The 280,658-nt window shown below is 39.7% G+C and overlaps 6 protein-coding genes and 3 long non-coding RNA genes across 26 annotated transcripts; 3 read left to right on the forward strand and 6 right to left on the reverse strand.

Moving 5' to 3' along the window:
- Nucleotides 1–11,932: 11,932 nt before the first annotated feature.
- Catsper3 (cation channel sperm associated 3) lies at nucleotides 11,933–42,229 on the reverse strand. The gene is made up of 8 exons (XM_078022513.1): nucleotides 42,075–42,229; nucleotides 38,165–38,360; nucleotides 20,944–21,183; nucleotides 15,613–15,795; nucleotides 14,814–14,954; nucleotides 14,368–14,487; nucleotides 13,413–13,567; nucleotides 11,933–12,102 (listed from the first exon to the last, which is right to left on the reverse strand). Exons 1-8 carry the CDS (start codon nucleotides 42,227–42,229, stop codon nucleotides 12,000–12,002), a joined length of 1,293 nt encoding a protein of 430 aa, XP_077878639.1. The 3' UTR covers nucleotides 11,933–11,999.
- Nucleotides 42,230–45,247: 3,018 nt separating this feature from the next.
- Nucleotides 45,248–91,996, reverse strand: Pcbd2 (pterin-4 alpha-carbinolamine dehydratase 2). 9 transcript variants are annotated; one of them, XM_040272839.2, is made up of 4 exons: nucleotides 91,909–91,996; nucleotides 87,426–87,557; nucleotides 46,701–46,781; nucleotides 45,248–45,488 (listed from the first exon to the last, which is right to left on the reverse strand). In XM_040272839.2, exons 2-4 carry the CDS (start codon nucleotides 87,510–87,512, stop codon nucleotides 45,393–45,395), a joined length of 264 nt encoding a protein of 87 aa, XP_040128773.1. In that variant the 5' UTR covers nucleotides 87,513–87,557; nucleotides 91,909–91,996; the 3' UTR covers nucleotides 45,248–45,392. The 9 variants fall into 9 exon arrangements, with proteins under 9 accessions (XP_040128773.1, XP_021587279.1, XP_077905140.1 ...); XM_021731604.3 differs by having other exon boundaries at nucleotides 91,896–91,915; XM_078049014.1 differs by lacking the exon at nucleotides 91,909–91,996 and adding an exon at nucleotides 91,640–91,773.
- Nucleotides 90,877–101,914, forward strand: LOC120885330 (uncharacterized). Of its 2 annotated transcripts, none has more exons than XR_013438615.1 (4): nucleotides 90,877–91,143; nucleotides 91,225–91,311; nucleotides 99,645–100,272; nucleotides 100,556–101,914. It is a non-coding gene; the product is annotated as an uncharacterized LOC120885330 (long non-coding RNA). The 2 variants fall into 2 exon arrangements; XR_013438614.1 differs by having other exon boundaries at nucleotides 91,225–91,307.
- Nucleotides 94,614–109,106, reverse strand: Txndc15 (thioredoxin domain containing 15). Its single transcript, XM_005333186.5, has 5 exons — nucleotides 108,825–109,106; nucleotides 102,119–102,606; nucleotides 99,902–100,065; nucleotides 97,146–97,276; nucleotides 94,614–95,321 (listed from the first exon to the last, which is right to left on the reverse strand). The coding sequence occupies exons 1-5, from the start codon at nucleotides 108,889–108,891 to the stop codon at nucleotides 95,125–95,127; spliced, it is 1,047 nt and encodes a 348-aa protein (XP_005333243.2). The 5' UTR covers nucleotides 108,892–109,106; the 3' UTR covers nucleotides 94,614–95,124.
- Nucleotides 109,107–109,185: 79 nt separating this feature from the next.
- On the forward strand, nucleotides 109,186–117,088 carry LOC120885329 (uncharacterized). The gene is made up of 3 exons (XR_005727871.2): nucleotides 109,186–109,499; nucleotides 109,930–110,517; nucleotides 111,286–117,088. It is a non-coding gene; the product is annotated as an uncharacterized LOC120885329 (long non-coding RNA).
- A 9,513-nt stretch (nucleotides 117,089–126,601) lies between these two features.
- Nucleotides 126,602–136,827, reverse strand: C1H5orf24 (chromosome 1 C5orf24 homolog). 2 transcript variants are annotated; one of them, XM_005333185.5, is made up of 3 exons: nucleotides 136,580–136,827; nucleotides 130,563–130,992; nucleotides 126,602–128,860 (listed from the first exon to the last, which is right to left on the reverse strand). In XM_005333185.5, the coding sequence occupies exons 2-3, from the start codon at nucleotides 130,987–130,989 to the stop codon at nucleotides 128,820–128,822; spliced, it is 468 nt and encodes a 155-aa protein (XP_005333242.1). In that variant the 5' UTR covers nucleotides 130,990–130,992; nucleotides 136,580–136,827; the 3' UTR covers nucleotides 126,602–128,819. The 2 variants fall into 2 exon arrangements, with proteins under 2 accessions (XP_005333242.1, XP_005333241.1); XM_005333184.5 differs by having other exon boundaries at nucleotides 126,602–130,992.
- A 2,063-nt stretch (nucleotides 136,828–138,890) lies between these two features.
- On the reverse strand, nucleotides 138,891–212,288 carry Ddx46 (DEAD-box helicase 46). Of its 7 annotated transcripts, XR_013438578.1 has the most exons (28): nucleotides 212,099–212,288; nucleotides 208,971–208,994; nucleotides 208,175–208,363; nucleotides 205,504–205,647; nucleotides 201,009–201,105; nucleotides 199,886–200,051; nucleotides 197,759–197,910; nucleotides 196,641–196,754; nucleotides 195,822–195,987; nucleotides 194,962–195,082; nucleotides 194,379–194,554; nucleotides 193,332–193,453; nucleotides 189,937–190,015; nucleotides 188,122–188,204; nucleotides 181,856–182,020; nucleotides 181,187–181,349; nucleotides 173,536–173,729; nucleotides 172,306–172,443; nucleotides 171,890–172,039; nucleotides 167,212–167,388; nucleotides 165,494–165,712; nucleotides 164,393–164,537; nucleotides 153,927–154,000; nucleotides 151,926–152,127; nucleotides 147,438–147,588; nucleotides 143,586–143,733; nucleotides 139,604–142,097; nucleotides 138,891–139,045 (listed from the first exon to the last, which is right to left on the reverse strand). XR_013438578.1 is itself a non-coding variant. In XM_078049006.1 (24 exons), exons 1-24 carry the CDS (start codon nucleotides 212,113–212,115, stop codon nucleotides 152,080–152,082), a joined length of 3,120 nt encoding a protein of 1,039 aa, XP_077905132.1. In that variant the 5' UTR covers nucleotides 212,116–212,288; the 3' UTR covers nucleotides 150,698–152,079. The 7 variants fall into 7 exon arrangements, 3 of the variants coding, with proteins under 3 accessions (XP_077905132.1, XP_077905133.1, XP_077905134.1); XR_013438574.1 differs by having other exon boundaries at nucleotides 138,891–142,097; nucleotides 143,586–143,682; XR_013438570.1 differs by having other exon boundaries at nucleotides 138,891–142,097.
- A 5,434-nt stretch (nucleotides 212,289–217,722) lies between these two features.
- On the reverse strand, nucleotides 217,723–226,847 carry Camlg (calcium modulating ligand). The gene is made up of 4 exons (XM_005333183.4): nucleotides 226,676–226,847; nucleotides 224,457–224,917; nucleotides 222,899–222,964; nucleotides 217,723–218,342 (listed from the first exon to the last, which is right to left on the reverse strand). Exons 1-4 carry the CDS (start codon nucleotides 226,845–226,847, stop codon nucleotides 218,151–218,153), a joined length of 891 nt encoding a protein of 296 aa, XP_005333240.2. The 3' UTR covers nucleotides 217,723–218,150.
- Nucleotides 226,802–254,076, forward strand: LOC106145124 (uncharacterized). Of its 2 annotated transcripts, XR_013438617.1 has the most exons (6): nucleotides 226,804–226,941; nucleotides 236,697–236,813; nucleotides 243,665–246,607; nucleotides 248,049–248,482; nucleotides 251,331–251,393; nucleotides 253,811–254,076. It is a non-coding gene; the product is annotated as an uncharacterized LOC106145124 (long non-coding RNA). The 2 variants fall into 2 exon arrangements; XR_013438616.1 differs by lacking the exons at nucleotides 236,697–236,813; nucleotides 243,665–246,607 and having other exon boundaries at nucleotides 226,802–226,941.
- Nucleotides 254,077–280,658: the final 26,582 nt, after the last annotated feature.

The raw sequence follows: 280,658 nt of genomic DNA on the forward strand, positions 1-280,658 counted from the left end.
AACGGTCCAAAGGCACACATGTCATTTTTAAAGGACTCAAACTCTAGCTGCTCTGACCACAGAAGCTGTAGGATGAAGTACCCCCCAGCACTGCCTCCTGGAGGTTGGCACTGGCAGCTGGGCAGGGTCGCTGCCGTCATGGAGAGCCAGCAAGGAGAACTGAGTCAAACAGGTGAGGACTGCAGCACCGCAGCAATGTCGGCACACAGTAGGTGCTCGATAAATATTAGCTCAATAGGAGAATTGAGGGCTGCCTTCCCTCTCCTCTGTGCTCCACAAAACATCTCTCAGTCCTTTCTCCCTCACCTCACTCCATTTGCTCTTCCCCTCTGCTTCTCTCTCCTTCCATTCACTCTTCCCTCTCCTCCCTCAGCAGAGGCAGCCCTTGGCCTTGCTTTTCAAAGTGTATCTGAACAATGAAAAATCACCACCCAATTGAAAAATGGGTAAAGGACTTGTACAGACATTTCTCCAAAGAAGATAAACAAGTGGCTTATAAACACATGAAAAGATGCTCAGCATCACTCATTATCAGAGAAGTGCCAATCAAGACCACCATGAGATAGCACCTCACACTCAGCCGTCCTCCACAAGGATGGCTATTATCAAAAGGGGAAAACAGTGGAAAGTAATAAATATTGATGAAAATGTGGAGAAAGTGGAATCCTGGTGCATTGTGGATAGAAATGCAGCTGCCAGGGAAAACAGAATAATGATTCCTCAAAAATTGAACACAGGATTGTCATATGACCCAGCAATCTGACTTCTAGGTGTATAGTTACATGAAAGCAGGGATTTGAAGAGAGAATTGTGCAGCCATGCTCACAGCAGGACCTAAAACATGTTCTTCACAATAGGAAAAGTAGAAGCAACCCAAGTGTCCATTAATAGGTGAATGGATAAACAAAATGTGGTAGATGCACACAATGGAATATTATTCAGCCTGAAAAAGGAAGGAAATTCTGACCCATGGTAAGGTTATATTAGCCAGACATAAAAGAATAAAAATACTATGGTACCACTTATATGAGATATCTAGAATAAGCAAATTCATGCAGCAGATGATTAATGGCTGCCAAGGACTGAGGAAAGGGGAATAGGGGATGATAGTTTCATAGGTACAGAGTTTCAGCTGGGAAAAATGAAAAAGTTCTGGAGATAGATAGTGGCGAATGTGGCACAACAATGTGAATATACTTAATGCCACTAAACTGTGCACATTGAAAAGGTTCAAATGGTAAGTTTTATGTTTTGTATATAATACTACAATTTTTTTTTTCAAAAAGCATCTCTCTGTTTATACACCTTTCTCATTCAGAGAGGCATCTGAGACTGGTACCCAGGACTCCCAGGGTTGGGTCCACTGCCAGAGCTGGCCCCCTGCTTGTTGGCAAACCTTTCCCGAAAGCTGTCCTACTGACAGCCCCTTAAAAGCCTCAGCAAAGCTGACATCTGCAGGGCCCTCCCTCTACTTCTCCATCCCTCATCCTCACTCCAGTGCTGGGGATGGAATCCAGGGACACTCTACCACCAAGCCACATCTCCAACCCTTTTTATCTTTTGAGACAGGATCTCACTAAGTTTCTTAGGGCCTCACTGAGTTGCTGAGGGTGACCTTGAACTTTCAATCCTCTTGCCTCAGCCTCCAAGTTGCTGGAATCACAGACATGCGCCATCCGGAGGCTTCAGTCTCCATCTGTTTAAGGTAGAGTAGTAGCACTGGGAAGCCATTAAAAACACTTCTTATACTGAGTTTCGATTCAGAATGTATGACTTTTCTCTGAGTTTAGCATACAAGTAAGAGCTTTGCTATTGCATTTTTAAGTGAGCTGCTCTGTGAGCTACAAAATAGTCTATAAGCACAGAATCATTTAAATATACACATCATGTATATATACACAGAAATTTCTGAGTGTGTACAAAACGTTAATACCAGCTACCTTTGGGAGGAGAGAAATGAGGCTGTTTTTTTTTTCACTTTCCCAAGTTTATGCACTGAGCATGCATTACATTGCAATGAAAAATAATTTTCATTAAAACCATAATTTTATTCAAAATATAATAACCTGTGATCCATAGGACAGGAAGGGATCTTCTGCCCAGAGTGTCCCTGTCTTCATCCCAAGGTGTCAGTTATTACCCACTCTGGATGCATCTACTCCCCCAGGAAAGGCTGACTCAATATGACAGATGTCAAGTAAACCTACATAGATTTTTGCAGAAATGAAATTTTTGTTTGCAAATACATTCTTCTTTAAGTAGATGTCAAACTAGGAGGTGCCAAGAAGAACATTCAGAGAGAAGCATAATTTATAGTAATCTGATTACTAAGCAAAGGGAGCTCAGCCTTTGAAAAGGGTTCTCTCTTAAGAGGGAGTCCATCCCTCTCCTCTTTGTCCCTTAGTGCACACCCCAGTCCCCACCATCCCCCCTTCAAGTCAGCAACTCCTACCTGGCCTTCACATACACACACACACACACACATACACACACACACACACACACACACACACACACACACACAATGTGCCTGCCAGCCAGCATGATCATGGAATCTTTATTAAAGAGGTCCAAATTACCGAGGTTTTACTACACTACTAAAAATAGTCATGCTTACTTAGCCTGTTTAATAAGCACACCATTTCTAATTTTTCTGCCTGAGTAAACTGAAACATCATTCCAGAAATACATTTTTACTGAAACTAGAAGGCTTGTTTTTTTCCTCTTACCCCCCTCCCACCTCGCTTCCTCTATCCGTCTGTCCCCTGTGTCCCCCTCCACTCCCTACCCCTACCTTTTTTTCTGTTTCAAACATAAAGGGGAAAGTAATAGGAATTTCAACTTGGCTTTCACGCAAAATGGCCCAATTTTTTTTTAAGTGTTGGTAATTTGTCCTGAAAATGGATATAGGGGGTTGGACTGGAACAGCTTTGAAGAATGGGGTTTTATGAGTGGAAAATGGGGCCTGAGTGTGGGGCATGTGTGCGGCACCTCCCCTCCGTGCCTGGGACGGTGCGGCACGCGTGATAATCACAGCTAATGGCACCATTATTGCCATTATCACATTATATTATTATTAGTCATCAAAATCAGACAAAGCTTATTAACCCATTTAATTGAACCAAGAGTTTAATGTCCCAGTGACTTCACGGAAAGTGCCTGGCAAACTCTCCAAGACATCACGGCCACAGCGCGGCTGGCCACTTCACCGCCTAGGACCAGCAAGGCTTTCCCCAGACTGTTCCCGCCTGTGGCCTGTGGGGGAACATTCCAGGACACCCTGGGATGGAGACCCATCCCCACCTGAACTCCAGTGTGCTCATGCACACCCATGCTCGCATGGACGCTCACACACACACGGTTTAATACAGGCTATTTTACACAAAAGACCCCACCCTGTATGGCCAAGGATCCCTCCTCCCCCCCACCACCAGGGTGGCATTTCCATTGAGTCATCCGGGCTGCTGTGAATGCAGACAGACACAATTCATGGTGAACCCCCGACTGCTCTTGAGCTTGGTGTCACCTCCACCAAAGCTTCTCCACTCTCCCACATCTGGAGCCCAGAGTCTGCTGATAAAGCCCACCAGGCCCCCTCAGCTCCACCTCCAGACCCAGCAGCCCCTCGGGGCAGGAATGCCCACTGAGCCAAGGCTGGTGGAGGGGCCTGGAAGAGGGCCAGGCCTCTGGGGGGGTCATGAGACCCAGATTCCAGCCCCAGGGTGGGCTCTGCCCCACGGTGAGACTTTCCCTCACAGAGCCTGAGTCTCCCTTATTAAATGGGCACTGGACACCCCCCTCGCCTGTTTCTTGGGGTTTGCCTCAGGGTTTGAAGGTACCCTGGGTGTGACCAGTACATGTGGCTTTCAAGGAGCTGTTGATTCAGATGTACAACATTTTCTCCCTCATCTCCCTGACCTTCTGCTTCTGGAAAATTTCTGAGGATGCTCTTTCTTGGTCAACATGTCCAGCCTCCCTCCCCTCCAGATGTATCACGGTGCCGCTCACCCTAGGGAAGTATCTCATTCTATTTCCTTGGGGACAGTGGCCTCAGCAGGGACATTGCTTTATCCCAGGACCTTCCATAGAGTCAAGAGCTACCACTTGGGTGAGATGGAATCACCTCCCCTCCCTCAAGTCACCTGAGTCCTGCGCTTCCACTAGCCACTGCATTGCCACTTGGCCCTGGACAGCAAGGCACAGGAAGGTCCTGCCTTGGCCCCACCCAGCCATCCCCCGTGGGCAAGGGCCAGAGACAGCGAGATGGCAGGTGTTAAGAGCTTGAGCTTTGCAGGCAAGCGGAGCCTGGGTTCAACTCACAGCACCACCACTTATTCACTGCCATATAACCTCTCTGTAAAATAGGAATAAATGTGGAAAAGTATGCTGGTGTTTGGCACCCTGCCTGTGACATAGAAGCTCCAAATAAGCTCTGGAGCTCTTTGCTGCCCATGATCTCCCTCCCTACATTGGGATTCTAAAGCTGGCATGTCCCAGGCAGGCTGGTCACTGGCATCCAGCTGCTAGGGTATGACCTCTCAGTCCACAGCTTTCTCCAACTGATGCAGGAAGAAGGAATATCTACGGATAGAGGAATTAAAGTCTGCTTTAAGGTAAGGTGGGAAAGGTGAAATGAGAGAAGCAAATGGGAGCAATCTGGGACTAAAGACTTGACAGACAAGCAGGATTGGGATGGGTGCAAAAGCATAGAGGTGAGACTGAGCCAGACAAGGGGGAGCCCTGGGAGATATGGGGGCACAGAATAGGAGAGCCTTAAATGCCACATGAGACCCGGGTGCAGTGGCACGTGCCCATAATCCCAGCGGCTTGAGAGGCTGAGGCAGAAGGATCGTGAGTTCCAAGCCAGCCTCAGCAACTTAGTGAGACCCTGTCTCTAAATAAAAAGTAAAAAAGGGCTGGGGATGTGGTCCAGTGGTTAAGTGCCCCTGGGTTCAATTCTCAGTACAAAAAAAAAAAAATTAAAAACTAAGTGCTATGTGAGGGGGAATCAAACCTGGCCAGGTCACCACCCTGCTTACAGCCCTTCCCATTCCTTAAAATTCAAACCGCCCAGCTGAGCACTCAAGGTCCTGCTCCAATCTACCCCTCCCTGAAACCTCCCCGCATCCTGCCTCACTGCAAGCTGCGGCCTTACCAATCTCCCAGCACTCCCTAAACCCTCTGCAGGGCCCTGACGTCCTTCCATTGTGCAAGTGGTTTCTTCCACCTGGAATGCCCTTCCACCTGCCACAGGTCCATACGTACATACACGTGCATGCACACACGCATTGCTTCACATTTTTTAGATGCATTGTTTTTCCTGATCATAAGAGACATATTTATTGTTAAAATTCAAAAGTTTCAGTGAAATGTGAGGTCAAAAGTTAAGATCACTCAAATCACAATATTTCCATAATTAACCTTCTGGACGTCCCTCTGTACAGACACACGCGTGAGCACATCCTATATGCACGGTATCAGAGATGTCATGTCATAGGTTTCTCTAGAAGCCTTTTTTTTTTCAGTCAATAAAATATCAATACCATTTCTTCTTATCAACAAACCATTGCTTCTGATGGCCACGTGTGTGGATTTGTAATAATTCAACCTATTTTCTCACCAATGAGCATTTAGGTAATTTCCTGTTTTCTTTTGTCTTGTTTCTGGTATAACCAGCCACAGTAAACACCCTTCTCTGGGTACTTCTGTGCATTTATCATTTGGGCTCCTTAGGATAATTTCAAGAATCAGAATTGCTGAGCCCATGAAGTGCATATGTAAAATCTAACCCATGTGGCTTTATGACAAGGCCACACCTATCTGCATTGCCAAATGTGGACAAGCATGCCCATTCTCCAGGCCTGGGCAGCACTGGGATTTATCTATTATCTTTGTCATCTGAAAGGTGGAAAAAAAAAAAACTCACTGCTACTTTGTGTGTGTAGTTTATTTATTTTTCCTTTTTGTTTTCTTTTTAATACAGATGGTGTCATATATGTACAGCTCTGCAACTGGCTATCCCCACCTGACAATTCTTTCCGTTCTTTTCAACTTGCTCTTTCAAGGGTCAGGTTAAAAAAAACAAAACAAACAAACAAAAAAAAAAAAACAACTACCTGGCCAACAGCCTCAGATACTCCCTCCAAGTGCCCCATCATTCAACCTGCCAAGGACTTATCAGTGGGTGCTGAGCTGGCTCTCCAGGAGGCTGAGCTGCCCACGCCTGCTCAGCATGTCCCTCCATGTGGGCCTGCAGTGAGGCCCAGGGAAAGGCCAGTCTCAGCCAAACCCTCTCTCTGCCCAGGCTGTAATTTCCTGATTAGGTGCCGCAGTCACCACCCTCTCTGCACACACTGATTGCTTCCTGCCATCCTCTCAATCTCTAAGGCTCCCAGGACTTCCAGGCCCAGCAGACTTCAGAGCCTTGACCAGGCAGCAACAAGGTGCCAAGGAGCGGGCCAAACCAAGGCCTTCTGAGCAGCTGCCTCCCTCCTCCCACAGACAGACTCTGCTCAGAGAGAATCATGGCTTGATTCTTTAAAGTTCAAGAAATAGCTTTAGGAGCCAGGGCTGGGGCTCAGTGGTAGAGCACTCGCCCAGCATACACAAGGCACTGGGTTCGATCCTCAGCACCACATAAATCTAAAATAAAGATATTGTGTCCTCCTAAAGCTTAAGAATAAATATTTTAAAAAAAGAAAGAAATCGCTTTAAGAAGAAAAAGGTTGCTATGAGCCAGGAGAGCAGAAAGGTACGTGTGTGGCCTGCATTCAAATACCGTCTCTGCCCTTTCATGCTGATCTTGGCCTCGTGAGTTTCTCTGAGGGCCAGCTTGCCCACTATAAAACAGGAAGAAGGATTCCTCAGGAGATAGTCGCACAGCCTTATAGAAGAGTGATTAGAGTCAGATGCATTTCGTTGGGAATCCTGGTTCTTACCCCTTAGCTGTGCAGCCCTGGGTACATTACATCACCTCTTTGAACCTCCGTTTTGCCACCTCTTTACTGAGAATAAGGGCAATAAATACCTAAGTGTTGTTATGCGATTGAAATCCCATGTGTGAATTTATCTGATAAACAGAAATGCTGGCAAATCAAAAGGGAGTATTTCCACAGTCAATGCAGAGAACAGAACCAGGCATGGTGGTGCACACCTGTAATCCCAACTACTTGGAGGCTGAAGCAGGAGGATCGAAAGTTCAAGCCCAACTAGGCAACTTAGTGAGACCCTTTCTCAAAATAAAAATTTTAAAAGGGGTTGGGGGTATAGATCAGCTGAAGAGCCCATGCCTAGCATATGCAAGCCCCGAGTTTAATGCCTAACACTACACCAAAAAAAAAAAAAAATTAAGAGGCTATACCTTTAGAGTCCTAGCCTGACCTCCGTTTGAGTTCTTCCTTTTCTAGCCCAGTATCAAGTTTTGAGAGATCTTTTATCTTTTGCCCCAATCCCAGGCATCGAAGTTTCCCTGGGGAGGGAGGGAGCCAGGAGCAGTGGCCTTCTCAGGATGCTGGCCTGGGGTTTAGCAGCCACCTCTTCTGTGAGAACCTCACCGTCCTGTCAGAAGTCTACCCAGGCTGTAGTCAATCTCTCAGAGTTCTAGCACTTTTAGCTCTCTCGTCCCCCGCTGGCCTCTTCCACACTCTCCTTTTGAGACTTCAATTTCACTTTGCAAGAAGCCAGTTCCACTCTCTTCTAGATACTTCACTTTAGAGGACACTGGTGCAGGGGCTCAGTCCATGGTTTATAAAACCCTCTTTTTTTTAATATTTATTTTTTAGTTTTCGGCGGACACAACATCTTTGTTGGTATGTGGTGCCGAGGATCGAACCCGGGCCGCACGCATGCCAGGCGAGCGCGCTACCGCTTGAGCCACATCCCCAGCCCTGTAAAACCCTCTTAACATTTCCCGGTGTTAGCCTCAGAGAGCTCTGTTATAAAAGAGCTCCCCCCACCCAACCCCTCGACCCTAGAGCTGGGGATGAAACCCAGGGCCTCGCGCATGCTCAACAAGTGCTCTACCACTGAGCTCTTGCTCCAGCCCTCAGGGAGATCTTGTATATAAACCAAATATAATCCAGACGCCATATGATCTACTCTGTTATTCGTGGGATTCCATTTTTTAAATGTATGACAACTAAAAGTAATTTTTAATTCCAATCATTACTTGCCTCTCGCAGAGAATATCAACAGGGGCCCAATTCTTAGCCTAAAAGGACACGGAAGGACCCCCTTTCTCCTCTGGGTCTCTCATGCCAGTTGTGTCAAAGTTCCCAGACTCTGAGCCCTCAGCTATTGCCTCCTTTTCCCCTCCACTGTCCCAGCTTCTCACCGGGCACATTCATCAGGCCTGGTGGTCAATCAGATTCCTTTCTGCTGGGCTGGCTATCCTGATTCTCCACCATGGAGGAGAACCCAGGAGCTAGCTAAGGAAGCAAGAACAACCCATTTTCCTTCCACCCCAGTCTTGTGAGACAGAGTTTGCAGAAGGGTGGCCCAAGCCCGAGCAGGCAAAGAGAAAATTCTCTGCAGGAAAGAGAGATGACATTCATGTTTTGATAAATCCTGCTTCGTCATATTTATCACTCACCCTGGCCTGTTTTCTGACCTTGTGACTAAAATCAGCCACAACAACTCTCATTTTGGTAATCCTGATTAGGAATTCAAAATCATCTCTTTCAAAAGCCTGCAGGAGCCCTGCTCAGTGGGGCACACCTGTAATCCCAGCAGCTTGGGAGGCCAAGGCAGGAGGACCACAAGTTCAAAGCCAGCCCCAGCAACTTGGGAAGACCCTAAACAACTTAGTGAGATCCTGCCTCTAAACAAAAACAAACAAACAACAAAAAAAAAAAGGACTAGTGATGTGGCACAGTGGTTAAGCATCTCTGGGTTTAATCCCCAGTACAAAAGAAAGAAGGATAGAAAGAAGAGAGGGAGGGAAGGGGAAAGAGAAAGAAAGAATAAGGGAGCAAGCCCATTTGGGGCCAGGATAGAGCCTAAAACAGGTGGAGACCCCAATGAAAGCAAGACCTGACTTGTTGAAGGCCAGTTTGGCCTAGCAGGCATCCTGTCTCACCCACATTTGAAGACAACATCAAGGTGTGAAGTTTCTAGTGTCTCTTTAACAGATTTCTAGGGACTGTTGGAATAAACAGGAGAATTTATATTCTCAGTCACTCCCTGGATTGCCACACTATAGTGACTGTTCTCTGCTGATGGGATCAACAAGCAGCTTAAAAAAAAAAAAAAAAAAGCCACACACACACAACCTGCCCACTCTCCAAACACCTCCAGTCTTGGATTCCAGATCATTCCCTCAAGAGCTGAGAAAAGGCCTGGGCAAGATCAAGAGCTTAAACCCAGACTTTTGCACCTCTCCAAACCCCAACTGGCAGTCTGGAGATGAGCTGGGGACCGATTGCTGGATTCCAGGGCTGGGAGCTGAAGAGGAGGGTCCTACTTCCCATAGCCAGGCCAGAGCGAGTACAGCACTTCTGCCCAAAGCAAATCAATCAAAGGCCTTGGCCAAGCTTGTTTGAGTTGGTGAGAGCCCAAGTGGGAATTCCAATCTGCCAGTGTTTGCTCTGCAGGCCAATAGAGCCAAACAGAAATGCAGCTTTGGGACTTTGTGCCAAATATCCATCAGTTTGTTCTGCCAGCCCTGTGCACGTCACCCACTCCCGGCTCTCTGCTCTCTGAAAGTCTTCTTTTTGTGCCCTTACAGGTGGCTTGCCCTTTTCTGACCCACAACCCAGTGGCCCATTCCCAGGGCCACCTTTCTAGGCCAGGTCTCCCCATCTGACATGCAGCCTGCCCATTCTGAACCAGCTCCATCTGGAAATCCACTCACACCCCCTCTGCGGGTCTCTGACCTCCACTTTGCTTTCTGCTCCATCTTTTCCTCTCTGACACTTTTCTGTTGTTCCCTCAGCCAACAGCTGCTGTCCCCAGCAGAGTTGAAGGGAGCAGAAGCAGAGGGTTGATGCCAGGAAGCCCCAGTCATGAGTGGGCAACACCTTAGCTCACATTTTCACGTCTGTTTTATTATTTGATCCCTGTAGCTGGTCAGTTTTATTTTCCCATTTCTCAGAGGAAATATCTGAGGCTTCGAAAGACCAGACATCTTGCCCAAGTCAGCCGATTAAAGAAGCCAGGTCTCCTGACTCTAAAACCATGGTGCTTTCTACCTTACCCCTCTGAGGCAATTTTTTAAATCTCTTATTCCCTCCCAGATGCCTAGGGCAATTCCCAAAGATCCTGATGAGAGTGAGTGCTACCTATATTTTAATGTTCCCTGAGCAGTGCTGCCAAACCCAAGGTGAGCAAGTGACAATATCTGCCTGCCTACCTTCTGATGGTGCCCTTTCCAGAGCACCCTTGGAAGTTCTTAGCCTGGAGTCATCCCCAAATGGTGGACTCCCAAGCCTCTCCCCCACCTACCTCAGGCCCACCTCTCAGGTATTAGCACAAAGTCATCCCACCAAGGCACCATCCCCGTCCTGAGACGCAATGTGGCCACCTCCAGCAGCAATTCCTCTTGGTCATTTTCACTGTGACCCTGGGAGTGTGAACATTTGCAAATGGAAATGATCTGGGTATTTTAGAAGGCAGGTGCTCTCTGCATTGGAACAATTCTTGTCACCTCCTCAGGAAAATTAGCATGTAACCAAGAGCATCAAGAGGGCCAGGGATGGCTGGGGGTGGTGGTGCATGCCTCTAATTGAAGCAGCTTAGGAGAATCATAAGTTCAAGACCATCATTGGCACCTTAACAAGACCCTGTCTCAAAATTAAAAACATAAAAAGGGCTGAGGATGTGGCTTAATGGTAAAGAATCTTAGGTTCAGTACCAATACAAAAAAAAAAAAAAGGGCCAGGGTGGGACTACAGATTCCTTGTCACTGAATCTCAGTATCCAGCACAACTCAGCAAACAGAGTTTGATCAACCACAAGGACAAGATCCTTCTACCTGCCTTTGTCCTGTGGACTCAGGGTGCCATCCCCCAGGCCAGGAACCCACAGGCCCCACCATAGGACCCTGTTATCCAGCCACACTCTTTCCACCCCAGGCATTTTCTAGTGACCTGACTCCCCAGTGTGTGTCTGGGACCTTTTTGTACCCAACTGTAGGTGCCAATCTCTCACCCCCAACTCTACCCTAAGCCTGCCTCCCCACTCTGTCCCAGGTGACATGGCCAAGGTGACAGGCTTCAGGAAAACTCTCTCACAACGGAAGCAGAGCAGGCACCACCAGGGCTCTGTGATGGCCCATCTGGAGCAAGGGGTGCCAGCTTTTCTGTCCCTCTAGGGCCCACAGATGGTTCTGTCACGTCTAGGCCAGAGTGGTACAAAGACCTTGGCAGTTCTGGTATTCGTATGGCCAGGAATGATGCAGTAAAGAGTCCTAACTAACCACAGCAGGAAAGTAGTCCAAAGTACCTGCTACTGCCATTGCTCTGGGCCATGGTATGTGGTGCTGCCCTTGCCAGTGGGCTGCTCCCCATGCTGAGCTCCCTGGCTACCTCCCATGCCCACACAGCAGAACCGAGCCACTGACTGTGGTGCCCTTTGCAAGGAGCCAAAGGGCAAATCAGAGCAGACTTCCAAAGACAGGTCTCCACAATAGCGGGTCCACAGAGTGGCAGCCATGCCAGGCAAGGGGTCCCACATAGACCAGCCCTCAGAGGATCCAATATCAGCAGGGCCACATGCTTTATGGGTCTGCTGGGGACCCTCCTTCGTCTGCTCCCTCCAGGAGCCCAGGGGATCCTTGCTGCTGGGTCCAGGGAGACTAGAGCCACTGTGGGCCTAGATGTGGCCTCTAGCCAGGGTGAGTCTTCCTCTCCGTAGGTGCGCTGTGTCATGGAGGCCTGGGGAATCAGACTTCAGGAGCACCTCTCCAGCCCAACCCACAAAGGCAGGGAAACATCAGAGCAGTTGGAGTCCAGCTCCATGTTTAATGAGGTCCCTCCCGGTCGGCAAGACCCCCAGGGCTCCAGCTACTTCTTTTCCAGCCGTTGCAAGGACTGGGACTTCTCCTTGGGCAAGTCCTCGAGCATCAGGCACAGCACGTTGACGATCTCGTAGTACAGCTCCTGAAGTCTGAAAGATGCCACCGGAGGGGAGGGGACCTGAGGACAGGGTGGGCTCCCTGCCGCCCAGAACCCCTACCCACCAATGCTGGCTCGGGTGCATTCACCACTTCTGGCAGATCAGTGGGGTCAGTGAAGAGCAAGGACTTCAGAGAGCCACATCAGATGGTTGGCATCCTAGGTCCACTACTCTGCCTCTGGCCCCCTGGAGTGATTGATTTCACCTCACACGTCGAGCCGAGAGCGTGAAGAGCAGGAACTGTACAGTGGTGCCCAGTCAGTACCTGAACCACTTTTGAGCCCCAAGTGGACATTCCCTGGTCCTTCCTTTTAGTTTTGTCCAATCTCAGAAGCCCTCTAGAGGATTTTCAATGAGAAACCAAGCTAATTATGTCTATCCTTACTCAAGATCCCACTGAGGCTCCCCAGTGCCCACAGCCAGGAATTTATATCCTTCCTGCTCAGCTATGGCCAGTCATAACTCCAGCTAGGCTTACAAGCCCTGGCCAGGCCTAGCTCAGAGCTTCACATACATTTTTTTAAAATATAATTTTAGTGGTAGATGGACACAATACCTTTATTTATTTTTATGTGGTGCTGAGGATCGAACCCAGTGCCTCACGCATGCAAGGTACACACTCTACCTCTGAGCCTCAACCCCAGCCCCACACATACATTTTTACTATCTAATCAGACCAGTAGCTCCTTTGGGACAGGTGGGAAAGGGACAGAGACCTGCCCAAGGTCACACAGGAAGGTAGTGGCAGAACCAGGCCAAAAGCCTCCTCACTCCCTGACTTGCCACCCAGTATGCTTTCTCTGCCCCCTGAAAAGGGGTTCGAAAGGAGGCCCTGGAGAGATGAAGGAGCCAGAATCTCTATATAAGTCAAAAAGGATTAAGGGGGCTGGACGCGGTGGCGCATGCCTCTAATCCCAGTAGCTCAGAAGGCTGAGGCATGAGGATCACAAGTTCAAAGCCAGCCTCAGCAAAGTCGAGGTGCTGAGCAACTAACTCAGTGAGACCCTGACTCTAAATAAAATACAAAATAGGGCTGGGATGTGGGCCAGTGGTCAAGTGCCCCTGAGTTCAATCCCACAGTACCAAAAAAAAGAGAGAGAGAGAGAGGACTGGGGAGGGACAGCAGAGTTCCCCAGCAGCCCAGACTACATATTCATGGACTCTTGCACTCTCAGAAAGGCTCTAACCCACCAGCTTGCCCTACACATGGGTCGTGGATGCTCCACCCTCCCATGGTCCTCAACACAGCCCCCACTCTGAGGAAGCCCTGGGCACCAGGAAAGGCTGGGGCTGGGACTGACTTGTTGACAGTATTGTCCTGGTTGTCCAGAGTGGATAAGTAGACATCAATGAAGGGTAGGCTAGTGCCAAAATCATCCAAGACCATGGGGTCAGTGTGCCGCAGAGTCTTCTTGAAGTCCTCCACCAACTCACTGAAACTCTTGCCAACATTGCTCTAGAGAAGGAAGCAAAATGAGTAATGACAGAAAAGTGGCAGTCACGCTGCAAGGAGATCTGGGAACCTTCCATGATAGGCCCCTGGCAGAGGTCTGTTCCCAGCCCCAGGATGAGCCTGGACCTTCATGGGTGAGGTAACCTCATGAGCCACCATCATCAATGTGGGGCAGGTGGCACACAAAGGAACCCATGAGAGTCTCAGAGTGGCTAAGTGTGTCCTCCAGTCCTGGAAAAACCCCAGACACAGCCTAGACAGGCAGATGTCATCTCAGAGAAAAGGTTGAGGAGGGTCATACCAAAGATGAGGGGACCCAGCAGGGCGCCCAAAGCTTAGGCAGAAAAAAGAAGCAGCATCAGCCCTCACAGGTTTATCGTGCTTGACCCAAAACCTCCAGCCTGCTGTGTTAATTCCTCCTCTGTCTTCCGAAGTGTGGGGAAACCGAGATGGAGTGACACCCTGTCAGAGCCTCTTCATCCTCATCCATCCTGTGACCTGGGACTGGGCTGCCTAGCACCCAGTAAGCACAGGCTGAATGACCCAAAAGGCCCCACAGGGCAGTTCTGCCACAAAGGAGACGCCAACATTACAGCCCTGGACTCTCCAAGGGGGTCAGAGAAACAAAGAGACCGAGGAAGGAAAGCTCGGCGATGGGAGATACGGGAGAAGTACCTGCCTCACCTAAGGCCACAAAACCTGAGGCCACCTGCCCTCTCCACACCAGGGCCCTCTTCCCAGCCAGTACTTCAGCCCTGACTGTCCCTCTCTCTGTCTGCTGCCCCGCCTGGGGCGCTGCCTACCTGTGTCTTCATCAGCCTGTCCACTTCCTCCTGCTGCCGTTTCAGAATCACCTGCTTCTCCTCCATCAGGGTGACTTGCCTCTCCAGCTTCAGTTCCCGCTCAAACTTTTTGATGGAGTCCTAGTGAGTCAAAGGGTAGAGGTAAGGAGCACACTGCCCGTGACCTGGTCTCGCCCCTTGCCTCTTCTTGCCTGTTGTTCAGGCCTTCAGCACAAAGATCCACCCCAACAGAGCCAGCCCCCAACTCAAGCTGCCAACCCTCCTGTTGGCTAGGCAAACGCACAAGCTCATGGCCAAGAGGTGGCGAGGCCCAGGAAGGGCCCACCAGGCCACCATCACTCTGTTTCAGAGAGAGACACCGTTCTGCGTTCTCCCCAGAGGCCCGGCCCACACCTCTGCCTGTCGCACCTGGCATTCCCATACCCCACCCCCAAGCACAGCCTCACCTCCGTGTGCATGATCATCACCCCCACGAACATGTTGAGAAAGATGAAGGAGGCAAGCAAAATGAAGGCAATGGTGAACACCCGGCTCAGAGTAAAATTCCGCATGTCCAACTGTTCCTGGAGGTTTGTCCAGCCATCCACCTGTCCAGCAGGGCAGGGATTGCTGAGTACCAGGGCCCAGTGGAGCAGGCCCCTATCTCACCTGTGCCAGGGAAGTCCCCGATTCACTGAGGAGGAAACTGCCTCTGCCCCACATCAGCCTTTCAGCCCCTCTACATGGTGGCCTGGAAACGCAGGACACCTCTGGATGGAGACCAGCATGCCCTGGGGTCTGTCCCCTCAAAGTCTGTCATTTTCCTTGGGAGGACATTGCCTCTTGCTAGTCCCACCTTTGAAAAGACTCCACTCTTTCAAAGAGTTCAACAGTCTGGAATTCTGGACTTGGGCCTTGCATCCTGATTCTTGGGTGGGTTTGTAACAGCCTGTTTCCAAAAAGGCTATGTAACATGGGTTTCATTCATAACTTAAACTTAATCCAAATGAAGTATCATTTGAGGACTCTGACAAGTTTGACGGCCTTGTGGGACATATGGGAATGCTACACGGAGTCACAAGATCAGAGACCGAGATGAATCCCTGGCCTCTGACTCATGCTGGAAGGCCAGCCTCCACCTTCCCCAGGCTCAACTAAGTACCTGAATATGGGGAAAGCCCACGTTAGACCCTCACAGCCACCTGCTCACACCACCTGGCAGTCCCATAAGGTCCCCGCCCTCTCCACTGTTCCCAAACACAGTACCGTGGCCAAGCTGAAGAGGGTGAAGAAAGACAACGCCAGGCTCCCCCAGTTATTCAGGTCACCGTTCTCTACAATTCCAAACAAGCAGAAGCCCAAGATAGCAAAGATGTACATCAGGACAAAGAGGAGGGTGAGCACAGAGGCCACGGTGTAGACAGTCTGCCCCACGGCAATGATGAGCGTCTGCAAGGCAGGGACACGCAGCTAGGCCAGGGAGCCAGGCGGGACATCTCAGAGGACAGAGATCCAGTCTGCCCCAGGTCACAACTGTCCCAGCATCTGGTGCCATACCTGGCACACAGCATGATGAACAATTAGTGGTCGAATGAATGAAGTGAATCAGAAATGTGCTCAGATCGAGGGCTGCATCCATCTAACTGATTTGCCAGAATCGAACATCCCTTATCAGTCACCTAGGGGCAGAGGGTACACAGGATCCCAGGTCATGGATTTCAGGTCACCACAAACCACTCCCCATCTGGCTCTGAGGACATCTTAGGGTATCCTGCTCCTGATTCTCAGCTGAGGGCCAGCCCTGGTTAGAATAGAGAGGTCACCTGCAGGTTAGAATAGAGAGGGCCCAGAGGAATGTGGCTCCCATTCTTTCTGGACCCTGCCTTTGAAATCAGGTCCCCAGGCTTCCCTCTGTGAAGTGGGATCTGGCTTCCCCAGCACATCGTGTGACTCCCCATCATTCGTTCTCCATTCTCTGGAGTTTTGCATGCAATAAGTGCTCCATATGTGTTCACCTACCTCAAATGGTTTCACAGACATAATTTCAAGGTAGATAGATATTATCAGTTTTCCAGGATGAGGGGTCAGAGACTGAGAGGAGCAAACTGTCTTGGCCAGGGTCACACTCCAGTATAACAGCAGAGCTGGGACCAATTCCAAAACCCTTTGCCTCATGTCACGACCTCCACCCGCCAGCAGCCCTGAGCACAGAGGCCGATTAGCACTAGGAAAAGGGGTACTTGTAGCTGGACACAGGACAGTGAAGTCTGGACAGTTGAGGTACTCCAGGAGGCAGAGACACCCCCAGAGCCCCAGGCTGCCCCACATGCAGGATGGTTTGGCAGGAATGAACACATGCCCGTTCATTCTTCGTCCCCCTGGGGGAAGAAAATTGGTGTTTTCAGATTCATTCCAAAAGAGCTGACTATTAAAGGAAAAAAAAAAAAAAAACACTATCTCTCTCCCTGCTAGACAGAGGCATAACTTCTTCCCAAGGCCTGGAAAAGTAAACCAGTAAGTGCTAACAGGAAACAGGAAACCCAGCAATGGCCTGCAAATTCAGTCTGCACAGGTGGGCAGGGGGCGCCCGAGTGGCAGAACCTGAGGCATGTGTAGAGGGCTAGGGAGAGGTCTGGCTGGCTGTCCCACCTCCAGGCCAGCCCACCTGAGGACACAGCCAAGCAGCCTTGAGAAAAGTAGTTGTAATAAGGTCACACTCTCCAGTGGGACCCCCACTACCTGGTTGAGGCACAATCCAGGCAGCCTCTTTAATGAACAGATCCAGAAAGGGACAGAAATTGCCAAGTGCAGTAACACACCTCTGTAATCACAGCGATATGGTAGGCTGGGGCAGGAGGATTATGAGTTCAAAGCCAGCCTTAGTAACTTAGTGAAGCCATGAGCAACTTAGAGAGACCCTGTCTCTTAAAACATAAAAAAGGGCTGGGGATGTGGCTCAGTAGTTGAGCACCCCTGGGTTCAATCCTTGGTACCTTAAAAAAATAATAAGGAAGGAAGGGAGGAAGGGAGGGAGGATTGAAGAAAAGAAAGAGGCAGAATTCCAGTCCCAGGGGATGGCCACCCAGGTCCCCACAGGTCAGGAGATCCTTCGCTGAGGAAGTTCTGGGCTTTCGAGGTCTGTAGCCTGGCCTCGAGTAGATATCTCGTTTTAAATTTCCACATTCTTTGGAGAAGCGATACCCAGCATCCAGTTCCGTTCTCCTGGGTCCTGGGTCAGCCACAGCTATTCTCTTATGCCTGGGACTTTTGGGAGTGGTGGCCAGGGCAGGTGGCCAGGTCAGGGTTCTGAGAGAGTCTTCCTGGGCAGCCCCTGGGATAAGGGGGAAATGGTGGGACCCTAGAGAGGTGGGGAAGAGGAAGACGAAGCTGGGCTCACAGCCAGCAGGGAAAGTTGTCCAGATAAAATGCAGATGACCAAGAGCAAGGTGGCACCCAGCTAACAGAATTCTCTATGTACAAAACAACAAGGAATGATTTCCTCGAGGAGCAAGTTTTTTGCCATTAGGTGGAGGGCAGAGTGTCATTTTAATGAATCAGGGGTGGAGAGCCGAGGATGTACCAGAGTATCAGCTCTGTTCGGGGCTCCTTTAGACTTTCATTCACACACATTAGCATGGAGGTGCAAGTCCCCACCTCCAGCAGCTCCCAGCTCCCTTGGCCAGCAGGCCAGACCAGCACACAAAGCCATGCAATCCAGGGTCACCTTTGTTCCCCTGTGAACCCAGGTCCCGAGACATTTCAGAGGCTACAGTAGAGCCACAGCCAGGGCATCAGTCTCCAAGGCACCACTCTTGGAACGCATGCCTCTGGTGACTGACAGAAAACTCTAAGGCCAAACCTGGGATAAACATTGGTGTACACGTGGTGTGTGCGTGCCCACGGGTCTCTGAGGATGTCTACGAGGACCAAAGACTGAGCAGGGGCCTGGATTCATAAGAAAAGCCTGGCTTGCTCCAGGATATGGCCCTGGGCCACTAGGGAGTCTCCCTGGGCTGGAAGGAGGTGCTGCCCCTGGCAGGCTCTCAACCTTGGGCACCTTCAGGTCTTTGCCTGCTGACCAGCTGCCCCCACACAGCCAAGACCAGTGTAGCTAGAGCCCCTGGCCTTACAAGGTGCCCAGCTGGGTCACAACAACTTCCTTCCAAGATGAAGGCCCTTCTGCCATCAGTCCTTCTCCCTGCGTGGTCCCTCAGCCCGCCACCCACCTCTCCCTTCCTCACGTGACTCCCTCAGGGGTTTGGCACCCATGTCCTACGGTGCCTTCTCTCCCGGCTTCACCTAAGCATCCCCTCTTACCTGAGATTACCCTAGCAGCCCTCTCCAGGGAGCTGCCTATCCCTCACTGACCTGGGATTCAGGGGGCCATCCTCTGCCTCGTCCCTGGAGCCCCTGACTCCATGGGCAAAGTCCCTATTTCTGGGCATGGCCAAACTTCTGGCTTCCCACTCCTCCTCGTGACTTGAAATCTCTCTTCCAGGCTCACTACCTCCTTCCCCACCCCATCTTGAGGCCAACCCCCCGGGGATCTTTGCAGATGACACATGATCTAGACCACTTCCTCCCTGAACGTCCTCATCGTTAGTGATTCTTGAAGCTTTTCCAGGCCCCAGGAAAAGCTGAGCTACTCCTCCCTCTGATCTCTCTCACTCTGAGGCACCCCCACCGGTCTGACCCCTTGGACCTCCAGTCTCCTTTTCTATCCACCTGTCTTACCCTCAGCCCTACCTGCCTCCAACTCCAATACCCAGCACCTCAGACACTTCCCTCCCCCACTTCTAGGTCACATCCCAGGGGCTGTCCCTGACCCATGAAGATGGGATTTGAAGCAAAAGGTGTCGTGACTTGAAGTGCCTTTAGAAGATTCATGCCTGCTGCTGAGGCACTTCTGCCCAGGACACCCGGGAATCCAGATGGAGGCTGACGGTGGCAGGGATGAAAAGACGTGGACAAGTCAGCAACTATTTAGGGGGCCGCGTGACAAGACTTTAAGAGAGAAGAGCCAAGTTGACACTCAGATTTATGACTTGCCTACTGAATAGGAGTGGGGGACACTCTCCACCAAAAGATAAAATAGTGGAGGAGGAGCCAGGGTTTGGGGACCTGCGGGCAGAGGTGGGGGCAGGTGATGAACCTGCAGTTAGGCACGCGCTTGAGGAGCGCATGAGCTGTTCAGGAGGTGACTGGGTCTGAAGGTCACAGACAGAGGCACGGGCAGGTGGAGAGTCCTAGAAAGCAGAAAAGATCCTCCAGAGAGAATATGCAGAGGGCGGAGGGAAAGAGAAGGCAGGGCACGGTCCTGAGGAAAGAACGCCACCAGAGGTCAGGATGAGAAAGAGAAGCAGTGACCAGGCTGCCCAGGGAAATGGCCACCGCATCTGGCAACCTCGAGAGGCTCTGCGCTCTGGAGGGAGGGGAAGAAGTCAGAGCTTAGTGAGGAAGTAAGACTGGGGAGGAAAAGGGGCGGAGAGAGGGCTGGACACACAGGCATGTGACCACATGAGGGCAAGAGATGAGGGACTGGGGGGGGGGGGCTTGCTCCCAGGCCCTGTCCCTTCTCCCCCTAGGACCAGGGCTGGCTATCACAGCAGGATACGTGACACACCCTGACTGGACAAATAGGCCCAGGCCAGCCCCTTCCTGGAGAACAGCTGCCAGGACAAACACGGTGTATCCAGGACGCATGCCTGCCAGCCCAGGTGAGGACAAGGGGTCAGCTCCCAGGCTTGTTCTGAAAGCTTCGGAGCTCAGGCAAGGCCAAGCACCCCATGACTGGGGCAACCCAGGAAGACTTCTTGGGGGAAGCAGCGCTTGCTGGGCTGCTCAACAAAGTGAGGAGGCTTCCCACTGAGAGGAGCAGTAGTCCTTTGGCTGTCTTGGTAAAGCAGCCACTGGCCCAAGTCACCAGAAGAGCTGGAGATTCCTAGGTGTGTAGTTCAAAACATCTGTCCCATAAGAAAGTCAGTCAGTGGCTGGGAATGGAGCTCATTGGTAGAGTGCAAGACCCTGGGTTCCATCCCCAGACCACAAAACAGGAAAAAAAGAACAAAAGCTAGTCACTCTGCAGCATGGGACAGAAGTTCAGAGGGCATCTGCTTCAGACACTCCTTTCAATCCTCAGCCCTGACATTTAGCTGCTGAGTGACCCTAGGTCTCAATTTATTCATCTGTAAAATGGAGCTAATAAAATCTTTCCTGCCATTGTTTATCTTAAGATTTCGACCAAGTATTCCTCCTAACCCTCCCACTGGGATTGAACCCAGGAGCGATTATCATTGAGCCATATCCTCAGCCCTTTTTATTTTTTATTTTGAGACAGGGTCTTGATAAATTGTTGAGGTTGGCCTAGAACTTGCCATCCTCCTGCCTCGGGCTTCTGGGTCTCTGGGATTTTAGGCATGTGCCACCAAGTCCAGCGAATCTTAAGATCAAGATAACAATGCCAGTACAGGTCACCCCACCACACAGAAGGGCACATGAACTGGAAGACAGCAGTCAAATTACCTTTTCTTATGGGGCTGGTGGCAGTGTGGCCTGCAGCCTGACCTCCCAGCACCCTGGCACTCCCAGGGCACTCACCCTGATGCCTCGGCTATAGGGGATGAGCTTGAGGATGCGCAGGGACTGTATGCCCTCGGCGATGTTGTGGTAGGGGTAGTGTTTGCCCTTGATCTTTCGGAGCAGATAGGGAATGAAGATGATGATGAGGATGAACACATCCAACATGTTGTAACCATCCTTCCAGTAGTCGATGGGGTCTACGTAGACCTTCATGGCAAACTCGGAGGTGCAGATGGACACAAAGATGATCTCTGAGATCTGCAGGGGGTGGCAAGGGTTGAAGAGATCCAACCAAAAAGCAGAGCCCCACAGTCCCGGCCCACTCCCTGCCTGGGCGACCCAATCCGGGTCACCCGCATGCTGGAGAAACCCAAGCAGAGTCCCTGGCACACAGAGCGCTCCGAGTGTGCCCGACTCCCTCCCCTTTGGTGTCTTCTGTTTGAAATGAGGTGCTTGGGAATAATGACTGACTGTATGGGCCCCAGTCAGTGAGAGAGGAGAACGGGCCAGAGAAGCAGTTGGAGGCCAGACCACTGGGCCCTGGAGCCCAGGCAAGGACCAACCCCACTGTCATCTCAGCCTTGAAGGATTTTTAGCAAGGAAGCGATGAGAACTGATATACATTTCTTTCTTTCTTTTTTCTTGGTAGTGCTGGGGGTTGAACGCAGGGCCTTGCACCTGCTAGTCAGGCACTCTACCCCTGAGCTACATCCCGAGCCCCACTGATGCTCTTTTTTTTTAAGATTTATTTTTTTATATAGCTTGTGTGTGTGTGTGGTGCTGGGGATTAAACCCAGGGCCTCGTGCATGCAAGGCAAGCACTCTACCAACTGAGCTATATCCCCAGGCCCTAAGATTTATTTATTTATTTTTGCTCTTTTTAAATGTACATGACAGTAGAGTGTATTTTGACATTTTACATATACATGGAGTATAACTTATTCTGATTGGGATAACTTATTCCATTCTTGTGGTTGTATGCGATGTGGAGTTTCACTGGTGGTGTATTCATAGATGAACACAGGAAAGTTATGTTTGATTAATTCTACTATCTTTCCTATTCCATCTCCCCTCCCTTCCCTTCATTCCCTTTTGTCTAATCCAATGAATTTCTACTCTTCCCCTCTCCTGCTTGTTGTGTGTTAGCATCAGCATATCAGATAGAACATTCGGCCTTTGGTTTGGGGGGATTGGCTTCTTACACTTAGTATAATCATCTCCAGAACCATCCATTTGCCAGCAAAGTTCATAAAGCCATTATTTTTATGGCTAAGTAATATTCCATTGTGTACAAATACCACATTTTCTTTAACTGATGCTGATTTTTAAGAAATCTGGGCTGCTGCTCAGTATAAGAGAAACAGCAACTAGAGGTGGGGCAGGGAGGCAAAGGTGAGTAGCCTAGTTAGTCATTGCAACAGTCATCCAGGGTGAACCAGATATGTTGAGGGGACAGTGGTGGTATGGGAGAGAAGAGGACATGTTCCAGATAGCCTGTGTGGACAGTGAGGATAGGACTTGATACTGAACTCCAGGATGCACGTAAAAGACAGGTGGCCAGCAAGACTCCTAGGTTTCAGAGGGAGTGACTGGTAAGCAGCCAGGTGAAGGGGACAGAGAAGGCTTCTGGAGGGAAAGGTTTTTGAATGTGTGATCTTTTAAGTATAAGTCATAGGTGGTCACTGGAAATTGGACCTCAGTTCACACCTCTCATTTGAATTACATTAGAGCAGCTGGTGTTTCTATTTGTCCTCAAATGTCTCCACAAGACAACCATTTACATATACTTTTTAGTTGTTGAAACTACTTTGTAACATTTAAGATACACAAAAAGACACAGAGACTAATATAACAAACAACCATATACTTACCTCTCAGCTTAAAAAATAAACTATTACAGGAAGTCTCTTGTGGCTCTTTCATTAATCAAATTTCTTTCCACAAAAGTAACCCAATTGAAAATGTGAAGCCTGTCATGCTCATGTATTTATATCTTTGCCACATAGATATCCCTAAAAAGACCTGTTATTTTTTTTTTTTTGCATTTTTTAGGCATTACATAAATAGCCTATATACTAGCATATCTTTGACAATTTGCTCTTTTCATTTAAATTTCGTTTGTCTATTAGAAGGAAACAGGGAAAATACTTTATGACATTGGTGTAGGCAAGGATATTTTGAATAAAAATGTAAAAGCCTAGGCAACAAAAGACAAAGTAGGCAAGCGGGGTCACAACAAACTAAAAGCTTCTGCTTAGCAAAGGTGACAATCATTAGCGACAGAACAACCCCCAGAATGGGGGGAAATGCGTAAAAGTACTCATCTGACAAAGAATTAATATCCAGAGTATCTAATGAACTCAAAAACTCAACAGAAAAAAACAAATAATCCAATTTGAAAGTTGGCCAATGATCTGAATAGACATTTCCCAAAAGAAGATAAAAATGACCAACAAGTATATGAAAAAAAAATGTTCAAAATCACTAATTATCAAGAAAACACAAACCCAAACACTTTGAGCTGGTCCCAGTGATGTATGCCTGCATCCCAGTGACTAGGGACCTGAGGTAAGAGGATGAAAAGTTTGAGGCCAGTCTCAGCAACTTAATAAGGTCCTAAGCAACTTAGAGAGACCTTGTCTCTAAATAAAATATTTTTAAAAAGGGTTGGGGATGTGGCTCAGTGATTAAGCACCCCTGGGTTCAATTCCTAATACATACACAAAAAGGCTGGGGTGTAGATGAGTGGCAAAGCAATTCTGGGTATAGAAAAAAAAAGCACACTAACAAAAATGCCACACTGAAATATCATGTCACCTCAGTTACAATGACTAAAATCAAAAAGACAAAAAAAAAATGACAAATGCTGATGAGGATGTGGAGAAAATAGAACTCTTACATACTGTTGGGGGGTGTAAATCAGTACAGCCAATACAAAAAACAGTGTGGAGTTTCCTCAAAAACTTAAAAATGGAATCACCATTCAGGAGACTGAGGCAGGAAGATCGAAAGTTCAAGACCAGCCTCAGCAATTTAGTGAGACCCTGATTCAAAATAAAAAGAACCAGGAGTGTAGCTCAGTGGTAGAACACTCCTAGATTTAATCCTCATTTGAGAGAGAGCTGCCACTTTGGCTCAGTAGTAGAGCACTTGCCTAGTAGGTGTGAGGCACTGGGTTCAATTCTCAGCACCACATATAAATAAATTAATAAATAATGTAAAGGCCCACCAACAATTTTTTTAAATATTTAAAATTGAGAGAGAGAGAGAGAGAGAGAGAGAGAGAGAGAGAGAGAGAGAGAGAGAGAGAGAGAACACTACCATACAACCCAGCAATACTGCTCTTGGTCTATATACAAAGGACACAAAAACAATATATCAAGGAGTCACCTGCACTCCTACGTTTATCATAGTGCTATTCACAATAGACCAAAAATGAAATCAACCAAGGTTTCAGATGATAGGCAAGTGGATAAAGAAAATTTATCTATACAAAACATAATACTATTCAGCCATTTAAAAGGATTCAATCCCTGAGGCAGGAAGATCTCAAGTTGAGGCCAGCCTGGGCAACCTAGTGAGACACTGTCTCCAAATAAATTTTTCAAAAGGGCTGGGGATACAGTGGTAGAGCACTTGTCTAGCAGGAGCGAGGTCCTGAGTTCAATCTCCAATATCATACACACAAAGGATTAAATTCTGTGTCACATGTGGCAACATGGACAAACCTGGGGTTCCAAATGTTAACTGAAATAAGCCAGATACAGAAATACAAATACTGCATGATTTCTCACATGCATGGAATCCAAAAAGCGGAGCTCATGGAAGTTGAGAGCAGAACAGTGGATCTCAGAGGCCAGGGAGGGGAGGAGGAGGAGGAGCACGGGGAGCTTGGTTACCAGGTCACAGTCAGAGAGGAGGAATACCTTACGGTGTTCTATGACACTGAAGAGTGATCAGCGTTCACAAAACAGGTGGAGGAGAGGATCTGGAATATTCTCATCACAAAGAAATGATAAAATGCTTGAGATGATGAATAACCTCAGTGTCCTGAGTTGATCAATACACAATGTTTAAGTGTCCCAAAACATCACACTGTATCCCCTGAAAAGGTGCAATCATTATCTGTCAATAAATAATATGTAAAATCATGTTTGTGAGATTCATCCATGTTTATGTATGCAAACCGAGTTTATTGTTTCACCCTATTTAGTGATTCCACTTGTGAAAATACTACACTTAATTTATCCAGATACTTGCTGAGTGAAATTTAGCCTGTTCATAATTTTTTTTTTTTACTATTGCAAATAGTGCAATAGTACAAAAAATTTGAACAATTCTTTTTTGGGGGGCATGGGTACCAGGAATTGAACACAGGGCCATTCAACCACTAAGCCACATCCCCAGCCCTCTTTTGTATTTTATTTAGAGACAGGGTCTCACTCAGTTGCTTAGCACCTCGTCATTGCTGAGGTTGGCTTTGAACCCCAGAGATGCTGGGATTACAGGCATGTGACACTGTGCCCAGCTTGAACAATTCTTCATACATTTATTATACACATGTGTAAAGTCTCTCTGTAAGATAGCTAAGAGTAAAATTACTAAGTTGTAAGATGTGAGCATCTTCAACCACACTAGGTATTAACAAATTGATTTTCTGAAGTGACTGATCCAATTTGTTTTGACATCAGCCATGTGCCTATTGTTTTACGTTCTTGCCAATACTTCCCCACTATCACCCTTGATTTTTGTCAGTCTGATAAATATGAAATATTACCTCATTTTAAATTTTCTTTTTCACTTCTGTATTAATGAGGTTGGGCATTTTTGCATATGTTTAAATTGTGAACTGCCTATTTTTAATCTTTGGCCAAATTTTCTGCTGGATTGTTTTGTTACCTTCAGACTGATTTGGAGGACATCTTACAGATTTTAAATCCTTTGTTATCCGTGCAAGCATCTTCTCCCACACTGACTTAACACACTCTTTCACCTTTTTATTGATTATTCCTCACCCCTCCTGACTCTTTTTCCAGAGTCTTGCAAAATTGCCCAGGCTGCCTTTGAACTCACAATCCTCCCACCTCAGGCTCCAGAGTAGCTGGGATGACAAGCTTTTGTCACCACATCCAACTCTTAATGGTCTTTCAATAACTAGATGCATAAAGAGAGAGATCACATCTTTAAGAAACTGAAACTTTCTGCACATGATATAGTATAGTTTTTCTCTTTATGTCTTCTTTAATGACCTTACACATTTTTATATTTTTCTGGGGGGGGGGCAGTGGCCGGGATAGAACCCAGGATCCCTTAACCACTGAGCCACATCCCCAGCCTTTTTTTTTTTTTTTTTTTGTATTTTATTTAGAGACAGGGTCTCACTGAGTTGCTTAGCACCTCGCCTTTGTTGAGGCTGGCTTTGAACTCGAAATCCTCCTGTCTCAGCCTCTTGAGCCTCTGGGATTACAGGTGTGTGTCATCACACCCAGCTACGTGTTTATATTTTTATCTATTTAAAAGTCACATAAATTGGGCTGAGGATGTGGCTCAAGCAGTAGCGCACTCGCCTGGCATGCAAGCGGCCCGGGTTCGATCCTCAGCACCACATACAAAGATGTGTGTCTGCCGAAAACTAAAAAATAAATATTACAAAAATCTCTCTCTCTCTTAAAAAAAAAAAAAAAAAGTCACATAAATTTAGGTTTGCATCTAAGTACTTTTTATATTTTATAGTTACTATAAGTTTTATTTTTTTGTTGCTGAAACAGCAAATAAAATTAATTTGATTTATATTAGTAAAATGCTCAGAGAATGCTGAATTTATTATTCATTAACTTTATAGTAGTATTAATTCAATTAATAATGTTCCTAATTGTTTTGGAATTTCTATGAAGAAGTCATATATCATTTATTTATTTATTTTTTGGACAACATATCTTTATTTTATTTTTATGTGGTGCTGAGAATTGAACCCAGTGCCTCACACATGCTAGGCAAGCACACTTCCACTTAAGCTACATCCCCAGCCCAGTCATATATCATTTATGAATAGTGACAGTTTTAAAACTCTTTCTATTTCTTAATGCTTTTTTGTATGATATATTGCCTAGGACTTTAATAAATATATTATTATTAATAACAACTAGTATACTACTTCAAAGGGAACACAGCCAAAGTTCCACCCACTAAGTGTGAATTTTTATATAGGTTTTCATAGTACCCTTAATTGCATAAAAATAAATCCTTTCTATTCTTAGTTTGCTATTATTTTTCATGAAGTACATTTATGATAAACTTTTTTCACATTTCTTGAATTGATCTTATGGAAACATGTAAAATCATCTAGTACAGGTTAGTTTTTATTTTTTTTATTATTTTATTTTATTTTATTTTTGAAGGTGGGGTGGAAATTTTGAGCTACTAGATCAATGCTTTATAGTCAGTAAAGGAATATATGGACATATAAAGTTTACTTCAGGTTTTCACTTTCTTACTGAATGTCAGTTTCATATTTTTTTCTATAAAATTATCTATTTCATCTAATTTTTAAAAATTTATTGGCTTTAATACCATATCTGTCTTTTACTTTTTTTTCTTTTGGTACTGTGGATTGAACCCAGGGGTATTCTACCACAGAGTTACAACCCCAGTCCCTTTTATTTTTTTTATTTTAAGACAGGGTTTCACTAAGCTGGGGAGGCTAGCCTTGAACTTACAATCATCCTACCTCAGCCTTTTGAGTCCCTGGGATTACAATTTTTCTCTAAACAGAAAAACTGAAAGTGTTCCCTCTAAAAACTGGAACTAGGGCTGGGGATATAGCTCATTTGGTAGAGTACTTGCCTCATATGCATAACGCCCTGGGTTCAAACCCCAGCACCACCTCCCAAAAACTGAACTAGACAGGGATGCCCTCTTTCACCACTTCTACTCAACATAGTCCTTGAAACTCTAGCCAGAGCAATTAGGCAAAAGAAAGAAATTAAAGGGATACGAATAGGAAAGAAGAGTTCAAGCTACCTCTGTTTACCAGAGGTATTTAGAAGACCCCAAAAATCCCACCAGAAAACTTCTAGAACTCATCTAGATTAATTAATTTGCTACTGTTGTTTGTTATAGTCTCCTGTAACCTAATTCATTTCTATAAGGTCAGTATTAATGTGCCAATTTTCATTTCTGACAGTTAATTTGAATTTTCTTATTTTGCTTGGTTGATCTAGCTGAAATCTTGTCAATTTTGTTGATCTTTTCAAAGCACCAATATTTGATTTGGTTGATTCTCTCTATTGTTTCTATATTTTCTATTTTGTTTATCTCTAATCTTTTTTTTTCTTTTTCTTTTTCTCCTTCTGCTACTTTTGGGTTTAGTCTAATCTTTTTTTTCCCTAGTGCTTTAAAGTATAAATATTAGGTTATTGATTTAAGATCTTTTTTCTTTTCTAATGTGCACATTCATAGGTATGAATTTCCCTCTGAGCACTAAATTTTTACTTTATTATATAAGTTTTGTCATACTGTTTTAATTTTCATTCATCTTAAGGGTTTTTTTCCATTACTAGGGATTGAATGCAAGGATATTTTACCACTGAGCCACATTCCCAGCCCTTTCAAAAAATTTTTGAGACCAGATATGGTGGCACATGCCTGTAATCCAGTGTCTCGGGAGGCTGAGGCAGGAGGATTTTGAGTTGAAAGCCAGCCTCAGCAAAAACAAGGCACTAAGCCTCTCAGTGAGTCCCTGTTTCTAAATAAAATTTTAAAAAAATAGAGCTGGGGATGTGGTTCAGTGGTCAAGTGCCCCTGGATTCAATTCCTAGTACCCTCCTCCCAAAATTTTGAGACAGCGTTGCCCTAAGTTTTAGATGCTGGCCTTGAACTTAGATCCTCCTGCTTCAGCCTTTCATGTTGATAGGCATGTACTACCACCCCTGGATAATCTTAAAATAATTGCCCTGTGCTTTCTACTTTGACCGACTATTTTTTATGACTGTGTTAATTTATAAATATTTTCAAATGTTCCAATTATCCATTATTGATTTCTAGTTTTATTTCACTATTGTCAGAGAACAGACTTTCTATGATTTTAATATTGTAAAACAATTATTGGGATTTATTTTATAGCCTAACCTATAATCTATTCTGCAGACTCCATATGTTCTAGAGATAACTTGTTTTATCTTCTTGATGAATTAACCAGTATAAAATGCCCCTCTTCATGTCTTGGAACTATTTACCTTAACTTCTGTTTTGTCTGATATTAGTTTAGCCACCCAGGCTCTCTTGGTTTCTGGTTGCATGAATCTCTTTTTCCATTCTTTCACTTTGATCTATTTGTATCTTTGGATCTAAATGAGTCTCTTGTAGATATCATGTAGTTGGATTTTTAAAAATCCATTGTTATGCTTTGTCATGATATTCTGTCTCACCTTGGGCCCAGAACTATGAAGTCAGCCAACCATGCCCTAAATCCTGAAACCATGAGCCAAAATAAACTTTTCTTCCACTCTGTTGTTCTTATCAGGTATTTTGGTCACAGCAATGGAAAAGGTGGCTAAAAAAAAATTGGTACTAAATCGCTATGACTTCCAAGACCATGTGGTTCAGAAGGTTTCGGAGCTGGTTTGTGGAGGGAGGAATTTTGGAGTTTAGAGATACAAGAAGGTTGTAAGTGGAGCTTAATGGGGGATTCCAGTGGGAGCTCAGAAGACCAGAATGACAATAAGACTGTGAACAGTAAAGTCTGGGTTCATGAGGTCTCAGAGAAGGAAGACTCTTGGAAATTAGACTAGAGGCCATTCATGCTAAATTCTGGCAAAGTTGTCAACATGTTCCCATGTCCTGAGACTTTCTGTGAGGCTGAATTTGAAGGTGATGTACTAATTGATGTGGCTGAGGAAATTTCAAGGCAGCACCATATTCAGGCAGTGGCATGGACATTGTTGGCATCTTTTATCCAAGTTTACTCTGATAATCAGGAACAGAAAGGAAAACAGAAAGATTTTAATAACTTGCAGTTTTGCAAAAGAGTGTGAGTCAAACTGGGGCTAAAGAAGTCATGGTTGTTAAAGACATTGTAACCACTAATGAGATGCTAAGTACTTTGCACAGAGACAATAGGAAAGACAGCTTGAGGGCATCTCAGGAACTGACAAGTCCATACCCATCTCAGGCTGGAGATTTTAAAAGTAAAACTTCCTTTGGGAAGAAACCAAAAGGACATTTGGCTTGCACAAAAGGGCCTAGAAGTTGTTTCATTGTGCTCAGCTACCCAGACACTCAAAGGCTGCTGCTTTGCTACTGAAAGACCTTGGCATAAACCATGTGGAGCCAGTTATGCAAGAATGCAGGATGGTGGAGTTAGGAAGTCATTCCACCAACATTTCAAAGGATGGCCAGGGAGGAAAGGCAAAGTGTATTAGGATTGTAATCACTGCAGGCAGCCCCTGAGATGGCAATGCATGATGATGTGAGTAGGAAGCTGAAGCTGCAGTGGAGACACCAAAGATTAAGAGATGAGAGTGCCATGGAGCATCTGCTGAGGAAAGCTATAGGAATTGAACAGAAACAAGGCAAGAGGCCATGCAGGCTGCAACCAGCAAGGTCATAGGGTGAAGGTACAGAAATCTTTTGGAGAAAACATCACAATGTCATGTGCTCCACATGCTGGATGTTTGCACAGATGGATTTCAATCTTGCTTTCGTCCCATCCGTTCTTTCTATGCTCCTATTTCTCCCTTGTGGAATGAAAATATTTATGCTATTATATATTGGGTTATATATGACTTACTTTTGATCTTTTCAGTGGAAAACATTCATGAGTTTGCCTTCAGTCTTACATAAAATTTTGGACTTGGACTTTTGGGTAGTTCTGTCACTATTAGGGCTATTTGGAGGGTCTGGGGTTGTAGCTCAGTGGTTGAGCACTTGCCTCGAATTCATGAGACACTGGGTTCGATCCTCAGCACCAGATAGATAGATAAATAAATAAATAAATAAATAAATGGGAAATAAATAAATAAATGAGGAAATGAAAGAATTTTCAGAGATAAAATGATTGGAGGGCTGCTGTTATTGGCTCAGAGGTAGAGTGCTCTCCTAGCACGCAAGAGGCACTGGGTTTGATCCTCAGCACCACATAAAAATGAAATAAATGAAATAAGCAGGAAGGTTGTGGCTGGAGGCAGTAGGTCACTGGGGGAGGGTAGCTTTGTGGTTTATATTTTGTTCCTGGTAAGCAAAACCCTCTCTCGCTTCTGAGTGGCCATGTCCTGAGCTGCTTTGCTCTACCATGTCTTTCTTCCACCATGATGTTCTGCCTCGTCTTGGATTCAGAGCTGTGGAGTTGTCCAATCTTTAGTTGAACCTCTGAAACTGTGAGCCAAAATAAACTTTTCCTCCTAAAAAAATTAAAAATAAATTAAAAGTTCTTCCAATATCTGCATTTGAATTGGAGAGTTCAATCCATTTGTATTTAATCACTGACAAAGGACATAATTCTGTTATTTTGCTTTTTTTTCTGTCATATATTTTTGTTCCTCAAAATACTGCTTTTTGTGTTCAATTGATTTTTTTGTAGGGTACCATTTGGATTCCTTTTTCACTGTTTGCTGTTGTTTTTGTTGTTGTTGTTATATTTCTACATTTTTTTTCTTGGTTATTTCTTAGTGGCTACCATTGTGATGATAATCTCTTAAACTTTTACAATCTATTTTTACATTAATATAACCTTAGTTTTATTAATATATAACAATCCTGTTCCTATATAGCTCTCTCTCTCTTCCTTTAAGTTTTTGCTTTCACAAACTATATCTTTATACATCTTGTGTTTATTAACTAAAATTACTGCTTTTTGCATTGGTATTTTAAATCATATAAAAAGTAAAAGTATAATAATACTGGTCTTTAATTTACCTACGAGCTGCCTGTACCAGTATTCTTTATTTCTTATTATGGCTTCAAGTTACTGACTTATTTCACTTATTTCACCTAAGAGCATCATTAGCATTTCTTTTAGTTCAGATATACTAGTACCAAACTCTCATTTTATTTATCCAGAATGTCTTAATTTCACTTTCATTTTGAAAGGTGGTTTTTCCAGACATAGAATTCCTGGATGACAGTATTTTTGTCAGTATTTTTAACATGTCATTTTGCTGCCTCCTGATCTCTATAGTTGCTAATAAGAAATCAGCTGTTAATCTTATGGAGGCTCCCTTGTTGGAGACAATTTGCTTATCTCTTGCTCTCTTTGTTTGGCTTTGACAGTTTGACTATAATGTGTTGCAGTGTGGGTCTCTTTGTTTTCCTCCTTGGTGTTCACTGGGATTCTTGAATGTTTATATTCATGTCCTTCATAAAATTGGGGGAGTTTTGGCCACTCCATACCTCTGGAGCTCCCATTATGTGTATGTTGGTACACTTGACGGTGTTCACATCTCTTAGACTTTTGATTTTTTTATGCTCCTCAGAATGCAGGATCTCAACTGACTATCTTCCTGTTCATTGGTTCTTCTACCAGCTCAAATCTGAAAGCATATTTTTTTGTTTCAGTTATTGTACTTTCCAACTACATAATTTCTTTGTGGTTCTTTTTCTTCTTCTTTTTCCAGGGGCACTCTACAAATGAGCTTCCACTTTTTTTTTTTTTTTTTTTTTTTTTTTTTTTTAATTTGAGACAGGGTCTAAGTTGCCAAGGCTGGCCTTGGACTGTGATCCTCCTGACTCAGCCTTTTGAGTCACTGGCACTAAGGCTGTGCACCAGCTCATCCTGTTTGTATTTGGCTGTTTGTAACCATTTTCATTTCTCCATAATCTCTGGTGAGACATTGTTTGCATATTTTCCTTTAGTTCTATAGATATGTTTTTCTTTAGTTCTTTGAAAATATTTATAATAGCTGCTTTTTAAAAGTATTTGTTTAAATGTCTGGGGAAGTAGCTCTGTGTGGAGTGCTTGCCCAACATTAGCAAGACCCTGAGTTCAATTCCCCAACACCACAAAATAAACAAATAAATAATAAAGTATTTGCTTAGTATGTCCAACAAATGGACTTCCTCAAGGAGAGTTTCCACTGATTGCTTCTCTTCTTGTGTATGGGACATACATTCTTTTTATGCATTGTTTTTTTGTTTTATTTTTCTTTCATTTTCTTTATTATTTTTTCACAAGTAGCAAAAGAATCCAGGGCCTCAAGAATGCTAAGCAAGCACTCTACCACTGAGCTACATACCAAATCTGATTTTTTTTTTCTTTTTAATTGACACATAAAAATGGTACATACTGGTGGGCTTCAGAGTGACAATATTCAATGCATGTATACAATGAAATGTATAATAATCAAATTAGAATAATTAGCATTGCCATCTTCTTATCTTTGTATTTGGAGCCTTTAAATTCCTATCTTCTAGTTCTTCCTAAAATATATAATGAGTTGATATAAATTATTCGCCTACTATGCTGGGGAACAATTAAAAAAAAACGTATCCCTCCTATTTAACTGTATTTTAGCACCTGTTTTTCCGAACTTCTTTCATCTTCTCTGCCCCTATCCTTCCCAGCCTCTAGAAATCACGGTTCTACTCTCTTCCTTAAGATCAACATTTTTGGTTTGAACACTCTTGGTTTCTTTGCATGTCTCATAATTTTTTTGTTGTTAAAAAATTGACTTTTTAAATAATATGTCACAACTGGGAATCAGCTTCTCCTCTCTCTCCAGGGTTTGTTTCAGTATGGTTAATTGTTAGTTTCTTTCTTTTCCAAGTGCCTTTCCTGAATTCTGTCAAGTCTGTAGTCTGTTGTGTGTGATCATCAAAGCCTCTGTTCAGTCAGCTCGTTTGTCTGTTTACTGCAGTACTGAAGACTGTACCCAGGGCCTTGTGCATGCAAGACAGGCAGGCACTGTACCACTGAGCTACATCCCCAGCCCTTCAGTTAGCTCACTGGCCTCCTAATGTCTGGATGGAGATTCCCCTAAATGCCTGGAACCAATCAGCCTCCCAGTCTTTGCCAAGGCTCTTTGCTCTGTGTATTGGGGCCTGCATTCAGTGCTCCAGCAATTTGCCAATAGTAGCAATTTACCTTCATTTCCTGCTTACTCAGAGCCTCAAGATCATCCAGAGGTGAAAGATCAGCCCTTCTCAGGTCTTTCCTAGAACCTTCAGGGGGATCTCAAGAGTGTTAATGATTTCTCATTACAGTTCATAGTTAACCAGGGGCTTTCACACATTATGCTCAATGGCCTCACAGCCTCCTGGAAGGTGTATCATTTTACACATGCTGTACCTGAACCACAAAAAGATTACATAAGTTGCCTAAATTCTCCCAACTAGTAAAAAGGTAGGAGAGCTGGGACTTGAACCCACAACTGTACAGTCCCGAAGTCCACATCCTTCCCACAACACAGAACTAGGCTTGCAAACCAGGGTCCCCAAAGGACACATACTTGGTAACCTTATGGCCTCCGGAGGACAATCAGGATTTAGATTCCTCAACAGATCTCTTTCCCTGAACCTATCACTCTTGTACCAACATGACCTCCCACTGTCCGTGATCACACTCTGTGGTGGTGTGGGATTTGCTACCATACCAGCACATTCACAGGAGTGTCCCCAAGTGGATCCTGTGAATTTCAAGTAGGCCACCCACCTCCACCACCTCTGATAGCACATTATGTTGATGCTAACCATTTTTACCATTAAGAAGTAAATGTGAGTTTTACCCTGAATGAAGTATATTTTAACATTTTACTATAAAATAAAATACACATAGAACCACATGAATTAGCCTAACGAATTTATGACAAGGCCAACATTCCTATCACTACCACCAGGTCAAGAAGTAGAGCTTTGACTGCTATCCCAGGCCTCTCCATGTGCCCCTCTCAAATCACAACTCCTACCCTACCTACAAAATTAACTATTATTTGGATTTTTTAAATTATAATTATTTCCTTGCATTCCGTTATGGATAGAAACCCAGATATGCCTCCCAAGAACCTATAATTTAGTCTTGCCTTTTATAATTTTTTAAACTTTGGTTTATCTTTTTTAAATCTCCCATTCCTTTTTTCTTCTTACAGTTTAACTCAGAACCTTTCAGTCTGGAATTTGCTGACTGCACACTTACGGTGCCATTCTGCATGTTCCTCTATTTTCCAAATTTCCTAAAATTAGGAAGATGTTTTCCAAGTTGATCAGCTTAATCAGATTCAGGTTGGATCTCTGGCAAAGTTATAGGTGCTATTCCTTCATGGAAGGCATATAACATCTAGCTATCTCTTTTTTTATTATTATTATGGCAGCAACCATTAATGCTGAATGCCTAGATCCATTATTATATTGAAAAAATGGTGATTTTTTCTATCATTTCTTTTTCATTTATTAACTGGGACACTTTATAAAGATTTTAACTCTAAGAATGAGTAGGTGACCCCCTCAGGGTCACAGTTCATCTAAGAGAGGTTAGTAAATCTTGATACTTTCCCTTAATTTGGTAGGTTTCAAGATAAAGAATTGGCCAGATGTGGAGGTGCACACCTGTAATCCCAGTAACTCAGGAGGCTGACACAGGAGGATCACAATTTGAGGCCATCCTCAGCAATTTAGCAAGACCCTGTCTCAAAAATAAAAAGGTCTGGGGATGTAGCTCAGTGGTAAAGTGCCCCTGAGTTCAATCCCCAGTACTAAGGGGAAAGAAAAAGATCAAGGATTAGCTCTTTTTAAATATCCAAAATGGCCAGTTATGTTGTGTATCATTATAACCTCATAGATTGTTTGATGCATTTCTTCTTTCTCTAAGAAACTCTGGTTTCTTTTAGTGAGAAATGATATTTCAATATTACATTATGGGCACAAAACATGCATAATTGCTAAGTTGATCAATGTTTGAAGTCATTCAGAGGATAAAATAAAATACCTCAGTAGTTTAGGATGATACTTCCAATCCAAATGTACAACAATTTTATTTAAAGTTCATCTATACACCTTTATCTCCTTTCTTCCATTAACATCCTGGTTCTCAAGAACATAGACGATGAAAGATAGGATCCAAAAAAATATCACATAATTACCTCATGCTCATCCATCTCAGAATACTACTACTCATAGCATCACCAAGTTGATTACTGAAAATGGTTTAAAATTTTTTTGCACTTGCTCTTCCCAATGGCTCCCATTTTTATAGTCATACTATATATTTGTTATTAGGTAATATATTCATTATATGCGATACTCTTTCCCCGTTAAACCACAATTAATTGCTTTCACAAATAACTATATATTTAATGCTATCATCAGAAGTATAAAGTTGTTTTGGTTGGCTCAACTTATTCTGTAGTAGACGCCTAAGAAAGGGTTCCTGGAAAGAACATTCTCCAAGTTTTTGAATGTGACAGTTTGTGCCCTCGGTACTTGAAAGTCAGTTTTGCTGATCTAAAAAACTTGGTTCACATTTTCTTTGCTGAAGAATCTTAAATTATCTCCATTATCTTCTGGCCTGAAGCATTACCACAGTGAAGTCTGAAGATAATTAATTTTCTTCTACTTAGAAGCCACATTTCCTAGCTGGTTACAGTTTCCCCTACTCTTCTTGCTTGTATAGTCCCAAAATTCTACTAGATGTGTTTTGGTGCTTGTTCTAAATCCATATTCTCAGGTATGTGACGTGTATTCTTTAAACATATAAATTGAGGTCTTTTATTAAGGTAATTGGGGGGCATGATAGATTTTAGCATTTATTCTGAAATGCAGGGGCTCCCACTATCTTTTTTCTTTAGTTTCCAATGGACCTTTATTTTATTTATATGCAGTGCTGAGAATCAAACCCAGTGCCTCACACATGCTAGGAAAGCGCTCTGAGCTATGACCCCAGCCTTCCTATTATCTTTATATTGAATTTTTTCCCATTGTCATTGTTCATTGTTTTCTCCTGAATTTTTTCCATCTGTTCATTTCTTGTTTTTTTTTTTTAAAAAAAAACTTCCTCTACTTAATCATGTATTTCTCTTAAGCAATTGTCTATTGTATGTAATTGCCCTTAATTAGTCTTCATTTTCTATTTTTCTTGGCTTTCTAATTCTTTCTTGAGTTTGTCACTCCACTTCTGTTCTTTTCCTAACTTGATCAGTTTCTTAAACATTTACCCTGTTTTAAAATCATACGCTATAATTTTTATCCGTTTGTGGGCATACCTTTGCAGTAGACTTGCTTTAATCATAGAAATGTGATTCTCCACTTTTTTTTTCTTATAAAATTTTGTAGGCTGTTTTCCTTCAATCCTTTTATAGTGTGCTTTTTTTTTTTATGTCCAATTAGTTTTCCTGCACTTTTAGAAGAAAGTGTGGTTCTAACTTCACTGAGCTCTCTTCTGCTTTTAGGTTATGCTTTAAAATGTGGTAGTTGGATTTTTGAGGTTTCCTAATTCTGTTCACATCTCTTTCTTCAGCTGTCTCTAATTTGCTCATTTTTATTCCACTTCCAGTATTTCTCCTAATTGCGCAGCCCTACCTTTGAAGGGAGACTTGCAGGGTTGGTTCATTGGGTCTGGACTGCCCCAGCTCCTTCAGAAATTATCTGGATCCTTCTGCACTCCCCCAGTATTGGATTAGGCAATACTATTCCCAAAAGCTGTTCTCACATCAGCCCATCACACATTCCAGGGAATACCTACCAATTCCCCTCTGCCTCTTCCCCCACAGAAGCTAATGGCATGTTCTTAATGGCTCCAAGGTTTTTTGTTTGTTTGTTTGTTTTTGTTTTTTTTTTTTTTTTTGAGGAGGTGCACCAGGGATTAAACTCAGGGGCACTCGGCCACTGAGCCCACATCCCCAGCCCTATTTTGTATTTTATTTAGAGGCAGGGTCTCATTGAGTTGCTCAGCACCTCACTGTTGCTGAGGTTGGCTTTGAACTCATGATCCTCCTGCCTCAGCCTCCAGAACCACTGGGATTATAGGCTTCACCACCGCGCCTGGCTGCTCTCAGTAATTAGTTTTGCTGTAAATTTTTCCCATGGGTTTTTAGTTTTGCTCTCTAATGGCTATTTTAAAAAGAATTTAGGAAACTTTAAAATCCATGTCTCACTGCCACTCCTGTTACCATCTGCCTAGGTTTTAGAGTATATTCTAAAGATCCTTAGAATTTTTCTGTGGAAAATTTTTTGAAATAAAATAGCTTCAGGATTTTAGAACATTTCCAGAAATAAAACAGGTAAAATAGAAAAAAATGGACCCCTTTTTTCAGCTTACCTCAAAAACTCTGTACAAGCGGTATCTTATTTTATAACTGGTCCACAAGACTGTTAGAAAGGCATTCAAAGAGACGGTGCTAATCATAATTATCTGAAAGAGATGACTCCTTATGACTCTCCTCACAAATGCCTGACATTGATGGTCTTTCCTCCTATCAAAAAGGTGAATAAGAGGTATGGTTACACAGCAGAGTTACAATTACACCTTTTTGTAGGGATCAGGGTCTGCTTTTCCCCTTTTGTGAATATAAATCCACATACATTTCAAATAGCAATTAATGCTGAATGAATGACAACTGAAATATGTGTGATCATCATCAATGTCCGCCTCTTAGTGAACCTCTAAGCCTTCATTTACTCATTTACAAATTTTTATTGAGTGATTATTACATGCCAAGCAACACAGTAAGTACTAGAAATACAATGTGAAAAGGTTAAATACTATCGGTCTGATAGAAAAAAAACTGATAACAATCAAATCATCATCTATACAATTGCTTACAAATCAATGACAAAAAAAAATTGAACACCCTAAGACAAAAATGGGCACACAACTTATGAAAGAAAAACAAGTGGCCGAAATAAGCCCCAAATGTCAGGGAGTCTTTTAAAAAAAAATCACTTTTGCTTATAAAATTAGCAAAGACTTGAACATGATAGTGGGCTGGGGTTATAGCTCAGTGGCAGAGCCCTCGCCTAGCACATGTGAGGCACTGGGTTTGATCCTCAGCACCACATAAAAATAAAATAAATAAAAAATAAGCATGATAGTATTTAATGCTGTCAAAGTGGAGAATGATGGGGTAGTCTCATAAGCCTCCAGGAAAATCTAAGTTGACTGGCTTTTCTTTTCTTTTTTCCTTTTGAAACAGGGAGAGTCTTCCTAAATTGCCCAGACTGACCTTGAACTTGTGATCTTCCTGACTTAATCTCCCAGAGTTGCTAGGATTACAAGCATGCACCACCAGGCCCAGCTAAATTGACAGCTTTTCTAAAGAGCCCAGAACTGTTCCTATCCTCTCACCTGTGGAATCTATTCCAAAAGAACAATGTAAAACGCAGGAAGTGACTTTAGCCAAAGATATTTACTCCTGTATTATTTATAGTAATGAGAAACTGAAAACAATTTTAAAATCTAACAAAAAGGAGTGGTTAAGTAAACTCTGGCATCTCCATCTCATGAAACATAGACCTTAAAATATGGCTATGTATTTTTTAAAATACTTTTTTTAATTGTTAATGGACCTTTATTTTATTTATTGATATGCAGTGCTGAGAATCGAACTCAGTGCCTCACACACGCTAAGCAAGAGTTCTACCACTGAGCCACGACCCCAGCCCTTGCTATGCATTTTTTCATGATTTAGAAAAACTGTTTACTCTCTGGTAGACCTTGAAACAATAATAAAAAAAAAATTTAAAACATGATATAAAATGGGTAGAAAACACTCAGCAAGAAATATGTCAAAGTGTGAATAGTGGTGAAGTTATGTCATTCTTCTTATTATTCATTTACATTTATCTGTGCCTTGCAAATTTTCTCAAAGATTAGTTTTTTTTCTCATTTTCATTAAGGTGAAAAAAATACAGAATGTAACCAAGCAAAATGGCTGTTATCTATAGTTCCATCTACTTGGGAGGCTGAGGCAGGAGGATCACCTGAGTTCACAAGCTGAAGACCAACCCTGGGCAACATAGCAAGATCATGTCTTTAAAAAAAAAAAGTGTGCTGTGTGCATGAATATCATATATACCTCTGTGATTTATAAAAACAAGATGTGTAATTTTCATTTTCTGGCTTGAAATAGTCTATTACAAAATTTTAAAAGGCTTCAAATTATTTAACAGGAAAAGATAACACTGAGTCTGCAGTCTGCAGGTCAGTAACAGTGTGCCAGCCTCACCAACTAGGGAAACCAACGGTCAGAGGTGCCCTCCACCTGGGAAGCCCACAAGCGTGTGGAAGAGGCTAGAAAGCTGACACCCACCTGCACCCTGCCCTTTACACGCTTCTTAACAACGGAAATAGAAATATTTACTTAAATTTCCTGCATCTCCCACAGAACGCCTGTGATGCAGCACCAAACAGCGAACTGGAAGTAGAATTTGGTGGCACATCTTCGTAAATGGCCTGAGACATTTTAAAATTTTTCAATTTTTTATTCCTTGCTTTTATGGCTAATCAAAAAAATCTCTACTTAGAGATCCCCTTGGTGTCTGGATTCCAAGAGGCAGCAGAAAAGGGTCCATGAGGGAATCTTGGCTTTATGAGATCACTCTCGGGCATTCCAGTGCATCACTAGCCTACAGACCACTGAGTGGGGTGCACCCAGCAAGCCTGTCCCAGGATCCTTCTTCTCAAGGAAACATGCTTCAGTTGAGCAAGGGGCACGCACCCAGCAACGGTAAAGTTCAGGCGAATGCTGGGCAACACTAGAGATAGGGCAAAGGTTCCCACTTCAAGAATTGTTCCATCTGTTAGACCCTTTTTTTTTTTTTAATTTTTTAACATTTATTTTTCAGTTACGGGGGACACAACATCTTTGTTTGTATGTGGTGCTGAGGATTGAACCCGGGCCGCACGCATGCCAGGCGAGCGCGCTACCGCTTGAGCCACATCCCCAGTCCTCTGTTAGACCCTTAATGATGTGTTAGGAAAAGTTGAAGGTCATGTAATAAAGAAAAAAAGAAAAAAAAAAGCAAAGTTCTCTATGATTCTGTGAGAGAACACATCAGGGCCAGCAATGGAAACATCTGGAAGGAAGGATTATGATCCATTTAGGACTAGGACAAAAGAATTAGGAGGGGGCAGAGAAGGTAACATAGGCCCTATGTTGGCTCATTTGGGGCACGGGATATATGTGTGTATGAAACACCTAAACAAGGTGTAAGGGATGGTCTACTATATCAGGATTTTTGTTCTGTTCAACTCTCAGGATTAATATCTCCTCCCCCAGCCCCTTTAGCCTTCAAAGCAAATCAAAACAGATCTGCTTAGCTGTATGTTGTATTAAATGTTTAGTGGCTAAATTGGTCGATTTCCTCGAAACCTAAATTCTTGGACCATTAAAAAAATGAGGTAACCACCTCACCATCTCTGCTGTCCTTGGTATTTTAAAGTAAGTGCATATTTCCATTCCTGGTAGGAAAATATACTGAACTGGATGACAACATCTTATTTACTCCTAGCCAGACAGGAAAAAGTTCTGGTGAATTATTACACAGAGGGTGATTACAGTTAACAGTACTGTATCATAAAATTCAAAACAGAAGATTTTTAACATTCCCAAAATAAAATAATGATAGATTTTTGAGATGATGGGGAACCTAAGCATCCTGAGTTGATCAATATACAATGTATAAATATACCAAAACATCACACTGTACCCCACAGATATAGTTATTACCTGTTAATTAAAAACAAATCATCACAGCAAATTTTAATCAGCTTGATTACCAAGATTACCTAAGATTCAAACTTTAGCTGCACCCTGAGTCTACCCCTTCTCCCTCAGAGAGAAAGAGACCAGTTCTTCCTATGACTCCTATTGCTTTCTTTGGTCATGTGTCCCCCTAATGCCACAGTGGCCTTCTGCAGCAGTTGTTCAGAAGGGCTGAGTCAGCTCTGCATCCCCACCTGCCCCAAGATGTTAACCCGCCCTCATCCCCTTCAGCACACAAGCTAGATGAACAGGATACTGAACTGAGTAGCATCACTGTTAGTGTGGCACAGTGGAAGTGCATCTGCAAGGACCCCAGAGGGACACTTCTGGGACTTCCTCTGGGAAAAAAACAGAGAAGGGATTAAAAATGTAATGCTGGGTGCGGTGGTGAGGAGAGACAGCCAGCTGCAGGCAGGAGAAAGAGCCCAGTTGTTCCTAGTGAACCACATCAGCGAGGCCCATCACAGCTGAATGCGGTTTCGGAAGCCACTGATGAAGACAGTCTGGGAACGGAACTCCAGCTGGGAGAGGGGAGCGCAACAGGAACTCGGAGGTGGTGAGCTCATCCAGGGCCTCCTGAAATCCAGATCTTCCCACACGCAGGTGGGTAGGACAGGCATTCCCGGATGAGAAGCCCAAGTGCCACCTCTCCTGTCCTATCAGCAGCAGCTCACTCTGCGGGGCCTGGGCAGCCCTACCTCAGCTGCCTCAGCAGGCACAGCAGCCTTCAATCGTGGTCCCAAGAAATTGGCGCTGAAATACAAAGTTCACATATGATAACAGCCAAACCCTATTACTGGGATGGAAAGTTTACAAAACTGAAAGTTCAACTATTACATTTTTGAGTGTGAATTAGAGAGTATTCACACTGTTCCATACTAATACTGTAGACAATCATTCAATACATTGATAGAAGTCGGGCTTATTTCAAATATAATATACAGGCTGCTGCTTTCTGCCTATAGTGAAAATACAAAGAACCATGCTTCTTTTATTTATTTCCAGATTTCTTAAATCATATCAATGACAGAAAGTAGCCATTATTTCCCAAACTTTCTTTAACTTTATTTTAGAAAAGGACAAAGTCAAACATGCTGACCCTGGTTTGTTATATGGAAGTCACTCAAGGAGTAGACTGTGTCTGTTTAACTCCTCTCTCCTCTGGTGATCACTTAGAGAGAAAACAGAGGGAAACCAAAGCTTACCACATCAGAGAAACCACTGTCAGCACACAAGGATTTGGGGGCCTTCAACTTTGGCAAAGTCCCTTTCAAGCTGCTAAGTCAGTTACTTGAAGTAAGTCTGGGGATTCATCTGCTGGAATTTGGTACCCTGAGTATCTCTACTGACTTCTGATACAGGATCTTTGTTTCTAAACTATTTTTGAGTTCCAGCAGATGCAATCCCCTTAACATGGACCTTAGGTCAAACCCTCACGTGGATGCTGACCACCGGTAACTCTGCTCCAGGTCTTTGCTTTCCCCACTGTGCTCTGTGTGGCATATGTTAACGCAGCCATCCGTCTAGCCTCAGATACATTCAAAATAGGAGGCGAGGCTTACATTGGTGGTGAGTGGAACAAGTTAAATGACACCAAAGTCAGAGGCAAATATTCTACCAGACAACTGACCCAGTTTTGGGTCAGTTGTCTGGTAGAATCAAATACATGGAGAAAGGGTTGGGGAGAGAAGAGGGGTGGTTGCTCTAGGCTCAGAGAGAATAAAGACACAGCCACCAGATGTGATGGGTAGACTTCATGTGGATCCTAATTAAAACCAAATTACTGTCCAAAGACTTTATTGACCTCAGAGCAATTTGGTTTGGCCTGGGTATTTGGTGGTGCCAGGGAATCATGGCTTATATTGTTATATGTGACAATGGCATTGTTGTTTTATGTAAGATGATGACAATATTTTCCTAGAAATGCTTACTGAAGAACACAGAAGAGTAATGACATGCTATTTGGTATTTGTTTTTAAATAGTTTATCAACAGAAATGGAATTATATGAAGGAACTGGTCGTAATCTTGGTAACTGCTATATCTGGGTGATCAATACATAAGGGTTCAATGTACTATTCACTCTACTTTTGCATGTTTAAAATTTTTCATGTTTAAAAAGCCCTTGTGAAAGACAGTGGAATGAGACGGATGTCATCACCCTAAGTACATATATGAAAACATGAATGGTGTGACTCTACTTTGTGTTCAACCAGAGACATAAAAAATTGTGCTCTAGGGCTGAGGATGTGGCTCAAGCGGTAACGCACTCACCTGGCATGCACGGGGGGCTGGGTTCGATCCTTAGCACCATGTACAAATAAAATAAAGATGTTGTGTCCACCGAAAAACTAAAAATAAATATTAAAAAATTCTCTCTCTCTCTCTCTCTCTCTCTCTCTCTCTTTAAAAAAAGTTGTGCTCTATTTGTGTAATATGAATTGAACTGCATTCTGCTGTCATATATAACTAATAAGAGTAAACAAAATTTAAAAATTGTTTTTAAAAAGGCTCACGTAAAAATTGAAGCAATGAACTAAAAATCTTTGATAAAAAATGTATAAAAGTTCCAAATCTATAATGTAGGGAAGAGATTATAAAAAACACATAGCTTTGCCTTTTCCTTTGAAAAATTCTAGGAAACAGAAGTTGTAGTATGAAGGCTTTTGCTCCCCTGGGGACTATAGAGCCTGTGGCTCTCTGCTCCCTTCCCCTCCCTGCACATTCCATGCCCACGGGGCCAACTGACCAAAGCTGTCTTTCCTTGGCTAACAGAACCAGCCAAGCATGGACTTCAAGGAGAACGCAGCCTCCCTGTCCTGCTGGAGCAGGGGCTGGGCTGAGGAGGGGAAGGTTTGCCTGTTGTAACAGAATGCTGCTTCTGGCCTCTGAAGTGAGGTGTCTTACAAAGATGATCCTTGTTAAATCCCGAGATCCCAAGGCTGCAGACCCTCAGTTCAGGGGTCACAACATACAAATGATGCAAAGAAATGACCCTCAGTTCCTCCTTAACCCTGTAAGTCCAATAATGGCCTGGTAAGCCATCACCGTGACAGAGAGTCCTTGTGTTGCCACATCTTGCAGGAAGCCACGAATGAGACCCTCATCCTCTAACTCCCTGTCTGAAAGGTAAGACACACCAAGACAGCTCATTTTTGTGATTTTCATGATCTAATCTATTAAGTAGTAGCAGCACCAAAATCCAAATCGACTTTAGCTTCCTACAATTTGTTACGTAAGATTAAAACCCATTCCCTGCAAAGTGCCTAATTCCTGTACCTTACAACTAACTATTCTTCAACACAATGCTTTTATAAAGTCATGATTTTGAATTTCTGGGTTATGAAATACATGACTATTCCCTTTCCTAAGTTCTGGGTTTTTTTGTTTTTTTTTTTTTAATTTTTAATATTTATTTTTTAGTTCTCGGCGGACAGAACATCTTTGTTGGTATGTGGTGCTGAGGATCGAACCTGGGCCGCACGCATGCCAGGCGAGCGCGCTACCGCTTAAGCCACATCCCCAGCCCCTAAGTTCTGTTTTTTAAGAATCCATTTCTCTCTTTAAATATTATTAATGTAATTGCTAGGTTGAGTTATCTTATGCCTGTGAATAGATGTAATAAAAAACACCTTAGGCTCAGGTTTAGATCATCTTGTATTTACACACTGATTATACAAAATGTAGAAGGATGAACTCCTTTAAAACTTGATTTTTGTTTATGTAAATTGCCTTTAAGACATACTGCAGCAGTATATAAGATTTTGCATGCATTTTGAAGAAATCACACAGAAGCAGCCACTTTCTCAATAAACTTGGCCAGTCTCACATCTCTTTTGGTCAGTCCGCCAGAGTCATGAGAGGTGAGGGTTATCTGGACCTAAGAAAGAAGAAAGCAGCTTTTAAAACCCTGAGCTACAACTCCTGGAATTCTCCTTGGGTGGTTCAGAAATCAATCTATTATCCAACATTCATATTTGAGAATCAGAGGGATCAAATGATTTAGAAAATACATTATGAACAATAAACACAGCATTTCCAAAACCCAGCAAACTCCAGGACCACAGTCTTCATCAGAGGGGGCCCGGCAGCCACCCAGGATAAAAAGGTTGTCCTATACGAGGAGGAAATTTAGCTGCCAGGATCTCAAACCTCATTTCTTGAGAAAAAAAGAGAGACTGGGGTTCCATTTTAACTCCCATTACTTTAATTACACCAACTATTTTGGGGCCACTGAGAAAAGCCAAGCTATCAAATATAATATCTTAGCAGTGATGTTAAAAAAAGCACATTTCCAAATTAGGAAAGGGGTGTGTGTTGGGAACGCTACCTCTTGACAAATTGGTTAAAAAGCAAAATAAAATTATGGGCAAAGAAAAGCAACTAGGAAAGAAAAGTTGATGCTAGTATGGGGGTGCTTTGAATTATTAAAATATATATATATATATATATATATATATATATATATATAAATACATATAATTATATATATAATCAAGAATGGTGATGTTTCTTTTTTCAAAGAGGACTTCCAGAGAGAAAATAAACACAGAAAACTGGATGGTAAGATATTTCAAATGGTGTGACCATAAAGACAAGGACACTTTTTGGGGGGAACATGATTCTTCTCACTGTGGTCTCTAAAACTTTGTAAATTTTGAGGATCCAGAATTTAATAGTTATTTTATAAAGTATAATTCCTGAGAAAATATATTTCAATAAGATAATTAGGACATATCTATCTTATTTGCAACCCTTTCTTTCAATAAATTATTTTCAATTTAAAAGTTTACCTGCGTGGCTGATATTCAAGTTTAATTCAGGAACCTAATTAGGCCCAACTTTCTTTTTATTAAAAGTTTCAGTAGAAGACAAACATGAAAATAAAGAGCTTATTCACTGTTCTCATGAGCAGATCTGAAATTTGTCACTAATTTGCAATAATACACAGGGATTCTAAGAGAAAGAATCAGAAAATACTTTCTTAAGCACAAGCACATTTAGTTGCACAAGATGATAAGGAAGAAAAGAAGAAAGAAGTTTCTCGAACTCCGTAATTAAAATTGATCCCAAAATAAGGCGATCCATTTACCTTGTTGTACACATTGAGCCACTCGGGGTGATGATTCATCTTCTCTGCTTGTAGGGCGACTCGGGACATAAAGCCAAATGCCTGTATAAGATGAAGTCAAGAGCAATCACTGATATTGTCCTCCACCCTGTCTGTGCCTGAGAGACTCCAGAGCAACCCCACCAGATAAAGAATGCTAGAATCCGTAGGAAGCCTGGAGAAATCAAAAATGAAAGGATCGCTCTCTGCAGGCCTGGGGTAACAGTGTGGCAGACTGTGTCCGGCTGCTCAGTGGTGAAAACAATCAGGCTCAAATAAACAAACCAGGTAATTGGCCTCACCCAGTGACCCAGTCTGGACTGTTTAATTGTCCTCAGGACAAGACTCTCCAAAATAGCACAGGAATAATTTCCCCAACTCGGTGCGCTGGGTTTCACTACCTGGCCCCAACTCTTAGGAGTCACTTTGTTTGCAGCTCTGTGCCGTTTGTTTTAGTGACTGGGTTGCTAAGGCATCAACCATGAGATGATGGAAAAAGGTCTTCTGAGTGTGACTTGAACAAAAGCATTGGCAGACCTGAACTACTTCCTCACCCCATCTCTCAGGTAGGAGGAATGAAGGGCTATTTTTCACTGCATTCTAGAGCAAAAGAGAAAAGAACAGCTTGCCTGCTCTGGGTCTTCTTGCTACTGCCCAGCCCTGTTGCTCTGAGGTATTAGTGCGTCTGCCTCAGGACACAAGACAAGCTGGAAATGAGCAGAGGACTAAAAACCAGCCACAGGCCAAAGTCTGAACCTCTGGGGTTCTGTCGTCTTACCACAGAAACATAGAAACATGAAGCAGAAGACAAACTTCTCGCTTTCAAATTTTTATGAGAGTAACTGCAAACAATAGCAGAAGTCTGTCTCTTGTGTGCAGAAAGCAGAAATACTTGGTCAGGTTAAGGCAATGGCACATTAATTACAAAGTTAGAGTGGAATTCACAGGGCAGTGCCCATTACACCCACATAAATAAATATTTAACTTCATTACCCCATCCAGAAAAACCAATATGTTGGTGGTTGGGCAATGTTTTTTGGATCACCAAATGACATAAGAGCACATTTCCTAGTTAACAGTGGAAGAGTATGTTTGATACCATTTTAAACAATTCTTTTTTTTAATTGATTTTTTTAAAAAAATAAATGACAGTGGAATGTATTACAATTCTTATTACACATATACAGCACAATTTTTTATATCTCTGGTTATATATAAAGTATGTTGACACCAATTCATGTCTTCATACATGTACTTTGGATAGTGATGTCTGTCACATTCCACCATCCTTGCTAACCCCCTGCCTCCTCCCTTTCCCTCCCTCCTCTCTGCTCTATCTAGAGTTCGTCTATTCCTCCCATGCTCCCCCTCCCTACCCAACTATGAGTCAACCTCCTTATATCATCCTCCGAAAACATTCGGCATTTGTTTTTTGGGGGATTGGCTAACTTCACTTAGCATTATCTTCTCCAACTCCATCCATTTACCTGCAAATGCCCATGATTTTATTCTCTTTTATTGATGAGTAATATTCCATTGTGTATATATGACACATTTTTTTATCCATTCATCTACTGAAGAGCATCTAGGTTGGCTCCACAGTTTAGCTATTGTGAATTATGCTGCTATAAACATTGATGTGGCTGTGTCCCTGTAGTGTGCTGATTTTAAGTCCTTTGGGTTTAGAATGAGGAGAGGGATAGTTGGGTCAAATGGTGGTTCCATTCCCAGATTTCCAATGAATCTCTCTACTACTTTCCATATTGGCTGCACCAATGTGCAGTTCCACCAGCAATGTATGAGTGTGCCTTTTTTCCCACATCCTCGCCAGCACCAAGGACCTGAACAGACACTTCTCAGAAGATGATATACAATCAATCAACAGATATATGAAAAAATGTTCATCACCTCTAGCAATTAGAGAAATGCAAATCAAAACTACTCTAAGATATCATTTCACCCCAGTCAGAATAGCAGCTATTATGAAGACAAACTACCATTTTAAACAATTCTATACTGTTCGTTACAGTTCCCATCTCTTTATTCGGGATAAAGATTTCCATTTTGACATTTAAGAACTGAATGTTTTCCCCATTAGGAAAAGGAAGCTCAAGCAAAACCCACTTAACCATTTGTGGAATTATTCGTGGAAAAACAGCATTTACTCTCCCAGCCCTTCTCAATCCACTATCTGATTCTCCAGATTCTATGGAGGGTACAAGCAGGATGGGAAAGTCTGTTTTAATTATTCAAACAAAGCTAACCTGTATTAAATGGTGTTAATGAAAATTTCTCTTCTGCAGTGGAGGTGTCTTATTTAGTATTAGCAGAGATACAATGTGTACTTCTTTAGATGAGTTATTTTTTTTAATAAATTGTATTTACATGATAGAAGCTTTTTCTTTTATCAGTCTGCAGTATGCCCCTTAGGTATATAGAGACAATACAGCTGTTCAGAGCCTGTCCTTTCGGGCCTGGGAATCCTGGATGGAAACTGACTCTACCATTTAACTGTCATGTAACCTAACTTCAAGTCTGTTTTCTTATTATTAAAATGGAAATAATAATAACTCATGTAACCATTTTAATAAAAAATTATATGGGTACATACAGGCACTTAGCAAGCATTTGGCATAGAATAAGATATCAACAATGGCACACACTGATACCTCTACTGCTTCTATCAAGCTGAATAAGATAAACTTGACAAAACACAATGAGGGGTAAAAAGTTTTCCACAGGCCTGAGAATCTAAGATTCAGTTGTTTCTGAGAAGAATGGCCCTTCTTTTCCCATTTGTCACAGAGACCCCCATACATATACGGATCGCACAATGTCTGGGGAAATAACCTTAATGGCAAGAAATTATGTGGACACAGTCTGTCACTGCTCAACTTCTTAAGCCCTGTGGTCATAATTTCTTTGAGCCATTATGGTCCAAAGTGACGCCTTGTTACGATTTGGATGTGAGGTGTCCCTCAAAAGCTCCTGTGTCAATGAAGGAATGTTCAGAGGTGAAGTGACTGGATTAGAAGTGTGACCTTTACTTTAATCCATTCCTCATTTGAATGGACCGACAGGGTGGTAACTGTAGGCAGGAGGGGTGTGGCTGGAGGAGGTCAGTCACCAAGGGCACACCCCAGAGGGTGCATCTTCCCTGGGCCCCCTTCACTGGGTTCCCTCTCCCACCCCCATTCCTGGCCCAGCCATGAACTGAGCAGCTTTCCTCCACTGAGCACTCCTCCATGATGTGCTGCTTCAACTGGAGCCCCGAGGAATGGATTCAGCTGTCTATGGGCCGAGACCTCTGAATTAGTGAGCCCCAAATAAATGTATCCTCCTGTAAGTTGCTCTTGTCAGTATTTTGGTCACAGCAATAAAAACCTAACTAAAAACATGCCTAGAATCCCTAACCACTTCCTAAGAGCCAAATGGATACAGTGATGACCTGGACATGGTCAGAAGTGCTCTTCAAATCTTTGACTATCTTCAAATCTTTAACTCTATATAAATATTTTAAAAGCACACATCTAAAGACCATTCAAGAACCAAAGTTTTGTTAGGGCTGGTCCAAGTTCCAGAACATGGGTTCTTCATTGTCCCAGCTTCTGCAGCCTAGGAAGGTCACCTCCCCCAGCCAACTCCACACCCCCAGGTACATCCAGAAAGCCCAACTTCCCATCAGAAGCTCCCTTGTTTAATAACTGCTGGAGTTGCCTGGTTCTCTCGGGGCCACAGGCCTATCCGTGTACTTGGTGGCGTGGACACCCTGAAGCTGGGCTACACCCAGCACGTGGTCATCGGCATCAGCATTGCTTGTTGGGGTGCAGCTATCCTGACAGACCCTAAAGGAAAGGCCTACCAGGCTGTTGAATGTACCAACCATGAATCTGTCACCTCCTACCCCTGGACCCATGACACAGGAAGCATGGGATTTATGGTTGTTCTGCACAGACATGGGTTGTCTTCACTCCTGTGAAGACGAGGCTGCAAAGACAATAAAAACCCTGGGTGTCATACTTTGGCTGTGAGCATGGCTTTCTCTTCAGGTTATAGAGGGACCAATAAAACCCTCAGAAGAAAAAAAAATAAAGACTATTCAAACTTGTATTTTCCTCAGTTTTGCATATTTCTCTTCAACTTATCACAAGCCTGATAAGCCATTGTATAGGACATAGTCATAATTCTTCCTTCTGGGAAGAATACTCAATCTGCTTTGTGGGCAAAGAGACAATTCCATAATCTTCCTTCTACATAAAAGAACCAAAAATTTCCAAAATATTTATTTTTAAAACTACAAATCTAAAACATCCATAAGAATACATGTTCGGGCTGGGACTGTGGCTCAGCGGTAGAGTGCTCGCCTAGCAAATGCAGGGCCCTGGGTTTGATCCTCAGCATCACATAAAAATAAATAAATAAAGGTATTGTATCCAACTACAACTAAAAAAATAAATATTTTTTTTAAAAAAATACACATTCAAATTATAAGAATGACTACATAAGGAACTTAGATGAGTAGATAAGAGAGGAAAAAAGAAAAAATTCAAAGGGGAATTTTAATTATCTGAAATACAATGAAGAAACATGACCAAACACTCAACGAATGATGAAAGGCATCTGTCCCTTTAGAAGATTTCTTTTTACAGCATAGCTATTTACTGGCAAGGATTCCAGTTGGAAGCAAAAGGTCTTGAGCTAAAAGTGTAGGCCTCTAAAACCATTGCATCAAAGAAAGCTGTAAATAGCTCAAGGCAGAAGAGATACCACCAACAACTCAGTAAGAGACCTACACGACAGGACCAAGAAAGTGGGCAAAAATGAAATAGAAATCAACAAGAGTTTAGAAGATTACACAAAAAATAAATATACGAGGAAAATAAAGGAGAACTAACATAAGAGTTAATTATCACAATAAAACAAAAAAAGATGGAGCAGCCAGGTGCAGCACACTCGCCTGTAATCCCAGCAACTCAGGAGGCTGAGGCAGGATGATTGCGAGATCAAAGCCAGCCTCAGCAACTTAGTGAGGCTCTAGGCTACTTAGCAAGACCCTGTCTCAAAATAACTAAAAATAAAAAGGGCTGGGGATGTGGCTCTGTGATTAAGTGCACCTGGGGTCAGCCCCCAGTATAAAAAAAAAAAAAAGGAACAGAAAAAACATGGAGATAGAATTTTAAATTTTTCCAGAAATAAGAGATTTAAATCTATAAATTGTAAAAATTTAACCAGGTCTACCCATCCTAGGAAAGTTAGTGAACTTAAAAATTTTTAAACATCTTTTTGGCATCTAGTCAAAAAGATTAATTCATGTGTAAGGATGAAAAGGATCTGCTGACCTCAACTTCTGTATACCAACATTCAACATTAGAAGTCAGAGAAATAATAATCACAAAGACATTTTAGAAAATGAAAGTGCAAACAAAATTTTATACCCAGCTAAACTGTTCTTCAGAAACTAAATACAATAGACATTTTAGAAATGAACTTGAGGGAATTTCCCATTCACCCATCTTGAGAAAACTATTAAATGATGAACTGTAAGAGATGAATGGGGAAACTGTACCAAAGGCATTGGCAGTAAATAATATATTCATTCAGCTTCAGGAATCCATTTAACAGAATTGTAGGGATTAAAGTTACAGAATAAAACATAAATGTTATAAACAATTTAAGGGGTTCAAAGAAAAGGGGAAAGCAATGAGAAAGACAAATGAGAGTAAAACAAAATTTTTGAGTAACACAAGATTCAGTGTTAGAGAAATAAGTATATTGAAGGTTTTAAAACATAAGCACTAGAACTAAAAAATAATACAGACTAAAATTAAATAGTAAAGTAGGATAGAGCAGAAGCATAATTCTGAAATTGCGTAATGGGAATGCTATCTAAAGAAACAGAGGACTAAAAATTTTATGTAAAATTATAACAGTACCCATAATAATAAAAGAAAAATAAACATTCCCAACAAAGTAAAGGAAAACAAATAAGAAAATTTTAAAAGATAACAAAAATCATATATAGATGATATGATTTAAAATAAGGAAAAAAAAAGTATGTTGGTTCTGTTATGTTTTTTAGACCAAATGTCTGTCTAATAAACAATGTAAAGAGACTAAATCCAGAAAATTAAAATAAGACAAAACTTTCCTACTGGATCACAAAGCAAAGTTCAATCACTGAAAATAAAAGCACATGAACAAGTACAAAAACAAAATTTTAAAAAATATGGTATTTACACACAGTTAAAGGAGTTACACTTAGCCATAAAGAAAAAGGAAATAATGGCATTTGCTGGTAAATGAAGGGAGAAGGAGAAAATTATGCTAAGTGAAATATGCCAGACTCAGAAAATCAAGAGCTGTTTTCTCTCATATGTGGAAGCTAGAGCAAAATAAGGGAAAGAAGGTGGCAAGGGAGGAGACTGGATATCATGAAAATATAAGGTATATCAGTAGAGTAGAAGACAAAGACAGAAAGGAAGGGAAAAAAGGGAAAGGGGTAGAAATATGGAATGCATTTAACAATAGCATGTTACATAAATATATAAATGTACCAAAAGAACTTCTCCTTGTATGTATATATAGAAAATACCAATCAAAAATAAATAAAGAGGTCTGGGGTTGTGGCTCAGCAGTAGAGCACTTGCCTACCACCTGCGAGGCCCTGAGTTCGATCCGCAACATCACATTAAAATAAATAAATAAAATAAAGGTATTGTGCCCAACTACAACTAAAATAAATAAATAAATAAATATTTAGTGAATAAATAAATAAAGAGCTGTGGGCAGTGGCGCATGCCTATAATCCCAGCAACTCAGGAGGCTGAGACAGGAGAGATAGCAAGTTCAAGATCAGCCTCAGCAACTCACCAAGGCTATAAGCAACTTAGCAAAATCCTGTCTCAAAAAAATAAAAAGGGCTGGAAATGTATCCCAGTGGTAAAGTGCCATCTGGGTTTAATCCCCAGTACCAAAATAAATAAATAAAGGAGTGAATGGAAGATAAGAGAGAAGAGGAGAAAGAATGGGGGGAGGAAGGAGGGAAGGAAAAGTGAAGTAATAGGAAATTAAGTCAAATTCCTTGCATGTGTTACTTTGTTAAAATGAACCAAAGATTATAATTATAATGCTCTAATTTTAAAAAGTCATGGAAAAAATAATATTGGATAGGCTGATTTAGGATAAAACACTAAAAATTACAAAAGAAGGGCAATTAATGTTTATAATGTATATCCAAAATGAAGATTGAATAATCATGAATTTTTACACCTCAAATAACACAGGATCAAAATAATGAGACAGAAACTATACAAAATATAGGACAAATATAAACACTTACTGTTGGTGACTTTAATTTCTGTCTTTAACCTATTACAGATTAAGAAACAAAAAGGTGAAGATATGAACTACTTGAATAATAAATAATAAAAGATAGAACTATTGGTATATTTTAAACTCTAAAAACTGAGAACACAGCTTTTAAAGTACCCACTGAAAATTCACAGAAATCAAACATACTTAGCCCACAAAGAAAATATCTCAATCAATTGTAAAAGTAGAAAGAATACTGACAACAATCTGCAATAAATTAAAAAGAAAATTCAGATATAAAGCAATAAAAAAAAAAAACACTACCTGGAAATTTTTTCAAATCCTTCTTTTAAAACTCTTGGGTCAAGCCAGGCACAGTGGCTCAGGCCTGTAATCCTGGCAACTCTGGAAGTTGAAGCAAGAGGATCACAAGTTCAAAGCCAGCCTCACCAATTTATTAAGGCCCTAAAAAACTTAAAGAGACCCTGTCTCAAAAATTAAATAAATAAAAAGGGCTGGGGATGTGGCTCAGGGGTAAAGTGCATCCCTTGGTTCAATCTCTGGTACAAAAAAAAAAAAAATCCCAGATTAGAAAAAAAAAAAAATCTAAACAATAAAAAGAAATATATCTAAGAGTGACACCAAAAAAATAAATAAATAAAATAAGAACAGATCCAGATCATTTCAGAAATCCAGATTCTTTGAATCAAAAAGAATTCTAATCTTCAAGGAATATTTCATTCTAACATCAATTAAACTATCCAGAGCATAGTAAAAGAAATAATCCCAAATTATTTTTGTAGTCCAACCTAATACTGTCTCCATGATCCCATAAAGATAGCTTATATAATGAAACTGCAGAGTTTTAATATATTAGTAAAAATCCTAACAAATAAAATACTGTCTCCATGATCCCATAAAGATAGCTTATATAATGAAACTGCAGAGTTTTAATATATTAGTAAAAATCCTAACAAATAAAACCTAATAACATAATAAGAGAACAAAAGAACATGATCAAGTAAGATTTATTCTAAGAATGCAAGGATGGCTCAATATTAGAAAATACATTAACAGGCCTGGGGATGTGGCTCAAGCGGTAGCGCGCTTGCCTGGCATGCGTGCGGCCCAGGTTCGATCCTCAGCACCACATACCACCAAAGATGTTGTGTCCGCCGAGAACTAAGAAATAAATATTAAAAAAAAATTCTCTCTCTCTTTCTCACTCCTCTCTCACTCTCTCTTTGAAAAAAAAAAAAAGAAAGAAAATACATTAACATAATTTACCACAGTGAAGTCAAGGCAAAAATCATATGATTTTCATAAATTCTGGAAAAAAATGATTGATAAATTTAATAACATCTGTTATTTTTTAAAATTCTCAAAAGTTGAGTGTGGTGGCATGAGCTTATAGTCTCAGGGAGCTGAGAAGGATGAGGCAGGAAGACCACTAGAACCCAGGAGTTTGTGGCCAGCCTGGGCAACACAGATTTTTCCATCTCAAAAATAAATACATAAGTAAAAAAACTTTTAATGATAGGGATAAGTGGACCCTTCCTTAATGTGACAGAATACATTCTCAGTCCAAGGTAGCATCATTCTTGATAGAAAAACATTAAAAGAAATCTCAATGAAGAGTACGACCAGCCGGGCACAGTGGTTGCACGCCCATAATCCCAATGACTCAGGAGGCTAAGGCAGGAAGATCAAGAGTTAAAAGCCAGCTCAGCAACTTAGCAAGGCCCTAAACAACTCAGTAAGACCCTCTCTCTAAACAAAATACAAAATGAGGCTGGGGATGTGGCTCAGAGGTCGAGTGCCCCTGAGTTCAATCCCCAGTACCAAAAATAAATAAATAAATAAATAAATAGAACCAAAAATGTCAACAGTATTCTTGAACAAACAACAACTGATTAGAAAATATATTGGAAGAAAATATTCCATTTAAAATGATACCGAAAAATTACTTAGAAATAAACAAGAAATGTACAAATCCTGTAAGCAGAAAATTTTAACCACTACTAAAAACTAGATAAATGTTACTACATTAAGAATATTTCTCTACACAGCAATAACAATCAGGCAACAAAACCAAAAGACAAATAGTGCGCTTGCAGGTCATATTTTCTTAGGATAAAAGAACTCCTGCCCATGCATAAGAGACAAACCACGCATTATTTTTTAATTTGCAAAGGGCATAGATAACAATAAAGAAATATGAATGGTTCTGAACCATAGAAACTGCTCAAATCTCATTCATAAGACACAAATCAAAATTATGTTAAATCTATTAGTTTGGCCAAGATAAAAAAGTTTGATAATACTTTGTTGGTGAAGATATAAAAGAAAAGGCACTCTCAGAGATGGCTGGTGAATATAAAATGAAATGCCATGGAAGTCAACCTGACAATATCTATAACAATTCAAAATGTCCACACCCATCAGGCCTGGTGGCACAGACTTAAAATCCTAGCAACCCCAGGCTGATGAAAAGTTCAAGAGGAATCACAAGTTTGAGGTCAGCCCCAGCAATTTAGCAAGACCCTGTGTCAAAAATAAAAATTAAAAAGGGACTGGAGATGCAGCACATTGGTAGAGCACTCCTGAGTTCAATTCCCAATGCCAAAAAGCAGGGGGTGGGGAGAGGGTCCATACCCTTAGGGAAAAAATAACCAAGCTTTTAGACCAAACAGGCCTGTAGACTCTGTGCTGCAGACACACTCATACACAATGAGTCACTGCAGTACTGCTTGTTATAGTTATAGACTTAAAACAGCCAAATGTCCATCAACATGGAAATAATTAAACAGATTATTACAGATTATACTGGAATACTATGCAGCCATTAAGCAAAATGAGGATATTATCATCTGACATGGAAACACCTCCAAGATAAGTTCCTAAAAGAAAAAAAAAAGGTGCATAACAACAGTCTATGAATTGCCTACAAAAGAACAGTCTATGAATTGCCTACAAAAGAAAAGAAAATCTCTAGAACAACATGCAAGAATGATGGAGGTAGCAGTGAATGGTGGAGGGAGTAGAGAGTGGGAACTGGGTGATAATCAGGAATAAGAACTGACCTACTATACACTTGGTACCTTTGGAATTTGTATGTAGATGACCTATTTTTAAAAATTAGTTAGTTTGGGGAGAAAATGAACAAGCCATGCAAATGAAGTTCCCGCTGCAAAGAGAATCAGGATCCTACAATGTATGTAATATGGTTCATATTAAAATATTTTGGCTCATGTTAACTTCTTAACATATGCCTACCTGTTTAGGTGGGTTTTTAGTGCCAATTTACAGCATAGTTTGTCTATGAGCCATGTTCTGTTGAGCCACGGCCATTTCAAACAAACATATGGCCAACAAATAACATATAATGGCTGATAATAGTTTCAGTCTTTCCTCTATTGCAAATTACAAACATTTTATGAACAAGTCAATGAATGCATGATGAAGTATGACTTTTTAAGTCACTCTGCCATTTTCAGGAATGTAAGCATTACAATCACAGTAAATTGGGCCAATGAAGTTTGTCATTTGGAAATCTCCAAACCATCAGCAATTAAAGATTTTTCCATGAACCCCAAATCAAGTATTCTTTGGGAACTTTAATTTTTCTTAAGGTTCCTTTTGTTTCATTTTATTCCATGGAACTATGAAAGACTATCAGATGCACAAAACCAAAACAAAAATCCTGTATCAGTCTGTGAAATGTTTAACAGCACCCTGAATTTAAAATGCAGCTTGAGTCCAAATAACATGTATGATTTATTAAAGTTCTAAGACTTAACGTCTAGCACATATTTACAATACGAATCTTTCATTACTCAGAGCAATTCTCTTTGATATATGTTCTTTAAATCAGCTGCCTTTTATATTTTGATTATAGACTATTTTAATTATGTACTAAAAAAGAACATATCTCCCACTAAGAAAATGAGCACCAGCTACTCCAAAGTAATTTCCCCAGTACAATCTCCATTAAGCCTCTAAATACTTCCTTTACTAATTCAATGAATTAGAACTCTATTGTTTATGAATCACCTTTATGTTTGTAGGCCTATAACCCTTCTTTTAAAAAACACAATTGCTATGGAAGGAAATGATATTTATGTCTGATTAGAAATGAAAACACTATTACATAAATCAGTTTGGGCATTTCTTCACGTCTTGAAACATGATCGGCAATTTACTCTAATTGGTGATCAAGGAAACTATCTTGTGATCAATTAAAGTAATTACCAGATTCCGGCAACACAACCTACCTTAATTTCAGCTAGAGTCTGCACTTCTTCAACTTTAATTAAAAATAATGAAAATTATTAAGCAAAATGCAAGGCAAGATCATTGCCAAGCACGCACATGTCACAGGACAGGACCTTCCCTTGGTGTTGGTGACTTATCAATCACATAAACATTGCTTGGTGTACTGAGGAAAAGCAATCTTTGCCCCAAAAACATGATTACATGTCTCACCATGACTTTCACATGAAAAACACTATTCACTGTTTTAGCCACTACAAAGGAAACATCAGATCTTAATTTGCAGGCAACACGAGAATATTCTCAACTAGAATTGTTAGGAACAGATCCAGCCAAAGATGTATTTCACCCATGTTTTTGTTTCCCCCCTCCGACACTGAGACATATTTTGAGCCCAGAGGTCAACTGCAGAGACTTCAGAATCAGAGACCTGGGTTTAACTCCTAGCTCCACTATCACTAGCTATGTGATCTCAGAAGTTACTCGACCTTTTAAACAAGCTTCAGTTTCCTCATATGTAACTCATGTAACACCCCTTACAGTACTCCTGGCACTCTGGTGATATTCAGTTCATGTTAGTGTCATCATCAACAACACTTCAACATATGTCTGTGGCCAGAAAAGAAGAATCCCATTCCAACCTAGCAGACCAAACTGAAGGCAAAAATATAATAATAATAATTCACCTTTGCAAGGCTCAGGAAACCAAAAGCATCTCTAGAATTGTTTCTCTGAGTGGGTGTCAGCAGGTGGCCCTATCTCCCTGAGGAAGCAGGACTAAAGGCGTGTCCTGAGGCTCACTGCCTGGGACATCTATTGTGTGTGTCTGGGAGCAGACACAACCCACCAATGCTGGGCTACTAGTTTACCAGACCTCAACTGGATCCACTACAGAGCTCACCGTTCCAGTAATTCAGGCCAAGAACATCCAACTCTAAAACTGACCTGGCTTTCCCAGGGACCAGAGAAAATGTCCACAAGCCACTGTAAGACAAGCATGCTCTACCATGCCTCGGGTTAAATTAGTTCCCCCTCAGCTAGTGGAATCAAGTACACCACCTGCAAGATAGTATGCACACTTCTAAACTTTTCCTTCAAACACCGTGTTCACAGACCATAACATCTTAGAACCTTTTTAAATAGTTCTTAAGTCACCATTTCTCATGATTGCCATAATGTCCTAAACAGCCAATTAGCAAAATAAGGCAGCTCTTGACATGATACATCTTCAATATATACCATTACATGAAAAAGCAAGGCACAAAACAGTTTTCCTTTGTAGAATTAGGATGTATCATTACATTAGTAAATTCTTCTTGAGTTCTTAACTAGGAAGGCTCCCCTTTGACAGGGTTCTACTAATTTTAGTCCACCTTGTGCAGGCAACAGAGTTTAACCAACATAAAGCATCTCTACGCACAATGTTACCTAAGGGCCCTTTCTTTTCCATTTTTAGTGAAAATTCTCCAACTAGATAGATTTCAACACAGCTAATGTGTGCCAAAAACATTCTGGCCAAGATGATTTTTTCCCTGAAAGACACTACTCATTTCCGAATTCCTCTGAACATAAGTTTAAATTACATTCGCCTGTATCTTCATCGGCTACTACTGGGCAGATCAACTGCCCAGTCCGATTATCTGCTTCTTGGATTTCTCACAATCCTTCAATTTTCCTCCCTTTGAATCAGCACATTTCACTCTTTCCCTCTAATACAGACCAAAACACTGGTTTCAAAACCGCCCCCAAGAGGAATCCACCAGAGAAGCCACTTACTGGAGTTACCTGACACCAAAATAGCCTCTGAAGCCTCGCTGGTTACGCTGGGCACGGGGACTGCTCTTTATCACCAACCCACGGCCTGATCAAGGCTTTCTTCCCTAACCTGCTGATAATCCCATTCGTTAGCTTTCAGGGTCTCATGAGGTGAGAAGTAATTCAAATACTATGGAAGTTTTTTTTGTTTTGATTTAGCAATTCATTTTTAAGTTCCTTGGTATTTTCATCACTATAAAGTTTATAAAAATTCAACTTCATACAGAAAAATATCCCTAGGTTTCTACTCCAAGTATCTAAGCCAAGAGGACACCGAGTATCTGACCAAACACATCTTTAAAAATTGAATGATATGCAAAATGGCAGTCTGCTTACTAGCTTTTCTTCTTTATAATCAACTGGCTCATTTCAAGAGACACAACTACTACTAACATCATGTAATTCCAGTTTATATCTGACATGAAACTGTCTTTCCCTGTTATCATACTGAAAAGAATCTTAGTGCATCCACTTTTAAAAAGACAGAGAGAAAGGGCAAAAAGGCTTCCATTCCATTGGGACAGGTTAAACTGAAAGTCAAGATTCTGTAATGATAATCAAGAGGGTAGAGGAAAAAAAACAAGGTCTCAGGGCAGTCACAACACCTCCTCCCCATCATGTGGGAAAGGGTGAGGGGCTCAAAAATATTTGAAAGAAACAAAGGAACACCTATTTTGGCTTAATTGTACAGTAAATACATTTTCTACAAATAGAACACATTTTGTAAAATAGAGTATCATCCCACTTCAAATCACAAAAGAGCTGACGGTACAAAGAAGTCTGCGAAACATCAACGAATCTGTATTTATCCTTTCTTTTACTGAATCATAAGCTGGGAATCCATTCCCCTTTTAAGAGTTTTTAAGCACAGTTGCTGCAACATTTGCCAATATTCTCTGTAAGAAAATACATCACCCCAATGTTGGAGCCCAGTTGGACATCCTGATAACTCCACAGAGGACCTCCAGTGACAGACGGTGGCAAAGCATCCTGGAAGAGAAAAGCCTGCCAGAGACACATTTCAGAAAACTGTGCCCAGCAAAAAGCAGCCCAGGAAAGAGACCATCTCGTAAGTTATCTGTTTTGGTTTCAAAGTGCACTCACAGGTTGTGAACTTGGAAAGGTCCCTGAACCTGTCTTCAGACACTGAGCTTAAAGCAAACCACAAATATATTCAGAATTTATCACAACCTGTTACGAGGAGGAGGCTTAAGGAGAGTTAAATTTTTACCCTTAAAGACTGAAAGAAGGGACTTTTTTGTTTTTATGTTTTAAATGGTATTACTAAATAATTAAAGAAAGATCTCAGGGCTTAAGGCCACATAGAGTCAAGTAAGCTTAGCACTCAACTCTATTTTTGGTATCAAAGACTTGCAAGTCTGGTGGGTGGTATCATTGTATCCTGAAAATTTCTAACTTCAGCCACGTCCAGATCCATGGCATTGAGCAAATCCCAGACCTCTCTCACCTCTACTAGTCTCTGTAAATCTGAGACTACTTCTAAACTTCACTGTGGGGTGTAAGGAGGCCTCATAAAAATGCAGAGTGCTGTGCACAGAAAATGTGCCACAAAGAGATTCTAAACAGGTTCCCATTGCTTGAATCAGACACGAAGCAATTTCGTGCCATTTTTTTAATCTAGAAAATTTGTTCTGTGTGGCCAAATGAATTTAGCTGCATCCTAAATACAAATGAGAAATTTTAAGTCTGCCAAAAATTCACAGATAATGCTAATTACTCAGAAAATGACAAATAATGGAGAAAACATAGGAAAAGTTGGTTAAGTCCATTCTTTTTCAATGTTCCCATAAATTAGCTTAATTTTGGCTGTTGATCTGTGGGGGTTGTTTTTTGGTTTTATTTTTATTTATTTATTTTTTAAGTTTTGGTTTTGTTTTGTTTTATAATATCCTGAAAGAAAAAAAAATTGATTTTCTGATTGTATGTAAAGAAGAACGTGTGCTCTCCTCCTCAGAGCAGACTCCCACTCGGGTCCCCACACAGCAGTCCCTTTCTCCAGGCAGGTGAGGCTGGCGCAGGCTGCACGCAGCAGAGCTCCATCTCGGCACCAAGACGGCAGAGCTCCTTCACGTCTCGCCTCAGCCAACGGTTGTAATGCAACCAGCTCCGAAACACTGGGGCAAAAACCATATGATGGAGTGGGAGTGCTCTGCCATGTCATGCAGTTGCTACAGAGAAATTCTTCCTTTTTGTTTTTAAAAGTTTATTATTTCATACCTTATGCAAATCATACTTTATATATTAGGCAATAATATTTGAGAAATACTCAAGTCAAATTAAAGGCTTCAATAGCCTTGCCAAAAGCACTGTGATTTTCCTATAAAAAAATTATTCCAATTTGTTGATCTTACATAGGATGAAACATACTGTAACAATCTTCATAATTTATGTCCTGTTGGGACACAATGATTTAAAGTAACATAATACAGAGCCGCATCACAGCTAATCTAAACCACCTGACCAGATAAACACCAGCTTCCCTTCTCTCTTCAGCAAGGGCATTTCTGTTTATTGTCATATCATTTCCTCATTCTAGGAACATGCAGAATAAGTGCAGCCAACCTGCATTTCAGTGGGAGGCTGAGCCGTCCTTTCCCATGTCAGGGAGTCTGTGAGCACACAGGTACCAGTACAATGTCAAGGGCTTACAAGACAGAAAACAATCCAAGAATTCCACCCTCAAAATCATTTACAGTGAAGCAACTATGGACTCATCCAGTACAATCTGGGCCAGGTGCAGTGTTATAAACCACAGTCTTTTGGGTTGTTTTTTTGCTTTTTAATGTCACTGAAAAGGTAATTCTTTAAAACAAATTATGAGGCTTACCATGAGCCAAGTTTTTTTAAGTGCATCAATCCTATCTCTTAGCGTGCTCACAGAGATGATTCATGATTTGATTCACCAAACTGAGATGCCCAGATTAACCAGTGTCTTTTAGGGCGAGAAATCCTGGTGGAAGAAAAGGACAAAGAGCCCAATATGGCACCGGCTATGTTCATTTCTGGCATACGACCATACAGGCAGATTTCAAATTGCAAGTTTTCTCCAAGGTCTGAATCCCCTCACTGGCTTCACATATGCAAAACCTTACTAGGTACAGGGAACTTTTCAGAGGAACTTGAGGGAAGGGTTTAAAGTTTCAATCGTGAAAGAAAAAGTGCAGGAACACATGTGCATTCGGCAGATAACAATTCACTGAAAATATTTTAAATCAAAACAAAACGCCTGTCTGACCAAATTTTTATAAACTTGGTTGGGGAAGAGGAAAACAAACAATTGTTTAAGGGTGGTTTCAAATATTGCTTTCTGCTGTTACTGAGAATTTTCAAAGCTTTTCATGCTCCATTGGAAATGGCTCTGCTTCACAAGCTGTTCTGGTCGGTCCTGCCAAAGAAATGGTCTGATACACTTTATTACAAGTTTATCAATTTGCTTACCCAGGCAAATATATATAATTATCTTTGCCCAAAAAGATCTGTGTAAAGTAGGACTCCTCACTGAACACAACGAGATTACTAAGACACGAGGGGATGAGACAGGACCAGCGTGTGCAGGCATCTGCTCTTTAATCCCAGCTCTGCTGTGGTCCACCTAACACAACTCTGCCATCCCCAACGGCACACAACCCAGGAAACCTGACCATCCCCATTTTCCAGTCTCTCACAAGTATTTGTACAGGAATGGAAAGGGCAAGTAGTGACACTTCTGTCACAACCAACAACCTTTTGATTTGGAAAGGAAAATCTAATTTTGGAGTATCCTTTCTTTGGGGGTTGGAGACAATATAGGGGATTGAACCCAGGACCTCGCATATGAAGGCAAGGACTCTACCACTGAGTTATAGCCCTAACCCTTTTTATTATTTATTTTTGAGATAGAATGTCATTAAGTTTCCCAAGATTTCCTTGAGCATGTGATCCTCCTGCCTCAGCCTCCCAAGTACCTGGGTCGGCAGGCATGCACCACCACACTCAACTTCAGGTTTAAACTTGATGTCATGCACATTTGTAAAAATTTCAGGCAGAAGAATACAAATCTGCAGTATTGATGATATTCTAAGTTTAGTGCTATCAACAGTGAATTTTTGTTAATAATGGGTATTTTTGAGGTCTAAAGTATTCATAAGTTGTACTGAGGCCCTACTTGCTAATTGCTTCCATGATCTTTGTATCTTATGTATACCTTCCCAGTTGTTCAGAATCACTTCAAATCTAGCTCATATTGTTCTGAAAAGTCAAGGGCTCAGGTTACCATGGGTTAATTGGCCTTGTACATAAGCACAGGTTCTCTGATAATATAAAGCCTAGCCCTGATCTACAATGTGACTGTCAACAAGTCCTGTAAACTTTCATTTTTATTAATCTGTATACCAGAGGGTTGTCCCAGCAATTCCATTTCTAGATTTATGCCCTATGGAAACTCTCATATCCATGCACAAGGAGACAAACTTGTACACAGTTGCAGTCAAATTATTACTGGAACTGACCATAAGAGCAAACACTGGAAAGAATCTAAGTGTTCAATAGGGAAATGGATAGACTACAGTTATTTAAATATCTGATTTGCAAAGAATAGGCCATTTTAAAAAATACCTCAAATATATTAGAAGCACTGCAGTATAATGGAAGATTATTAGACCTGAAATCCAAAACCTGAGCTCCACACCTTGAGCAAGATACATACTCAGTTGGGTAAGAGAAGGTGATGTGTACCAATCACACCACACAGAGCCCTTACGCACACAGGAATTAATGTTCAATTACAAAACAAAATTTCTAGGGCCGGGGATATAGCTCAATTGGTAGAGTGCTTGCCTGGCATGAACAAGGCTCTGGATTCAATCCCCAGCACCAAAAAAAAAAAAAAAAAATTAAACTGGGTAATGATATCATCATCTAGTATACACAAAGAACAGCAAGTTCTGGTTATTTCCATGTTAAACATGTTACTTTTTTTATTTTCATCATTCATATGGAAACACCTGAGTAGACTCTCCTGATGAAGAAGCTCCTCTTCTAAACATAAATGATTCTCACTGACTGCAGATCTACTGGATCTCAGGGCTATTGGTCTGACCACTGATTCTCACTGTTAGGTCTGAGGACAAAGGGAAGGGAGAGATACGGTGACTATTTATTTAAAAATCTACTTTACACCAGGTCATATGCACAACCCTGTGAACAGGTTTACCACTCCTACTTTACCAGAGGAAAGAACTGCCTCCGAGAAGGTGAACCACCTGCCTGGTCACACACAGCATAAAAGTGAGGCTGGGATTCAAATTCAAGTATGTCCAACTCCAAAGCCTATGTGTGTGCTTGTAGGTACAATCCCCCAATGTCAGATTGTACTTTATTTTTTCCTGTCTCTAAAAGTAAATTGCAGCAAAAATAGTCTTGCAGTGAATTTTATTTTAAAATTTTAATTACAAGAGAAAAGTATTACAGAAGGTTTAGAAAAAGGAAAAAAGCTATTATATATTTTGTTTTTATTTCCTTCCTGTGCCTTTTTCCCCCACAATTGTTATAACATTCATTTATCTGTGTATCCTGAACCAAACCACTTTATAACAAAACATCCTACTCATTTTCCATGTGGCTCCATGATTTTCCTAATTTTTAGATGCTGCGTAATCTCAGAGTGGGTAACTCTGTTTTAGAAAGTATTTTATGTAAATGGTTCAATCAAGTAGAAGAGAGACATGTATAAACCAAATATATCTTTTAAACCAGACTTTCTGAACATAAAGATTCTTTGAACTCTCCCTCAATATATGTTGCAGAGTTTCTGAGACAAAATTAACAGCGTAATTGCATAATTGGGGTTTTATGGGATGAATGAGAAGTCTTAGTGAAAACATTAGATAATATGATAAAGTCACTTACCAGGGCACCTTTTAAAACAACCAATTATTTCAGGTATTAACAATTTGCTGTGCCAAACAATGACAATTAAACCTCTGGAACAAATAATCTATCCACCAGACTTGAGCCAGCAGGGACACTGTTGTCTACACATGATGGGTGCTGTGTAGAATTCTAGTGGTCTCTGTCTTTTTTGTAGAGACTAGGACACTCTGTTCCTGTCATTCTCCTGACTGCTCCAGATTTCCCTAAAGACATCCCCCGAAGAAGATGAAGCCTCCTTCTACGACCCAGCAGATGTCCAATGCACATTAATATGGGCTTCTCAGGTTATAAATACAAACTTCTAAAATTTTCAGAATGTCAAAACAAATCAACAAAACCTGAAACTAAGGGGCTGGGGATGTGGCTCAAGCGGTAGCGTGCTTGACTGGCATTCGTGCGGCCCAGGTTCGATCCTCAGCACCACATACAAACAAAGATGTTGTGTCCGCTGAAAACTAGAAAAATAAATAAATATTAAAAAAAAAAACTTGAAACTAAGAAAATGGCTATATTAGAATAAGCTTTTTAAGAACTTTGGTTAGTTATTTATTTTTCTTTATGTGATGCTGAGGATCAAACCCAGTATCTCACATATGCTAGGCAAGTGCTCTACCCCTGAGCCACAACCCCAGCCTTACCATAAGCTTTTAATAAAGTTACAAGTTCTGACTGGATAAAAAAGAACAATGACAGATAAAAGAAACTTAAGTATACCTGCTGCATACCTAAGGCCGATTGCAAGTTAGAGTTTTCCTCTCAAAATTTAATGCTATTCATTGTTTTCCTTATTCATATTTCCTTTAAACATAAGTATGAAGCTGGGCGTGATGAGGTGCACCTGTAGGCCCAGCCACTTCAGAAGCTGAGGCAAGAGAATCACTGAAGTCCAGGAGTTTGAGGCCAGCTGGGCAACAGAGTGAGACCCATTCCCAGCAACAAAAAAGCAAAAACAACAAAAATCGTATATGTGGCCAGGTATATTCCAAGTATGATATTTTTGAAAGAATAAAAACAATTATAATAATGGACTTAAGAAAAATCTGCTCACAAATATGACAAGAAGGAAAATGAAGGTTACGATAATATAACCAGTACTTACCTCATTCCATTTATTTAGATGTGCAGCTAGGACTACTTTATTAAAATGCTTAAAATATCAAAGCTAAATAAAGAGAGTTTTTTGTTTTGCCAGTTGTAGTTTTATGCACTAGTAAATGAGTTTGGTTACGCCAAAACAAATGAGAAATGGATTAGGTTTTAATGCAATATTTTAAAAATCTGATAATAAATTCTTTCAATGGCATCCTAAAAATATACAAAGTATAATTTCTTTTTAAAATGTTCTAATTTATTAAACATTTACACAATGATTGGCATCATGCCATAAAATTCCTATGCATGATCTCAAGTTGGTGACCTTACGAAGTAGACTTTATTTATTTATTTATTTATTTAAAAATTTTTAAGTTGTTGATGGACTTTTATTTTATTTATTCACTTATATGTGGTGCTGAGAATCGAACCCAGTGCCTCACATGTGCTAGGCAGACGCTCTACTACTGAGCTACGGTCCAATATGTATACTTTTAATACATATGTATATTTTTAAGTAATTAAACTTTCGAAACCTCTCAGACATCACTTCCCAGCCTCCCAACTCCAGCCCTCCCTACTGCTGCCACTACCTCAGGACCAACTTCCCAGCCCCTGCTCACACTAAACCGAGTCAAAGGTTAACTTCCATTCTGAGACACTCTAAACTCTAATCTTGTGCTGCAAAGGACCCCACCCAATATACAAACTACCAAGCAAAAAGACTCCTCACCAAAATTAGTAGGGTCACAGAAGGGTGAGATGACACCCTCATCAGAGAGTGGAAATCAGCTGTAAAACTCAGAAGTTATGTAGATACACCATTTTATAGACAGAAATTGGTCAGTTGGTGCAAAGGCTCCTTTAGTACTACCTCTGCTGCCATTTCTTAGTGAGAAAATGACTTTTAAAAGCAAGGTAAAGAGCCTCGGGAGACGAGTGTAAGGGAACCAGAGCTGGCTCCACTCCTGGCACCAAAGCCCATGGCAATGGTGACAGACCTGGAGATACGCATGATGACAAATGCTGAAAGGCAAAGGCATCATGGCACGGAGACGGCAAGAACTGCGGACCCAGAATCAAGCCCTCAAACCCCCACACTCACAAGCCAAAACATTTCCTCATGTGTGAAACAGAACTACCATCAACAATTTTTGGAAATAATATTTGAGTCTTGGCTTCCAACTGAACAATTTTGTTCTGCACCAAAAACAATTCCATTCAAATTCCCAAAGTCTTTGCGTAGCTTTGTGCTAATTTCAGAATGGAGTTTCCTTCCAGAAACCCAATGAAATGAAAGGCAGAAACCAGGAAAAGAAAAAAAGAATTAAATAACGTACATAAGATAGCTTGCCGTTTTATGAAAAACAAATGAAGAATTACACTCACATCACACTGATAAACTGAGAGGCTGCCAGTGGTTCTCAGGGCAGATGTAACATTTTAACAAATGTGATTGTTTGTGAACGAAATAATTCTGATCAAAAACTTAATTGCAGCCAAAGTGAGCCCTGGGCTGTGTCACCATAATCCATTCTGACAGGAAGCAGTGAGTGGAGATTCCTACTGTGAACGGAGCACATGTGAAAGGTCAGCTTTGGCCTGGAACTTCAAAACCGTTAACGTGTAAAACAGTGTGCATTAGAGCCCGGAATGGCTAACCACTGGATTAGCGGATGTCCGCTGTGTGGGTCTGATGTGCTTTTGGCAGGTAATGGCTAATTGGTAAATAGGCAATGTATTGTAACTTCCTTCTTTGCCTCGTCCCAACATTTACCAGCAGAATCTATTCTTAATTATAGTCCTAGAATATTGCAATATTAGATTTATTACATGGTCTTGGTACAACAAAATAATTTATTTCTCAAATAAAACACATTTTTAATAATTTAGTGAAGGAAAAGTTGCATGTATTTAAGAAATAAATGTTTGTGCACAGGAATGGAAATTTTTTTCATATAAAATGGATATATATATATATTTGCTCATCAAATAGCAACTATAACAGCCAAATTTTGCCAAATAAGGATTTCATTAGAAGAAATATGTACTTTACTCTCATACAATAATCTGAAAACCCAATTATACAAGAGAATTTTACGTGGCTTAAAACAAAATTCTAAATAAAAATGCAGCTAATACCACAGTTTTCATTTTTCAACATGGAATGTTATTTATGAAAGAACCAAGTTAAATATTGCCTTATAAGTCAATGCATGCAACAGTATTTTATACCTATTTATTGCTATAACATTGGTCTGTTTGGTTTTAAATTATAGCCATTTCTCCTCTATCTAAGCCACTTAAGGTAATATGGCATTAATGAGTGATAAAAACTGGCCCTGGACACTTCAATGATTGCTTTAGGATCTTAACTCATTTCTGAGTTGTGGGGAAATAATATTTCCCTTTAAAAATATGCAGGTCTTCTTCAATAAGTTTAAATTCTGTTCTCAAAATTATTCTCTAAGGTCATGTTTGGTCATTGGGCAAAGAGAACTGCTGGGCCCACTGTGGGTCAAAACGAAGAAGGCTACTTGGTGAGGGAGCCTCATCCCCAGCAACTTCATGATTCCTGTTCCTTTTCAGAACATCAACTGATACCTTTGGAAACAAAACCACACATTTGCTTCTAACTGGAATGGATAGCTGAGGAGAAAAAAAAAATAATCCTGGACAGCAAAGCAATCAATTTCTTAAGTTTCTGCTTTTTGTACAGGATCTGGAAACTTCAATGTATTTGGAAATTCCAGAACCTTCCCAACAGTCTGCTCCTGAAAGTATGTGCTATCCACAGTTACCAATCCACCGCTGTGCACAAGCACCTTCTCAGAGTCTAGGCCCTCATCACAGTGGCTGTCCCTCGAGGAGCTTTCAGTGTGGTGGAGGAGCCCAGACAGGTCAAACATGAAGAGCTGTAAAGAGGTAAAGGAGAGGCCGGGCATGATGGCGCATGCCTGTAATCCCAGTGGCTGGGGAGGCTGAGACAGGAGGATTGCGAGTTCAAAGTCAGCTTCAGCAATTTAGTGAGGCGCTAAGCAACTCAGAGAAACCCTGACTATAAATAAAATTCAAAATGGGGCTAGGGATGTGGCTCAGTGGTTGAGTGCCCCTAAGTTCAATCCCTGGTGCTCCCCAACCCACAAAAAAGAGGTAAAGGGTGGGGAGAGGAAAGCAATCAAGAAGCTGCTGGACACATCCACTTGATGTTTTCACTCCTCCTTTCAGTAATGTCCAAGTAGACACCACAACAGCCATCAGATTCACAAGTCAGGCACCTAAGTTGTCCAAGGAAATCAATTTATCCTAGAGACACAAAAACAAGATGTCACAATTCCCCCTGCAAAGAATTTTTAAGGTTCCAAGCTGGTCATTAAGAGCATTTTCTGTTAAGTGACTAATTATACCTAGTAACACACTAAGTCATCCTTCTAGTCTCTTTCCTCATCATTTCTTCCATCATCACAGCTTTCCAGTATAATTCTTGGCTGCTGTTCCACTTTCTTGGTGACACTTAGGCTCAAAAAGAGCTTACAAACTTCCCTCTAGAAAAGTGACCAGCAGCAAAAAGTCGTTCCAAACTAATTTCAATTTAAAGCAAGCACGTCGACTCAGGGTGACAGACATGGTGCGGAGAAGCTGCACCCTGGTCTAACCTCAGTGCCAACACTCAACATCACCACTGTCTCGCTCAGGAGCAAGATTCCTGCCAGCCAACTGCAACTTTTAATTAAGAAACACACTTTGCTTACTTCTTAATTGGTTCATATTTGTTTACATGTTTTAAACTACAAAATGTCCCGAAGGTTGAATTTAATCTTTAATTCAGTTCTGGTCTATGAATCAATTTTTTGCAAATACAAAGAAATACGTTACCAGTTTCTTTTCAAGAAACCATCTGAAATGGGAGGACACCACAGAAATTGATCATTCAATGCTTATTTGTAGGAGCACATTCTCTGTTACTTGTAAATTATTTTGATTTACAGTGAATCGTTATTGTATTCATAAATGCTGGAAAGTTGATGAACAACATGATATAATGACACTCCAAAATAATTTTATAACTGCAGGTGTGCAAATCATAACACGTGGGAGATGACTCAAAGGATAATGGGGACTAGGGCAGTTTAGGAAGGGTCACATAAAGGAGGGAAAGGGATAAGCACATGGGCCCCCAATTTTCTGAGTTGTCTTTAAAACATACCACTGCAGGATAGGAAGATGCAGTGGAGCATGGGCTGCAGAGTCAACAGTCACACTTAAACAACCCAAGGCAAAATGCTTCATAATTTACAACAATCCAATCACACCGCTCATTCTTTTGAGGTTAAATGCTACTGACATAAGCTACACCTGAATCCAATCAGCGCAGAGACGTTGAGAAGATTCACACGAAAGGACTAAATTTGTCACAAATGGGTTGGTTTCCGATCTTAATGTAGCCAAGTTGCTTTACTCTGACCTCCATTGAACAAATCAACTTAATGGGCACTAGGAGTGCTATAAAACTTAACAATGGAGTGATTTTTAACTTTTAAAATATAGTTATGAAGCAAAATGTTGGATAGCTTCTACAATACTGGAAATCAAATTAAATCTAGATGTTTTTTAACAGTCTTGACAGATATAATCCTAGTTACCATGTAAATTTATGGTAAGCTGCTGTGATATTAGCCACAGGTGCTACTTTTAATATATGAGCCGCATCTGGCTGGGAATAGAATTTCTCAGAGGACTGAAAATGACCTCACTATCAGACAATGGAAGGGGGGGGGGAAGCAAGACCACTGTGGCATATAAAAAGCTGAAGATGTGGCCCACAACTAAATATTTCACATAAAATTCATTTTAACTCTGCAGTTGTAGGTTAAAGGATATTATGCTTTTAATATTTAAGAGGCGTAGATATATTTCAACCAAACAGCCAAAAGATTAAGAATGTAAGACGGTTATGAATACCCTAGCTACGTATATAATACTAGTTTGCCAATCTTTGATCAATGTTGGAAAAAATGATGTGCTAAGACTTGAAAAGAAAATTCTTTCACGGTTCCCAAGCACACGACATGAGTGGACACCACTGAGCACAGTAACCTAAGATGTTATAATTACAGATATTTAGGCAGAAGCAACTCTCCAGCGCCTGGCCAACAGCACTGGCTGTGTTTTTAGTTCTTTAGAGTCATTCATCACAACCAAGAAAATATTTTCACCAAGTAAATCTGATTTTTAAAAAAATCACTACAAGTAATTACCATTCTGGGTTTAGGAACTAGTAATATCACCCAGAGACAAATACAAAAGGAAAGTGCAAGTTTACTACCTACAACTAAAATTTTTTAAATAAAGATAAATATGTATAAAACACAAAATTGTTTGCTTTTAAGAAACCCTGAACCATTTGAAAGCCATCATTTGCCAGATAACTGGCAAGTGTGGAAATGTGATAGAGGATTTACAAAGACTTGATTTCCTATGAAATAACTCTTCCTGAATTAAACAAGCCTTCTTTATCTGAAAAAACTCTCAAAAAGTGAAACCTTTCTATGAAAATATTTCCTTCACCCTTGCACTAAGCTGTGAGAATAGTAGCTACAAAGCCCTATAACATAATATTTTCCTTCTGGGCTTCTCAAGTAACTTGAAGGGCTTGATTTTTTCAGCTTTAACAGATTAATTCTATCTAGGTGATGATTTCGGTTTACTTTTTGAACAAGTGACTAACTAGATCTATGCCTGATCTTAATGGGCATCAACATCCTGAGGACCTTTAGCAAGAAGGACATGGCAGCTCCCCGACATCTGTGTGCTCAACCAACAGCATCAATGTGGAGCAGTTAGAAAAGGGAGGCTCACAAAGCCTCTCCACTGTGACAGTGCTTACTTTATAAAAGAACTGGCTGAAATGACACATGACCTTTCTGTCCAATGTGATACAATGTACCTCCCACCACTAAAAATCATGAGGCAAAATATTTAACTAATTCAGAGAAATGTTTACCACACATGAAGTGAAAAAAGAAACTGACTAAAAATTATCTACAGTATAACCCCAATGTATATTCAAACACATAATCACATTATTTTTAAGTGTATCTTTCTGTGTTTTCTAAATTATAAGACATATTATGCAACCAGGAAAAAAAAAACATTTATTAGCCAGCTGAAGGTACCACACAAATGTAGCATGGTGGTATCCTTCCTGTAAGAGAGAGAAGCCTGGCTGATCTCCATGGGGAATGAGTAACCCACAAAAATTAAAGACTCTTGTTTATGGCTTGCAGTTTTAAACAAATAGAAGATGTAAGGAACATATCTTCAAATGTACACTGGAGAATCATGCTGTGAGACTGAATTGCAATGGCCCTCTCTTGTACACATCTGTATCCACGGCTGTATAGTCAGTGGCTTAGAAAGATGGATCCCTCAATGCACAACATGTGGGTCTCTCTGTGCAGAGTTCCATTATTCCAGGTAAAGTTTCCAGTTGCCTTTTGCAGACCTTCTTTTCTGGAAGTGACTTTCCCCTCCCGATAGAAGCTGACCTCCAAACTGTAATAGATTTAAGACTGATAACTGGTCAATTGAGTACTATAAACTAATGTTTTCCAGGCCCAGCACAGGGAACCCTGTAGTAAGTTTCAGGTCAAATTCCTATCAGTAGCTGGCTACCTTTTTGTTCAAAATATGCCAAGAACGCACAGCCTCCCATGTGTAGAAAAACATTCAATTTGGAATAGCAAAGCTGTTCATTCAGAGGTCTAAGATGTTCGCCAACAAAACTAAAGTCTACATTCTGAGTTATTCTAAAATTCTTCAAAAGATAGATTTGTGTTAAGAAAAGCCATCACCTTAGCATAGGAAGGCTTGAAAATATGTCGCCACTGCCTGCTTCCTTGGTAAGTCTGAGCTCATTCCTTAACTTCTCTGACTTTTCTACTGTTCGCAGAATGAGGATACCAACACCCATCCAGAGAAGGCTGCTGGGATATTATTGCACAGGGCAGCTAACAGCAAGCTACTGACACCCCGTAGACCTCACTCACTCACTAATCCATAAAGTACTTTGTGATTCTCCAGACTGTCATAAAGAAAAGTGATCTGGCTATGTTTCAGGTAAATAATGCAACATTCATTGTCACCTGGTAGCTGGGCATGGTGTCGCACACCTGCAGTCAACTACTTGGGAGACTGAGGCAGGAAGCTCACTTGAGCCCAGGAGTTCAAGACCAGCCTAGGCAACAGAGAGAGACCACATTTCAAAACAAACAAAATGAGTCACATATATAGAATAATCTAAAGCAACATTTTTACATTAAAATTTCTATAAATAATTCTCCCCAAATAGGTTCAATATATTTTTAACTTTTCTATACAGAACCCCATCAAGTTATAATGAAGGAAAAAAAAAGAAAGAAAGAAAAATCAGCCAAGAGTGCTTCACCAGTAGTCACAGAAAAGAAAATAAAGAATATGAAACTAAAAGAACTGTCAGGAAACAGAAATGAGTGCCTAACAGAGATGAGGTAGACAGGCCTGTGGTAGCCTCCCAGTGTGGGTCCTTCGTGGAGTCTTGGAAGGACCTGTCCTGAGTCCCAAGACACCATCATTCACAACAGACTGTGGCTGTGGCTGTGGGTGACTGAGGCTGTGGTGTGAAAATACTGAGTGAATGCAAGTGTGAGTGCTTTTTCTTAGAGGCAACTGACTAGAGGTGCCAGGAGTGGCCCGAGTCCTTTTCTACTGCTTCAAAGCTAGACACAGAACTTTGAAAAGCCATTCTTCTGGGAAGTGCCCAGTGGCATAGAGACCACCCTCTCATCCCTGTCAATCACTTAGCAGCCAACTCAGGAACCATCTGTGACTAGGAGTAAGGAGATGGGAGGTGGGAAATGTCCCTAGTGAGAACAGGTTTTAGGTAATAACCCGTAGGAAGCAAAAAGAAGAAAAATGTTTTATTCCTTCGAGTCTTAAGTATACTGACCCACAGTGAACCAAATCAAGGGACCCCATGTATTCAAATGCACATAGGTAATGCTGAGCTGCATACTATGGGAGAGGTACACAAGCTCAACCAATCCAAGTCTCTGCCATTGAGGTGCTTATACCTGAGTGAGAGAGACTCAGGTGAGTAGCTGTGTTGCCCTGCTGCATGATATAGTGCACTAACTCTCAACCAAATTCTGCCATTGATTCACTGTCACCCTGGCAACTCACTGCATCCCTGGGTCTTCTGGTCACCTTCTTCTTTCCAGCTCTGATAGTCATAGGATCAATTCAACTCTAAGATTCACAAGTTTAATATCAAAACGTGGATGAAAGAACTTCACATAAAAAGCAACCTAAAGACTGAGTCCTAAAAGGAAAGAAGACAACAAACCAGCATCTGAGGCATGGGAGGATCTGTGTAAGCCAAAGAGCTCCTCTTCCCCTCCAGGATGGCCTGCACCTGCCCCACCAAAACCATCCTCGCCATGGGCACCGAAGACCTCCATGCGGTTTGACCTAATGGTCATCCCTTGGTACTCACCTTGCCTGGCATCTCAGCAGAACTGACCCTTCCCTTCTTTTAAAATGCCACCTTCTTTTGGATTCTGTTGTACAACACTTACTTCATTTTCTTATTCCTCTAACAAGTCTGAGTCTTTTGCTAGCCCCTCTTCTTCTCTTCAGTCTCTAAACAGCCCGAGTCCTGAGCCTGCTTCTCATGTTATAATTTCTTCCTGAGTGACGTCATCTATTATCTCAGCCTTTTTCCATACATACCTATGACCCTGCCATTATCTGTGACTCAGACCTCACCTCTGAGTTCCTGATTCAGACATCAAACTACCTCCTTGAAGTTGACATTTGGATGTCTCACAGCAACTCACACTTAACAATGTCCCACACAGAAATCCCTGCACCCCAGTCCTGTCCTCTCCCACATTTCCACTCAGTAACTAGCATCTCCAGTTACCCAGCTCCTTCAGACCTGAAATCTGAGAGCCATTCTCAGGACCCTCTGCTCTTCTTCCCTACCACCCACCAATCTCTCCTCCCTAGTCAGGAGAAACTTGAGTATTCTCTTTGTATTTGCATTTTCCATAAGAGTTAAGTGTGCTGCTACCTCTGGTTTCTTCTCATGGGAACTCCTAAATATAGTCCCAGCCCTCGTACTTCTGTGCTTTTGCTGTCCCTGCCCCAGTCCACCCCAGCAGTGATATCTCATCTGGAAGAATGCAACGGCCTCCTCAGCATTCTCCTAGTTTGACTTTGGCCTCTTCCACTCTATCTTCTACATCCTCTGATTGGTCTTTTCTAAAAAATGCCTCAGCTCATCACTTCCTTGCTGATCCCTTCCCTGACTGCTCCCTTCAAACAGAACTGGTCTCTCCAATATCTCCTCAATAATATTAGGCTTCCCCACTACTCTCTCTCACAGTGCCCCTTGCTCTTGTGGCGGTGGTCATCTGTGCTTGTGGTCATCCAGGGTACGCATCAGTGGGAGTCCAATCCTGGCTCCATGCTTACCAGCTGTGAAATGGTGGCCAAGTCCCTTAGACTAAGCATCAGTTTTCTTATCTGTAAAGTGAGGGAAACACCTGCTTCACAAAGTTTTGTGAGGATTAAATGAATAAATGCATGTAAAGTCCTTAAGTGTTCATTAAGCATTAGCTATTAGGATTTTCCTTCACGGCACTCACCGTAACTTGTGATTATACTTTCCTTTTTTCTTTGTTTATGCTCTCTCCCCCACTAGGCTGTAAGCTTTGTGGAGATGGGGACAGTATCTGCCTTGTAAACTGCTGCACCCCAGCATCCAGCACAGTGCCTCATCTAAAGTGAGTGCCCAGTTGTTGTATATTAGCAGGGAATAGATAAAAACAGAAATGGGTGGAATGTGGACGGACAGGGGCAAGATGGGCTAGGATCTGGAGTGGCAGGGAGGAGAACAGCTTGAATAAAAGTAGACAAGAATGGAACTGAGATGCCAGGGGTCTTGGCCCAGTCCCAGCAGGGCCACTAATTTTCCATGGCCTCGATCAAGGTACTCTCCTGCCTTCGGCCCCTCACTTCTTCAGTCAGTGACCTCTGGGTGACCTCTCAGGTATCTTATAGTTCTAACCTGTAAATAAAGAGACTTCTTGCAGGCCTGGGGTTGTAGCTCGATGGTAGAGCGCTTGCCTAGCTTGTGTGAGGCACTGGGCTCCATCTTCAGCACCACATGAAAATAAGCAAATAGGGACTGGAGTTGTGGCTCAGTGGTGGAGCACTTGCCTGGCATGTGTGAGGCCCTGACCTGAGTTCGATCCCCAGCACCATATACAAATAAATAAATAAAATAAAAAAGATCCATTGACAATTAAAAAATATTTTTTTAAAAAAAGAAAATAAATAAATAAAATAAAGGCCTATCAACAACTAAAAAAATTTTTAAAAAAGAGAGAGACTTCCTGCAGGAGTAACGAGAGACAGGGTTAGGGCAGGACTGCAGGCAACTTTGAAAGCTTCTGAGAAGATGAAATATATTCTGTAAAACACAACAGAAATGTGTTGGGATTTCTGAGCAGAGACCGAGTCACAAGAGAGTGGTATGCAGGCCAGTGGGAGCAGGGAGCAGGGAGCATCTAAAGGTGACAGACGGTGAGAAAGGTCCTGACAGAACTCTAAGGGGAAGGCAGGGGCACCCTGACCAGAGCAGAGTCCTAGGAAGACACTGAAGAACAATGGAGCAATTCTTGGTGACTGGTCTCCGAGATAATTCAGCTTCAGGTCTGAGGGCTTGAAAGGATGATGGCCTTAGGAAGTAAAGAAAGGCCAGTGTTGGCTTTCAGACACCCCAAGCCTGAGGCAATGCTGAAGGTGGAGGAGACTGCCCTGCCAGGGACCCAGCTCACAGAACCAACAGAGGGCCCTCCTTTCCCCAACACACTCCCTCACAGAACTTATCAGATCTCCAAGGACCAACTAAAAACTCCCCTTCTCCAGGCAGCGACCCTGTAGTACATCTCCTTCAGCTTACCCATACTTCACATTTTAGTGCTGATTAATAGAGCAACTTGAAAAACTAAACCGCCTTGTAAAATTTAGATGCACCACCTCCCCAGCAAAACTGGGAGCTCTTGTAGGCAGAGACAGAACCACATAGTTCTTTTGCATCTTCTTCCTTCCACACCTTGGGCTGGACGGTGCCGGTCTCTTGGCAGCTGCCAATTCAAGTGCCTTGCAGTGCTCACTAAGCTGGACAAAGCCAGACCATGCGGTTCCCGGCCTGCCCAGCTGGGGTGGCTCCAGACACCTGGTATGTGTCCACAGCCAGGACTGCAATGGCAAGGGCAGAGTATTTGAAGCTAGTTTGATGGATGGTATGGCAAAAGACCACAATCCTGCCCTGCTGGCTAAGAGCACACTGGCAAACAGATTCGTTAGATGCATTGCTGTTTTCATAGGACTGATTTTAATGATACAATTAAATGACCTCTGGTTGCTCAACAGTGATACCTAGGTTACTCCCAAACAAGCACAGCTTTGTTTGTGTCAGCTGGTGAGTATCCCCATCCTCAGGGAAGTAAGGTGAAACTCATTTAAGGAAGGAAAGTAATCCAACAGGAAATCCTTGGAAAACAACATATCTCCTAAAAAATAAAAACAACAACAACAACAACAAAAGCTTTCTATATCACAGTAAGATAAAAGTGTTGTTACCAGAACCAGTATGTGAGTCTGGCACCTGCTAACTGCGACATGAGCCAGTGTGACCACAAGCAATCCTATGGTCTCTGTCTGGTTCAGTGCTGTCCTGTAAAATTCTGTGAATGAGTTAGAATGCCCATGAGTGTGCCTAGATCACAAGGGCAATATAATATGATGGTGAGTTAACTGCCACACAGAGGAGAGGCTGTTATGCTGTTTTATTTAAAAGGACACACAAAAAAAGAGCAGAACACAGAAAGCTCAGAGCCAGGGGAAAAGGACCTCACCCACCTGTCCACACAGTTGGACCAAATCCCTCCTGAGAACAGTCAGCAACTGGCGACTATTCAGCCACCAGAATGTGAGTGCAACCAAGAACCCTGAGTAGCTAACACAGCCTCCGCATAAGCACCCAACATCCATATTCTGAAGCATCTGAATGCATATTTCTTTGAACAGTTTGAATGCACCAAAACTTACAGTGCAAACCTAAATGCCACTGATGATGGCTATACTGAAGCAGCGAGCAGGCACACCAAAGAAAAACAGAAACAGAATGAAAAAGAGCAAGACCGCAATACTTTTATTATTTAAGGTCTCCTTCCAATTATTTTCTGCAATTATTGAACTGGCAGTCCCTTGTTATTAATTCATATTCAACCTATTTAAGCGGTACCAGCAATGTGGGCTGGAAACAAATGCCTCAGTAATTTCCTAACTCTTGAGCGTTATTTTCTTGTCAGTTAAATTTAAAGCAACGCATTTGTGACCACTTTATACCAAGTTAATCTCATCTAAAGTGCTTCACAAACCCTAACAGCTACGCTAAGGTTTTATACTAATGAAAGCAATTTACATAAATGAAATTTATGTCAATGCATTTCATGACAAATTTTTTATTTTATAATAATTATGGTACTTATATGATAACATCTGTTGATATTCACAGTCTAAACCTGGCAAAGATTTAAAATCACAACACTTTCCATGCATTATGTACATTATCTGTGAAAAGCAATAAAAAAGCAATGAATGCATCAATCATACCAATATCATCTGCAAAGCATAAATCTGAAATACCTTTCACGTCAGCTCAAACTGCTTTTTTATTTTTTACACACCTGATTTTACGCCATCTGTAAAAAGGCAAGACAAAGACTGTTGAGGAAATTATATGTCTTGGCTGTTTGACTTTTACAAAATACTCAGGCTAAGTTCTGTAAACAGAAGATTTACTACACGACTAAGAAAGACCGATGCAGTTAAAAGTCCGTTTTTATTAAAGGGTGGTGTAATGACCACAGTGTTTTCTCACTGCAGTGTGGCATCATATTTGCATTGTTGACACCTGTTTTACATTTCTCTTGTCTATCACTGCATATGCTTTTACAAATACATATCAGGTTTAAGCCAATTGTATGGCACATCCAGCAGAAGCAAAACTTCTAGGCTCTAGTTTCCCCACCTGGGTGGACACCGACACTGATGTTTTGGCCACCATGTGATATCATCAACACAGTCCCACCTAGGGCTCCCCAGGACTTCAGAAAGAACTCCAGAGTGAATGCCAAGATGAATACCACACAGATATTTTGGTTATCTTTTCCAAGTCTAGGTAATGTGTGTTAAAACACACTCATCTCGGGGCTGGGGATGTGGCTCAAGCGGTAGCGCGCTCGCCTAGCATGCGTGCGGCCCGGGTTCGATCCTCAGCAGCACCACATACCAACAAAGATGTTGTGTCCGCCGAGAACTAAGAAAAAATAAATAAATGTTAAAATTCTCTCTCTCTCTGTCCCCCTCTCTCTCTCACTCTCTCTTTAAAAAAAAAAAAAAAAAAAAACACACTCATCTCTACTCTCCATTCCAAGGAAAACCATGGACACTTTCTCAGGTTTCCTGTCTGCTACGGTTACAAAGCCCATCAGTAAGCACATATTAAATGTAGGCTACTGTATGTAATAGCCACATGAGTTTTCACTTTACCTGCTCCCAGACACATAAACATCAGCCCATACCTTAAGCAAATGGCACTTTCTAATCTACACCATGCCCAAGTCTTGGGCACCTCCTCTCCGGAATTGCTTCCCTACCCTCCACAGGCAAAATACCTCTTCCAAGACTGCTCAGGTACACTGCTGACTCATAACTGTGATGTGCACAACAAACAATAATAAAACCCAAACTAATTCGTTCACAATGAGAGTTGGCTGAGACCTCCTCCAAAAGCCTGTGGAGGGTTGTTGAGATTCATTAATGGTTGTCTTTCTTCTGGTATCATCTGTCTTTCTTCTGGTATCTGACTTCACTAAACATTTCAAAATGTTAACCATAAGCCTATTATCAAGTCCCTCAATAAAACATTTTTATAAAGTCAGCAACAGTAACCTTCAACTGCTCTAAGGCAAGAGTCTCTCTGGGCACAGGAAGAGAAACATTTTATAAACCCCCAAAGCCACGTGTGGTGCTACCACTGTGAGGTGCACAGACCACTACCACGCAGCCACAGCCATGCTAACAAGACATTCAGGAGGCTCCTCCTCACTCCCACACCACTCCAGAAGTCTTTCAATGGCAGCAGTTACAAATGTGAATGTGATGAACAAGATGGAGAACAAATAAAGCTTGGGCCTTGCCTTGCAAAAGGTACTACACTTGGACAAGCTGTTAAACTGAACCAGGTGCCCGCTTCGGAGGCGAAAGCTGGCAGAGTACTAGCCAGTTCATAGGAGTCAATGTCAGACACCCAGCAGCCCCTCGGGAAGGAAAGACAAGGTTCCAGGAGTACAGGGAACTGGAGCCCCTCCTCACAGAGCGTGGGCCCTCTCCATTACCAGTAGGAAACTCCTTGTAGCCTCCACCCAGAGTCCTTCCCAAAAGGTACCAAACCAAATCCAGTGCCCAGTCATGGCTGCTTACCTACTCCTGATACTGAGCTAGTTTCCCTGCCCAACAAGGGTGGTCCCAGGTACCCAGTAGTGTGGAAATGAGACAGCTTGCCCAGGGGGTGCGAATGGCAGCTGGCCAGGCTAGGCTCCTGCCCTGGAGGGCTCCACCTGCTGGTATCTGGAGTTGCTGTTTCCTGAGTTCCAGAGCCTCACCTTCTGCACCTACTTGTAAAGCTGAAACCGTCCTGATTTTGTAAGCTTCCCGTTTATCCCTGTACATGACAATACACAACAAAATTTATCTTTATGGGACACTCACACCCACATTTCTAACATTTTGTTCTTTCAGTGCAGACACCCTGCAGTTGCCAAACACCCAAGAATAAGTTTATATGTCAGTTACAGACCTCTCCCTCCTTATGTCTACACGAATAGAAAAGGAAAGTCAAGCTCCTTTACAAATGCCAACCCCACCCTGTCTGAGACCAAGCACTCGAGTATGGAAATTCTCTGCCTCAAGTCCCAACACTGTCATGTTGTCTACTCTCAAAGTGTCACCATCTGTCACCATCACACTGCCCATCAACCCACGAAGCACTGCAGACCCTGTGCACACTGCAGAGGTCAACAGCAATCCACACCCATGGCTACTTCATCTACCTATGCTGAGAGAATCCCTTCGGGATTTTCACATTTATCATCTCAGATTTGTCCCCATTTGAGCTACCAAATAAACTTGGGTTATGTGAAATCAACCATATCTTGGTAAAACCTCTGAGAAAAAAGAAGGTCAAACATATTTTTCTGGCTCTATCACTATAATAAAATGAGAAAAAGGCCAAAGCTCTGAGAAACAGGTTTCCATCCAGGGCCCCTGAAAATGTTCCTAAAATGTACAGTTGCTTTCTAAAATAATAAAAGAAATAAAGACAGATGCAAACTTGTGATACCAATTTACAAATACTACATAAGCAAATCATTTAAAAATTATAATGTCCAACCAAGTGTAATCTTAACTCCTGAATTTTTTTTTTAATTTTTGTAGTTTTCGATGGACAGCGTGCCTTTATTTTATTTATTTATTTTGTTAATGTGGTACTAACGATTGAACCCAGTGGCTCAAACATGCTCTGCCACTGAGCTACAGCCCCAGCCCCTACTCCTAAAGATTTTAGTGAAAGCAAAATGAAGACTGCAAAGAACTGAAAATTTTCATAACCTACTGTGCAAAAGAATATATTTTATCCATATGTTCAGCAAAGATGGGGTACCATCGTTAGAGGCACATGGAACACAGCAGGCCTCCCCAACTCCTGCTGAGGGCAGGGCTGTAGCGAGGGAGATGCAGCCTTACCACAGTGCACATGTGAACACACAAATGCCTGCTCTCACACACACACAGAAATAGGCCCAGGGTTTCAATGGTCACCCTCACCTACCCAATTTGCATACACACAGGGACTGTACCTAGAAGACATATTCCTAGGTTAGGACCATAGGCGTGTAGATTTTAAAAGTTGACAGGCGTGGGGGCTGGTAGTGTGGCTCAGTGGTAGAATCCCTGCCTAGCATGTGTGAGGCCCTGAGTCTGATCCCTAGCACCACTAAAAACAAAAATGAACAAACAAAAAAGGTTGGCAGCCATTGCCCACTTGCCCTCCAAAAAGATTATATCAAATGACACTCCCTGTCATAGTTGCACTTCCTCACCAGCCCGAACTCCAAGGACCAATGTTTTAATCCCTCCCTTGCACACACCCTCCCCAACCTCCCTGACTTTGCTCCTGTTTCCTATTTGACAAATGTTCAGTTTTCCTTCAGCCCAACTCCACACCTACTCCAAGCCTGTGTCTACGCAGCTAAATGTGCCTAGAAAAACAAAATCTTCACTTTAAATATGTGACCAAACTCTGAAGAGACACTAAGAACTGGCTACACCTCCCCAGAGAATTCACCATCTTAGTCTCCAAGATGACCATTTCTCCCACTCTCTCCCCAGACCTCCAACACGCCTCCCTTCCGCATTCACTGACTACCCATCTACCTCCTTCAGTACCCGTCACTCTTCCTGCTTTCCTATGACAATGCACACACCACCCCCAGGCCTGCATTGCCCATCCAGTCCTGTGTTCTCACAGTTACCCCTCTGGAAATGCTCACACTGGTCTCTCCAGCCTGACCCCTGATGCCATATATCCACCTGCTAACCTGATTTCTCCACTTGGATGACCTCCTCTCAAACCTGAAGTGCCCAAGCAAGGTTCATTCCCTACTCCCCTCCCCCATGCCCTGTCTTCACAGCTCAGTAAGTGGCACTAATGCCACCATCCTTCACCCTACAGCTTGAACCCACACCCTGAGGTTATCCTTGAAATATTTCCAGTCTATCAGCAAGATTTTTTTTTCTTTTTTGGTGGTGGTGCCCAGGGCCTTGCACTTTCTAGGCAAGTACTCTACCACTGAGCGACACCCACAGCTCTACTCAGGCATCACACATCTCCACCCAGAGAGACCACTTCAGACTATTCTATCTCAAAAAGGGTCTCCCCCTTCACCTTCTATTCCAATCTCCCACATAATTCTTCTTCATGCCACCTATGAGGTGTTATTGCATTATCTACTTATTATCTATCTTCCCCACTGAAATATAAGCCACATGAGCTTAGAAGAATGCCCAGCACAGAGAAAAAGATGCTTAACAAATATTTGGTAAATTAATTAATTTTTTAAAAAATTTACCTGCACATACAACTGTTACATTGTGAGTAAATTATACCTACAGAGAATGACTAGAAGAAAATGGAAAAAATAAAAGTAGTTATAATGAGAAATCTTTTTTTTTTTTAATTTATACCATTCTATTTTAACATTATGTTGTTGCTAGAAAAAAAAAAGATAGTGGCAGGCTGGGGATGTGGCTCAAGTGGTAGCGCACTCGCCTGGCATGCGCAGGATGCTGGGTTTGATCCTCAGCACCACGTACAAATAAAATAAAGATGTTATGTCCACCGAAAACTGAAAAATAAATATTTTTTAAAATTCTCTCTCTCCCTCTCTCCCTCTCTTCCTCTCTCTCTCTCTCTCTCTCTCTCTCTCTCTCTCTCTCTCTCTCTCTCTCTCTCTTTAAAAAAGAAAAAACAAAAGACAGTGGCTTTTCCAAAAGATGAATGAGGATCTGTCAGTGCCAGGGAGTCACTACCCTACTCATGGGTTGTAAGCAGGAGCCAAGCAGCTCCTGGTGTGGGGAGCTGGCCTGGGAATAGGAAGGGGCCTTGGTGCTCTCCTGTTGAACACAACATCAACAGAGCCACTCTGCAACCATGATGGATCAAAAATAGACCATTCTGGGGGCCGGGGTTGTGACTCAGTAGTAGAGTGCATGCTAGCATGTGTGAGGCACTGGATTCGATCCCTGGCACCACATAAAAATAAACAAAATAAAGGTATTGTGTCCATCTACAACTAAAAAAAATAAAAAATAAAAAAATAAATAGACCATTCTGTAATGACATCTGAACACAGACAAAACAGGAATGCTATCCAAGCCACAAAACATGAAACACCCCCACTTTCCCAGCTAATGAGGAACTACTGCTTCTTTTCCAGTTTCAGCTTTGGCCCAACCTTAGTCTGTTGTCCCTTAGGTAAGGTTCATTAAAATACTGAATCACAGAATTGTCTCTTTCCAGGCAATATCCAATTCAGAGCAAAGTCCTGATTCCTTCAGCACTCTCCAAAAACACTTAGCACAAGCCCAAATCCCGTCACAAGTCTTTGCAACACACTGTCTTCCTGAGATGCCCATGGTTCCCTATAGGGTGTGCTCTCCTTTGCTGCAATGAGCAATAAAGCCAACTTGTTCAACTAGACGTGTGCTCTTGGTTGTCTTTGGCTGGACTGCAGTGACAGTTGTCATGACATCAGTGCCATTACAGGAAAAGTCACAGCAGACTGCTGGAAAATTGACCCAGGATATAATGTCAGTGCTGGTTCTCTGAATACATTCTCTGACACCAGCTGATTTTCTTAGTATCTATGGTCTTCTGTTTCCTAAAAGCTGAGTGAAGGTGGGGGGGGCCTAGTTAATGAAATGTCCCAGTGAATAATATTAGTTAATCAGGGATGCCCTGAAAGCTTCCCTTCCCCCATTTCTGAAAGTGGTCCAGAGTGCAAGGTTGGAGTGGTGCTGGAGGACTGACTCATGGGCAGGGCCTGAGGCAACACCACTCAAGTACTTTAAGCCACATGTTCAAGCCCAATAAATTAGCCCGGGCTTAAAGAAGTCAAGCTGTACACATGTAAGAATTTTAATAAGCTTGGAAAATGCTACCTAGAGCTTATACACAAGCTTACTGTACCAATGGGATTCCTTGCCACCAGCCACAGAGTGCTAAGCCCCTGACAAGAGCTGTCGAGCACGTGGGGCAGCAGGGACAGGGAGCCTGCTTGGTCCAGGTTTCCTCAGGAGTTGAGGACTCAGAGCAGATGGCTGGCAGCCAGATGGATGGAGAACAGAATAGGGCAGGCAGCTCGGTGGAGCCAACGGCATTTACTAGGAAAACATGCCGAGGGTTTCTTTGGTGGAAATCTGGTCCTCACACACCCTTCTAGAAACTAGCAAACACTACAATCAATGTCTGCATTTATCAAATGCCTGTTTGTACCAAGAACTGTGCTAGGTACAATAGAGAGTTATTTAAACAAACACGGTCTCTGACTTCTAGTTGCTGACACCTAATATAAATAAAAACAATAAATCTGTCCAAAGGATTACCAAACTAACTGAACAAACACGAAATAGTCAAAAGCATTTACCTTATATAAATGCAGCAGAATAATAATTGAAGGGTAAGTCATGGGAGATGACTCTCTAAGCAGGGTGGGACCTAAATGGAACAGTTACTTTGTTGAGTCTCCAAGAGGGAGGTCAGGTTTTAAGAAAAGATTCAAGGATTGGCTACTGGGCTTGAGGAAAATGGGCCAATTAGGAAAGAGGGTACAGCTTAGGAGATGACTTAGAGGCAGAAACACAACTACAGGAAGAACCAAAACTACCCAGGAAAAGGAAAGGTAATCAGCCCAACAGGTGTATGTTTCTCTTTTTTTTTTTTTTAAGAGAGAGAGAATTTTTTATATTTATTTTTCAGTTTTTGGTGGACACAACATCTTTATTTTATTTTTATGTGATGCTGAGGATCGAACCCAGTGCCCCACGCATGCCAGGGGAGCGCATTACCGCTTGAGCCACATTCCCAGCCCAGGTGAATATTTCTCAATTGGTCTTATTCATGCCCCTTTCTGATAAATATAAAAATTTCACACCCTCTTTAAAGGTTATTTAAAATTCCAAAACTAAATATACTATCCAACACCTAATCACATCAACAGTGGTTTCAGAATTTGATTTTCCAAATAATAGAAATTACCTCTTCCCCCAGAAGAGGTAATTTTTACCTGGAAGGATGCCCTCTAACACTGAATTCTTTTTTTTTTTTTCTTTTCTTTTCTTTTTTTTCTTTTCTTTTTTTTCTTCTTTTTTTTTTTTTTTTTTTTTTGGAGGGCAGATACTAAGGATTGAACCCAGGAACACTTACCTACAAAGCCATATTCCCCAGCTCTTAAGAGAGGATGTGCATCCTGGGTCCACATGGGACCAGACAATTAGTAGTAAGCAAAAGAGTTACAGCCTGCGGTGACGCTAACCAGAATTTATAATTACCTGATTAAAATTTTTGAAGGAAAACTCCTTGTAGATGGCATCCCGCTCACTTAATTCCGACCATCCTGCTGCTTTGAGGTCAAGCATAACTTGGTTCCTCTCCTCTGCTGCCAACAACTGGGCATCTGAAGACTACAAAGAGAACACATTTCATATCTGAAAATGTAGAGGTTTATTAAACTCTTTAAATAAACTCATAGCTCTCTACCTTAAGAACAGATGTAGAAAAGTCTCAAGGGCAACAAATTCTAACCAGCTTTCACTTCTTTGTTCTCAAAAAACCCAGACAAAAGCAAGACCAGCTCTATACAAAATAAGCTGCCTCCTTAGTATGGCTCTCCCGCCCCTTACTCCTGCCTCAAACTTCACATTTTGACAACTCTCGTTTCTTATAGACGTCCCTGAGACTGACCACTGCCACTGGCCTCCAGAGACCGTTTCAGAATTTCAGGAGTTGGGAAACTGAGGTAAGAACACCCACTGAAGGAAATTCTGCAAATCCATTGGCAGGACCAGGTAGAACTCAAAGCTCTGAACTCCTGTCTTAGTGCTCTTCAGGAGGGTCCCCTGTCACCTGGTAGCCTTCATCAACTAGTCATATGGGTTGTAACTATTTTTGATTAATAATCCCTTTTACCTCTGATAAAAACCAATCCCCAGAGGGAAAAACCAATGTACATTTACATAGAATTTTGATATAATAACTTCTGGGGTCCACAGACCCTCTACTATAAATAAAAAAGACCTTGTCTTAATAGAGTACATTTATGAAATCCTTTCCTCAGAGCACCAGTACAAAAAACTTCCAGGAATGATACTGGCCAAATCATACTGTTATACTGTACTGTGTGCATGCATGAATATGGAACAATAAATCCCATAAGTATGTTCAACTCTAATGCACCAATTTAAAAAAACATGGTAAAGGGCCTGGGATTGTGGCTCAGTAGTACAGAGGTCGCCTAGCATGCATGAGGCACTGGGTTCTATCCTCAACACCACATAAATGTAAAATAAAGATATTGTGTCCACTTAAAACTAAAACTAAAAATAAAATATAAAAAGACATGGTAAAAAAGAAAAAAGAAAAAGAAAAGAAAAACTCCCTCCAGAGTTTGTCCAGAGTACTATCCAGTCCAAAGCACAGGGGTGTACAACCCACCTTGCGCCTTCACCCCCTGGTGATAACATTCACAAATCCAGGTTCTTTGGTAAATGTGCCCACATTTCCTATGACATTTGCTTTTTAACTTTAAAAACTCTAACCTTCAGGCTGGGGCTGTAGCTCAGTGGCAGAGCACTTGCCTAGCATGTGTGAGGCACTGGGTTCCTCAGCACCATATAAAAATAAACAAATAAAAAAGGGCAGGGGCTGGGAATGTGGCTCATTCGGTAGCGCGCTCCTCTGGCATGCGTGCGGCCCGGGTTCGATCCTCAGCACCACGTACCAACAAAGATGTTGTGTCCACCGAGCACTAAAAAATAAATATTAAAAAAAAAGGGCATTCTGTCCATCTATAACACACAAAAAAATTTTTTTTAAAAAACCCTCTAAACCTCGCCAGGCACAGTGGCACATGCACATAATCCCAGCCACTCAGGAGGTTGAGGCACTCTCAGCAACTTATCAAGACTCTAAGCAACTTGGTAAGACCCAGGCTCTAAATAAAATACAAAAAGGTCTGGGGATGTGGCTCAGTAGTTAAGTGTCCCTAGATTCAATCCCTAGTACCAAAAAAAAAAAAATCATGGCCAGAGAGAAGGTTAGGTTCTCACTCCAGTATAAGTGCCAACCAATATCTTATGCCTCACCTACTTGCAGAGCTACTGTAGGTTCAGGTGAGAGACTGGCACTCAGAAAGTCTGAACTAATGTTGAACACTTGTCATCAAAGGACAACTGGGGATTCTCCAGATTCTCTGCCATGAAGCTGCAACTCATGCCCACTTCTAAAATCCTAAAATCTTTTATCACTGATATTAATATAGTTAATACTGTTTTGCCAGGTATGGTGATTCATACCCATAATCCCTTCGACTTGGGAGGCTGAGGCAGGAGTATCAAAAATTCGAGGCCAGCCTCAGCAATTAAGGGAAGCCCTGAATAACTTAGTGAGACTGTCTCAAAATAAAAAATAACAATGATGGGGGGGGGCTGTGGTTGTGGCTCAGGGGTAGAGCGCTTGCCTAGCAACTACGAGGCACTGAGTTCAGTCCTCAGCACCACATAAAAATAAATAAATAAATAAATAAAGGTATTGTTTCCAACTACACTGTGTGCATGCATGAATATGGAACAACAAGTATCTAAAATACCTAAAAAAGGTGGGGGGGGATATAGCTCAGTAGTAAAACATCCCTGAAAAGAGGAAAAAAGGAGGTAATGAACAAACTTTCTAGTTTTTCTTCCTTGCTACACTTCCCCACAACTAACAAAAGGGAAAAACTAGAATATCTCTTCAACAAAAAACATTTGAAGTTCTGTTGCTGAAAAAGCATTTACTATTAACAGCCAAAAGAGCTATCCATTAGTCTTATACCGAGTTCTGAAAATTTTCACACTAAGGTCTACCACAGAAATTAATCTAAAATTTCTATTGAAGATAACTATTTTAAGTCAACTCAGAATTTTAGAAAAGAATCAGAATCTGTGTCCACACTGCATAGTTGGTGAAGAAAACTAAATATGCCTTTGTTGTGCAGTAGTCACTTGACGGCAGTGGAATGAGCACTCTTGCAATGCTTCTCTCTGGTGCCATCCACAACCCCACTGAGATCAGCGGTAGTAACTCATAGATGTCTGCCCAGCCCAGGAATCATGTCCAGAACTGTGAAATGGAGTCATTTCATCTACATAACACCTATGGCCCTCTTGAGGACATGAGGACACACCCTCAGCAGAACCCTTCCATGGAGGCCTAGAAATTTTTTAATAGGAGTGTGGGGAGAGAAAAGCACAGGATTTGAAAGAGTAAACTTGACTCAAGGGCTAATTTTGTTACTTTTTACTGTGGGATGCTGAACTTGGCCTCTCTTAATTCCAGTGTGTGTCTGTAATGGGGATATATATTATAGTATCTACTTGCCAAGATTTTTTGAAAGGTTTAAAGAGAACTTAAATGTGAAGGTACCCAGGAAAGAGCCTGGCATGTGACAGTCACTCCAATTAAATCCTTCCCAGACACCATGATTTTCCGTGGTCACCCACACCAAGAGAAAGGTATGCCTTAAGATATGTCTAGCTGGCAGTAAGCACTCAAGTTGTTCTCGCTTTCGTGGCTACGAAAGCAGAGTTCTTTATCTTCCTCCACCATCCAGCGATTTTAAATTTCTTCTATTAAAGAAATTTGAAACGTGCTCTAACTTGCAACTTGAGGAAATGAAACGGTGCGTTTAATGCAAAACTTTTCCACTAGGTGGTGCTGCATGTTAAAATTTTCCCTCATGTTAATTTACTCCAAAGTATTAATTTCCGCAGCAGCAAAACTGAACACCCCGTCGGAAGTGAGAAGAAAAATCGATGTGTCGCAAAAAAAAAAAAAAAAAAAAAAAAAGCAATTTATTTATCAATAGTTCCTCCAACAACTCAGGGCTAAGACAAACCAGCTCACTACCGAGGGAAACAGGCGACTGCCAGCACCCCGGAAGGCCCTGCTCGCCCCGAGCGTACCGTGTCCAGGACCCACCTGCGCCGCTGGTCATTAGCTCACCGAGTGGCCGTAAGCATCAGTTTTGCAACTAATTTTCATGTTTACTTTAAAAAAAAAAAAAAGCAACTCGCCCACTTTGTTTCCGGCTAGGAAGTTCGTGGGCTACGGAGGAATTTTTATGCCAAAGGCGAAGTGACACTGCTGGGGACATACTTCCTCCGACCCGCGCGCAGGCAGGTACCAGTTTACGCCCCGGCGCAGCGTCCGAGTCCGCAGGCCCGAGCCCTCCCGCCCCTCACCCGGCGCCGCGGGCCGCCACGAGCGCTTGGCACTCACCAGGGCCGCCAGACCCGGGCTCCGGCGCCGCAGCGCCGCCAGCAAGCGCCGCGTTGCCCCCAGCGCCCCGAGAACCGCCGCCATGGCGTCCGCCGCGAGCCGCCCGCCGCCCCGGCCGCCTCTCCCCGGAGTCGGCTCCGAGTGGCAGGCAGCGCCGAGCTGCGAGCCCAGCCGCCACGCAGGCCCCGGCGCGCCCCAGAGGCCTGCAGGAGCTGCAATGGCCGCTCACCGGGCTGGGTGCCGGGCGGGCGGACGCGGCGCTCTGTCCGCGTGGTCCCCGCCGAGTGCCGGCTGGCCGCGGCAGGGAGCAGCAGGGCGCTAGGTTTGCCGCGCAGCCCCGGCCTCGCCTCGGGCCTCGGCCTGCCTGGGACTCGCGCACCGTCCGACCTCGCGGGGCTCCCTTCTGGGGACGCCGGCGATAGAAGGCAAGGGGGCACCAGGGAGCTGCCCCCTCGGTAGTTAGTTCAGTTCTGGGGACAGCGGACCTTAGTGATTCACCTCGAAACCGTGCAAATCAGGCAGCCGCGGGTTCGAATCTATCTGTGGTCAGCCGTATCTGCCTTGATAAAGTAGTAAGAGCTGCATCTTTAGCCTCCCCGCAGGCTCAACACCGGAGCCTCTCCAGAGACAGGTGAGGACAGGAAAACTGTCCTCACTATTGGGAGGTATTCTTTCTTTTATGTATTCTATGTGTGTATTTATTAATATTTTTCTTTTTGAGAGGTAATTGACAAACCATCAGGTTCACCCTCTAAAACGTAGTGTTTGGGGCATTAACTTGTATTCGAAATAAGCAATTGAATGACATAAGTGGGTTTGGAGAGTTTACAGCAAAAGAATAGATATATACAAAAGATCGATTTAACCGTGGTGAGCCGTCAGTTTTATATCCCACATGGACTTGAAAAAAATATAAAGCCTTTTGCCTCAAAATGGCCTAAAATTCATGGGCTTCTGGCTTGGCCTGCTTTCTTCCCTTTTGCCCACTTGACAAGACATGGCTATCTGAAAAGCAAAACCCAGGGGAAGACTCAAGCTGGGGGTGCGGAATGGGAGAGGCCTGAACATGTCACTGGCAACAGGCATGTAAGACACTGGCTTCTTTCTCAGGGTTCCTGAGGCAGACACAGACTACAAGTGTAATTAAAGTTTGTATTTCCAATATTTACACTGGGTGTTTATGATCATGAAAAATATTCTTGAAATTTGCTTATTAAAGTGAGAACTGAAAAATGAACTGCTATGTGTGATTTAACAAATTAGTGACCCTTCATCACTTTCCTTCCTTAACATTTTATGAAAATGTAACATGTCAACTCTAGTCAGGCAAACAGCCAAAGATGGTAAGGGTCAGGGGAGTGATGTCATCTGGTAGGGGCTTTGAATGCTCTGCCTTCACACACAGCTCCCAGATTAATAGGATTTAAGCCCCTTAGCAAAGTCTTAACTGGGTACATCTTTTGCAGTGGTCAACCATGTTTGGCTTGCGAATGTTAGGCTTATCCTGGACTGCTACCTTTCCTCCTGCTACTTCCCCTTCCTTCCCTCAAAACCAGTGTTTCCTGACAAATCTCTGCATCTCCTCTGTAGGGAATAGCCTTGCTCCTTATTTCCTTCCAGGAGAACCCCACATAGCTGGTCTTAACTAAGTGTTAGAAGCAAGCCATGGATATGCTGGTCATCCTGGGAGCCCTCCCTCCCCTTCCAGACTAGAATAGCAACCCAGTATATATCACAAGGCATGAAAACACTTAAGTCTTTTATATATAATTACAACACTGGGAATTTGCCCCCAACAAAATTTGTAATTCTTTTATATTCCAAAATGAGACTATATGCAGAAGACAGGTAAGTATGCTAAATCTATTCAAAGGTCTGTTAAGGTTAAGAAAACTACTAGCAACAGTGAGATGTTGGTCATTTGTTAAGCAAAAAAAAAAAAAAAAAATCCAGTTGCTAAATTTTAACAATAGTATGACTACAACACACTGGAGAAAGCCTAGAGGGAAAGGCAATCAGTGGTTACCTGGGACATGGTATGGAGCTGGGGAGAGTCCCATCTCTCAGAGGTTCTAGAGTAAGAATGCTTATGTTTGAAGCTTGATCCCACCACTGGAAGAGCAAGTTCTGGGGGCCTCCTTTTACTCTTTGAAATGAGGCTATTTAAGAGTATCCATCTCATAGGGTTATTTTATGGATAAATGAAACAATATGAGTAAAGCATTTAAAATAGTACCCAGCACTCACAGTAACAGTTGCTCAAGTGTTACTATCACAGATGGAATCATTAAAGGTTTTTTTTTTTAATAACTGGAATTACAAGTATACTTATGAAGTTCAAATCCCAGTTTCATTAATTTACTATCTATGTAGCTTCAGGAAGTTACTTAACCTCTTTAAACCTCAGTTTGCTTATTTGTAAAATGGACACCATAATGCTACTGTCTTGAGCTATGGTCCCCTTCTGCCAGTGGACATCCCAATCATGGCTGTTCACACATAAAGCTGTCAATTCTCATTCAGTAAAAATAACACTCAGGAAACCAAATTCTGTTGAATTTAGGGTATAATGATATACACATTAAACTATCTAAAACACTGGAAATAATTAGTACTGTGATTACAATATGCTTTAGCATGGAACTAATAAATTACCTTGAGTTATAAAAATATTTACTTTGCAAGGCATGGTGGCGCACGCCTGTAATCCCAGCTATTCAGAAGGCTAAGACAAAAGGAAAAGATGATCACTAGTTCAAGGCCAGCCTGGGTAACTAAGAGCCTATCTCAACATAACTTTTTTTTTAAACTGGGTACAGTGGCGCACACCTGTAATCCCAGCAGCTCCAGAAGCTGAGACAAGAGGATCAGAAATTCAAAGCCAGCCTCAGCAACAGCAAGGTGCTAAGCAACTCAGTGAGACCCTGTCTCTAGATAAAATACAAAATAGGGCTGGGGATGTGGCACAGTGGTCAAGTTTCCCAGAATTCAATCCCCAGTACCAAAAAAAAAAAAAAAAAAAAAATCAGGGATGCAGTTTAGTGGCAGATTACTTGCCTAGTGTATGCAAGGTCTTGTGTTCAATCCCTAATACAAAAAAAAAAAATGTTTTTTTAATTACTTTTTCCTAACATCTGTCTTACCTAGAAACAAGTGAAATCACTTTAAATTCTTTCAGTGAAAGCAGAGATCACAAACACTAAGATATTTCACTTTTTTATTTTCCATCAGTTGCAATTTTAGGGATACACTGTCAGTTCTAATTATTCTTCCCATAACAAAACATGTTCCTGCTTAACCAACTCTGGAAGAGAAACTGCAAACAGAAAACCAACTTTCCTAGACATACACAAGGAACCAAGAATTTTCTATTTCTGCCTTGTACACAGTAATCACAATGGCACTATACTTATTATTCTACCATAATATGTCTTCACATTTCAAACTGGATTATTCCTAAAATATTGGGTTATATTCAAGCAATAAAAACAAGAATAGTAAGTTCTAATGAATATTTTTTGCATCTGCTTATTCCAAAACTAGTTAAAACACCAGTTTGTAATTCTTTTACCCATTCAACAAAGGCATGATTCTTTTAACTTGACTGAAGTTGCAAGTCAACACTTCACTGGAGAAAATGTATGAGATTACAGCAATAATTTCTGAAATGAAAAACTGCAAGTTCTCCTCTCTTCAGCTTCTTTAAGTCCATCACTACTCGGCATGTTCCTGCTCTTGTCCTGGAATTAGCCACCGAATACTCTCAGTTCGAATGGTAGCATACATAATAAAACTAATTAAAAAGAATAAGGAAAATACGAGCAACCAGTCCACGCTTTTTATCAAAGTGCTGGGAAGAGGGCCTATTTGGTCAGCTTGAGTTACCACCACATTTTTCTTGGCTTCTATACCTGAAAGAAAAATCAATTGTTTCAAACCAGAGAGAAAACACATCCGCCACAGATTTTTTTGAAGTATGATGCATGGTATGCAAAATGACATGCAATCCTAAAATAAACACCACCGCTATTATATCTGGGATGAATTTCACCTGCTTGTCAGTATAATTTGTAGCTTGCCTTTCTCCCCACCACATCAAAGGATCAGGAATCCATTCAACTATTCCAAGCTAAAATTCCAGAATTTCTGTGGACTCATCAGAGATTTCTTAGTCAATGCCTTGTAAGAGCTGCCTTTTGTTCTCCTGAGACCAAAGTTTAACAAGCAACTAGTAAAGCTACTTATTTGCAGGAGTTCACAGAATGTTTTCACATGTTTAAGTAATGCTGAATTCAAAAAGTTTTTAAATAAGTTACTGAAAAAATTGATAGAACTAGCAACTATTAGGATTGGTAATCACCAAAGACACTAGGACTCCTAGATTTTGTGTGTTCTACATTTTCCTAGAGCAGTGAAGAAAATGGCTTCCTCTCCACACACCAGTCTGGGATCCAGTACTAGACCTGGATTCCTAACCACTTTGTGGCCCACTTGCACCCTCCAATTAACTTAGCACTTTGCTCTTTAGTGTTAAGAGAAAAGTGATTGCATGCAACTCACTATATATGGGAAGTGTGTTCTAATTTGAACTTATTTCCACTGAGTACACTTCAGAAAGAAGGGATACTCTTAGTTAAGACAGTAAGGTTTTTGAGTAGTTAAGTTTTACAATGGAGGAAATTTTCTTCGATTTAAATGCTCAAACTCTTACAAAGAGTAAAAAGTGAAGTTGTGTTTGTTTGGTTTGGTTTGATTGTTTGCAGTGCTGAGAATCAAACCCAGGGTCCTGCACATGTTAAGAAAGTGGTCTTACACTGACTTGCACCCCCAGCCCTGGCCATATGTTTAAACATTAAGGAATTAAATTAAAGAATTAGAATAACATCTGCAAATGGATTAATAAATGAATGCCAACAAAACAAAAACAATGCAGACATATCTCATAAGCATAGTAGTTGGATGAAATAAGTCAGACACCCAAGAATATACACAATACATCTCCACTAATACAAAACAGGTAACACTAGACTGGTATGGAGTCAAGACTGGCTATCTTTGCAGAGGGGCTATTTTGCTCATGTGTTTCTTGTACTGAGTACGGGTTACTCAGGGTATAGATATCTTTTTACATACATTTTCAGTTGTATGTAATGTTGAAATTTCACTTTATAAAAATTCATCACCAATGATTTATATAATTTTTTGTAAATATTAAATAACTAAAAATGAATATAAAAAGGTGTCTATAGGTAAAGTGTATGATATGTGAATTATATTTTAATAAATCTTTTTTTTTAAATGGTATCTATAGTCATTAAATTACCTACTCATGTTAAGCTTGCCACTCATAGAGAGGTATTTAACAAGATCCACGAGTTCGTTAGAAAAAAACTTTAATTAATTAATTAGTTTTTAAATAAAATAATTTTGACACTTTAAAGTCAATCTAAGGATTTAAGCAAATCAAAAGGTATGCACTGCCAGGCGCAGTGACGCATGCCTGTAATCCCAGTGGCTGGCGAGGCTAAAACAGGAGGATGTGAGTTCAAAGCCAGCCGCAGCAACTTTAAGACTAATAAGCAACTCAGTGAGACCCTGTCTCTAAATAAAATACAAAATAGGACTGGGATGTGGTTCAGTGGCCCTGAGTTCAATCTCCAGTAACCCCCCAAAAAGAAAGGCATACACTCCCAGAAGTAAGATATCTTCTTCCCCAGCATATTATTGCTACATACCTGTCTGGTTAAAAATGAAGATTTTCAGTGTTTCCAGTGTTCGATCTGTATGATTGAATCTAGCCATTGGTTTAGCTCCTTGAAATAACAAAATGTTAGGAACAGCTACAGTGCCAAACCTGGTAGAAAGGCTGAGAGAAAGAAGTCAATTAGAAAACCTGAGTTAATTAACAGCAAGCTTTCTCATATCAGAATGGTGGAAATAAATGAGAAAGGATCAGTTTTGTGTGACCTGAGGAGATTTCCGATATTCAAATTTGAAGCTTTCGGTTTTTTCTTGACCTCTTTCCTTATGGGTCAGGATTGGGGGTATTCCTGAATTGCTTTCTATGACCATGTGGATCTACCCATGACCCAATTATTCCACTATTTAAGTTCTAACTGTTAAACATCAGAACAGAAAATTCTAATTCACGGACAAAGCACACTGTATCAATTTATTTGACAGAAGAAATTTCAATTTCTTCAGAATGCCCATCTCCATCCCTAAAAAAAACAAAAACATCAACTTACAGAAAGCAATTGGTTTGGTAATTGGTGCAAGGGAATATATAACGTAATGCACCAGGAAGTTCACAATTAGGGGAAGAGGACTTGGAAGTAATCTGACCTGGGTAGGATTATTTCACCTCTACAAAATACAGACCAGTCTGGGTTCTAGTCTCAGGCCACTGAACCAGTTGTGACCTATGGGCAGATTATTTAACCTCCCTAAACCTCAGCTTCCCCCATTAGTGAAACAATAATATTGAATAATCAAAATATTCTTCTCATCAAGTAACATGCTATTTGCATATTAATATATGAGATTCCTATGTTATGATTTAGATCTTTTTTTTTTAATGGTATTGGGGATTGAACTCAGGGGCACTTGACCACCGAGTCACAATCCAGCCCTATTTTGTATTTTATTTACAGACAGGGTCTCACTGAGTTGCTGAGGGCCTTGCTTTTGCTAAGGTTGGTTTTGAATTCATGATCCTCCTGCCTCAGCCTCCTGAGCCACTGGGATTATAGGCATGTGCCACCTCACCTGCCGCCAATGATTTAGATCTTAAATGTCCCCAAAAACTCATGTGTTGAAGGCTTTGTACCCAGTGCAGTAGTGTTCAGAGGTGGGGGCTTTGGGAAGTAACTGGATCATAAGGTCTGACTTCATTAAATGATTGATCCATTTATGGGTTCACAGCTTAATGTGTTTGGGGTGAGGCTTGTGACTACAAGCAAGCTCCATCTACTTCCTGGCCACCAAGAGCTGAGCAGCTTTCCTCCACCAGGTGCTTCTGCTATGATGCCTTAGCACACCGGCAGGGCCTGAACTGACCAGGGCTGAAGCCTTGGGAACCATGAAACAAAATAAAGTTCTATTTCTTTTATTCCTTTATTCTTTTTCCATAAAAGTTTCATGTAAACATTAGCAGTTATAGACCAACACTGAAAAATATCAGTAGAGTACAAATTAATAAAGCCTTTACCATCACCTTGACCAGGTTCCCAACATTCTAGACTGATTCACACACATTGTCTTGTGACCTAGTAAGGAACATCTGATTTAGAAGAAGTGGGAACACAGTTTATAAACTGGCCATGATCACAGCACTTAGGGTAAATGCAAAATATCTGAATAAATTCTCTAACTTGTTTTATTAGACATTTTAAAAAGATGAGCCAAGGGTGGTGGCACATGCTTATAATCCCAGCTACTTGGGAAGCTGAAGCAGGAGGATCAAGGTCAGCCTGGGCAATGTAGCAAGACCCAATTTACCCTCCCTCCCAAAAAAGATAAAAACTGAGTGGGCAATATAACAGAAACATAAAACAAAGGTAAATGTTACTTTAATGGATTAAATTAATTCATTACTTTATTGAATGTTTACTGTGGAACTTGCATGCAAAGAGTAGATGTAAGAGCTGGGCACGGTGGTGCACACCTGTAATCCCAGCAGCTCAGGAGGCTGAGACAGGAGGATCACAAGTTCAAAGCCAGCCTCAGCAATGGGGAGGCACTAAGCAACTAGTGAGACTCTGTCTCTAAATAAAATACAAAATAGTGCTGCAGATGTGGCTCAGTAGTTGAGTGACCCTGAGTTCAATCCCTGGTAAAAAAAAGAGTATATGAAAAAAAAGAGTATATGTAAGAAGGAGGAAGGAAAGAAAGGAAAGACAAGAGAAAATACAAGGAAAGGAAGAATGTCAAAGTAAACACAGAACAAGGGTCCTAAGAGTTAGGCTGCCAGGGATGGGGACCTAATCTGCAGGTTAAAGTCACAAGAGACCTCATACTGTGACACCAGTTGCACTAACTCACTCTGGCCAGGACCCTCCAAAGTCCTTTGGACTTTATTCTGCCAAAATGTGACACCTTTAAATCCACCACACAGAGATCAAGCCTCTTTTGTTAAGGGTCTTCCAAAAAATGATGCCACTGGCTTTCTCAGAAGTTTGACACTCTTGCACTAATTCACTTTTTTTTTTTTTTTTTTTTTTTTTTTGACACAGGATCTCCCTGTGCTGCTCAGGCTACTCTCAAATTCCTGGGCTCAAGTGATTCTCCCACCTTAGCCTCCTGAGTAGCTGCGACTACAGGCATGTGCCACGGCAACTGGCTGACACACCTCAGTCTTGCCTTTCCCTTCCTTCCATCATCGCATAGTTCCACCTCCTCCTCCTCCACTTCTAACTTATCTAACTGCAGCCTCCACATAACCGCACCATCAGCCAAAAGGATGAACCGTAAACCCGCCATGAGAAGATACCTGCTGTGCTGAGATGCATCCAGTGCCAAAAAGTGAAGAGCTGGAAACGCCCGGGGCAGAGAATTAAAATGAGGGGCCAAGCTGGCGGAAAACCGGCACCATGGAGTGTAGAACAGTACCAGGGTACAGTCACTACCATTCGGGTTTAGAAAATCCATAAGGTCCTGTGGTGAAAGAAACAGCACTGACGTCAGCAATAAAGTACATACATGTGCTTCTGGCTGGACACCCAAGAAAGAGAAATGCCCGCTGCCTCCAAAGAGAGGGACTGCAGCTGGGGGCAGGGAGAGCTGCACAACTTCCTCAGGAACCTTTGGGATTCAAACCACATGGATCCAGGAATTGGTAGAAAAGCAGTACCAAATGACATGGTATGTATTTTCCTCTAAGCTTTTTGAATATGACTAGAGAGCTGTTTTAGTATTTTTCATAATCCATTACTTCAAATGCAAATACTCACAGGGTACAGGTCACTGCCCATGCCTTTGAATTGTGCATCTCAAATACTATGATTTAAATCCCAAAGGCCCATGGTGCCACTGGGAGGTGGTGAAGCCTGAACAAGATAGACCTGGAAGGTCTTAGGCATTTCGGGTGTGTACTTGAATGGGATTTGGGGACCTTGGTTTCTTTACACTCTCTCTTTCTTTCTAGCCTCCATGCGAAGAGGGCTTCTTCTGCCACACACTCCCAACATGGTGTACTGCTTCACCACAGGCCCAACAGTGACAGTGTCAACGGACCATGATCTGAAACCTACAAAACTGTCAGCTCAAACAAACCTTTCCTCTTCTTAAGTTGATTATCTAAGGTATTTTGTTAGAGTAACAGAAAACTAACACATCCATCAAACAATCTCAAATGATATTTGAGTCTGATACTATGATATCAGACCCCAAGTTATCACTTTAGTAGAGCTAAGTCTATACCAAGCAACTGGATCAACGCATGAGGCCAAAGGTTACCTAAAGTCAAGGGTGCACTGTCCTTACCACCAGCTATTTAAACTATAACTCAGACTATCCTGGTTATGTATGTGACTCAGTAAAACAATACTGCAGGACTAAGGCAAAATGTTTACCACATTCAGGAGGGGATGTGAGACCCCAGGCTGACCCTTGTTCCTAGAGAAGCTACATGCACTAACTGTATCATGCCCTCCCTGACAAGAAGCAATCACAGCTTTCAGAGCTGGAATTTATTTTTCTCATACAAGCAGCCTGACTTCATCCTGCTCTTCTGGCTTCTCAACTACAGAAATTGTCAGTCATTGTCCCAGAATTCCTTTTGGAATTCCAACTAGCTGGAAAAGCATGGCTGGGTTTAGGACAACAGTCTCAGCTCTCACTCCAGAACAATTACTGGTCCACATTCTTTAGAGGAAAGAAAATGACAATCAATGTGACATAACTTCAAGGAAATTATAAATACTTCTCATCTAAATACTGCTAAATTATAATTTAGTTCAATTCTGTTTTGTTTTGTTTTTTGAGACAGTGTTTCACTACTTTGCCCAGGTCAGTCTTGAACTCTGGGCTCAAGCCAGCCTTGCGAGTAGCTGGGACTGCAGGCACAAGCCACTGACCAGTTGTAACTCAGGAATTTTATGTTGCCTCTGTAATAAATATTTCGTTTGAAGGCAGGGCAAGTGTTCTACCACTGAGCTATATCCCCATCCCTGGAAGTCAAATGCTATGATTCTGATGCTAACCAACTATCTATCCACTGGGGTTTTTATCATAAGGCATGATGGTGAGATTACCCAAAGAATGACTAGATTTTGGCCACCTAAAAAGCATAATTGAGCCAAAGTGGTACACTCCTGTAATCCCAGCAATTTGGGAGGCTGAGGCAAGAGGATAGAAGGTTCAAAGCCAACTTAGCAACTTAGTGAGACCGTCTCAAAAGAAAAAAAATTTTTTAAAAGGGCTAGGGATGTGGCTCAGTGGTAAAGCACCCCTGGGTTCAATCCCCAGTACCAAAATAAAGCATAATTAAACTATGAACTCAAAACTGTGAGCTCATTAATTCTATTTCCTCCTTTTCCTATAAACTTCACCAGAAACAAAGTCAACTTTCATTAACAGGGCCACTCAATGTTACCCCCCCACTAAGAACATGATAAAGATGGTGGCCCTCCCTGTGAAAAGCTGGTAGAGTATTCATCATAGGACTCATGTGCTGAAAGGAGAAAAGTGCTAAATGGTTTTTTCTTACCTGGGACATATTTAAAATTTTCAGAGTGAAATTCTCCAACCCTGTCACATTCCTCTCCTCACAGTTCACCTTTGGGGACTTGAGGCTCTCGGTGTTATTGGTGTCCTCTGCAGGGGCAGGATCAGGTTCCACCACCTCAGGCTCCGCATAGTACTCTTCTTCTCTTTCAGGGAAGCTTGTCCCACCTCTTTCCAGAGAGAAGAGGCTGTCTCGGGCACTGCACCTTGAGTCTTCCTCTCCATCAGCACCACAGGTGCCACCACTGGGCTCCGAGCTCCGTCTGTCCTCAGCTTCCCCAGGAATCACAGACAGCACCACCATGGGATCTCGGTTAGCATCCAGCCCCAGCCCAGCACCAGCCTCCTCCGCAGCCCTGTCCTGGCCCGTGCGGTCATGTAGGGGCTCCTCCTCGCTCAGGTACACAGCCCCTGCCTGGAGATGGGAAGCCGGCTGCCCCTCTGACCATATGTGATCATTTTTCTCTGCAACTAAAACATGCCAGCATGTTCAGTGACACTCGACTCAAAAATAAATGAACTCTTCAAAAAATGAAATTTTCGCCTGTGGAGAAAAAGTTATGCTTCCCATCAGACTATCAGAGAGCTATCACCATTCTCCTTTTCAGGAAGATTGTCACCAATCTAGACTAATGGATACCAAATAAGTAGACAAATACATAGGTTCACCTGGACCCCAGTGCCTGCCTTATGGGTTATAACCAAAACATTCTGGTGCAGACATCTGATCAGGAAAATATGATATAAACACTTCAACATTTTCGTTTGCTTGATGAGAATACTTAATAAAATAATTGTTATTGCTGTTGTTTGGGGTTTTTTTGCGGGGAGAGGGGGTGCTGTAAACAGGGATTGAACCCAGGGGTGCTTAACCACTGAGCCACATTCCCAGCCCTTTTTTATACTTTTATTCAAAGACAGGGTCTCACTAAGTTGCTTAGGGCCTTGCTAAATTGCCGAGACTGACTTTGAATTTACAATCCCCCTGCCTCGTCCCAAGTGGCTGAGATTACAAGTGTGCACCACCCAGCAGAAAATAATAGTTTTGGGCTGGGGATGTGGCTCAAGCGGTAGCACACTTGCCTGGCATGTGTGCAGCCCAGGTTCGATCCTCAGCACCACATACAAACAAAGATGTTGTGTCTGCTGAAACTAAAAAATAAATATTAAAAAAAAAATTGAAAGAAAATAATAGTTTTATGCAAGACCCTACTAGGTCAAAGCATCTATGCACCCTTGGAACAGCTCTATGAGATGTGCCAGATGGGGTGATCAAGCCCACATAATAGATGACTAAGATAAGGCACAGAGAAACTCAGTACAATGCCTGATGGCACACAGCTAGTGAGTGGCAGAAGCAGTTCTAAGGACAAAGGCTTCTGGTTGCTACTCCAGAATGGGCCTAACTCGCCCCACAATGAATCCTCAGAGGATGCCAGGCCATTCTGCCTAAGGAACACTACTCAAGCCACAAAGCATCTCCTTCCTAAAATGACCTTGACAGCTGGACTCTGCTATCCTACCCGCCAACCTGAGCTGCTGTTTTTGGAATGCTAAGAGATGAGATGGGCCCAGCAATGCAACCCCTGCAGCAGGAAGGAGAGGAGGACTTTTCTCCTACTTTGGAGCCAGAAGGTGGGTCCTGGACTAAATATTCACAAAAGGGAAGAGTCCTGGGCAATCCTTGTGCCCATTTAGCAATTGCCATAGACCTCTGTGGATGACTCCTGCTCTCCAACTCAATTCAATGCCAGACACCAGACACTGACCAATGGAAACAAATGATGCTGGCTGCCCTCAGAAAAGCTCACCATGTGGCTTGGGAACTACCAGTGAATTGTGTCACCAGAGTGAGAATGAGAGGAAAAATCGTTTGTGTGTGTGTGTGTGTGTGTGTGTGTGTGTGTGTGTGTATAAAAATCATATGATAACATAATATATAGTATATATAAAATGAATGAGTCAGGAGTGGTGGCACATACCTGTAATCCCAGCAGCTTGGGAGGCTGAGGCAGGACGACTGCAAATTCAAAGCCAACTTCAGCAATTTAGAGAAGCCCTGAACAACTTAGTGAAACCCTGTCTCAAAATTAAAAATTAAACAGCTGGGGATGTGGCTCAGTGGTTAAGCAACTCTGGGTTCAATCCTTGGTACCAAAAATCAAACAAACAAAAAAAATGCATGAATGAAAAATAGTTTTTAAAAGTGGGGCTGAGAATGTAGCTCAGTGGTAGAGTACTGTCTAGCATGCATTGGACCCTGGGTTCAATGCTCAGCAAAGAAAGACCCCAAAACTCTTCTACTTGATAAAAACTATAAATCCATATATCCAAGAATCTCAACAAACCCCTAGCTCAACCAACTACACCAAAGCACATCAAAATCAAATTGCTCAAAATCAGTAACAAAAAGAAAATCTTAAAAGTGGCAAAAAAAAAAAAAAAGAAAACAGATATATGAAGGACAAAGGAACAAAGACACAGATGACAGTGGATTTCTCATTGGAAATAATGTAAGCAAGAGCAGAATTTTAAAGTACTGAAGGAAAAGGAAAAAAAAAACCCACAAATCTTGAATCCTATACCCATCAAAAATATCTTAGAAAAAACAAAGATTTTTTTTTTTTAAAGCCTTGCAGGGACTGGGGTTGTGGCTCAGCAGTACAGGGCTCGCCTAGCACATTTGGGGCACTGGGCTTAACCCTCAGCAGCACATAAAAATAAAATAAAGGTATTGTATCCAACTACAACTAAAACAAAATATTTTATAAATAAATAAATAAACCCTGCGGTGCACAACTGTAATCCCAGCTACTCAGGATGCTGAGGCAGAATTACCTGAGTCCAAAGTTCAGGACTAGACTAGGCAACAAAAGAAGACCCCCCTCCCTAAAAAAAAAAAAAATCCAAAAGCTGAGACAGGGACTCAGTGGTAGTATGCCTAGCATGTATAAGGCTCTGGGTTCAACCCCCAGCACTGAAGAAAAGGAGAAATTTATTATTATTATTATTATTATTCACTGCCATAGACTCACACACAAAAATCTTAAAGGGACTACTTCAGGCAGAAGAAAATGAATACCAAAGGTAAATAAAGATCCACACATAAAAGAATAAAGAATGGCAGAGTGGGAACTACATGGATAAATGCTTACAGTTCTTTCCAAAATTCTTGTTATGAAGGGGATAAGGAAGACGAGGGAGTGTGTGTGTGTGTGTGTGTGTGTGTGTGTGTGTGTGTGTGTGTATAAAGAACTAAGAGAGGTTTTTATTTGTGTTTTTAGGACATAGGAACAATTTGAGGATATATAACACCAATGGAAAAAGAGGCAAGGAGGGACAGGCGACAATGTTAGGCAGCAAGTGAGTCTGGTCAAGCACTTCTGTGACTACAACAGAGAGAAGGGCCAGGGTGCCCAGGCAAGGAACTTTGGCAGTTTGGTGGGAAACAGGATCACATTGGTGCTCCGTCTATAGCCTTTAGTTGATGAGCATAAACAAGTTTGCTGCGCAGGAAAAGAAATCAGAGAGTTGGAGAAGAAAGAAAGGTGCCAGGTTTGGGGGTCAACCCTATACCAAAACACCCCAGCTCCATGGAGATCTGCCCTTACTAACCTAGTCAACATTCTAGATCCCCTAAGTAAATAGAAAATGATAAAACTGAATCTCCAGAAGAAAAATCTCAGGTACATTTTTTTCTTTTGTTTTTGGTACTAGGGATTGAACCTAGGGGCACAACCCCAGCCCCTTTTTTTTATTATTATTATTTTTATTTTGAGACAAGGTCTTGCTAAGTTTCTATGCCTTGTTAAATTGCTGAGGCTGGCCTTGAACTTGCAATCCTCCTGCCTCAGCCTCCCTAAACACTGGGATTACAGACAGGTGTGTGCCACCGCACCTGGCTCAGGAGACAATTTAGCCTCCAGGTAAAATTCCAACATGCCTATAATCCCAACATCCTGGGAAACTGAGGTAGAAGGATGGTAAGTTTAAGACCAGCCTGGGCAACTTAGCAAGACTCTACTTCAAGATAAAGAAAAAAATTTTTTTAATTTCTTTTTAAAAGGGCTGGGGATGTTTTTAGTACCACAAAAAAACAACAACAATAAAAAACGTGTACACTATGCCAACAGGGACAATTTAGAATCCAGATCTTTCTGATCATCCTCAGATAGATGTTCCCAGCAGAAAATCAACAGAGAATCTCAGTGATGCCCAGAGTTGGTATTTTGAGTTCAGGAATACAACCCCTTTCCTCCATGAAGATATATGTGTACATAGTTCAAATTAGGAACAACAGCAATCTTCCATTGTCATTTATTTAGCTATTAGGAAGAAAAGAAACAATGATGGATGAGTGCAGTGGCCCACATCTATAATCCCAACTACTCCAGAAACTGAAGCACGAGGATCCAAAGTTCAAGGCCAAGGCCAACCTGGGGAACTTAACTAGACCCTGTCTCAAAATTTAAAAAACAGGCCCCACATGACATGGCTCTGTCTGTACTCCCAGTCCCTGTTTTGTCTGGTTCATCACTGAACCTTCAGAGCCCAACTATGTCTGGCAGTAAGAATCTGCTGGCTGAATGCCTGGTGACTGGTGGCAGGGGTCTTGAGGCCAGGAGTTCACTCCGATCCTTCGGCACCTGGGCAGCATTGCCACTCCAGATGCTAATCTGCCAGTGGTGCTCTCTACAGAGAAAGGCCTTAGGTTTTCAGCCACTCTGGGAAGGAACCAGCTGGTGAAGTTTCCTCTGTTCTCACCCTACTCATGAGCAGTCCACGATGACCAGTGGTCCACCCCATGGCTGGTATCATCCTCAGGATCTGCATGAATGTGACCCCGACTACAAGATGGGCTCACGTTGACTTCAACAACAAGTCAGTCCCCTGAGTTAGCCAAGGATTCTGCCAGGAAACAACACATTTAACTTGGGCAACTGAAGGACTGAGAAAGGGGGCTGGGGTTGTGGCTCAGTGGTAGATCGCTGCCTAGCACATGTGAGGCACTGGGTTTGATTCTCAGCAACACATAAAATAAACAAATAAATAAATAAAATAAAGATATTGTGTCAAATTACAACTAAAAAAAATTTATCAAGGGCTGGGGATGTGGCTCAAGCAGTAGCACACTCGCCTAGAGTGCGTGCGGCCCGGGTTCGATCCTCAGCACCACATACAAATGAAGATGTTGTGTTCACCGAGAACTAAGAAAAAATAAATAAATATTAAAATTCTCTCTCTCTCTCTCTCTCTGTCCCCCTCTCTCTTTAAAAAAAAAAAATTATCAACAAAAGAAAAAAGAACTGAATAAGGAATAAGGGACCACCAATATGTGGGCTCAGTATAGAGACTAAAGCAGTGACAAGGAACTCCAAGGCCAGGAACAGCGGAGGGGAAGGCAATCACTGACTTTACCGGTCCAGAGGCAAAAGCAGTTACAGAACTTGGAAGAACACATGCAGCTCAGAGAAGGCAGCTTTCTAATGCGGTGGCCTTTCAGTCAGGGGACACAGCCCGCCTGGGCTAACCCCTGAGGGAGACAGCTAAGAAAATCAACATACTGACCTCACTTTCTCCCACCCCCTCCAACCCAAAGGCAAGAGACCAGCTGTTTTTCTACACATGCCTTCATACCTCTGAGGCTAGTGGCTAAGTGTACTGGGAACACAGAGATTTGGCTGTGAGGTCAGGCAGACATGGGCTTGTCTCATGTGACTCCTTAATTTCTGACTATATGACCTTAGCAAAGGACTTACCGGCTCTTGAGTCTCCGTTTACTCATCTATAAAATGGGAACAATAACATCTACTGCATAATATTTAAAGATTAAATAACACTTTGCACTAAGCACAGTACCTGGCACACAGTGAGTGCTTTCATTAATGGTAAAGGTGTGACTGTACCTCTCCCTTCCCCTGGCTCAGCAACAGTCAGCTGCCCTGCCTCTGTTTTTATTAAGGTGTGAATGAAAAGCAAGGCCAAAGGTCTGGACTGTGAGGAGGCGGTCAGAAGAGCAATAAGACTAAAGCCTCCATTACCCACTCTAGCTATTGTCCAGGGTGACTGCCTTCCCCCACTTAAAGGGGCTCCCTGCAAGCCTGACTTTGGCGGTCTCCAGTAGTTTTTCTAGTCTGTCCTTTATGGAGGCACCTAAGACTTCCCTAGAAAGTGGTCCAGCAGAATGAACTCCAGCGTGGGCTTTGAAGTCGGTGACAGGTTCTGTCTGCAGAGATGCAAACTTGGGCAGATTGCTTGGCCTCAACAGTAAAATGGAGATGTTAATGAAACCATGTCGTACGGTTGGTGGGAGGACTAAATGGGATAAAGGTGCACAGCACTAGGCACGGTTCCTGGCTTCTAAGAAAGGCCTTAATAAACGTCAGCTATTCGTTATGATGATGGCTATGAATAATAAAGAGCTCATAGCAAGAGGGTACACCTCGATAGGCGTTTAATACACAATTCCTCCTGACAGGGTCACTGCCGGCGATCCCCGCCCGCCATCCCCTGCCCCGGACCACTGACGGGCAGGGAGCGGGGGGAACCAGGTCCCGAGCAGCGCACAGCAGGGCGAGCATCGCGGGCCTTGGCGCAGGTAAAGAGCGCCTCCCGGGCACACCTCCTTCTCGCCCCGCTTTTACACACCACCGCCTGCCGCCCTGGTCACTGTCCCGGCCCGAACTCACCCTCCAGGCCGCGGGCCGGAAGCCCCAACAGCCACAGCACTACCTGCCACCAGCAGAGGAGCCGCATAGTGCGGGGCGGTGGACGGCGGTGACCACCCCTGCCGAAGGGCAACCGGCGCACAGCGACGCGAGTCACGCTAGCGCGGGAGGAAGCCTGGGGGAGAAGAGTCGGGATCGCGGGCGCGGCCCCGCGCCGCCATCTTGGCGTCTGGCGGCTGCCGGGGGCGCCATCTTGGAGTCGGGCGGATAGCTTCTGGCCGCTGATGTATGACTGGCATTCCAGGCCCAGCCCCAGATGCCGCAGGTCTTTTTCAGTTCTCCTGACCCGGAAGTCCAGAGGAGGGCTCCAGCAGAGGTCTGTGCTCCCATTCGTTGCGTGCAAGTCAGCACCTGTGTGGGCAGCAGGCACTTCTCCAGCCCGAGGAGATTCCACCCTGCGTTTCCAAAGACAGGCCCTGAAATCGCCTTCAGGCACCTTGTGAAGAGGCAGGACCTTTGGAAGCTGCAGATCGTCAAATCTCTTACTTTACACGCTACTCTAGCAAGGGTTGCCAACTAGAATCAGGATAAACCCAGTGAAATTAGAATTTCACATTAACTTAGAAATGTCTAAAGGACAGTTCTTATAACTGAATATGCTACATTTGTGGTCTTAGCCGTACCTGTTTGCTCAAGGTAGGAGTCTTTTGTTGGTTCATTTTAACTAAGGTAGGGTCTCAGAAAACAATCCCCCAAGTATGGCACTCTGGCATGCTGAGTCTTTTGAACTGAGAGACATTGGAAGGCCTCTTCAGAAGCAGCCTCAGAACCAAGGTCTCTCCCTTACCCCCAAGCAAGCCATAGAAATGTTGACGAACAGCCCAGGGGGCTTTTACTCCAAGAGAGAAGTTACAGAGAGGCAAATCATACCAAAGCAATGAGGCTTTATTAGGGCTTGTACTTGAATTAGAGAGAAACAGCACCGCGGATAGGGTTCCTGGACCCGCTTTTAAAAGAGATATCAGGCAAAGTTTTTATGGGTTGGTGGTTGTGTGTGCAGGCCACACTACTGTTGTTGCCTACTGTTCAGGATTTCTACACACGTTTCATCTGATCTTTTCTCTAGGCACCGTGGATCAGGTCTACACTGGCATGGTGATTGGTTATTGGCTCATGCATGTTGGGTCTGCTCATCTGGAAGATAGCGAAGGCTCATTACTGTCATCCCAGGAAGATCATACAACAGATAATATAGCTGTCCAGAGGCTGCTGGAAAACCTCTTTACAAGCTTTAAAGAAGGCAGGTAGTGTAAATTCAGCCAAATTAGCTTCTGAAAAACAGACAACATGATTGGGAACTTGACAGTTTCTTATTCTCATTTGCCATGAGACATTTTATTCTCCTTAATCTTAAGGAGTCATGAACAAAAGTATCTTTAGCTCTTTCTTGCTGACTGAGGACATCGAACCTCTGGTAACTGGAGGTGGAAAAATCTCTTGCTGGCTATTCTAATGGCAAATAAAGTCCCAATTCCTCTTTTGAAGGTATTTGTTGAAAACCTTACATCATCTTCAGTTTGACCTGAAGCTGCTATAACCTCAAGGAAATAAATTTAACCAAGAGGTTTATAACATAAGGACCAAACAAAGAACATTAACAGTAAGAAAATTAACAGAGGTCGAAGAAAGGATAGAGACCACGTTATTATGCCAGGTACAGCATCCCTTACAGCTTTCCTGTAAACCCACTGGGTCTGATCACATATCCTTTTAATGTTTACCTCAACTTGTCCTAAGTACAAGTATTTATCAAAATACAGCAGAAAGTACTAGTGACAGGACATGCCACCCTGTTCTACCAGGAGATAATCTAGTGCTAGACTGTTGTCAAGAACCAAATTTGCTAAGAAATTAAGGAAACTTTAGTCCTGTAATAGTCTCATGGGTGTTTGGGTGATTATTTCAATTGTGGTTAGATTGTGCAGGGTAGTTTCACGATTGGCCAACCCTCCCCATGGTGCATCCATACCTACTGTGACCCTTTTGCCTGCCAAGATAAGGCTTATAGCCTCCTTATTACAATATAAAAGAAGTGGGTTTGGGTAAAATATGGAGATTTCTGAGGGAGCAAGAAATCCCAGAGTGTAATCACTTTTGAGCCACAGGTCATCAGTATAATCATAGGCTAGAGTCTCATCAAGGAAGGAGGTGGTAGAGTTTGTGGCCAGGTGGGTATTTGCAGGGAGGCGGCATAGCCAGACCTTGCCATGGGGTGCACGACTAGAAAGAACAGTTGAATTATTCCTGGCCTCTAGGTCTCTGTGTACCCATGATACTGGGGGAAGAGAGCATGGCCTTGTTAATGGGCCATGAACTTCCACAAGGATATTGTTCAGCCAAAGAGCTTTGGAAATGATTTAGTAAGTAAATGTCTCCAAGCAATGTGTGTCACTGAATAGTTCTGAATTTTGCTCCTTGTCAGGGAGTCTTAATGCAGGGGCCTGGACAAGCTTTGAGGACTTCGATGCCTTCTAGTAATCTTCATCTCAGCAGAGGGTCTGCCATGCGACCAACGCGAGCTTCATAAAAGAAGGTTCAATGCATAAAAATTGCTAGTGAGTTTTAAATTAAAGAGACAGACTCTCATTTACCTTTATTCCCAGCTCCGAGACAGCTTCTCCTAGCTCCCACCTCTAGCCACCTAATGCAGTGGCGAGATTTACAGAAGCGATTGGGTCTTCAGGCCAGTGGCCAGGCACACCTCTGCACGGACAAGCCCTCATACCTGGGACAGGGTGTGGGGTGGCTTTAACACTGCTGTGTCCAAGCACCTCTCACCCAGCCAGGGAGGTAACTCAAATCACGTTCAAGGATGGCCTCCCACAAGAGGGGTTCCCTATTATCACTCCACCCCACCAGCCTTTTCTCATTTTCTTTTTCTTTTTTTTTTCCCACAAGACTAGGGATTGAACCAGAGGTACTTTACCACTAAGCTACATCCCCAGCCCACTTTACTTTTTATTTTGTGCCCACTAAGCTACCCAGGCTGGCATCAAATTTGTAATCCTCCTGCCTCAGTCCCCCAACTAGCTGGGATTACAGGCTTGTGCCACTGTACCTGATACTGTGAGATATAAATAGATAGATAGATTAGATAGACAGATTTATTTTAGTTATAGATGGACACGATTTTATTTATTTTTTAATGTGGTGCCGAGAATGGAACCCAGTTCCTCTCATATGCTTAGTAAGTGCTCTCCCACTGAGCTACTACCCCAGCCCTGTTACTGTGATTCTTAGTGGAGGAGAATATAAATGAAAGCATCTTTTAGATCTAGGACTGTCAAGTATTGGGCATTCTAAAAGACCTGGGTGAGCAGGGTGTAAATTTTTTTTGTTTTAAGGTGTGCACTTTTCCACCATGTGGCCAGCGCAATGGTTTCATTAATGAGGTTCTTGGCATAAAAGTTAGCTAGAAGAGATCGAAATAAAACACACAGACTCAGTTACCTTTTTCTATGACCAGGTCCGAGACGGCTCCCCTCTCTGGTTCCCTCCTCTAACCGCCCAACAGGGCAGCAAGGATTACGTAGGGCTAGCAGGAGAGAGAGAGAGAGAGAGAGAGAGAGAGAGAGAGAGAGAGAGAGAGAGAGAGCACGCCTAGGAGTAGCTTTTTATTGGGGAACAAGAGATTCAGGGGAGAATTCCATCCAATGAAGGTTGAGGGGGGACCGCACTCCAAGGTCAGGGTCAGTGATTGGGCCCCCAGGGTCAGTGGTTAGTCACACCCCTACACGGTCGGGTTCTCTCATCAGGAAAGGGCCGGGAAAGTTCCGACACAGCCAGAACGCCTCAGACCCTTAACGGGAGCCGCCCAATCACGTGTCAGAATGGCTTCCCACACACTTTTATTGAATTGGTCTCAAGTCAGTGTACAGGTAAGCCCTGGCTGCCTCCACACCTTAGCCCACTCCCAGGGAGACCAAAAGCCTTCATACATCTCAAGTTGGGGGACAAAAAGGGGGGCCACAATGGCTGACCATTCAAAATAAAACAAAATAAAAAAGTATTAAGGCGAAGATTAAAAAATTTGCATTACATAATTTACACAAAAGCAATTCTGTCACCTCCCCTGTATGGACTCGGGTGAGGGTGTAAAATTTAAGGACTATATGGTGATGTCTGCTTCTTTAACCATAGAGGTGAGAAACAAATCATTATTTCCCTACAAGCTTTTTTTTTTTAAACAAGATAGAATATTGCCAGAAGATCAGAAGGCCTGATGAGCCCGTGTTTAAGAACCTCTGCAACAGTTGTTGGATTCTTTTAGAACTTCAGGTTCGAGAGGGTATGGCCTTTTCCAAGAATGGTCTGTTCCAGATTTCAGTTGTACCTAAACCGTGTCTATATTTATAGCATATCTGTAAAGTCAGTATTCCAAACTGAGGCCTGCATTGAGTCTTTATGTTGTCAGGAAGGTGCTGGAGTTTAGAACTGGGGCTGTCAAGGAGGACTGGTAGATGAATTCCTTATCCTGGTTCTGCAGCAACCTGTTATCTATTCTTCCTTTAGGAAAATAGAAGCACCCAGTTTACTAAGAAGATCCTTCCCTAACAAGGGTATAGGGCATTCTGAAACATACAGGAAGGACTGGGCAATGGCTGTAGACCCAACTTTACAACTGAGGGGAAAAGTAAAACTTCTCATCTTAAGCTGCCCATCTATAACCATCATCATGCAAGCCGACATTGGAAGAGAGCAGGACTCAGGCCTCTTCAATCCAAGTGCCAATTTTCCCACTTGGGGGACCATGCTTGGACGTGGGCTGCTGCCCAGCTGGCCTTCTCAGGGATGATGAGGACAAATCCTCTTCAAGTGCCCTTTCTTTTGTCAGTATGCTCACTGATTTTGACCTTGGCATCACAGCTTGCACTGGAGGCTGACTGTAGATCTTGGGAGCTTTGTATGTTAACCTCAGTTTGTGGCCAAATCAGGGTAGTCAAGAGTATATATTTTTTCCTAGTTTTCTACCCTTCTTGGCCTCCTCTGCCCTGTCTTTATTGTTATATACCCTGAAGGCCTCTATCATGAGGCTGCCAGTGCCTTGCCTGGGGTTCCTTCTTCCTTCCCAGGAGGGTATAAGCCACCAGAGAAAATTAAATATTTAGTGAAGAAATAAGATGCAGAGTCAGAAAAATAGTTTTAAGGAGCTTGGAGCACCTGATAGGTCCAACCCACACACAAGCTGGAGCTGAATAATTAGAAAATGTCTCCCATTGTTTTTTTAAGGGGTATATCAAAGGCAGGGATAAGGTTTCAGGGGTGAGGTCTTGCTTCCTGAGGTCTTGCTTCCTAACGTCTTGCTGTCAACAGGTTGATTGGCATCTTGGCAGGTCACACCCATCTCTGAAAGGTTGTGTGGCTGCGGCAAGTCATCCCATCTCTGGTGCTATGTGGGACCAGGCAAAGCTGACTAGAAATTCACATGTATTGGGGCAGTCTTGCCCTCTGGGATTGCCATGGGAAGTTCCCAAACACCAGATTTTCCTATTCACTGGCTACTATGCTGATTTTAGTTCACACCTAGTCCACAGGTGGCTCTCGACAGGCATCCCCCACCAAGGCCAGCAGCAGAGCCTGGGGTCCTACCTAAGGTTTTACACTTTCCTTCAGATATCTGGGGCAGCTTTTGTCATAAAATGTATAATCATCCAAGCTTCCCCTCCCACCAACTCCAGGTCAGTATTGGTGTATTTTTAGGAGGCCTCTCATAGGGTGTCCTAAGCACACCACAGGATTTTTTCCTTTTCCTGGGTAACCTCAAATTTGTCATAATAACAGGTTTACTAGGCATCACTTCATTCCCTTAGAAACACAGGTTAGAGCCAGTCATGTAGCACATGCCTGTAATGTCAGCGACAAGGAAGCTAAGAGAATTGCAAGTTCAAGGCCAGCCTCTGCAACTTAAGAAGGCCCTGTCTCAAAGTTTAAAATATAGTAATAATAAAAAGGGCTGGGGATGTGGCTCGGTGGTAAACCACCCCTGGGTTCAACCGCCAGTACCAGAAAGAAAAGAAACAAAGGTTGTAAGATATTCTATTCTAGCTCTTGGATGCGCTCCTGGGAGTCCCATTTAGGGTCTACACTTGGAACCACACATTCCTCAGGTTATTGGACATTATATTCCATGGTGTTGTCTACTTAATCTGTAAGCTACTTCAACAACCTTTTATTTTATTTTATTTACTTATATTCTTTTTACTTCTTGCACTTTAGGAATCTTGTTGAGGAATTTGGATCCTAAGCCAACATAATGGAAGATTGGGCCTACATTTTCTTTTAGTAGGCACAGGGTCTCTGGTCTAATGCTTAGGTTCTTGATCCACTTTGAGTTGAGTTTTGTGCAGGGTGAGAGATAGAGGTTCAATTTAATTCTGCTAAAACTTATGGATTTCTAGTTTTCCCAGCACCATTTGCTTCAACAACCTTTTTAAGAATCCATTCCTTTTCATTAAGAGTACAATTACTACTGCAATCATATCCCTCCAAGCAAAGACAAAGGTCAAACTCAATTTAAGGAACTCATCCCTGAATCTATTAGGGTTGTCTGAAAAGTTCCTAAACTTTTCCTTATTTGGGGCCATGTCCATTACTAAGAAGGGGGCATGCACCTAATCATTTTTCCACCTCCATCTGACACTTCCCATAGGAGGAACAGATTCCCTTGAGTAGGATGGGTGTCCTCTTGTTTCCTGACCTCAGTTCCATTAGAGATGGAATGGGTGGATTAGGTGGTCTGAGAGACTGAGAGGAAGAGGCTTCCACTTTGGATGAAGTGGGAAAGGAGCCAGGAAAGAGCTGTCAGTTGGTTCAGGAGATACAAAGGGCAGTGCTGAAGGGAGTGGAGTAGATCTTTGTGCTGGATGTGAAGGGGGTGCAGGATTCTGAGGAGAGGGACTAGGCTGCTGGCAGGGCACTGGGTGGAGGTGAGAGTCAATCAGAATGTCTGGGTGGTGGGTCTGTAGACTTAGCAGACTTAGAGGTTACAGCCACAGAGACCCAAAAGGAGTCCCTCAGTCCAGGACCTAATGTAGCTTCATAAAGATTTGGACATAGAGAATTTCTGTCTACTTTTTCTCCTTCTTACAGAATGGTTAGAGGTGGAAGATGGTGGTATAGTTTAGGGACCTATTTTTATTAGCCAATGCACATGGTCCCCCAGCTTGTATTGAGGCTAGACGATTTGGGTGGGAGAGAAATCATTTATTTTTCTTGAGACCATCAAGTTCAAATTAGTCCCAATTAGCTATCAGATAGCCAAGGGGTGAGTCTTTCAGAATGCTCAGAAAATGTCTGATATCTTTATAGTCAGTGACCAACAATCAGAGGTCAAGGTGATAGATGTAAAACCTCAAGAATGGACTCAAGGTGGGTATGTGACTTTTCTGGTTCCATGAGGCCTGTGAACAGAGATGTTGGCAAAAAAAATAAAATAAATAGGTAAGAGAGGAAAGAGAAAAGGGGGAAATAAGCTTCCCATTGGGCTATTGATGGTGTCCAGAAACTTTTAAGAAATCCTCAAGAAGCTCTTATACTAAGTCCAAGATCTGCTGAGTTCAAGTTCATGCTTTCTTTCAACTGAAAAGCAGGAAAGAAGGTGTTTTATAAGACAAGCAAAGAGGAAAGACAGGGTCTCAGGATCTCCCAAGGGCCATCTCCCAGAGAGTACAGACATTAACCACACAGGAACAGCGAAATGGCACAAGATCTGACAAGTTTCAGGTCCCCACAAATAAAGACATGGAGAAGAAAATAACAGGAAGAATCAAAGGCACTCGTAAAACAGGGTGTGTCAGGTTCAGGGCAGAACTACAACTGAATCCAAAACAGTGCCTGCAGAGACTACCAAAAAGGTGAAACCCTCCTGCAGCCTAAAATACCAGGACAATCAAGACTGGGGCCATTGCAGCCCAAATCCACCCTCCCTGAAGGTGTCTACTGTAGGATGCAAGGCTCAAACTTTAAACCAGAACAGAAACAATAAACAGAATTTAAAAGGTAAGTATAAGAGAAGCCAAACAAAGGATGGAAGCAGTCAAACAGAAAGCAGCAGTGTCATTCAAGCTGAGGATGGCCAGAGCAGAACCCACTGGTTGTGATGACATGAAACAAAGCTGTACGCGCCACTTTGTCAGCCATGAGGCAGCTCCACACAGGCTGCTGCTGTTGTCAGTTCTCTTCTTTGGGATCCTTTAAAGTGAGAGGTCCAGCTGGGTCACCAAGAATGTTGCCAATCATCCCCGGGTTCTTTTGCTCACTTCAAGACAGAAATCATTAAGAAGCAAACAATATCAAAGGAATGAGGATTTACTATGCCTATGTTTGAGCCTAAGAGAAACAGCACACTTGATAGGGTTCCTGGATAAGCTTTTGAGGAGATATCAGGCAGTTTGATGGTTTTGCTATTGTGTGCACATGGGCACTGGCGATTATGGCTCATGGTTCAGACACACGTCTCATCTGATCTCGCACATTGGGTCCGTCTATGCTCCACAGAAAGATGGAGGGTGGAGGTCATAGAGTGGTTAGAGCTTGAGGTTCTGCCCATACGAAGGCAGGAAAGGCCCTTTGTAAGTTTTAAAGGAAGCAGTTGGTATAAATAGACTGGCTTCTTGTTCAAGATGGAAAATATGGTTTGGAAATTGGATATTTCTTATTCTCAGAAACTAAAATTCCTCTTCCACAAAATGAGTCATAGAAACTAGATTCCTTTTTCCCAAAATTGGCCTTAAAACCAAGAAATATCTCTGAAACCTTTACCAGCTTTTCTATCTATCTGAGCTGGCCATAAATATATTCCCTGAGCAGGCAAAAGAGGGGAGAGAAAATGACCCCCACCTTGTCAGAAAGTAGGCATTTTGGCAGGAAGGGCCTCCTAAAATTGAATAAAGCAAATTTGGAGGAGCCACCAGTGCTAAATCAATAGAGTGTGGCTTTCAAAGTTATTATAAGAAAGTGAAAATAGGAATCTATTTCAAAGGTCTTTACAGCAGTCTGTTGGATAATATGCCAGGGTTAAGGGGAACCTGGGCTGTTTGAGCAAGTGGTGAATCCCAGCTCCAGCACTTATATATTATAACCCTGGGTCAGCAGTTCTTAAAGTTTGTTGTCTTCATCTGTAAAATGGCAGTGAAATATATAAAGCCATGTAGATTAAATGAGTGTAAAAGTGATGAGCTTAGTAAATGCTTCAAAGTCATAATGAATTTGATCCCATAATTCTACTAGGATAACCATGGTCTCCTTGTGCCCATCAGAGAGAGACTGTTAGACCAGAAAGATACATCATTAATCTGACCTCTGTGGATGATCTTTGTATTCTAAACAGGCTGCCATGGTTTTGATACAGAAAGCCCTCACATGGGTTCAGGAGGATCTGAGAGAATGAACAACATGGATGAAACAGCCCACGATTCTAGAGTTTATCATTCCAGTCATGTTGGCCATGTTTTCATCATTGTGGCCCAAATACCTAACAAGAACAGCTTAGATGGTGCTGTGGTTGTGGCTCAGTGGTAGAGCACTTGCCTAACACATGTGATGCACTGGGTTTGATCCTCAGAACCACATAAAAACAAATACATAAAATAAATGTATTGTGTCCATCTACAACCAAATATAGAAAGAAAAAAAAACCTAGCATTTCTAGTTAAGTTTACCTTAAAAAAAAAATCCTTGTACGGTAGCACTCACCTATAATTCCAGTAGACAGGATGCTTATGAATTCAAAGCCAGCCTCAGCAAAAGCAAGGTGCTAAGCAACTCAGTGAGACCCTGTCTCTAAATAAAATACAAAAAACAGGACTGGGGTTGTGCTCAGTGGTTGAGTACCCCAGACTTCAATCCCCAGTACCCTCCAGAAAAACAACAGCTTAGAGGAGGATAGATTTGATTTGGCTCACAGTTTCAGCCAGACCCATTGCTTTGGGCCTGAGGTGAAGCAGAACACCATGATGGGACGGCATGGAGCGGAAAGCTGCTCAGCCCATGGCACCTGAGAAGGAGGAAGGAATGGGGTGGAGAGAGAAATAGAGAAGGAACATGCAAGAGGCTGGGGAGAAGATAAATCCTTCCAGGGCTGGTCCCCAGTGACCTATTTCCTCCAACTAGGTCCTACCCCTTAATAGTCCATTTAGCCATCAAATGGATTATTCCACTGGTGAGGTTAGAGCCCTCATGATTCAATCATTACCTAAAAGCCTAACATCTGAATATACATTGGGCAGGGGGGCCATGCTTTCACCATGAGATGTTGGGGGACACAGCAGATCCAAACCATAAAAGTCATCATTTGGCTTACTACCCCCTACATCCCCAACAGTACATAACAGCTCATCTTTCCTTCTTTAACCTATTGTCTGTCACTCTCCATACCTGATTTGAGAGTGCACGTAAAGCCAGTAGGACAGAGCACTAAATGAGTTTATGATTAATGAAAATGAGCCAATCTGACTCATCTGGATGTTCCAACATGGATCCTTCTTTCTATTATGTCTGTCTCCTCCCTACATTTGTGTTTTAAATGTATTTGGACAGGTATTCTTGTTGTTTTTTGTATGGGGGATTGAACCCAGAGGTACTTAACTATTGAGCCACATCCTCAGCCCTTTTTCTTTATTTTTTTGAGACAGAGTCTTGCTGAGTTGCTTAAGGCCTTGCTAAGTTGCTGAGGCTTGTCCCAAACTTGTGATCCTCCTGCCTCAGCCTTCCGTGCCACCGGGATTATAGGCGTGTGCCACCGCACCTGGCAAACTTGCTATTTTCTAATTTTTTAATTGATTTTTAAAAAATAAATGACAGCAGAATGCATTAAAATTCTTTTTTTAATATTTATTTTTAGTTATAGGTGTACATGTCTTTTTTTTACTTTATGTGGTGCTGAGGATCGAACCCAGTGCCTCATGCATGCTAGGCATCCACTCTACCTCTGAGCCACAAAGCCAGCCCCTACAATTCTTATTACACATACACAGCACAATTTTTCATATCTCTGGTTGTATATAAAGTACATTCACACCAATTCGTGTCTTCATACATGTACTTTGGATAATGATGTCCATCACATTCCACCATCCTTGCTAACCCCCTGCCCCCTCCCTTCCCCTCCCACAATTCTGCCCTACCTAGAATTGTTTATTCCTCCCATGCTCCCCCTCCCTACCCCACAATGAGTCAGCCTCCTTATATCACAGAAAACATTTGGCATTTGTTTTTTTGGGATTGGCTAACTTCACTTAGCATTATCGGAACTTGCTATTTTCTTGATACTGAACATTTCTTAATTATAAATAATAAAAGGGGATTCAACTGACCTTCAATAATCCATAATATTCCCAAGATACAATGTAGTTTAAAAAAAAACAAACTTAAAAACCACAGGCTTCTCACCATTTTTCAGAACATACACCCTAAACTTTGATTCTCACTCAAAATTAGACTTTACTCTTATACATGAGATGATACCTGGTATGATCACAAGTATAAACTTCAGCAGTAAAATATTAATTCTGGAGCTGGGGTTATGGCTCAGTGGTAGAGTGCTTGCCTAGGACAGGTGAGACCCTGTGTTCCATCCTCAGCACCACATTAAAAACTATAAACAACAAATAAATAAAGGTTAAATTCTTTTTTAATATTTATGTTTTTTTAATATTTTTTAGTTGTCAATGACACTTATTTATTTATTTATTTCTATGTGGTGCTGAGGATGGAACCCAGTGCCTCACACATTCCAAGCAAGCACACTACTGCTGAGCCACAGACTCAGCCCCAATATTTACTTTTTAGATATAGTTGGACACAATACCTTTATTTATTTATTTATTTATTTTTTGAGAGAGAGAGAGAGAGAGAGAATTTTTTTAAAATTGATTTTTTAGTTTTCGGCGGACACAACATCTTTGTTTGTATGTGGTGCTGAGGATCGAACCCAGGCCGCACACGCCAGGCGAGCGCGCTACCGCTTGAGCCACATCCCCAGCCCCACAATACCTTTATTATTTATTTTCATGTGGTGCTGAGGATCCAACCCAAGCCCTCGAATACATGTGCTAGGCGAGCGCTCTACTGCTGAGCTACAACCCCAGCCCATAAACGTTATATTCTTTAAAAAAAAAAAAATTATTTATTTTTTTAAAGAGAGATAAAGAATTTTTTTAATATTTATTTCTTTTTAGTTTTCGGCAGACACATCTTTGTATGTGGTGCTGAGGATCAAACCCGGGCCGCCCGCATGCAAGGCGAGCTCGCTACTGCTTGAGCCACATCCCCAGCCCCCCGCCCCCCCAAAAATTTTGAATTCTGTATTTCAAATTTGGGCACTAAGTCCTAAAGCCATGTCTCAGATGGCTTTCTCCCATAGATGTCAGTTCCAGGAAACAGAAAAATTCTTGGTCTGTGGCACCTGGGGGATTGACAGAGCTAAGGTTGGAACACCACCTGAACTCAAGACTTCATACCATGTTATATGATCACTAATTTATTTCAGATGCTTTGCTATAGTTTGGGTCTGAAATATCCCCCAAAGACCCATGTGGTAAAGGTTTGGTTCCTAGCTTGGCATTACAGGGAGGGGGTAGAACATTTAAGAGGTACCTTATAGGAAGTCTTCAGGTCAGTGGAGCTGTGGCCTCAAGAAATTGTAAGACCTTGGTCTCTTTTTTCACATTCTAGCCATGAGATGAGACTGTATCCTACCATGTGCTTGCTCCCTGCCAAGATGTGCTGCCTCATTACAGGCCCAAAAGCAATGGGCTGATTGATCACAGACTGAAACATCCAAAACTTTAAAACTATAAGCCAAAATAAAATAAGCCTTTCTACTCAGGTTGATTATCAAAGGTATATCAGTGACAGAAAGCTAACACATGCCATCATACAAACAATACTTTTATAATAGCTTGTGTAAGTATTCAATTTAAGTTAGCTGATTTTAAAATTGGCACAGTGCCACACACTTATAGTCCCAGTTACTTAAGAGACTGAGGTGAAACTGTTTGAGCCCAGAAGCGTGGTGCCAACCTGGGCAACACAGTAAGGCTCCATCTCAAATAAATTAGGTTGGTTTCACCTAAACACTAATGAAAAGGATCTTATAGGGAAAGGTTTAAGATTACAGAGAAGAGGATAATCCCTAAGAAGAAAGATACACTTCCAGGGAATGATAAACTTAAGACAGTAAGAGGATGACCTTCTCTATTGTAACAGGAGAAAAGGATGCATGCAGATAAGCTAGCTGTTTTCTCTGTCAAGAAGAAGAGCAGGGCTGGGGATGTGGCTCAATCGGACACAACATCTTTGTTTGTATGTGGTGCTGAGGATCAAACTCGGGCCACACACATGCCACATCCCCAGCCCTATTTCTCATTTCTTTCTCTCCGCTTTCTTTCCTTAGAAAGAAAAAAGCTACTTGACAAAGTTAATATGCTAGTAATTGTGCAGGGACTCAAATCCAGATTCAATGTGTTTTGCTACAAACAGAAACAAAATTAAAAATATTTCAAATATCAAATTAGGAAGATGAAATCAAATAGGTTACTGAAATAGACCAGAGTGCCCTAGAAGAATGCTTTACCAGTACTCAGTTTATCTGTCAAAAATCAGGGTTTGGGCTGGGGTTGTAGCTCAGTGGTAGAGCGCTTGCCTAGCACACGTAAGGAACTGGGTTCAACTCTCAGTACCACATAAAAAATAAAATATTGTGTCCATCTACAACTAAAAATTAAATATTAAAAAAAAATCAGGGTTCAAACATTTCACAAAGGCTTAGGTCAACAAAATCTAGCTTCATATAAACCAACTTTAAGAAAAACAGTACTTTACTAGATGCCATGAAAGAACAAGTTTATTCAAATACTTCTCTTCTCATTGGTAGGCTGCTATGGCAGGGGCAAAGCAGAGAGGGAAAAAAAAAAGTTTAGAGGGTAATTTATCAAAGCAGGAAATGCCTCAGCGATTTAGCAAGACCCTCAGCATCTTGGCAAGATCCTTCGTGAAAGCCAGGCATGGCAGCGCACACCTGTAATCCCAGTGGCTTGCGAGGCTGAGGCCCTAAACAACTCAGCAAGATCCACTAAGCCATATACCCAGCCTTTTTAATAGTAAACAAAATATTTTGATATTAAAAAGGCTGGGGATGTGGCTTAGTGATTAAGCATCCCTGGGTTCAATCCCTGGTACAAAAAAAAAAATCCTGTATTTACAAGAAAATTTAAAAACATAATAATGTTATTGTTAAGGTTTCTTTCAGTTTATAAATACTTTGTAAAATAGCAATTCTACAAAATTATTCTAAAAATCACATATCCTAAAGTTCAAAAAAATTGTTCAAGATTGCCTTGCTATCTAAAAGACCATTTTGTTAGTTGGGACATCTTGTCAAACCAAAATGCAAGGATGCTATCAAAGAATAGGAGGGTCATGTCAATCTGACCAAGGAACCAAACCAGCTCATACTAGCCAAAGATGGGACAATTTGAACATCAAAATGGACAAATCTCAGTATCAACTGAAATGCACTGCATATTACAATTGTGAGTCCATACTAAAAAAGTTTTAATCACTTTTGGAAGATACTGAAGAACCAATTCATTATTCTGAAAACTGGTAGGTAAAGAGAATCAGGCATTTTCCTATCTTTCCTGCACAAAGTGTACTTCAGGATACCAAATATTTGATCAAGGGAAAACTTTTTATATAGAAGTATTTGAGCTAACTATTAAGGAAACAATAGAATTTAAAGTCATTTTCTGTCCTGTATAACTAATTAGAATAAAAAATTTTCTTTAAATCAATACATTGCTAAAGTTTGCAGATAATTCTAAAACTAATAATAATTTTTTAAAAAGTTATTTCCTAACTTTTTTAAAATTAGAAAATTTTTAAAAAGTTAGAAATTAAATTAAAGCCTTAGAATATTAGCCTGATGTATCTTAATAATTGAAAGAATGGAGCTAAGCCTAGATCACCAATGGCTACTAAAATTATTAAGGAAAAAGTGAAGAATTTTTAAATGCATGGACAAGGCTAAGAATACCTAGACTCACGGATCAATTTTAATATCACAGTAAGAGACAACCAGTTATTATGGGCAACCTAACATGATGCAACAGAAGTATATATATCACCTAAGAAAAACTCTTGCTCAATAAATCAAATTGAAGCTGGGCACAATGGAGCACACCTGTAATCCCAGCAATGTGGAAGCTGTGTCAGGAGGATTGCAAGTTTGAGGCCAGCCTCAGCAACTTAGCTAAGACTCTATCTCAAACCATAAACTGGGCTGGAGATACAGCTCAGTGGTAGAGCATCCCTGGATTCAATCACCAGTACCAAAAAACAAAAACAATGACAAAAAATAAAATTGGAATCTCATCACATATCTAGATCTCTCTACAGGTTTTCAGAACTATAGAAGTTAGAGAAATAAATACTGCAATCAGCAAAATCCAGAATTTGGGAGACAATTACCCAATTTCATCAACAATAAATAAGAGGAGGGAAAAAAAGAGATGGAATCCATAAAAGAGACTTAAGAGACATATCAACTAAATATAATTTGGGACCAATGTTTGGATCCTGATTCAAATATTTATGTGACAAAATACCCTAAGAAAGTATTATCAAATCAGATTGGGGTGTAACTCAATGGTAGAGTGCTTGCCCAGCATACATGAGGCCCTGGGTGTTACAAAAACAAAAACAAAAAACAACAATCAACCAAAGAAGGAAAAATAAAGAACCAACCAAATTCAGCAACATATGTAAAAATAATTTTATGCCACGTATATATTAGAAATATAAGACTGGATTAATATCCAAACATCAACTAATTTAATACACCATAGCTGTAGAATACACATTTGTAGAACACCACAAAATGAATGATATATTGCACAGATGCAGAAAAAGCATTTTACAAAATCCAACATGCATTCATGATACTCTAAAAACTTAAAAGGGGCCAGGCATGGTGGGGCATGCCTGTAATCCCAGTGGCTCAGGAGGCTGAGGCAGGAGGATCAAGAGTTCAAAGATAGCCTCAGCAACTTAGCAGGACCCAGTCTCTAAATAAAATATAAAAAGGGCATGGCTCAGTTAAGTCCCCTGGGTTCAACAACCTCCCCCATACCAAAAATAGATAAATAAAACTTCCTCAATCTGTTAGAAGACATCTACCATAAACGTACAGCTAACACAATAATGCTTAATAATGTTAAGAGTGAACATTTTCCCTCTCACATCAGGAAAATGGCAGTGGTATCCACTTTCACCATTTCTATCCAACATTGTATTGATGATTATAGCAAGTGCAAGAGGGAATAAAAGGCAATTAAAATTGCAAAGTTTAGAAAGAAGTAAAACTGTCATCACTCATAGATGCCATTGTCTTGTATACAGTCATCATCTATGAAGGGTCAACTTAAATGCACTGAATAGAAACTATACTTTGAATTTTTATCTTTTCCCAGACTAGTGATAGGGTATGATACTCTTTTATGATGCTGGGCAGTGGCAGCCAGCCAGATGCAGCTCCCAGTCACGTGCTTGATCATGACAATAAATAACCAGCATTCTACAGTCTACTGTGTTGCTAAGATATGATGTTTGAAAGATTATGTATGATCCTTCAGTCTTAGCCTTTGGGGTAGCTTGGATTACAGACATGCACCATCAATTCTTTTATAGGTTTTTGAAATTCAACTTCAAATTTTATTTGGTCTTTCCTATTTCAACTTATCTTTCTATGTAAGGGATTTTTTTCATGAAGAAAAGGATCAGATAGTAAATATTTTAAGCTTTGCAGGTTTTATGTCACAACTCCACTACTGTAATGCAAAAGTAGCCACAGATGATCAGTAAACACATAACAAACATCAGGGCTGGGGCTGGGGCTGGGGCAGGGGCTCAGAGCTAAAGCACTTGCCTCACACATGTGAGGCACTGAGTTTGATCCTCAGTACCACATAAAAACAAAAACAAAAAAAATGAAAATAATAAAAAAGTAACAAATATTCAGTAAAACTTTATTTACAAAAACAGACGGGGGGATGTAGTTTGCCAACTTTTGTTCTAGATGATCTGCGGGCTTCAGGAAAAACAAAAATATACGTTCATATAATTAGAGGAAAGCATATTTTTAATATCTCAGATATTTGACAATTATGAAAGATGCCCATGCTGGTCTCTTTAAAGTTAACATAAAAAATTAGAATACAATGAGCCATGTTTAATATCTGGTTGGGGGGGATTAAACCCAGAGGGGCTTAACCATTGAGCCACATCCCCAGCCCATTTTTAAAAATATTTTATTTACAGACAAGGTATCGCGGAATTGCTTAGGGAGGTCCTAACTTGCAGAGGCTGGTTTTGAACTTGCGATCACCTTGCCTCAGACTCCCAAGTCAATGGGATTATAGGTATGTGCCACCAAGCCCAGCCTGAATTTTTTTAAACCAAAGGGATCGATAATGTTTAGATTTAAATATAAGCCTTAGAATATTAGCCTGATGTATCTTAATTGGAAGAAAAATGGAAAGACAAGTAAACATACTTTCAAGGATTTAAAATTACAAATATATAACCATTTTAAGAAAAACAAAATGTTTAGAGGGGTAGATTTCAGAATGTGAAATTTAAAAAAAATACACTATTCACAATCATGAAAAAGATATACTATTTATTATTACTCTACATGAAAAGGTACTATGCTAAAAACAATAAAAGTAGTCAACACATAGTTGGTTTTAAAGTAATGACTTTATTAATAAATATACATCCATATGATGATGTAGATACAAATCATGAACACTACTCCATTTCCATACACATAATTGCACACGAGTAGCTCAAGTTCATGGACATAAAAACATACACAGTATCTATTCAGACTTTTTACAGCAGAGGACAGCGTGCTTATTATCAGGTAATTGGTAATTATTTTCTCCATAATTATGTGGGAAAGGAAATTATAAAAACTTAAAGAATCAAAGTGGTCTGATTACTTTAAATCACACACTGGATTTACTATAGCATTAAATTTCCCAAAAATCAAATACATTATATGTGAGGGCACAGATTTATGTACTTGAAAGAAGAGGGAAAACCAAAGAAAAGATTTAGATATATTCTAGAGTTTAAGAGTAAATATTTAAGCTATAATAAAAACAAGAACATAATAGCATGAAATTATTTTGTCCAAGGAAAAAAATATTTTGAACTATTGTGAACACTTTTATAAACACATTTATAAAGGGATCATAAAATTTCACTGCATATGGGAACAATGACAGAGTAGCAGTTATAATCAGTATCCCCTGAATTATTCGTTTAAAGCTTCACAGAATATAAAGAAGTTTATTATTTACTTTTTTTTTTTTTTTTTTAGCTCATACACTGTGGTTACTCTTACACTGGATGAATTACCCTTAACCTAACGGATCCAGACTTCTTTTCTCTTGTTAACTCAAAGAAACTTTATTCTTATTTCATGAAAATATATATAATTTTACACAGTTTGATAGATGTTTCTTTAAAATGTAATTAAATAGAATTTTTATAGTCTAATTGAAACACTGATTTTAAAAATGTCCCCAAATATTGAAAATCAAATCAGATACTAATTTTCTTCCAATACATTGTGCCAATATTTTTAATATCCAGTGCAAAACCCCCACATAGTATCAAAATCATCCCATACTAAAGATTAGTTATGCAAGGTATCATCTGTGAAAAAATGAAAATTTTATCTGTGTTAGCTTATTAATAACAATAGTAAATAAGACGTGTTAAAATGTTTTTTAAAGAAAAAAGTAAAGCAAACTTGAAAAGCAGATCATTTTCTGACCAATAGTTTAACATAGAATAGTGAGACCTATTTTGTGAAGAATAGAATTACACAGTATAAAATTAGCAATTTACCTTTGAAGGAACAATCATACAGTGGGGGGAAAGGCCAGTTTTCCCCAACTGATTATATTAAAAGTATAGGCAACTGTTTAACATGCTATTTCAGTGTTTATCATGACAAGAGACAGTGTTACAAAAGATGCACGATGTAGTCTTTAGATTATATAGAAGTAAAAATATTTTATATTTTAAGACTTCATTCATGTTATCACTTATATGTCTTTCTCTTCAGCATGGCACCAGCGAACTGTTCACGAGGAGAAAAGTGGAATCAGGAGATGTTCTCCAGCACATAGATCTAATATTCCAGGTAACTGTTCACATGAACAGTAAACTTGGCTTTCTAAAAGATGTTACCCATTCACAACTGTAGCCATTTGTCCCCCTTTTTTCCTGGGACATAGCTCCTGATAATAAACACTATTATAAACATACCTCCTTTAGCTGATTTCACCATTTCAGAAACATGTATACAAAATTCATTATACAATAATACACCTGCTTTATCTTCTGACACACAGCACAGCACCACTGAGTAGATGTGCTGGGGTGAGAGGGAATGAATGCAGGAAAAAGGCAGGGGATAAAAGGAAGAGCATGTTTAACAAAATCAGGGATGAAAAGAAACTGAAAGGGCAATGTCTAACGGACTTAACATGCAACCAAATCCTTGACAATGGTGTACATTAAAAAAACTGTCTTCAGGAACTAGCTTGAAAGTATTTCTAAGCAGCCACCGCTGAACATCATCTTGAGAAACAGCTAAGAGAACTGGATAGATGAACACATAAATAAAGATGCAAGCATTTGTGTGTGTCAGAAGTTATACTGTTCTGAGTAAATTAACAAGCTTCTGCAAGAAGAAACTTTTGTAGCAATTTAGCTGCCAGAATGTTACAATTAATTATGTAGTCATCCAACATTGTTTGCTATGGTTTGTGCAAAGCTAATATTGTTGAGGTCACTGTCTTAGTCGCCAGTGCACAAAGTCCCCACAAAAAATGCAACACCTCTTACTGTAAAGAGCAGCATAAAGTCCAGCTCATTGTGTCAGGCATCACTGGAACACCTGAAGGCTTGCTGCTTTTTTCCTGATAAAAAAGGTATGAAACATGACATCCATTTGCAATCAGTTTGCATTAACTGAGAGCAAGCCCAACCAACACATTATGTGCCCTTTTAAGTTTTTAATTATTTTAAGTTTCTGGGTCCTGCAAATCTACATTTTAATCTCAAAGGCATTTAAAATTGGAAGTACAAACATTGTATCTTTAAATTCAGTGGAATTTTTTCAAATCTGAAGTTTGTAAATTTTTTTAGAACATACTCATGATGAATAAAATGCATATTCATAAGGAACATTACTTTAAGAAGGGAGGGGAGATTTCCCTCTACCTCAATGGTACATTTTGCCCAACACTTTCTTCCTCTTTTCTACTTTGCTTTAAGCAAACATTATTTGGGGCAGGGGGGGAATCCTTTTGGAGAAAGTGGTCTCACTAGAGCCATATAATATTTTTAATTAGACTAAGCAACAATTTTCTTTTACATGTTTCATGCATAGATGGATTTCTATATTTCTTAATATTTGGGTTCTGACAGTCAGGAAACTTCATTCTGTTAATAACATTTTACAGTCTACCACTCAAATTGTGCCCTTTGGTAAATATAAACCTGAAAACATAGTAAGTGCTATGCAATGGGACAACTTCTCAGAAAAACTAAGAAAAATCCGAAGAAATGAGCACTACTAATACGTTTTTAAACATAATACTTTAAAATCCACCAAGTATATGAAAAGCAAAATATAGTGACTATAACTACATGCAGACCTTAAGAAAGTTTTTTTCTATTATATTAAAAATGCTATTCTCAGAATGCATTGTATTTCACCAAAAATGTAATGTGTAGTTTTTATAAAATAGTTTAAATTTTTTTGTAAATATGAATTGTTTGTAGTGTTTGGTATATATGCACTTAGGCAATTAAAAATACATAACCTATCACTGCTAAGAGGCAAACACTAAAGAATTCTTTTAGGAATAATGGTTAAATCAATTAATGCCATGTAGATCAATAAATAAGAAGCTAAGCTGCTTAAACTCAGAACATTAAAAATAAGTTTTTAACATCTGAAATCTATGTAAATTCCAAAGCATACAAACAGCTGTGTACTCTCATGAAAATGTTACAAAAACTCACACAGCCATTACCTCAAGTAATCCTGAATTATTAGTTTGCTTTTTTTGCTCCACCAGTTAAAATACCTTATATACTATCTTTATTATATTGTAGGCTTACTTCACAAACTAATATAGGTATATAATGGTTTCAGTTGTTTAGCATATAAAGCATCTATTAGAATGGCCCAAAAGTAGTAATAAAACAGAAGACATAATCATAACCCTAAAAGAAAGACAAAAATGATTAGGTGTTATGCTTAAACCTATGTACAAATACGGTGCCACTGCTATGCCCTGAATGGATCTGTCAGCCAGCATATGGCAGCTTCTGGGCAAAAGCAGGGGGAAAAAAATCCAACAGAAAAAGAAATTTAGAAAGTCCAGAATATAAAATTATATGACAAAATAAAACCATGAAGCTTTGGGATTATTCACAATCTCCTAAACGTGGCCCTCCTCTCCTGCCTCATTCATTCATTGGGTGGCTTGACTTCGCTGCTGGTTTCCTCTACCCCATGAACTGCTCTGCCATGCATCATTGGATAAGGAAAAGCAGCAGTGCCACAGCCATAACCAAGATCGGCAAGACGGGATAGAGCTTTAATGCTACCTGGAGGTCTCCCTGGGCTGACTTTGTATCCCGCAGCTTTAGTTGTACCCAAAGGTCTGCCTGGACTTGTCTTAAATCCAGCCGCTTTGGTAGTTCCCAGGGGTCTGCCTGTGCTGGTCCGGTATCCTGCTGATTTGGTGGTTCCTGAAGGCCGGCCACGCTTACCAGATCGGTTAAGATTTTTCTTTTTCTTTAGTTCATCTTTTATCTCTATGCTTCTGCCACTTGTAGGCTGCAAGTGTGTTTCATTTAATGGGTCTTGCCTCTGACAAACCATTGGTTTGTGGCTGACAGTGTGGCTGTATTTGCTTTGCTGGGAGGAATATATGTCAAACTGATCAGCAGCTCTCATGGCATCTTCATTGAGGCAGGAAGGCTTGCCAGGCCCACAGAACGCTGGATTACTGCTGGCAACTGGATGCATCATTTTCTACCAAAAATAAGAGACAAATATGCATAAATACATATACACAAATACATATCTGACAGACAGCATTCAGTGGGAAAATAGTCTGTCTTCCAACAACTATGTAGACTACCTAAAATTAGGCCGACAGGCAGGACTCTAGACCACTTATAAACAAACACATAAGATTCAAAGATCCTTGTTTTTCTCAACTTAATCACGGGTAGGACAAATGTCATATAAAATAACTCAATTATAATACTAATTTAGTAATCATGATATTCACTGATTAGGAGCTAGTGTAAGCAGAAAACAAATATTACATTTTGTAGGCTTTTTTTCTTTTAGATTATTAAAGCCCCAAAGGATAATAATAATGCCAAGAACTCTTCATTAATCTAATTCTTTTTTTTCACTTTGCCTAACTTTCTTAGAATGGCTCCCTTTGGCCTTTTATTATATTCCTAACATGTATACTTCTAACCTGACCACAGTTTCCACAAGAGAGTCTCCATCATTATTGTAATTTATTATTTATACAGAACCCTGAGTGTATGTTACACTTTACAAAGGACAGAATGTGCCAAGCAAAGAACATAATCTCTTGGCCCATGGTACATACTCCTTTCAAACATCCTCTAGCCAAACAGAAGGCAGTACCAACACAAAAGGGAAAATAAGGTTCCCATTAGTTAAAATGAGTGAACATTTTATATATGTTTATAATACATACACACACACACACACACACACAGACTTATACTACAAAAACATGGTTAACAACCATAAAAAAAAAAAACTCCTATTTTGAAGACAAAATCTTCAATGTGCAACTCTGCTTTTTTCCTTGATGAAAAGTGTTGTGAGGATCTTCTTTCCTTACAGGAGCCCTGAACAGTTTAAAGTCTAACTATGAGGACATCCATGTGATTTCTTTCTCTATATTAAACATGTATTGGTCCTGGAGTTGTGGCTCAGTGGTAAAGCGCTTGCCTGGCATGTTTGAGACCCTGGGTTCAATCCTTAGCACTGCATATTTATCAATCAATCAATCAATCCATGGACAACTTTTTTTTTTTAAGGAATGTATTAAGTCACATACAACACATGCCTGTAATTCTAGTGACTCTGGAGGCTGAGGCAGAAAGATCACAAATTTAAAGCCAGCCTCAGCAACTATTTTTTCATACACAACAACAGTGGAATGCATTACAATCCTTATTACACATATAGAGCACAATTTTTCTATCTCTGTATATAAAATATGTTCACGCCAATTTATGCCATTATACATGTACTTTTTTTGTTTGCATTATAATTCTTAATATACATATGTATCACAATTTTTCATATCTCTGCTGGGTTGGGGATGTGGCTCAAGTGGTAGCGCGCTGGCCTGGCATGCGTGAGGCCCTGGGATTGATCCTCAGCACCACATAAAAATAAAATAAAGATATTGTGTCCAGCCCCAGCAACTTTTCAAGACCCTAAGCAACTTGATGAGACCCTGTCTCAAAATAAAAAATATAAAGGACTGGGGATATGGCTCAGTAGTTAAGCACCCCTGGGTTCAATCCCAGGTACTATTAAAAAAAAGAAGAAAAAAAGCATTAATACCACCCCATGACAAGCCAGCCATAAATAGCCATAGCCTTACAGACTATGGTATTTCATTGCAACAGGTAAGAAAGATAAGGATATGGATTCTAATTTGGATTTAGGAAAAAAGTCAAAATGTACATTAAGGTCCAGTCTCAAGTTGTTAAATGTTTGCCTGCACCCTTCATATGGATATAACTGCATCAACACCTCAGTTATGAAAATAGTTACTACCAGAGGTCATAAACAGTGAGCCAAAACCACTATATACTCATTTTTAAAATTTTATTGTAATGACAATGATGATTTGTAGTGTACTAAATCCAGGGGTGCTCTACCATTGAGCTACATCCTCAGCCCTTTTAATTTTTATTTTATTTACCTATTTATTTTATATTGGAGATTGAACCCAAGGGAACTTTATCACTGAGCTACAACTCCAGTCCTTTTTATATTATGAGACAAGGTCTCACTAAGTTGCACAGACTGGCTTTGAACTTGTGATTCTCCTACCTCAACCTCCTGAGTCACTGCCACTGATTTCACTGTAAACTTAGTGTAGTTTATAAAGGCAAAAGGAATTGAGAATCAAATCAGAATTGAACTGTTGGATTACTAAATGCTTGCTGAGAATCAATAGATATAGAACTGTTGGACAACTGGCTTAACGTCTTAAGTATGAAGGAAAAATATTTAAAATGGAGAAGCTACTTGTTTATGGCAAGAGCTTTATAAGCCTGGGAATATAAAACAAGACTGGCCCAAACACAATCACTAAAAAGAATACTTTTTTCACTCACTTCCCAAAGATATAAGATATTTAATTACTTATTAAATATCATATTACCAGCTCCAATTATAATATTAGGTAAGAAATGAGAGATCTTAAAAATAAGTTCCAAACATACATTTACCTAAAGTTAGTTTTTGAGCATTTGATATGTGCCAAGCAGTAAACTTGGCACTTTGCACATTATGTGATTTAATTCTCAGGACATGCCTATGAGAAACTTACATTACAGAAACAGGCAAAGACTTTAAATAACCTACCAGGGTCACACATAGGGAAATGGTTTAGTCAAATACGAATTTAGATGATCCAAATTCTGAACAAACAATTTACAGTATAGAAATCATATGTATTTGTATGCAGGTTTTTCAATAGCAACACTCATTTGAGTAAGAAAATTGTTGTGGGGTCTGTCCTGTGCACTATAAGATGTTAAAAAGCATCCCTGGTCTACACCCACTAGATGTCAGTAGCGACACCTTCCTTTCTCCCCACTCCCCAAATTTGTGACAACCAAAAATTTCTCCAGATATTGTCAAATGTTCCCTGGAGGGCAAAATCATTCCCCACCACAAGAATCACTCAGCTATACTACAATGAAATCATAAGACTCAACTTAAAATATTCCTATTTTTTTAATTCACCTCTTTAGCCACTTCCAGGACAAATATCCACAAACCTTTCTGTTGGTAACATATAAAAACAGATTTCCCTTCCAAATGGGAAAAAAAGGACTACACACATTCCTCAACTTATACACTAATTGAGAAATAGATACAAGAATTAAATAGGAATCAAAATAACCGTTTTTTGCCCATAAAGTTAGACTAGAGAGCATATGCAAATACAAGGAGAAACCCACAGACCTGTGAAAGGACTATCAGAGGAAAAGTAAACCCCTTTTCAACTTTATTATTTGAAAATTGGGCTTAGGGTATAGTTCAATGGTAGAGTGCTTGCACAGCATGGGTGAGGCCCTGGGTTTGATCTCTGGCTCTGTAAAAAAATAAATAAAGGAAATGAAAACAATTACCATTCCCTCCAAAACCAGAAATCATCCTGTTACAAACTTTCCCTCTGGACCTTACTTCCTTTACCTCATTTTATCTTAATATATGACAACATTCACAATCTGCCAGCACTCAGGATATATAGTCTCAGCTTATATTATGTTAGGCTTTTAGAAGAAAAATGATGCCACATATCCTTTACTCAGATACCAAATTACACTGAGAAAAAAATAAAATAAAAACTCAGATGTACAATTAAAAAACAAAAAAAGCACACATTTCTGATTCCTTTAATCTTCTCCAGGAATTTATGCCTTCAGTTTGTATCGTGTTATTTTGCTTTTGACATACATCACATTTATAGAGGGACAACTCCATGCAAAACAGTATTCTAAGTACTAGAACACAAAATGGACAGGAGTACAGCTGTATTTTCCAATGGGTAACAATGACACACTGAATAAAGAATACTTCTGAAGTGTGAATTTTCTGTTTTTCCTTCCCTACTACTGGTCAAAAAATAAGTATCGGGCTGGGGATGTGGATCAAGCAGTAGTGCGCTCGCCTGGCATGTGTGCAGCCCGGGTTCGATCCTCAGCACCACATACAAACAAAGATGTTGTGTCCACCAATAACTAAAAAATAAATATTAAAATTCTCTCTGTCTCTCTCTCTCCCCCTCTCTCTTTTAAAAAAAAAAAGTATTATATTCTGCTTATCCAATAACTAAGGAACTAAACAAGAAACTTAATGACAATTATTCCTGTAAATAGTTAACTGAAAAAGGAATTAGCTAAAATCAATTCAATTTTCAGACTTCAACCTTATTAAGACATGAATCAGCACTATCAGATCCTTGTGTGCAGAACATCATATGTATTTATATGCAGGTATATATGCCTGTATGCAGCATCTGCATAATACATAAGCATTAACCTTGCATTTCATATTGCTCTCCCTTCTTCCACTCCAGGGACTGCCAGCTAACTATTCTTGATTCTTTCTTTGAAAGTATGCATGCACAATTCTGAAGAAAGTTGAGATTGACTACTACATTTTTAAAAAGTGTGGAGTGAATGGAAGCCACTGTGTTGACTTCTAAAGGTTAAAGAATATCTTTTAAAATGATTCACTGAAGGTAGGGGGGTCAACTAAGAGCTTCAATATATTTTGACCATGACTAAATTCGAATTTTTAAAGAATAAACTAAAACTTGATGTTCCTGACGATTTTTACTGTGTATTTTTAACTCTCCAACTCTTTTCAGTGAGCTGTTTTTTTGTAAAAGAATTCTTTTCCCTTATCTTGAACGTGGCAGTTATTACTGCCAACATAAAGAACTGTAACTATTTTTAGTAATTTCAAAGGCTTTTATGGGCTTTCTAAAGATGAAGAAACCTTTCCTTTCAAGAAACCCAAGTTCTGCTCTACTCCAAAAATAACATCACAATTCTCAGACATATACACTTAAGAACATTTGGCTAATAATTACATATCACCACATATGATTTTATAAATCTAAATAAAGTGTTCACTTGTGCCCCATCTCAATCACTCTGAAAGTCCATCCAACAAAAGCCAGTTGCTACATACCCTGCTCTACCATGGAAAGTTTTGATACCAGGACAGAACATAAATAACGGCCTCCTTTGTCTTCTTTCCACTCCCTTTGCCCTACGGCGCAGTTTCCCCAGTGCCAGAATCCATAAGGCATTCGAAAATGTATCACCAGTTGTGTGTCCAAAAGCGATTATTAATGTATTTGCAATAACAAGTTTGCAGAAGATAGGCGCCCACAGTAAAGAGAAGGCTGTGTACCCTCCCAACATCAAAATTCGTAACCTGCTGTCTGTCCACTCTTGAGTTCTGCAAGCGTCGAAGTCCCCAGGCCACTTCGTCTAGATGCCAATCTCGAAGCCAACAGGCTCTTATTTAAAAAGGCGGAGGGAGGACTGCGGTTTTTGACCTCTCAAAGAAAAGAAAGGGTGAGCCCTCCCCCGCCCCGCCGCAGGAATTTCTCCCGTGATGGCTCCACACCGGGAAGGCAGGCTACGTCCGCGTCCTGCGCTCTCTCTGGGTCAGGCCAGAGCCCCTGGCAGGCGCGGGTCGGAGCGCTCCCCTCACTAGCTACGAGGCGCGGTCCTCCCGTTCCCCGCTGGCGCCGCAGCCCCGCCGCCGCTCCCCCAGCTGGAGAAGCCGCGCGCCCACCTACCTCGGCCACTCGAAGCCCGGCCCCTCAGCGAGTCCAGGGGCTGCCCATCGGCTGAGAACCTCACACTGGCGTCGCTTTCTCCCCAGCCGCCGACTCTGCACGGGGCAGGGAGGGATTCAGAGGGACAGGCACTGATGTTGGTGGCGGCAGCGGCGAGGCAAAAGCGGCGCCCAGCTCCCGCCGCCGGCACCGCGCACCGAGCGCCGCCGGACCCAGGAGGAAGAGGCCGCCACAGCCCCGTACTGCGAGAGGCGGCGTGCGCGAGCTCGCGAGGACCGCGCACGCACACGCACGCACACACGCATCGCGAGACCCAGTCTCCCGCCGACGACTAGCACACGCGAGCTTAGGGAGGGATCCCAAGAGGCCAGGCTGCGCTTGCGCGATGTGGACCAGGCCAGTCCAGCGGTCTGAGCTGGGGTTTTCCTGTGAGCGGTCGCTGGATAGGAGTGTCCAACTAGAAGGGATTGATTCTTTTGGATTGATTCTCATCCCAGTTCTGTGATTTCAGAACATCCACCCACCTCATTTCTACAATTTAGGATTAATAAATGATTATCAGGATTTGAACCCAACAGTGTCGTTCCAGAGACAGCTGTTTTAATGGCTGTTTGTGAAAAGGGTTTGTTAATGCCTCATTGTGCTGTAGGCTTCCCACACCATGTTAAGGGACTTGGTCTGTACTGGTTTCTTAACGGATGGGTAGGGGGAAATCTCCATCTGCAAACAATGGGAATATTCATATACTAGTTGTTGGGAACCTCAGACTTAGGGTCATGTGATAAAGTCTCATCATATTTTAAGTTTTTACATCTGTGCCTCTTTAGAATTGTCATATTCTTCATTCTACCATCAAGCAAGAAGTGATGGGACAAGCAGTAGTTGATTACAAACCCCTTTTGAAGCCAGATTTAAAGTTAGGTAGTCAGTGTAGTTAGGTAAATTGGGTCTAATATCGAGTGAGATCTAAAATGGAGGCCATGCTGAGAATGATTCCGGGAAATGCAGGACAACTCATGGAATGTTAATGAAGTCCCGGAAAAGCCCCTAGGCCCAAAGGAACCCAGGAAACAGCCCCCAACAGTTTTGGAGATAGCCCATCCTAAAGAAGTGATAATGAAGTCCTTCCTGCCCAGATTACTTCTTTGGCCCACCGGTGTCCCACCCCTCGGGCCTTCCAACCTACATTCATTCCATCACTGAAAGAACTATAAAAAGGGGAGACAACCACACTTCCACAGATTCCACCTCTTGGGTCCCCTTCTTCCTCCAGAAGAAGTCTTTTCTGCTGTCCTTTAATAAACTTTTAATTTCTACTCTGACCTTGCCTCTGCTTGCTTCTCTGGTGTTATTCTTCAACATTGGGGAAGCAAGGACTGGTCACCGGCCAACAGCGGTAACACTTTGATGGCCAGGCACACTAGTAATCTCAGCTACTAAGGCTGAGGCAGGAGGATGGCGAGTTCGAAGCCAGATTGGGCAACCTAGCAATAGACCCTTGTCTCAAAATAAATAAACCTGCGGGGGAGTGGGTACATGTCTGTAATGTCAGTGGATCAGGAGGTTGAGCATGAAGATTGCCAGTTCAAAGCCAGCTTCAGCAAAGGTGAAGCGCTAAGCAACTCAGTGAGACCGGTCTCTAAATAAATACAAAATAGGGCTGGGGATGTGACTGAGTGGTTGAGTGCTCCTGAGTGCAATCCCCTGGGTACCAAAAATAAATAAATAGACCGGACCTCAATGGTAGCGCACTTACCTAGCATGTGTGAAGCCCTGTGATCAATTGCCAGTACCCCACCACCATCACCATCACCAAAAAAAGATGTCTGCTGTATCAGTTACTGAAGGATATGGAAAATAAGTCTAACTCCTTTGATGTATAAGCCGTGTGGCCAGGCACACTAGTAATTTTTCCTAAGCTTCTGTCATTTAAAATACCAGGCGGCAGCCAAAGCTGAGGAACACAAAAGGAACTTGCACTTGATTGGCATCTGACCCCAATACAATGAACCCCAGGAATTGCCTTCCTGGACCACCCTAAATGAAACCTGTATAACCCAGACCCTTGCTTCAGCCCTACCCCATTTTCTGCCCCAGAGTGCGCAGTGCTGGTTTCCACCAACTGACTCTTTATTCAACTGACTCTGTATAAAGAAAAGCTTACTGATCCAAGGTTTGCTTGCCGTCTCCATCAAGTATGTGCATCATTTGTCCTAACAGTCACCACATATAAAATCCACTTAGCAGAGTGATTAACTTCCTCAGTTTCCTCCTATAAATTTATAGATGTCAGAAAGGAGAGGGTCTAGAATTAGTGGAGATAATGAGGGAAAAACCACTTTATTAAGCAGTAGTGATTGGGAAAGGAGATGGCTTGTCTTCCCTGGCAGTGAAGGCTATCTGAGGAGTCAAGGGAGCATTGAGCTCTGCCACAAGCGCAGAGCGCTGCCAGGTGCTGTTCTTAACCTGGGAATGAAAGGAGCAACAACTTTTCTGAGTGAAAGCACAAGAGGGAAGTCAAACACAAAACAATCAAACCATTCATTCATATGGTCTATTGCCTACATGCTGAGCGCCAATAAAAACTTTGGAAACCAAGACTCAGGTGCAAGTCCCCTGTTGGGAAAGTAGAACTTTCTGGGAAGCAGGGTTTCATAACATGATTCTAAACATTTTAATCATTCCTATAAAATATTAGAAACCAGAACTGATTATGCTTTGTATTGTTTATATAAAAAGGAAAATATCAACACAGGAAATAGTAAAATATGTATACAAATTTGGGGGTGTATTAAGTAACCTACCAAAAAAAGTTTTCTCTAAGCAAGGCTTTTTACTCTTTTAGTATATTGTAAGACTACATCATAGCACCCCAAGAAATACATCATAACTATTTCAGGTTGTAACAATGGTCCACTTCATCTTTGGAATATAAACTCTGAATACATGCCCTGAGGCTTAGTTTTAAAAGACAAATGCTTTTCCTCTCCCTCTCCCTAACCTAGGGGCGGGGAACAAGATTACCTTGAGTTACCTGTGCTCCACAGGAAGCAGATGTCTGCCAGAGGATCTGGGAAGAGAATGTCTCCCAAATTAACAAGTGAATTCTAACACGCCATTAGGGCTCCCTAGGACCCCCTACCAGAGCACACCTGGAAAGTACCCTTTGAATAGCTCCTTTAAAAGTCCTCAGTTTTCCCTGATGAGCAGAATCACAGCCTCTAGAACAGGAGTCCCCTGTGTTTCTCCTTTGCTAGCAAAGCAATAAAACTTCTTTTTCCTTTTTCTCAAAACCATGTCCTTGTTATTGAATTGGCATGGGGACAAGTGAAGCCAGATTTAAAAATAGGTAGTTAGTGTAGTTAGGTAAATTGGGTCTAACATTGAGTAAGATAAAGAAAATGGAAACCATTATGGAGAATGGAGTCCAGGAAACCAGAACAGCAGCCGGGAAAATTGAAAAATTAATGTCCCCAAGGTCCAGAACCCATCCTAAAGAACTGTTAATGAAGTAGCTCCCAGCAAACAGGGAGGTACTAATCAAACCACCCTCCCCCGGCCCCATCAGTCCACTTCTCTCCCACCTTTTGGCATTCCCACGTGGGAGGACTAAAAGAAAACCTAAGATATAACAAAGGGAAGACCTCCCCCTTCTACAGATTCCACTTTTTTTTTTTTTTTTTTGGTGCTGGTGATTGAACCCAGGGCCTTGCACATGCATGGCAAACACTCTACCAACTGAGCTATATCCCCAGCCCTCAGATTCCACCTTTCGAGGGTCTCCTTCTTCCTCCAGGAGGAAATCTTTTCTGCTATCCTTTAACAAAGCCTTCCACTTTCCACTCTACACTTGCCTCTGCGTGCTTCTCTGGTGTTATACTTCAGCATTTGGGGAAGCAAGGACTCCTCACCAGTAAACAGCGGTATAGCGCTTGTCTAGCACTCTAGCACGTTCGAGGACCTGGGTTTGATCCCCAGCACCACATATAAATAAGTAAAATAAGATATTGTGTTCAACTGCTTCTAAAAAATAAATATTAAAAAAATAAATAAATAAAATGACATTTGTGCGCAAAAACACTTAAGAAACAGAAACTTTCATACTAAGGATGTCAGGTGATTTGCATACCAAATGTAGGGGTAGCCAGAATAACAGGAAGCCAAACATTCCTGGACCTGAATTCCTTTCTGCCATTTGCTTCCTATAGTACCTGGGGCAAGTCACTGCTCTTCCACATAATGTGTGAAATAAAGACAATATCCTCATTGTAGGGCTGTAAAATTGAATAATAATTCTATTTAAAGTAACCATCAGTATTTGGAGGTCCATTATACTATTCTATTTCCAAATATTTAAATTTTTCCATAAAAGATCTTAAGCTCATACAATTTTTTGTTGTATTTTTAAAAATAATCAAATACTGATGGTCCAAGAAAGTCTTGAATAAAAATAAAGTACTCATCAATCACATTTCTCATCTGCAGACTTGAGTGGAATAGCTGAGGAAGACTTGCAGATTTGAGTTTTGAGTTGGGATTCCAAGGTGCCTGACATGGGTTGGTAGAGTAGAAAGTGAGGCATTCACAGGAGAAATAGTAAGTACATTTACACTGGACAGACATTTCTTCCTGGGTAGCTGAGCCAGGAAAAGTCATAAAACAAGGTTTGCCAGTCATCTGGTAAATCTCACCTGTGGGTAATTTATCAAGGAAGGAAAAACTCATTCCAAACCTTTTGACCTGCTCATTTATGCTATATATATGCTATATATATCTATTTTACAGATTCAGTGGAGCAGATGAGTGTTAAAACTACACAAAATAGCACTTCAGCAAAATCTATGAACTATCTTCACAATAGTCATTATAATGGACAACTTTTTTGGGGGGTTGGAGAGGTACTTGGGTTTGAACTCAGGATCACTCAACCACTGAGGCACATCCCCAGCCCTATTTTGTATTTTATTTAGAGACAGGGTCTCAATGAGTTGTTTAGCACCTTGCTTTTGCTGAGGCTGACTTTGAATTAGAAAGCCTCCTGCCTCAGCCTCCCAAGCCTCTAGGATTACAGGTGTGAACCACTGTGCCCCACAACAACTTTAACTTTTTATGTAGGAATCTATCATCTTTTGAAGCAATTGCTCACAAGTCAACTCTAATTTGTAGAAAGTTTGACTCAGATCGGAGCAGTCAGCTATTAGTGTCTAACCATGTCCTAATTTTATTCACCCAAAGTTGCCCAAAATCAAATGATGCTACTTACCTGTGTGATAAAGTGCTCATTTAGGGCATCCAAGACCCTCAAATGAGAACAGACCTCTGGAATACCTTTAATGGATGCCATAATACAACTAATCTCTGCTGTTTAGCTCCATGTACTTTGTTAGCCACTCTTCTCTCGAAATCAGATATGGCCACGTGACATACACTGGTCAAAGAAATGACAAGTGTGAGACCCTCCAAGACTCTTCTCGGCCATTCAGATTGTGATATTCCAGATGTTAAAGCAGCTGTCATCCTGGATCATGAAATTAAAAAAAAAAAAAAAAAAACCCACAGTAAAGCTTTCTTTCTAACACAGAAAGAGAATTTAGTACGAATAATAACTTGTTTTTTAAAATCAGAGAACTAGGGATGTTACTATAGCATAATCTGGCATATCGTGGGAAATACAAATGCTGTTATTTCTACCCTTGGTGAAAAGTTAGGGGAGAATTGTTCTGTTTTGTTGTTATTTTTGTGGTGCTGGAGATTGAATCTCTACCATCAAGCACCAGTTATTTTTACTTTTTAGAGAAAGGGTCTTACTAAGTTACCCAGGCTGGCAATCCTACTTCAGTCTCCAGAGTAGCTGGGATTACAAGAGCTTATTTTCCTTTTCTTTCCTTTTTATTTTTTTATTTTTTTGCCTGAGGCTTTTAGGAATGTTTATCTATCAATGTGATTTACTGTGGCAGTGTTGAGTCACAGGGTATCAGTTCCAAATCCTGAGGTCCTGGAGACTGAGATAAGCCACATGGGTAGCTGAGCATGTCTATTTGACGAGCTCCAATAAAAACTCTAGACACCAAAACTTAAATGACCTTCCCTGGTTGGGAAGGTAGGATTTTCTGGTAGGCTGGCATATTGGCACAGTGAGTTACCAAAAACAGTTAACACTGACCAGGACTTGAAAGGGAGAGTATAACTAGAAGGTCTGCAGTGGGAAATTTTGGACTCTGCCCTGTGGGCCTTTCCTCTAGCTTCTTTTAATCTGTATCCTTTCACTGCAATAAAACCATGGTGGAACCCCTTTCAGTGAGCTTTGTTCTAAACTGAACCAAAAGATATGTCTTGGGGAGCCCTGAATTGGGATTGGTGTCAGAAGGAAGAGATTTAATAGGCTGCTGTGCTCCCCGTAACTTCAAAGGAAGTGGGAGAACCTGTAAGTAGCACAGGCAGTGGATTTTAAGAGGCAGTCTAAAATGTCCAGTTTTAGGTTTTCCTTATCATACTTTTTTCCTTTGTGAGATTCTTTAGTTTCAGAAAAGTTCGATACAGTTCAATAACACTTTGCTATTATTATATCTCACTGGGAAAAAGGAACAATGGAAGACCACATAGATATTTTGGAAGTAGAAAAAGTAGTTAGCTAGTCTTTTCTATACCTATAATTTAATATTGTTCAAACCCCCCAAAAGGTGACTGGTAAGGATACTGTTCAAAATTCACATTCTAGTTTTCAGGATCCCTGAGCAGCATCTAAAGAACACTCTAAGGTACATAGATCTAAAGCTTAGATCCCTTAGCCAGAGCAAATGTCTTTAGTGTTTTTATAGGGTTATGCCTCTTACTAAAAAAAAAAAAAAAAAAAAAATCAGTAGTGACTTGTGACTCTGGTAAATTCTGGAACATCGATACAAGGATTTGGACAGCTTACTGTGTTAAAACTGTACAAGTGTATTGACAAGCTATACCATGCTTTCCAATTTATGTATGTATATATGTATGGGTCTTGCCACATTACCCAGTCTGCCCTTGAATTCCAGGGCTTAAGTAATCCTCTCACTTCAGCTGTTCCAAGTAGCTGGGACCATGGGCAGGCTCCAGTACGCCCAGCTTCCCTGGTTAAGACATGGTGGAAGACTTGGTAAGGGAATGCCAACTGAATGTTCCTTCAGAGTATGAAGAAGGAAGGAAAGATAAAATTTAAGTAGAATGTTGCTAAGATAACACACTTACCTATTCTTAAGGTTAAATTACTCAAGTTTACTACCTTATATCAACATCTTCTTAACATTATTAACAACATTATTAACAATATAATAACATTATATTAACAATATCTGCTTTCCTGTCCCTTAGGCAGCAGAATATAAGTAATAAAAACAGTATTGTCATATTTTAATGATAATTCTGCTTGATGAGTAGGCCAAACTGAAAAAAGTTAAAACACCATGCATGCAGTGCATTTTACTTCCTATACAATATTCACTGAATTGGACAGGCAGGCTTTAAGTGAACATACAGATTTAAAACTGAGGTGTGGTACTTACTAGTTGAGTGACTATAGGCAAGTTACTTAGTCCATTCAACAATTATTAATTAAATGCAAGATACAGAAAGATGCAGGACACCCAAGATCTTTTAAACTTTTAAAGTTTATTCTATTGAGGGGGAAAATAACAACAACAACAGAATACAGTGTTCAATATAATGAAAACATTGGGTCCACTTTTTTTTTTTGCGGGGGTTGGGTGGGGGTACTGAGTTCAGTACTAGGGACTAAACTCGGGGACACTCTACCACTCAACCACATCAGCAGCCCTATTTTGCATTTTATTTAGAAACAGGGTCTCACTGAGTTGCTTAGCGCCTCACCGCTGCTGACAGGGTTGGCTTCGAATTTGCGCTCCCTTTGCCTCAGCCTACCAAGCCACTAGGATTACAGGCAGATTACAGGCGTGATCAGTTTTTTAATAATTATCTCAGGATGGTTCTAATGAAGTGCCAAGGTACATACAAAACAGATATAATGTACTAGTGTCTAATATAGAGGATTTTTCAAGACCATAGCCATTTATCAGTGCTTATTTGCAACAAAAGCATACTTTTTAATGTAGCACTCTTCATTTACCTCCCAACATTTTTTTTCCCCATAACTTACACACTTTGAATTCAATCCAACATTTTTTATTGCTTCTCCAATAGGTGACTAGCCTGACCCAAGATAGGCCAGATCAGAGACAAATCAGTCTTTCTTTTTTTTTTTTGTGGGGTGTGTGTGTGTGTCTCCAGTACTAGCGATCAAACTCAAGGATTTGCCCATGTTAGGCAAGGTGTCTCTACCACTGAGCTATATCCACAGCCCCAAACCAGGTTTTAATAAAACCTTAGAATGACAAATAGTGATTGTGTTAATGCAAAAACAAAACCATAAAAGAAATATTTGTCCAAATCTGGGAGTTGCCTGCCTCTAAACACCTTTCAATTGAGACTGAAAGTATTTTGGTAAGGGTGGGTACTAAGGATTGAACTCAAGGGCATTCAACCACTGAGCCACATCCCAGTCCTATTTTGTATTTAGAAACAGGGTCCCACTGAGTTCTTAGCACCTTGATTTTGCTGAGGCTGGCTTTGAATTTCTGATCCTCCTGCCTCAGCCTTCTGAGCCGCTGGGATTACATAGGTCAAGTGTTCTTAAATACTTCCTTGAACTGAATTATAAACATAGGAAATAATGAAACTCATTTTCTAGATTTTTATACATAGCAACTGGCTGTAGAGAACTGTATTAGCAATAAAGGAAGTGTTTTAGTCTAGTCAGGCTGCTGTAAAAAAAATAACACAGACTGGATGGTTTACAAAAAACAACTTTATTTCTCACAGTTCTGGAGGCTGGGAAGAGCAAGACTGGAGTGTCCAAGTACCCCCCAATACATGAACATTCATAATTTTGGATATGAAATGTTATATCCAAAGTGTAACAGTATATACAACAACTTATTAAAAACTTACAAAAAAAAATAAAGGGTGAGATCTAAAATTAAAAACAGAAGCTTCCATATTTTCTTCCTGTTTCTCAATGGGTTACTGTGTATATGCCCCATGCTGGAGATCACTGCTTTAGATGACAGGCCATCAGAATCCAAGAGCAGCCAGGCACACTGGCATTTGTCTATAATCCCAGTGTTTGAGGCCAGCCTCAGCAACTTAGTGAGCTCTAAGCAATATTTAGCAAGCCCCTGACTAAAAATAAAAAGCAATGGGGATGTAGCTCAGTAGTAAAGAACCTTTGGGTTTAATCCTCAGCATATGCACACAAACTCAAACCAAATCAAATCCAAGAGCAAAAGAAAGGGAAAGTTGTCATGTCAGTCATTATACTAGCAAAAGTTACAGAACCATGTTTGCTCTCTTTGAAGCTCCTAGGCCATCCATCTGCAACCAAGTTTTCCAAAACAAAACCTATGACAGAGACTCGGGATCTGGGTCAGTCTGGGGGATGGGAAGACTCATGAAAAGTCCACACTTACACTCTCAAAAGACACATTTGAGACAAAAACAGAGAGAGAGAGAAAAGATGCTGCTTTCAGGGATCCTTAGGCTGGCTGGAGTATCTGAGCACTTCTTAGCAATTGAGGGATAAATTTCAAAGACAGTTTAATAGCTAAGGCTGTACTTTCTAGTGCCTGGAGTTGGTAGGTTGCTAAAAATCTGTTACCAAGTTCAAAGAAAGTGTTTTCTGTGGAAAAAGCATGTTTTGTACTGAACGCTCACATTTCCTTTATTATATGCAAGATTATAAAAAGAATAATTTTCAAAATAGGCTACTAGGTATTTCCTTACATACATTATTCAAAACATTTTAAATTCTAAAATTAGTATTATTAGGATTCCTATCCTAATAATATATGAGTGACTCTGAGTTCCAATACTCCAAAGGGGTGTGCACTACCACATCCAGCTAAACTTCTTTTTTATTTTTTTATTTTTTGGTACTGGAAATTGAACTCAGGAGAACTCAACCACTGAGCCATATCCCCAGCCCTATTTTGTGTTTTATTCAGAGACAGCATCTCACTTTTGTTAAGGCTGGTTTGAATTCAAGATCCTCCTGCCTCAGCCTCCCAAGCCACTGCAATTACAGGTGTGCACCACCATGCCTGGCCCAGCTAAACTTCTTTTTACTAAATTCTTATTTCTCCTACCCAACTTGGCAGGGTTAGTGCAATTAGAATTCTTCTCGAAGGTTTGAGTTTCAAAATCATGAACTCCTATAAACTGATACCAGAAACAAGAAAAATAATCAAAAGTAAATTCTTCTCTAGTCATGTGATTTGACAGTATTTAGTCACTGATACTGTGGGGATTTTATAAAGAATGTCTGTTAAAATTTTTTCTTCACAATCCTACTGGAACTCCTGCCTGAGGCAAATTATAAATAAATGGATATAGGGAATCAACACAAACAATAAAAAAACTTTCAAGTATCATAAATGCCAACATATCAAGAACTCTTTACCTAGTGAGGGAAATTTAGCCACTTTTAGCTCCACAGAGCTGCCTAGGAGTTGAACAGATATTTCATTAAGCAGGTGTTTAAGAATACAGTATTATATTAAAATTAAATGTCCCACCACAGTAAGATCTTTTGTTTTTGGTGCTGGGAACTGAAACTAAGTGTGCTATACCAATGAGCTTTACCAACCTTTTTAATTTTCTGAAACAGAGTCTTGCTTAGATGCTGAGGTTGGCCTTGAACTTGTGATCCTCTTTCCTCAGCATCCTGAGTTGCTGGGATTATAGGTATGGGTCATTGTGCCTGGCAAGGTTTTCTGATGGTTATAATTATACTAAATAAAAAGTTAACACTCACCTACGTTAGTCAACTTTATGTTGCTGAGACCAAAATATCTGACAGAACAACTTAGAGGATGAAGATTTATCTTGGCTCACAGTTACAGAGGATTCAGTTTGCGGCTGGCTCTATTGGCTGAGGTGAGGAAGAACATCACAGTGGCAGCAGCCTAAGAATGTGATGGTGGAAGTCATCAGCTCATGGACAAGGGCATGCCCCCAGTGACTTACTTCCTCTAGCTACACCAGCAGTCAATCACTCAGTAGTCTGAATTATTAACACATCAAATGAGTTAATCCACTGATGAGGTTAGAATCCCCATGATCCAATCACTTCCTAAAAAGCTCCTCCCTCTGGAGGTTGCTGCATTGCTTCTAACACATGAGTTTATAGGGAACATTCCAGATTCAAATGATAAACTCCCTTAACCCTCAACACACATTCATTCATCCTCTCTCTATTATATGCACACAAGCATTCCCCCCCACTTTTTGTACCGCTGGGGATTGAACACAGGTGCACCCCACCTCCCTTTTAATTTTGTGACACTGTCTCCCTAAATTGCCTTAAACTTGCAACGTGATCCTCCTGCCTCAATCTCCCAAACAGCTGGGATTGCATTCATACACCACCCTGCCCAGCTATACACCCTCTTTTCAAAAATAAATGTTACTTTTTCACTTCAGAAGATTTCCACATTTTTTTTTTTAATCTTAGTAATGGATATTGAACTCAGGGGCACTCAACCACTCAGCCATATCCCAAGCCCTATTTTGTATTTTATTTACAGACAGGGTTGCATAATGCCTGGCTAAATTGCTGAAACTGACTCTGAACTGGTGATCCTCCTGTTTCAGTCTCCTGAGCCGCTGGGATTACAGGCATGTGCCACAGCAGCACTACCTGGCAGAAGATTACCATTCTTAAACAAAACTGTGTACCAAAATGTAAAGGGCTGGTGGCTCCAAAGTTAATCAATGTATTCATCTTTATACTATTTATTGAGAGGGAGGTCTCTATGTTTCCCAGGTGGTTTCAAACTCATGGACTCAAATGATCCTCGCTCGGCTTCCTGAGTAGCTGGCATTACAGGTAGGCATCATCAAACCTACCCTGAGACTCGAATACAAGAGTATTTTTAATAGACTACATTGGGCAAGTCACTCAAAACTCCTGCCGATTGTAAGAATTCAGCATGATCTAAAAAGAAGCAAAATAAGCCAAGAAGTTAAGGCACACACCTGTAATCTAGCAACTTGGGAAGCTGAGGCAGGAAGATCTGAAGATTGTGGCCAGCCCCAGCAATATAGTGAAGCCCTAAAGAACTTTGTGAGATTGTGTCTCAGAATAAAAAAATCAAAAGGGATGGGCACATAGCTCAGTGGTAGAGCACCCCTGAGTTCAATCTCCAGTACCACAATCAATCAATCAATAAATCAATACTATTTTATTAAACAAAATGTAGCTATTTACCCTATGCTTCACTTCCATTACCATTTTAACCTCCCTCTACCCCTGGCTCCTATCTTATGTAAGCTGCAATGACTTTAACACATGAGCTTTTAGGGAACATTAAGTCTGTCACTAAAGGAACTTCACTGATAATTATAAAAGCAAAGCTAGGCACCATAGAGAAAAGAGTTCAGACACGGATGAATTACAGTTCTGAAGCTTTGCAATCACAAATGCAGATGGATTACAAGTACACTTCAGCTAGCTTACTGGGATTTATAAATTCTAAAATTAAAGAGCTGGGTCTCCTTAAAAAAAATACAATCAACTCTTTATACATAGGGATTGCTGCCTCAAAAGATCAAAACTCAAAGAAGCATGTGACTATTAGATGAACATCATGCATACACCAACAAAGCCAATGAAAACAGGACATATGTCAAATAATAATGTGTGAAAGGGGCTGGGGTCATGGCCAGAGGTAGAATGCTCACCTAGCATGTGTGAGGCACTGGGTTCAATCCTTAGCACCATATAAAAATAAAATAAAGATATTGTGTTCACCTATGACTAAAAAATAAATATTAAAAAACTAATAATGTGTGAAAAAAGCTGGGTGTCGTGCCACAGACCTGCAATCCCAGCAGCTCAGAAGGATGAGGCAGGAGGATCATAGGAGGATTGTGAGTTCAAAGCCAGACTCAACAAAGCCAGACTTAGGGAAGTCCTAAGCAACTTAATGAGACTTTGTCTGTAAATAAAATATAAAAAGGGGCTGGGGATAAGGCAGGGTAGTTAAGCACCCCTGGATTCAACCCCCAGTACAAAAAAAAAAAAAAAAAAAAAGGAGTTGGAGGGAGCTTTGCCAGTGTCCTTTCATTTTCATTCTATACCTCCATTTTTATTTGTTGTTTTGCAGTGCTAAGGATCAAACCCAGGGCCTTGTGCATACTAAGTAAGCACTCTACCACTGAACTACACCCCCAGCCCAACCTCCAATTTGTGGGATCCCACTGTGGTAAAACTCTGACTAGCAAATGAAACTATGAATTCATCTATATTTGTCTTATGCTAAATACTAAGAATATCAAAGATTAATAGGTTTCTTCAGGAAGAATTTTTAACAAGAGCTTCTTTTTTGTCTAGTTGTTGATGGAACTTTATTCCATTTATTTGTTTACATATGGTACTGAGAAATGAACCCAGTGCCTCACACATGCTAGGCAAGCGCTCTACCACTGAGCCACAACTCCAGCCCAGGAAGAAATTTTTAGAATTAGAACTGTTAAGTATTTTGAATAGTAAACTGTTAGAAATTTTTTTATAAAGATACACTGAGTATAATAGTTCTCTTGATTGTCTACAAATATAAAATAAAGTTAGAGAAACAGTAGAAGAGAAAGCACTGGAAGAAAAGATAATATTGGAAAAATGTAGATTGAATTGACTTTATTTTTATAAGGATTTAAGAAAACATGAGCAAATATTGATGTTGCATTAAAAAACAAATTAAAGTCTGTACATCATTCAAATTTTAAAAATCAGTCAGCTTGACACTAAAAAAATGTACTAACAGAAGTGTTTCATTTTAGAGCAAGATACTATCAGTGGCACATTACAACTAGACATACAAACATAAAGGAAATACTAAAATAATGTAAATCTCTGAATCTCAAAGTGATCCAGTAGGTTGGAGGGAGCACCAATTGTCACCAATGTGGGACTGTGACACATTTTATCAGACAAAATAAACTACCACTGGTGATGAAGATAAGTAAATAAATAAACTATCAAGGGGGGAAAAAAGGAGCCCATGATGCCTGGAATTTTAGAGTAAATGGTTTATTTGGTTCTGTTGTTACATGGGTTTTGTCTGTTTTCTTCTTCAATAGAATAAGTAGATGTGTGAGGGTCCCCAGAATATTTCCCAATTATATCTTACTTGTTAGTACAGATAATTTTATACTGAAGGAGTAATGATTACAACTCCCTGTCATTTAAGCCACTGAAGGTAATATTAAAATGTTTTAACTATAGTAGGCTTTGATTTTTTTTCTAAAACTGTAAATCAAGAATAAAGAACTTTTCTGTCTCTTAATTTAAGAAATGTACCTATTTACTTCCTGAAAAAAATTGTTTTCAAGAAGCTACAATATGAAATTCTAATATACCAGGAATCTTGAAAAGAATAGTAGATGACCCAATTATAGTCATTTAAATTAAAATATTTAGGAATTCAATCTTGAGGGCTCAAAAATATAATTTTTGATTCCTTATGCACTAAATTTCACCAAGAAACGCAAAATTCTATCTAAAGGTTGGTACTGGTATATTTTAATATTTCTAAAGAAAAAAAAAAAAAAGTTCAACACCTACTCAATTATCCTGAAGGAAAATCAGATTAAAAGTAGTAGGGCATTTGTACATATCATATATACGGATGTCTAAACAAACAATTTCAGTGGGCAAATGAATCATATTGAATATTTATAGACTACAATCACTTTCTTTTGAAAATGAAAAAGATTTAGTACCTAGGCATAGAGCCAGAGGTTTCCTAAAAGGAGTAAATACTAAACCTAAAAGGAATAAATACTAAAACTCTTTGCACTGAAAAGAAATGCAAAAAATTCTTGTACTACAAATCTTTTACAAAAACTACAAGTAGTCCAACTGTTGCCAATTTATAACGATAAAAATTAAAACAAAAACTCTGAACCAATTGTGTAAAATCTCTATTTTAACATTTTTAGATCCAGTTCATTTGTTCCAGTGAGTCAAGTAAGATTTAAACTCAAGGGGACAGGGGCTGACAAAGGATTTTACCTTTTCTCAGGAGATAATCACAATTTCATTGAAAGAGGGTGAGTGGCCCCTTTAGTGACTTGTATGCTTTAATACCTTCAACAAAAAGTCCCAATATTTCCATTTTTTCAAACCTCTGGAATATTATCCATATATTTAAAATATTGACATCTAAGTTTTACATTAAAGACACCATACTCTGAAAACAGACCTGCTTAAATGTAGTTTGAATAATTGTGGGGTACTTACTGACAGAAGATTTCTTTAGCAAATACTGGTTTCTTATATTTAAAAAATCAGCAAGACAGAATTTTAAAAATCTTAATTTACAATACATTGTAAACTTCAGACAATTGCCACATATATCACAGACCAGCACAGGTAAAAAGCATTTTCTAAATGTTTATAAGACTTTGTATCTTCCTTTATTTGTTGGTTGGTATGAATTTTGCTGCAATAGAAAATAAAAGATATATGGTCAGAAAAAGAAAAAGATCATTTCCTTTATCAACTCATAAAACTCTATTAGATATTTAAAATAAAATGTTAATATTATTGCACTGAGTAGAAGAAACTGTTCAATAAACTGATCATTTTTCTTTATTCATCCAAGTACTCCTTGACAACTATTTATATATATATGATTATTATTTGCAGTAATAATAATGGGAATTGAACTGAAGGCCTAAACATGCTAGGCAAGCACTTCACCACCAAGATATATCCCTCTCCCTGCATTTTAAAATTTTACTTTAAGGAAGGGTCTCACTATGTTTTTCAGGCTGAAATCAAACTTGCAATCTTCCTGCCTCAGTCTCCCCAGTAGCTGGGATTACATGTATACTACTGTGTCTGGCTGACAAGTATGTTTTAAATCAACTTATGGTGATGGCACCTGCAAATATATGGTTCTGTTTTTATTAGTTGTTGGTGAAAATAGTCGAACGCCCTCGATCCCCTAAAAGAACATTCTGTAAGTAGAATTTTAGAAAAGCTCTCAAATCACTGTTTTTTGTTGTTGTTTTGTTTTTTTGGGTACCATAGGGCTCTTAACTTGAGATACATCCCTGGCCCTTTTTATTTATTTTTTTTTTACTTTGAGACAGGGTCTCACTAGGTCGCTAAATTGCTGACGCTTGCTTGGAATTCACTGCGTTGGCCTCCTGAACTGCTGGGATTGTAGGTGTGCACTACCACACCAGGCTCCTCAAGAGAAAGGCTAAGATTTCCTTTAAAAGTTCCCTTATCTGCTGAGTGAAGTGGCCCATGTCAGCAGCTGAGAGTAGGAGGATCCAAGTTTCAAAATCAACTTCAGCAACTTAGCGAGTCTCTTATCCCTAAATAAAAAGGGTTGGAAATGTGGCTTAGTGGTTGAGCACCCCTGGGTTCAATCCTTGGTACATACACACACAAAAAAACTTATCCCAAAATATATGTTGTAGAAAAAATTTAAAAGCTTTAACTGGCATTGAAGATACAAGGATGTATCTATCTCTTTTGGAAAGGTAATTAGTAAAGGGCTGTCTTCCAAAATCAAATTGTTGCCCAAGTTGAAAAACACTGATAAAACCACATGTTGGCAAAGATGTAGAATAACTGGAATTTTCATACATTGCAGGAAGAAAAGTAAACTGGATTAACTCCTGTGGAGTTATAGTACTAAAAAGCTAAAATCTGCATATCTTATAAACAGCAATTCTGCCCCACAGTATATATGCAAGAAAAAAGCATATTAATGTATACCAAAGAGATATGGAAGTAGGAGTATTTATAGAAGTGTTATTCATAAAAGCCCTAAACTGAAATAATCCCAAAGTCTACTACTATAATAACATGAATTGATATCCTCAAAATAATGTATTTTGTATTATAATAATAATAATACAAAAGGAGTACTTAGCATATGAATCCACTTAATCTTAAATTCAAACACATACAAAATACATCTACAATTTAATTTAAAAGTTATAATATAACATTTGAGGGGGATGAACAATAGAAGGGTCATGGGCAAGGCTTCTAGATGCTGATAATGTTCTTTATTTCTTGATTTGGTAAGTAATTACATAAAAGTGCCTACTTTGTAAAAATTCATTGAACTATTATGATTTATGTACTTGATTGTATTTGTATTATATTTTAATAACATATATACACTTTTGGTACTGAGTACTGAGCACAGGGCCTCAAGAATTTATTATAAAAAATTTATTAAAATAAAACAAGTCCCTGAGAAGAGTTTTTACTTACCAGTCGGATTAGTTCTTCCTTTATCAGCCTGGTGATTTCTGCCTTTGCTTTCTGCACAGCCAGTTCATTAGCACCTAATGATTGAATAGAAAATATATCATTCATATTACTAGAACTACACTGGATATTTATGCAAGTCATGGAGGTTCAGAGGGAAATATAGTAGGTGACTTTTAGAACATTGTACTGCCTGCCAAGGTAACTGTTCAATGCTGATAGAATATCACCTATGTTACATAATGACTGCTTATTATTCTGATTACTTTTAGACTCTCAGATGTGACCAAGGGAGTTCTCAATACATGCAGTATTAATAGTTCTGGTATACTGATTAAAAACAGCAAAGAAAAGCTGATAAGGAATATATCCAGAAGAGAATACAGCTAAGAGGAAATACAACTCCCTTGGTTCATTCATTTAATAAATATTTACAGGACCTTTTTTGTGTCCTGTGAGTCTGCAAATGTGTGAGGAAAATGTTCATCTGTATATTATTTTTTGGTATCAAGGATTAACCCAGGGGCGTTTAATCACTAAGCCATATCCCCAGCCCTTTTTTAGATTTTATTTAGAGACAGGGTCTTGCAGAGTTGCTAATGACTCGCTAAGTTGCTGAGACTGACTTTGAACTTGTTATCCTCCGGCCTCAATCTCTTTAACCGCTGGGATTACAGGTATGCCCAGATGAACAAAGTCTCAAAGAATAAAAGAGACTATCCAGGTTGTGGGAATGATAAAAGTATTTTACAAAAGGAACCACATGTGTTATGGTACAGAATTAAGAAAAGCAGGCTTCATTATTGAAGAGTAAGAGAAGTGTAGAATCGTCAGAAAAAAGAGCATTAGAGAATACTGTAAGGTACTGTAAGCATGAGGGGGCTGGAGACACTCATCCAGTTACTAATTCCAGAAATGTTTAGCACCCACCATGTATGATATATTATAAGAGATTCATTATACAAAGAACCCATTCATGTCCTTTACAATCTTGCAGACTACTAGAAAAACAAACTTGTAAAGCCATTACAACAGAATGATTAGGAAGCAATTTATCAGAACAACCCCTCCACTCATTTTTTGTGGTGCTGGGGTTGGAACCAAGTAGTATTCTGCCACTGAGTTACATCACCAGCTCCCCCGCTCCCCACTTTTTATAAAGTTGAAATTGGACACATACCTTTATTTATTTATTATTGAGTGAAATTTAAGAGGGGGGATTTTTTAAAAAATATTTATTTTTTAGTTTTCGGTGAACACAACATCTTTATTTTATTTTTATGTGGTGCTGAGCACCCCGCACATGCCAGGCAAGTGCGCTACCACTTGAGCCACATCCCCAGCCCACCTTTATTTTGTTTGTTTTTATGTGGTGCTGAGGATCAAACCCAGTGCTAGGTGAGTGCTCTACTACTTAGCCACAACCCCAGCCCCAACCAGCCCTTTTTAAATTATATTTTGAGATAGGGTTTCACTAAGTTGCCCAGGCTGGCCTTGAACTTGTGATCCTCCTGCCTCAGCCTCCTAAGTAGCTGGGATTACAGGTGTGTGCCACTGCTCTTGGCTCCTGGAAAAACTTTAAATTTCACTTTTAAGAAGTTTTCCCAGACTTCTCCAAGTACAGTGCTTTCTCTCAGTGTTCTCACAATACTATATTCATACCACCATGAAAGTACATTTCTGAGGGAGAATGGACAAGATGTTTTTTCTGAGTGGATGTGAATAGTGAGCAAGTTTAGATACTAGAAATTGACTAGCAAGTAAGGAAGTTAGAAGCAGTAAGGAAGATACTGAATCCAGGAGGAAGAGAAGGTGTTTTTAGCAAAGCGAGTGGATGAAATTTAATTTTGAAACTGCTGTAGTTGAAGTTATGGGACACACAGCTGGAAATATAAATGAGGTCTAGAAAGCCATCAAAGGTAAGTGGGGTAGGATCTGAAGCCAGGGAACCATACTCAGAGAGCAGCTAAATATAGGTACAAGGCACAGTGAATATTCACAACAGGAAAAGAGCTGAACCAAAATAGAAGAGAGTCTGAAATGTCAAAGAATAAACAGACAAGTTGCAGAGAGCTACTTCTTTCTCTCTGAAGGAAAGAGTTCATAAGACATGAGATAAATTCCACCCCCCCCCACCCCCCACCCCCTACCCCCTTACTAGAAGGGACTAACTTTCTTGAAGGATATGAACAATGGGCCCCAGGAAGAGAACTTCCCTTAGTGTTTCCCTACCTGCCTTCCTGCCTGGCCCTAAATTAACCCTACCAACAAACCTCCTCCCATGGCCTGGTCCTGCTCACCAAAAGTAACTAATTCCTCCCATGACCTGGCTCTGCTAAGGACCTATAAAACCCACTGCCATTTTCCCCCTGAAGATGTGTCCCTCTGGTGCTGAAAAAAGTATTCATTGCTGGTCCATGAGGTCTCCCTCCATTTTTTCTTTTTGTATTTGCTTTCATATGCTTTCATTTCTGAGAAAGATGTGGCAACAGTTTAACAAAGAGCAAAGGGCAAAGGGGATGGCTGTAAAGTTATAGCAATATATTTAAGTCCTTCCACCACCACTAAGCACAACATTTTGTTAAATTAATTTTTTTTGTTTTTTAGTTTTACATGGACACAATACCTTTATTTTTCTTTAGTTTTATATGGTGCTGAGGATAGAACCCAGTGTCTCACACGTGCTCTACAACTGAGCCACAACCCTAGCCCCTACACACATTTTTAAAGATATAAGAAAGGTAGAGTGTTAGAAAGGAAAAGTGGATAAAGGTGAGAGCAGGGTAAAAGCAAGAGCTAAGTCAGCCGAAAATTACAACCAAGGGGCTGGAGTTGTGGCTCAGTGGTAGAGCACTTGCCTAACATGTGTGAGGTACTGTGTTCAATTCTCAGCACTACATATAAATAACTGAACGAAATAAAGGTCCCTCAACATCTTTAAAAAAAAAAAAAAAATTACACCCCAAACAAAATTTGGAAGAAAAATAAGTTGCTTGGCATGAGTTGCTGGGAAGCTCATTGTTGGTATTCTTGTGTTATTTTAACAAGAAAAAAAATCAGGGATTGGGGTGTGGCTCAGTGGTAGAGCGCTTGCCTAGTATGTGTGGGTACTGGGTTCGATCTTCAGCACCACACAAAAATAAATAAATAAAAATATTGTGTCCATCTACAACTAAAAATATTTTAAGAAAGAGAGAGAGAGAAGGAAAAAGAGAAGAAGGAAGGAAGGAAATCACATGCTCACCTAGATCCAACTGGAAGCATAACTTTCCTACTTTAGCTAGAGCTTGACAATGAGGACATTTAAATTTTTGACTTATGTAACTTCTCTCGGTAATAGGTTGCACATGTTTATAGGCAGCAACGAGAAAGAGGCATTTCCTTTCATTGGTCCTAAAACAACTCTGGTTGCTTTTAAGGGATTCTCCACTAGTAAAAAGAGAGGGTCATACAACAGGCTATATAAATTATACAGGCTGACTTAGGCATGTAAGTCCTTCCTGTTCTCTTTCCCTCTGCCTGGTGGGAGGCCTGGAGCTGTTGAGCCACACAGAGCCTTCAAGGAGCCAGGCAGTGGGGTCCTTCCAATTACAGAACTAAAAACAGATGACACTAGGCTCCTTCCACACTAGCAACACCTGCTTTCATCCTGTTAGCTGAGCTTGCCTGGAGTTTCAAAAACTACATGATCCTTTAAAAAATCTAATTATCTCTAAAAGCTTTAGATCAATTTAATTACCGATCCCCAGCTTTTATTCAGCATCATTATGTTTCTAGAATACTCTTTAAGATTTGTTTTCGATGAGGTTACTTTTTTACTGGGAAAAAAAATTGCCTAGATAATCATAAAAATTAGATGTTATTTACTGAGTGTGGCTGACAGTGGAGAGAAGTGACCAGGATCAAACTAGGTGGAAAGAAAAGCAAGCAGAAGCTGTGGGCTGAATACAGTAGTAGGTATTTAACTTTATGGCCACTAATAGCACAGGAGACGTGTTTTCATAAAGTTATATGTAAGTTGAACTATGATAATATAAATAAAACTATATTACACAAGGATAACTATTTTTAATAAATCACACACACAAAAAGATCCCTTTTCAAAGCAAATAATCACTTTTCTGATTTACCTCTTTATTAAAGCAGACATTTAAAAATATGGGTTTTGCTTAATGATTACCATGATATTCAAGCAGAGAATAAAGGTCTGGTTCCATGTGTACCAGACATTGCACTATCAGATTCCTCTGCATATCATTGTCTCTCCATCCTATATGGCCTAATGAACACAGTAGCCTAAACCTGTCCAGTTCCAAGCACAGAGAGATGTAAGTTTTATTTTCTCTGCTTGAACATCTAATGCCAGTAATCCCCATTTTACCACTCATTGAGGAAGAATGTCACATGATTTGGAAAAATAATGAGCCACTGGCAGACAGAAATTCTTTAAGAATACATGAAATGATGCCATTTTAAAATCTGACTTGGGCTGGGGTTGTGGCTCAGCGGTAGAGTGCTTGCCTCGCATGTGCGAGACCCTGCGTTAGATCCTCAGCACCACATAAAAAATAAATAAGTGAAATAAAGGTGTTGTGTCCAACTACAACTAAAAAATAAATATTAAAAAAAAATCTGACTTCATGGTGGAGCACAACTCTAATACCAGCTACTTCAGAGGCTGAGGCATGAGGATCTCAGAATTGAGGCCAGCCTAGGCAATTTAGTGAGACCCTGACTTAAAATGACTTAAAATGAAACCTTAAAAAAGGGCTGGAGTTGTAGCTCAGCATGCAAACCAAAAAAAAATGATCCATTCACAGGAGGGAAAAAAAGAAAAAGAAATTAATAATAAAAACTTTAAACTTTTATCAGCTCAAAGAGCTAAAAGAAACCTTTGACAAAGAACACAGCTGGGGCTGGGGCTCATCGGTAGAGTGCTTGCTTAGCATGTGTGAGGCACTAGGTTAGATTCTCAGCACCACAAAAAAAATAAATAAAAATAAAGGTCCATCGACAACTAAAGAACAAAAATAAAACACCATAAAAAAATAAAATAAACTAGGAAAATACTATCTATCAAAACAGCAAATATCATAATGAAGAGCTAGAAAATAATAGGGCTGGCCCAGCAATTAGACAAAAGAAAGAAATTCAAGGGATACAAATAGGAAAAGAGCTCAAACTATCCCTATTTGCCAACAACACAATTCTATATAAGCCCCTCCAAACTCCACCAGCAAGCTATTAGAACTCATAAATGAATTCAGCAAAGTAGCAGGTTATAAAATTAACACCCACAACTCAACTGTACTCCTACATAAAAATGTTAAATCAGCTGAAAGAAAAATCAGGAAAACTATCCCATTCAAAATTGCCTAGAAAAAAATAAAATACTTGGGAATCAATCTAACAAAAGAGTTTGTAAAAGCCTTCTACAATGAGAACTACTGAAGAAGACCTTAGAAGATATCCCATGTTCTTGGAAAGGCAGAATTCAGATTGTCAAAATGGCCATGTAAAAATATAAAAGAATTCCTATTAAAATTCCAGTGATGTTCTTCACAAAAATAGAAAAGGCAGTCATGAAATTCATTTGGAAAAATAAGAGGCCCAGAATAGCAAAAGCACTCCTTAGTGAGAAAAGTGAAGCAGGAGGCATCACAATACCAAACCTTAAATTATACTACAGAGCTACAGTAACAAAAACAGCATGGTATTGGCACCAAAACAGATATGAAGACCAATGGAACAGAATAGAAGACACAGAGACAAACCCATAGTATCTCACAACAGACAAAGGTGTTACTAACATACATTGGAAAAAAGATAGCCTATTTGGGAAAAATGGAAATCTATATGTTGTAGGATGAAAGTTAACCCCTATTTCTCACCCTGCACAAAACTCAACTCAAAGTAGATTAGACTAGAGACCCTGTGCCCAGCAGAAGAAAATGTTGGCTTAGGAATCAATTTCCTCAACAAGACTCCTAAAGCACAAGAAGTAAAATCAAGAGTCAATTTATGGGATGGTATCAAATTTACAAAGCTTCTTCACAGCAAAGGAAACAATAAAGAACACAAAGAGAGAACTTTAGAATAGGAAAAAACCTTGCCATCTGTAACTCAGATAGAGCATTAATCTCCAGGATATGCAAAGAACTCAAAAAAACCTAACATCAAAAAAAAAAAAAATGTAACTCAATAAGTGGGCAAAGGAGCTGAACAGGCACTTCATAGAAGAAGAAATACAAATACATGAAAAAAATGTTCAACTTTTCTAGCAATTAGAGAAATGCAAATTAAAACTATAACAAGTAACAATAAATGTTGGTGAGGATGTGGGGAAAAACGTTCACTCATACATTGCTGGTGGGACTGCACATTGGTGCAACTACTCTGGAAAGCAGTATGGAAATTCCTCAGAAAACCTGGAATGGAACCACCACATGAATAGTTACCCACTCCTCAGTATACACCCAAAGGACTTAAAATCAGCATACTATAGTGACACAGCCACTTCAATGTCTACAGCCACTCAATTCACAATAGTCCTAGGTACCCTACAACAGATGAATGGATAAAGAATATTACTCAGCCATAAAGAATAAAATTATGGCATTTGCCGGCAAATAGATGAACTGAAGAATATCAGGCTAATTTTAAAAGAAAGAAAGAATAGGGTTGGGAGTATAGCTCAGTGATAATAATGTACACTTAACATGCACAAGGCTCTGGGTTCAATTCCCAGCACCCAAGAGAGAGAAAGAGAGAAGAAATGGAACCCCCAACACAAAAAATTCTGGGGTTGAAAAGTACAACAAATGGACTAAAAACTGCTCATCAGCAGATTTAAGCCAATAGAAGAATCACAAAATTTGAGGATAGGTCAATCAAGATTGAGTCTAGAAGACAGAATTAAAAGGAATGAAGAAAAATGACCAGAACCTAAGAGACCATGGGACACCACCAAATGTACCAACACAGGCATAACTACTTTCAGAGAAGTAGAAAAGAAGCAGAAAGAACATATAAAGAAATGACAAAATTTTGATGAAGTCTATACACCTAAACATTTTTTTTTTAAACCTTGAAGTGCTTCACCACTCTGCTACATTGTCAACTCTATATTTTGAGACAGAGTTTCCTTAAATTGACTGGCCTTGAACTTGCAATCCTCTGCCTCAGCCTCCCGAATCAACTGGATTACAGGTATGAGCCATCATAACCAGCTTTTATCCCCCCACTCTCAATACTGAGGATTAAATCCAGGGCCTCACACATGCTAGGTAAGTTTTCTACCACTGAGCTACTTCCCCAGCCCTCTCAAAAACCTTTAAAACAAACAAACAAAAAACATAGAGCCAGGTGTGGTGGTACATGGCTTTAATCCCAGCTACTCAGGAGACTAAAGCTGGACTGCAAGTTCCACGCCAGCTTGGGCAACTTAGTGGTATCCTGCCTCAGAATTTAAAATTTAAAAAGGCTGGGGAAGAAACTAGGGGTTAAGTTACCCTGGGTTCAATACTTCCCTCCCTACCCCAAATCCAAGTAGAACATGCTCAAAAAAATCAAAGTGTCAAAACATAATGAGAAGCCCAGAACAGCAGCACATGCCTGTGAAAGCTAAGGCAGGAGAATGGCAAATTCAAGACCAGCCTGGGCAATTTAGCAAGATCCTGTCACAAAATAAAAGGGCTGGGAAGGGAGCTTAGTGATAGAGAACCTCTGGGTTCAATCTCCAGTACCACAAAAATAAATCAAAACAAAACACACACAAGAGGGGCTGGGGATGTGGCTCAAGCGGTAGCGTGCTCGCCTGGCATGCATGCGGCCTGGGTTTGATCCTCAGCACCACATACAAACAAAGATGTTGTGTTCGCCAAAAACTAAAAATAAATAAATAAATATTAAAAAAAAAACAAAAACCCACACACACAAGAAAGAATCCTGAAAAAGCAACTCATCACTACAAGGGATCCTCAATAAGATAGACAACTGTCAAAAATCACGAAAGTCAGAAGACTGAGAATGATGTACAAAGTGCTAAAAGAAAAAACTCTATATCCAGAATACTATACTTCCAAAATGAAGGTGTAGCTAAACATAATGTTACAAACCTGCATTCCCAGCTATCCAGGAGAATAAAGCAAGAGGACTGGGGAGTTCAAGGCCAGCCTGGGCAATAGAGCATACCCCCTCTCAAAAACAAACCAACCAATTATCAAAACTGAAAGCAGAAAAAACTATTTTTACAGGTGAAATTGAGACATTCTCAGTTAAACTAAACAGGAGAGTTCATTACTGGTATACCTGTCCTAGAAGAAACCTCTAGACTGAAGTGAAAAGACATTAGACAGTAATTTGAATCTACATGAAGAAATAAAGAATACTGGTAAAGGTAATTTCTACACAGGTAAATATAAGTTAGTATTCTTTTTAGTTTGTAGCTTCTCATAATTTTCTGTATGATTTAAAAGACAACTATATAAAATAATAATTATAAATCTTATAAATCTTATTTTGAAGGGACTATAATAGATATATAAAGATGTACTTTGTGACAATAGCAACAAAAAAGCAATGGGACAGAACTATATAGGAGCAAAGTTTTTGTTGCTATGAAAACTAAAATCAGAGATACTGGGTGTGCTTATCATACACAAGGCCCCGAGTTCAATTCCCAGCATCCAAAACAAAAAGCAACAAAAACTAAATTGGTATTAATCCAATTACACTGTGATATATATTAAGATGTTAACTGTAAACCAAGGTTATCACTACAAAAATAACCAAATAACAACAAATATTCATGTATATTGAGAGAGAGAGAGAAACAACATGGGATACAAATATTCAGAATGCTATGGGAGAATAATTGCTTGAGCCCAGGAGTTTGAGGCCAGCCTGAGGATGTACTTCAGCGATAGACACCTAATGCATAAGCCCTGGGTTTGAGCCATAGCATCATACAAAGCACACAAGAAAATGGTTATCTAGCACAAAAGAAGGTAGTAACTAAGATCTTTTGGAATTTAGGCACTTATAGCAATAAATTTCTGAGTATTGCTTTCATTGCATCTTGTTAAGTTTTATGAATGCACTAAATAACCAATGAACTGTTTCTTTGATTTAATTAATTAATTAATTCATTCATTCATTCATTGTGACACGGGGATTGTACCAAGGGGCTCACACATGCTAGGCAAGTGCTCCACCAAGATATATCCCTAGCTCTTTTTATTTTTTATTTTGATACAAGATCTTGCTAAGTTGCCCAGACTGTCCTTGAACTTGTGATCTTCTGCCTTAGTCTACAGAGTAGCTGGGATTGTACCCATGTGCCACCATATCTGGCTAGATTGCACATTTTAAAACAGTCAAAATACTAGAAAGGCAATATATCAATCAATGGAAGGGTAACTGATGTGATACAGCAATCTGTATACGGCGTAAAGTTGGGAGTTCATAACCCGCTTGAATCAAACTGTGAAATATGATGTATTAAGAACTATGTAATGTTTTGAACGACCAACAATAAAATAAAAAAAATAAAAAAAAACAGTCAAAATGATAAGTTCTATGTAATTTGAATTTTACCTTAATTTTAAAAGTTGCAATAGTGATTAAAACCTTAAGTATACATTATTTCAGCTTTAAGCCTTAAATAGCATAAGGCTGTTGATAAATTTTAAAACCAGTTCTAAATGGGGGACATTTAGAACAAATTGGCAATCTGGGCTCTGTACTGAAAACAATGCTGTGATGCAATGAACATGAAGCCAGCACAAGTGGTCCACTTATCTAACAATTCAGTTCTTTCTGCTTCTCTTGCACATGAACTAAAAAAAAAAAAAAAAAACCACAAAAAAATTTTTAAAGTCTGTTACAAAGATGTTCAGATTAAATAAAATAGATCAGGTTGCAACTGAATAGCGCCCCCCCCATCAAGATGGAAACTGCCAATGGAATGAATTCATTCAGGAATGCCATGAAATATGGTTGTAAACCAACCTTAATTGCTCTTAGATAGAGTATTATTTATATCCTTTAGGGTATGGTATTAATTGTCTATTTGTCATTTTATTAAAGGTATGAATGTACTCAATTGTGCATAACTTCAGAGGCAATACTGGCTTAAACATTAAGTGGACTAACAGAGTTGATTTATTTTCTAACCTAAACTTTGGCTGGAATATTATACCTCTATGAAGAATAAATGGGTCAGTCTTTAAAATGCATACTCCTTTTTTGCATGATTTTCAAATGTGAGCCACACACAGATCATTCTTTGTATATTTATAAACTTGTAAAAAAAAAAAAACCCTCAAATAATATATGAAACTATTTTTTTCTTTCAGGTATTCCTTCTTTTCAGTCCTTCCTAGAACTGACCTCACATTCTCTGTGTGTATTACATCTATGTCAACCTTGATCCAACTCAAGCCTGAAAAAGAACCAATAGTACATACTTTCGATGGCCAAGTAAATTTTCCGCTCTCCTTCCTTGGGTTCTTTGCCAGGAGGGAAGTATGTTCCTCTTATTGTAATTGCAGCTTCAGAATATTCACTAATTCTCTGTAGAGCTTCCTTTGAAGTAACTTTCCACCTAGCCGTCTAAAAGAAGGGTGGAAGGAAAAAAAAAAATCACTTCATAACAAGGATTTTATAAATCAGGATGCTGACACATATTACATTGGCTAATATATTATCATCAATATTAGGATTATAATACATGTACATATTATAAGTTCCTTTGGATCCTAATGTATCTAGAACAGATTTGTAAAAAATGAATTTCAATTGCTGTCTTCCCCTTCTAGGTAAAAAATAAAGTAGCTATTAAAATGTTCACATGTTGGGGCTGGAGATGTGGCTCAAGCGGTAGCGCGCTCGCCTGGCATGCGTGCGTCCCGGGTTCGATCCTCAACACCACATACCAACAAAGATGTTGTGTCCGCCAAGAACTAAAAAATAAATATTAAAAAAAAAAAATTCTCTCTCTCTCTCTCTCCTCTCTCACTCTCTCTTTAAAAAAAAAAATGTTCACATGTTTAATTTATTTTGCAATATTGAGGATTGAACCCAGGGACCCTTGACAATGAACTACATTCCCAGCACTTTTTTTTTAATTTTATTTACTTTAAGACTGAGTTGCTAAGGCTGACTTTGAATAACTGTCTTCCTCACTCAGCCTCCCAAACCACTGGGGTTACAGCTGTGAGTCACCAGGCCCAGTTGTTCATGCATTTTAAGGAAGGATTTCTGTTCTTAAAGAAGCAAAGAGTTGGGCTGGGATGTAGCTCAGTGGCAAAGCGTCTGCCTTGCATTCGCAAAGCCCTGGGTTGGACCCCCAGTTCCAAAAAAGACAAAAAAAAAAAAAAAAAAAAAAAGAAGCAAAGAGTTTCTACTTCACAATATAAAAAAATGTTTAGGGCTGGGGTTATGGTTCAGTGGTGGAACCTAGCATGCTGAGGCACTGAGTTTGATTCTGAACACTGCATATAAATAAATAAAAGGCTCATCAATAACTTAAAAGAAAATTAAAAAAAATATTTAGACCTATTACTTGCCTGTGGGAAGTCATTGATCTCCAATTCTTCCTCATATCTCTTAAAAGACTCATTTTGTCCACCATCCTGTCTCTCCTCTTCTTGTTTTTCTAAAGGCACATAATTGAGCTTGGCATTGATCTTTTCAGCAAGTTGCTCTGCAATGGTTTTTGCAGACACAGTGGGAGCCAGAATGGTGCCACCTCTGAGGATCGCATTGGTGGCTTGTTGCATCACATCCTGTAGTTAAAGAAGATCTACAGTCAAATCTCAAATGAGGACAGACAAAACCAGAGAACTCACCACAAATTATTCTCCGAAAAGTCATTAATCTGTTTAAATAAAGAAAAATATCATCTTTTGAGAGCTGGGATTATAGCTAAGTGGTCGGAATGCTTGCCTACCATGTGCAAGGCCCTGGGTTTGATCCCAGCACTATCCCCAAAACAAAACAAAACAAAAACAAAAACAAAACAAAACAAAAACACTTTCTAATTACTGTCCCATTCATATGCTTAATTTAGCACTATATATAACTAATAGTTTAATGTATTTCCCTTATCATTGATGAGAAAATGAAGAAACAGTCAATTTTGTATTACATCTCAGACATTCTGTGGATCATTAACTCTTGAGAGCAGATACAATGCAGTATTTCTAAAAACATTTCCTTTGAATTAGAATCTGTGTACCACTAACATCACTGAGTTTCTCCTTTCTCACTGACCCAAAAAACATTCAATAAATTACAGTAAATGACTTACACAATATCTTCAAAATACTGTTGAAATTAATAAGCCATTCTTTGGGAATGCTATGAAAAATTACTCTTAATTAAAACTTAAATGCTTCCAAGAAAAAGATGCCACATTAAATATTTTAAGAACACATTTCTCCACAATTTAAATACATGTTAGTTTGAGTCATAACCCAATGCTTACTTATTCAGGGAATATTTGTCAGCCCAAAAAAGACTCAGTCAATAACAGATTAAGAAAGACAAACTGGGCTGGGGATGTGACTCAAGTGGTAGCGCGCTCGCCTGGCATGCGTGCAGCCCGGGTTCGATCCTCAGCACCACATACAAAACAAAGATGTTGTGTCGCCGAAAACTAAAAAATAAATATTAAAAATTCTCTCTCTCTTAAAAAAAAAAAAAGAAAGAAAGAAAGAAAGAACTGCCTTGGATTTGGGGAAGACCAATCAAAATCTAGTACAGGCTGAATATCCCTTATATGAAATGCCTGGGACAAGAAGTATTTCAGATTTCAGAGTTTTATCTGGATTTCAGAATATCCACAGACTTTAAGGTAGACATAGCTAATAGGAAAATTTGATATCCCAAATGCTACAAAATCCAAACCTTTTTGGACATTAGGTTGGTGATCAAAAAGTTTCAGATCTTAGAGCATTTTGTTCTTAAAGTGCTAGTGATTTAACTCAGGGCTTTGAGCAATGCTAAGTAAGTGCTTTACCATTGAACATTCTCAATCGTGAATTTTGGATTTTTTAGAACATGCTCATCTGCTCTACAAAAATGATCTATGGCTAACAGGTACTCCAGAAGAGGCATGAAGTCGCTCAGTTAATCAGACTAGCAACATCATCCAAATGCAATTATCAAAGAACCCTGTATTCTCACAAACTCAATTTCTAGGAAAACTTGTTCATTTATGCTCAGCATAATTCCTGAAAAGCATCTAAATCAAAAGTACTGAGACTTGGAACAAATTACTTAATACCTGAGACTCGATGCCCAAATTCTTCTGAGCATTGATTCTAAGAGCCAATCTCTTAGCAATTTCTAATTTCTCAGCATTTCCTGCAGTCGGAGCAGGAACACTAGATGTTCCAGGAGCAGCCATATCCTTTACTCTCTTCTTTGAATTAAACATGCTTTCAATTTGTTCATCAATCTAGACCAAGGAAATACAGGAAGGATTAGTAAAAACTAGATTAGAAATGCCAATTTAATTTCTACAAAACGAGCGAGAAACTGTTCCACCAAAAAGATAAAATCAGACATTTATCTATATCTATATCTATATATCTATGTGGGGGGTGAGGGTGTTGCTGGGGGATTGAACCCATGGCCTTGTGCAGCTATTTATTAAAGGGATACATTTCATTTAAATAATCTGTTGTCTATTGTGAAAGACAGACATACAGTAAGTAAGCAAGCAAGCAAGAAGAGATACAAGGGCTGGGGATATAGCTCAGTTGGTAAAGTGCTTGCCTCGCATGCACAAGGTCCAGGGTTCAATCCTTAGCACCACCCTCTCCCCCACCCCCAGAGAGAGAGAGAGAGAGAGAGAGAGAGAGAGAGAGAGAGAGAGAGAGATACAATGCTGCATGAACCATTTAATCAGACTTCTAAGCAGTCCAGAAAACATTTAGTCTAGTAAATGAGGAAACATGTGCTGCCAATACAAAAATAGTCCTTATGATGCAGCTGAGTTATTCCAGGGTTTAGACCTTAAGGACAAATTATAATGCAAAGAGGCTAGAAGAAGTGCTATAACTCATATCCAGAAGACAAGTAAAAATGTAGTCAATAATTCTCAGAGTATGTCATGACTTGCTCTGCAGGCAAGGTGTCCAGTCCTAACACCTAAAATGCAATTGGATTTGCTTTAAAAACTGGATAACACAATCAGAAAAAAGGGCTTTATTCTTCCGAATCAATGAAGAAAAGAAATAAAGACTGTTTTCCCCATAAAGGTTTAAGAGCAGTGCTGAAGGCCTCAGCGCTCCAGAACTCACATGAGCCCTCATGCAATGCACTTTCTTTTCTCTTTGAGACAGGGTCGTTGTCCAGCCTTGGCTACAACTCATGGGCTCAAGTGATCCACATGCCTAGGAGTCCTGAATAGTTGGGACTACAGGCACCAGCCATCATGCTTGGTTATTGCACTTTTTTAAAAAGCCTGCCTTTTGCCCAACAATGACTGATGGCACTGATTAGAAACACAAATTCCCTCATAAATCCATGTTAGATTAATAAGGCTTTATCTTCTCAATCTCAAATGCAGAGAAAAGTTTCTCTGAGGTTAAAGATATATAAGGTTAATTTAGAAAGACCTTTTACTGAAATAGTCAATAGCTTTTCATTATATATGCAAAAATTTTAATTTTTTTTGTTTTATTAAATATCTCATCTTTATTGAATGTACTAAAAAGAAAATAATGACTGGGGCAGATAGGAGAAAAATGAACCCGAGATCATCAAGGATAAATCAGAAGTCTAAACAAGTAGGAGAAAGCAAATATAAAATTAAGACAACTTCTTACTTTTATATCTTCTACTCCTATGCTGTTCTCAGGCTCCTCTCTGAGCACAGCTTTTCAGTGAATTCACCACCCTGGAGAGATGTGGTGGGGCTTTCACAGCTAGTCTTCTAGGAGTCCTAGATCCATCTCAACTTTATTTAATTATTTTTTATTGGTTATTCAAAACATTACAAAGATTGCAGAATCACATCGGTTACACATCCACATTTTTACATAAATGCCATAATAGTAACTGTTGTATTCTGCTACCTTTCCTATCCTCTACTATCCCTTCCCCTCCCATCTTCTCTCTCTACCCCATCAATTGTAATTCATTTCTCTCCTTATTTTTTCCCATTCCCCTCACAACCTCTTATATGTAATTTTGTATAACAATGAGGGTCTCCTTCCATTTCCATGCAATATCCCTTTTCTCTCCCTTTCCCTCCCACCTCATGACTCTGTTTAATGTTAATCTTTTCCTCCTGCTCTTCCTCCCTGCTCTGTTCTTAGTTGCTCTCATTATATCAAAGAAGACATTTGGCATTTGTTTTTTAGGGATTGGCTAGCTTCACTTAGCATAATCTGCTCTAATGCCATCCATTTCCCTGCAAATTCCATGATTTTGTCATTTCTTAGTGCTGTGTAGTACTCCATTGTGTATAAATGCCACATTTTTTTTATCCATTCATCTATTGAGGGGCATCGGGGTTGGTTCCAGTCTAGCTATTGTGAATTGTGCTGCTATGAACATCAATGTGGCAGTATCCCTGTAGTACCAAAAATTTTAATCATCAACTAGTTTTAAACCTAACATTTGGCTTAGTAAAGCTGTTTTAAATTAAACAGCACATATGATATAAAAATCTAAACAAATATGTTAAATCATGAATGTAGAATGTGGATGGTCCTTTATCAATAGGAATGATTTTATTTTGGGCTTTACTAACTTTTTTTCTCTTAAGTTCTATATTACTTTAATGATCAAAGAAACAATCAAATATTTAATCACAAGATTTTTAAAACTGTTAAAAAGTAATATAAAAAAGTAATAAGAGATGGTCTGAAAATACAGCTACAAATTATTTAAGAAGTAAAGCCTCCCCTTGAGTGTGAGATGAACTCAGTGACTTCTAATAGAAGAAAATGGAAGTGACAGTGTGTAGCTTCAAAGACTAGTCATAAAAGGCACTAAAGCTTCCTCTCCTCTTTCTTGGATCATTCTCTATGGAGGAAGCCAGCTGCCTGAGGACACACAGACAGAGAAGAGAACAAAGGCATCCTGTAAATATCAAAGTGAGTGAGCCATCATAGAAGCCTCAGTCAAACCATCAGGGGACTGGGCCAACCACCTGGCTGCAACCCATGAAAGTCCAAGCCAGAAGTAGTTGGCTAAACACCCATTCCTACCTGTCAGGAACTATGAGATAATAACTGCTTATTATTTTAACCTGCTAAGTTTTGTATTGATTTCTTACACAGTAATAGGTAAGCAAAAATGGATTTTTTTTTTTTAAATTTTGAGATAGTAGGTAAACTAAAAAGAAATGACCTTGGGATAATGGGAGAGCTGGGCTCTGGTCCTGGTTAGGCTTACTTCCTTGGGTAGATCTAGATCAAATACCTTCTTTTTTTAGTACTGAGGTTTGAGCTCAGGGGCACCTGGCCACTGAGCCACAACCCCAGCCCTATTTTGTATTTTATTTAAGACAGCATCTCACTGAGTTGCTTAGTGCCTCCCTTTTGCTAAAGCTTGCTTAGAACCTTCGATTCTCCTGCCTCAGCCTTCCAAGCCACTGGGATTACCCAAATACTTTTACAGAGCCTCCATTTCCTCAATGCAAAGATGAAATTGAATTCCTAATTCCCATAAGCAAAATAAGGTTTAATCTAATTTAAAAACAAACAAACTGTGGTATGATCAATGTACTGGAAATGTTCTAGCTTAACCAAAGTTAAATGGTCTTCCTTAAGAATTTTTCAGGTTGGGTGTGGTGGCGCATGCTTGTAATCCCAGCAGTGAGAGAGGTAGAGGGAGGCAGAGGCAGGAGGATCAAGAGTGCAGAGCCAGCCTCAGCAATTTAGCAAGGCTAAGCAACTCAGTGAGACCCTTAATAAAATACAAAATAGGGCTAGGGATGAGGCTCAGTGGTCAAGTGCCCCAAGTTCAATCCCTGGTACTCAAAAAGGAAAAAGAAAAAAAAAAAAGAATTTTTCATATCCTTGGACGTGCATTATTTGTATATACTAGACAGATTTTCCAAAATTATAATGGTAACAATTCTTTTCTAATGCTGTAAAACCACACTCTGAAAACCTTAACCTGCTAAGAATATAGGCTTTAATAAGAATACTAGCTGTGTAAATCTGAAAAGGTTATTATTTCTTTCTAAGCCTCAGTCTGCTCGATTATAAAATGGCAAATATTTTGAGTATGTACTTTATATGCCAACTGTGAGGAAGTAATGAAACATCCCTGGTAAAGCACTTGGCACAGCATGTGCTACTTAGTAGCACTCAACAAATTCTGAGTATTACTACTAATAAAGCTATTTGATAATTACTCAATTTAAAAAGAATAAAAAACATTGATAGCTGGGTGCAGTAGCATGGACCTGTAGTCCTAGCTATTGAGGAGGCAAGGAAGAAGGATCACATGAGCCCAAGGAAAGAGACCCGGTATCAACATAGCAGCAGTAACAACAACAAAAAACAATACTAATACAATATTTTTAAATGTACGGGAGCATTAACTATGGTAATCTAGTGGGTGTGCAAAAGTTATATGTACAAGAATGAACAATGAAATATAGTTTATAATAGCTATATTCCAAATAGTGAATACATGAAAATAATCCCATACATTCAAAAACAGGTGTTTAATTCATTCAATTCTGAAATATGCATATAATGTTATGAAGTCATCACGAATAATATAAGTAAACTTCTAAAATGAAAATATTTCTACAAACTGTTGTTGAGAAGGGAAAAATAAGTAAATAAAAATACACAAAGAGAAAATAATATTGGGAGGGTACATGCCAAGGTTTCTAGGGACTGGTTCCCTCAACAAGCCTATGGTCAGCCCTCTAGCATAGAAGGGATAATTACTTCAATTGATATTAGTGAAACTTAGAATATACTTACATCAACCGCAGCATCCTCATCATCTGAATCTTGCAGACCAAGAGCCGCTTTTTGTAATTTCTTCCTCTCGTTAGCCAAAGCTTGTTCGGTTTCATCAAATTTGAATCCCTTACCAGAGAACCCACTACTCTTTTTAATTATTTTTCCTTCCTTTCAAAGAAAAATTTTTAAAATTAGAGATTTTAAATATTTTCCAAAGTGGTACCTGCAAATTTAACAGAAATGCTTCACCTAGTCTGTAAGAAAAATGAAGAACTCTACAGAACTTTATAAAACATTAAATTCAAGCAAAGAAAGAGAGCTGTTTTTACTTTTTCCTCTTTAAAGAAATAAATCAAAACAGTCCATCAAGATGTCCAAGTATCAAGTATTCACATTATGATTTGCATAAAAGAAACACAAGTTAAAAAACTCACAGCTTTCTGTTGATCTTTGAAATCACTCCAAAGTTTCTCTAGATCAGGAGGCACTGCAGTCCCTGACAATTCAAGAGCTTTAATTATGTCACCAGCATAGCGAGCTTGATCTTCTGTGATAAAAGTATAGGCATATCCCTAAAGAATGATGAAGTAAAATTCTTAAGATATTAATAAGACAAATCCTACTTAGATCAAAAGTAAATTAAATATGATCCACCTAATAAATCCTCGAGACTGACACCAACACTAAAGAACTTTAAAGGCCACAAAAGAGTCCTATTAAATTCTTAAATAGTTCAAAGGAAAATATGTAATTTAAACAATTAAAAATAAAATAAAATTCAGTGGTAGAATACTTGTGTAAAATGTGCAAGGTCCCAGGCTCAACACTCCTCACCCCAAAAAAGATACATAAAACAAGAAAATATCTAATTTCTTTGTAAATAAAAAAAAAATGAAACTTGACACAAATAAACAATTGCATTACCATATTAATTTCATTAATTTTTCTCTTTTATGCTTAATATCATCTTCTTTTTACTACCTGCTATACCACTTTAACACATATTAACTTCCTAGGATATAGCATTCTGTATATTTCTTTAAGACTAATAAAAGAGGGTAGGCACAGCAGCATACTCTGGTAAGCCCAGCAACTAGAAAGGCTGAGGCAGAAAGATAGCATGTTTGAAGCTAGCCTCAGCAACTTAGCAAGACGCTGTCTCCAAATACTATTAAAATAAAATTAAAAAGGCTGGAGATGTAGCTCCATGGCAGAGCACTTGCCTGACATGCAGAAGGCATTGGATTTGATCCCTAGCCCAGTTTAAAAAAAAAGGGAGGGGGGTGTGAACATATATATCTATGTGTGATGTGTATGTGGGTAGGTCTATTTTATGATCTCATGTTTAAAAAAAAAAAAAAAAAAGGCCACGAAACATCCCAGCCTATGTACTTACATGTATATGTGTATATACAAATTGTTAGACAAGGGCGAAAAATCTAAAAGGAGACACAACTGTTAAACAATATCTAGACAGCGCATCCTTTCAATAAGACTTAGGTGTGTGTGTGTGTAAATGATTAACATCATCCATTCCACATAACCCTAATAATCAAAGGTTTTTCAAATTGTCCCTATAACTCCTATTAGCTAGTCCTTAAAACACTAAAGAAGTGCCTATATTGTAACATAAAGGAAATCAAGTATTTAAAAATTCTTTTTACTTTATTGCCTGCTCTTCCAGTCCGTCCTGCTCTGTGCACATAATCCTCATAATGATTGGGGCAGCTGTAATTTACTACAAGAATCAAATGTTTCACATCTAGACCTCGGGCAGCAACAGAGGTGGCCACAAGAAGTTTGCAGGTCCCATTCTTAAAGTCATTTATAATACTGTCTCTGTCATATTGATCAATACCTGCAAGTAAAGAGAAAAACTATAAAACATGTTCAAATTAAATTTCCCATTCCCTTTGACAGAGAAAGAATCTAAATGTGGAGAAAAAACAAATCCACACCTACAACGTCTACACTATAAAAATAAAAGACTACAGCAATTCAATGGTGTGGTTGTACCTGCCTATAATCCCTGCAACTTGGGAGGCTGTAGGGATGCAGTGGGGTGGGAACTTCAGAACATAAGAGAATTCAGAATATTTACAATGTGTTATTCACAAAGTTCAGTGTAAAAACAAAAATTACTAGGAATACAAACAGAAAAACCTGAAACAAAATCAACAGAAAATAATCATTAGAGATTGACATCAAAATAACACAGATGTTATATTTAATAAAGATTTTTTTCAAGCACCTATAATAACTATGATCAAGGATTTTTTAATCCTTATAATAAGTGTCTTGAAAATCTAAAACAAAACAAACAAACAAAAAAAAAAAAACACAAGAAAATGTAGATGAGAAACCACTGGAAAGTTTAGGACTAACAAAATACATGCATTAGGCCCTTGGTTCAATACCCAGTACCACACATGTACACAAAATACAACTGAATAAAAAAAAAAAAAATTCACTGGATAAGAGCTGGGGTTACAGCTTTGCAGTAAAGCACCTGCCTATCATGTATCATGCATGAGGTCCTGGACTTGACTCTTAGCACCATAAAATAAAAACAACAACAAATCCTCATCAGAGGGACTTAACTGAAGTTTAAAAATGATGAAGAAGATAAAGAAAAAAATGATAAGAAAATTATACAATCTGAATTACAAAGAGAAGGAAGCTAAAAAAGACTGAATAAATCACATGAGATAACTTTAAAAGGTAAAACATACACAAAGCTGGAGTCACAAAAAAAGAGAGAAGGTAGGAAAAAAATTAAAGAAATAACAAGCCATAAATTTCCCAAATTAGATATAAGACATAAATGCAGATTCTAGAAGTTAAATGAACAACTTAGGTGAATCTCAGTTATATGTTGAATAATAATAATAATAAAAAAGCCAACTGTAAAAAGGTTATGTGCTGATATCACTTACAAAAATTCTTGTAAGAAAGCAGCAGTGCCCCCAGCACAGCAAACAAAACCCACAGAAAAGAGAGCAAAAAAGGCCAAAAGTTTGCCAGATGTTACAAACCAGGGTAGGGGGTGCCTTTCTAATTACCTTTATCTTTACAGGGACAAGATGAGAGAGTTTTGTGGGGTAATGGAAAGTTCTATATACTGATTATGGTGTATTCTATGGGGTGGTTAAGTAGACAAAATCCTGGGAACAGCCTATGTGTCCCAAAGAAATGACTAGAATATTATTCAGCAATAAAGAACTGATACATTCAACAACATGGACAAATCTCAAAAAACATATGTTACCTCTTGTAACAGTACATCTTATATGGTTCCATTTGTTTGAAATTCTAAAACAAATAAAAGTAATCTATGTGGAAAAAAATATTTGAAGTGGTTGGCTCTAGGGGTAGAAAATTTATGAGGTTTTATATCTTTTTTTTTTTTTTTTTGTACTGGGGATTGAACTCAGGGGCACTCAACTACTGAGTCATATCCCCAGCCCGATTTTAAATTTTATTTAGAGACAGGGTCTCACTGAGTTGCTTAGCACCTCGCTTTTGCTGAAGCTGGTTTTGAACTTTAATCTTCCTGTCTCAGCCTCCAGAGCCGAGGGGATTACAGACATGTGCCACAAGGCCCAGATACATACACATACATACACACACACACACACACACACACATTTTTAGTTGTTGATGCACCTTCATTTATTTTATTTTTATGTGTTGCTGAGAATTCAACCAAGTGCCTCACACATGCTAGGCAAGTGCTCTACACCTAGAGGCTAGAGGCATGGGCTCAGTGGTAGAGAGCTTGCCTAGAATACACAAGTCTGTGTGTGTTTACACACACACACGTTTGTTACTTGTAGAATCTACTATAAATAAGGGTGTTCACTATATAATTGTTTTCAGATTTTCTATGTTTGAAAATATTGGTAATTAAAAATTAGGAGAGCTAGGTATGGTGGCTTGTGCAACTTGGGAGGCTAAGGCAGGAGGATTGCAAGTTTGACACCAGCCTGGGCAACTTAGCAAACCCTGTCTCAAAATAAAAAAGGGGTGGGGATGTAGCTCCATGGTAGACTGCACTAGGTTCAATCCCCAATACTGTGAAAAGAAAAAAAGGAGGATAGGGGCAGGGTGTATATATGTGACATACACATACATAGAAATAGTCTCTCTTTAAACTTGTTTTCTCTGGAAGTTGATGACTGCATTTGCAAAGCCTTTCTGCTGGAAGACCAACTTGAGCTGACCTCAAAACAGACATTATTACTTTATGTATGTATGTGACTGTATGATCAATGTGATTCTACAATATGTATACTCAGAAAAATGAGAAATTATATCCCATCTATGTATGATATATCAAAGTATATAAGTGCTATTTTACTGTCATGTATAATTAAAACAAATAAAAAATTTAAAAAAAATCAATACTAATAGTGCATGTCAAAGACCTCAAAGAAGCATTTTGTCCTCCAGAAAGTCTTTGTTCTTTTACACCATAATTATGAGGAAGCAGAAACCACTGGAATGCTTTCCAAATTTAGTTCACCATATTACTCCAAGGATGTTTTCAAGAAAAATTTTAATTATTCAATATTAATGCAAAAATGAAGAAATGGATGACTGACAAAATAGAATTTTCAGTCATGGTTTAATCAAAATATTTTCAGATCACTTCTTTCATTCTTTAATCCACCTTAAGTGAATGTTGGCATGTGATAAGTAAAAAATCATAGTATTAAGAACAACATGTTCTTCATGTATTTTGTTCATAAACCACAACTGTCTTGTCCTGGCAAATCTCTTAATGAAAAAGTCAAGCAATCATGAAATGTTTTGACTGTTGTACTGAGAAATTTTTCTCAGGTTGAGTGCTAACAGTGGGTAGAACATACAATTCACACTCCTATTATCTCCCACCACTTACCCTATCCCCTCCAGACCTGAGCAGCTACAGGCAGCTCTATAGAAGACAGTCTTATATCTCTGAGTTTCCCTCTCACTATATACAGAGTAAACATAAATAAAGAGCTATCAAGTCATTAAATGCTAGTTTTGTCAACAAGACTGGCCATTTATGCAGATCAATCTTCAAAGAATAAATATACCATAGTGTGCATCCTCACAAATAAACATATTCAATATATTCTCTCTTGTTTAGTCACATTCCAAAGACATAAATATTTTTAGCAATTCTAATAACTCTAGCAAGAATGGACCATATGTTTTGCTGTTTGTATTTATTTCTTCTACAAAGGTAAAAACAATAATTAACATACATTTCAGGGGCTGGGGTTGTGGCTCAGTGGTACAGTGCTTGCCTACCATGTTCGAGAACCTGGGTTCAAACCTCAGCACGACATAAAAATAAATAAATAAAATAAAGGTATTGTGTCCAACTACAACTAAAAATTAAAAAAACAAAACAAAACAAAACAAAAAACATGCATTTCAGACATATCAATACCCACACTTCTCAAACATACATGGACAAACCAGTTTTAAACAAAACATTTAAAATTAAGAACTATAGGACTGGGGTTATAGATCAGTGGTAGAGCGCTTGTCTGGCACATATAAGGCACTGGGTTCGATCCTTAGCACCATATAAAAATAAATACTTTAGCCGGGCGCAGTGGCACACGCCTGTAATCCCAGAAGCTGGGGAGGCTTAGACAGGAGGATCATGAATTCAAAGCCAGATTCAGAAATGGTGAGGTGCTAAGCAACTCAGTGAGATTCTGTCTCTAAAATAAAACATAAAATAGGGCCAGGGATGTGGCTCAGTGGCCGAGTGCCCCTGAGTTCAATCCCTGGTACCAAAAAATAACTAAATACATTAAATAAAGGCATTGTGTACATCTACAACTAATTTTTTTTAAATTAAGATATACAGAATAACAAACAGCAGAAAGAAAATTATCACAGGTAAGAAACCTGAGCCCATATTTCAAAAGTATAGAATTACTAAAGTTCTGGACTATAAGCTTTGCAGCAAATAGCAACAAAAATATTTTTAAGATAATGAGGCCAATATGGCAAAAATAAAAGTTATATGTATCAGTATTAGTTATACTAGTGATTTGAGATTAATTTAAAAACTAAATGCAATGCTTTCTAGAGAAAGTGAATAGATTAATAATTGCCAATGTTAAGGGGAAGAGTGTGATGAAGGATTTACAGAACACTGAAAACTATCTTGCATGATACTATAATGATGGACAAAAACCAATATAAATTTGTCAAAATCCATAGAAAGTACACCACCAACAGTGAACCCTAGTATAAACTACGGACTTTGTATGTCAGTGATGTGTCAATGTAAGTTTGTTGATTTTTAACAATGGTACCATTCTGATGCAAGGATTTTAACAGTGAAGAAGGCTGGGGGAGGGGCTAAAGGTATGTGAGAAACCTAAGTTCTCAACCCAAAGTTCTGCTCAACTTCGTTATGAACCTAGAAATGCTCTTTAAAAATACTAAAAGCAAAAAAAGTCAAATTATAAAGAAAGACTTTGGCATACAACAGACATAAACCAATGGAGATGAACAAGGCCCAGAAGAGAATCCTCACATATACAGTCAATTAATCAATTAATGGTAAAGGAGGCCAGATGCAAAAGCTTGAACCCTATCTTACATCATATATAAAAATTAAATAAAACGTATCAAGTTGGATGATAGTGGCACACACTACACTTGTAGTCCCTCCCAGTCATTCGGGAGGCTACAGTGGGTTCAAGACCAGGCTGGGTTGATTAAAAAAAAAAAAGGACAAAAAAACCGAACCAAGTTCTAAACACGTGAGCTAATAAACTATAAAACATTTAGAAGGATAAAATTTTCATAATCTTGGATTTGGCAATGATTGGTAATGATTTCCTTGATATGACAACAAATGCACAGACACAAAAAGAAAATAAACTGAGATTCTAAATGTAAAACTTTGGTACTCAAAAGACCCTATCTAAAGAGAAGAAATTCACAGAATGGGAGAAAACATCTACAAATCATATAGCTGGTAACACATTATCATACAGAACATAGAAACCCTATAGCAAAAACCAAAACAAGCCAGTTAAAAACTGGATAAAGGGCTCAAACATACATTTCTCCAAATAAGAAATACAAATAGCCAATAATGACATTAAAAAAATGCTTAAGATCTTATTAGAGAAATACAAATCAGAGTCATGAGATTTGACATAACACCCACTAGTATGGCTATTATCAAAAACAAACAAACAAAAAAACACCAAAAGACAAAAAGGAAAACAGTAACTGTTAGCCAAGACAGAGAGAGATTGGAACCCCAGTGCATTGCTGGTGGGAATATCAAATGGTACAGCCACTGAGAAAATCAATTTGATAGTTCCTCAGAAACTTAAATACAGAATTACCATACCAATTCCATTCCAAGGCATTCATCCAAAGTAACTGAAGACATTACACAAGATACCTGTACATCACATTCAGTCAACCATACATAATAGCCAAAAGGATACCCAGGTCTCCATTAACAGGTAAATAAAGAAAATGTGGTATATAAAAATAATGGCATATTATTTAGCCTTAAAATGGAAATCTGAGCCAGGCATGGTGGCACATGCCTGTAATCCCATGACTCAGGAGGCTGAGGCCGGAAGATTACACATTCAAAGCCAGCCTCAGCAATTTAGCAAGGCCCTAAACAACTTAGCAAGACCCTACCTCTAAATAAAATATAAAAAATAAGGAGGCTGGAGTTGTGGCTCAGTGATAGAGCACACACCTTGCACGGGTGAGGCACTGGGTTCGATCCTCAGCACCACATAATAAAATAAAGGTATTGTGTAAAACAAAATACATTAAAAAAAATAAGGCTAAGGATATGGCTAAGTGGTTAAGTGCCCCTGGATCATATCAATCAATCAATCAATAAAATGGTTAAAAAGAGAAAATTTGTTTAATGTATATTTACCTTTTTTTTTTTTTTTAAAAAAAAGGAAAATATAACTCATTTTAAAACATTAAAAGTTGACTAATCAGCCAGGCACAGTGGCACATGCTATAATCCAGCAGCTCAGGAGGCTGAGGCAGAAGGATCAAAAGTTCAAAGCAAACCTGAGGCACTAAGCAATTCAGAGAGGCCCTGGCTCTAAATAAAATATAAAAAAGGGCTGGGGGCACTGGGGCTGTAGCTCTGTGGCAGAGCACTTGCCTAGCATGTGTGAGGCACTGCGTTCAATCCTTAGCACCACATAAATGAATAAAATAAAATAAAGGCACGCTGTCCATCTACAACTATTTAAAAAGGTGAGGGGTGGTTGGAGATGTGGATCAGTGGTTAAATATCTCTGGGTTCAATCCCCAGTACCAAAAAAAAAAAAAAGGAGGAGGAGGAGGAGGTAAGAAGGTAAGAAGGTAACTAACCTAACCCTGTTAATGATGTATCTCAGAGGCAGAGTCCTTGGCTAGTGTACGTAAGGTTATGGGTTCAATCCCCAGCATAGCAAATAAAACAAACGCTTTTACCAAGTTAAAGGAATACAAGCCCATTTAATTTCATCCCACATGAAGCCAGGTATGGTAGACTCTATATTCCAAAGATGACAACAAAAAGTATCTCCTGTCCCACATTATCTTCTGCATGTGGTAAGATACTCTCTTGTTAAGAGGTGGAGTCTATACCTCCATCCCCCTAAATCTGGACCAGTCTTGGGACTATTTTGACCTATAGTACATAGAAGAAATAAAAACTCTGTTAATTCCCAGGACTGTCCCTATTGGCATGCCAGATTCTGCTTCTTGTCTTGGGCTTTAAAAAACCTAATAGCCCACAAGAATCCCTAGCCAATAGCTTGACTGATATCCTAGTCAAGAGCCAGTGCCAACTTGCCAGCCACATACGTGAGGCAAATTGAAAGTAGATCATAAGCCCCACTGAGCCACCCTACTCAAACCCCGAATAAGCTACAAAGCATGAAACACAGAGTAGATATATATGTCAAATTCTGCCCAAATTGCAGAATTATAAGAAAATTAAAGAGCATTGCCTCTAAATTCCAAAGCAGTGCAGTACAAAGCCAGACAGCCAGAATACCTGCTTGATGAGGGTAATTCAAACTGTACCTGTTTCACATGTGTTCTAAGCCCCACATATACATAAAAATGCTGAAGTTATATCTAAAGTTACACAAAAATCCAATGTATGCCTGTCTCATTTACTTTATCTCTAATATGATTGATGATCCCAGAAAGCTCAGTAAAAACTGAGATAAATAATATAAAACAATTCTAAATTACAGAGAACAAAGCAAATATTATCATTCAGATTATACCACAGAGCTTAAACATTACCTCCATGAAGAGACATGCAAGGGTAAGATGCTCTCATTAAATCCTTTAATAGACCATCAGCATGTTCCTGCTTATCCACAAATATAATGACAGATCCTGATTCTTGATAATGGCCTAGAAGCTCAAGTAACTTCAAGAATTTCTTTTCTTCTTCAATCACAATCTGAAAACACCAAATTACACCAAGTTATTGGACTAAAAATGCAAACACAACCTTTGGACAGAAATACTCATTTAGTGTGTGGTGAATACAAAATAATTCAAGATAATTCTATATTTTAAGGAAGGGCTAGGAAAATGCTGACTTTAACTGAAAAGCAAGTAAGTTAAAAAAATTATAAATCTTTAGGGAATAAAAATTTTGCAAATATGAGCAAGCAATCATCTGTTTGCTCATCTCTTAACTTCATAAGTAATCAAAGATTAAGACAGGTGTGTTACATTTCTATCTACCCCACCTCTGATGAAAGAAACCAAAAAGAGTATTTTAAATAGTCACTTCCACATAACAGCACAGTCAAATACACCTGGCAAAATACTGAAGCCTGCAACGAATGCAGACCACTTAATTTTAAAAATTATCTATCCACCTCACAAATACTGATCCCAAAAAGATCACACAACCTGCCTACATATCAAGGAAACTAGGGATTTCCTAACAATACCCACCACTTGTTGCTCCACATCTGAGCAAACCACACTCCTGCCTCCAACCTGTACTTCAATGGGTTTACTCAAGATTCTACGAGCCAAAGCTTCCATAGCTCTGGGGAAAGTAGCTGAAAACATAACCGTCTGTCGATCAGGACGGACATTATCCACAATGCGCATGACCTGAGAAAACAACACAAATAAATATGGTAAATATAATAGACTCCAAAGCTTATGCAATGTTAAAGTTAAGTAGAAGAAACTTTTGAGAACAAATGTTTTTCAGTTACTTTTATTTATTTATTTATTTTTGGTGCTGGTGATCGAACCCAGGGTCTTGTGCATGCAAGGCAAGCACTCTACCAACTAAGCCATAGCCCCAGCCCTCAGTTACTTTTTATTCATTTATTTATATGTGGTGCTGAGAATTAAACCCAGGGCCTCACACATGCTAGGCAAGTGCTCTACCACTGAGTCACAACTCCAGCCCCATTCAGTTACTTTTAAAAAAGTATTTCAATAACTTTTAAACTTGTAACCTTAGAATCTGACAATTCATTTATTCCCCAATTTGCTGCTCTCCAACTATCTCAAGAAATAAAAATTCTACACACTTAGGCCAAAAGTCTAGATGCCATCTTTGACAAATCCTTCTCTGTCACTCATCTCACCAAAATCCATTAATAAATTCAGTAGTCTCATCTTCAAACTATATCTAGGATGCAAGGTATTACCTATAACTATCACTGTTTTCCTTCATTTATTTAACTTATTTTTACTGAGCACTTAAGTGCCAGGCATTGTTCTAAGTGCTAGGAATATAAAATAATAAAAACACACAAAAAGCCATGCACGGTGGCATACCCCTGTAATTTCAGAGACTGGGGAGGCAAAGGATCTTAAGTTTGAGGCCAGCCTCAGCAACTTGGTAAAACCCTGTCTCAAAATTAAAAGGAAAAAAAAAAAAAAAAACTAAAAGAACTGGGGATGTAGCTTAGTGGTAAAGTACCCCTGAGTTCAACCTTCAGTTCCAAACATACATGCACAGAGTAGGAGAATCCTGAGAAGATGGCAGCGAGGAAGTGCCAGGTATAAATATTTCTATCTCTCTTTTTTTTAATATTTATTTTTTAGTTGTAGTTGGACATAATACCTTTACTTTATTTATTATTTATTTTTATTTGGTGCCGAAGATCGAACCCAGGGCCTTGCATGTGCTAGGTACGCACTCTAACACTTAGCCACAACCCGTCTCTCTTTTGACAACTACTCTAATGGTAGAATCTGTCTGATGTGACTGTACTGTTGTTGTTGTTTTTAATATTATATAGTTGTACATGGACACAACTTTTTTTTTTTTTTTTTAAATGTGGCACTGGAGACCTCAAAAAAATCAGTACAGTGGTAGAGTGCTTGCCTAGCACATGTGAGGTCTCAGCCCTGTACTGATTTTTTTGAGGTCTGAAAGCTTACAACTTCCAGGGGAAATCTTTGGAGGTAAATTATGAATAACTTCAGTTTTAAACACAGTAGAAGTCAATATTTTGTGCCCCCTGCCCTATTGCAGGGGAGGTCCCCGAACATGTTCCTAGAGCTGACTGCATGTAGCTTTGGAAGTTAGAGTTGCCAAGAAGGACCTTGTGTTCCAAATATCAAGGATCTGTGCTCTGATTGCTACTTTACATCACTAATGTATAAATAAAGAGACAGTGTCCCCCCAATTTACTGTGAGATCCTCTTCCTATACCTCAAGTGACTTCCAGGCAATTTAAAGCTCAGTACCCACTTTTCCTTCCTTTTCCCCTTTTGGTACCCAAATATTTAATATTAGGACATTTAAAAAAAAAAAAAACAGCTATTCAGGAAGCTGGAATTGGAACTAGAGTTCCACTTAAGCCTAGGAATCTGAGACTAGCCTGGTCAACATAATGAGACTTTATGGCAAAAAAGAAAAAAAAGATTAATAGAAAGACTAGGACATTCAAAAACAATCAAATACACAGGGAAAATAAGAAAATTCTCACACATACTCAGGAAAAGCTACAGGTTCAGAAAATAAATAAGACATTGAGTTTATGCCTCAGTCTAACCCTTGGCACAAATACAGCCTTTAACAATAAAAATAACAACAACAAAAGTAAACTCTAAGAAGGGGGAAAAAAATCTTGATTCCCAGAGTTACCACATTATTAGTTTCAAATGACCAGTTCTCAACAAAATCTTGCAAGACATACAAACAGGAAAGTATGGACCACTCAAAGGAAAAAATTTAATCAACTGAAACTGTCCATGGAAATGACCTGGTGGCAAATCTACTAGACAAATGGCTTTAAAACAACTGTGTTGGAGATAAACAAACAACAACAACAAAAACAACTATAGGAGCTACTCATAGTAATGCATTCCTATAATCCCAGTGACTCAAAGGTAGAGGCAGGAATATCTCAAGTTGAAGGCCAGCCAGAGCAACTTATCCAAAAGATCAAGACTATTTCTCAAATAAAACTTTAAAAGGACTGGGGATGTAGCTCAGTCACAGAACACCCCTCAGTTCAGTCCCCAATACCACATACACATACTCACACATCGGAAAAAAAAAAAGCTTCAGGAAGATATAGAGAAAAATCAAGAACAACTCATTAACAAAATATAAATATCAAAAACAAGACAGAACCTAAAAAGAAGAAGCTATAAAGTACAAGAAATGAAAAATTTACTAGTCATCTAGGCAGATTTGAATGCAGAAGAATGCATCAATAAACTTGAAGATAGGGTAATGGAAAGTATTAGATCTGAGGAGCAGAAAGTAAAAAGGTTAAAGAAAAAGGAAACATAAGGAACCCATGAGATACTATCAAGCAGAACAATATATCTATTATGGGTGTCCCAAAAGGAGAAACAAGAGAGAAAGGCAGAAAAAATTTTGAAAAATAATGCCTGAAATCTTCCTAAATTTGCCAAGCACAGTAGTGCTTACCTATAATGGTAACAACTCAGGAGGCTGAGGCAGGAGGATAACAAGTTGGAGAACAAGGCAACTCAGCAAGTCCATATGTCAAAGAGAAATGGGATTGGAAATGTAGCTCAGTGGTAGAATGCCCCAGGGTTAAATCCCTAGTACTACAAAAAATAAATTAAAAAACAAAAACTTCCCAAATTTAATGAAAAACATGACTTTAAACATTCAAGAAGCTAACTGAAGTCTAAGTAAAAGGAATCCAGAAAGACTCATTCGAAGATTTATCACAATCGAACTTTCAGTCCTCAGCATCACATAAAAATAAAATAAAGGTATTATGTCCACCTACAACTAAGAAATATATATCTAAAAAAATAGACAAAGAGAAAAATATGTATATAGGAAATAAAAATATGTACATAGGAAAGTTAGGTTAGATTCACTTCCATTGTTCTTCCCTTATCCTGTCCCTCCTCCCTCTCCCTCAATTCCCTTCCTATACTTCACTGAACTGATCTTCTATTTTAATAGAACCCCCTTCCCGCAAAGGTTTTTTGTTTTTTCCTCCCTTTATTTTGGACTAGCTAATGCATATTAGAGAAAATATTTGATCTTTGACTTTCTGGATCTCTATCAAGGTAAATTTTTTCCAAAATATATATTGGGTTTTTTGTTTTGTGGGTTTTTTTTTTTTTTTGGTACTGGGGATTAAACCCTGGAGTACTTAACCACTGAGCCACATCCTCAGCCCTTTTTATTTTTTGAGACAGGATCTAACTAAGTTGCTTAGGCTGGCCTTCAACTTGCAATCCTTCTGCCTCAGCCTCCCAAATTATTGGAATTATAGACATGCACCATGACACCTGGCTCCAAAATACATATTAACATCACAGGGAGGGCTGGGGATATAACTCAGTTGGAAGAGTGCTTGCATCACATGCACAAGACCCTGGATTCAATCCCCAGCACCAAAAAAATAAAAAACAAAAAAATCACAGGGATCATTTTTGTGTGGTTTAAGAGTTAGAGTTGAGATAATTATGCAGATGAGTAATTAAGCTGTTAATTAAGCTTCTAATAGTAAATGATTTTCTGGAGAATAAAGAAAAATGCACACTGTCTAAGCATAGAACAGAATGGGTTAAACTTTTAAAGGATCTTTATAACAATTGTCTATAAGAGGTAGGACTCATTTAATTTTAGCCTATTAGTGTGAAAGGAGATAGAAAGTAATAGGATGTTTTCAAAACAGCAAAGGTGATATTGATAAGGTCTCCTTAAGTTGCTGAGGGTCCCACAAAACTACTGAGGCTTATCTTGTTGGAATACTCCTGCCTTAGGCTTCCCCAGAGGTTGAGATTACAGGAATGTGCCACTGTGCTCCACAAAGAATATTTTCCTTTTTTTGGTACCAGAGATAGAACCCAAGGGCGCTTATCCTCTGAGTCACATCCCTAGCCCTTTTTTAAGAGACAGGGTCTCACTGAGTTGCTTAGGCCCTCGCTAAGTTGCTGAGGCTGGGTTTGAACTGGTGAACCTCCTGCCTCAGTCTCCCAAGCAGGAGTATTTTCTTGGATTCTCTTTAGTTTCTTGGTTAGGCAGGCACAGTGACTTATGCCCATAGACTCAGCTACTAGAGACTGAAGCAGGAAGACTGCAAATTCAAGGCTAGCCTTAGCAATTTTACAACACTGTCTCAAAATAAAAAATAAAAAGGGCTGGGGGTATATTTCAGTGGTAAAGTGCCCCTCAGTTCTATTTCTAGTATAATACAACAGACAAAAACAAAAACAAAAATAAAAAAACTCCACAAGTTTTCCAGTTCATCTATTGGCTTTAAGGGTGTGGCATGTTTTAGAGAAAAGAATGTAAGTAGATTTAAGAGGAGATCCTAAATGGCATGTTTGCTTTTCTAAGAATTTAAGAAAATTTGTGGAAAATAAAATGTTTACATTTAAGATAACTTTAATATATTTTTCAACCATTGAAAAGGAATAAGTTGGTAGGTGAAAAATACAGTATGCTCTTTTTAGTGCATAGTACCTACAAACAACATAATGGTGACATTTCTGTTATTGCAGTCTGAGATTACAAATTTTTTATTAGAGCACATTGACACATTGCTATTCTTTTTAAGAAAAATTTCTACTACCTTTCAAAATGTGATTCCAAGGCTGGGAGTATAGCACAGTAGTAGAGTATTTGACTACCATGTACAAGGCCTTGGATTTAATATCTAGCACCACACAAAAAAAAAAAAAAAAAGTCTTTATAAATTTCTATCAATGAAATCTTATAACAGACCAAACTGCATATAAGAGAAATATAAAAACCTAAGCTGGTCAAATGCTTTGAATCGTATTTATTTATTTTTGGATACCAGGGATTGAACTCAGGGATGCTTGACCACTGAGCCAAATCCCCAGCCCTATTTTGTATTTTATATAGAGACAGGGTCTCACTGAGTTGCTAAGCACCTAACCATTGCTAAGGCTGGCTTTGAATTCAATCCTCCTACCTCAGCCTCCCAAGCCACTGGGATTATAGGATTACAGGCGTGCACCACTGCAACTGGCTAAACCTTAGTTTTTATGTTTGGAGAATGTAAATAACAACATGCTACCTAGATTATGAGGATAGTTAAAAGCAGAAATTAAAAGAATTTATTTGAAAAGAAAATGTAACTAGAAAATATGAAAGTTTAAGGTTAGTACTCTAATTCTGTTTATTTTTTCTTTTTAGTTATACGTGACTATAGAAAGTTTTACATATTATACTCACATAGAGTATAACTTACTCTAATTAAACCACATTCTTGTGGTTGAATGAGATGATATACTAGTGGTGTATTCACACATGAACATAGGAAAGTCATGTCCAATTCTTTCTACTGTCTTTCCTCTTCCTATCACCGTTCCCTTCCCTTCATTACCCTTTGTCTAATCCAATGAACCTCTATTCTTCCCCCCTGCCCCTTATTGTGTGTTAGCATCCACATATCAGAGAGAACATTTGAACTTTGGATTTTGGGGAATGGCTTATTTTATTTAGCATGACAGTCTCCAGTTCCATATTCTAATTCTAGTTTGATTTATGATGGTTTTAGACTTCTAAGGAGTTGCCTGCATAAATACCTCCTAAACAAGTTTTAAAAGGAATCTGAAACATAAATAAATATCTATTTTAATTCCATGTGTCCCTAACATACTATATTTCTAGGCAAAAAAATGTGTGTGAATTTCAGAAACCACATAAACATTTCATTCTTATGGCAGTTACACAGTCATATTTACATTTCAAAACATTTAAGAAACTCAGCAATTACCTGTGGTTCAAAACCCATGTCAAACATTCTATCTGCTTCATCCAAAACAACGTATGTCACTCTTCGAAGATTTGTAACCCGACCTAAAATGAGAAGAAAAATAAAAACAAAAAGAAAAACTAAAAATCAGTCACAAGTCATTTTATGACTACCAAGAACTTAAAAAACTGTAAAGGGAACTAAAATGCCTGACTTAACCACAGGGGTAGGTTAGGTATCTTTAAACAGTGAAAAGAAATTTTGGTCTACAATGTCTTAATCTAGTGACAAATACTTTCTGACAATGGGTATATGAGGCCCTTTATTTTGTCAAACTCGTCTCTTGCATACCATCATAGGGCCTGAAGAACCTGTAAAATTCAGAAAACAGCCCTCTCCAAAACACATCATAAAACTAAGACTGAGATGAAGCATCGAGCCACATCAGCCATTATTTGACAGCATCACCTAGAAAAAAACATATTAGAGATTACAGCGTATGTGTGGAAAGCAAGTTCCAGTGCTAACTACTTCAGATGTAGAAAATTTCTCTTTATCTTACTTTATCATCTATTTTCCCTATATTTAGAAGCTCCTTAAATGGGCAGGTCAAACCATTAATGAGAAACTATTCAACATCATTAGGTAACTAACATATTACACAAAATCTTTAAATACAAAATGCATTATATAAATACATTTTTCTATTTTTCTATAAAAAGCTACAACTGCAATTTTACTTAAATGAGTTCCTACTATTTAAATAAATGTTCCTGGCTTCTTAACCAGTGAAAGCTAAATACACAGGAATCCTTTTCCAAAGAATTAATAAAAGCACTGCTATCAACTGTTGAATCAATCACCTGGCAAAACACATATAAAATAGTTATTAAAGATAAACCAATAAGGACAGATAAAGGAAAAAGGTAAATTAATCAAGATGAATTTCAGGAGATTTAATCAATGCAGCATTGAGAAAAAACAAGGGATTATTTAATCAGCAGTCATCCCAAAACTTTTCGTAGGCTATACAAGCACAATGACTTATCAAACCATTTCAATGTCACTTTGCCAACTTCATGTAGAATTAGAATTAAGTTCATACAGAAATTCAAGCAGAATGCTATTAGAAACATGCATTACTCGGTTTTTATTACCCTTGTATGTATATATGAATACTGCAATGGAAATCTTTGAAAGCATTTTCATCAAAAAATAAAAATGAGCCAAAATAAGAGCTTCCTAATATTTAAGTATTCCACACTAACATTTGCAGCCCCAATTAGTTTTGCAAGGTTGGGAACAGCATTAAATTACCTACCTTTGATGGTTTAAGTCTCGGAAGCCCAGTTCTATAAATCTTGAAGGGCCTTTCTCCACAGAAGTTAAATAATGTCAACAGTTTAGTAACAGTTTTGATAGGGAATAATTTAACAAAGCAATATGAGCTAAAAACATGCAATATTTACAAAAGGTAAAATTTCTTGAAGCTGCAATATCTTAATTTATCTAGTATTGTAAGATACTGCAAAGAAAAAAGCCTAAATTTTATAATAACAAATAATATATGTATCCTTTTAAAAGTAAAGTGAGGTGAAAAATGGATTCAAAATCTAAATGCTAAGAGATCAGATATAGTTGGTTCTGAAAATTTTAAATTGAATCACAAAAAAACTACTAATACTTATGATAATAAACTTGTTACAATACAAATTTTAAGATATTACAGCTTTAAGAGGAAACATAGAAACCCTTTATTGGTTTCTTATATTTGCTTAAAAAAATGTATAAAATCCATAACTAAAACAGAACAAGAAAAAAATACCTCTGACTTACCACTGTTAGCCGCTAACATGTCAATCATTCGACCAGGTGTGCAAACAATAATTTCAGCACCTCTTTTCAGCTCAGCAATCTAATTAAAAAGATGAAATTTTTTAGTTGACCATCATTAATGCTTAAACAGATTAAAAAAATCTAGTATCTGGTCCTTGCATGGTTCTACCAAGCAAAACAAGATCCGACTAAAACACTCTAAAATCTCCAACTAAATTCTTTGGAATGCAGGAGCACTACTAATGGAATATTTAAGAGTAGCATGACCACATGCTGCCATAAATTTGAAACCAATGAAACTAAAGAATTTTACCAATTTTAATTTACCACTGTCTCAAAACCATGAAAGGAAGATGAAGAGAGGTATGTAAAACACACAGAAACATATCAATGTTTCTAATTTAGGGTTACCACCAATTAAATTAATTTCATAAGTTATAACCAGTCATTTAAGTAATTAAATAGAATGAAAAATACCAGTGCCCTAAACATCACAATTTGGGGGTAGTAGGTACTGGGAATTGAGCTCAGGGAATTTTACCACTGAATTATACTTCTACCCCCTTTTTAAAAATTTTTACTTTGAGTCAGGGTCTTGCTAAATTGTTGAGGCTGGCCTCAAACCTGTGATACTCCTATCTCAGCTTCCCAGTCACTGGGATTACAGGCAAGGACCACCATACTCAGCACATGATAAAACTTTTGTTTGATTTATATAAATGTAATATGCATGCATGTACCAGTTTATTTTAGAAATGTATTTCTATTTTTAAAATTTGTTTTCTAAATGCATTTCTTACTACAAAATGTGATCAAAAAATTGACAAAGATGAACTCAGTAAATAAACCAAGTGTGGGCTGGGGCTGTAGCTCAATGGCAGAGCATTTGCCTAGTACATGTGAGGCACTGGGTTTGATCCTTAACACCACATTAAATATAAACAAATAAAATAAAGACATTCATCTATAACCACAAAAAATATTTTTTTAAAAAAGAAGCCAAGCTCAAGTATTTAAAATAGCATTAGGATAAGGAAATCAAATATTCCCTGGTTTTAGTATTAAGAAAGAATTTTACTTTAAGTAAGTTCAGAGAATGCCACTTAAATTATATCTTATTATCCTGGTATCTCAATATATATTAGTTCATCAGTCTATAAAGTCTTAAAGAAAAAAAACCCCTGTTTTAACTTTGTATAACCGAACACTTCCAGGACTTATTTGATCATAGAATCCATTATTTTTTCTTCTAATTAAACAAAATATCTGGGGTTGGGCTGTAGCTCAGCGGCAGGGCACTTGCCACGCATGTGTGAGGCACTGGGTTTAATCCTCAGTATCACAAAAAAATAAAACAAAGACATACTGTCCACCTACAACTACAAATAAATAAATAAATAAAAATCTATCGCTATCATTCTTTAGAAGACACTTAGATAAATGCCAAGCCAAAGAGAGTCAAAATGGTTTAAATAATTCTTTCTAAAATCATTTAAGAATGCAGATGAAACTGTGATATTCTGGCATACCATTCATCACCATTTTTCAAGATTTCAACAAGCATTAAAGACAATAAATGCCAATCTGGGAATCAAAAGACCTAGGTCCTAGGGCAAATTCCAGTTCTTATTAATCTAACTGGTCAACTTATTAAATGCTCTCAATACTTTGGTGCATGCCTATAATCCCAATAGCTCAGGAGGCTGAGGTAGGAAGATAGAGAGTTCAAAGCAAGCCTCAACAAAAGCAAGGCTCTAAACAACTCAGTGAGAACCTGTTTCTAGATAAAATACAAAAGAGGGCTGAGACGTGGCCTCAATGGTCGAGCGCCCCTGAGTTTATCCAAACACAAAGATGGAAAATATTCTAACTTCCTTAGGCAGGAGAAGAGGAAGATCATGTTAACATAAAACTACTCCAAATTTTATATTTTTTATTTATCTTTTTTTAAAAAAAAATATTAATTTTTTAGCTGTAGTTGGACACAATACTTTTATTTTATTATTTATATGTGGTGCTGAGGATCGAACCCAGGGCCCCACATGCGCTAGGTGAGCGCTCTACCGCTGAGCCACAACCCCAGCCCTCAAATTTTAAAAATAGAGCATTAACATAATCATTCTCCTACCACCCCGGCTTGTGTGAGGTGTGTGTCAGCTTGCAGTCACATGCAGTACAGGGATTAAATCCAGGGGCACTTTAGTATATTATTTTTATTTTGAGACAGGGTCTCACTAAATAGCTGAACTGTAATCCTCCTGCCTCAGCCTCCCAAGTAGTTGAGATTATAAGTTTGTGCCACTGCATGTGACTCTCCTAGGTTTACTGAGGTATAATCAACAAAAAATATTATGTGGGCTGGGGATGTGGTTCAAGCGGTAGCGCGCTCGCCTGGCATGCGTGCGGCCCGGGTTCGATCCTCAGCACCACATACAAAGATGTTGTATCTGCCAATAACTAAAAAATAAAAATATTAAAAAAAAAAAATTATGTATTAGAGCTGGGTGGACCTTGCCAGTAATCTCAGCAACATGTAGGGGAAGCAGGAAGATCACAAGTTTGAATCCAATCTTGTCAATTTAGTAAAACAATAAACAATAAAGAGTTAGGGATTAGACAGTGGTAAAGTACTCCTGCGTTTAATCCCTAGGGTAAGTAAGTACATAAATAAGTAAAGCACATGAATAAATATAAAAAGGACTAGAGATATAGCTTGATGGTAAAGGATCCCTGGATTTAGTTCCCAGTAGAAATACACATACAATAATGTATTAAAGGTCTGGGGAGCAGGGCATGGTGATGCACGCCTATAATCCCAGCAATCTGGGAGACTGAGGCAGGAGGAGGATTGGAAGCTCAAGGTCAGCCTCAGCAATTTAGCAAGGCCCGAAGCAATTTAGCAATACCCTGTCTGAAAATAAAGAACAAAAGGGGCTGGAGCTGGGACTCAATGGTTAAATGCCTCTGGGTTCAATCCTTGGTACCAAAAAACAAAAAAGAAAAAGAAAGAAACTACTCTGTACTCTGTAATTTTAAGGACATAATACAAGATTAACTATAGTCACCATATTGTGTATTAGACTTTCAGAACATATTCATTCTGCATAACATAACTCATTCTTTTTTTTAATTCATTTTTCAGTTTTAATTGAACACAATATCTTTATTTTATATATGTGGTGATGAAGATCAAACTCAGTGTCTCAAGCATGCTAGGTGAGCACTCTACCACTGAGCCACAACCCCATAATTCATTCTTACAACTATTTCACACCTAATCCTCCTTAGGATAGAAAAGTCACTATTCAAAACACTAAAGTAAAAGTCACTCTTACTTTACTGAACCATTCAATTTGAGAAATGATGGAAAAACTGAATGTTCCTGTTGTAAGTACCTGCTCACTGATTCCTGTTCCTCCATAAACACAGACCACTCTAAGTCCCAAAGTCTTCGAAAACTTCTTACATTCTTTAGTAATTTGTAAAGCCAGTTCTCGAGTTGGAGTCATGATGACAGCTGAAAAGATAAATATGTCAAAAGCCTAAGCACCAAGATTCTTAAGAAGCTAGGTTTTAAAATGTTAAGTTTAACCCCTGAAATAAAAGTCATCTCTCTTAATTAAAAAAAAAAAATTTACGCAACTTCGAAAATTCTATTTCAAAAGCTTTGTAACGGCAGAGATTGTGGTGAAGGGTAGGCAGATTTTTAAGAACATGCTATAGGAAAATAAATGAGAGTTAAAAATACCACACTCAACCTTCAGGAAAATACTTGGTTAAACAGAATGAAAACAGTTTTCAACTGCAAATCACAGAACAAAGAAAATCAAGTGACTCACTGTGTTGCAGAAGCCATACCGCTGCTTCAGGAAACAACCTTGGTCTGATTGGCTCAGACAGAGAAGAAATAAACAGTACCCTGTATTTCCAAGAAAGGAGCTGAACAATTTTCCAAAACCCTACTAAAATTTGCAGAAGATCTCTCTGCCAAAATGAATCAACATCTGAATCTGAAGACCTAACCCTAAATGAAATGCCGATACTACAGACTTATAAAGCCATAAAAAAAAAATAGGAAAATACATTTCCATATTATTTTCCTTGTTGAGTTTATATATCCACTGATACTGGGCTAGGAACAAACCTCAACATAAATTAAACAGATATATGCATGAGGGGTCTACCTGCCGAGTCAGAGTTAAAAACTGAGCTGTGCCAGGAGAGGCTGTTTTTGTACTTCTGAGATGTCATTCCAGAGCTCTGAAGATTCTCACTCCACCTGCTGGTAAGGGGAAATCAGCCCCAAAGTGCCAAAATGATAAAGGAATTGTACATAAAGGCATCTTTATTGTTATAATTAAGAACAATATAGGATATCAGGTCTTTCCGATTAACGGACAACAAGGATATGTCAAAAATTAATTTAATGAGAAGAACTATACCTATTGGCCCTTCTCCTTCTTCTAATGACCTCTGATCCATAATGTGTCTAAACATGGGCAACAGAAAAGCAATGGTCTTTCCACTTCCTGTTTTGGCAATGCCAATCAAATCTCGACCAGACATTATAGCAGGAATTGCTTGCGTTTGGATTGGTGTGGGCTTTTCATACCCATGCCTTAAAAACAAAGAATAGAAAGAGAAGGTAAGAACTGAGATCTTCTGATGCCCCAGAATCCCATAAAAATAAGTTCTTCCAAAATGTAGCATGTTCATAGAAGAAACTATTATTTGGAAATAAAAAGGAATGTGGTATTCAGAGATTCTACAATATGAACAGATCTTTAAAACACTGTGATTATACTAAGTGAAAATAATCAGAAAGACTACATGTTAGGTGACAGTGTTTATATAAAATGTCCAGTATAACTAAATATATATAGACAAAGTACATTAATGAATGTAGAGGTGATGGAAATAAATGGCTTTCTTTTTGAGATGATGAAAAATGTAATCAAGAGAAATATTTGTTTGAAAGGGCAATTTTGAGTAGTAAGATACTGAAAAATGTAGATAACCACTTACTTTTTGAGAGAATTTAAGATCTTCATGGAAATTCCACACTGGACCCAAGACTTAATTGGTTTGGGGCAACCTTTTCCTTTGACTGTGATACCCTCCATTTCCAATCGAAATACATTCACCTCTGCAAAACAAAGCCCAGATCAAAAATTCCTGATGCTTTCTATTTTAATTAGGCATGGTAGAACTAAGAATATCAGCTCATTTTTTTTTTCAATTTAACAAACAAAATTATGGAAGAGTTATAGAAGGAAGCATTGAAAGTCACTTAAAGCAGTTACTCTTGCAATCAACTAAAGATGACCAGAAATACCCTCATTTCAACAATCTTTCATTTTTTATCTTAAAAAAAAAGGAGTAATACACCCACTTATTCTACCATGACTTGTCCAATTACCTTTATTCAACCAATAATATCCATATTCACCATGTATCTCCTAAATACCAGAAGGACTAATAGATTTTTTTTTTTTTTTTGTACCAGGGATTGAACTCAGGGGCACTCAATCACTGAGCCATATCCCCAGCCCATTTTTGTATTTTATTTAGAAACAGAATCTCACTGAGTTGCTTAGTGCCTAACCCTTTCTGAGGCTGGCTTTGAACTCTCAAACCTCGTGTCTCAGCCTCCTGAGCTGCTGGGATTATAGGTATGCGCCACCACACTGAGCCTAACAGACGTATTTTATTGGCAATATCACTTTAAAACACTAAAAACAAGAAGCTGAATTAATTTTGCTCATTTAAAAAATATTTCCCTAAAACCCTTTACCTCACAGGTTTGTCCACATTACTCCTGGGCAGAGTGAAGTATATCCTCCTTTGAGCCCACTATAACCAATAAACAAATAAAAGAACTTTACCCTCTTGAGACATTTTTGCTAGTTCTGGAACTTCAACGTAAAAGTTTTTTCTGAATGGCTCATATTCAATTTTTCCATGATCAACTGGTTCCAGAAGTTTTCTCTGTTTGGTCTGATAGCCTGTAAGAGCTGTCTGAAGATCAACTTCTTCCTCCTCTGAAGAATACTTTAGTTTACAACAACAACAACAAAAAAAAAAGTTAAAAAATTCAATATTACTGTCCCCTTATACGAAGCAACAGTTCTAGATTTTAAAAGTCTCCTCTCCTAGAAACTACTCTAGGGCTCTTTTTGCTTTTATTCTAAACAGACTGCTTAACCCATAAGATTTTTATGCTACACCAGAACTTAACACCTAATTTCAAAAATCACTTCAAACTATTCCTGTCAGTTAGAAGTTTTACAACACCTCCTGCAAAGTTTTATAACAAAATTTCTTTTTTCTTTGCCCTTATAGAAAGTTATACTGCAATACAAAATTAAAGTAATTCTCAGTAATGTCTTAATGAAGTTTTGCTATTGTTTTCACTATACTAATGCAAAGAAATTTAATTCATTCTGTCACTTCATTTCTTCTCTCCATATTGTAAACTTGAGGTGAGCTGATGAGGGGGATGAAAAAATGCACACAGCAAGGAATGAAAGACTTTGGAATGTTCTACCACATTTAGATAAATTCTACTACACTACTAAGAATGGCAAGGGTTCCTCATAATAGTCTGCATAGCTGAATAATATGTCTCAATCAATGTTATGCAATAAATGCTTGTAGGATACTATCACGAATAAAGTCAAAATCAATTAAAAATAAAAAATCACCTCCATGGCATCCTGGTCATTTTCCATCAGTTCACCTTTCTTCTTATCAGAATCTACAACTGCCTTTTTGGTTGTCACGACAGTGACAACTTTTGTGACTGTTGGTCCAGACTTCTAAAATAAAAAAAGGAATATAAATTGTTTTGCAAAAGGGAAAAACAAGTTATACACTAAGAACAATGGTGTCATAATTTATAATCAAATTAATTTATTAACAACTTAATAAAATGACAAATAGTAGTGTGCTTTTTCCCTTTAATTTGTATAAAATTTTAAATGTAATACAATTATGTTTTATATGTGTACACATACACACACACACATACACATTCCCCCACCCCTCCCTGCCAGTACTAGGGATGGAACTCAAGGGCACTCTATCACCGAGTTACACCTTCATCCCTTTTCACTTTTTATTCTGAGACAGGGTATCAGTAAGTTGCCCAGGCTGCCCTTACATTTGTAATCCTTCTCAATCAGTGTCCCCAGTAACTAGGATTACAGATTGACACTGCTCTCAAATTTGCAATCCTCCTGCCTCAGCCTGTCAAGCTGTTGGGATTACAGGCATGTGCCTAGTTTAATTATATTACATTGTGAAATATAATAAAAAATTAAAAACCATTTATATATACATGGTTTTTTCATGTTATATGATACGATGATATAGTTTAAATATACTATCAAATGATATTTTTTACTCATTAGACAAGCCAGGCACTGTTCTGGGAGTTTGGATGAATCAATAGACAGGTCAAGGTCACCACTCTTTGGAGTTTATTTTGAAGGCAGGTGGAAAAAATAGAAAGCACAATAAAAATTATAATATATGAAAAGGTAATAAATGCTATAAAGGACTTGAGATAGTAATATATGAACAAAGATACTAAATAAAGATGGTGGTAATAGAACAGCTTTTGAAAGTACATTTACAGCTAAAATTCATCATTTTAAAAATTTTTAAAATTCATCAGTTTCTCTGGTACTTGGGAAAAGTATTGTTATCTCTGAGATGAAGAAAAACAAAAATATTAACTCAATTAAAATGCAAATCAAGAGTAGGATGAATTATCCAAGTGGGAATATAAATCTTTAAAAAGAAGGAAAAAACTCCATACCTTTTCATTTCCCCCTCCACCTTTTACACTTCTCATATTAAACTTTTTCACTTCTTCTTTCACTTCTTCCATGTACGCATCTAATGGATCTAATTCCTCACCCTCCATTTCATTTCCTTCCTTTTCAGCTTCTGCAGGATCATCCTCATCATCTAAAATATCAGAATGTATTTCTTTGTACATTGTGTTTTAAAATACTCGACACAGATCACACCTTACCTTTCTAACCTTTTCTCCCACTGCTAACACTCACCCCTTTCCAATTACTCCAGCCATACTACAGTTCAATACTTACACTTAGAGGCTTTAATACTTTTAAATCACACATTACTTTTTTTTTTGCAGAGGGTGGAGTGGGGTGGGGTGGGTGTATGTGTTACTGAGAATTAAGCCTAGGGCAAGTGTTCTACTACTGAGCTATATCTTCAGCCCTTTATATTTTGAGATAGAGTGTCACTAATTTGCCCAGGCTGCCCTTGAACTTGCAGTCCTTCTGACACAGTCTCCCAAATAGTTGGGATTACAGGCCTGCACCATCAAGCCGAACCATGTATTACTTTTAAATAACAATGATGAAGATATAAATGCCAATAAGTCATTTAATTATGCTTAGAAAATGGATCTCCACGGCTGAGTATATACCTCAGTAGTACAGCACTAGTCTAGCATGTATAAGGCACTAGGTTTAGTTATAGTACAGCAAAAAAAAAAAAAAAAAAAAAAATTCCATTTTAGATTTATAGTAATATTACTAGAAGCAGAATTAAAAACTTTCTCTGCTAAATGACATTTATAATCATTTCTTTCAAGTACCCTGATCACAGAAAGAAAAAATGGCACATTACTCATAACTAAAAATAATTTTATGTAATGAAGACACCATGATCTTTTATAGACATAATCAATGCATGTATTCAAACCACTTTGGAACTTTCAGAAAATGGGCCAAAATTCCATTTTCCTCCAAGTCCACAATCTTTCACTTCACTAAAGTCTCAAAATTAAAACAGAAACAGAGAAGTAGGTTGGGATAGAGTTAGTCTAGCAAAGGTGAGGTCCTGGGTTTGATGCCTAGTACCATACACATAATAATAATAATAATAATAATAATAATAATAGGCGGAGAGGTTCTCTATAAATTATGAAAAATTAGAGAAGGGACTTGAAAGCATGTCCTTCATTTACTCTAATAACATTTATATCAGCAATTAAAGAGCTTCCAGCTGTGGTGGTACATGCCTGTAATCCCAACAACTTGGGAAGCTGAGGCAGGAGAACCAAAAGTTAAAGGCCAGCATTGGCAACTTAGCAAGATCCCATCTCAAAATTTAAAAAATTTTAAAATGGCTAAAGATGTACTTCAGTAGTAGACTGCTCCTAGGTTTAAATTCCAGAACAAAAAAAGAAAGGAAGAAAGAAAAAAATAAGTACCTAAATAAATATATTTGCATACCAATGCTCATAGCAGCATTATTCACACTAGCCAAAATGCATAAACAACCTAAAGGTGCAAAATAATAACGAATGAATAAATACAATGCAATATATAAATACAATGAAATATTATTCAGCCATTTAAAGAAATTCTCACATATGCTATGATATAGATGAATCTTGATAACATTGTGCACACTGAAATAAGCCAGACACAAAAGAACAAATATTGAACAATTCCACTTCTATGAGATCCCTAAAATGGGCAAGTTCATAGAGACTGAAAGTAGAGTAAAAGTTACTGGGTCTGGGGATGTGGCTCAAGCAGTAGTGCGCTCGCCTGGCATGTGTGCGGCCCGGGTTCGATCCTTAGCACCACATGCAAACAAAGATGTTGTGTCCACCAAGAACTAAAAAATAAATATTAAAAAGTTCTCTCTCTCTTACTTAAAACAGGCTGAGAGAGGCAGGATGGTGAGTTATTAATAAGTATAGAGTTTCTGTTTAGAATGATGAAAAAGTTCAGGAAATGAACAATGACCATGGCTCTCCAACACTATGAGTGTACTTATTACCAATGAATTGTCTACATTTATATATCATGTATATTTTTCACTTTCAAAAAAAAAAAAAAAAGCCCCTATCCTCATATGAAATTTACTAATAATTCTGGAATATAACAAATAAATATACCATCATCATCTTCTAAACTCCATTTTTTCCCTTGTTTCATCTCTTCAATTTCTTTTTTCAGTTCCCCTATGTTTTCCATGGCCTTTTTACGCTGCTCTTCTCGCCATTTTTCAACTCTTTCCTTTCGCTTTCTCATTTCTTCCTCCAGTTTATTCTGGTCAAAGTTCTTGGGAAGGAGAAGAGAAAAGGAAAATAAAAAGCAAGACCAATATTAGCAGTTTTACTCCAAGTGACATTCCAAATAAGTTCTCCAAATTATAAAAAAGGAAAACAAAACAGGCACAAATATAAACTGCTAAATGTAGACCAGATTTACTAGATCATACATCTTAAAAAACAGATTCATAAGTCAGGCATAATGGCCCATGCCTATAATACTAGCAATTTGGGAGGCTGAGGTAGGAGTATTGCAAGTTTGAGGCCAGACTTAGCAACTTAGTGAGATCTTATCTTAAAATAAAAAATAAAAAGCACTGGGGATATAGCTCTATAGTAAAGTGTTTCTGGGTTCAATCCCCAATACCAAAAATTTAAAAATACATATGTGAAAACATACAACTATTTTGGAAGTCAATTTGACAACATTTACATGGTCTAATCACATTTTGTAAATAAAAACAGATGATGTGAATAAAATGCAACTTTTTCGAGAAAAAATTTCTCATGGAGACAACTATTACTTTATCTTCCTTTTATCTTATGCCATTATGTATTTTAAAATTAAGCATAGGGCTGACAATGTAACTCAGAAAGCGCATGTCTTAGAATGTATGTGTGAGGCTTTGTATTAGTTCAATCCCTAGCACCACCACCAAAGGAGGGAGAAAATATGCCAGGCATGGCAGTGCTTGCCTATAATCCCAGCAACTCAGGAGGCTTAGGCAGGAGGATTGCAAATTCAAGGACAGCCTTAGCAATTTAGTGAGGCCCTAGGCAACTTAGCAAAAACCTGTCTCAAAATAAAATAAAAAGGGGTGAGGATGTATATCTCAGTGGTGGAGTGATCCTGGGTTCCATCCCCAGTACTGGGAGGAAAAAAAAAAAAATCAGCTCTATAAACAAATAATTTGTTATAGAAGCAAGACTGATACCATAAGGATTATTTGTAAGTTAGTAAACATACGCCAGCATCTTTTTCTTTTTCATCCTCCTTATCATCTTTGTCTTTTTTCTTCTCTTTAGAACTTTCCCCACTTTCTGTTTTCTCTTTGGACCTAGACCTACCAAAAAAGAGAAACAGAGAAAGAGATATCAACTATTGGTCCTTGGAAACATTCATTTTAAAATGCCTCCACAGACCAGTATTTCACTTTTTTAGTTAGTTAAGAAATAAACTTCTAGGAATCAACTGCATTCTCATATTACATTAAAAAACATCCTGAAAATATAATGTAAAAAATTAATCCCTGACACTAATGGCAAACAATACTATTTAGAAATATAACCAAGAAAATCTGAATGTACCATATTAAAAACAATACCAAAATTTAAATAGGAAAATAAAAACTTAAATAGAGAAATATACTAAGATCTTAATGTTCTGTAAGGTAATTTATGTATATAATAAGATTTAAAACCACAATTGGCTTGTATGTGACTTAAGGTTTCTTATAATGACTAAAAATGTCTTAATTTTAATGTAATCAAATTAATCATTCTTCCCCCACCTTTATATGTGGTGTTAGTCTCTGAGATTACAAATACTTCCAGACTTAATAAAGATATTCAGAGATAAAAGATATTCTTCAGCATAAACTTGTAAAAGGTTTAATGTTACCACCTGTTTTGGTCTTTAATCTATCTGGAATTGCTTTATACACACACAGTAGGCAAGTAGTTTTATTTCATTATAAACTAGCAAATGACATTAACACCAAATTTTAATAACTTGTCCTCAGTGACTAGCAGGATCTGTTTCTGGGCTCTTTATATGGTTCCACTGGTCTATCTGACCAGCCCTACATTAATAACACACTGACCTGATTTTAATAACTTTTTGACAACCTTCAGACACTTGGCAGAAAAAGTCCTCCAACACTGTTCTTCAAGAATATTTACATTCCTTTATATTTCTAGTCTTATGATGAGCTTATAAAATGCTCTTTCAACTCAATTCTTGTAAGAAACTTTAAAATATGAATATATGTTAAGTTTAATAAAATATTTTTCCTTAATCTATTTAACAAGCACATGACTTTTCTCCTTAAATCATATTAACACAGAACATTACAATGTAAACGTTACAATTGCAAATTACATTTACAATTTTGTAAAGCTAAACCATGTTCCCATTTTTAAAAAAACTCAATTTATTTATGCTACCTTTTACATAGACTGTTGGATTTAATGTTAATCTTCATGTTTATATTGAATGTAGCCTACAATTTTCTTTTCTCATATTGACCTTGTCAGGTTTATATCCATTATTCTCAATGTATAAGATCTTTAATCATCTAAAGTAAAAATTGAACCACCCTAATTTGAAATCCAAAATCTGAAATGTTCCAATATCCTAAATTTTTGAGCACCCATAACACCACAAGAGGAAAATTCAACACCTGATTTCATATGACAACTTGCACTCAAAATGCAGATGCACTAGGCTGGGGCTGTAGCTCAGTGGCAGAACACTTGCCTAGCATGCATGAGGCACTGGGTTCAATCCTTAACACCACATAAAAACAAATAAAGGCATGCCATCCATCTACAACTATAAAAAAATTTTTTTTAAATGCAGGTGAACTAAAAATAATGTATAAAATTACCTTTGGGCTATGCGAATAAAATATATATGAAACATAAATAAGTTTTCTGATTAGTCTTGGGTCTCATCCCTAGGACATCTCATCATGAATATACAAATAGCCCAAAATTGGGTTGAGGTTGTGGCTCAGCGGTAGCCCACTTGCCTGGCATGTGTGAGGCACTGGGTTCGATTCTCAGCACCACATAAAATAAATAAAGGACTATAACCAACTAAAAAATAAAAATAAAAAATAAAAAACCCCAAATAGCCCCAAATACAAAAAAATCCAAACTGTAAACACTCTGGTTTCAAACATTTTGGATAAGACATAGTCAACCTAGTCCTTACAAAAAAATAAACAAAAAACTCCTATAAATCAATTTATATTTTTATTTACTTATTTTCTTGAAGTGCTGGGGATTGAATCCATGGCTTCACACATGCTAGGTAAACACTCTACCTCTGAGCTACATCCTCAGCCTCCATAAATGAATTTTAAAATGAGATATACTTCAGGAAGAGAAAATCCAAATGGCCAATAAAAATATGAAAAGTCTCCAATCTCAGGGAGACACATAAATTAAAACAATGAAAATGCCAGGCATGACATAACATGCCTACAGTCCCAGCACCTAGAAGGCTGGGACAAGAGGATCACTTGAGCCCAAAATTCAAGATCAGTCTGGGCAACATTGTGAGAATGTATCTTAAAAAACAAAAACAAAAAACAACAAAACCCACAGTGATATTGTTATTACACATATAACAAAGTGGAAAAAATTTAAAGGACTAACAATTTTAAAAGGGTATGGAGTAACAGAATTCTCATACCTTGATGGTAGGAATATAATTAGTACAAACTCTTTGGAAAACATTATCTACTAAAAACAATGCTAGAGCTGGGGATGTAGTTTAGTTGGGAGAGTGCTTGTCTTGCATGAACAAGGCCATGCACCACCAAAAAATAAATTTAAAAAAATTTAAGAAATAAAAACAAAGTTATACCTATGACCAAGCAATTTCAATTCTAGATATATAACCTAAGTAAACTGCTGCACATGTTCTCTAGGACATATATATAAAAACGCTCACATCCATCTCACTAGAATGGACAAAATGAAGTATATTAACACCTCAGAATACTATTCAGTAATGAAAATCAACTACTGTTAGAAGCAACAAAAATGAATCTCAAAAATATTAAGCAAAAAAAAAAAAAAAAAAAAAACACACACACACACATAAAATACGGGATGCTGGGGCTGGGGTTATGGCTCAGCGATAGAGCGCTCACCTCACATGTGCAAGGCCCTGGGTTTGATCCTCAGCACCACATAAAAATAAATAAAAGTTATTGTGTACAACTACAAAAAAATAAATATAAAAAAAAAATATATGGGACCTTATTCATGTAAATCATATAAAGTTAAGAATCAGGTATCTAAACTATTTTTCCAGAAGACACAGATGGGAAAAACCACACAGGAATGTAAGGAAATTACTAGCATAAAAATCAATAGTAATTTTATCTAGGAAAGTAGATAGCTGAATTAAAGAGGGAAATAAAAGACTGCTGGGATACTGACAATATTTCTTTCCTTCCTTCTTTCTTTTTGATACTTGGGATTTAACTCAGGGGTACTATACCACTGAGCTACATCCCAGACCTTTATATTTTTTAAAATTTGAGACAGGGTCTCACTGAATTGCTTAGGGCCTTGCTAATTAATTGCTAAACCCAGTCTTGAACTTGTAATCCTCCTGCCTCAACCTCCCACATCGTTGGGATTAAAGGCATACACCACCACACCTAACTACAATGTTTTATCTCTTATTCTTGTTAGAGGATCTATTATGTGTTTGCTTTAAAATTATTTAATAATTTGTATGTTAATATTTCATTCACTTTTCTGAATATATTACTCTTAATTTTTTTAAAATCCCAAAAGTATCACACTGACAGTGAAATAAATTTTATTAAGTAAAATAAGCAACATGGGAAAAAATACCAATAATTACATGAAGAATATACAGAAAACAGACTTAGGCCTACATATTAACTATCCTATGACTCAGTGAAGAAATAATAGGTAAAGTACAAATTACATCCCAAAACTGAATGTTTAAAAAAAAATAATAATAATGAATGTTATTGGCATCTCCAGGAAACACATATATTTAATTTATACAAGCAAAGCTTAACTGGGCACTGTAGCACATGCCTGTAATCTCAGCAACTCAGGAGGCTAAGACAGGAGGATCATGAGTTCAAAGCCAGCATCAGCAACAGAGGCACTAAGCAACTCAGTGAAACCTTGTTTCTAAATAAAATACAAAATAGGGCTGGGGATGTGGCTCAATGTTCGAGTGCCCCTGAGTTCAATCCCTGATAAAAGAAATAAAAAATAATAATAAAAAAATCAAGCAAAGCTTACCCTTCCTAAATAGCAATTCAGCAATGCATACCAAAAATTCAAAGTTTATTTGTCAACAATGTCAGAAACATTATCTAAGAAAATAATTTCAAAGGAAGTTACATAATATCCAGAAAGAGGTCTATAAAACATATTTCTGATCATGAATAGTATGTATTAAATAAGGGTAAACTGCATTAACTATTAAAACTGATAGAGGGGCTCATTTGGTAGAGTGCTTGTCTAGCATGCACCACCAAAAAAAAAAAAAAAACCTGATAGAATCTAGTATTTTCCAACAAAATCATGAACTTATACTCAGTTAAAATTCTGTCAATAGTTCATAGCAGGAGCCAAATTCAATAATTGTTTATAAGAATAAATTTAAAAGAAAGAGAAGGAAAAAAAAAAAAGGGCACAGGGAAGAGAGCTAGTTTTCCAACCTGCATGACGTTTACCTATTCTCAGCTTTCTTGCTTTTATTGCCAGGACTGGAAGATCGGGATCGCCGGCCCCGGCTTCTACTCCTTGAGCGTCTCCTGTCTCGGCTGCGAGATCTTCTTCGCTCTCGGCTTCTGTCTCTCTCTCTACTTCTGGAACGCCTGAAAAAGAGACACTTTTCATTTATTCTGTAACCAACAGAACTATTATTTCAGATCACGATTCTGTCCATTTGAAAAGACCTACTGCTTATGTGTGTGCATGCATGCAGGGGGTGGGGGTGTTCTCCACCACTGAGCTACATCCCCAGACCTTTTTCTTTTCTTGAGAAGATCTCACTAAATTGCCGAGATTGGCCTCAGATATGCAATCCTCCTGCCTCAGCCTCCCAAGTTGATAGGATTATGGGTGTATGCCAGAGTACCCAGCTGAAAAAAGCTTCTTAATTATCACCATTATTGTTTGGCACAGTATCACATCTGTGAACCAGGGACGTGGGAGGCCGAGACAGGAGGATCACCAAGTTTGAGACCAGCCTCAACAAGTTAGCAAGACCCTGTCAAAAATTTTTTTAAAAATTTTGGGGGCTCGAGATATAGCTCAGTAGTAATAGCATCCCCGGGTTAAATACCTAGTAATGAAACAACAAAAAAAAAACATAAATTATTAAAGGCTTTGAGGATCAAAACAGCTAAAAAAAAGAAACAAGTAAAGCCAAGTCCAGCAAGTGCTCAATGAAAAAATGAGGGTACTAATTTTATGTTGGCTCAATGGTAGAGCTCACTTGCCTATAGTGTGCAAGACCCAGGTTTGATCCCTAGCACCACATACACACAAAAAAAGCCGAAGGATGGGCAGAGCAGAATGAGACTTTGAAAAGATCAGTGATCTGAAGATTTGGAGGCAAAAGAATTTCACTGGTACTACTAGTAATCAGTGACATGAAAAGGTCAAATCTCCAACTCGCTGGGTCTCAATTTCCTCATCTATAAAATATGAAGACTTCACTAGATACTCTCAAAATGTTCCTGAGCTGGGTGCAGCCGCCCAGGAGGCTGAGCCAAGAGGATCTCGAGTTCAAAGCCAGCCTCAGCAATGGTGAGGCGCTGAGTAACCTAGTGAGAATCTGTCTCTAAATAAAATCAAAATAGGGCTGGGGATGTGGCTCAGTGGTTGAGAGCTCCTGAGTTCAATCCCCAGTACCCCTCCCCACCACAATGCTTCTTGATCTTAAAATCTTGATTCTGCTTTCACACTAAAAAGTCAAAAACAAATGTTAAATGATCAATTTCACTTAAGTGGTTAACGATGTGAAATTATTCAGGGAACCATGTAATATGAAATTGAATTAGTTAGCATTAGTCACGCTGTTATAGGTTAATACTTTCCCTGATAATATCATTGTATCCTCTCCTTCCAAAGTCTGAAAAATACTGTCAAATTCTTTCTGAGATCTGTTCATAGTACCAGTTCACAGCTCTGTAATCTGTTCACAGTACAACTTTGTTTTCCTTGCCTTTTTTTTCTTTTTTGTCATTGTACTGCAGATTGAACCCAGAGCCTGTTTCCACTTCTTATTTTCTCGAGAAAATGTATAAGAAAAAAAAATTTTTTATACCTTTATTTATATTTCTTTATGTGGTGCTGAGGATTAAACCCAGTGCCTCACACATGCTAGGCGAGTGCTCTACCACTGAGCCACATCCCCAGCCCTACTTTGTATTTTTAGTTAGAAATAGGGTCTCACTGAGTTGGTTAGCACCTCGCTTTTGCTGAGACTGGCTCTGAACTTGCAATCCTCCCACCTCAGCCTCATGAGCCGCTGGGATTATAGGCATGCACCACTCTGCCTGACTCAAGAAAATTATATATTTTTTTAGTTGTAGTTGAACACAATACCTTTATTTTATTTATTTTTATGTGGTGCTGAGGACCAAACCCAGGGCCTTGCACATGCTAGGTGAGCACTCTATTGCTGAGCCACAACCCCAGCCCCAAGAAAATTATTTTTTAATAACCGTTTTTCAACTCCAGAAAGGTCATGGCTTCTTAACTAGTGCCAATGATCCAATTATTATATAATCAAGAAAATATAAAACAAAAATTAGACTGCTTTAGTGTAAATCTTAGAATACTTTAATAAAGTAGCTCAAATCAGAAAGGAGGGCTTTGAGAAAGTTCTGCCTGTCTCCTCCTGTCTATTCCAGTGGCTGCTCTGAACCCAAGTAGTCAGCTGCTTGGGGAAGAATAATATTAGAACTTCTGACCTTTTTTTTTTTTTTAACTTCACTTTTACCTATTACAATAGGCTTCAGGGGCTCTTTATATTATAGAAAATACAACGTAAGTTTCCAAATTTAAAATATTGTTAGATAGAATCTCGGTAGGCAAATCCTTCTGACTATATCTAAAGAACAAGGATAAAGCTGAAGGCCCACAAATGGGCCTCTAAATTGCAGTCCACACTTTTTGAGAAGCCTGATTTAGTTAACAAGGCCCAATTTATGAGCAGTCTTTCAGAGATTAATGACTTTTTTTTTAAGAGAGAGAGAGAGAATTTAATATTTATTCTTTTTTAGTTTTCGATGGACACATCTTTATTTTATTTTTATGTAGTGCTGAGGATTGAAACCAGTACCCTGCGCATACCAGGCAAGCCACATCCCCAGCCCGAGATTAATGTCTTACCGGAGACGCTTTCTGTCCCTTGACCGAGATCTTCTTTTATCTCTGCTCCGAGACCTCTCTCTCCTTCTATCTCTGTCTCTGCTTCTAGATCGTCTGTCATCTCCACGTTTACTTCTTTTATCTGAAGGTGAGCGACTTCTAGATCTACTTCCAGAACGTCCCCGCGATGCTGATCGTTTCCGATAATGGCTACAATAGCGTGAAGTCAAAGTTAAGCTTAGCAAATACAGCTTGCATTCTATTGTTTTATTAGTTTTTTCCAATAAAATCTCATGAGACAAATTAAAAACAGAAAGGACTTTTCATAAACTGTTTTAATTAGGAAGCCAGACATGATAAATATGTAATTATAAAATAAAAATTAGACTACTCTTAGGTTAAATCTAAAACAATTTATTAAAATTATTAGTTTAAAACAGGAGGGCTTAGAGAAAGTTCTATTCTATCTCCTTCTCCTGTGTATTTCAGTGGCTGATCTGAACCCAATGGTCAGCTCTCTTGGGGCAGGATCAAAATAGAACCATCATGAATAGAACACATTCATGGCTTGGGTCAGAATGGCAGGTTGAGATACTAAGAATGGTTGAAATCTGGAAAAAGAAAGAAAAAATAAAAAAATCTGGCTCTGATTAGACTGGGGATGCAGCTCAGTGGTAAATCACCCCTGGGTTCAATCTCCAGCACCAAAAAAAAAAAAAAAGGAAGAAAAGAATTAACTCTTTTGTTACAGCACAGGGGTGGAAAACTGTCTTGAAAGGGAAGCAAGGGCAATAAACAAAATAGTCCAAGCTCCTACCTTCGAGTCCCAGGCAGCTTCGTTCTGGTTAAGGAGTAGATGCCCGACAAGTAAAGAAACAAATATGCAATATGTCAAGAAGTACAATAGAGAAAAGCAGATCAGAGCAAAGGAAAAAGAGAAAATGGACAGTAGGAAGCTTGCTACTTTATTGCTGGTGACTAGAGAAGACTTCACTAATAAAATAAAGTGACATTTATTATAGAAGCTTAAAGGAAATAAAGGTAGGAACCATGAAGAACCATGACAGCTGCAAAGTCATTGAGAAGCTCTATTGGCACATTCAAGGAACAGCAAGGAAGCCAGCTTTGGCCAAGGCTTAATGAGCTAGAGAGTGCCACAAGAGAAGGTCAAATAAACAACAAGGCAGCCAATTATAGGAATTCTTATATGACATTATATAGGACTTATTTTGAGGAAGATGAAAGCTATTAGTTGGGGTATGGTGACATGCCCATAGTCCCAGTTAGCTACTAGGGGATGAGGAGAAAGGATCACTTGAACTCATAAGTTCACGATCAGTCTGAATAACACAGCAAGACCCCATCTCAAAAAACGAATAAAAATAAATAGGGCTGGGAGTGAAGCTCAGTGGTACCGTGCTTGCCCAAAATACATGAAGTCCTGTGTCCAACCTCCAGCACCAAAAAGAAAAATAAAGTTGCTAATGTACTAACATGAAAAGAATGAAGGAGTACATTTAGGAGAAAGGTAGGAAACCAGAATATTAGGTATCCAAGTGGAGATGTACAACCATAGGTAAAATCTGAGTCTGGAATTGAAGAGGTTTGGTCTGAAAATATATACTGTGGAGCCATTAGTGTACAAAGACTACTCAAAGCTATAACCCTGGATAAGACCATTAAGGAATGATCACACCTGATTCATCTTTTGTAGAAATAAAAACTTGTTACCTTTCCCTACCCCAAACTGTATCATCCCAACTTCTAGTCACTAGGCTCAAAACATCAGTTAACTCGAATATTTTTCTTTTTTTCATTCTACACAACCAATAAAACACCAAGCGTTATCAATTTCACCTCTGTAATCCTTTCACATTATATCACCTCTTCAGAGCTATCACTGTCACTAATCTATATGAGATTTAACTACTGAGTAATTTTTTTATTTTTTAATTTTGGTACTAGGAATTGAGCCCAAGGGCACTTAACCAATGAGTCACATCCCCAGCCCTTTTTATTTTTGACACAGGATCTCAATAAGTTGCATAGGACCCCACTAAGTTGCTAAGGCTGGCCTCAAACTTGACATCCTCCTGTCTCAGCCTTCTAAGCCACTGGAATTACAGGTTTGAGACACCGTGCCCAGCTAGTTTTTTTTTAAAGATTCCTGATCTTCCTGCTTCTAGGATCACCTTCTGACCCTATTTGAAATCTTCAAAAGCTCACAAATTTTTATCTTCAAAATTAAATTGATAATTCATTTTCTGTGTTTTTTCAAGACCTACCTTCTCCTTCTCAATCCTTCATGAAACCCATATATGTAGGAAAACTGGATTCTTTAGAGTATTTCTCTAACACCCTGCTCTTTCCCACCTGAGCCTTTCATTCCTGCTTAAACAAAACTAAAGCACACACTTTAGGACATAAAGGTATGGCAGAAGGCTAAAAGGCTAGAAGGAGGCCTTGAAGGCTATTGTCAAAGTTTGAATTTCATCTTGGAAGCAAAAGGAGCTACTGAAAACAAGTCAGGGAGATGACACTGATTTTATCTTTATTTCACAAGTGTCTCTCTGGCTGCAATATGAGAGCTCTAATGATTAGAAAAGCAAGATCAAAGAACGATAATCAATTCAGGGAGCAATCAATTTGAAGGAGGTGCAGAAGTATGAGCAATAAGTGATTAAAGGCCTCAAGTGAGAGAAATTAGGAATGGGGAAAGGATGCAGAATCCAACTAGATGTAGGCAATAAAAAAGACGAATCAAATATCACTTCCAGATTTCTGGTCTGAATAGCCAAATGAATGGCAATGCCTTTAGGGAGCCCAGGGCAGACCCGACTCTGTAATCCCAGCAGCCTGGGAGGCTGAGACAAGGGGATCTCGAGTTCAAACCCAGCCTCAGCAAGGGAAAGGCACTAAGCAACTCAGGGAGACCCTGTCTCTAAATAAAATACAAAATAGAGCTGGAGATGTGGCTCAGTGGTTGAGTGCCCCGCCCACGCCCCCCCCCCCCAGTTCAATCCCTGGTACCAAAACTAAACCAAAACAAAACAAAATGCCTTTAGAGAAATTTAGAAGATCTTCACAGGATTTTTCTGTAGCTAAGGAAGTATTCTTTATCCAGATGATGGTTACACAATTCATATATTTGCTAAATTTCATCAAGCTCTACTCACACTTTGTTCATTTCCCTGAAAGTATGCCACAATAAAGCATTTAGCATTAAAAACAAAGCAAAACCGTCACTGTCCCTAGACATAAAGCATCTTTCAGTCACTGCTAAATACATATCAAATATTTATATTTAAGATTAAAAAAAAGTCAAGGTCCTGAGCCAGTTGTCAACAATCTTAAGAGATTTCACAGTCCTAATAAGGTCTCCCAGCTGAGTTTAAAGAATACAGAAAGCAGATAACAAAGAAATATGAAATCCTTTTGCGAAGTAAACATCCACGCAACAAATACTGCAGCCCAGTAAAAGCCGGTCGAGTACAATACTGTGCAGTAAAAATGCCCACAAGGTCCTTTCAACCGACTTGGGAAAAGACAATCCGCGCAAAAAGAACTGAAATACATAGTGAAAGGAGCCGAGAAATGTTGCAAATGCGAAGCAATTAAAAAAAAAAAAAACCCAACTGGGATCACTACTAGCTGAGGCAACCAGGGTAGGAAGTGGCAGGATGGGGTGACCCGTCCCAGGCGGCCTGGAGGGCTACTCTTGCTCCAGAGGCTCAAAACGGGTGACGGCAGTGCAGAGTAAGAATGTGCCCATCACCGACCCAAGCACAGACATTCCCTCAGCCGAAGGCTCCAGCACATTCAGTGGCTGGGGAGCACAGTGGCCACACGTGGAGGCCACCCCAGGCCTGGCCCCGCCACCACCTCAACTCCCGCCTCTTCTCCCTACCCCGAGAAGCCGCTCGCCCGCTCGGCGCACTAACTCACCGCGACTCCCTGCCCATTCTGCCGACTGCAGGAAAGCCGCGTCCGTGAGGACGACTCGCAAGCGAAAGGGACAAAGGAGAAAGACCCGCTACCCTCGGCGCGTCAGGCGAAGACTTAGCACTAAGAACTGGTAGCAGAGACAGCAGAGGAAGCCATCCCAACGCAGCCAACGACAACAGGACGTGCTGGCACCGACCGCAGAAGGAAGGAAACTGCCGGCCGGAAGCTGCTGTCTTTCCACAGCGCCGCCTCTCGGCTGGAGGGCGCGCAGCGCGGACAGCGCCAGAAAGGCATGCCCTTGCCAGGTTTGTGCCAAACGAGAGTTTGCGTTCAAAGGCAGAGCCTCAGTCTCGGGATCCTTGGGTGTGGTTTTGCTGCTGGGGCCACCGACACGTCCTGGACAGTCAGCTGCTGCCCCAGAGGGTTTACTCATGTCCGTCTTAATCTTTCCTAAATAATGCTATAACCTTCTCCATTCACGCACTTTATTCATTTATGCAGTCACTCATTTTTGTTGTGTGCCAGGCTTGTGCTAGATCTCATGGAGAGTGGGGGATGGATATGACCGAAAACAAAAAAGATGTAATACCATAAGGAAAGTGCATACTGGAAAAAAAGAAAGAGCTCCCTGAGGAAGTAAGTGACCTTTCAGCTTGCAGGTGAGAGTTGAAGACTGACTAGGAGTTAACCTGATGAAGAAGACAAGAGCTAAAAATATATTAGCAAAAGACGTGACAGCTCTTGTCCCTCCTGATGGTGCATGCCGGTAATCCCGGTGTCTGGGGTGATTGAGGCAGGAGGGTTGAAAGTTCAATAAAAGCCTTTGAAATTTAGGGTAGACCCTGTCTGAAAGCTAAAGCATCTTTGGGTTTAATCCCCAGTAGAAAAAAAGAAAGAAAGGAAGGAAGGAGAGAGAAAGAAAGAATTTTATATAAATATATATTTATATATAATATATTTATTTAGAAAGAAAGATTTTATATAAAATATATATTTATATGTAATATTTATTTATTTATTTATTCCCTCCCCTCAACATTGCCTGCCCTGAGAAGGATTAAGGAAAATCAGATATGAATGCCTGGGTTTCCACTGATGACCTGACTTACTTGGTCAGTTTTTCATTTTATTTTTAGTTACAACAGTATCTTTATTTTATCTTTATGTGGTGCTGAGGATTGAACCCAGTGCCTCATGCATGGTAGGCAAGCACTCTACCTCTGAGCCACAACCCCAGCTCTATTTTTGTTTTTTTTAAATGGAGATTGACCCAGGGGCACTTTAATACTGAGCTACATAGCCCTAACCCTTTTAATGTTTTATTTTGAGACAGAGTCTCCCTAAACTCTTTAAAACCTCACTAAGTTGCTGAGGCTGGCCTCCAACTTGCAATCATGTTGCCTAAGCTTCCTCAGTGGCTGGGTTTACAGACCTGTGCCATACCCGGAAGCATTGGGGATTTTTAAGCTTCCTAGGAGACCCTGAAGTAGCCAAGATTGGGAATTAATGGTCTGGTGGAACACATACCCAAGATTTTGCAGAAAGCTGTCATGAAGTTGGGGAAGAATCTCTCATTTTTACCCTACATGTAACTGTACTGCTATGCTATATACTTTCTTACACCTAAATAGAAAAGCACTATACCTTTTTTTTTTTTTTTTTTTTTTTTTTTTTTTTTTTTTTTAGTACTGGGGATTGAACTCAGGGGCACTTGACCACTGAGCCACATTCCCTGTCCTATTTTGTATTTTATTTAGAGACAGGGTCTCACTGAGTTACTTAGCACCTCGCGGTTGCTGAAGCTATCTTTGAACTCATGATCCTTCTGCCTCAGCCTCCCAAGCTGCTGGGATTATAGGCGGGCACCACCATGCTGGGCAAAAGTACTATATCTTTATTGTGGCAGTTGTGTGGATGTATACATTTGTTAAAATTCATTGAATTACACTTAAGTTAATTTTTGCGGTACTAGGAACTGAAACCAGGGCCTCATGCATGTTAAACCCTCTACCACTGACCTACATCCTCTGCCTATTTTATTTTGACACAGGATCTAAGTAAATTGCCCAGGCAGGTCTCAAATTTGTGATCCTCCTGCTTCAGTCTTCTGAGTAGCTGGGATTACAGGGGTGTGCCACCATGCCTAGCAAACTATACAGTTTGAATTGATGTTTTATTCTACATAAAATTTAATTTCAAATAAAGATGATTTTTTTAAAGTAAAATAAAAATAGTGTAAGGTTAAGATTCCAAGCTGAGTTCCAGCTCTCACCCCTATGGCTGTTGCCTGCCTGTGTGAGCTGTGAGCTGCATTGAAGAGGGATAGACTGGAGAGTTTGGCACCCTGCCAAGGGTAAGGAAGGACTGAACCAATATTACCAGATGGATGCCAAGGAGGGACAGGTACCAGAGCTATATAAGTTGCTGGGATGTAGGCTATAGGGAAGGATATGGATTTCAGTCTAAGAGAAATAGGAAAACAGGCCACCTGGGGTCCTGTAGTTCCAGGTGTTCTGCTGCTCCAGAGGCTGAGATGCCAGCCTGGACAACATAGCAGGAGCCTTCTCAAAACAAAACAAAAACAAAAATAGAAAACCACTAGTAACTTAACCAGTGGAGACAAGATATGGTCAGATTCCAGATGTATTCTGGGGGAAGCTCTCAAAACAAACTGATCATTTGGCTGTAAGCTGTGAGGGAAAGGGAAGAAGAAAGATGACTCCCAGGCTTTTAAAAAATACATTTTTATTAGTTATTGATGGGTCTTTATTTATTTATATGTGATGCTGAGACTTGAACCCAGTGCCTCGCACATGCTAGGCAAGTGCTCTGCCACTGAGCCACACCCCTGAGCCACACCCCAGCCCAGACTCCCAGATTTTGAACAGAGCTATAGTTTGATTGTCATAATGTATGGAAATGAGAAAGGCATGGGAGCAGCATTTGACGGGAAGGAAAGAAATGAGCAATTCTGTTTTAGTCGTGAGATGCTTGAGATGCCTACTACACTTCCAGGAACTTATGGCTATATAAGGTGTTATATGAATCTGGAGTACAAGGGAGAAATAGAAGTGGGAGAGAAGTGGGTTACTAGCAATTTATATTAAGTATAGTACAGCCATGGACTGGTGAGATCATGCAGAGGGAATGGATGTAACGAAATTTGAATATTGCTTGGTCACAGAATTAATGTTAATAGGTGCAACAGATTTTTTTTTTTTTTTGGTACAAAGTATTAAACTCAGGGGCACTCAGCCACTGAGCCACATCCCCAGCCCTACTTTGTATTTGATTTAGAGACAGGGTCTCACTGAGTTGCTCAATACCTTGCTTTTGCTGAGGCAGGCTTTAAATTCATGACCCTCCTGTCTCAGCCTCCCACACCACTGGGATTACAGGCATTGCCAGCGCGCCCAGCTGGAACAGATTTTTTAATCACATACTCAAATTTCTTGATTTTAAGAAAACAGACACTCAGGAAACACACTTAGTCCTATATCACTCATCTTGCTAGAACTAGAATCTACCTAGATCTAGGCTCATTTGAAGATACTTTATTTCAACTCCCCTCTGAGAGAACCCATTAACAAGGCAATTCTCACTGCCATAATAATTTATGACCACAATACATTGGTGGTTAATTCACATTACTTCTCTGTCCTGCGGGAAGCTGCTACTGTCTCGAATATGTCACTTAGAGCAAATAGCCCTGGCTTCCAAAGCAGATTTTGATTCTGACTCAGTTCTGAGAAACTTATAATCATCTGTTTTTAATACCACTGGTAATAATTAATCAGACTAAAAAACCCACTGGGTGACATGGTTGAAGATGTCCTATATAAAAGACCATATTTGTCAGTCACTTAGCTGACATATATGTCAAAATTCCTAAAAAGATTTTAAATTTTTCTGAACACGAAGAGATTCCATTTGCATCTGATATTATTCAACATACTGAAGCAAATAATCAGGGGGATGTCAATCAACTGTAGAGAAAAAGTGGCAACAACAGGTATCTTACAGGTCTTTTTTTTTCTTTTTTTACTTTACATCTCTATTCCTGTTTTTTTTTAATTTTTAAAAATGCTTTATTTATTTATTTTAGTCATACATGACAGCAGAATGAATTTTGACACATAATACATACATGGAATGTACATACATCAATCATATTGTCTATTCTATTCTGTTGCCCTTCGTATCCTCCCTACTCCTCCCCTCCTCTCCCATCCTTTCTCTCTATCCAATCTAATGTGACACACTTTTTTTTTCTTTTTCTCATTACAACATCATATATGTATTCTGTATAACAATGAGGTTCTCCTTCCATCTTCTGTGCAACTCCCCTTCTCCCTCTTTTTCCCTCCCACTTCTCTTCCCTTTTTAGTGGTAGTCTTCTTCTCATGCTCTTCTTCCCTATCCCATTTTGAGTCACCCCCCTTATAACAGAGAAGACATTGGGCATTTATTTTTTGGGGGGATTGGCTAACTTCACTTAGCATAATCTGCACTAATGCCATCCATTTGCCTGCAAATGCCATGATCTTGTTATTTTTTAGTGCTGAGTAATATTCCATTGTCTTACAGGTCTTCTTGATATATAAATTTATGTGGGAGGCCATCCTTGCACATGATTTGAGTTACCTCCCTGTCTAGGTGAGAGACCCTTAGATACAGCTGTGTCAGAGCTTTCCCCACCCTTCTCCAGGTCCGACTGAGGGCTAATCATCGCCCCCCCCCACTTGGGACGCTGCCCCTCTTAATCTTCATTGGATGGGATTTTCCCCAGAATCTTTTGTTCCCCTCCCTGGCGTGTTCTCTCTCTCTCCTCTTCAGTAAACTTCGCTACCACATTAGGTGGCTGGAGGCTGGAGCTAGGAGGAGCCATCCTGGAGCTAGTTTAAAGGTAATTAGAGGGCTGGGGATGTGGCTCAAGCGGTAGCGAGCTCGCCTGGCATATGTGCGACCTGGGTTCGATCCTCAGTATCACATACAAACAAAGATGTTGTGTCTGCCGAAAACTAAAAAAATAAATATTAAAAAAACTCTCTCTCAAAAAAAAAAGGTAATATGAGTCTTGTCTCTTTAATTCAAAACTCCCTAGTGGTTCCTCACGTCTCCAACCTTCATTCATGAAACCAGAGTGGGTCAAAGGCTAAAAATTTGATAATGAAACACACTCTTATTTAGTTGCTGAGGGTCTTGCTAAAATGCTTAGGCTGGCCTCAAACTTATGATCCTCCTGCCTCAACCTATCCATCACTGGGATTACAGGAATGCATCACCATGCCTACCCCCTACTTTTTTTTTAATTTAAGGAAACAAAAGTGGTAAACATGAAATTCAAGATCACTAGTGTTTTCCTAGGGATTAAGGGGGTGACAAGTCTAAGGACGCTTTATATTTCTCTCTAGATTCATTTTGAAATCAGAAAATGTGTATGCTTGTAATCTTAATCTCAAACCAAAGGAACAGACTTAAATTATTCTGTTACTCTGGTTTAAAATAAAATTATACAAAATAAGACTTAATGAGCATACAAAATAAAGTATGTTTTTAATATCATGAGTATTAACCAAATAGACCATACAAAAATCTGTTAAAAAAAATGTAGTACCAAATGATTTAATACTCAATTCATTTTTTTTCATTTTATTTTTAGGATGGTTTCATTTTTCAGGACAGAATGACACAAATACAAGTAACAATCTTCAGGGCTGGCTGAGACCACATTTATCTGCTCTCTCAAAGCATTAGCTCAGGCCCCAAAAGAGGAATTACAAATCTGAGAAGTTAGGGAAGATATATAGACTAGGGATTCTAATTAAACAAGGAAAATCATTAATGACACTGGTACTCTATTTTTCATAGTAATACTAATACAAATGTAACATTTTCAAATCAAGGAACCTGTCATTCCTTTCCTATTAGCTTTATAATCCCTATGAAATAAAATTATATAAAGGTGTAAACTGATATGCCTCTTTTAGAGACACTGCAATATAGAAGAATAATTGGTTTTTTTGTAAGCTGCTTCTGAGTTCTGCAGGCTTCATGGTACTTCAGAGCCCCAGTAATCGAGCAGTTCATGACAGAAGATAAAAGTGAAAAAGTAGACACAGAGATCTGTGAAGACTTCACCCATTTTGCTATAGGTATCCATTGATCGATTTATCACTTCAGCAGGAATTCCAGATAATAGAAGTGCTGCTGTCAATACTGTTGTCTTTATTTTCTTTTCACTCTGTAAAGACAAAGATTCAAATTAACTTTACATCTTTCAGCAGACTACATAAACTCTATAAAACATGATGAATTCTGCCTAACTGGTTTAGAGCTTGTTAAGAAAGTTTTAAAACAATATGCTAGCATTTACTGAGAATATAATAGGCAAATCAGTAAACTATAGGCAATAGCAGGTAAGATTCTATCAAAAATTTTTAAAAGGTGTCATCTTGGAAACAAGGCACAATTTGAAATATACATGATACCACAAGGCAAAAAACAGGAAAATCATTATTAGTTAGGACTTCAATAACTGCTAAATGAATGACACGGACAATGTGGCATTAGGGCTCAAAGGAGATAGAAATTGTCCCAGTTTTCTGTAAATAAAGGAATAATTCTATAGGAGGTAGAAAACAGCCTTCAAGAAGGAGCAGCACTTAGATTGGGAGAAATAAGATGAGAAATCTTATTTTAAGTCTCATGATAACAAAAGCCAGAGGCAGAAGAATGCTGATCATACTGGAGAACACTGAGTAATCTGTAACCATATCACAGGAATATCCTTAAAGGTCCTACATGATATGCAAAGAAATTCACACCTGATTACATGCACAACAGGAATCATCAGACAAGAATACTTTTGGGGGAAGAGAACATTTATTGTCTCATTTTTTAAAAAAAATTCAAAGTTGCTTTTTTTAAAAAAGTTATTGATTAGTATCAAGAAAACCACTCACATGGTTCAATAATTTTAGAAATATAAAAAGTTATGTCAGATATGGTGGTGCACCTGCAGTCCCAACTATTCAGGAAGCTCAAGTGGGAGGATGGCTTCAGCCCAGGAGTTTAAGACCAGCCTGGGCAACATAGAGGGACCCTGTCTAAAATAAATACATAAAAATTAAAAATAAAAGTTATAATTAACTAAGAAAAATGAAGCCCATGTCCACCAAGACACAGAGAAAGTTTCTTAGAAGTAAAACTTCGATTTTAGTCAAAATGACCCAAAACTGGGAACAGCCATGATATCCATCAACAGGAAATCAAATAAACAAATGGATTTATTTGTACTCCTGATTTATCACTCACCAAAATAAAATGGAATCAACTATAAACATACTCAAAAACTTGATGAATCTCAAAAATATCATGCAGAATTAAAGAAGGCTTATAAAAACACAAAAAGGAATAAATGATCCTATTAATTACTAAAAAAAACTAATTTATGGTGAGAAAAAGAAAATTAGACCTTTGTGGGAGAGGAACTGGGAGTGCCTGGAAAGGGACCCAATCAAACTTTCTGGGATGATACAAGGTTCTAAACCTTGAGTTTTGCCGGTTGTCAGAACTTATCAAATGGTTCACTTAGAACATGCACATTTCCTTTACAAAAAAGTTAACCTTAAATAAAAAGAACCAGCTAGTCAGTCTCAGCAACTTAGCAAGACCTTGTCTCAAAATAAAAAATAAAAATAAAGTAGGCATAGTGGTGTACGCCTGAATCCCAGCAGCTCTGGAGGCTGTGGCAGGAGGATCACAAGTTCAAAGCCATCCTCAGCAATTTAGCAAGGCCCTAAACAACTCAGAGACTCTGTTTCTAAATAAAATACAAAGTAGGGCTGAGGATGTGGCTCAGTGGTAAGACATCCCTGGGTTCTATCCCCCGTGCAAAAACAAAACAAAACAAAAAAGAACCAGCTGGGTAAGAGGATGTTCATCTATAATCCCAGTGACTAAGGAGTTTTGAGGAAAGAGGATTATAAATTCGAGGTCAGTCTCAGCAATTTAATGAAGTCCTAATAACTGAGCTAGAGTCTGTCTCAAAATTAAAAAAAAAAAATTTAAAAAAGGATTGGGAATATAGCTTTGTGGTAAAGCACCTCTAGATTTAATCCCCAGTAAACCCTCCCTAAAAAAATAAAAAGAACCATAAACATTGACTTGGAGTTAATGATATGTTAGAGGGGTGAAGTATACAGATATGTACATCTATAACATACTTTGAAATACAGCAAGAAAAATAAGATGGATTTGAAAATAGAAAATTCTATACATGACAAATATAATGAGAGGTTAATTACAGAATCTACATAGTAAAGATAGTGTTCACTGCACAATTCTTTCATTTGTGTATTTAAAAACTACTGCAGCATCTGGGCACATTGGCACATGCATGTAATCCCAGCTCCTCCAGAGGCTGAGGCAGAAGGATTCTAAAATTTGAGGCTAACACAGGAAGTTTAACTTAGACCCAGTCTCAAAGTAAAAAATAAAAAGGACTGGGGTTGGGAATGTAGCTAAGAGGTAGAGTGCCCTTGGATTCAATCCCCAGCACCACAAAGAAAAGGGGAAAAACCTACCATAACAAAACAGGCAGGGTGGAGCATGCCTGTAATCCCAGTGGCTGGGAGGCTGATTGCAAGTTCAAAGCCAGCCTAAGCAATTTAATGAGGCCCTAAGCAACTTAGTGAGACCTGTCTCAAAATTAAAAAAATAAAAAGGGATGAGATGTGGCTCAGTGGTTCAATCCCTGGTACAAAAAAAAGAAAGAAAGAAAGAAAGAAAGCACCATAACAAAATGTTGTTTTGTCGAAAGTGTAAAAGTCTCCCTTTTCTTGTTTCTCCCCCATTTACCTAGTAATCTATACACAACTCTGTTACTATTACTGTTAATAGTTTCATGAATATATAAACAAAATCAAATATGAATTATTTTGCATCCTTTTCACACACACAAAAAAGGAGTATGCTACAGATCATATTTCTACACTTTTTATTTTTCTCTTTTAATATTTCTTGGACAGCTTACCACTATGACTATAGGGAAAACTTCTTTTGTGTGTTTATGGTGCTGAGGATCAAACCCAGGGCCTTGTGTATGCTAGGCAAGTGCTCCAACTCTGAGCTACATCCTCAATGCAAGAATGAACTTATAGGCCAATGCTTTAATTAAAATGATATTTCTTTCTTTACTCTTTTACTTTCTGTATTTGACCAATTGAGCTTCAAAACACAAATATTTTAAATCCATCAAAACCAAAAACAGATCTATTGGCTCATTAGAAATGACTAAGCATGGGGTGAATGCCTGTAATCCCAGCAGCTGTGGAGGCTGTGGCAGGAGGATCAAGAGTTCAAAACCAGCCTCAGCAATTTGATGAGGCCCCAAGTGACTCAGCAAGACCCTATCTCTAAATAAATTATAAAAAAGGCTGGGGATATGGCTCAGTGGTTGAGCACCCCTAATATGAATCCCCAGTTCTAAAGAAAAAGAAATAACTAAGCAGGACTGAGGGTATTACTCAGCGGTAGAACACTGTCTAGCATGCATGAGACCCTGAGTTGGATCCCAGCACCACCCATACCAAAAAAAAAAAAAAGGCTAAGCAAACAGCCAACTAGTCATTTTTCAGCCAAAAAAATAAAAAATAAAAACCCTAAAAAACTCAAATAAAGATAAAGTGCATTGTTACCAAGTGTTCAATAAGGGACATAGTAAGATAGTCAAAATAATTTTATTTTATCTTTATTTATTTTTTAGGTGTAGATGGACACAACACAATGCCTTTATTTTTATGTGGTGCTGAGGATTGAACCCAGGTCCTGCCTGTGCTAGGCCAGCGCTCTACCGCAGAGCCACAATCCCAGCCCTCAAACCAATTTTAAAAATTTCTTTTATTATAAATAAAATGAATTACTAAAGTTAATTAGTAATTAAATTGAACACTTTTCTTAGACAAGTACTATTAATACTACCCTAAGGACCTCAAACCACATGGACCAACATTTTTGTAAAATATAATGAAAGTGTATGATAATATAAAAGTACTACGAAAATTCCTGATTATCCACTTTATTATTTTTGGGGAGTACCAGGGACTGTAGATGTATACACAGTCTTATGGAGCTCAAGTTGCCTGATATCCAAGATAACTTTACTTGTCTGACCAAGTTTTATGTGAGTTTTTTTGTTTGTTTGTTTTTGTTTTTTAACTCAGGGGCACTGGACCACTGAGCCACATCCCCATCCCTATTTTGTATTTTATTTAGAGACAGGGTCTCACTAAGTTGCTTAGTGCCTCGCTTTTGCTGAGGCTGGCTTTGAACTCACAATCTTCCTGCCTCAACCTCTTGAGCAGCTGGGACTGATTGCTCCATTCTGAACTTAATACATCTTGAGACATAATTAGTTTGAAGATCAGCACTGGCAGGCAAACCATACTTTGAGCATCACTGATCCAGAACACAAGTAGAACCACATAAAACTTGGTCAGACAAGTTTTGGTTTTGGTACTGGGGATTGAACCCAGAGGCACTTAACCACTGAGCCACATCCCCAGCCTTTTTTATTTATTTTGAGATGAGGTCTCCCTAAGTTGCTTAGGGCCTCATTAAGTTGCTGAGGGTGTTTCTGAACTTTCCATCCTCCTGCCTCAGCTTCCTGCGCTGCTGGAATTACATGTGTGAGCCACTGTGCCCTGCAGGATCATTTTTTTCTTTAAAGTTCTTAAAATTAGCTAGTCATGAATCAATCTAAATACATCACCAAACTTAGAAAAGATTTTAATTTACCTTGGGAAAATATTTGTACAGTCCCATGTACGCAAGTTGTAAAGTAAGAAATGGAGCAAATATGGACTGTGAAGATAAAAGATAAAATTAAATATTTCCAACATAATCATTTAAACCACAATAAACCAAACAGAAGCTATAAAATTCCAAGCAAAAAACTACAATAAAATACTAATTTAGTGGCTGAAAGTTATATAGTTCTTTCAATTTCCCCGAAGTCTTCTCTCATAAATATTTACTTTTAAAATTATTTATCAGTATACACTAGTGCTAGATATATAATAATACATCATGAATTTCCTTCACCTAGAAGGAACTGACAACCTGAAGCATACCTAAAAAGCCTAACACTCAAAATATACACCATTCATTCCTTAGACTTTGGGGCAAAGAATAACTCAGATGGCTACCATCTTAAGCCCTCAAATGAGGAGCTATTCACACTATAGATAAAATGACTTGATGATCTGGCTTCTTAGGCAAAATGGAAAAGATCAAAGTAACACTTAATTTACATAATTATTTCTAAAGTTAAAAATATTATGAAGGGAACCAAGGAGCAAAGATCACTAGATGGCATATTATAGTGAGAGCAGTGAGAACTAAACAATTGAAAAGTTCATAGTGAAGAAAACCAAAGCAAAGAAAAAAAAAAAAAAAAAGCTCCTGAAAAAACGAGGCACAAAAATGAGATGATGCTTTAAAAGCATGAAAGCACAGAGTCCTTTAGATAAGAGAGATAAAAGCAGCTACCTAGCTCACTAAATGTTAAAAGCATCATCAATCTTTGCTATAATTTATTATCAGGGAGAAAAAAAATCAGATCTGTTGATTGTAACTAAAGAAACATTTGCATAAAAAGATTTTCAAAAACTGTTTTGCTTAATGATATAAATCTTAATTACCTGGAAAATTTGTTTATGTGCCTGATATATGGTAGATATTCTTAAAATGTCTATTGAACGGAAATAGTTCTAAGAGCAAGATGCGAGTGAACTATGAGCTATACTTTTCTGCAGCCTTCCACTACTGTAAAATAACAGGACCACATCATGGTACAAAAAAGGCCTGTCATACTACTTCAACATTATGAAAATGTTGAAATACCTTTTGACACACAGGAACTCTATACTATTTGGAACTTAATATTTTTATATTGGCACTTAACCCTTTGGTTCTAGTATGAAACTGCCTGGATTTAATCTCAGCTGTCACTTAGATGCTGTGTGACCTTGGGCAAATGATTTAACCCGTGTCTTCATTCCTTTTTACAGATTTAAATGATATCTAGTTCATAAAGGATGAAAATTAAATAAATTATTACAAGCAAAGCACTTAATGGTAGCTGGCATAAAGAATACCTTTAATAATTATTAATAGGCTCTCATTCTATAACTATGGTGAATAATGAAGTTTATATAATACACCTCCAAATAGCTCCATAAATCTGGTAGATATTAACTTAATATTGGCAATTAATCCTGTGAATTAAAAGTACTTATCATATATACCCAACTTGCATTTTCCAAATTTAGTCAGTTTATAGCTCTTTCCTTACCAAATATTTGCAAACAAAAGCTCTGACGCCAAGAGCAAGAAGAGCACATCCCACCAATCTAAATATTCGAAAAGAGTCAAATTCTTCTGATGCACTTCCATCATCTGGATTGGGCTTTTCACTGATCAACTGTTTCCGTAATTTCATTGCTTCTTCAAATCTGGAAAGGTACTGTTCTAGGCCATGGTGAGAACCCCTCTGGACAGTGTCCGTGGTCAGGTCCCCTCTGTTTCGATGTCGGAGCTCAAGGTTGACATCATTACTGCACTCCGGTGGTTTAATAAAAGAGTCCAATTTGTCTCCCAGCTGGGTCCCCTTTACCTCCACAACACCACCCTGCTGGTCAGTTGTTCCTGGACTGACCGAGTCACCCAGCACTATTCGCTTTGAAACGGAAGGAATGCTGAGGGAGTTCAGTTTATCACTGTCCTGCTGCTTTGATTTTGCTTGACTTTCCTCTTCTAAGGGGGGAAAAAAAATTAAAAGCCTTTTGTTATTACACACACGTTATGTGTTAATATTTTTAAAATATGTTGCTGCAGCTAAAACTTGACAGTCACTAAATCAAAATACTGATTTTGCATAAAATAAAAACAAGTTCCTCTTTCTATACCATCAAATGATATCACCCAAGAGTATTCCTGCAGAGGAAATAATCCAAACTTTGTGGGTAGGAGATAAGACTAATAAACAAACTAGGAAAGATATTCAAGGATGGAAGAAGCTGTCAAGACCAACTTTGCATGGATAACATATTCCAGAAATACGACTGCATTGGTTGCACTAGCTTATTTGGTTAAAAATGCAAAGCCATTAAAGATTTTTAAGATCTGAATTTTAAAATAAAATTTCTGAATCCAGAGCCCTGTGAGCATAGGGTGTGGCATAGCCTACAACTATTGTTAGGCAGCCATTAGGGTAGCCATTAGTAAGTACTTACATAGTTTTAGGATGCTGCTGATTCAAAACAAAACAAAATAGAAATAAGTTTCAAAACAAAAGAACAAAATACAGAAAGATACTAAGTAGTCGGGTGCACACCTATAATACAGGGAGGCTGAGGCAGAAGGATTATAAATTCAAAGCCAGCCTCAGCAACTTGGCCAGACTCTGCTCTAAATAAAATGTAAAAAAAAAAAAAAAAAAGCTGGGGATGTGGCTCAGTGGTGAAGCACCTGTGGTACCAAAATGTGTGTGAATATATAAAAATATTATATATAACATATATATTATATATTACATACATGTTATTTATTATATATAATGTTATATACAATAAATAATGCTCTGAGAAAGAAAGAAGATCCTGATATTAACCATTAATGGAAAAACGTTTCTTCTAATGGTGCTCCTACATCTCATTTGAACTGTCTGAAGTTGACACTACCCAAGCCTCACAGAAGTCACGAAGATCTAAGGAGCTTGCAAAAACTGACTAAGGCAATCACTTAAGAACACACTTAAAATTTAAACTTAGACAATATTAGGGCATTCTAAGTGTTCAATTATATTCACTTCAAAAGCATTTATGGGACAAGTCTTTGGGTGAGAATGTACTTTCCTTTAGAGTGAAATGTGGTTCCCGAAATAAACCGCAGTAACCTCACCTAATGAGAGAAAAATCTCAGGTGAGGATGTCGCACCTGTTGGGTCTATAAAAGATGATCACTTTTCCCCCATCTCTTCTAGAAGGTCTGTTGGTCACAGTGTTAAGAGCACTGAACACCGACACCAAGATATGAGTCCCTGATCCACGTAGGATGGACGAGCAGGCAGTTCATAAAGACAAGAGTTATACAGCAAAAGGCAATAGAAAGTAGAGGCCGGGAAGGCAATGGAAGGAAAAGCAAGTGGAACAGATGGAAACGAAAACAATTGCCCTGAGGGGCGCGGTGGACAGGTCAGTCTGGGGATGAAATGTACGCCCTTCAAGAAAGGCGAGAGAGTAACGGGGCGGAGGGACTCAGGGGCCAAGGCTTTGCACCGGGTGGGGACAGTCTCAGCAAAGCTCCGGGAAAACTGCGCGGAGTGACCAGGACCGTCCTGGAGCTAAGGAGTGAGAACGGGGGGGGGGGCATCACTTATACGGGCAGGAGCAGAATGGAGGTCAGCGAGCAGGGTTTGGTCCACAACGTCAGTGCAGTGGAGGAGTGAGGGCAGAATGATCCTAAAGACCGTAAGGGGTGGGCGGAAAACTCAGGGAAAACCGAGGCGCTCACCTGCGCCGCTCCCGGGCCTGTGAAAGCCCATGATGCGGTTGATGCGCTGCTCCGAGTTCATGAGCAGCTTTCTCCGCCGAAGCTCCGCCCGACGCTGGGAAGCAGACATGCCTGAGCCCGCCGAGGCCCCAGGTCTGTCCCCGCCGTCGGTGGCCACGGTCACCGGCTCCATCCTTCCTCCACAGTGTGAGGGACCTGGCAGTGGTGAGAGAGGAGGTGTCGGCGCGGATGACTTAGGGCCGCAGAAAGCACGTCACCCTCCCACGGTAGGTCCGCCCCCCAGCGCGGTGCCAGAGTCGGTCGGCTGAGCACGCGCGGCCCGAGGGACCGCGCACAAGCTCTGGCCGCCATCTTGGGTGAGGGCAAAGAGAGCACGCGTCCCTACCCGCCTCGCGTGTTTCTCACTTATTTGCCTTCCCCGCTGTTGAGTCCCCTCCGCTGTTTATGCGGAGGTAAAGAAAACCAGCACTTGGCCTGACGGGTGGGCAAGGACGCCAGTGAGGAGCGGGTTCATGCTACATTATTGCCAGGAAGCAAAATGGAGATTGTAGCGTCAGGCGCCTGTCTCCAGACCTTCTGCGGTCTGCTCGCCGGCTGGGAAATACGTAACTGCGGGAGCGACGCCTGGGGGAGCATTGACTGGGATTTATTGGGGGGTGCCGATTCTCATCCTGAAACGCCCTTCTTTCGGAAACGCGCCCGGTTTCTTCTAGGCTTACATTCTTGTTCAAATGAGGTTTTCCCAAGAAAGCCTTCCATGCCCATTCTATCTAAATTAACAGAACTTTGAGTGTGTGTTTGGTACCGGGGATTGAACTCAGGGGCACTCGACCACTGAGCCACCTCCCCCGCCCTATTTTGTGTTTTATAGAGACGTGGTCTCACTGTGTTGCTTAGCACCTCGCTAAATTGCTGAGGCTGGCTTTGAACTCGCGGTTCTCCCGCCTTTGTCTCCTGAGCCGCTGGGATTACAGCGCACAGCACTCTGTGTTCCCTTGTTTTGCGTTGTTTCTCCTTCACTCTCAGTCACCTCCCCATGCTAAGTGTACTAATTTTGTGTGTGTCTTATAAAGGTAAAATTTCTAAGCTGACTCTAAGCTGCAAGAGTCTGAGTTAAAGTGTAAAAGACTGGGGATTGTAAGGTTTCTAAATTGAAAGGCTTGGGCTAAAAATAATAATAATAGGCCAGGTATTGTTAAAATTCCTCTGCTACCCCCAGAACCTGTAATCTCTGTAGCTGTTAGAACAATACCTGAACTGCCCAGTAAATATTTCCATTGATTCCCTGGTTGTTTATTAGCTAAGGGCTCCAAATAGCTCAGATGTAAGCATCCAGGCCACAAAACCAATCAGTTTAAATGTGTACCCCACTCAGGGGTGACCAATCACCCCTGCCCAGATTGTTCCCGCCAATAGATGTACTAATCATGGCTCAGGGTTGTTGTTCAATTTCCCGCGCCTCAAGATGATTTGTTCTGATGTATGCAAAGCCCCCCACCCTCTCCAAAAAGTGTACTTAAGCTCTGCTTGACCTCTGCTCTGGGCTCTGGGCTGCTCTCCCTTCCTGAATGAGCCTTGAGCCCCAGCATGCTGGTTCAATAAAACTTCCCCCTGCAATTGCATGAGGCTGGTCTCTTGTGTGGTCTCTCCCTCCGACACTCCGCTGGACCCTTACAGTCTCACTAGCTGGAATGCAAGCTGGGTGAAGGCAAGCCTTGTTTTGTCCACCGCTGCAGTTCCTAGAACAGCGAATGCACGACAGGCCTATTTACTCCTCAGGCCCAGTAGGCGAAACGTTGAGGGCCCCTAGTAATTTGGGAGCCCATGAAAACGCTTTGATTTTAGTTTCTCTTAGTATCAGAGGAAACAATTATTATCATATAATAACGAGCCAAATCTGAGTTATAGTCGTCTTTAATAGCAGCACAGTTATAAAATATTTTAAGTAAGTTTACATGGAGGCAGGAGCCCGCGGGCAAAATTGCCAATGTTAGGTAGGACTTAAGGACGCCAAAATGGCAGAGGCAGGGTAGTAAGAAGGACATGGCTGGAGGACAAGACAGAAGACTGGTCACGTCCCTGTTTACCTTAAGTCCCGTTACCATGACAACTCCCACCACTGTATCACCATGACAACGCCAGCCACAGGTTTGGTGTTTTAAAGTGACCAGTGGGGGTAAATTAGACAGTATTCTAATTAGGTTTTCTAAAGTAACCAATGGGGAAATTGGACAATAATCAGGTATCATAAGGTAACCAGTGGGTAAGGTCTTCAATCAGGTCAGTATAGGGAAGGGAACACCTCATAGCTAAGCATATAAGACACTGATTTCCAGACATCAGGACCTTGAGTCTCTCTTGCTGGGCCCACTCTGCTACTTCCACCTTTAATAAATCTGTGCATTGCCTGTGACTTCTGTGTGTCTTGCTCAATTCTTTCTTTTGCACACCAAGGATCTGGACCCTGACAATAACACCATGGGCCCAGGAAAATAAAAATGTAATCCTTGCATTCAGTAATCAACTAAGTGAAAGACCCCATCAACACTTGCTAAGAGGGGACCACGGCCAGGTCCCTGAGGCTCCAGTGTAAATCAGCCTGTTGGGCTCCTTGCAAGGAAACATGGTACAGGATTGAGATAGGAATCTGAGATTACCAACAGCAAAAGATAAATCGAGTCTCTAAAGAGAAGTGCCAGGGCTGGGGATGTGGCTCTGTGCTAGAGTACTTGCCTGTTGCCTGGCATACACAAAATCTCAGGTTCAGCCCAACCACCATGGGGGAGGGGGGGGAGGAGAGAGAGAGAGAGAGAGACAGCCATTCCCATAAACCATTGGAATGCAGAAAACCCCCCCAAGAACTGTTTGAATGTGAAACAAGCAGCAAGCACTCCTGAGCAACCCAGTCTTTGGCTTGTCATTGCCCACAAAAGGTAACCCCCCCAACAAAGTGGTTGCTTCTTCTCCCTTGCTCAGAAGGCTGAGGCAGGAGCCAAGTTCAAAGTCAGCCTTAGCAAAATCTACTTACTGAGCGACTCAGTGAGGCCCTGTCTCTAAATAAAATACAAAAAGGACTGGGGATGTAGCTCATTGTTAAGTGTCCCTGAGTTCAATCCCTAGTACTGAAAAGAAAAAAAAAATCAGTTTATCACTGAGTATAGTGTCACACACTTGTAATCCTGGGAGGCTGAGGGAAAAGGATCGCTAGTACAAGGTCTGTGGTATTTTTGTTGCTCAATTTAAGTTCGTTTTCATTTTTATTTTGTTTTCTTTTAACAATGTTGGGGATTGAACCCAGTGCCCCTGTATCACTGAACTACATCCCAAGTCCTTTTTTAAAAATTTCATTTCAAGATAGGGTCTCTCTAAATTGCCTATGCTGATCCTGAATTTGAGAGCTTCCTGCTTCAGCCTTCCAAGTGGCTGGATTGCAGGGGATATTGCATAGATGTACAACATAGCGCCACTAAGTGACTGGCTAGTTATTCACTTTGCTTTCAACAACCAGTCACTGTAAGCTCTTTCAATTGACTTTATTGAATAGCCAAATTGATATATTAGCACAGATCAAATGATTGCTTGGATTACAATGCATGTGTGTGTGTGTGTGTGTGTGTGTGTGTGTTTTGCTGGGAATCGAACCCAGGACCTTGTACAAACAAGGCAAGCACTCTATCCACTGAGCTATATCCCCAGCCCCAATATTTTTTTTTTTTTTTTTTTTTTGGTGCCAGGGATTGAACTCAGGGATGCTTAACCACTGACCTACATCCTATTCCTTTTTATTTTTTATTTTGAGACAGAATATCACTGAATTGCTTAGGGCTTCACTAAATTGCTGAGGCTGGCTTTGAATTTGTAATCCTCCTGCCTCAGCTTCCCAAATTGCTGGAATTACAGGCATGTGCCACCATGTCCGGCAGTATTAATTTTTTATATATAAGAATAAAACAGTGAAAACTACAAACTGCACAAAGGAAGACAAATCTTGTTTCTAACATTTGAGAGAATAGAGATTTAACCCCCACTGGTAATCAATAATAACTTGAATTTGAGAATAAGAATTTAATTTTACAACATTATATATTATTTATAAAATTAAAAATTCTATATAAGGATTATATATGCAATAGTTACAACATTTAAAAAATTTTTTTTTTAGTTGTAGATGGACACAATAGCTTTATTTATTTATTTATTTTATGTGGTACTGAGGATCATACCCAGTGCCTCACATGTGCAAGGCAGGTACTTCTATCACTGAGCTACAGTCCCAGCCTCTAGTTAACAACATTTTGAAGTCACATTTGGTGATCCTCTAGATAATAACTGTTATGCATATTTGATTAAGAGAAACACTTTCTTTATTTTGGTTGGAGATGAAACTCAGTGATAGAGCACTCACCCAGGGTCCAATCACAGTATAAAAAAACAACAAACAAACAAAAATATTGTTATTCTAAAGGTTGCAAAATAATCTAATAGACTCAATTCGTTACACTAAAAACAATAAAATTTTTACAATCTAAAATAAATGATACTCCTTGAGTGAATGTTATTATCAGACTTACAGAAGTGTTATTTTAAAAACTCTAGAAATTAGAAAAAGTACTTTTTATGGTAGAACTGAAAAATTTAGATTCATATACCAAGATTGCTGTTGTTTGTTACTTTAGTAGTCTTTAGTAGTTATAGAGCTGTAGAAAATTCAAGGATCCTTGGGTTGGGGGTTGTGGCTCAGTGATAGAATGTTTGCCTAGTACATATGAGGCACTGGGGTTGATCCCCAGCACCACATAAAAATCAATAAATAAAATAGAAGTATTTAAAAAAAATTCAAGGATCTTTCATAATTTACAACTGTATCTTTTAAAATGTGTCATAGTAGAATTATTATTTGCTTTACATCAAAAAAAAGAAAAGATGACTGCAGATAGTTTCTTACTGTCCCCTGCAAAACCTTAGAAAACATTGAATATTCCCCAAAAGTTCATTCATTCTCTTTTTGTTTTTTTGGGGATTGAACTCGGGGGCACTTAATCACTGAGACACATCCCCAGCCCTATTTTGTATTTTATTTAGAGTCATGGTCTCTCTGAGTTGCTTACTTAGTACCTCGATTTTGTTGAGGCTGGATTTCAACTCAAGATCCTCCTGCCTCAATCTCCTGAGCCACTAGGATTATGGGTGTGCATCATCACACAGGCTCATTTGTTCTCTCATTTTTAAGGTCTGTAAACAAGTCAAAATAACACCTGGTATTTTGCCAGGGGAATGTTAGAGTTGTAAACAAGTCTGGATGGTGCCTGGCAAAATGCCAGAGGGAGTGGTTTGAGAAGTAAGAAAAGTGAGCCATTAAGTGTGGAGATTCCTTATTGGTTGACTGATGTATCTACTTTATGCTAATTAAGCTGTGTGGAATGTATAAATAGCTCTGTTGTCCTACAATAAACGGCTTCCACTCCTGCTGTATCAATCTACAGAAGTTATTCGTCGTCCCCCCCCCCACCTTATTTTGCTGCAGGCGGACTGCGGCACTTATTATCTGGAAAACAAATATTGTGAATCCCAATTAATTTTTTTTTTTTTACTTTTCTGGGACTGAGGATTGAACCCAGGTATGCTTTACCACTAAGCTCCACCCCCAGCCTGTTTTTATTTTTAAAAATTTTTAGACAGGGACTTGATAGATTACTTAGGGCCTTTCCAGATTGGTAAGGCTGGCCTTGAAATTGCAATCCTCCTGCCTGAGCCTCCTGAGTCACTGCGATTCCAGGTGTGTGCTACCACACCTGGCTGAACTTTATGTTTTTTTTAACTGTTATAAAATTACTTTGGATTGTGCATATTACACAATATCTAAAATGTTTTTTTGGGGTGGGTACCAGGGATTGAACTCAGGGGCACTAGACCACTGAGCCATATCCCCAGCCTTTAAAATATTTTTTAAAGTAAATTTGTGAAATATATGCTAACACAGCATGCAGTAATAACAAGAGTCATATTATTACCCTATATACCTATATAACTATATGACCGATGGGATTCTACACCATGCATAATCAGAAGAATGAGAAATTATACTCCATTATATATGCTATATCAAAATGCATTCTACTATCATGTATAACTAATTAAAACAAATACCAAAAAATTTTTTAAAAAGTTCTGTTAGACACTAAATGTTTTTGTATCCTCCCCCCACCACATACAAAAATTATGTGTTGAAGCCTTAGCCCCTAAAGGAATTATATTTGGAAGCAGAATCTATGAGGAGGTGATAAGGTTAAATGAGGTCATAAGGGTGGGGCTCTAAAGTAACAGTGTGATAACCTTATAAGAAGTGACAAATACATCAGATCCCTCTGTCTTTCCACCATGCAAGAACACAGTGAGAAGGAAAGCTGTCTGAAAGCCTGGAAGAGATTTCTCACTAGCAACTGAATCAGCTGGTACCTTATCTTGGACCTATAGCCTGTAGGGAACTGTAAGGAATAAAACTGTGAAAAATAAAGTTCTGTTGTTTAAGCCAAAAAACAACAACAACAAAAAAAATAATAACCAAGCACTTCAGAGTAGTGCATGCTTGTAATCCCATTGGCTCAGGAGGCCAAGGCAGGAGGATCACGAATTTGAGGTCATCCTCATCGACTTAGTGAGTCCCTGTATCAATAAAAAATAAAAAGGACCTGGGATGTAGCTTAGTTGTAAAGTGTCCCTGATTTCAGTCCCCAGTACCAATGGAAGAAAAAAAAAAGTAATATCCATTTAGGAGGCAGTGAGGCACAAGGAAGATTATCCCTAGAAGCATAAATGTTTCTCTCTGTAAGATTCTTTAAGAATGGACCTAGGAATGTCAATACATAAATCACATTGAGAAGAAAATTTTAATTCTTTAAAAGAACATCAGTGTGTTATGACTTTGCTTCTTAAAAAGAGGGGTAAATATAAATTTGATTTGTTAAAATTTGAAAATTGCTTCCTAATATATCAAGCAGCTTTCAAGAAAATTTTCAGTTGAATGCGCCACTTGAACGATGAAAACAAATTTTAATCCTATTTAAGGAAGATGATATTTTCAAGAAACCCAATTATTCTGATCCATCTGGTAAACAGTAGTTGTATACTCCTGAAGGGACCATCCTAAACATTTCAGTTAAAGTTAGCCCATATGGATATAAATCTGAAAGTTACTGTTTCATTAAAACTTAATTATTAAACACCTTAGAAAAATGTTGCTGAAACATTTGAGATAGCATTTAAGAGAACTTTAATTTCTTTCACTGATCCTCCTTTTGCCAACACTTACTATGTATCAGAGAGCAGAAATGTATCCAGCAAAACCCCACAAGACCCAGGAGTAGTGGCATGCCTGTGATCCCAGCGACCCAGGAGGCTGAAGCAGAAGGACTACAAGTTCAAGGCCAGCTTCAGCAATTCAGCAAGGCTCTAAGCAACTTAACAAGGACCTATCTTTAAAATAAATAAATAAATAAATAAACAAACAAATAAATAAATAAGGAACTGGGGATGTAACTCAGCCGTAAACCATCTCTGGGTTCAATTTCCAGTACCAGAGGGGGCTGGGACGTGGCTGAAGTGGTAGCGTGCTCGCCTGGCATGCGTGCGGCCCGGGTTCGATCCTCAGCACCACATACCAACAAAGATGTTGTGTCCGCCGAGAACTAAAAAATAAATATTAAAAATTCTCTCTCTCTCTCTCTCTCTCTCTCCTCTCTCACTCTCTCTTAAAAAAAAAAAAATCAATTTCCAGTACCAGAAACAAACAATTTTAAAAAAGAAAAATGTCAAAAATCAAGACAATTAAAATTTCTCATTTCTCTATTATCACTGTCAGTTCCAATATATTTATGAAAACAGCTGAAAGGGTTTTCACTGAATATTAAAATAGTATGGCATGTCTTCTGCAGCCAAACCAGAAAATCACCTAATTACAGCTTTCACTTCGAATCAAAGTGATATTGTCCTTCAACCATAGAGAACACTTAAAGCTTGAACACTTTCCTTCAAATTCTTCTCAACCTAGACTACACTTAGTTTACTCTAGTTTTAATTAACATGATGCTCCTTTGTCTTCCTTAAAGAAAGAAAAGAAGTATGGGGAATGAATTCTAGTTTTTCTACATTCTATTTATTTATTTTTTTTGTATTTTCTGATTTTAAAAAGACCATTGTCACAGGGCACAGTGACACATGCCTATAATCCCAGTGGTTTGGGAAGCTGAGTCAGGAGGATCTCAAATTCAAAGCCAGCCTCTGCAACTTAGTAAGACCCTGTCTCAAAATAAAAAATGGATGTGGCTCAGTGGCTAAGCACCCTTGGGTTCAATTCCTGGTTAAAAAAAAAAAAAAAAGATCATTGTCAATAGACTTGTAACTTCCTTGCAATGCTTGGTGTTTTGGGATTTTAAATGTAACAACCAAAATATCAGAAAAATAAAAATGATAAATAAACATGTGGAACACAAAAGTCTTTATTTTACCAAAATTCTTTGCCTCTGCAATATTGCCTTTTCTTATTTCAATACATGATAACTCAAATATAATTGGCAACAAAGAATAAAGGTATCTAATCATATGTAGATATACTTTGGTTGTTTTGTTTTGTTGGCACTGGGGGGTTGAACCAAGAGCTTCACACGTGCTAGGCAAGTGCCCTGCTACTGAGCTATATCCCCAGTCCATTAATATTTTAGGAACAAAAATACCAAAAACAATAGTTCAGAGTTGATTGTTTTGGTCTCTGCTATTGTCCTCTATTGTTTATAGTTTACTGAAATCACGGCGAAAACATCTTTATCATCAATGTAGTTCATAAACACAAAAGGAAGGAATTACATACATCCAAGAATCCTGAATGGTTACAATTTCCTTAGGAATAACTAGATCAAGTTTCTTTATTCATTCATTTATTTACTTGCTGTGGATATACAAGAACTCATAATTTGATAATATGAAAGTGCAGATTCTGTTATGTCTTTGTGTGTGTGTATTGAATCTGGAGTTGCTTCATCAATGAGATAATATCTAGCCATTGTGTTATTTTGAGATGGGGGTCTTGCTAAGTTTTGGAGGCTGGCCTTGAATTTGTGATCCTCCTGTCTCAGCCTCCTAAGTCACTGGCAGTGCAAGTCTATGCTACTGCACCAATTCCTTGAAGGAAGTTTGCTTTCATTGGACTCTCATCCCTTAGGAATAAAAGACAAAAATATTTATATACATCAAATAAAATGTAAAAGTAAAGCAGTGGATTTCTTACAGGCTTTTGATTTACCATGATAACTGTCACAATATTTATCCAACAGCTACTTCTAGAGGCTTTCTCTGAGAGTATTTGATGACTATATACGTGATGTAAAACATCATGTCATTTGGGGTAAAAGCTTTGATGGAATTAGGATACATAGTTAAGCTTTTATAAAATATTTTTTAGTTATACAGAGATGCAATATCTTTATTTTGTTTATTCATTTTTATGTGGTGCTGAGGATCGAACCCAGTGCCTCACATGTGCAAGGCAAGCACTCTGCCACTGAGCCACAAGCCCAGCCCCAATAGTTAAGTGACATTTAGAATTAATTGGTGTTATGGTTTCGATATGAGATGTTCCCTAAAAGCTCGTGCGTTACAGAATACAAGAAAGTTTAGAGGTAAATTGATTGGGTTTTGATAGTCTTAATCCAATGAGTGCATTAATTCACTTTAGTGGATTAACTGACTGGGTGATGATTGTAGGCCGGGAGGGTGTGGCTGGAGAAAGTAGGTCACTGGAGGCGATTGGCTTAAGCTTTGTTTATTTAAATAAATAAACAACAATTGCACTGGTCAATTTGACATGTCTCTATTCCTTGGATCTGTCTAGAGATTTGTCTTAGAGAAATTAAATAAAGACACTATTTTCAGAAACTTTTCTAAACCAAACTTTCTTGATATAGACCTAGAAAAGAAACAAAGTATAAAGTTTTAAATAATAAGCAAATGCTTCCTTGTTTCTGTACAGGACTGAATATGATCAAACTTAAAAACCTTCAAGGAAAAGCCACTAAAAAAAGGAATTAACCTCACCTCAGATGAGATTGTCAACTCTATACAAATTGGGAAACACTGTGTGCATAAGGTAAACCTGTGAGAGGGATCATTGCCCTAAATGTCAGGAACAGCAGAGTCTAACAGGCAGATCACCCCATGACCAGACTGCCTGCCTACCTGGGAGCAATCAGTCCAGGACAGGAAATGAGGTCGCCTCCCCCACACAGGATAATCATCTCATGATAAAACCTGGATCGCCCCTTCCAGCAATAATGACTTCTCTGCAATCACCTGCAGAACCAGACTTGAGATAACGATCAGCCAAACCAACAGTTTGAACAGGACTGCTTAAATATTGGAGCCTCCTGCTGGCTGCTTCAGGTCTTCCTCTATTTAATTCTGAAGCCCTTGTCAGTACTCTAGAGACGTTTGATCCCCCTTATTTTCCTAACATAGCTGTAGTGAATAAATTATTTTCCCACCTTTCACTATTATTGTGGGGGGAGGGGTGTACCAGGGATTGAACTCTCGGCACTCGACCACTGAGCCACATCCCCAGCCCTATTTTGTATTTTATTTAGAGACAGGGTCTCACTGAGTTGCTTAGTGCCTCATTTTTACTGAGGCTGGCTTTGAACTCATGCTCCTCATGCTGTAGCCTCCCAAGCCTCTGGGATTATAGGCCTGTGCCACCACACCCAGATTTCACCATTATTTTTTTCTGTTTGGTTTCTGGCCTGGCTGGACCTGTTGGGACTCTCCAAAGTCAGACAAGGGCTGATTTTCCACTTGACACATAGCAAAAATGTGTTTCTCTAGATTCACATTTGTCCCAACCTGGAATGATTTGTATACAAAAACAAAATCCTTATATCCTCAAGAAAAGACATTTTTTAAAAATGCAGCTGGGCATAGTGGCATAATCAGTGGCTCAGGAGGATCTCAAGTTCAAAGTAATTTAGCAAGATCCTGTCTCAAAATAAAAAGGGTCTGGTTGTGGCTCAGGTTAAGCCCCCTTGGGTTCAATTCCAGGTACAAAACAAAACACCAGAACTTTGTAAATGTCAGTTGTTAAAAGAATATCTTTAGACAATCTGGCAGCAGTAACACACACCTGTAATCCCAGAGACTCAGGAGGTTGAGGCAGGAGGATCCCAAATTTGAGGCCAGCCTTGGCAAGTTCAAGGCCAACCTCAGCAATTTAGCAAGACCCTGTCTCAAACTACAAACATAAAAAGGCTGGGGAATGTAGCTTAGCAGTAAAATGCCCTTTGGTTCAGTCCCTAGCCCGTGTGTGTGTGTGTGTGTGTGTGTGTGTGTGTGTGTGTGTGTTTGTGTGTGTGTGAGAGAGACAGAGAGAGAGAGAGAGAGAGAGAGAGAGAGAGAAAGCAGATTTAAAGATCAAGAAGTTTAATCTAACTGAAGGGAAAGAGCAGAAAAGAACTAAAGAAAGAATCACATGTGTACCTCTTCCTTCTTTTTTTAAAAAATTGTTTTTTACTTTCTCACTAAATTGGAAAGGCTGGCCTCAAACTTGTCATCCTCCTGCCTTAGCTTCCCGAGTTACTAGGATTACAGGAATATGCCATTATGTCCAGCAACCAGCCTTCTCCTTCTTTTAAAATTCAGTTTTTATAATGACAAATTATAAAATTATCAAATTATAAATTTTATAATTGACAAATTTTGATTGTATATATTTATGGGGTAGAAAGTGGTATGATATTGTATATAATGTGAAATGACTGAATAGAGCTAATTAACAATCCATCACCTCAACTATTTTTTATGTATTGCTCCTGTCTAACTAAAACATTGTACCCTTTGACCAACATCTTCCTGTTCCCTCACACCCCTCAGTCTTTGGTAACCATGCCTGTAATCCTAGCTACTTGGGACACTGAGGCAGGAAGATTGCAAGTTCAAGGCCAGTCTGGGTAACTGCCGCAGTCTGGCTGGGCAAAAACCCGGAAGGTGACAAGCAACTTGTGAAGGTTGAAACAGTGGGAGCCCCTTTATTACGGGACAGCAGAGGTATATATACCCAACTAATTACACACAGCTTAACTTAATTAACATCATCTAGATACAGCAGTCAGTCATTAAGGAATCCTCATCATCTTAATGGCTCGGTGGTGTTGGCTCACAAACCACTCCTCCTGGCAAAGTGCCAGGTGCCATCTTGACTTGGTTGTGGCCCTCAACAGGTAACTCAGCAAGACCTCATCTCAGAATGAGAAGGAAAAGGAGAAGGAGCAGTTGCTCTGGAGTATGACACACTGAATTAAGTTTGATCTCTCTCTCTCTTTCTCAATTTTTGTGTTACTGGGGATTAAAACCCAGAGGTGCTCTATTACTAAGCTATGTTCCTAGTTTTTTTTTTGTTGTTGTTGTTTGTTTGGTACTGGGGATTGAATTCAGAGGCACTCAACGACTGAGCCACATCCCCAGCACTAGTTTTTTGTGTTTTTTTTAGAGCAAGAGTCTCACTGAGTTGCTTAGTGCCTTGCTTTTGCTGAGGCTGGCTTTGAACTCGTGATCCTCCTGACTCAGCCTCCTGAGCCGCTGTAATTACAGGTGTGCACCACCACACCTGTCCTCAGCTCTTTTTACTTTATTTTGAAACAGAGTCTCACTAAATTGTCAAAGCTGGCCTTGAACTTGCCATCCTCCTGCCTTAGCCTCCCAAATAGCTGGGATTATAGTTGTGTGCCACCATGCCTGACTTTGAGGTCTCATTTTTGCATATTTTTGTACTTCACCTTTTTTTTCTTCTCTTGTGGTGCTGGGGATCAAACCCAGAGCTTCATGCTAAGCATGCGCTCTACCCCAACCTCTCTTGCACTCTTCTTCTTTTAACTTTATCAAGAGTATTTGATTGGTAGTGAAAAAAAGAAAAACAAAATAAAAAATAAAAAGAGAAACCTCCGAAGTTCATCACAAAGTTTTATGAAATTAGCACTCTAGAAAAAGGACAAAGTCTAGTTTGTTGGCGGGTCCTCAAGTTCTTTATGTAAAGTACATAAAAATAGCCTTTGACTGGCCAAGTATAAAAAATGTTAAGCACTTTTAGGATGAACATTCCTCCTACTTCACAGCCAGTATCTGGGTATCTGTTATGGTATTCCCAGAGAAGACTGGCATGTGGCTCAGCTAAACTGGTGGGGAAGACTTCTCCAGGGAGTTTCCAGACCTCCAGATCGGGACAGGGCTACAACATTTGTCCCTCTTGTAATGAGGCTTCTGGATTCTTGGACTGAACAGCTACTAATTTTCCCATCTCACCAACCTGCAAATGACCATTGTGGGACTATTTAGCCTCTGATTGTGTGAGCCAATATAATAAATTCCTTCTTAGGCTGGGGTTAGTGACACATACTTATAGTTCCAGCTACCAGGGAGACTGAGGCAGGAGGATCATTTGAGTCCAGCAGTACAAGACCAGCCTGGGCAACACAGAAAGACCTCATCTCAAAAAACAAAACAAAAAAACACCATCACCAAAAATCTCCTTTTAACAACTGTGTTTTCTTTTTGTTTGGTTCCTCTAAAGAACCCTGACTAATAGACACTATTAGGAAGCAATTTTCATCCCTGAGGAGTTCTGGGAGAGAGGGTCTCTCAAGTCAGGATGAGCAAAAGTCTTGACACACATCACAGAAATGAATTTAAGAACATGTCAGTTAGAGGCAGATAGATTTATTTAGGAAAGCAGAGACACATTCAAGGGAGAATGAAGGCCATATGGAGAGTGAGATGTTCTGGGAGTGAAAACAAGTACTATACATTTTAAGGAAGAATTTGGGGCATCTTGAGAGCAAGAGAAAGCAACCCTTTTGCTGGGGGTGTTCAGTAGCTAAGGACTGAACTAGAAGTGGAGTCAAGGTGCAGTTATGCAACTTCTCACCAATTTTCCCTGAACTTGGGCATTGCCCTCACATCATGTTACCTTTGCCAGGAATGACACAGGTCAAGGGTACGCCCTGGGTTGCAGGAGTGCTTGCTGCTTGCTTTACATTCTAACAGTTTGTGGGTGTTTTCTGCATTCCTATGGTTAAAGGGCACTTCTCTCTTTTTTTATATATATATTTTTAGTTTTTTTTTTTAAATTCAGCAGAACTTTATTTTATTTATTTAGATGCGGTGCTGAGATCGAACCCAGTGCCTCACACATGCTAAGCAAGGGTTCTGCCACTGAGCTACAGCTACAGCCCCTCTTTCTTCCCTTTGATACCAGGGATTGAACCCAGAACCCAGAAGCACTTAACCACTGAGTTACATCTCCTAACCCCCTTTTTTTGGGGGGGGGAGTACTGGGGGTAGAACTCAGGGGCACTTACCCACTGAGCCACATCTCCAACCTTATTTTGTATTTTATTTAGAGACAGGGTCTCACTAAGTTGCTTAGCACCTTGCTTTTGCTGAGGCTGGCTTTGATCCTCCTGCCTCAGCCTCCCAAGCTGCTAGGATTACAGGCATGCATCACTGTACCCGGCCATAGGTGCTTCTCTTCTGAGACTCAGCATATCTTCCTTTTTCTATGTCTCCAAATTGCTATCTCACCTATTCTCAGTAAATACTGCTAGAATGGGTCCTCAGCAGGAGGACAAGCCTCAGAACAACAGGAATGGAAGAGGGTAGTGATGCAGAGTCTTTTGCATGGAGCTGGTCTGTCCTCTGGGACCACCAGCATTTTCAAGTGTGGCTGAAGCTCACAGATGATATTTTATGCAACTTCTTTCAGATCATGTGTGATATTTAAGAATGAAGTAAAACCTGGATTTTTGTTTTCTTTTTTTTTATTTTCCTTTAATTTATTGACTGATTGATTTTTGAGACAGGTTTTCACCTTGTTGTCCAGGCTGATCTTGAACTCCTGGACTCAAATGATCCTGCAACCTCAGCCTCCCAAGTAGCTGGCACTATAGGCACATGCTCCTGTGCCCAGCTTCAAACCTGTTTTATCAAATCATACCATGAAATATTTATTCTTCCTCTTATTTCATCTTATAAAATATTCAGTGTTTTCCTTCAGTTATAAAAAGAAAGCACTAGATCATTTATTTTTTAGCAGTATATACCACAATAAATCCTGCTACTGTCAGTGTGTAGTGGGGTGTGTGTGTGTGTGTGTGTGTGTGTGTGTGTGTGTGTGTTACTGAGAATTGAACCTAGGAGCATGCTACCACATAGCTATATACCCAGTCCTCTTATTTAATTAATTAATTAGCTAATTAATTAATTGTTTGGTACTAGGGATTGAACCCAGGGACACTTAATCACCAAACCACATCCCCAGTCCTTTTTTTAAAGGATATTTTTAAAATTGTCAACGAACCTCTATTTTATTAATTTATTTATATGTGATGCCGAGAATCAAACCCAGTGCCTCCCACAAGCTAGGCAAGTGCTCTACCACTGAGCTACAATCCCAGCCCAATCCCCAGTCCTTTTTATTTTTTATTTTGAAACAGAGTCTTGCAAAGTTGCTGAGGCTGTCCTTGAACTTGTGAATCTCCTGCCTCGGTCTCCCAAGTAGTTGGGATTCCAGGCATGTGCCACCATGCCTGGAATAAATGATGCTATCTATGCTTAATAAGACACACACACACACACACACACACACACACACAAACACACGTGCCATTTTCAAGAGATACACAAGGAGGGAATCCAACAAAATTTCTATCTAAATGATGAAACATTTTTCTGTAAGAGATTGCTTTTTTAAAACAGACTGTTTAAACTCTCCCTAATTCAAAGTTGAACTTTGAAAGGTTCTCAGAAGAGCTAAAGTCTTAATAAAATGCCCCTAATCCATGTGACTTTTGAAGATTCACTTGACCACATTTTCTTTCACATTTTAGTAGTGTTGTGAGGGCCAGGGATATAGCTCCGAGGTAGAGTGCTTGCTTAGCATGTGCAAGGCTGAGGGTTTGATCTCCATCACTGAAAAAAAAAAAAGTGGTAAAAATAATCTCAGCTATCTTTGATTCCTCCATGCATGTACTTCCTTATTTAAACCTCCTGCTGCTTGAAGTGGGTGTTGGTGTTCTCTCTCTTTTAGAGATGAGGAAAAGAGTCTTTGTAAATAAAATCATATTCCCAAGGATATGAGATCATTTTCAGAACTGAGGAACCAGGGCTTGAATCTTAGAAGCTCTACCAACCAGCTCAAGCATCTCTTTCCTGTACCCACCTCCCTCCCTGAGGCTCTAGGGTTGATCTTTCATGGATAGCTGGGGCAGCAGGAGCTAGAAATACAAGGTTTCCTCTAGAAATGTCGGGGAAACATAGCTTTCAGGAATGCTACTTCTAGAACTCCCAGTGTATAATGGCCCACTTGATGGTGACCCAGATCCTTTAGGATTTTTAATCTTATTTTCTATCCCCCCCTTTTTTTTTTTGTTACTGGAGGTTAAGCCCAGGGGCACTTAATCAGTGAACCACATCCCCAGCTTTTTTATATATTTTCTTTAAAGACAGGGTCTCACTGAGTTGCTTAGAGTCTCACTAAGTTGCTGAGGCTGGCTTTGAACTCAAAATCCTCCTGCCTCAGCCTCCTGAGCCACTGGGATTACAGGCATGCATCCCCGGCCCGGCTTTTCTATTCTTTAAACTCAATAGTTCATATTTTTCTGTCTTCAAGTTTGCTGATTCTTTCTCCTACTTGCTCAAACCTGCTTTTGAATTCCTGTAATGAATTTTTCATTTCAGTTATCACACTTTTCAGCTCCGGAATTTTTTGTGAGTTTCGTTTTTAGTTTTCTGTCTCCTGATTGATATTTCCATCTTATTTCATCCATTTATTGATATTTCTATTGTCTTGGCTTTCTTCCTTTAGTTCTTCTGGCATCTTTAAAGCAGTTATTTAAAGTATTCATCTAATAGATCCATCATCACTCAGGTCTTTTTTTGTTGTTCTTTTTTTCTTTTTAGTATTGGAGATTGAACCAGGAGCACTTAACCACTAAGGCACATCCCCAGCCTTCTTCTTTAAAAAAATAAAAATAAAAAATTAAATATATGAGAGAGAGAGTGTGTGTGTTTATTTTATTTATTATTAATTTATTTATTTAATTTATTTTTATGTGTGCTGAGGATTGAACCCAGTGCCTCACACATTCTAGGCAAGTGCTTTTACCACAGAGCCACAACTCCAGCTCCTAATTTTTAATTTTGAAAAAGAGTCTCTCTAAGTTGCTTAGGGCCTTGCTAAATTGCTGAGGCTGGCTTTGAGCTTGCGGTCCTCTAGTCTCAACCTTCTGAGTCACTGCGATTACAGCTATGTGCCGCTGGGACCGGCCTGTCAGGACTTTTTTCAGGGATAGTTTCTGTTGATTTACTTTTTTTGTTTGTTTTGAGTGGGATACTTTCCTGTTTCTTTGTATGCTTTGAGGGTTTTTGTTATTGTTGTTCAAATCTGGATACTTAATCTGATAATGTTATTACTCTGGAAAACACTTTCTCCCCCTTCCTCAGGGCTTGCTGTTTTCTTTCTTTTTTTAGTTGAAAAAAGTTTTAAGAGATGGAGTCTCACCCAGTGACTTGGGAGGCTGAGGCAGGAGGATTGAAAATTCAAGGCTGGGCTGGGGATGTGGCTCAAGCGGTAACACGCTTGCCTGGCATGCGTGCAGCCCGGGTTCGATCCTTAGCACCACAAACAAAGTTGTTGTGTCCGCTGAAAGCTAAAATAAGTAAGTAAGTAAATAAATAAATAAAGATTAGAAAAAAAAAATTCAAGGCAGACTTAGCAACTTGGTGAGTACTTAAGCAAGTTAGATGGGGAGGGACTTAGTTCAGTGGTAAAGTGCTCCTGAGTTCAATCCCCAGTACCAAAAAGAAAAAAAAGAAGAGGAGTGGGGGGGTTGCCCCAGATCTAGGCTCAAGTGATCCTCTGCCTTAATTTTTTTTAAAGGGGGGGGGAGAGAATTTTAATATTTATTTTTTAGTTCTCGACGGACACAACATCTTTGTTTTTATGTGGTGCTGAGGATCGAACTCGGGCCGAACGCATGCCAGGCGAGCGCGCTACCCCCCAGCCCCGCCTTAATTTTTTAATGTTAACTTTTATATACTGCCTCTGTGACAACAATCAACCTGAGGCCTAACCTGATGTTCTTCTCAAGTCTTTTTGAGCCTGTGCCTTCTCCTAGGTGTGCATAATGAGTCTAATTTCCACCATATATGCAGTTGTTTTGAATAATCCAATCTCAGATGTCTGACTTCCAGAAGGAGAAAAAGAGGAAAGAAAGGGGGAATAAAAGACCCTGATCTCTTAAGTCCCTGATAAGTCAGTGCTACCTGAGGGTAGGGAACCTGCAGTAATGGGGGAAGGTAGAAGAGCAGGGGCTACCACCTCTTTTTACCTCTGTGATCAGAAGCAGCAATCAGACCATAGATCCCTAATATGTGGAGGGCAGGGTCCTTTTTGCCCACCTTTGCTCGCACAGGTTGGTACTCCAGGAACACACACATGGCTGTCTCCATAGGGTTGACCAGTGGGAGGTGGGCAGCTGCTCTAAGAGCTGAAATTGACCAAAATTAAACATAATACCATCCAAGACCACTCCTAGGAGTTGGAAGCCTTTAACAGACTCCAGAGATCCAAAATAGTTACATCAGACAGAGTCTGCTAGTGCAATTGTTGTTTAGGTTAAGAGACTAATTCTTTATTTCCTACTCCACCATCTTCCCAGAGTCCCCTCCTCTCCCTAATGTTTTGGGTTTTTCGTTTTGATTTGTTTTTGCTCTAATGCTGGGAATCAAAACCAGGGCCTCATGCATGCTTAGCTACACCTCCAGTAGCTCTCTAGCTTGAGAGACTACAACCTCACCAAAACTGAGATACACCTCCCATCCCTAGCTTTTTACTTTGAAAATTTTTGAACTTTTTTTTTTTAAAGAAATTGGCTGGAACGTACCCATACATAACATGTTTTAGGAGGAAGTTTTTCACCACAGAGCTAAATATATGCCTTTCAATAAAGACTAACATAGTGTCCTAGGGCAAGGTTTGAAGGTGACTAACTTACTTTTTTATTTGTGATGTGGTGGGGTTGGTGGGAAATCAGTTTCAGGAACTGCTATGAGAAGCAAATGACCACCAGGGGGCAGTAAAAGCCGGTGGATGAGCAAGGAGCTCTGAATCTGGAGAAACAGCTCCCATTACAACCTGGCATCTCATTGAGCTTTTCCCTGTTTTGTAGTCTGAGGACTCATGGGCATTTCTGTAGCATGAAATCTCCTTGTCCATATTGGGTTGAAGTGGGTATAGCTTGGGAGAGGAGCAGGAGTGACCCAGAATGACCCACCCAATCTCTTTCCACCTTCCAAAAGGAGGGGAGGCCTGGGCGATGGGTGAGCTTGGCTGGGCTCTATTGCCCTTAGATACAGGCTTCTTCTGAGGGTTGTCTGACTGTGCCAGAAGAGGTGGACTGAAAAAAATAAATAGATTTCAACAGAAACTGCTCTGATTTGAAGGGAGATTGAAAAAGGAAAGTAAGTGTTGGATTTCTTGGGACTGAGAAGACAAGTATTATTGAAGCTACGAGGAACAGATACCGGAGCCTGCGCCAACCCCACATTCCTCATCTGGCAGCAGTCCTTCGGGTGTGTCTGTTCCCAGAAGGACTGGTGAAGTTGACATTGTGTGTGGAGCCATGGCCTTCCGGGAGTCTTGGGAGCTGGTGATACTATCTTCTGTATGGACGAGCTGGGCAGCAGTGGTGTGAGAGACACTGGAGCTCTTCCTTGCAGGAGAGGAAGTATTAAGGGGTCTTTCCTTCCTTCCTGTTTCCCTCCCTTCCTCTTTCCATGGAAAATTTCACACACACACATAAAAGTAGAACAAAGATAACAAGAGACTACTGGACAGCCACAGTGAGTATCTCATGATCATTTCGTCGTTGTCATCGTCGTTTTCTTTTATTTTTTGTAGTTGCAGATGGACAGAATGCCTTTCTTTTCTTTTTAATTTTATTTAAAAAAATTTAGTTGGAGATGAACACGATACCTTTATTTATTTATTTATTTTTATGTGGTGTGGGGGATTGAACTCAGTGCTTCATGTTGGCTAGGCAAGTGCTCTACCACTGAGCCACTACCCCAGCCCATGACCACTCTTCTTTATCCTCCTCTTCCACCCCCACCACTGAATTATTTTAAAGCAAATTCTGGACATTATTATATTTTATTTATAAATCTTTTAGGCTGTATCTGCAAATAATAATTATTTAAAATCCAAGCATTATTGGGGGAAACCTGGTATATGAGAACTGCCTGTCAAAAATGGAATGTTCTGAAGGAAAAGAAAGAGGATATAACAAAATGCAATTTATTGGGAAATTATGCATAGAAGTGTATCAGCAAGACAGGACGATTCCTGCACCTGGAAGCAGAAGAGGCTTATATGCTAAGCTAGGCAAAGGTGGGCTATGCCAACTAGACTGTACCAGGGCTTTTTCAAAAACTACTAATATGTCAAATGTCAGTTTATCAGTTCTGGGAGCTGGGGATGTAGCTCAGTGAGAAAAGTGTGATTAGCATGTGTGAATCCCTGGGTTCAATCCCCAGCACCAATGAAAGTAAAAAATAAAAATAAAAAGAAGAAGAAAAAAAGAAAGAAGGAAACAGTCTGGTGTCAGTGGTTGTCACAACATGTTTGACTATGTTAACGGCTTTGCTTATCTGGTGGATTTGGAATGCATGCCACCATCATCTGGTGGGCAAAATTGTGAATACAACCAAGTTGGCTCTAGTCATGTCAAGATAGATTATTGCACATGCACAATACCATTATCACACCTTGGCCTCTAATACCCAGTCCTTATTCACATTTTCCTGATTTTCTCAAGAAATTGTTCTGTAGTCATTTGGTTCAAATCAGGATCCACCTGAAGTGCACACTGTGCATCTGGTGGACGTATTTCTGAGATCTCTCATAATCTGCAATGACCTTCTTGGGACTTTATCTGGCAAGTGTTACAACTTGTAGAGGAACAGAGGGCTTTCTGGCACAGCCATGTCATATTAGATTCCCACTAGGTGGTGCTGGAGTTCTGATATAATTTGACAAGTGCAGAAGAATTCCATTTCTCATCATCTGAGTCTAGACAATGTCATTAGGTTCTCACAACAACCCATATGATAGCAATAATGCTCATTTTATAGATGTAAAAATTAAGTCTAAGGGAGATTTTTAAAATAAGAAATAATGGTTTCTTTCTTTCTTTCTTTCTTTTTTAAAGAGAGAGTGAGAGAGGAGAAGAAATAATGGTTTCTTTTACTTCATCTCATGGACCACATCTGTTTTTTTCTCCAGAATTTCTGTTGACCCAGGACAACCAACAGTGCCAGATGCCACCACCAAGAGCACCAATAGGTCTTCTTGCTAATAAACAGCAAGGGGACTTCAGAGAGTTAAAGGAGTGTGTATTTGGTGATGCTGAGACAACAGTTCCAACTACACCATCCCTCTCATGGAGTACAGATAAAATGCATTTTCATTTCTCATAACTGCTTCATATGTCAGCAGTCCTCTTTATTTCTGTATGGATTCATCCTGACATAACTGCAGCCATCTTGAGTCATAACCACCATGATGTCCCCTGGAAAAATCCCAGTTAGTTTTTTTTCTGCACAGTTTTCCAGCAAATATAAATAGACAAAAGCATTACTGTGGTATGTGGAGCTATACAACTGTACCCTGGCATCAGGAATGTGCCTGTCTCCTTGATGTTACCTTAGATAAACCAGGTACAATTATGGGTTTGATGAAGACACTTTGTCCTTACCCAATTTATACGCCCCTCCTTACTCAAATTGTGAGGATCTACTTGATCTTGCTGCTGCCCAGGACTACACTTCCAAAGGTCCCCAATAAATTTGTGCAAGGCTGGTTCTGACTACCTCTCTTCCTTAGTCTCAGAGTACCTTTGGGTTGGTTCTCATACACTGTTCTAGGACAGTTGCAATAAAAAATTTTATTATGAAATTTTTAATTTTATAAATATGAAGCAGATATATGTATGAATGCATTCATAAAGTTTAAAAAACTAATGAAATAAGCTTTTATGCACCCAACATACAGTTTAAAAAATAGAACCTTAAGCTAGGTATGGTGGCACATGCCTGTAATGCCAGCAACTTGGGAGGCTGAGGCAGGAAGACCATAAGTTCAAGGCAAGTCTCAACAAATTTGTGAGACCCTCAGCAACTGAGTAAGATCCGGTGTCAAAATAAAAACAAAAATGGCTGGGGAGCTCAATGGTAAAGCACCCCTGGGTTTAATTTCCAGTACTAAAAAAGAAAAAAAATGTTAAGAATATCTTTAAAGCCCTTGTAAGTCCTTCCCTGAATCCATTCTCTCCCTCCTAATTCTCCAAGGTTACATTGTACTGAGTTTTTAATTATCATTCATTTGCTTTCTTTATATTTACTACAAACAAATATATATGTATACATATATACATGTACACAGTAATATATACTACCAATATAATATCCTGTAAACAGGATACTGTCATTTGGTTTTGGTGCTGGGGATAGAACCCAAGTCCTTGTGCATGCTAAGCATGTGCTTTATTACTGAGCTACATCCTCTGTTGTTGACTTTTAATTTGTATTAATCTGATGTAGATAAACTAGCATTTAATTGTGCTTTTAATTTGCATTTTTACGATGAATGTGAAGTTCATAATGCATTTTTCTGTTTTGTTGCCCTATTTCCTCTTCCGGTAATGGGAAGCAGATTATTCATCTGCTCCTTATGGGCAGTCCCCAGTACAAAAAAGAAAGACAGACAGAAACAGAAAAACATAAAGACATACGAATAAGGAGAGAGCAAGAGAGGAAAAAAGAACAGGAAGTAAATAGTAATAGTAGTTCTGAGGATCTTCTATTCCTGGATAAGGGAATATTCCTTGATTAGGATCCAGATCTGTCTGGTTTTTGTTTTTTTGGTACTGCAGATTGAACCTAGCACTGCTTAACCACTAAGCCACATTCCCATCACTTATTTATTTACTATTATTATTATTATTATTATTTGTACCAGGAATTGAACTCAGGGGCACTCGACCACTAAGCCACATCCCCAGCCCTATTTTGTATTTTATTTAGAGACAGGGTCTCTCTGAGTTGCTTAGTGTCTCAAAGTTGCTGAGGCTGGCTTTGAATTCTCTATTCTCCTGTCTCAGCCTCCCAAGCCGCTGGAATTACAGGTGTGTGCCACCGCTCCCAGCACTTATTTTAAATTTTGAGATGGGGTCTCACTAAGTTGCTTAGGACTTCACTAAATTTCTGAGGCTGGCTTTGAACTTGGGATTCTCCTTCCTCAGCCTCCTGAGTTGCTGGGAATACAGGCATACATAGCAGCAACTGATCCAGATCTGTTCTTTGAGAGTGGTTTCCTTTAGACTGTTATTCTCAGTGGATTTTGGATGCTTCCTCTAAAAAAACCTCTTCCTTTTCTAAAGAAAATGACCTGTATTTGCCAAAGAGCAGATTCATTTCTTATTCGTGTCCATAAAAAGTTGCACAAAAAAGGCTCAGAGGTCCTTATTGAGTTTAACCTATGTCTATCATTTTTAGTCCAAGCAGGAAGTGCTTTCACCAACATAATTCCCTTTAAAAATCTATAGGTTTCCTATGAATCTAATTGGGGTTCGTGTCATTCCCCAAAATTCACATGCATTATTTTTTCCAAAATAAACCTCTCTCTATTTGAGCATGTGCTAAGGGGCCTTCCCTTCCAGCATTGACTGTGAGGAGCTTGAAAACGTGGAGAAACCCCTCCAGAGACTGTTTCAGAAAACAGCATCTGCTTTACGGGGCAGCAAAAATAGCTTTTATAGTGGGTATGTGCCAATTTGCATATAACAGTCACGATAGACTAGAGGTGATATACAACATATCATCTTACAGAAGTCCAGACACCAAGAGTTCTGAAACTGTCATGAAGGCTGATTTTGCACCAACAGGGGAATAACTCCTTGTCAAAGGAGCAAGGAAATGGGACTTGTTAGTGTTCTGACAGCACTCTGTCCCCAAACATAGCATTCTATGTTAGGACTTCCTGATGCACAGTGAACAAGATAAGCATTCCTCCATGAGGGTCCAAGGTCAGGCCTTGCAACAACCATGGAACAATGACCTTAAGGTTATTAGACTCTCTTTTCTCAGATGGGAGGGTCTGTGAAGCTTCATCTTAAATTATAATGAGTTATTGACAAATTTTTTTTTTTTTTACAGCTGCATCCTAGATTCAATCATGACTTTGAAGCCATTTCTTTTTCTTTTGGTGCTGTGGACTAAATCCAAGGGTCTTTTTTCTTTTTTTTTTTTACTTTTGAGACAACTTGCTTAGTTGCTGAGGCTAGCCTCAAGTTTGTGATCTTCCTGCCTCAGCCTCCTGAGCCGCTGAGATTCAAGCATCTGCCAATTTTTCTGGTTCTATTTTTAAAATATGTTTCTTTTATACATACATACCTATGATAAAGCTTTACTGATCAATTAGTCATAGTAGGAGATTGGTAACAATAACTAATAATTATCTTTTTTAAAGAGAGAGAGAATTTTTTAAATATTTATTTATTTTTTTTAGTTTTCGGCAGACACAACATCTTTGTTTGTGCTGAGGATGGAACGTGGGCCGCACGCATGCCAGGTGAGCGCGCTACTGCTTGAGCCACATCCCCAGCCCCAATAACTAATAATTAAATGAACAATTATAATTATATATTAATAAAAATGTGTGAATGTAGTATCCTCCTTGAAAGAGTAAAGATTAGTGAGTCTGCAGTCAACCATGGATAGTTGATGTTATGGAAAGCAAAACCATGGATAAGGGTGTAGTCATTTTAAAATTTGCCACTTTAAAAAAACCCAGATCCAGATGGTTTTACTGATGAATTCTGCCAAAAACTTAAAGAAAAATTAATGCCAATTCTTTACAAACTCTTCCAAAAATGGAAAGGGAAAACTGCCCAAACTCATTTGATGAAGTCAATATTATCCTCATACCAAAGCCCAAAACATCACAAGACAGGGGCTGGGGATGTGGCTCAAGCGGTAGCGTGCTCGCCTGGCATGCGTGCAGTCAGGGTTCGATCCTCAGCACCACATACCAATAAAGATGTTGTGTCCGCCGAGAACTGAAAAATGAATATTAAAAATTCTCTCTCTTTCTCTCACTCTCTCTCTCTCCTCTCTCACTCTCTCTTTAAGAAAAGAAAAAGAAAAAATAAATATTAAAATTCTCTCTCTCTCTCTTAAAAAAAAAAAATCACAAGACAGCTGGGTACAGTGGCACATGCCTGTAATCCCAGAGGCTCAGGAGGCTGAGGCAGGAGGATTGTGAGTTGAAAGGCAGCCTCAGCAATTTAGTGAGACCCTAAGTAACTCAGTGAGACCCTGTCTCTAAATAAATTATAAATAAAATATTAAAAAGGGCTGGGGATGTGGTTCAGTGGTTAAGTGCCCCAGGTTCAATTCCTGGTACCAAAACCAAACAAAAACAAAACAACAACAACAAAAAAAGAAATCACAGGAAAATTTTCTCCTGCAGGCTGGAGATGTGGCTCAATAGTAGAATGCTTATAATAACAAGGCCCTGGGTTTGTCCCTAGAATTAAAAAAAAAAAATTCTCCTATGAATATAGATGAAAAAAATATCCTGTACAAACTACTGGGGAATCAAAACCAACAATATATAAAAAAGATTGTATACCAAAACTAAGAGAAATATATCCCAGTAGTACAAGTTTGGCTTGCCTAAAAATTGATTAATATAGTGCATCATATTCATAGAATAAAGGGAGAACCGCGTGATCATCTTAATAGATCCAGAACAAACATTTAACAAAATCTAACACCCTTTTATGATAAAAACACTCGGCAAAATACAAATAGGAGGGAATTTCCCTAATCTGATAAAGCACATCAACAACAGCAACAAAAGCAAGCCAGGCAAGTGGTGCCCCATGCCTCTAATCCCAGCATCTCGGGAGGCTGAGGCAGGAGGATTGTAAGTTCAAAGCCAGCCTCAGCAACAGTAAGGTACTAAGCAACTCAGTGAGACCCTGTCTCTAAATACAATACAAAATAGGGCTGGGGGTGTTGCTCAGTGGCTGAGTGCCTCTGAGTTCAATCCCTGGTACCAAAAAAAAAAAAAAAAATCCACAGGCAACATAGTTACTGGTGAAAAACTGAAAACTTAAGAACAGAAATAAGGCCAGGTGCTTTGCCTTGCCTGATTTTGTCACATATTCAACATTGTGCTGGAGATTTCATTCACGGCAACAAGGTAAAAGAAAAACTAAAACTATTTCTATTGGAAGATGAGATGATTTTGTATGTAAAAAAAAATCCTATGGAACCCATTTTAAAAACTATTGGAACTGATAAATAAGTTCAGCAAGGTTATAGGAAACAGGATCCATATAGAATAATCAGTTGGAATTCTACACACTAGTAATTAACAGCCCCAAAGTGATGATTAAGAAAACAATTCTGTTGGGTGCGATGGCGCACACCTGTGATTCCAGCAACTCAGGACACTGAAGCAGCAGGATCTCAAGCTCCAAGCCAACCTCAGCAACTTTGTGAGACCCTACCTCAAAACATAGAGAGTAAAAAATACAAAATAGGGCTGGGAATGTGGCTCAGTGGTTGAGTGCCCCTGGGTTCAATCCCCCGCACCCACACTCCAAAAAAAGACGATAAAACTCATTTGACCTGAAGATTCAATGTAATCTCTATCAAAATCCCATCTAGCTTATTTGCAGAATTTGAAAATTCAATTCTGATTTTCATATGGAAATTCAAAGAACCCAAGAGCCAACATCTTTATTTTTTTTTTTTTTAAAGAGAGAGTGGGGGGCTGGGGATGTGGCTCAAGCGGTAGCGCACTTGCCTGGCATACATGCGGCTCGGGTTCCATCCTCAGCACCACATACAAACAAAGATGCTGTACTCGCCGATTACTAAATAATAAATATTTTTAAAAAAGAGAGAGAGAGAGTGGGAGAGAGAGAGAATTTTTTAATATTTATTTTATTTATTTATTTTTTTAATTCTCGGCAGACACAACATCTTTGTTTGCATGTGGTGCTGAGGATCCAACCCGGGCCGCACGCATGCCAGGCGAGCGTACTACTGCTTGAGCCACATCCCCAGCCAGAGCCAACATCTTTAAAAAGAAGAGCAAAGTTGGAGGACTCATACTTTCTGATTTCCAATCTTACGACAAAATTACAATAATCAAGACAATAAGGTACTGATGTAAGGACTGTCACAGATCAATGAAATAAAATAAAGAGAATATAAATAAACCACGGATTTATGGACAATTGATTTGCATCATTTTTTTTTTATTGTTGGTCGTTCAAAACATTACACAGTTCTTAATACATCATCTTTCACAGTTTGATTCAAGTGGGTTATGAACTCCCAACTGCATCATTTTTTACTGTGGCAAATTGCCACATAATTTATTGTGGTAAATTACACAACATTAAATGCATCGTCTTAACCATTTTTGAGGGTATTCCATACAGTCAGTATTCCATACAGTCATACATCACTTAATGGCAAGGATAGTTCTGAGAAATGTGTCATTTTCATCCATATTGAAGATTTGCTCTGGGAAGGAATTTTCCTCCACACTTAGTTTTATCATCACTTGCCCTCACCGCAGCGCTCCCAGACCCGCCACTCATCTTCACGTTAGGTAATAAGTGATGATTCTGAGCTCTTCAAACCACTCTCGCTGGCAGTCAAGTTCAACATTGTAGAAAAGGCCAAGGCTTTCTTTCAACATCACAAACTTCTTGCTTTCCAGGATTGTCCTGGTGCTGAGAGGGATAGGATTCTCTATCTGGTATTCAATCCAGGGCATTCGAAGTTTCTCTGTATCTGATCGAGGCCCTTCTATACCTTTTTAGTCTCAGAGCCTTCAATGAGGCAGATCCGTTAGGAGCTCCCATCACTCTGTTCTTGTGTTTCGCTGGCTAGTGAGCAATCACTATCACTCATTTTCCACCTCTGCAGTCCTTAATCCCTTTTAATTTCATTTCTAGGTCAATCGCTTGACATGGCCTCTTACTAGCAGGAAATTTTGTTTGCTGATGGGCCTTGATGGAAAAAAATGAGATTAAATAAAATATAAAAGAAAATGATGCTATCAAGAGATGCCAGAAATATATGTATGTTGCTGCTGCCAGCATAACGTGGCATATTGTTTTACAGCAAACTTTTATGTAAGTAGAAGAGGTACCCTGTAAAATAATGAGAGAAGGTACAATATAGTAAATATATAAACCAGCAACAGAATCATTTATAAATTATTGTGTATTGTAAATAATTGTAGGTGTTGTACTGACAGCATCACCACAAACATTGTGTGATGTGTTGTACCACGACCTTATGATGGCTATGACATCCTTAGGTGGTAGGATGGGTAGCTCTTCTATCTGATGGTCCACTACCACGTATGTGGTCTTTCATTGACTGAAACTTGTCATGAGGCTCATGATTACATATTCGTAATGTTGTGTGACCACCACCACTAACCATCTCCATAACTCTTTTTTTTTGGGGGGGGGAGCCTGGGAGTCGATCCCAGGACTTTGTGCATGTTAGGCAAGCACTCTTTCCTAGTTAGACACCCATGTAAAACTGAAAATCTATACCCATTAAACAGTGAGTCACCATTTCCCCCACCCTGGCATCTGCCATTTTTTCTGCCTCTAGAATTGTGACTATTTTGAGTACCTCATGTAAGTAAAATCATGCAGTAATTATCCTTTTGTAATTAGACTATTTCATTCAGCATGTCTTCAAGGTTCATCCATGCTATAGCATATGTTGGAGTTTATTTCCTTTTTAGGGGAGAATAATATTTTATTGTATATACATACCACATTTTGCTTATTTATTTATCCATTAATAGACATTTGGGTTGCTTTCATATTTTAGCAATTGTGAATGATGCTAAGAACATGGGTATATGAATAGCTTTTTGAGACCCTACTTTCTTTTTCTTTTTTTTTTCTTGTGATGCTAGGGATTTGAACTTGTGCATGCAAGGTAAGCACTCTACCAGCTGAGCTATATCTCCAATCTAAGACCCAACTTTCAATTCTTTTAGTTATCTACCAAGAATTGCAATTACTGGATTGTAACATAGTTCTCTTTTTGATTTTTTTTTTGTACCAGGAATTAAACCCAAAGGCACATCCCTAGTCTGTTTATTTTTTATTTTGAGACAGGATCTCACTGTTTTATTTTTTATTTTGAGACAGGGTCTCACTAAGTTGCCTAGGGCCTTGATAAGTTGCTGAGGCTGGCTTTAAACTTGCAATCTTTCTGTCTCAGCCTCCTGAGCGGCTGGGACATGCCTGGTTCTCTTTTTAATTTTTTGAGGAACTTCCATATGGGTTTCCACAGAAGCTATACCATTTTACATTCTTACCAATAGCACAAAAGGGTTCCAATTTATCCACTAACATCCAGTGTGCGTTTTACTGGAGTTGAACCCAGGGGTGGTGTTATAGTTTGGATGTGAGGTGTCTCCCTACAGCTCACATGAGAGACAATGCAAGAAGGTGCAGAGGAGAAATAATTGGATTGTGAGAGCCTTAACCCAATAAACAAATTAATTCCTTGATAGGGATTAACTGAGTGGTAACTGAAGACTGGTAGGGTGTGACTGGAGGAGGTGGGCACTTTTGTGGTATATATTTTGTATCTGTCAAGGGAAGTCTCTCTCTCTCTACTTTTGATCATCGTTCCTTCTTCCACACTCTTCTGCCATGATGTTCTGCCTCATCTTCAGCCCCAAGGAATGGAGTCTGGTGTCTATGGATTGAGATCTCTGAAACTGTGAGTCCCCAAATAAACTATTCCTCCTCTACAGTTTTTCTGGTTGGGTCTTTTAGTCACAGAAGCAAAAATGCTGACTAATGTAGGTAGCCTGCACTGAGCTACATCCCCAGTCCTTTTTATTTTAATTTGAGACACAGTCTCACTCAGGCTGACCTTGAACTTGTGATCTTCCTGCCTCAACCTCCCTAGTCTGAGGGATTGCAGGCATGAGCCACCATGCCTGACTTCTTGTTATTGTTTTTTTATTATTAGTCATCCTAATGGGTGTGAGATGGTATCTAGTTGTCATCCAGTCGTGACCAGAACCTCTAAAATCACAAGCCAAAATAACCTTTTCCCTTTGTAAGTTGATTATCTTCGGTATTTGTTACAGAGATGAAAAGCTAACTAACACAATATTTATGGGACGCCATGTGATGTTTTGATATATGCATACATTGTGTCAAGTGCAAAAAATTTTTAATTTGCATACAAATCATCTGGAGATATTAAAATACAGATTGTGATTTACCAGGTCTGTGATGAGGACACAGTTTGATTAGCACAGAGATAACACAGCTCTTTCCTTCAGAAGCTTATGTTCCCAGTAGGAACGAAATAGAAATAACATGGAACAGGGCTCTCTGCTTCCTTTTGGCTCTGTCCTGAGCTGCTTTTCTCCACCACACACTTCTGCCACGATGTTCAGCCTCACTTCAGGCCCAGAACAATGGAGTCAGCCACCTGTGGACTGAGACCTCTGAATCCAAATTGCCCTATAGAAGCACACTTAACCCATGCAGAGGCATTTGGAGGACCTCCCAAGAAATTTTCTCATTGGAACCCTGGAAAGTGTGAATTTCTAAGTGATAAGGCCGGAAGAATGCAGGCTTGAAAACTGCTGGTGGCTCTTATTTCATACCTAGGAGAAAATGGGTCTTATAGATAAGGACAATAAGGAGAGAGGAGTCCTAAATACATTTGTCCCAAGTTCCAGCTGTCCCTAAGACTCAGTTTTATCCATGTCCCTCATGAGATTTGGTCACTTGAGCCTTGAAAGACTCCTAGTGAAGGCAGGAGACTATTAAAGTCCAAGTAGAACTAGGTTGACACAAGAGCAATCTACACTTCAAAACAACGTGAGGTAAAGGATCGTGTCTTTCATCTTTATAATCACAGAGCATAAAATAGTGCTCAGAACACAGTTAGCAGTCAATAACTCTGCAGTCTTTCAAAATAGACTTACCAAGTATTTGGGAAACATGCTAAGAGCTAAGAATAAAATAGACAGCAAGACAAATGCAGTCTATTCCCAAAGAAACGTTCAGTCAAATGGACAGGACAGGAAAGATAACTGGCAATGATAGCAAAAGTAATGCTTTTTTGATGAGGAATGTATTAATTATGGTTTTAAGGTGACAAGTCTGGCTGGGGATGTAGTTCAGTGATACAACATTTAACCAAGCATGCACAGGGACCTGGGTTCCTTCTCCAGCCTTGCAAAGAAATAAAATAAAAAAATAAAGATTATAAAAAAATTTAAACATAGAGCATAGAAAAAATTAGGTGGAGCAAATTGACTCTCAAACTTGAGAAAAAGATGAATCAACACAGGAGGTTGAGATTAGTTATTGCATCTGTCTGAGATTTGCAAATATCCCATCAAACAGTCTAGGTGTATCTTCAAGGAACTAAGTTTTTTTTTTTTAACATATATGTTAGTTTTAAATGGACACAATACCTTTATTTTATTTTTTTTAAATGTGGTGCTGAGGATGGAACCCAGTACCTTACACATGCAAGGCAAGCGCTCTACCACTGAGCTACAACCCCAGCCCAGGAACTAGGTTTTTAACCAAAGCTGAAATAATCAGCTTTCTAAGAAATGTGTGTTTAAAGAAGGAGGCAGTACACAGGAAAGCAGTACCACAGCATTAGACCATGGTAGTGCTCCCTACAGCTCTGTCCTTGGAGTGGAGATGATGGCATCTTGTCTGACCCTCAAGACTTTTGTCACTGAAGGGTGATTTGGTTCAACTAACCTTCCAGTAATCATTAGACTCCCCTGAGAATTCTTCTTTAACCTATTCAAAATAAATTAGTTTTGGTATCTGATTTACCCAATTCAAGCTGTTCTGAGCCTTGCCTATATTCAACTTCTGGACTTGGATCATGGATCAGATTAAATACAGAAAGCCCTGCCCTCTGTAGCCTGGCATCAGTAGCTGTTTATCTCTCTAGACTAAGCAAACACTGTTCATTTTCTCCTCCCCCAGCCCCTAGTAACCTCTAAAATCTACTTTCTCTCTCCGTGAACGAAATTTATAATTACCCTATGACCCAGCAGTCCCTCCCAGGTGTGTATGCCCCAAAAAATTGAAAACAGGGACTCAAAAGAACATTTATTCACCAATGTTTATAGCAGCATTATTCACAATAGAAAAAAGGTGGAAACAACCCAAGTGTTCATCGAGAGACAAATGAAAATCCCAGTTACTTGGGAGGCTGAGGTGGGTGGATTGCAAGTTCAAGGCCAGCCTTAGCAACTTAGTGAGACCCTGTTTAAAAATTAAAAAATAGAGGACAGGGATGTAGCTTAGTGGAATTCTAGTGGAATTCTAGTGGAATTCTTAGTGGAATTCTAGTGGAATCACACGCTATTTTTCTTTTGTGTTTCATTTATTTCACTTAGCATGATATTTCCAAGGTTTATCTATATCATAGCATGTATTAGAACTTCACTAGATGAATAAGAATCCAATAAATGTGTATACCACGTGTGTGTGTGTGTGTGTGTCATGGGGGATTGAACCCAGGGGCACTCTTCCACTAAGCTACATCCCTGTCCTCTATTTTTTAATTTTGAAACAGGGTCTCACTAAGTTGCTAAGGCTGGCCTTGAACTTGCAATCCACCCACCTCAGCCTCCCAAGTAACTGGGATTTTCATTTGTCTCTCGATGAACACTTGGGTTGTTTCCACCTTTTTTCTATTGTGAATAATGCTGCTATAAACATTGGTGAATAAATGTTCTTTTGAGTCCCTGTTTTCAATTTTTTGGGGCATACACACCTGGGAGGGACTGCTGGGTCATAGGGTAATTATAAATTTCGTTTCTTAAAGAACCTCTTCCTTATTCTTTTGGAATCACTGGAAAAACAAATCCCTTAATAACTTCATGTTGGATATAGAGCAAAATAATGTTCAATATTTTTATGGAATAGAATATGAACCTCTGGGCTCATTGCCATGAAGAAAGTTAGGTAGACTTTCCATATGTAGGTATCTCACTTAACCCTCTAAACTCTGAAAAGTACTGTAATCTCTAACTTAGAAAGGAAGAAACCTGAGACTTAGAGGTTAAACACATCAGTCATTGAATCGCAAACACCCAATCTCTTTTGTAGTCTAGAATGGTTTCTAACCAATAAGGATACCGAAACCCATGGAAACAAATTGGAATTAAAATTCAAAGTTTTCTCTGGATTAGAAGAAAAAAGGCCACAGGGAGCAGTTGACTGGAGTATAAGAAGCATATCACTTTGCAAAATGTTGGTTACATCATTTGTGAAGATATCAGACAAATAATTAATATATTTTATAAGCAAAAACATTGCAATTTGCTGTAAGAGGGACTCGGCGTAAATGGAGAACAGAACCTACCCAGCTCATTTCTCTGTCCCCCTGCCTTGGATTCTTGGGAATAAGAATTGCAATTAATTCAGGAATGATATTTAATCAAATGAAGATCTCCTTCTGATCTCTCCCCAAGAAACTGACTGGCTTCCTCAGGGACATACAAAGCAGCTGGTCTTGCAGTTTTAAGGTGATCTGTGTACCGTAGCGGGAAAGGTGATCAGGATGGATGACTCAGAAGCACCAGAGCAAGCTGTCTGTAAAAGGCTCCAAGCTCCACACTCATTAACAAGTTGCACCCACACCTTCCTTTACATCAATCTGGGAAGCATCTGGGGTGAGAATTCCACCGCCCACCCTGTCTTCTCCAGCATTTGCTCCTGTTCCCCACCCTTCCCCCTACAGGAGTTTAACTGTGTGCCTTCAATATTTGGTCCCATCTCAAAGCTACTACTATTGGGCAAAGCAACCCTTAAACCCTAGTTAAAGAGAAAATCTGGCCAAAGATGCTTCTTGACACTCCATAAAGCACCGCCTGCTCTATACCTCATTTTCTCAACCTTGTTTATAAAACTAGGACTCTTTTCACTCCCTGAAATCATATCATGTTCATTTTTTACTTTTCCCCTCACAAGTTCTTGAAACTAGAGGCTTTGTCTTGTCTATTCCCAAGGTCTAGAATACTGTCTGGCACAGGAGTTTTAAGAATATGTGTTGAATGAAATAATGGATATCTATTATCTTATTTTTAGGTTTCCCTTCCCTGCACTGAAAATTACCTTCTGTTATATGGAGATCTTCAGTAAAGCTTTATTTCATATTATATCCTGCTCTTCCCTATATTTGGGGGCAATTTGCAGAAGGTCCCATGTCCATATTGAGGCAAGGTGGGATTGAGAAGGGGTTCAGTGTTGCAAAAAGAAGACCTTCAGGGAGAGGAAAGGGACTAGTGATTTCATGGGATTTGGATTGCTGTTATTGGATTTTAAATTAAAAGAGAATTCCTAAAGTCTGGAATGCTTAGGGACATTTGAATTATGTGTAGTAATATAAAACGACTTTCCTTGCACATGAGAAACAACTAATGGAAAAAACAAATGGACATCTAAATAGACAAAGTCTGTGGAAAGTATTAGGATGCTAGAAGCTTTAAGGGGAAATGGAAGCACCCACTCAATCTCAAATGGTGGGTAAGGGAACCTGGAAATGCTTCAAGAGGAGGCACCTGAACCGAATTTTTTTGTGTCTTTTTTGGAACTGGGGATTAAACCCAGGGGCACTTTACCAGTGAGCTTCATCCCCAGCCCATTTTATTTTTTTTTTATTTTGAGACAGGATCTTGCTAAGTTGCTTAGGGCCTCACTAAATGGCTTGAACTTGTGATTCTGCTGCTTTAGCCTCCTGAGTTGCTGGGATTACGTGTGTGCCACCACTCAACTCTGAACTGAATCTTGAAGCAGTAGTCAGTCAGAGACAAGAAGGGGGAAGTGTTCAAGGAAGAAGAGCACATGAGGTCAGGGATGCAAAAGAAATCATGGGTCTGGGGATATAACCCAGGGGTAGAGCATTTTCCTAGAATACTTGAGGGCTTGGGTTTGATCCCAAGCACCGCAAAAAGAAAAAAAAAAATCATGAACTAAGCAACAATCTCCAGATGAATGTCAGCATGAACTCTTTTTTTGACAGTGTCTTGCTATGTTGTCCACGCTGCCTTCAAATTTGTGATCCTCCTGACCCAGCCTCCCAGCCTCCCAAGCAGCTGAGATTTCCATTATGCCCAGAACAGTGTTCACTCTTTTTAAAAATTTTTAGTTGTAGATGGACACAATACCTTTTTATTTTATTTTGTTTTTTATTTATTTTTATGTGGTGCTGAGGATGGAACCCAGGGCATCACACGTACTAGGCACTGAGCTACAATCCCAGCCCCATGTTTACTCTTAGCACTCAACCAGTAAGTGGGTTACAATGCTCTCTGTTTCACCCACCAGGCTATACAGTCTTATTAACCACTGTATCTAATGTCCTGAGAAAATGCCTGGCATTTCTCAGAGTTAAGAAATCAGCAAATGTTTGCTGAACAAACAAACCTCTGTCTAGGTCATCATATCCTATCCATCAGAATAATATGTTTGTATCAATGCTCACCTAAATCTTGCGAGAATTTGTTATATACTTTATTAGCATTATATATGAATTGCAGGATGGACCTCAATGGATCAGTAGTCATTTATGGGGTAAAGCTTGGTTGCTGTTGTCGTTTTGTTTGTTTTCTGGCACTGGGTATAGAACCACTAAACAACATTCTCAGCCCTTTTTATTTATTATTTTGAGACAAGGTCTCACTGAGTTGCCCAAGCTGGCCTCAAACTTGTGACCCTCCTGCCTTAGCCTCCAGAGTAGCTAGGATTATAGGCAAGTGTGATTGTGTCCAGCGAGTATCTGTCTTTTGTTCAATGTGTTTCACTCCTTGGTTATGGTGTGCTATGATATGGATATGATTTGAGTGTGTCCCCCAGTTTCATGTTAGTGGTTTGTTCCCCACTGTTAAGATTGGTGGAACTTTTAAAAGGTGGGACCTAATGGAAGGGAATTTGGTTATCAAGGGTGCTGCCTTTGGAAGAGATCAATGCCAGTCTCCTGGAAGAAGTTAGTTTTTGAGAGAGTGAGTTACTATAAGAGAAAACCTGGCTCCTAAATTGTTCTCTGGCTTCCTATATCACCATTTGATATCTCCTGGATACACTTCTATCATTATGTTGTCATCTGCCATGATGACAACATCCCACCAGAGCCAAGCAGAAGCCAGCACCATGCTCTTGAACCTCAGGAACCAAAATGAGCAGGATTACTTATATTTATACCAGGTAAAGAGACTTTCAGTCAAAAACTGTAAAAAAAAAAAAGGCAAAGAAGGCCAATAATGATAAAGCAATCAATTCTACAAGAGGAAATAACAATTATAAATACATGTACACTCAATGCTGGAACAATCAATTATGTAAAGCAAACATTATTAGATCTAAGAGGAGTGAGAGTTTGTAACACAGTAACAGTTGGGGATTTCAATATCTCACTTTCATCAGTTGACAGATCATCCACACACAAAATTAACAAAGGAATATTAAAAACTACAGACCAGATAGACCTAACAAACATCTGCAGAATATTTCATCCAACCCTGCAGAATACACACTCATCAGAATAAACCATAGGTCAGACCACAAAATGAGTTTCAACAAAGGCCCCAAATTATAAATAGTAGTATTATCTTCTCTGACCACAATGAAATTAAGCCAGAATCAATAAGAGGAAGTAGAGAAACTGCATAAATACACAGAAAATAAATCATAAGCAAACTAAACAATATGTCAATTGACTGAATAACAGATCAACGAAAAAAATCAAAAGAGAAATTAAAATTTTTTCTTGAAACAAATGCAAATGAAACAATAAATCAAATCTATGGGACATACGTAAAGCAATCCTAAGAGGGCAGTGTATAGCAAGAAGCACCTACATCAAAAAAAAAAAAAAAAAAGGAGAAAAGAAAGAAACAGATTTCAAATAAACAAACTAAAGATGCAATTCAAGGAGATAGAAAAATAAGAATAAATCAAATCCCCAAATTAGTAGAAGATAAGAGAAACCTTTGTTCCAGCAAAGGCCTGAAGAGAAACAAATAGAGATGCTACCATCAAAAAACAAAAACAAAACCAAAAAACAACCCACCAATGAATCAATGAAACTGAAGAGGTTTTTTGTTTTGGTTTGTTTTGTTTTTAAGATAAGCATAATTGACAAAATCTTAGCCAGGCAAAACAAGAAAAATGGAGAAATGACCCAAATAAATAGAATTAGAGAAGAAAAAGGAAACATTACAACCTCTACCACAGAAATACAAAAGATCATAAGAGTTTGTTTTTGTTTTTGTTTTTGTTTTGGTAACAGGGATTGAGCCCAGGGGCACTTGGGTACTTAACCACTGAGCCCCCTCGCCCTTTTTTTCTTTAAATTTTATTTAAAGACAGGGTCTCCTAAGTTGCTGAGGCTGGCTTTGAATTTAGGATCCTCCTGCCTCAGCCTCCTGAGAAGCTGGATTATGAGTGTACACCACCATGCCCGGCTCATTAGGGATTATTATGAACAACTGCACACCAGCACATCAGAAAATCTAGAATAAATAAATAAATTTCTAGACAAATATATTCTACCAAAATTGAGCCATGAAGACATATGAAACCTGAACAGACCAATAGTGAGTTATGAGATTAAATCAGTAATAAAAAGAAAGAAAAAGCTAGGACTAGAAGACTTCATTGATAAATTGAAAGGATTAATGCCAGGTCCTCTCAACAATTCCAAAATATTGAAAAGGAGGGAACTCAGCCCAACTCACACCAAAAAGATTATGCATCATGATCAAGTGAGATTTTCCTAAGCATGGTTTATTTCATGAAGATTAATAAACATACATCACAACTGACTGAAATGACAAAATCCATATTATTGCAACAGACACAGAAAAGCATTGAATAAAATTCAACATCCCTTCATGAATTTAAAAGACTTTCAATGAATTAGGCATAGAAGGAATAGACCTCAACACAGCAACTACACATGACAAACCTATAGTTAACATCATGCTTGGTGAAGAAAAGCAGAAAGCATTTCCTCTTAAGATCTGGAACAAAACAAGGATGTTCACTTCTACCACTCTTATTCAACTTAGTACTAGATATCTTAACTACAGCAATTGAGAAAAAGAAAGAAACAAAGGGCATCTGAATGAGAAAGGAACAAGTCAAATTATTCCTCTTTGGAGATGACCTGATCTTATATGTAGAAAATCATAAAGACTTAAAAAAAAAGAAAGAAAAAAACCATTGGAGTGAATGAATAAATTTGTTAAAGTTTCAGGATGCAAAATCAACATACAAAACCCCAGCATTTTTATATACCAACATTGAACCAGCTGAAAAAGAAATTTTAAAAAATCCCATTCACAATAGCCATGCCCAAATATGTAATAAAAAAATAACTAGGAATAAATTTAAACAAGGAAATGAAAGAGCTCTACAATTAAAATTATAAGACATTGGTGAAAAAAAATTGCATAAGAGACACCAAGAAATGAAAAGACATCTCATGCTCATGAGTTGGAAGAATACCGCTAAGATGTATATCCTACCCAAAGTGATCTATAGCTTCAATGTAATCCCCATCAAAATATCAGCGAAATTCTCCAGCGAAATAGAAAAATCACAAAAGTCCACAAGGAACCACAAAATACCCCCAAAAGCAAAAGTGATCCTGAGCAAAAAGAACAAATCTATAGCCTTCACAATACCTGTTTTCAAAACACTACAAAGCTATAGTAATCAAAACAGCATGGTACGGGCATAAAACCTGCATATAGACCTATGAACAGCACAGAAAATCCATAAATTAATCCACATGTTTATGGCCAGCTGACTTTTGACACAGGTGCCAAGAACATTCTTTTGGGGGGTGGGGGGGTGAACACTGGGGATTAAACCCAGGGACATTTTAACACTGAGCTACATCCCCAGCCCTTTATTTTTGTTTTTTGAGATAGTATCTCACTAAGTTGCTGAGGCTGGCCTCAAACTTGTAAAACAAAAACAAACAAACAAAAAACCAAACCAAAACAAAACAAAAAACTTGTGATCCTCCTACTTCAGCCTCCCCAGTAGATGGATTACAGACATGCATCATTGCATCCAGCTACAGGGCGGTCCTTTTGATAAATGGACTAGATATGTAGATAAAAGAAACTAAATCCACATCTCTCCCTATATATAAAAACCAACTCAAAATGGACCTAATTTAAGACCTGGAAATACCAGAGCAAAACATAGGGGAAATACTTAAAGACACTGATGCAGGCAAAGATTTTTTTATGACCCCAAAAGCACAGACAGCAAAAGCAAAATTAGACAACCGGGGTTATGCCAAACTAAGAAGTTTCTGCAACACGAAGTAAACATCAACAGAATGAAGAGAAAACCTGCAGAATGGGGAAAACATTTGCAAAGTGTCCATCTGACAAGGGATTAATATCTAGAGTATTTAAGGAACAAAACTCAATAGAAAAAAAAAACTGCTTAAAAAAATTAGTGAAAGATCTTGTTATGGTTTGGATGTGAGGTGTCCCCCAAAAGCTCATGTGTGAGAATGCAGGAATGCTTAGTGGTGAGATGTTTGGGTTATGAGAGCCTCAACCCAATCAGTGAATTAATCCCTTAATGGAATTAACTGACTAGTAACTGAGGGCTGGTAGAGTGTGGCTGGAGGAGGTAGGTTCTTGGGGGTGGGGTGTCTTTGGGGTACATATTTTATATCTGGTACGGAGTCTCTCTCTGCTTTCTGATCATCATGTGAACTGCTTCCCTCTATCACAATCTTCAGCCATATTGTTCTGCCTCACCTCCAGCCCCACTTATCTATGGACTGAGATCTTTGAAAGTATAAGCCCCCAAATAAACTTTTTCCTCTTCTAATTATTCTTGTCAAGTCTTTTCGTTGGTGGGGGGGCGGGGGAACGGACTAAAATAGACCTTAATAGACTTTTTTTTTTTTTTTTTAAAGAAGACACACAAATGTGCAGAGTGTATTAAAAAAGTTCAGGGCTGAGGTTTTAGCTCATTATAGAGTACTTGCCCAGCATGGGTGAGGCACTGGTTTTCTCAGCACCACATAAAAATAAATGAATAAAATAAAGGTATTATGTCCATGCACAACTAAAATATATTTTTTAAAAAGTTCAATATTAATATTGAAATGAAAATCAAAACCACAATGACATAACATTTCACTCCAGTTAAAATGACTATTTAAAATAAATAAATAAATAAATGCTGGAGAGGGTGAAGAGAAAGGGGAACTCTTACACACTATTGGTGAGAATGTAAATTTATACAGCCATTGTGGAAAAGAGGATGGAAATTCCTCAAAAAGCTGAAAGTAGAACTACCATAAAATCCAACAGTCTTGTTACTGTGCTTATATCCAAAGTAAATGAAATCCAAAAGATAATTGCATGCCATGTTTATTGAAATGCTGTTCACAATAGCCAAGATATGGAATCAGTTAAAATGTCCAATAATAGGGGAAAGAATAGAGAAAATATGGTCTCTATAAACAATGGAATATTATTTAACCATAAAAAGAATGAAAGGTGGGTGAGGTGGCTTCCAGTGACTCAGGAGGTTGAGGCAAGGAAGATTGTAAGTTCTAGACCAACCTCAGCAACTTAGCAAGACCCTAAGGACTTAGAGAGACCCTGTCTCAAAATAAAACATTAAAAAAATGGGCTAGGAATGTGGCTCAGTGGTTAAGCGACCCTGGTTCAATCCCCAGTATGAATGGAATTGGAGGACATTATGTTAAGTGAAATAAGCCAGACCCAGAAAGACAAATGCTACATGTTCTGACTCATTTGTGGAACAATGAAAAGTTGATGTCATACAAACAGGGAAGAAAGAGATTGTTATAGTTAAAGCTTCATCCCAGAGTTTCATAAACTGACTTCCAGACCACTCACGTGTAATCAAATCAAGCCTTTATTGAAGCACACCGGTGGCGGCTGATCAGAACATAAAGCTGTTCCCCTGATCAGCCCCAAACAATTGCAAGGACGCTCCTTATAAGCCTGAAAACTGCAAAAGGGATGTTCGGGGAATCTAGCCAATGCAAGCAAGCCAGGTTACAGAAGTGGGACAGTGCAGTCAAGCGGTGGGAAGCCTAACCAATCACAGTTAGCCCAGTCACCCCAGTTACAGAAATAGAGCCCCGTTACCCTAGTTACAGAAACAATACCCCATTAGGTAGTTCCGTGTTCTTAAAGGTTTCTATAGCAAAAGAAAAAGAACATCTTGCCCCAGTCATGACCCTTCTACTTGGCATGGTTGTTTTACAGGATGAAGTCATAAAACAAAATGGAGTCACATTTGCTCCTACTATCACAAGATCACTAGAGGCTAAGAATGATGGGGGTAGGGAGGATTGAGAGAAGTTGAATAACGGGTACCAAAACACAGTTATATAGGAGAATTTAGTTCTAATGTTATACAACACAGTATAATAATTATATTCTACAAGTATTTATTATACATTTCCAAATAACTGAAGAAGAGTTTGAAAGTCCCTGACACATAAGTTATAATATCTGAGATGACTGAAATGCAAATTATCCTAGTTTGATAATTGTATGTGTCCATGTATAAAATTATATTACTATATTCCATAAATAAATATAAATATATGCCAATTAAAAATTTAAAAAGAATATTTTCATATGTGATAAAGTCCTGTGTTGCTGGGCATGTCACTATATTTCTCTTTCTTCCTCAACTTAAGGAGACATAATTGAAGCATAATTGACACACAGGAATTGTAGTTGTTTAAAATGTATGACTTGAGGGCTGGGGTTGTAGCTCAGTGGTAGAGCACTTGCCTAGCATGTATAAAGCCCTGGATTTGATCCCCAGCACCACATAAAAACTAAATAAACAAAATAAAGATATTGTATGCATATAGAACTAAAAATATTTTTTAAAAAAAGTATGACTTGATGCTTTGATATGTACACATTATGAAAGATAATCACAACCAAGTCAATTAACATATCCACTGCCTCACATAGAGTTAGGTTTTAAATCTGGATTGTCCCTCAAAAGCTTATGTGTTGAAAGCATGCTCCCCAATGCAGCAAAGTTCAGAGCCTTTAAGCAATGATTGAATCATGATGGATCCTCATCAGTGGATTAATCCATTAAGAGAATTAATCCATTAGTAGGTTGTTGGACTACTGTTAGGTGGGACTCAATTGGAGGAGATATGTCATTGGGGGTGTGTCTTAGAAGAGTTTACCTTCTTCCTGCCTCCCCACTCCCTCACCTCCACTCCCACTCGCACTTCTCAGATGCATGAGCGGAGCAGTTTTCCTTGACCACACTATTACTCTATGATGTTACTATCTTGAAGCCAACTGAGCATGGATTGGTTCTCTGAAATTGAGCCAAAATAAATCTTTCCCCTCTAAGTTGTTCTTGTTAGGTATTTTGGTCATAGTGACCAAAACCAGACTAACACATAGATATTATTTTCATTTTCTTTTTCATAATGATATAAAATAAACCCATTTTTTTCTAAGAGAAGAAAGCTATAGTTTTAATGTGAGGAGAGCACACAATTTTAAAATTCATATCTTAGCGGGGCATGGTGGTACATACCTGTAATCCCAGAGACTCAGGAGGCTTAGGCAGGAGGGTCAAGAGTTCAAAGTCAGCCTCAGCAACTTAGTGAGGCACTTAGCAACTCAGTGAGACTCCGTATCTAAATATATACCAAAAAAAAGGGGGGGCTGGGATGTGACTCAGTGGTTAAGTACCTCTGGGTTCAATCGCTGGTACAAAAAAAAATTCACATCTTAAACAAACAAGAAAAAAAGTATTTTTGAAACAGATTGAGATTTGTGCTTAAGCTTGATTTGCATAAAGGGCAACCACTGTGAGCCCCTCAGTAAAACAAGCAGACATCTGAGAATGTACTTGGAGTTGTAGGGTGTTGAGGGCCACAGCCGAGTCGGGATGATGCATGGCATTTTTGCCAGAAGTAGTGGTTGAGAGGTGACGCTAGCGAGCCATTAAGATGATGACTTTTGAGTTCTGGCGGAGTTCCCGTTGAGTTCCGCTTGAGCTCTCGCGGGGATTCCCGGAGAGTTCCCATTGGTTGTGGAAGTGCCGGAGGAGGGATATTTCTGGTTGCTGGTTCCTGGAGGAGCCTGTGGGTAGCTTTCGGGAGAGTTCCCGGGGAGTGTGTGTGGAGTGTGCTGGTGGAGTTCAGAAATAAAGTTTGTTCCTGCTTCAGTGGCTCGTGATTTGTGCCCAGCCAGACTGTGGCAGTAGGGTATCATAGGTGTGCTTCATTGCACCTGGCCTTCAGGGACTTCTTAAGTCAGAATCTATGTTTACTGTCATAGCTCACAGGCATGTAGAAAAACATTTTTTTATTTTAATTGGATCTTTTGTTATAGTTCTACCTGTACATTATTTTTCAATATTTTTTTCCCTCTCAGAACAATAAAAAGTACCCAATCTTAACAATAGTGTTTAAGCTCACAAGTTTCCTTCTACTGTTCTGTTCATTTTTCCATGGAGTCTATACCATGAGTTTATTATTCATTAACATATAATCATATGTATTTATGGGGTACAGTATAGTAATTTGATACATGTATATGTAAAATACATAATGATCAAATCAGGGTAGTTACCATTTTCATCCTCTTAAGCATTTGTCATTGCTCAGTGTTGAGAACCTTCAAAATTCTCTCTTCCCCATAAAATATAAAACTCATGACAGAGAATTTTGACTAGCTTGATGGTAGCCCAATTTGTTTAATTTTAAAAAATTATCCTCTGCAAGTTAAGAACATTCTGGAATACAGTTTCTGCTTTAGGCAGCATATGTTTTAAAACAGTTTATTTTAATGCGAAGGGATGGGGGAGTTTTGTTTATGGATAATTTCAGTGATTATAAGTCTAGTCTTGGGGAGAAAGGAATTATGTTCATTCTCATGAATTTAGTTACTATCCATAAGCTGATGACCCTGATTTTTTTTTCTACAGCCTAATCTTCTCCTCTGAGCTCTAAACCTACATATCCAATAGTTTATTTGGACTCCTCACTTGAGCACCTAACAGACATCTCAAATTCACTGTGTCAAAAATTAAGCTCATAATCATCATTCTACAAGTTTTCTTCCTCCAAGCCAGCAATAACGAAGACAGTGCAAAGTACCTCTCTCTGTCTCAACATCCACGTCAAATCATCCATAACATTTCCTTCTCCCTTGTCTCCTGCAACCAGCCCATTCTGCCTCTTAAACTTCAGTTCCATCCACCTCTCCATTTCCATGTCTTGAGTTCAATTCTAAGCCACTTCAGTAGCTTGAGTTGTCTCCCCACATATAAACCTCCACATAACAAAGGAATATCTAAATAATGGCTGAAAATTCAATTAAGCCACTTCCCTGCTTACAGCCCTTCATATAGTCCTATTGCACCTAGGAAAAAATCCCAAACCCTTAATTAAGTTGCTTGACCAGACCCTGCTCCATCTGAAGCCCCCTCTTAGGTGAGGTTCCTCATGGCTCAGGTCACATTGCCTTACTGTTGGCTTGAACTCATCAGGTTTCTTCCAGTCTCTTCCTTTTGCCTGAAACTCTTCATTCTCTGATGAGCAATCCCTGTTATTGTTGAAACCCAGATAGAGTTCTAACACTTCTTCAGGGACACTGATGCCCCATCTATCAGATTAGTTTTAGTTTCTCGGTAATAAACTCTTAAGATGTCCAATGCTTTTCCTTAGGAATTTTTATTATAATTGTACGTTAAGTGCTTGTGTAATTTTCAAATGTCCATCTTTCTCATGTCTCTAAGCTCTAGTTTCTAGGACTACTGTCAGGCATGTAGTGAGAACTCGGAAGATAATTTTTGAATGAATGAATTCATTAGAAGAGTACTTCCAAAAGAGGAAGCATTCAGAGTTACACTAATTTTAAGAAGGGAAGGGTAATAGTGGATAAGAAATTCATTCCCATGAGGGAATGGGTTAGTCAGCATTTGAATGAGCCTATTAAAAAAAAAAAACTAGGCTGACCATCTCTCATGAGCCCCCTGGTCATGTGGGACCCTGTCCTACTTCAGGACTCTGCAGAGTTCCCACCAGCAAGAAGGCCCTCACCAGATACAGCCCCTAAACTTTGGATTTCCCTGTATCCAATACTGTAAGAAATGGATTTCTTTTATTTTCAAATTGCTCAGTTTGAGGTATTTTGTTAGACCATCAGAAAATGGGCTGAGACATGGCCCACATCTGAATTAATAACTGTGACTGAGGTAAATAGTATTGTATTTCCCCACATAATTGTCAACATAATTATAGCATAATTTTTTTTTCAGCCCCAGAGTTGATTTGTAGCCTTTCAGCATGTAATCATCACATGGTATAATTTTGTTCATCATGCCACTTAAGAGGTAAGCGGGGCTATAATGTATTCACCAGTGAGTGGCATAGAGATGCACATTTGTCTTCTTGAGCACTCTGAGTCCCAAGCCTAGACTTCTTGGCACTTGTATATTGTTTGCATATTTCTGAGTGGCGGCTTGAATGATCTGTTTAGTGCTGCAGTACTGACAATAAATGCTTCTTACATAAGTGGCACTGAGGAAAGCGTGTCAGATAATGAAACCAATGAAACAGCACAGAATCTTCAGACACAGAAAACTAAATTTTTTAAGTCCATACTTCACAATCCTGTAGCAAATTTTATCAAGTCTAATATTTCAAGCAATTAGTGTTTAATTAATTGCCAATAGCAATTAATTTTTCAGACTAGAAGAATATTTGCTAATCTGTCACAGATAAATGACCAGCATCAATTTGGACTACGCAGTTTTTTTGTGGGGGAGTACCAGGGATTGAACTCAGGGGCACTCGACCACTGAGCCACATGCCCAGCCCTATTTTGTATTTTATTTAGCGACAGGGTCTCACTGAGTTGCTTAGCACCTCTCTTTTGCTGAGGCTGGCTTTAAACTCGCCATCCTCCTGCTTCAGCCTCCCGAGCCGCTGGGATTATAGGTGTGCACAACTGCTCCCGGATATTTTTAAGTAATACCAGCACAGTGTAAAAAAATTTCACATGATTATGGCATAAAACCTTTGATGATTATGTGGTGAAATACCATATGTAGAAATTAGGTTAGGGGCTGGGGATGTGGCTCAAGCGGTAGCGCGCTCGCCTGGCATGTGTGCGGCCGGGGTTCGATCCTCAGCACCACATACCAACAAAGATGTTGTGTCTGCCGAAAACTGAAAAATAAAAATTAAAAAAAAAAATTAAAAAAAAAAAAAGAAATTAGGTTAGGTCAAATCAGAGCCTATCTCTAGAGCTGATGTGGAGTCAATTCAACTCAAACCACATCATTGAGAACTATCAGTGAGATAGAGAGAGTCTCCCTGCTTCCCCAGTGCCAGACACAGGGCTTGGTTCATCAGATATTTATTGTTGGAATAACTAGTGCCCGTTCCTCTATTCTCCAGTGGAGCTAGTAGTCCTGGCTTTGCAAAGGGCCTGGATTCATCAGGGCGAAGGCCTAGAATGGAGTTGGTACCTGGGCCACCAGCAGGGGTCATGTGTTCTGTTAGAGATGCTATGGTTACGATGTGGTTTGAATGTGTCCCCTGAAGATTCACATATTGAAAGTTTGGTCACATATTGAAAGTGTGGTGACGGTGAGAAGTGGTGGGACCTTCAAAAGGTGGGAGTGGTATCAGGTTATTGGGGCACTGCCTTTGAAGAGATTAATTCTGTTTGCAGGATTCCAGTCAGTTCCTGTGAAAGTGGGTTGGTATGAAGAGTGGGCCTTGCCCATCAGTCCTTCTTGCTGCCCATGTCACCGCCTGATTTCTTGTCTCACTTGCACTCCTGACAAGGTGCCGTCCACCATGTTGTGATGCAGCCAGAGGCCCTCTCACCAGAGCTGAGCAGATGCTGGCTCTGGGCTCTCGGATCTCCACAGCTGTGAGCTAAATAAACTTCTTTACACGTTACCAGTGCTCTCGTCCATGACCTGCATGGGGAGAGAAAAGGTAACCCTTGGAGGTGTGGGCCAGCTGGAAATAAAAGCTAGAAAGGCCAAGCGTAGTGGCCCATACCTGTAATCCTAGCAGCTTGGGGGCCTGAGGCAGGAGGATTGCTAATTTAAAGCCAGCCTCAGCAATTTAGTGAAGCACTCAACAACTCAGCGAGACCCTGTCTCTAAATAAAATATTTAAAAAGGGCTGGAGACGTGGCTTAGTGGTTGAGCACCCCTGGGTTCAATCCTCAGTACACCCCCCCAACAAAAGCTAGAAAAGCAGTATTAAGAAATAAACACAAAATACAAGAAATATATTATTCAAAGTGTGTGTGTGTGGGGGGCATTGATGAGTGGAAGAGACCTGATGGATCTCATTCTAACAAAGGAAAAAGCGCAAGAATTATTTATTTATAGTGAAATACATCAAAGGGATTCAGTGCGGAGTTTCTTCAGGAAAACAGGATGAAAGTGGGGAAAGCAAGTTGTTTGGGGTTTGGCAGGTGATGCCCATCTCTGGAGGGCTGCCTTTGAACTTAGGGCTATGAGCTAAGACAGGGCGCCAGCATAACTGGGCTTCCACAAACCCGGGAATCTCACCCAGGAGTTCCCAGAATAGCAACCTCCCTGCCTTACGATGGCTCAAACAAAGCCATAATTCATACATGGCTTCTAATACAGTGCTATGGTTTGGATGTGGGTTTAATCATGTTTCCCCAAAAGTTCGTGTGTTAGAGCCTTGTTTTCCAGGGTGGCACTATTGGGAGATTGTGGAACCTTATGAAGTGGGGCCAGTGGAGATCCTCAGGTCACTGGGGCATGTCATAAAAAGGTAGATCCTGTTCAACCACTTGAATTCTCATCAGAGTTTTATAAAAGGAGCAAGCCTGGCCCCAGTTAGTTCTCTCTGCTTACTGGCTCTCCATGTGATCCTTCCTCCACACATGCTCTACCATCTGCCATGAGCCCCTTGCCAGAGCCTGGGTTGTGCCATTTGGACCTTGAATCTCAAAACTTTGAGCTAAATAAATCTCCTTTCTTCATAAGCAGACTGTGTCAGGCATTTCATTATAGGGATGAAAAGCTGACTAGTACATGAGGTAGCAGATATTTTGTCATAGCAACACAAAAAGGACTAAGACATCTGGCAAGCTTAAGACCCAGGAAGATGCAATGACCCAAATCCTGTGAAAGCTAAATTAATCTCTTCCAATTCATTGCCTCCAGGGACCTAATACTCTCCCATCCGGTCCTACCTTTTAAAGGTCCCACCACCTCCTACCATCACTGCACTGGGGACCCAACTGTCAGTACATGAACCTTTGGGGGACACACTCCAACTATGTCCTCACCATAGTATTTCCAATAGAACACAATCCCTGATCTGGTGGCTCAGGTACCAACTCCATTTGGGGCTAGTACACTGATGAAGAAAGTCTCTTCTGTACATTCTTATTTTATTTTTCTACTTTTCTATCATACTGTGATGCAGCCAAGGTGGCCCTCATCAGAGGTTGAACTCATGGGGCCCACCTGATTTTGTACTTACCATCTTTAAAATTCTGAGCTATGGTGGCACATGCTTATAATCCCAGTAGTTCGGGAGGCTGAAGCAGGAGGATCTCGAGTTCAAAGTCAGTCAGAAATTTAGTGAGACCTTGTTAAAATCCAATCAGGACCAAAACTGGTGTAGGAAGGACATAAAACTATCTAGGAAACCTGCTGTCAATATCTTGGTTGGTTAGAAGGTACAGAGTCACAGAGACACCAGGAGAGATTTTTTTTTTTTGTCTTGTATTTTTGTTGTACACCTATTGTTCCATATAAGGACCTGTTCCAAACAGCACCCTCTCATTTTTTCAATTAAAACCTCTACTTTTGGGCTGGGGATATAGCTCAGTTGGTAGAGTGCTTCCCTTATGTGCACTAGGCCTGGGTTCAATCCCTAGCACCATACACACACACACACACAAAAAAAAAACCACCTCTACTTTTTACTACTTATATTTTTTCCCTAAAGAGAGTAAAATGGAGTTCTGTTGAGGTCTTCATCAGTTTTCTGTAGTCTCTTAGTTCTAGTGGATCTCCACTGCATTCCAAAACCAAACATCAAGTAGATCACAGAAATAAACACACAATATTGCAAGCAACAGGAGCACACCATGTGTCCAGAGGCATAGATTAGCCACAGGAAGTTCCCAGCTAGAGAATGAACTCCTTTGTTCTTTCTGAGGGAAAATCTTTCTCTTTGAAGACACTCAGGTCAGAGGGAGGCCCTGAGGAATTATTCAACAAAAATAAGTTACTTTATTATCTGTTTTGGTTTAGATATAAGGTCTTCTCCAAAAGCTCCTGCATGAGGCAGTGCAAGAATGTTCAGAGGTGGGATGATTAGACTGTGAGAGTTGTAACTTAATTGGTGGATTAATCCACTGATAGGGACTAACTGGGTGGTAACTGCAGGCAGTCAGGGTGTGATTGGAGGAAGTAGGTCATTGGGGGCATGACTTTGGGGCTTATATTTTGTCTCTGGAGAGTAGAGCTCTCTGCTTCCTAGTTGCCATGTCCTGAGCTGCTCTTCTCCACCAAGCCCTTCCGCCATGATGTTCTGTCTCACTGGAGCCTAGAGGTATGGAGTTGGCTGACCAAGGACTGAACCTCTGAAATCATGAGCCTAAACAAATGGTCCCTCCTCTTTGTTGTTCCTGTCAGGTTTTTTGGTTACAGTGACAAAAAGATAACCAAAACATTATCCTATCCACAACACATAACCAGAGAATACATGCTGCTGTCCCCCAGAGCCTCATGCTTACAAGACTGATCAAAATTCACTTTCGCAAGAAATTGCTAAAACTAACAGATGTGACTCTGAATCTCTTACAGAAATGATGCAGGGCTAATTGCTGCAACCACTCTGGAAAGCAGTATGGAGATTCTTCAGAAAACTTGGAATGGAACCAACATTTGATCCAGTTATCCCACTCCACAGTGTATACTCAAAGGACTTAAAATCAGCATATTCTGCCACATCAATGTTTATAGCAGCTCAATTCACAATAGCTAAGCTATGGGACAAACCCAGGTGCCCTTCAACAGATGAATAGATATGGTAAATATACACAATGGAATATTACTCAGCTATAAAAAGAATGAAATTATGGCATTTGATGGTAAATGGATGGAACTGGAGAATATCATGCTAAATGAACTAAGCCAATCCCCCCTGCAAAAAAAGGCGGGGGGGGATGTTCTGTCTGATATGTGCATGCTAACAACAATAAGGGGTGGGGTGAGAGAGGGAAGAATAGAAGTACTTTGGATTAGACCAAGGGGAATGAAATGAAGGAATGGGAGATGGGAATAGGAAAGAAAGTCGAATGAGTTGGGTATAACTTTCCTATGTTTATATATGAATACACAACTAGAATAACTCCACATCATGTACAACTACAAAAATGGGAAGTTATGTTCCATGTACATTTGATATGTCAAAATATACTCTACTGTCATGTATATCTAAAAATAACAATTAAAACTTGTTTTAAAAAAGAAGTGATGCAGAGTTTATTTAATTCTTCTTCAGAAAACGGGTAGATTAGTAGTTGAAAATTCAAATGCCTTTAGAATCTAAAGAGCTGGGTTATACAATAGGAAGTGGTAGTGCCCTGCACAAAGGCAATTGAATTTAAAAACAACCACCCACCACCACCTGTGTGCAACTAACGTCTCTGGGAGTGTTAGTTAGCTTTCTGTCATTATAACAAAGTCCTGAGATAATCAAATTATAAAGAGAAAAGATTTATTTTGGTTTAGAGTTTGGGAAATCCTGGCCCATGCTGAGTGGATCCCTTTGCTTCTGGGTCTGGGGCCAAGCAGTGCACCACGGCAGGAGCATGTGGTGGAACAAAACCACTCAGCTCATGTTCGGGAATCTAAAGAGAGGAAGAAGGGCCAGGGAATACTATTCCCATAGAGGCCATGCCCCAAATGACCTAAACCCCGCGCTCTGTGTCCCACCCCTTAAAGGTTCCACCAATCTCTCAATAGTGCCAAACTGGGGACCAAGCTTTTGGGGGGACAATCAAGATCCAAAGTAGGAGGAGGCAATTTTCTCCTGGCACAGGCTGTCATTCTGTCACCCGGTATGCTCTACAGTTAGTTGAACTTGGCATGGGGAAGCCTGGATTCCAGGGCTTTGTAAGTACAATTAATTTTGACCAATTTACTTCAAATGTCTTTTTTTTTTTATTTGTTTCAGAAGAAAAACTTTCCCTAGAGTTTTATTCTTTTTTGCCTCAGTGTGTGTGTGCACATGTTGCTGGGGATCAAACCAGGGCCTCGAACATGCTAGAAAAGTGCTCTAAAACTGAGACTCACTTGAGACCTATCCCTTAGAATTTCTCCTACTGGAACATACTCAATCCCGTCAAGTATCTTCTCTGGGAAGGAAGATAATCTGTAAGACCTCAGGCGTAAAAAGGAAAGCTAAAGGGAGAACGTCTATAAAAGAGGGAACAATGTCAACATAGGGCCCTGTTAGAGGGAGAAAGTCCCCCAGCTCTGTGAGTTGGAGCCTAAGTCTTTGGCAAAGACACATAACATACAACCAGAGAGTAAGTGTAGGCTGCCTGGGTTGGAATCCCAGCATGGAACCACTTACTATTGCTAGGGACCTTGGGCAAAAAACTTGGCCTCTCTGAATCAGTTTCCCCATGTGCAAAAGGAATGTTTTCTTTGCAGCCAGTGTGATGGTTAGTCATTGTTGTATATTGATTGGATTGATAAATGCCTAGAAAACTGGTACTGAGAAATGGGGCCATTGTTGTGACTATACCTGATGACATAGAGGACTCTGGAATTGGTATGCAGGAGGAATATGGAAAATTTTGGAGAATAAAGTGTGTCAGTCATCTTCCTATTGCTATGATAAAATACCTGAGCTAAACAACTTAAAAGGAGAAAAGACTTCTTTGGCTCATGGTTCCAGAGGTTTTAGTTCATGGTCACTTGGCCCCATCACTTTGGGCCTCTGGCAAGGCAGAACATCATGGTGGAGAACATGAGGTGGAGCAAGGATGTTCACCTCATGGCAGCCAAGAAACAGAGAGAGAGACAGAGACAGAGACAAGGGACAAAATGCACCCTCCAAGGGCATGCACCTAATTCCTCCAACTAGGTCCCTTATCCTAAAGTTTCCACCATCTTCCAGTAGCCTGTAGGTTATGAATCTATAAATTAATTAGCCCATTAATGAGGTCAAAACCCTCATGATTCAATTATCTTCCCAAAGCCCCATCTCTGATGCACTGAGGACACTTAAAATCCAAACCATAAGCCAGGTGTGGTGGCACACACCTGTAATCCCAGTGGCGCAGGAGGCTGGGGCAGGAGGATGGCAAATTTGAGGACAGCCTCAGCAATTTATCAACTTAGCAAGACCTTGTCTCAAAATAAAAAATATATTTTCAAAAAAAAGGGCTGGGAGTATGGCTTGGTGATTAAGTGCTCCTGGGATCAATCATTTGTTTAAAAAAAAATCCAAACCATAACCACAAGCTAGAGAAATATTTGAATTCTGTAAGTGGAGCTTAATGGGCAATTCTGATTGGGGATCAGAAGACCAGACGGCTGATAGGAATAGACAGTAAAGATTGTGCTCATGAGATTTCAAATGGAAATGAATACTCTATTGGGAATTGGCCTAGGGGCTGTTCACATTATATTTGGGCAAAGAACTTGTTTACATTTTGTCTGTGCCCTGAGACTTTGTGAGAGGATATGTTTAAAGATGATCAACTAATGAATCTGGCAGAAGAAATTTCATGGCAGTATAACATTCAGGCATGGATATTGTTTAAGTTTTTCATTACTGTGACCAAAATACCTGACAAGAACAACTTAGAGAATGGAACATTTATTGGGGGCACATAGTTTCAGAGGTCTTAGTCCATAGATGGCTGACTCCATTGATCTGGGACTAAGGTGAAGCAGCTAATCATGGCGGAGGACCCAGAAGAGGAAAGCTGCTCAGATCATGGTAGAGTCAGGAAGCAAAGAGACAGAGGAATGGGAGAAGGGTCCACAGGGAAGAAGCACCTTTCCAGGCATGTCTCCAGTGACTCACCTCCTCCAGTCACACCCCACCTGCCTCTACTTACCACCCAGTCAGTCCACTCTAACCAGGATGGACTTATTAGGTTACAGCTCTCATGATCTAGAAACATTCCTGCATTATTACAGGAGCTTTGAGGGAATTCCTCATTTCCAAACCCTAGCAGGTATTGATGGCTGATTTAATATAGAAATACAACAAGAATCAAGAGTAACAAGCAGAGCAGAAAAGCTCATAAAACTTATGGTTTGACCAGAATAGGACACTGTATAAAGGTCCGCCAAGGAGCATGTAGTTGCTTAAGAGATTAACACGGTTAGAAAGAAGCCAAATACTTTCCACCAGGAGAGATGCCTTGAGGACATCTAAAGAATTGGCTAGATTCCATCAATTGTAGGTTCATAGGTATAAAAATATAAATTCTTTTCAAGGACTTTCCTTTGAGAAGACATTGTGTGTATGCGTGGGGGTGCCTGCTTGCACAGCGCTGCCTAGGGAATTGTTTTCCTGGGATTTGTTTCCCCAAGTTCAGCCATTAGGGTTCTGAGAGGCTGCTGCAGTTGTGTTTTTTAAAAAAAGTCTTAGTTACAGCTCCTGCAGGCAGAAGCCTTGGCATGGTTTTGAGGGCACAGAGCATGCAAGAGTTATG

The sequence above is a fragment of the Ictidomys tridecemlineatus genome, chromosome 1 (assembly GCF_052094955.1).
Source record: "Ictidomys tridecemlineatus isolate mIctTri1 chromosome 1, mIctTri1.hap1, whole genome shotgun sequence".
Taxonomy (NCBI): Eukaryota; Metazoa; Chordata; class Mammalia; order Rodentia; family Sciuridae; genus Ictidomys; species Ictidomys tridecemlineatus.

Coding starts and splice junctions, on each gene's coding strand:
- Catsper3 (XM_078022513.1), bottom strand. CDS start 42,229: ATGCCTGTCCTACCCACCTGCGTGTGGGAAGATCTGGATTTCAGGAGG. Junction 21,184..38,164: donor GCTTGTACAGAGTTTTTGAG/GTAAGCTGAAAA, acceptor CACCCCCTGCAG/ATCTCAGAGATCATCTTTGT. Junction 14,955..15,612: donor CCCTCTTCAGCTTGGCCACG/GTACTGTGTTTG, acceptor CCTGCTGGACAG/GTGGATGGCTGGACAAACCT.
- Pcbd2 (XM_078049011.1), bottom strand. CDS start 91,494: ATGGCGGCGGTTCTCGGGGCGCTGGGGGCAACGCGGCGCTTGCTGGCG. Junction 87,558..91,410: donor GCCCGGGTCTGGCGGCCCTG/GTGAGTGCCAAG, acceptor TTCTCTTTGTAG/TCTTCAGATGCCCAGTTGTT. Junction 46,782..87,425: donor CCTTCAAAAATTTTAATCAG/GTAATTATAAAT, acceptor CATCTTATACAG/GCATTTGGCTTTATGTCCCG.
- Txndc15 (XM_005333186.5), bottom strand. CDS start 108,891: ATGCGGCTCCTCTGCTGGTGGCAGGTAGTGCTGTGGCTGTTGGGGCTT. Junction 102,607..108,824: donor TCCGGCCCGCGGCCTGGAGG/GTGAGTTCGGGC, acceptor GGCATGTTTTAG/TTGCAGAGAAAAATGATCAC. Junction 95,322..97,145: donor CTTCATTTTTAACCAGACAG/GTATGTAGCAAT, acceptor TTTTTCTTTCAG/GTATAGAAGCCAAGAAAAAT.
- C1H5orf24 (XM_005333184.5), bottom strand. CDS start 130,989: ATGATGCATCCAGTTGCCAGCAGTAATCCAGCGTTCTGTGGGCCTGGC.
- Ddx46 (XM_078049006.1), bottom strand. Junction 190,016..193,331: donor GAACAGGAATCAGTGAGCAG/GTACTTACAACA, acceptor CTTTTTAATTAG/ATTGCTGAGCTGAAAAGAGG. Junction 173,730..181,186: donor TTGCATGTCTCTTCATGGAG/GTAATGTTTAAG, acceptor CTTTACTTGCAG/GTATTGATCAATATGACAGA.
- Camlg (XM_005333183.4), bottom strand. CDS start 226,847: ATGGAGCCGGTGACCGTGGCCACCGACGGCGGGGACAGACCTGGGGCC. Junction 224,918..226,675: donor CAGGCCCGGGAGCGGCGCAG/GTGAGCGCCTCG, acceptor TTCCCCCCTTAG/AAGAGGAAAGTCAAGCAAAA. Junction 218,343..222,898: donor TGTACAAATATTTTCCCAAG/GTAAATTAAAAT, acceptor TTGTCTTTACAG/AGTGAAAAGAAAATAAAGAC.